This window comes from Amblyraja radiata, chromosome 5 (assembly GCF_010909765.2).
Source record: "Amblyraja radiata isolate CabotCenter1 chromosome 5, sAmbRad1.1.pri, whole genome shotgun sequence".
In the NCBI taxonomy this organism is placed as follows: Eukaryota; Metazoa; Chordata; class Chondrichthyes; order Rajiformes; family Rajidae; genus Amblyraja; species Amblyraja radiata.
The window spans coordinates 61,346,255-61,634,612 of record NC_045960.1 but is presented as its reverse complement, the minus strand read 5'-3'; the positions used below and the strand labels follow the sequence as shown (position 1 = coordinate 61,634,612).

The 288,358-nt window shown below is 43.0% G+C and overlaps 5 protein-coding genes across 9 annotated transcripts; 1 reads left to right on the top strand and 4 right to left on the bottom strand.

Moving 5' to 3' along the window:
- Window positions 1–22,286: 22,286 nt before the first annotated feature.
- On the bottom strand, window positions 22,287–37,591 carry fam167a (family with sequence similarity 167 member A). The gene is made up of 3 exons (XM_033021362.1): window positions 37,347–37,591; window positions 25,935–26,331; window positions 22,287–24,765 (listed from the first exon to the last, which is right to left on the bottom strand). Exons 2-3 carry the CDS (start codon window positions 26,301–26,303, stop codon window positions 24,502–24,504), a joined length of 633 nt encoding a protein of 210 aa, XP_032877253.1. The 5' UTR covers window positions 26,304–26,331; window positions 37,347–37,591; the 3' UTR covers window positions 22,287–24,501.
- A 24,803-nt stretch (window positions 37,592–62,394) lies between these two features.
- On the bottom strand, window positions 62,395–63,781 carry mpg (N-methylpurine DNA glycosylase). The gene has a single exon (XM_033021361.1). The coding sequence runs from the start codon at window positions 63,633–63,635 to the stop codon at window positions 62,700–62,702; it is 936 nt and encodes a 311-aa protein (XP_032877252.1). The 5' UTR covers window positions 63,636–63,781; the 3' UTR covers window positions 62,395–62,699.
- A 13,718-nt stretch (window positions 63,782–77,499) lies between these two features.
- Window positions 77,500–135,688, top strand: LOC116973366 (proto-oncogene tyrosine-protein kinase LCK-like). 3 transcript variants are annotated; one of them, XM_033021359.1, is made up of 13 exons: window positions 77,501–78,077; window positions 96,893–96,987; window positions 98,475–98,517; window positions 104,938–105,028; window positions 108,733–108,831; window positions 111,908–112,011; window positions 112,256–112,405; window positions 113,006–113,158; window positions 124,291–124,470; window positions 125,216–125,292; window positions 129,733–129,883; window positions 134,334–134,465; window positions 135,470–135,688. In XM_033021359.1, exons 2-13 carry the CDS (start codon window positions 96,898–96,900, stop codon window positions 135,667–135,669), a joined length of 1,470 nt encoding a protein of 489 aa, XP_032877250.1. In that variant the 5' UTR covers window positions 77,501–78,077; window positions 96,893–96,897; the 3' UTR covers window positions 135,670–135,688. The 3 variants fall into 3 exon arrangements, with proteins under 3 accessions (XP_032877251.1, XP_032877250.1, XP_032877249.1); XM_033021358.1 differs by having other exon boundaries at window positions 96,893–97,008; XM_033021360.1 differs by lacking the exon at window positions 113,006–113,158 and having other exon boundaries at window positions 77,500–78,077; window positions 96,893–97,008.
- Window positions 135,689–140,868: 5,180 nt separating this feature from the next.
- LOC116973752 (tyrosine-protein kinase SRK3-like) lies at window positions 140,869–189,155 on the bottom strand. Its single transcript, XM_033022059.1, has 9 exons — window positions 188,824–189,155; window positions 177,018–177,139; window positions 167,429–167,562; window positions 162,282–162,444; window positions 147,251–147,412; window positions 145,151–145,206; window positions 143,519–143,672; window positions 141,667–141,798; window positions 140,869–141,543 (listed from the first exon to the last, which is right to left on the bottom strand). The coding sequence occupies exons 1-9, from the start codon at window positions 189,153–189,155 to the stop codon at window positions 141,338–141,340; spliced, it is 1,461 nt and encodes a 486-aa protein (XP_032877950.1). The 3' UTR covers window positions 140,869–141,337.
- A 5,194-nt stretch (window positions 189,156–194,349) lies between these two features.
- Window positions 194,350–250,420, bottom strand: gckr (glucokinase regulator). 3 transcript variants are annotated; one of them, XM_033021355.1, is made up of 19 exons: window positions 250,174–250,420; window positions 239,293–239,448; window positions 239,042–239,110; window positions 235,464–235,532; window positions 233,073–233,134; window positions 232,924–232,990; window positions 226,521–226,574; window positions 221,568–221,662; window positions 218,799–218,904; window positions 215,288–215,406; window positions 211,866–211,964; window positions 209,726–209,823; window positions 207,373–207,449; window positions 206,046–206,142; window positions 205,842–205,939; window positions 200,075–200,158; window positions 199,833–199,982; window positions 197,111–197,245; window positions 194,350–194,997 (listed from the first exon to the last, which is right to left on the bottom strand). In XM_033021355.1, the coding sequence occupies exons 1-19, from the start codon at window positions 250,222–250,224 to the stop codon at window positions 194,854–194,856; spliced, it is 1,830 nt and encodes a 609-aa protein (XP_032877246.1). In that variant the 5' UTR covers window positions 250,225–250,420; the 3' UTR covers window positions 194,350–194,853. The 3 variants fall into 3 exon arrangements, with proteins under 3 accessions (XP_032877246.1, XP_032877248.1, XP_032877247.1); XM_033021357.1 differs by having other exon boundaries at window positions 194,819–194,984; XM_033021356.1 differs by lacking the exon at window positions 194,350–194,997 and adding an exon at window positions 195,014–195,350.
- Window positions 250,421–288,358: the final 37,938 nt, after the last annotated feature.

The following is a 288,358-nucleotide window of genomic DNA, read 5'->3' as shown; positions in this document are numbered from 1 at the left end:
GCACACTTCAAGTCAGCAATTAGACTTTGAAAAGTATGTACTGTGCAATCTTGTTGAGTCAAATTTTGCTGGAGATCTACACAAAGCCTTGAAAAAGGAGCAGATTTTCTTTCTTTAATATTGAAATTTTGAGTAAATTTTGTGGCAGCAGCCCGGTAAACTAATGCTGCACAGATGTGGCACCGCATCGAATACAGCAAAGCAACCTTGTCAGTGACATCATGTACTATTTAATATTTGTCTAATTAACATTTCTGGAACTGACCCTTAAGTGCTTTGGTTTAAAATGTCATTGATTTGTGTTGACAATTATTATACGGTATATCATATCAGGTATATCACACCTCTGATATGTTTTAGCCAGATTATGTGTAATGCAAAGTTAACACTTTATTTTATCAAAATTCAGGACAAATTACAACAACTTAGTACAGGATGGATTCAAAAAGGAAGCTTGTGCAGCATGGTACAACATTGACATTATTCTTCTCTGCAGTGGCTACAATATTAAATGTTGGAAGGAACTGTTTATGCTGGTTTAAATCGAAGATAGACACAACATGCTGGAGTAACTCAGCTGGACAGGCAGCAGCTCTGGAGAGAAGCCCTTTCCTTCTCTCCAGAGATACTGCCTGTCCCGTTATGTTACTCCAGCATTTTGTGCCTATCTTCAGCCACAACATTAATTTCTGCAACATTAATTTCTGCAACGTGAAATCTCAAAGCATTTAAGTGGAATTGACTAATAGGAAAGAAAGGAGGACAACCATGTCAACTCTTATGCTGTTAATATAAGCCTGGTTATTGCGTAAGTTTTGTAATTTATTATGACTATCCAAAAGACTTGCTTATGAAAGTCCATAATTTAGTATTGTAATCCACCATGCATTTGTGTTAGGGAATGCAAGTAATAGCTAGAATAGATGGACTAAAGAAGAAAGTAGCCATTATAAAGTAACTATTCATGTTGATGAGAAAATGTCTTTCTGAATTGGTCATGGGAGAAATGGATCGGAGGTTACTACCAGGTCGAATCATTAGCTGCTGCCGCCATCAAGTAAGACATTGAATGTCATTTTCAGAAATGCAAACATCTCGGCTTCATAGTGGCGTTCAGTGAGCAAAATGGTCACAGACTAGACTTTCCCGAAGTAGGATTCTGAACTTTTAATAATCTCAAAGCTCTTTGTTACCAATAACAGTTACTTCAAATACAATTCATTTAAAAAGTAATGTAAAAAGTTTATAACTGAGCTTTTTACAGTTCTTTATAGTATAGATAGTTACCGGTAACTTATTTCGCTCTGCAGCATCTCAACAAGTCATACCACTGTAATTTGCCTACCAGAAATGCAGCCGACCTTTGAGTTGATTAGTTTTGTGGCCTTCACGATGGCATTAATTTCACCAGGAAATGGTAAGAGAAAATTCATTTCAAATTATCAACAATATTTTATGTGAAGCAATATGTCCTAGTTTCTTGTTATCTAATAACAGAAATCATTTAGATATTTTGCTATGTGGCATATTGGTGCAGTTGAGCATTTTGACTGGGGAGATTTTGGATTAAGTTTTGCAAGCAAACTATTCTGGCCACATGGTATTTCTTGGGTGACATTCCAATCAGGAAGGAACAAAATTCATAGTTGAGCTGCATGGTTTGCAATCTACATCAAAAGAGCCAATTAATCATTTCTGTACTCATAGATACGATGATAGCATAGTTTCATTCTATTCAGTCCAGTTGAAGATTTTTTTTGAGTAGCCACTACTGCAGGCATTCTTGACTTACATAATGGGTGACTTGCGTATACTCGCTCTTAAGTAAGCAATTCTTTAAGCTTGTAGCTTTTATTTCAGCATTGCGCATCTCGGTAGCAGTGTGCTACAGTGCATGTGACTATTTCCACAGGTCGGTCAGCTGTTCTCATGGATGTTCCCATGTGGTCTCTGCATCGAATAGTAAATGTACGTGTGCGCAGTAGCACTTCCATTTCCATCTTAAATAACATCTGACTTATGCAAGGGTCCACAGGATGTAACCCTTGCGTACGTCGGGGAGTGTCTGTAATACTTTTAAGAGCTAAGAGAACCAAGGAGAATCCAATTAATTTTCACTAAAATTGAGTGGAGTAAAATGCATTTTGGTTTACAGTTCATATTTTATTGGGAAAATGGGACAAGTGATCGTGATCCCAGTATCCATTTCAACCAATGAGGGAATTTTGTTACTTTGAATAATGACATACTATAAGAAATAGGAGCAGGAGATTCGGCTATTTTAGACCACCACTCAACAAGACCATGGTTGATCTTTTAGTTCTACTTTTCTTTCCTGCATGAGCCCCAAATGCTTTCGATTCTATTAATATTGACAAACAATTGATCTATCTTGAATATACTCAGCCACTGAGCAATGCGGCCATCTCGAGGAGTGAATTCCACCAATTTAAATCATCCCTGGGTTAAGAAATTTCTCTTTCACACTGTCCTGAATGATTTTATTTTGAGTCTGTAATCACTGGCTATAGATGCCTCATTTTGGGAAAACATGAGCACAGCATTTAGTCCTTTAAAAATATTGTACCTTTCTGTTTGATCACCTTCTTATTCATCTAAATTCTGGAGAGCATAGAATCAATTTTCTAAATCTACCCTCATGCAGCAAACACACACTCACAGGAAACAATCCAGTGAGCATTCATTGTATTTCCTCTCTCACAAATACATCTTTCTGCAGGTTGGGGTGGCTAGAACTGTGTGTGATATTTTGGTTGCTAGAACTTATTAGATATCAGGTGGTAAAATGTATAGTATCATTGAGCATAGAATATGCTGTTTTCGCAAACAATGTTACAGCTTTACAACACCCAGATCTGGAGCAAAGGCTAAGAGGCTCCACATGAGGACTGCAGTTATTGTACAGTCATATAAATAAGCCTCTCTCTTGTATTTGCTGTGCCTCAGTGCATTTGATAAAGTAAATGCCCTGTTGGAAAGTACATGGGATTTTCTCCTGAGTAATCCAGTGCAGGAGATTGTCTAATGCTGACTTTGTGTTAACATACCTCATGTACATATATTGAAGATAGACACAAAAAGCTGGAGTAACTCAGCGGGCCAGGCAGCATCTCTGGAGAGAAGGAACGGGTGACGTTTCGAGTCGAGACCCTTCTTCAGACTTGGGTCTCCATGGGTCAGTGGTGTAGAAAATATTGCACGTGTACGATCATTTGCTTTTTCCACTGGTGCCAGATTTAATTCCAAGTAAGGAAGTAATACCTCTGTGCAAAAACATTTGTATGTGCTGCAGATTTTTATCACTGAAACATTGCTTATAATCAGAGACACACTTCCAAGCCAAAAATGTTGTTTGTCCTTAGCATGTCTGCAGTAATGCGATACTCTGACTCTTCCTCTTCCAACATCATCAATCCATAATTCAAGAGCATATAAAGTATGAATGCCGCACTTCTGCTATGCGGGTGTTATTATTTGATTGAAAATAAGTATATTTATTTATTCACATAGGGGACATGGACATTTCTGGCAAGATCAGTACTAATTGTCCAAGCCTAAATGACTTGAAGCTGGCAGTGAGCTCACTTCTGGAACCACAGTGCTCATTCTGGTGATGGAACTCGCAGGGTGCTGCTGGAGAGGGAGTTCCTGGATTTGGACCCAGGGACAATGAAGGGACAGCAATATATTTCCAAGTCTGGGTGTAAGCTGAGTTAGAGGTGACCCTTGTGGTGTTCCCATACTCCTGCAGTCCTTGTCCTCCTTGGTGATAGAGGATGTGCTCTATTGGTTATATACTGTAAGAGAAGTTTGCATGTATGGTCAAAAGAGTGCAGCACTTACGTGGTATTCCGCTTGCAAGATGACTAGTTGCTCTGCATTTCACTCATTAGTGAAAGCCAGAGGTATATGTATAAGTTTGGACATAATGTGGTCAATGAAATTGCCTTCTTTCTTAAATTGTTTGAAGATTGAAATAAGGTTATGGTTGGTTGTTTCAAACTTCAAACAATGTATGATACATTAACAAGTCTTCCTATTTATTTTATTTTAAGCAATCTCGTAGAGCATAAAAGGCTTGTGCTTCTAAATCAGAAGGTTAGATATCAGAAACTCAAATATTTGTCTCTTACAGCTGTGCAATACTTACACAAAACTGCATGAGGTGGGATAGGAATTACTTCATTTGCTCTCTCAAAAGGAATTGAAAATTTTTGAGAAAAAGCAAGACAGTTGATGCCATTTTGACATGGATTTATCCCCTGGATAACAGCAGAACATGCACGCCTGCATGTGTGCATGATTGGTTTTAACAAACATGCTGATCTTAATTTCTGTCAAAAGTTATGGTCACTTATTATTGAGAGCCATTTGAGAGCAATGCAAGAAGCCTCGTCCCGCACAGTGGGTGGGCAGGCATCTCGGGGCAGCTTGCCTTCTAAGAGTAGGTTTAGTTTAAAAATACAGCATGGCCCACAGTCCATGCTGACGACCATGGATCACCCATTCGCATTAGTTCTTGTATTCCAACTTTCTCACCCACTCCCTATACATTAGGGACAATTTTACAGAGATCATTAAACCTACAAACCCACACATCTTTGGGATGTGATAGGGAACCGGAGCACCTGGAGAAACCCATGCGGTCACAGGGATAACATGCAATCTCCACATAGACAGCACTCCAGGGTCAGGATCGAACCTGGGTCTCTGGCGTCAGTGAGGCACCAGTTCTACCAGCTGCACCTTTGTGCAAGTCTTGAATTTCTGGACACCCCGTGGAGAGTTTAGTTATATTGGGTTGTTAAGGTCTGATGGATGAAAGATTTGAATTAGGCTAATATGCTTATGTCGGGTCTGTATTGAAGATTTCAGAGCAGACAAAGAATATCATGCTTTGTATATTGTGCACCACAGGCTTTTAGCCTGTTTGATTCAATTCCAAAAATTATGGACCATTCAATAGATCAGGCAGGATCTGTTAAGAGAAGCAAAGTTAATGTTTCGGATTGATAAACTTTCATCAAAACCTTTGGATAAAACATGTTAGAAACAGTAAAAATTATCTTAATCAAAATAATATGTCTTCCTGTTTCAAGTATCACCGTTCCTCAAATATATTTTTAATGATTAATGAGCTTGTTTTGCAGTTAAGAAATTCAACATAAGATCTTTTGATCAATAATCCTTTGTAGATGTGAGACCCATTAACCCAAGAAAAAAATTGAAGCAGCTTCAATAAAGGCATTACTGCGCTATTTGTGACCATTTGACCCCCCCAAGCTTAAAATTAATTATTAATACATTTTGAACGTTCATTAATCATAGTTAATTGTCAGCAATTATGGCATCGTTATCTATGCCAGCAACATCATTAAGAAGGGACATTTAGGATAAGGTTTCAGGATAATAATGTAAAAGACTTAATGATTGGCTTGGGTAACCCAAATGAGAAAATGATGCTGGGAGTGTTTGATAACCAAAACTTAAGTTTTATTATAGAGAACGGTGGGCGGTCAGATTGGTCTTGAATCTGATTTAATCAATGTACTTATCAATTGATTCAGAGTGCTTTGCTGTAAATACCCAAATGTTGTTTTTGTTTTCCATTTGTGGTTTATCTCTGCTCAATGAGCAATGATTTAACCTGCTTTTATTATGTGAAGTTGCCCAGTACATTGACTTGGCTGTGAGATACAAGTGTTTTGTAGGTATGGAGCACACCTTTTAAATGACCATATTTTGGCCAGGAGTTATAAAACATAATGTAATTTGGATACATCCAAGCAAAATTCTAATATTAGCATATTCACCCACAAGACAGTCATTTAAACACCAATTTACAAACTACCTAAAAAACTGAGTCTGAAGAAGGGTCCCGACCCAAAATATTGTCAGTCCGTTCCCTCCATAAATGCTGCCCGACCCATTGAGTTCCTCCAGCTCTTTGTGTCTTGCTCAAGATTTCAGCATCTGTAAAATTCTTGCATTTTCATTGAAATGTATTTTTTTGACAGCTGGAAGTAAGAAAGTTATCTTAAACTAAATGATGGATGAAAGAACTGAGGACTTAAATAGCTTTAAGACAGATTTATCCATTGCTGCTGGAAAGAGAACCCAAGGGTGTGCATGTGCTGATACAGGTCTCTTAGTGTAGATGCAGGGGTTACTTGAAGTTAGAGAATCAATATACTGCTGGGTTGTTAGCTGCCCAAACAAACTATGAGATGCTGTTCCTCCAATTTGCGTTTAGCCTCACTCTGACAATGGAGGAGGCCTAGGCCAGACAGGTCAGTGTGGGAATGGGAAGGAGAATTAAAGTGTTCAGCAACTGGTAGATCAGGTAGGTTGAGGCGGACTGTGCGAATTGTTCAGTGAAATGATCACCCAATGTACGATTGGTCTCGCCGATGTATAAGAGTTCAAATTTTGAACAACGGATACAGTACATGAGGTTAGAGGAGATGCAAGTGAACCTCTGCCTAACCTGAAAGGACTGTCGGGGTTCCTGGACAGAGTAGAGGGACAGCTGTTGCTTCTCCTGCAGTTGCACCTTGGGAGGGGGTGGTTTGTGTGGGAAGGGATGAGTTAACCAGGGAACAGCGGAGGGAACATTCTCTACTGATGTGCGGAAAGGGGTGGCGATCGGAAGATGTGACTAGTGATGGCATCCTGTTGGAGGTGGCAAAAAAATGTCGGAGGATTTATGTGTTGTATGCGACGGCTGATGGGGTGAAAGGTAAGGACTAGGGGGACTCTGTCCCTGTTACGACGAGGGGGAGCAAGGGCAGAACTGCGACGTACTGAGGAAATGTGAGGGCCTCGAATGAGGACATCTCAGATGTTCTGGTATGGAACACCTCACCTTGGGCACAAAGCGGTATAGATGGAGGAATTGGTAGGGGATAGAGTATGCAGGAAGCAAAGTGGGAAGAAGTGTAGTCCAGCAGCAGTGGAATAGTCTGTCTCAAAGCTATTTAAGTCCTCAGTTCTTTCATCCATCATTTAGTTTAAGATTTATAATATATATTTTACTTCGGAGTCACGTGAGTGACTACGTGAAGAAGGCCGTCCAGGCGCACGCGCCTCATCTCGTCAGACGCATTGCGCTGCGACCGCGGTAGGAGGTACGGACCTCCAAGCGGTGAGTGAAAGAAAACCTGAAAGTAAGTATTTTTACTTTCACTTTCAGGCTGCTTTTCTCCGGGGAGACTGCGTGCAGAGACAGGCAAGTCTTAGTTTATGGAGAAAGGTGGGAGGAATAAGGGAAAGCGCACCGCAGTAAGCACTCAAGACGACAAAATGTCTGAGAGTAGCAGGCGCCCGACTAAAAAGTACTTCTAAACCGGGAGAAAAAAGTCCCGTTGAAACTCCTGCAGGGAGCAAAGCCAAAAAGAAAACTAATCGGCTGGTAGACTCGGACGAATCTGAATCAGAGATCGTATCAGACAGACTTTCTCAGCTGGAATTCCTCATGGGTAAAATGATTTATAAAGGCAAACTCCAGAAGGAGTATAAAAAAACGCGGGCTTAAAGATCAACCGCATGGAACACCCAGGAGAGGTTCTGGGAAACGTTGGCCCAGATTTGAGCCAGCGACCGAAATGCCTGATGATGAAGATGAATATGTGGGCTGGCCTAGCACGGAGGCAGCACCAGAAATGTCTACAGGAGACCCAGAATATGGAGCAGCACCCAAAAGTGGGCTGCCAATATACAGCTCAATGGAAGAGCTTGATGTACCCCAAAGAGGGACAAAAAAGCGTAGGCCTATCAGAGCCATCGCATTAAATACCTGATGATGAAAATCCAGGTGAAACCCATTATGAGGAGGAATATCCAGAATACTCTGATAACGAATCATTTGAGGACCAGAGCCCAATGCAATAAAGAAAAGTACCAGGGCTGGCCCAAATGTTCTCTAGTCCCAGACACAAGGGACAACCTCTACCAGAGGAGATAGCAGAGAGTATAAATTACCTGCTTTCCCATCATTTGGAAGAACCAACGATGGATGAAATTGTGAACAAATATGAAATCCCGCAGAATTGTGCTCTGTTAGTAGTTCCATCTGTTAACAGTGAAGTGTGGAACTATATGGGCACTGCAGTAAGAGCTCAAGAAATGAGATTACAGCGGGTATTAAGATTAATGGGGTCAAGCATTACGGCATTTGCCAGAGACCTGGAAGAAGGAAATGTGACAACGTCACAACAGGATGTGATGGGGATGATGTGTAATGCACATTTTGAAATAAACTGTATTCGTAAATCTGCGATAAGACCTAACATACATCCTAAGTTTGCAGGGCTCTGTAAACCATCTAATATACAATTGCCATACTTACTCTTTGGAGAAGAGCTTGCCAAAAAACTGAAGGTTCTCAACAAAGAATCAAAAACCATCGGGATGATGAAGCCACCGATGTTTGGCAGCACAGCTAGAAGGCAATATCCATACCGAAGGGGAACTGGTGAAGGAACAAGTCGCTCGTACCCGCGTACAAGATATTGGCGTACAACCCCAACACGTGGAGGACATGGTATTCCCACAAGGGGCAAGGTACAAAAAGTGACACCAGTAAACCCTGATGTAGGTGGTTCTGAAAGAAACATATCAGATGTGTCCTACTTACAAATTGGGGGTAGGTTACAATTCATTTTAAAAGAATGGAAGCTAATAACATCTGATGCATATATACTGTGCAGTATAATGGGGTTTAGAATTGAATTTTACCAGAATGAAAATCCCCCTACTCAACATATTCCAAAACGAATACATTCTTTCTCTAAAGAAGTGATTAGAATCATTCAAATAGATATTGATATTTTGAGTAAAAAAGGGGTAATAGAGAAAACAACTTATCAAAACCATCGGTTTATATCTAGTATTTTCTCTAGACCAAAAAATGATGGGGGTTGTAGGATCATTTTGGACCTCACAAGTCTCAACCCTTTTGTACAGTATAAACATTTCAAAATGGAGACTTTTACTAATGCTTTGCAATTAATTTCAACAGAATGCTATATGGCAAGCATAGATCTCCAAGATGCATATTACTCTGTGGCCGTGCATGTTAATGATCGTAGATATTTGAAATTGGTCTGGATGAGTCAAATGTGGCAATTCAAAGCATTGCCTAATGTATAAACTTCAGCCCCTAGATTGTTTACAAAACTGCTGAAACCAATCTTAGCATTGTTAAGAGCTCAAGGCCATTTGATAATGGCTTATTTGGATGACATTTTAATTGTGGGAGACACTGAAGCCATGGCAACAGCCTCAGTTTTAAAAGTAAAACTTACATTTCAAAAATTGGGCTTTGTGATTCACCCAGAGAAATCCAGACTGACACCCAACAAAATAATTGATTACTTTGGGTTCACTATTAATTCAGAGCACATGATAGTGAGCTTACCCAAGGACAAAAAGCTGTAATTGATTGAGGGTTGTAAGGAACTAATTGCAGGCAAACAACCATCAATCAGGCAAGTGGCAAGTCTACTTGGCAAACTAATTGCTTCTTTTCCAGCTGTTCAGCTTGGACCACTGCATTATCAGCAGCTGCAGCGAGCAAAGGTATCAGCGTTGAAAAGACATGCTGGGCATTTCAATAGACCAATGCAACTACCAAACACAGCAATTGAGGATATAAAATGGTGGATTAAAAATGTGGATTGTTCTTACAGGAAAATTCTTATTGAATCACCAGCTATCATTTTACAAACAGATGCAAGTGCACTGGGATGGGGAGCTGCTGATGCCATCTCAAGCTGTGGAGGTAGATGGAATGCAGAGAAAGAACCTTTGCTCGAGACACATGGCATTAATTATCTTGAATTACTAAGTGTATTGCATGGGCTGAAAGCCCTTTGCCGAAAGGTACAACATTTGCATGTACAGGTTCAGATTGACAACACTACGGCAGTGGCATATGTCAATCACATGGGTGGAATCAAGTCAGAAGCATGTGACAGATTGGCAAACATGATTTGGCACTGGTGCTTTGAGAAAGACATTGGGCTTTCTGCAATTTACCTACCAGGTAAATTCAACATAATTGCAGACACTAGGTCAAGAAATTTTAATGACAATACAGAATGGATGTTAAACCCACTCACCAGCAACAACACCACAGTCACATCTGTGGAGTCTTTTAAGTTCCTGGGAACCATCATCTCCAAGGACCTTAAGTGGGGGGCTACCATCGACTCCACAGTCAAAAAGGCACAACAGAGGATGTACTTCCTACGGCAGCTGAGGAAGCACAATCTGCCACAGGCAATGATGGTCCAATTCTACAGGGCTATCGTAGAGTCTGTTCTCACCTTCTCCATCATGGTCTGGTTTGGCTCAGCCACCAAGCACGACACTTGGAGGCTGCAGCGAATTGTCCGATCAGCAGAGAAGGTTATTGGCTGCATCCTTCCCTCCATTGATGAACTGTACACTGCAAGGGCCAGGAAGCTAGCAGGCAAGATCATCTGACCCCTCTCACCCTGGTCACAAACTCTTTGAATTACTTCCCTCTGGAAGGCGACTCCGGATTGTCATAGCTGCCACAGCCGGACATAAAAACAGTTTTTATCCACGAGTAGTTGCTCTACTCAACAGCCAAAAATCTGTAGCTAAGTTCAAGTTCAAGTGAGTTTATTGTCGTGTGTCCCTGTATAGGACAATGAAATTCTTGCTTTGCTTCAGCACACAACATAGTAGGCATTTACTACAAAACAGATCAGTGTGTCCATATACCGTAATATAAATATATACACACATGAATAAATAAACTGATCAAGTGCAAATAACAGCTAATTGGTTATTAATAATCAGAGTTTTGTCCGAGCCAGGTTTAATAGCCTGATGGCTGTGGGGAAGTAGCTATTCCTGAACCTGGTTGTTGCAGTCTTCAGGCTCCTGTACCTTCGACCTGAAGGTAGCAGGGAGATGAGTGTGTGGCCAGGATGGTGTGGGTCTTTGATGATACTGCCAGCCTTTTTGAGGCAGCGACTGCGATAAATCCCCTCGATGGAAGGAAGGTCAGAGCCGATGATGGACTGGGCAGTGTTTACTACTTTTTGTCATATTTTTCTCTCCAGGGCGCTCAGGTTGCCGAACCAAGCCACGATGCAACCGGTCAGCATACTCTCTACTGTGCACCTGTAGAAGTTAGAGAGAGTCCCCCTAGACAAACCGACTCTCCGTGATCTTCTCAGGAAGTAGAGGCGCTGATGAGCTTTCTTGATAATTGCATTAGTGTTCTCGGACCAGGAAAGGTCTTCAGAGATGTGCACGCCCAGGAATTTGAAGCTCTTGACCCTTTCAACCATCGACCCATTGATATAAACGGTGCTGTCGGTCCCTATCCTACTCCTTCCAAAGTCCACAATCAGTTCCTTGGTTTTGCTGGTGTTGAGGGCCAGGTTATTGTGCTGGCACCATATGGACAGTTGCTCGATCTCTCTTCTATACTCTGACTCATCCCCATCAGTGATATACGTCCCACAACAGTGGTGTCGTCAGCGAACTTGATGATGGAGTTCGCACTGTGACTGGCTACGCAGTCATGAGTATAGAGTGAATACAGCAGGGGGCTGAGCACGCAGCCTTGAGGTGCTCCCGTGCTGGTTGTTATCGAGGCTGACAAATTTCCACCAATACGAACAGACTGTGGTCTGTGAGTGAGGAAGTCGAGGATCCAATTGCAGAGGGATGCGCAGAGACCCAGTTCTGCGAGTTTGGTAACCAGCTTGGAGGGGATGATTGTGTTAAATGCCGAGCTGTAATCGATGAATAACAGCCTGTCATATGAGTTTTTTGTTGACCAAGTGGTCCAGAGCGGAGTGGAGGGCAAGCGAGATCGCATCCACTGTTGATCTGTTGTGGCGGTAAGCGAACTGCAGTGGGTCCAGGTTTTTGTCGAGGTAGGAGTTGATTTGCTCCATGATCAACCTCTCAAAGCACTTAATCACCACTGGCGTTAGTGCCACTGGTCGATAGTCATTGAGGCACGTCACCTTACTCTTCTTGGGCACTGGTATAATTGATGCCCTTTTAAAGCAGGTGGGGACCTCAGACCTCAGAAGTGAGAGGTTGAAAATGTCCGTAAAAACTCCAGCCAGTTGGTCCGCACAGGTTTTTAGAACACGACAGGGTATACCATCAGGTCCAGGCGCTTTTAGAGGGTTCACCCCTCTGAAGGAATTCCTGACGTCGACCTCTGTGACTCAGACTGAAATACCATCACAGCCTCCCTTTGATCTGGTATTTTGCTGGTTCACATGCTTGATCAATGGTGTTTTATCATTAATGTTTTATTATTATTAATGTTTAATGTTTTCCGAGTCATTCGTAACTGTCACTATGTCATGTTGTTACTTGTGGGCGGGGCACCAGGGCAAATTCCTTGTACAGGTATGTGAATACTTGGCCAATATCATTACATGATATTGGCCAAGTGTGGCCAAGTGAATACTTGGCCATACATTCATCTCCCTGCTACCTTCAGGTAGAAGGTACAGGAGCCTGAAGACTGCAATGACCAGGTTCAGGAATAGCTACTTCCCCACAGCCATCAGGCTATTAAACTTGGCTCGGACAAAACTCTGAACATTAATAGCCCATTATCTGTTATTTGCACTTTATCAGTTTATTCATGTGTGTATATATTTATATAATGGTATACGGACACATTGATCTGTTTTGTAGTCAATGCCTACTATGTTCTGTGTGCTGAAGCAAAGCAAGAATGTCATTGCCCTATCAGGGACACATGACAATAAACTCTCTTGAATCTTGAATAAACGTACTTACTTACTTACTTAACTTATTGAAACATATAAGATTATTAAGGGTTTGCACATGCTAGAGGCAGGATACATTTTCCAATGTCGGGGGAGTCCAGAACCAGGGGCCATAGTTTAAGAATAAGGGGTAAAGCATTTAGAACAGAGATGAGGAAAAACTTTTTCCACACAGAGTTGTGAGTGCGTGGAATTCTCTGCCTCAGAGGGTGATGGAGGCTGGTTCTCTGGATGCTTTCAAGAGAGAGTTAGATAGAGCTCTTAGGGATAGCGGAGTTAAGGGATATGGAAAGAAGGCAGGAACGGGGCACTGATTGTGGATGATCAGCCATGATCACATTTAGTCCGTGGGCCAGAGGGGCCAAACGTGCACCCCCCTTATGATCCTACTTCTTGGGTGTCATTTTATTCATTGGTATCTCTTCTGTTGGAAAAAAACTCATTTGGACTATGTTTTTTAACCTCTTATTTCAATCTGTCAACATTGAGTTTTTTCACACTTTGCTCTTCCATCATCCTATGTCAACCGGAAAACAAATCCAGATTGTTGTGCGCAGCACTGGAAGCGTGATAATGGGGATGAAGCGTGATAATGGGGATGAAGCATTCAAACAGTGTACAAGAAAAGATCTGGCATGGATGCTTTCCCGGAAAGCAAGTAGTGTGAATGGTCAAGAGCTTCCACCTTGGGCTGGATTTGTCTCAGCAACAGGTGAGGTGCATTCAAATGTGACCACAATTGACTACTATCCTGTGATCAATCGTCCCATCACAGAATTTAGTACAGTTCAAGAGTGTTTAAGAGCTTCTGAAGAAGCAAGTCATGAGGTTGGCCAAGAATATGTAATTACAACATTCAACTTGGGTGTCTGCATGAAGGCATATCCTCTCGTGTGGAGTCATCCTGCAAAGTACAAAAACACATTGTGTTGATTGGCACATTTCATATCATTTGTGCATACTTCAAAATTCTTGGATAGAAAATGGAAGGATCCGGACTGCAGGATGTCCTCATGGAATCGAGACTCATGTCTACTGGTTCTATGAAAGGTGTTATGACAGGAAAGAACTACGACAGAAGTCTGCACTGGCACAAAACGATGATGGAGTGCTTGGAGAGGCTCCTTCTTGATGAATTCCTGTCTATGGCTGGAAAAGATGCAGTGCTGCCCGGTATACCAGAGGAATCAAAGGGCATCTTTCAAGAGCTAATCCGATCGCCAACAAAGCAGGCACTTGCTGATGTCATGGCCAATGCAGATCTTAACACATTGATGGAGTCGTAAAAGAGCTTTAAAGCTGATGTTTGAACAGGATCTCTCGGGAAGACTGCACAATTTTGGTTGTCGTACATGGATTCTGTGTGGATTGCTCTCTCATTGATTAGGTCTGTGAAAGAGAACAACTTTCCGTTGTACTTGCACTGTCTGTTTCTTATGCCCGATCTCTTCTTCACCTTTGGTGGTCACAATTACTCCCGCTATCTGACCTACCTTGCTGTGTTCTTGGCAAACATCGAAGGGCACTACATCCCGGTGCCCTGGCTTTCCTCGAAAGACGTACCATCAGTGTCGCTAGGTCATACCAGGAAACCGATGTGCTGTTGACAAAACGATTGAGGAGACGATCATGAAGCATGAAAAATCTCGAGGTGGTGGTAGTGGTGTTGGGCTCTCTGGCATCTTGGAGAATCACAGTGCTTCAGATCAACAATCAACTGAGATAAGGAAAAGTGAGGCATGTGTAAAGAAAGCCATTGATGCTGTAAAGAGCTTCCTGAATCCTTTTGACGTAGATGCCAAGACTGGGTTGTATGTATTCTCTTTTGGTGCACACATTCCGGCTGAGGTTGAGAAAGATGTCATAAAGGTACTTACCACAGGGAAAGAACAGAAAGAGAAGTTCATCAGAGAGCGACTTGAGAAAAAGACAGCATTCTCCGAACCCATCAAGAATCTGAAGCTCAAAACCATGGTAGAAACAAAGAAAAGAGTGAAGCTGAAAACATCTGAACAAAAGGTTATAGAGTACAAGCAACAAGGAGATATTGTTTTACAACTGATGGTCAAAGCACAAAGCTCTGGCAGTCAACTCAAACTACGGGAGATTATGAAGTACTCTCTGACCCCTGTACCCTACTCCATTGGTACATCAGACAACTTATTTGCAAAGACTGATACATCCAAGGGCCTACACTACCTGTTGAAAGATGTAGACAACTCACAACCTCCTGCCAGTAACAAGACATTGATAGTGGAAGATGGCAATGCTGCATTCTACTATCTCAAAGAAATTCCTGCAAACGTCAAAGAAATTGGCATCAAAATCTTCAACGCATTGTCATCTAATGATGTAGTCTTCAGTACCGATATGTAGAAACCAGATTCAGTGAAGTCGAGTGAACGGACATGGCGTGTGTGTGCGCAGAAGAGAATAATCAAAGGAGGAAAGACCAAAAAACCAAGAGATTGAAAGCAGTTCTTGACCAATGATGAGAACAAGAAACAGCTCATTGAACTTCTTCTTGATGTGTGGAGTGAGCATGACATGGCAAAGAGGCTACATGGAAGGAAGATGATCTTCATTAAGAAAGGAGAGGCCACACTTCTTACTTCTCAGAATGGGATAGAGACACTGCAGTCTGAGATTCAATCCCTCAAGTCAAACCAAGAAGAAACAGACTCGCGAGTCATCCTATACTGCAACTATGGCAAAGAGCAAGGATATGACCACGTACAAGTCAAAAGCCCAGACAGCGATATCTTTTTCATATTGCTTCACTATGCAAACAGCATTACATGGACTGCATGCGTTCTCAGGCTGTGACTCAACAAGTGCCTTCAAAGGAATCGGGAAAGCCAAGCCAATCAAACTGACGCAACAGCGTAACAAATTTGTGAAACCTCTGGCAGAGCTTGGTGATTTTCATAGAGTTGGAGATGATATGGTCCTAATTTAATGGATTTTTAATGTATCTTTACTAAGAAACAGACTCAATTGCAAGTACCAAATTCACAGACCCCAAGAAAGAGGGCAAAGTGTGAAATAACACAATTTTGACATATATTGAAATGAGGGTTAAAAAAACATAGTCCAGATGAGTTTTATTTCTTTGGAACATCATTTTTCCAAAAGAAGAGATACCAATGAACAAAATGACACCCAAGAAGTAGGATCATAGTAGGGGTGCATGTTTGGCCCCTCTGGCCCACGGATTAATTGAATGGCGGTGCCGGCTCGAAGAGCCGAATGGCCTACTCCTGCACCTATTGTCTATTGTTGAGATAGTTGTGCATATCTTTCATTCATTTGTTCTATATCACCCTACATCATTGTCTATATCTCTCAGTTCCCTTTCCTGTCATTTTCAGTCTGAAGAAGAGTCTCAACCCTTTACTTTTACGGTGTTTGGTTCTCCAGTTATGAACATTCCTGGTAATGCCAGCAGTCATTATTCATCCTTCTACTGAACTGTGGACATAGTTCAGAGTCTTGATTTAGCATAATCCAGAATAACAGGCTTCCTGCCTTGAAGGGCAAGAGCAAACTAATAATTATTTTGACGTTTGTTTATTATAAAATGAACCTAGCTTTATTTTAACTCCAGATTTATTATTAATGGTTTGAATTTAAATTTCTTAGTTACCATTGTGGGATACGGACTTGCTTTACTGGAACAATATCCACATAATTTGACCAGTAACTTAACCACAGCACTACTATTAATATTTGAATCAATGATTGCAATGAAATTGTTTTGTCGATATTTGAAAAGGAGGCAAAAAAGTATTATATTAAAGAGTTATATGTAGAAAATAAATTACAGATGAAAAGTTATCGACCAGAAATGTTAACTCTCTGTTCCTCTCTCCACAGATGTTGCCTGAGCTGCTGAGAATCTCCAGCATTTGCCATTTTTATAATATAATAGAATGTCATAGGTTTGAATGTCATCAGTAGCTCTCTAAATCAAGGGCAGTAAATATAAACATGTTATAGTTGTATGACTAATGGCCTGACAGGTCAGTCTAACCTACACAATATGATAAATAATCCATTATTCTCAATGGTTATATATTCCCATTAAGAATAAAATATCAATAAGTGATCCATCTATGGCTAGCTGACGAAACAGAACATGCTAACATGAGAAATAGAAGTACGAGTCAGCTGTTGGCTCCCCAGACACACTGGGTTCTTCAGATCACAGCTGATGTTCCACCTGCTCTATCTTTCGATTGTGTAGGAAGGAACTGCAGATGCCGGTTTACACTGAAGATAGCCACAAAATGCTGGAGTGGAGCCTGAATGCCTCAGCAGATCAGGCAGCATCTCAGGAGAATAGGAATAGGTGACGTTTCAGGTCCCAACCCTTCTGCAGGCTGAGTGTCAGGAGAGAGGGACGCCAGGGATATGAAACGGTACAGAACAAATCATGAGTCAGGAAAGGTGGAGCCCACAATGGTCCATTGTTGGTTATGGACAAGATGATAACCGAGGGATACGAACAGTGAAACTAGCTGGGGGAGGGATGGAGAGAGAGGGAATAGCAAGGGTTACTTGAAGTTGAGGAAATCAATATTCATACTACACTACTAGCAATGTTACAAAATGTTGAGATTTTAACAATCAAGTCTGCAAATTATCCCATCAGATTAAAGCATAAAAATAAGTTTAATTGGTCACCTAATTCACTTTCATATTTTCAGTATTAAAAAAAGTTATGGCCATTTTCATACTCTGAAATTAGCATCTTGTTCCCTATTGCTTTTCCATTGACTTAACTCAAAAGCTGTGATCGAGGACAGTCAAAAGCCCATAACTTTCTTAAAAGTTAAGAGAACTGAATGACATTTTCAGTTATTATAGATTGAAGCATTCTGAAACAAATATGAAACAATCTTACTTGGATGACCTGAAATTAAAGCATATAATTAGTTAGTTACCTAATTGTAGCTAATTACAAAATTCAATTACTAGATTACTAAACATCTATCCATTTCTTAAGAAAACGTTAACATTTTTAAATAGCCTAAGTGTCCAAATAACATTCACACAAGAATTCACAATATAACATGATTTTAAAATCTCATTGTCATGAATTTATAGGCCAAATGGAATGAATTTAGTGTTTAATTCCTGTAAATTAATTGCCATTTTAATCATCTTGCGAGTGGGTTTTTGTGGAACGCAATCGATTGGAACGTTGCGGTTTGCGGTGAATTTAAACCCCATATCGGCAGGAAAAACACTGCCGGTTCGTATGGGGCCCAAATCACATTTTCGCACGTGAAATTTTGATTAAAGTAATCCTAAGAAGCAAGTTTATATGTAAAATAAACAACTTACCTTGTTTTGTCCCGTACATGAGATCCGTTCCGTTGCCTGCGTTGACGGCGTTAGAAGTAGCTTTTTATTTTACTCCAGCGTTGAAATTGTCCCGCGTTTAAAAAAAAATAAAAATTCTGAGAACGGCAGTCGGAACGAATTTTCAGCATCAGGTAGAAGCCCGAGAAAATATATCTCGGACAGGCAGGAGAAAACGGCATTTTAATCCCGCCCCCCCACCCCCCTCAAAGGTGCCAAAGTCGCGCACACGGCCAGTGACAGAACTGCAGTGCCGCTGAATGTAAGTTTTGTAACATACCTAATGGTACTGGGTTGTAAGATGACGAAGCAAAAAATGAGGTGCTGTTCCTCCAATTTGCGTGTGGCATCACACTGACAGTGGAGGAAGCTAAGGACAGAAAGGTCAGAATGGGAAGGGAATGTTTAGTATAGGAATGGGCCTCCCCCTCCCCAGGTACTTTACCTTGCAACCGCAGGAGGTGCAACACCTGTCCCTATACCTCCCCCGACTCCATCCAGGGACCCCGACAGCCCTTTCAGGTGAGGCAGAGGTTCACTTGCACCCCTTCCAACCTCATCTACTGTGTCTGCTGTTCCAGGTGTAGACTCCAATATATCGGCGAAACCAGGCGCAGACTGGGCGACCGTTTCGCTGAACACCTATGTTCAGTCCACCTTTGCCTACGCGAGCTCCCAGTTGCCAAACATTTTAACTCACCTTCCCATTCCCTTACTGACCTTTCTATCCTGGGCTGCCTCCACTGCGAAACATGCTGGTTGTAATTTAACATCTCAGTAAGCACGTAATTCACAATAGTTTTCTTGCAGCAAGGGTGTCCCAAATTTGTTTTTTTTCCTTTTGATTTTAAATTTTCCATTAGAATTAACTTTAGTGCTGATTCTGTGCACCAGTGCAATGCTTTTTCAGGGTATAGCTGTTTGAAATAATTAATTTAAAATAATTATAAACTATGTCACTAACTTACATGTGGATGTGTATGAAGATTGTGAGAGGCAATCTGGACATTGACTCCCCTTCCCACGTCATCCACACATCACCCAACAAATCATGTTTTGTGAGACGTTATGGTTGTAAGTGCAAACAATATCCCTGGTAACATTGAGATCTATGCATATGTCCTTCCAGAAGCCAACTATCTTGAAGTCCGATACACACCCTATGTATGTTTTGTCCATGGAGGTTTGGGAGAAAGGCAATAAAAAAAGATGCACTGACATATGTTTTGTGTCTGTAGTTTTGCAATAGTTCTGGCGAAGGGTCTTATACCCAAAACATTGCCTCTGTTTTTCTTCCTACAAATGCAACCTGTCCTCCTGAGTATTTCAGCATTTTCAATTTTTATTTTAGATTTCCAGGATCTGCAGTTTATTAATTTTCAGCTTCTCTCACCATTTAAAAAAAACAACTTTTTTAACAATTCTTTAAAATAAGATCACAGACTCGCTGCGGGAAAGGTGAAGGAGAGTATTAAAGGAATTCCTGGTAACCGGCATATATTCCCCCCAGTTTCCAGAGACAGGCTCCGATTTAGTCAAATCACAGCCACTGTCAGACAGTCATGGCGGTTCTGGAAATATCCAGCAAGCTGCTTCTGCTAGAGTCATGGAGTCACAGAGTGTGGAAACAGGCCCTTCGGCCCAACTTGCCCATAACAGCCAACATTGCGCTTGGTCCATATCCCTTCAAACCTGTCCTATCCGTGTACCCGTCTAACTGTTCCTTAAATGTTGGGATAGTCCCAGCCTCAATTACCTCCTCTGGCAGCTTGTTCCATACACCCACCACCCTTTGTGTGAAAAAGTTACCCATCAGATTCCTATGAAATCTTTTCCCCTTCACCTTAAACCTATGTCCCCTGGTCCTCGATTCACCTACTCTGGGCAAAAGGCTCTGCTTCTGTGTTCTCTTGCGTTAACACACAGAGTATGGAAGAAACCTGTTGATGCTGATGGATGGGAGTCCTAATGTCATTCCTAGGCATGGCAAGCCCACTGAGCAACTACTGGAGACATGCCAGAACCTTCATACCTAGACTAGTTCAGTTTATTTGTTTTTCCTTATTTTCCCTCTGGGAGTGGTGGATATGTCCAGCCCGACCTGCTGAGCTTGTCCCTCTGCTTTGCATTTTGCAACCCCTACACTCTTTTGTCCATGGTTACAGCTCATCCCCATGGTTACCTTACTTAACCCTACCAGAGACATCACCACCTCCCATCCTTTCTGCAGTTTAACTCATTGCTTTTCTCTTCTTCATAGTTCTCGTGAGGGGTCTTCGACCTGAAATGTTAACTCTGATTCTCTTTCCATTGGTGTGCCATGCCCTGCTGAGTATTTCCAGAATTTTCTGTGGCTTATAAGTATTACAATTCGATTACGATGATTAATACCTCTGTTAATTACACATATATCAAAGCTTTAGATGGGGCCAGGATTGGGGAAATCAAAAGTGCACAGCTTTCTGTCCCTGTTTTCAAATTCCCCCAAATTAGATCCACACCAAGAGGCATTAGCACTGCAGATGGAGTGACGGGAAAAGGCAGAGATGTACTTTATATAAAAACCTTTTTTACTCGCTGTGAACATCTCAGAAAAAGAAAACGTTGAGACCCAAGCCCTTGATTGGCTCATGAACTGGATTAGGGAAAGGGATGGGTGATGTTTTGGGGTTGGAACCCTTCTTCAGACTGAAAGAGGATCTCCAGCTGAAACATCACCCATCCTTTTTCTCCAGAGATGTTGCATGACCTGCTGAATTACTCCAGTACTTTGTGAGGGAAGATAGGGCTGGCAATGTTTGTAGAGGGTGTGGCTGTGATGCGAGTGATTTGAGCAGTATTTACCATACCACCTTGACATATCTTGCAACAATTTTTTTCTGGCATTGTTTCATTGTACAATGATTTCCCTCTTCCTGGCATCATTCACCTTGGTGAACCATAATATTTTCTTCACCATTCCAGCATCTTCCTGCTCCAATCGGCATTATCATTGCAGTGAGTGTGAGACAGGAAAGCGCAAGGGTGCTTTGAAGCAGGATCTTTAGAAACGGATTTGAACATCACGGCAAAGAGTAGAGCCTTTTGTTCCCAGAATAAGCCCTTTTTTTTTAAACTACCTGTTTGCTTTAGGGAGGACTGTCTTTAAGGGTTGGCATCCTCCTTTGGTTGCTGTGAACTAAAGAGGCGGTGGCAACAATAAAATGGGGGTGATCTTGTCTGGACATGGCTTGCAACAAATGGTTTAACAGATGAGATCAGTTTATCTTGGCATCATGTTCAGCACAGCCAGTGTGGCCCAAAGGGCCTGTTCTTGTGCTGTACTTCTATCTTCTATGTAAGATATCCCTTTAGATGGCTCCATTAGAGCTATTACACTACCAATTGCATAATTCTTTGGTGGTAGGCTAATTCTTCATACAGTGTTTTGGCAGACCGATAAAGATGCATCCAATCTTTAGAAATTCTCTTCCTATTCTTTTCTGCCAAGTCCTTCAGTTCATTATTGACACCTAGCTTCAGTAACCTAGGCCTGGAGCTCTGAAAAAAAATGAGTTTTTGTAACTCCAACTACCTCTTACTCTCCTCAAAAAAATATCTTCAAAAGCTTTTAGTCTCTACACAACAGGGCAGCCTTGGGGCCCAATGACCCACTCCTATTTATTTTGCAAAATAAAATGCAGAGCTCTCTGTCTTGAATTGAGTACTTAAAGCAGGGTGGATCTTGAATTTTAGTTGGAACCCAAAAATCACAACATTTCCAAGAAATTGTAGCCTGGAAGATCATTCTTCCAGTTGATAGATACAAAATGCTGGAGTAACTCAGTGGGACAGGCAGCATCTCTGGATGGAAGGAATGGGTGACGATTTGGGTCGAGACCCTTCTTCAGACTACTCAATGTGTTGGAGGTGTGTGGTGGGCTACCTGTGGATATTCCTGTTATTTCCAGCAGAAACACATGCCCCAAGAGCAAATGCAGATTCAAGCCTAGACCTAGTGGTGATTCCAACAGCGGCCAGCTGAACACTGATATCACCATATTTCTCCCCTGCAGTTACGGAAAACACATCGTCAGTGGTATAGTCAATAAAGCCAACTCTTCTGTTTTCCCCATTACATTTTTATTCATTTTAAAGTTGCCAGAACAAAGCAAAGCTACTGACAAAAGCAGCATCCTGCTCCCATTCAGAAATTATGGATATGAAGATATTCTGCCTTAGTTATAACATTCAGATTCTTCACTGAGAATCACATCAGAGTGCAACAATATTTCTGATGTGGAGTCAATGGTTCTGGCTGCCATCAGTAAAACTAAAGCAGATGCAAAACATTGCATCTATTTTTCAAACTAACAAATACAAGGCTCTTGTAATGCTGCTGCTGAAAACAAATGTGGTATTCAAGTGTGCTCTTACCCAGCAGCCTGTTTATATTTTGATATAAAGGCAAGGTCAGTCGGATGCCATTTGCTATTGGTAACATCCTGGGCATTTCTTGACATTTCTGTCAAAACTATATAATTTCACTCAATTATGTGTTAATTCTGCAGTACCGGCACTAACTTGAGTTCCTTTGGAGTAATTTTTTTAAACATATCTGTAGTTCAGAATAAGACCCTCCCACACAAGTCTAGCTCCAGGAATAGTTATATACACAAGGCATCTCTTCCAATGGAGTGGGAGATATCCAGCTGGCTTTATTCACTTGTACTTTATCCTCTTTGGCAGTGACAGATAAGGCTATGGTCAGCTTATTCCAACTTGGATAAACACTGCCTGTGCTTCTGTCCACATTCATCATGACATTAAAGAATGCAAAGGCACAAAACTAAATTTAAAGCAGAAGATGAGCATTAATCAGCATCTGTTCAGTTTGGTTTCTACTGTGGTTCAGTGGTGTGGTACCAAATGATGAAAACCAGGACAGTTCTGTTAATATTTCTCATTATTCTTCAATAAACTTATAATCCCTCGGTTAAAGGTTCTGATTGTCATTAGGTGAGAGAATGGGGCGTAGATTGCCTAATTGTCTGCTAAGGCTCATGGATGCTATATAGCCTTCTGTAAGGTATTGAATGGCTGCTGGCAACATTGGAACTCATTCTGGCCTAAATGACTGCTATTAGAAGCAAGAATAAATTCAGGGGTGGCAGGGAGGACCTAAAATGGGACTGAACATGCTTCACTAAATTTTCCAATAACAACTGCTATATCCTTGGTAGAGGAAATGCAGAGGGCCAGAACAGTCAGCAATAATAATGTCAGAAAAAGGATAACCTGTTCTTTCAGGATTAATATGAAAACATTCTAATTGTTTTACAAAATTATTTTCTCATTTTGGCCGTTGAAGAATCCCATTCTTAAAATTAGTTTCTCCCTGGCTTATATGAGCGTACCTCTGTGAAACGTTTCTCATTTTTCCCACCTTTCCATCCAGGCATTTCTTTGGCTTGCTTTCTGTTACACTAGTTTGCTTTACTGGATTTGTGAACCATTATTGGCTTCCTTGTTGCTGGATGGATTCCACAAATACACAATTCTGGAGACATGATTGAAGTATATAATATTGAGAGGCATAGATAGGGTAGCCTGTCTGAACCTTTTTTCACAGGGTAGAAATGTCAAAGACTAGAGGCCGGTCTTTACGGTGAGAGGGCCAAGGTTAAAGGAGATGTGCAGAGCAAAATATTTTTTTTGTTTAGACAGAGCTTGAAATGCACTGCTGGATGGTGGTGGGTATGATGGTAGCATTTAAGAGGCTTTTAGATAGGCACATGGATATGCAGGATATGAAGGGATATGGAACATGTGCAGGCAGATGAGATTAGCACAGACACTGTGGGCCAAAGAGGTTGGCCCTGTGCTCTACTGTTCTATTTTCTATGTTCTTATTGCAAAGTGATAGAAGACTCCTTTTTTCTGACTTCTGACATTACATACACACTGAAGTTTCTTCAGTTCTGAAGACCAAGAATATTGTTTCATCAAGGGATCTCAGCTGAGATGACATGATTACTGCATCATTCCATGGATAAAGAGAGTGAATAATCTTTCCAAGCCTCCTGTTTCTGATCTGCACTTCGATCATAAGGAGAGGATTGAACCATGTTGCCTGCTGATACCCACCCTGCCAAGGTCATCCCTGTTACCTGCAGAGAAATACCACACCAAGAATTGCTGACTTCAGAAGAGGAAAGGTGAGGAAAGCGGGAATAAGAGTAAAGGGATTGAAGAAACCATTCAGCCTTGCTCTGCCCCGGTTCTAAAACGCTGGTCATTTCTAAATAGAAACTGTTATAAAAACCTGGTGCTTTTAACACAGAGAAAACCGTCTAGTATTGATGTTCATTTTAGTCACGCCGATGAGTTTGAGAGGTGCTGACAGAGAGAAGGCATTGGTCACTGGGAAGTCGCAGAGCAAGTCGGACAGTTCATCGCGCTCCTCGAGCTCGTAGGTCGCATCATTAAGCATCCGCTGGTGCAAGTGGCAGGTCTGCTCGATCTTCAGCTTGTTGATGTCGTTGCGAAGCCGCATCAGTTGTCTTGCCAGATGCTGGTCTTGCAGACGCATTTCTGTCTGTGTAATTGTTCAATGAAAAAAATCTGTGGATTAGTATAGTAACAAGGAGCAAAAACATATCAATATGTGCCTGTCAGTAAACAGGCACATTTACTGGCTTGGAAACAAGAGACTGCAGATGCTGACATTTTGAGTGAAAACCAAACTGCTGGAGGAACTCAGTGCTTCAGGAGCAGTCCCTAAAAGGGTCCTGACCTGGAATGTTGTCTGTATAGGAAGGAACTGCAGATGCTGGTTTAAACCAGACAGACACAAAATGCTGGATTAACTCAGCGGGACAGGCAGGACTGAAGAAGGGTGTTGACCTGAAACGTCACTCATTCTTCTATCCAGAGATGCTGCTTGTCCTGCTGAGTTACACCAGCATTTTGTGTCTATCTTTGATAAAATATGTGTTTTAAACTACTAGTCATTGCCTGGATCAAGTAGTTGCTGTTGGAAATGTACTTATTCCTGCAGTTGTTCTCAGCTCCTGATCCAGCGGTGAGCGAGGGTTGTATGCAGTGGTGCTCTAACAGAAGATCAGCCATTTTGATGCTGTGGGAATGGCACCTTTGATGTTATCTGTTGGGCACAATGAACTTCAATCTAAAGAAGGGATTGAATCCTTAGCTGGATTAATGCATGAGCATTTGCTCAAGACACACGGGACTGTTTTACAACTGATCTAACAGCAAACAGATAATTTTGGTAAAATATAATACTGCCAAGATTTAAATGTTCCTATTTAAAAAGTATAGCGAATTGAATAAGTATTAACCATTTTTAACTAATGAAGAACATTTAGAAGAACAGAAAAGGAGAATATTGGGCCAGTCCCACTTACGCAACTTTTCCGGCGACTGCAGGTCATTGCAGGTCGCCGAAAATGTTCAACATGTTGAAAATCCAGCGGCGACCCGAACAAGGTATGACTCTTTGGGCGACTACTCACGACCATACAGGCTTCACCCAGCGACAGGTCGCCGGGGTGTCGTGAGTAGTCTCCTCAGTCACCCAAAGAGTCGAAGCGTCCTTCTGGTCGACGCTGGATTTTCAACAGGTTGAACATTTTTGGCGACCTGCTATGGCGACCTATGATGGGTGCCGGCAGTCGCCGAAAAAGTCCCGTAAGTGGGACAGGCCCATAAATCTTTTTAATAATGAAAGAATGCGTTTAGACTTACCAATTCTTTTCTGAGCCAGGTCAATGCCTGGTCAATATTTTCAAAGCCATTAAATTTCACTGAGGTCAAGTTGCTATCCTTGGCAGGACTCTCACTTGGGTGCTTTTGTGTTCTTTTGAGGTTGCTGGGATCCTCACTGGGTTTCTTTACAACCACAGACTCTTGGTCATCTGACGGTTTTGTACTTTTCCAGTCTTTCCCTTCCAGTGTGGCTTTCCACTCCAGGTAGGAGGGCCTTCTGGTTTCAAGTCTCAGTTTCTGGGTGAGTGCCTTTAGACTCCCTAGATGATCAGCACTCTGACTCTCTGGACTGCCCGCTCCATCTTCAAAAAGATTGACTTCAAGTTTTGGCACAGACCAAGTGGCCATTGTGCTTTATTTACACCGTAGCTGTTATCTGTAATAGAGAACACATCCTTTCATTAAAACTAACTCCATTTGAAAGGTTTCAAACGTTCCAATGCTAAAATTACTCCATTAATGGGACTTCATTGGAGTGAAAAGGAATTCTCCTTCTGAACTGTGAACGCTGAATTTCCCCGCCCCACCCCCCGGAGTAGAGGATTCTCAAACTAGAGGGCACAGGCTTAAGCTGAGAGGATAGAGATTCAAGAGGCTCCTCGGGCAACGTTCTCACTCAGAGGATAACGCATTTGGAATGAGTTGTCACTGGAATCTATTGAAGCGGGTACAATGATGACAACAGAAATTTGGACAGGTATATGCTTAGGAAGGGTTTAGAGGGCTGTGGGCTTAATGCAGGCAAATGGAACTAGCCCAATATGCCTACTTGGTCAGTATGGCAGACAAAGTGGCTTGAAGACCTGAAGAAGGGTCCCGAGCCAAAACATCACCTAGCCCTTTTCTCCAGAAATGCTGCGTTACTCCAGCACATTATGTTGATCAGGTGGCCTGAAAGGCCTGTTACTGTGTTGTACAGCTCTATAACTGGATCTGGAAGTAGTACGCTGAAAAGCTCTAGGTAGAGCATCACTCAGCACAACTAATTTTACTCACAATATAATGAACAATTAAATGCAGCATTAATAATGAAGATTGCAGTACTAATTTTGATTTTTTTTTAAATATAATGAATATAAAGAAATCTGCAAAAATGTAAAGGCACCATAAAATATCTCTACGTCCTTGCATTTAAAGATTTCTTTCAATTATAAAAATTTGATAACCTGCTAATCACCAGTATTGAAAACACACTAAACAGGGCTCTCACCTAACTTTTTTTCCCTGTTGCCAGCCGGGCAACCTCGGCAGCTTTTTAGGTTGCCAAATGAAAGTTTAGGTGGTCATTTAAGACGGCTTGCATGACACGTGCAATAATGTGCTCGGACGAAGTGCGTAGTTACCAGTCGGAATTATGGTCAATGAAGCATTCACATATTATTTCTGCTTCAAATAAAGTCGCAAACAAACATATTCACCAATCAAGACATGATATACCACAATGACATGCAGCAAAATTATAATATAGTATCTCAACTCTTTACACATTGCAATGAATGCAATTTCTATTATCTCTTTCCACTTCCAAACAAAAATCTGGTTGGATTATTCAGCATATGATCAACCTCGGTGAGATCAAGTGCAGGCTTGGCGATCGCTTCGCACAACACCTACACTCAGTTCGCAATAACCAACCTGATCGCCCAGTGGCTCAGCACCAACTCCCCCTCCCATTACGAATCCAACCTTTCTGTCCTGGGCCTCCTCCATGGCCAGAGTGAGGCCCACCGCAAATTGGAGGAACAGCACCTCATATTTTGCTTGGGTAGTTTACACCCCAGCGGTATGAACATTGGCTTCTCCAATTTCAGGTAGTCCTTGTTTTCTCCCTCCTTCCCCTCCCAGCTCTCCCACAGCCTACTGTCTCCGCCTCTTCCTTTCTTTTTCCCGCCCCCCCACCCCTCCCGACATCAGTCTGAAGAAGGGTCTCGACCCGAAACGTCGTCTATTCCTTCGCTCCATAGATGCAGCCTCACCCGCTGATTTTCTCCAGCTTTGTCTACCAACGGGATCCCACCACTGACCACATCTTCCCATCTCCTCCCCTGTCGGCTTTCTGCAGAGATCGCTCCCTCCATAACCCCCGGGTCAATTAGTCCCTTCCCACCCAAACCACCCCCTCTCCTGGCACTTTCCCTTGCAACTGCTGGAAATGCTACACTTGTCGCTTCACCTCCCCCCTTGACTCCATTCAAGGACCCAAGCCGTCTTTCCAGGTGCGGCAGAGGTTCACCTGCACCTCCTCCAACCTCATCTATTGCATCCGCTGCTCTAGGTGTCGGCTGCTGTACATCGGTGAGACCAAGCGTAGGCTTGGCGATCGCTTCGCCCAACACCTCCGCTCTGTTCGCAATAACCAACCTGATCTCCCGGTGGCTCAGCACTTCAACTCCCCCTCCCATTCCGAATCCAACCTTTCTGTCCTGGGCTAGAGTGAGGCCCACAGTAAATTGGAGGAGCAGCACCTCATATTTTGCTTGGGTAGTTTACAGCCCAGCTATATGAACATTGACTTCCAATTCCAGGTAGTCCCTGCTTTCTCCTCTGCTTCCCAGGTCTCACTCAGCCCACTGTCTCTGCCTCTTCCTTTTTTCTTCCCGCCCCCACCCCTTCCCCCCTGGGTGCTGTCTGTATGGAGTTTTGTTTTCTCGTTTATAACATTGATTACAGAGTACTATGTTTACATATTCTGTTGAGCTGCTGCAAGTAAGGATTTCATTGTTCTAACTGGGACGTGAGAGAATGACACTCTTGACTCTTGACTTACGTCGCTAATGTGTGGGATAGAACTAGTGTACGGGTGATCGGTGGTCGGCGTGGACACGGTGGGCCGAAGGGCCTGTTTCCACGCTGTATCTTTAAATTAAACTAAAAACACTAAAACCAGAGGAAATCTAAAGAAGGGTCTCTACCCGAAACGTTACCCAATTTCTTCTATCCAGAGATGCTGGCTGCTCCATGGATTCCCCTGCACAATTAAAGCATGGAATAGATTTTCACCCTACCATAGGCACCCAAACAGATGCAACTAAATTTAAGGTGGCTCTTTTTTCCCCCAAGAACTCTTTTTTGATTAAGTCCAAGTCAAGAGTCAAGAGAATTTTATTGTCATGTGTCCCAGATGGGCAATGAAATTCTTGCTTGCTGCAGAACAACAGAATATGTAAACATAATACAGAACAGGAGATAAAAGTTCAGTGTGTCTATATACCATAGACAATATATATACACAATGAATAAACAGATAAAATGCAATAGGCTGTTATTTTTTCAGAGTTTGGAGTTTGGTGGTGGTGGGTCCACCAGTTTAAATTCCACTTGGAATATTTTGGGAGGGCCAGGAAACCAAGAAGCAAGAGTTACTCCAGGGAGTTACTCCAGGGAGTTACTCCAGGGAGTTACTCCAGCTCCAGGCAGTGATTCTGCGCTGTTTTTCAGCGGTCGCGGTGAGGCGGCAATCGGAGAGCAATGGCGGCCAGATCTCCCACAATGCAAAGGGAGGGAGAAAGTGGCCGACGCCAACCAGTTGCCGTGACAGTGCGCATGTGCAGGGCGGCACATGCGCACAACCACGGCAGATGATGTGCTGGCCATGGTTGTGCGCATGTGCAGGGTGAGGATGTGCAGGCCGTGGCAGTGCGCATGTGTAAAGCGGCCTGCCGTGCCGAGCCGAGAGCCGGACACGGATGGCGGGCGGAGACGGAGAGTGACAGAGAGAGAGAGATATAGAGGTGGCCCGCTCAGAATTAAATGATAGGTGTCCCGGGTGCTTGCCAAGCCGGGCAAAATGGCATGGCTTTTAGGTTGCCCGACGGGACTGTAGAATGCCATTGGCACCCGGGCAACCGCTAATTTCGAGCCCTGTGTACTACAATGTGTGTAGCTACAATGGATGCCTCCCATTTCTGTCTGCTTCCTTTCGGATGCAGACTCTGTGCTCAAACACTCAATGGCTGGTTGCCTGTCCAACAAAATGACAAACGACACAATAGACTGAATTCATTCATCATTGTAGCATTCCCAACAGTAATTAGCATTGGTGAATATTCTGTTCTTTGACTCAGTACACTTGTTTACCACCTATGGTTATTTATACAATTACAATAGCGAATTTGGGCTCTAAACTGGTTAGTGACAAATGTCTTGGGTTTGACCGAGTACTCCTGTTCAGAAGCTTCAATGCATTAGATCAGAATAAAATCACTGGAGGCATTCATGGATACTGGGAATTTACTTGAGCACTCATCCATTAGGAATAATGATTTTGGCAAAAGATCTTTGAAACTCACATTAGTGCCTATCTGGAGTGCCCACGGACCTTGCTGGTCAATTGAGTTGGTTACCAAAGAGATTTCCAGTGACAAAAGGAGGAATATTGTAAACGCTGACTACATACAGAGGTAAACATGTTTTTAAATTAATGTTAGAAGGGAAGAATAAATTAATAACAGTAATTACATTTATCAGGGTGCTTTGTTAACTGACTAGTCTAACCTCAATACAAGATTGCTAAAAAACCTTATTTCACATCTGCTGGAAGGTTTTGCCTTTTTTTTTTAATTTGATGGGAGGAAAAGCCTCAAGGACTGGTAAAGCAGAGTTACAGCCCAGCAACCACAGATGACCATTAATATTAACCTTCTAGATGTTGGGTGCTGCTGCACAGTGATTTGTGATTAATATCCACATCAATTTTGGGAGCAATGCACTCACCCTGGTAATTAAGGCAAGGGAGAAAAATACAAGGGTTTTAACGGCAAGTTTAGAAAAAAAGATTTACCTCAAGCAAAGACATGCTGTTGAATCTCTTGAGTATAGCTTCAGCAAATGTGAGAGTGTAGTTTGATCTGTAAATGACTGGCAGTAAACAATGGGCTTGGGTATCTATCAGCATCAGTTTTCAGTGGACGGTGAGGGGTGGGTACTGTGCCTCTCCCTAAAATAGGATCTGATATTTTCTAGGGCAATCTGATTATCTTTCAAACCTGTTCTACTGCTGCCTGATTATGCTGCTTCAATTTTAACTCTTCACTGATAATAGCTCCCAGAATCTTGCTACAGTATGGAGGAAGAACTGATGAATTGGGGCTGCTGTGCTCAAGCTCTTTGGACAACACAACAATCATTCAGATTTATTTATCTTTCCAACAGATGACCATGGGAAGCATTGCAACACAAACCCACATTCTGCATAGTAATAGTATCCGTTATTTAAAATGGGAGTTGCAGGAGGTTCAGCTGTCAATCTGTCAATCGTCAAAGAAAGCCACTCTGCTTCCTATATTCATGTTGTTATCATCAGTTCAGTTTTCAGATGGCCGTTTACTGGAAATTCAGCTCAAACCAGAGATTTTTCTGAGTTTATAAATTTGGGTTCCACCCGGAGGGAGGATACTGAATGCAGATTAAAGAATTAAGTTATGGAGCACACATAATGATAGTTCATGTTTTGTGGCATTTTAAAGTTTAATCTGTGGCCCTTAACAGAGACCTTTACCATCTGTAAATATGTATCCTAGATTTATTTATCCTGACCTCAATTACCTTTTAATAATGTTATACTCTTGTATATACTCTAATTATACCCTTATTACCTTTTAGAGTATAATTTTCACTATTCTGTTTCCTAAATGAACTATTTCACACTTCAGTGTATTGGATGACACCCACCACCCGTTTGCTCAGTTATGTCCTCAGGTTTAATTCCTTTCTTCATGCTCCCTAATTTTGTAGAACCAACAAACTTTAATAAAGCCCTTTTTGTGCTTGTGTTGCAAAGGGGTTGGAGTTTTAGTGAAGGAAGATTTTGTGTACAGGGCATTGATGAAGCCACACCTGGAATTCAGTGCAGAGTTTTGGTTCCCTGGCCTAAAAACGGATTTTGACGTCTTTGAGGCAGTCCAAAGGAGATTGGCCAGACTAAAGGAGATTCCTGAGAAGGTTGTCCTATTAACGGTGGAGTTTAGAGGAATGAGGGATGATCTTATTTAAGCATATAAGATCCTGAGGGGGCTTGACAGTTTAGATGTTGAGATGTTTTTACTGGTGGGCATAGTTGCAAAATAAGGGACTTGTTGACATTTATAAAAAAATGGCAAGTCAACTGGAGATGAAATATTGAGTAGCTGGGATAGGGGTATCTAATGGGAAACGCGTGTAATGCTCCATTAAATGGAAGAAGTAGTATGGTTATCAGTAACATCCAATAGTTCAGATATCTTCCATGTCTGTGCAATAACTCACAGCAGCTGCTTGTAACTTTTAAATTATGTATTCACAGGATTTCAGGCAATGTCAGCATTTTTGCCCTTGAACTGAATGGCTTTGCAAGGACAGCCACATTACTGTTGCTTTGTATTGCTTATCATCAGGAACACAGATGGGATTTTAATTAAATTAAATTAAATTTCTTTATTTATATAGCACATTTTTAGTCAACTTGCATTGACCCCAAAGTGCTTCACATAATTACATTCACACACACAGGCAAAGGTGGGTGAAGTGTCTTGCCCAAGGACACAACGACAGTATGCACTCCAAGCGGGATTCGAACCAGCTACCTTCCGGTTGCCAGCCGAACATGTAGCCCATTGTGCCATCTGTTGTCATTTATGATATGATGGCCATCATTATTGACACCAGCATTTAGACAATTAATAAAATCTCTCAGCTGTGGCGTTTCAATTCAGTTTATAAAATTCAAACTGAATTAAAACACCACAGCTGAGAGATTTGAATTTCTCTCTCCTGATCAGGAATGCAGAGCTTTGAACTGATTGTCAGGAGTGTAGGAAGGAACTGCAGATGCTGGTTTACACCGAAAATAGACACAAGATGCTGTAGTAACTTAGCGGATCAGGCAGCATCACTGGAAAAAAGGAATAGATGATGTTTGGCGTGGAGACACTTGTTCAGACTGAGAGAAAGGTCAAAACAAATTAGAGCCAACACTGTTGACCAAGGAAAGGTGGAGTCCACAATAGTTCACTGTTGGCTGTGGAAGAGTTGATAACGAAGGGATACGAACAGTGAAACTAGCAGGATAACTAGGGTGGGGGAGGGATAGAGAGAGATGGTTACTCGAAATTAGATAAATCAAAAGTCATTCTGCTGGGCTGTAAGCTGCCCAAGCGAACAATGACCACTCTAGTAACCACTGCTCCTATTCATCCCAAACTTCCATCCAGCTTTGACTGAATGCAGCCATAAGGTTTTACTGTAAGTGGTCAGTAGATTGAAGCATTTGGACAGGCAGAGCTTAAAAAGCAAGTTTCGGGCCCACACTGTCATCTGAACCATACGTTTTTTCTTTGTCCACAATTACATAATTTTTGGTCCGGCTACTTTAATATAATGTCTACCGCAATGGGAATACCTCTACAGCCCTGTCCATTGATTGCCATCTTTGGGGCCCCGGATGAGTCGGGTTGATTAAACTGTGCAAAAATAAATTATTAATTTTACATCTTTAATAGCCAGACGTCGCCTACTCCTACAGTGGAAATCTCCTAACCCACCCTCTGTGTCACAGTGGCTCAAAGAAGCAGTTTTTTCCCTTAAACTTGAGAAAATTAAATATATATTGAGGGGATGTATTGATAATTTTTTTCACAAATGGCAACCTTTTTTTAATTATACGTTACAGACTTGCAGGTTCTGCCAGAATAAGGGCTGGTTTGTTAAATTTTGTTTTGTGTAGGCGCACTCTTCACTCTTAATTAGCCAGGGTGGGGTGGGTGGGGTGTGTGACTGATGGTATGGTTGCATTATATATTTTTAAATTTCTATTTCTTTTATGTTTCTGTATATTTTTGTCTTTTTCCTTTGTGTATTATTTGAGTGTTTCTTGTTCACATGTCCCTTTTTTTTGTGGTGATTTATTGAAAATGATTTTTTTTTTTTTTTTTTAAAAAGCAAGTTTCCTTGGCTTTCTCTATCCGAAGTTAACACCAAATTCCTTGACCTTACTAACACTGGAAGCTTGTTGAGCACTGAGAGATTGTTGTTCTGGCAACACTGAGCCAGATTATCAATCTCCTTCCTGAACTCATCGTTACCCATTATTCGTTCAACAACAGTGGGGTAAAGATGGCATTTGAGCTGTATTTGGCTGCACATTTATGGGTATAGAAAACAGAGCAGGAGGCTGAACACACAGCCTTCAGCAGGCATGAGATTTCTCTGCGTACCTTCAGATTTCCACGGATTTTGAAATTCGTTAAAAGAAAATCTAAATCTGCCCTGGTGAGCAGAGGGGGGGGGGGAGTCTCTGTGAGTGAGTAAAGGTGAGGGGATGTCCCTGTGAGTGTGAGCAGCTCCCTGTGAGTGAGCAAAGGTGGGGGGATCCCTGTGAGTGTGAGCAGTGAGGGGGTCCCTGTGAGTGTGAGCAGTGAGGGGATCCCTGTGAGTGTGAGCAGTGAGGGGTTCCCTATGAGTGTGAGCAGTGAGGGGGTCCCTGTGAGTGTGAGCAGTGAGGGGTTTCCTGTGAGTGTGAGCAGTGAGGGGTTTCCTGTGAGTGTGAGCAGCGAGGGGTTTCCTGTGAGTGTGAGCAGTGAAGGGTTCCCTGTGAGTGTGAGTGGGGAAGACCCTACGAGAAATTGCGGGTAAACAGGCAAGAAAACAGTGTCATTGCAAGGTACAATTACCAAAAAAAATCTGCATAAAGGGGGCGCTGCCTCCTTTAACCCCTACCAAGGATGTTGCGCCTTGGAATCCTACCGGTGGGCAATTCCCCCCCAGACCCCCATCTCTCTTCCTCTTTTTTCATTTTTTTCCTGCATCATGCCTGCTTCAGGTGCCCCACATTGATAGCAAGAATCTGATGATGTGTTTGGAAGGGATGATGGCGTTGAACGTCGTTCTGCAGTCGTTGGACAACAGCCTGATGTAAGTGCTTTTATTGTCCAATTGGTTCAAGGCAATGAGAGTCAGCAAGATCACATCCACTATTGATCTGTTGTGGCTACTGGCATATTGAAGTGGGTCCAGGTCATTACTGAGGTGGGAGTTGATTTGCATCATAACCAACCTCTCGAAACACTTCATCACAATGAACATGAGTGACCAGTATTACAGATGTTCTTTTAAAGCAGGTGGGGTTCTCAGACTGTTGTAGTGAGAGGTTGATGTTGTCCATGAAAACACCATCCAGTTAGTCCACGGTTTAGAGAATGTGGCCAGGTACACCATTACAGTCAAATGCTTTCCGAGGGTTCTGTACTTTAGTTTTATGAATAACATTTTAAACACCTCAGAACTAATTACTTTAAATATATTCCCAGAGACTCAATAGTACTATTTTAATGCCTTTGAAATGGCCGTCATTAACTTGAGTCTTGGAAGATCCCTCAGGGCTGGGAAACATTTTACATCATTTTTATTTAAAAGTAACTGGAATTTCAATTTCATAATTTATCATCGGAAACATATACATGAAGACAATTTCCTGCTTATAAATCTCTCTGTATTCTATTTGTTCAAAATTTTCAGAGAGCATTTCTTCTTCGCATTCCCAGTGAGTGAAGAGCCAAACTACCCAGTCCCTCTCCTCAGGGACACCCTTTTCTCTCAGGAATCAATCTACACTGTGTCGCCAACAACACAATCATATCTTTCAATGGACAAGAGATGAAAACTGCATGCAGTTAAACCATGTGTGGTCTCAGTAAAGCTTTGTGCAATTACACCAAGATTCGAACCCCATCGCAATAAAATCCACAGACCTTCCCAGCTGCTTGCTTACCTACATTCTGTATTTCGCAAGCAAACACACTCAGATTCCTCTAACCACTTTTTGTTAGTTTCTCGTCATTTATAAAATGCTTTCTTTCCAAAATGAACAATTTTAGTTGTCCTCGCCTTCTTTACCTTCTTGCTACACAATAGCCAGTCTATATTCTGTGACCTTCACAAAGCTTACTTTATCATCAGGCTTTCATCACAAACTTTTTTCTGCTTAATGTAAACAAGATATATCTGAGGGCTAATCCCTGTGGCAAAGCCAGGCCGACATGATGATGATCCTTTTATTCTTTTTCTTTTCTGTCCTTCAACTTATCCACAATCTTATTAATCCCAATTGTGAGCCCTTATTTACACTGAACATGGAACAGTATAGCACAGGAACAGGCCCTTTGGCTCATAATAACCGTGCTGAACTTGATGCTAGGTCACTCTGCCTGTAAGTGATCCAGATCCCTCCATTCCCTGTGCCTATCTAAAAGCCTCTTAAATGCTACGTTCGCATCTGCCTGCACCACCACCCCTGGCAGTGTTTTCCAGGCATCTATCACTGTCTAAAAACTTCCCCCACAAACTTTCCCCACACATCCCCTTTAAATGCCCCTCTCACCTAAATGAGTCAATTAGTAAAATACATGCACACCTTCACAAAGTACTGTAGGAAATGTCTAATGCAAAAAAAGGATGTTCCCCCTTGTTAACCCTGCTCGACATAGTGAAACACAAGCAGAATTTCTATAGTCAAATATGTTGACTTTGTCAAATATTAAAATTTTCTGAGACTACTATGAACACTTGTTGCGTAATGTTTTCCTCAGCATTTCCGTGACAATCTTTGCTGCTTTCCAATTACAGGAATCATTAAAGTACCTCGTTTTTTTGAAGATCACCACTAATAGCATTCACTGACTTTTTGAATAATAATTTCCATGGGATTTGTTAGATATTAGCCCCTTATTCTTTGCCACTGTTAATTATCTCGTTCCACTGTTTAGTTCTTTGATTTTCTTGTTTGTTTTTGGTATGTTTCATTGTTTCTTCCAGTATGCAAGAAAACAAAATGTTTGTTTAACATCTCATCCATTTCCTTCTAATCTTAAAATACAGAATGTTCTAATCCAAATGTACTGTATTATAATTCAATACCGAGAAATAGCCCATTACAATTATTTACAAATAATTGATCAAGATAATTATCTTTCCTTTACGTCTAACATAAATTATCCTTGTTCTCTGTCCAGAGTTATCCTTAACATGGAAATATCTATAATCACATATTTTAAACGATAGCATTATTGGTAGCAAATATATTTTAAGATCTGTTTTCAATTATTTGAGTGATGGGTGATATTCAGATCCTATTATTGCAATAGCAGACACTTTTTTTTTTAAACAAAAGGGGTGGGAGATCCATTTTGGCGATCCCCCCAAATGGCGTTGATGAGAAGAGACGCAGATTCATTTCTGGTTGGAAGCTAGGAAATGACAGTTTCATGGGTGATACCCCGCCAATTCCCTCTCTCTTCCCCTCTACATTTTGTAAAACTGCGTAGGCTTAGTTTAGACATGTACAAAAGCAAACAAGTCCACCTCCTGCTTCATTTCGAACAATTGGCCTTCTGTTTGTACCGAGGCAGAAGCTGTACTCACCTGGCTTTACTGAGGTCCGGAGCGGTGCCCAGTGTACATGCTGCAGTTGGCTAATTCCATCAGCCCAGCTAGCTACCTGCAATTCGCAACGAGAGCTCCTTCTCGGTGACACCCTGGGAAAAGACAGGGCTTTCTGCGTCAGGGCCGTTGCTGGGAGACCGCAGAGGGTATTTAGCAGCCAGCTTTTGCTCTGCTCCCTCTCCGCGTTGTGTGCGATGCAGACTCCTATCTGTCTGCCTCCGGCAGCGAATTCAGCGCCAGCTGGCCGGGTCCTAGCGCCGTCACGTTGCTACCTGCACTAGTTGGAATCAGGCATTACACACCAGAGGGATTTCTAGGCAGGTTTCGGCAGGCACTTGCAAAATGCAGTTTATATTCTTTATTGCAATAACTTGCTAACAATTTGATGATTTAAAAACTAACCGGAGTCTCCATTCTACTGATTGGGTTCCAATTTATCTCCATACGTGTGTGCACTTGACAACCTGTTCTGCATTGAAACCCTTTAAATCAGAGGGACGTGAAATGGAGGATATTTTGTCGGCAACAATTTATAATAATCACTTCTGGTTTTCACTCTCAGCAATTTAAAAAGAGGAAGATGGAAACGCGGCCCTGACCTCAACCGAAGTTGAACCTGAATGAGATGGAATCACTAAAGTGCAGCTCTGCCTGACATTAAGGCAACACAACACAGACCGAGAATAGCTCCATGGGGTAGCAATGTTACAACATTTTGAGATTTAAAAAATCAAGTCTTCAATTTATCCCATCAGATAAAGCATAAAAAGAAGTTTAATTTGACACCTAATTCACTTTCATATCTTCAGTATTAAAAAAGTTATGGCCATTTTCATACTCGGACATTAGCATCTTGTTCCCTATTGCTTTTCAATTAACTTAACACAAAAGCTGTGATCGAGGACAGTCAAAACTCTGTCTTTCTTAAAAATTAAGAGAACTGAAATAAATGTTCAGTTATTATAGATTGAAGCATTCTGAAACAAATATGAAACAATCTTATTTGGATGTTCTGAAATCAAAGCATATAATTAGTTAGTTACCTTATTGTAGCTAATTACAAAATTCAATTACATCTATCCATTTCTTAAGAAAAGATTAACATTTTTAAATAGCCTAAGTGTCCAAATAACATTCACACAATAATTCACAATATAACATGATTTTTAAATCTCATTGTCATGAATTTATAGGCCAAATGGAAGGAATTTAGTGTTTAATTCCCGTAAATTAATGGGCATTTAAATCATCTTGCGAATGGGATTTTGTGGAACGTGATCGTTTGGAACGTTGCGGTTTGCGGTGAATTTAAACCGCATATCGGCAGGAAAAATACTGCCGGTTCGTATGGGGCCTAAATCACTTTTTCGCAATGTAAAATTTGGATTAAGGTAATCCTAAGAAGCACGTTTATATGTAAAATAAACAGCTTACCTTTAGCTGTCCCGTACGTGAGATCCGTCCCGTTGTCGGCGTTGACGGCATTTGAAGCGGATTTTTATTTTACTCCAGCGCTGAAATTGTCCAGCGGTTTAAAAAAAAATTCTTAGAACGGCAGTCGGAACAATTCTTCAGCATTAGCTAGCAGCCCGAGAAAATAGATCTCGGACAGGCAGGAGAAAACCGCATTTTACCCCCCCCCCCCCCCCCCTCAAAGGCATCAAAGTCGCGCTCACGGCCAGTGACAGAACTGCAGCGCCGCTGAAGGTAGGTTTTGTAACATACCTACATGGGGTCTGGTCACAGTGACCGAGTCGTACGTTGAAAAGTGCAAGTAGACTTCTATAAATGACAGTGGATTGGATTCCTAAGAAACGTCATGTTATAGAAAATCGTGTTCTAAAAAAAATTGGGTCAATGGGAAAAATGGGCTAGAGGCCAGAGAATTCGCTGGGAACTACAACTACATTCTTCCTGCAGGACTTACACAAATAAAGGCCTTTTAAAAATAATTCTAAGTTTGAGCTATTAACTTCAAGCTTATGTTCTACATTACATTTAGGCTATGGGCCGAGGTGCTTTATTCCAATGTTTCGTGACCCAAGTCACCAAACTACATGAAATTTTCACATATTGTGTAAAAAAATTATATAAATCACCCCTGAAACTCGTCATGAACAAGACTTGCACATTTTTATTAAATTAGAGAAAAACCGGAAAAATGTCGGGTATTTTTAATCCAATCAAAGCACGTTTAACATTGAGTTGTCTGTCAGTTGGCCAATCACACGCTTTGCTTCAGGCTAGCACACAACATGGCTGAGAGGACTTCACTGATGCCTGTTTTACTGGAGATTCCGATGAAAGTTCTGTGGAATACATGTCGTGGAAACTTGCAGCAGGGTAATTGAATTTAGTGAGAAAAGCATTAAGAAGTCTGAAGAATGTGCAGCTAAGTGGATAGAAGTGGAAGAAAGTCTTGAAAGCAAAGTCCCTGCTGAGGTGCTGCAACACAAAGTTGGGAAACTTTGTGAATCAACTCAAACTGAAGGTAAGATCTAAAGTCTGAATTTATGAAAATTCTCTGTATGGACTTTAATTAATTTAATTGCAACCCTTTATAATGTGAAAAATGAGATTGGAGGCTGTACATTCACTCATTCATTCCTCACTCATTCATTCCTTCATCCTATTCACTCTTTCATTCATTACTCATTCACATCACTCACATCACTCTCACTCACTCACTCATCACTCACTCACTCCTTCATTCATTCACATCACTCATTCACTCACTCACTCATTCATCATTCATTCACTCATTCATTCACTCAGCTCCTTCATGCATCATTCACTCATTCATTCACTCATTCACTTATTCATTCATTCATGAAGTTGAGGGCCTAAACTATATGTATCAATAACAAGGTAAATTAAACATTTTCACTAATGCCAGCTTGTTGTAGAGTAATAAGACTTAACCATCTAATCTCGGAGCTGCCTGCGATAATTTACCGGGAAAAAGTGCTCCGATCGCGGGGCCTATGTATTTAACATAGTGAAGCCGCGGTCTCAATTAAAAAGCGGCCGATTCGCGAACGCGGAGCCGCGGATCATCTCCGCGGGCGGGGGGTGGGCCTGTACATAGTGCCGTCTGTAGCGGCCGTTTCCAGGAACCGACCACGGGAGAAAAACGGAGGAATATTCATTGCACTTTATAGGCTGCCATTGGAGTGAGAAATGGTAAGAAATGGCTGATGTTTATGTAGAAATGAATTGGTGTATGTGAAACATAGAAACATAGAACTTGAACTAATTTATCTATGGTAGTAAGTGTTATTCTCATTAACATTAAGAAGAGGTTGAAATGTTATGAATTGAAGTCCATGCAGACTTAATGACTATGAGATGGGGTTTTTTTTGTAGCCTCTGCCTGACCCTCCACAGGGGATGGTCTCCCCTGCCATTAATATATATATATAGGTATAATAATATATAGTTTAAATGGACTGCAACACGGAAATAGGCTGCCCATCGTGTAATGTGGACATTGGCCACTAGATGGCGCTTACTTTCCCGATCTCATTTTCTAATTAGTTTAATTAATTAATGTGCAACTTTCGGCAATGACGAGTTATGACTTCCTTCTCAATTATATTTCATCTAAATCTGTGGAAAATTTCATGTAGTTTGGTGACTTGGGTCATGAGCATTTTTGATGCTCGGCCCACAGCCTAATTGTTTAATAGCGTATCAATGGAAGCGATTAATTAACTATCTCAGGAGCCTCCAGCAAGAAACTAGCAGCTGTGTTCTCTCAGATAATTACTGCAGGCAGGTTACATGTAAAGAGATTTTTCTTCCAACAAGGATTTTTTTTTCCATGACAGCTTTTTTTTCTGCTTGTTGTTCAAAAGTAAATTTTAAGGGTGGCACGGTGGGGCAGTGGTAGGGACCCGAGTTTGACTATGGGTGCTAGTCTGTACGGAGTTTGTACATTCTCCCCCTCACCTGTGCAGGTTTTCTACCAGATCTTTGATTTTCTCCCACACTCCAAAGATGTACAGGTTTGCAGGTGAATCTGCTTGATATAAAAGTAAAATTGTCCCTAGTGTGTGGAGGGTAGTGTTAATGTGCAGGGATCGCTGGTCGGTGTGGACTCAGTGAGCTGAAGGGCCTGTTTCCGCACTGTCTCTTTAAACTAAATTAAAAATGGTTCTCTGGTTCCCTATCGAAATTGCGTGACTATCAATTCCACGCTTAACTATGACAATGTTCTGTTGGACAGTGTTCATCTTCTATATTATGTAATACAAACAGTGCTCCTTGTCAATCACATCACATCCAATTCCAGTAATGAAAACATTTGTATTGTCCTTTTCTAAACTGCACATTGATGTCAGTTGCTAATGGACGAAGTTTTTGTAATGTCATTTATTACCATTGCTGCGGAAGGCACTTATTTACCAGTGGATGGAATTGGTAATAATGGAACAACTATATACCAGGAAATTAACTGAATTTATCCTTGCTCATCAAGTTTAAAACTTGCTCTTTCATGGCAGGCACAGCATTACAAATGTTATATCTCTCCAACTAATTGATTCCAATCTTTAAATATTGGTGACATGGGCTTGAACCTTGCAGTCAATTGCAAAATGATAGTGCTTTGTCTTGGCTGGCTGTGATCGAAACCACAATAAATACAGCATATAGCAATCAGCCTGTCTGAATTTCACCCTTCCCATTATGGCTGCCATCAGCACTAGATTCTTTGTGACATGCAGCTGTGAAATATTATCCTGAGTCCTAACATTCCATGTTTGACTATTACAATGCTCTCTCAGGCAGTGCTCATCTTTTATATTATGTAAACTTCATCCTAACCCATTTGCTGCCAGCAATATCTTATCTCATATCAAGTACTGAGGCAGACACATTCAAAAGAAGGAGAATTCATTCAGCGCATATACATTAGCTGTATAGAAACTGAAATTAGTCAGTGTTTTGTTTCATTATGCCTTTTTTATCTGGAAAACTTTTGTTCCAGGTGTTTTCCAGGAAAGCCTTTCAATGCATGTTCAAAACAGTGGAGGAGATGAAAATTCAAATAAGGATTAGTAAATAAATAAATATGCATAGATATTAGTTGTAATTGCAACAGATAAAAAGCCTGTACCTGTTTTTGTCTATCTAACTGCTTCTGTTTGTGTGTGTGTGTGGGGGGAGGGGGGCTTAGGAGGGTCCTTAATGATAATGAGTGTTAGAATCGTTCTCAGTTCAATCATATTTTTAATAGACCTCTAATTTGTTTTGCTGAAGGCAGGCATGGGTTATTGATTGGGGACGATCAGCCATGATCACAATGAAACATAGAAACATAGAAATTAGGTGCAGGAGTAGGCCATTCGGCCCTTCGAGCCTGCACCGCCATTTAATATGATCATGGCTGATCATCCAACTCAGTATCCCGTACCTGCCTTCTCTCCATACCTCCTGATCCCCTTAGCCACAAGGGCCACATCTAACTCCCTCTTAAATATAGCCAATGAACTGGCCTCGACTACCCTCTGTGGCAGGGAGTTCCAGAGATTCACCACTCTCTGTGTGAAAAAAGTTCTTCTCATCTCGGTTTTAAAGGATTTCCCCCTTATCCTTAAGCTGTGACCCCTTGTCCTGGACTTCCCCAACATCGGGAGCAATCTTCCTGCATCTAGCCTGTCCAACCCCTTAAGAATTTTGTAAGTTTCTATAAGATCCCCTCTCAATCTCCTAAATTCTAGAGAGTATAAACCAAGTCTATCCAGTCTTTCTTCATAAGACAGTCCTGACATCCCAGGAATCAGTCTGGTGAACCTTCTCTGCACTCCCTCTATGGCAATAATGTCCTTCCTCAGATTTGGAGACCAAAACTGTACGCAATACTCCAGGTGTGGTCTCACCAAGACCCTGTACAACTGCAGTAGAACCTCCCTGCTCCTATACTCAAATCCTTTTGCTATGAAAGCTAACATACCATTCGCTTTCTTCACTGCCTGCTGCACCTGCATGCCCACTTTCAATGACTGGTGTACCATGACACCCAGGTCTCGCTGCATCTCCCCTTTTCCTAGTCGGCCACCATTTAGATAATAGTCTGCTTTCCTGTTTTTGCCACCAAAATGGATAACCTCACATTTATCCACATTATACTGCATCTGCCAAACATTTGCCCACTCACCCAGCCTATCCAAGTCACCTTGCAGTCTCCTAGCATCCTCCTCACAGCTAACACTGCCCCCCAGCTTAGTGTCATCCGCAAACTTGGAGATATTGCCCAATTCCCTCATCCAGATCATTAATATATATTGTAAATAGCTGGGGTCCCAGCACTGAGCCTTGCGGTACCCCACTAGTCACTGCCTGCCATTGTGAAAAGGACCCGTTTACTCCTACTCTTTGCTTCCTGTTTGCCAGCCAGTTCTCTATCCACATCAATACTGAACCCCCAATGCCGTGTGCTTTAAGTTTGTAAACTAATCTCTTATGTGGGACCTTGTCGAAAGCCTTCTGGAAGTCCAGATACACCACATCCACTGGTTCTCCCCTATCCACGCTACTAGTTACATCCTCGAAAAATTCTATAAGATTCGTCAGACATGATTTACCTTTTGTAAATCCATGCTGACTTTGTCCAATGATTTCACCACTTTCCAAATGTGCTGCTATCCCATCTTTAATAACTGACTCTAGCAGTTTCCCCACTACCGATGTTAGACTAACTGGTCTGTAATCCCCCATTTTCTCTCTCCCTCCCTTCTTAAAAAGTGGGGTTACGTTTGCTACCCGCCAATCCTCAGGAACTACTCCAGAATCTAAAGAGTTTTGACAGATTATTACTAATGCGTCCACTATTTCTGGAGCTACTTCCTTAAGTACTCTGGGATGCGGCCTATCTGGCCCTGGGGATTTATCGGCCTATGAATGGTGGTGTTGTCTCGAAGGGCCGAATGACCTCCTCCTGCACCTATTTTCTATGTTTCTATGTTTCTATGACAGCACCTTTGAAGTGTAACACTGCAATTATGGCCTGGATTAGGTATTTACGGTTCAGGTCTGCAAGTTCAAACCAAAACCTTCAGGTTTGCAAGTTCAAACCAGAACCAAAACTCAAACCAAAACAGTACAAGTTACAGGAATTCATGATCAAACTGCAAACTGCATTGGTATATATAACTGCACATAACTATGCTTCATATGTAGAAACAAAGAACTGCAGATGTTGGATAATACGCAAAAGGGTTAGCAACTGGGAGATCCAGTAGACATGGTGAACTGATCGCAAGTGGTTATCGAGTCTATGTTTGGACTCGCCAATGTACAGGAGGCCTCATCAAGAACACTGGGGGCTGTAGATGAGGTTAGAGGAGGTGCACGTGAACCTCTGCAGGGGTCCCTGGCTGGAGGCGAGAGAAGAGATTTAGGGACAGGTGTTACATCTCCTGCGGTTGCTGGGGAAAGTACCTGGGAAGCGGTGGTTTGTGTGGGAAGGGAGTCCAGATAACTATGGGAGTCAGTAGGTTTATAGTAGACCCTTCGCATCAGACGAACGACTAAAAATTAATGGCCAGATAACTAAACAAAAGATCGATAGCTGGAATTTCACATGTTGGACAACTTATCTGTGAAAAGTTTGCGACAAGATGATGGGAATGGGCGATGACATGGGTAGCATCGCGCATAAAGGATCAGTGTCTGATCAGGAGACCTCAGGAATATGAGGGTGATAAAGGCATGAATGAGTTTTCAGCAGCAGATGCCCTGAACCATGGGCAGAGATGAGTGGTGTGCTGAAATTAGTAGCTGGGAAGGGACATACATATTACAACCAGCGCAGGGCAATGGAAACCCACTGCCTGAGATGGCAGTGGAAGCACAAATCCTCACCACATTTAAAAAGTTCTTGATCGAAGACTCGAAGAGCCATAAACTGAAGGACTGTGGACCAAAGGCTAATGAAAACACAGTCCATTTTTGACTGGCACAGACATTGGGCTGACTATTCCCTTTCTGCACTTCATATTTCTGTAATATTATGGGAATGTCAACGAAGGCTGGATGGAAGGTTTAAATACCTATTACTGACTGAGGCGCGTACTTGGAAGAGAGAAGCGCCTCAATAAAGGGCCTCATTCGGCTTGTACACGCAAGAATTTAGAAGATTGAGGGGGGATCTTATAGAAACTTACAAAATTCTTAAGGGGTTGGACAGGCTAGACGCAGGAAGATTATTCCCAATGTTGGGGAAGTCCAGAACTAGGGGTCACAGTTTAAGGATAAGTCTTTTAGGACTGAGATGAGAAAATCATTTTTTACACAGAGAGTGGTGAATCTGTGGAATTCTCTGCCACAGAAGGTAGTTGACCCCAGTTCATTGGCTATATTTAAGTGAGTTAGATGTGGCCCTTGTGGCTAAAGGGATCAGGGGGTATGGAGAGAAGGCAGGGATGGGATACTGAGTTGGATGATCAGCCATGATCATATCGAATGGCGGTGCAGGTTCGAAGGGCCGAATGGCCTACTCCTGCACCTATTTTCTATGTTTCTATAATTGCAGCATTTTGGTGGGGTAGAAGCCTAATTCTTTGTTTTTCTGAATGTTTAATTGGAGGAATATTTATTTTAAGTGAAGACAAGTCAAAGAGCTTGACAACGCACTGGAAACCCTGTCAATCCTACTACCACCAAGTAGTGGTTTAAGAACATCAATCAAGGAGACGACAAATAATTCACAATAGAGATTTAGCACCCTCCAGTGGTGGCTGGTTGAATTATCGCTTATTATCGCTGAAGCTTAATGCTCTTTTTCAGGCCTCTCCGCCACTTCTCTCCCCCCACTTGGTCTTGTAACTATTAAAACTCTTGTTTGTTGGTTTGTAACGGGCTCCATTTCATGAAAATTCGTTTAAGCTGTTTGTGAATTTACTCCTTCGCCCTTTGCCGTAATGGAATTTTTTTAACATATACCTGTAGAATTTTTCCTCCTCCACATATTGTTTTGAAAATTAGAAAATTTGGTTATTAACTTCCTTGCTTTTTATGGTAAAAAACATTAAAAAAAAATAAAAATCAAGCTGCTGCATGAGTCACAGGGCCATCTCACAGATGTCCAATCACAATGGATTTCATTTACATATGATATGACATCACAATGGGACAGGTGTGGGAGATTGGAACCTTCACGTGGTCTGGCGTGCACAATCAAATAAGATCAAATAGAGCAAGTTGTCCTACCCTCCTCCCTATCTACCCCCTCCCTCTCTACCCCCTCCCTCTCCACCCCTCCCTCTCCACCCCCCTCCACTCCCCCTCCCCCCTCCACCACTACCCATCCTATCCTCTCCCCTCTCCACCCTCCCCTCCTCTTCTCCCCCCTCCACCTCTCCCCTTCCTCTTCTCTCCCCCCTCCAACTCTCCCTCTTCTCTCTCCCTCCACTCTCCTCCCTCCTCCTCACTCACACCCTCCTCTCTCACTCCCCTCCCTCCCCCCTCTACTCTCGTTCCTCTGCTCTCTCGCTCTCTTCCCCCTCTACTCTCTCTCTCTCTCTTCCCTCTACTATCTCTCTCCCCCTCACTCCCTTCCACCCCCTGCCTTTCCCCCCCTCCCCCTTCTCTTTCCCCCTCTACCACCCTCTCTCCTCCCTCCTCTCTCCCTCCCCCACTCTGCCCCCCTCCCCTCTACCCCCCTCCACCTTCCACCTATTCTCCTTCCCCTCTCCCATCTGCTCCCTCCCCTCCCCATTCTCTCCCCCCTCCCCCCTGTACCCTCCCTCTCCCCCCTTCTCACCCCTCTCTCCTCACTGCTCTCTCCTCCCCCCTCTCTCCTCTCCCCTCTCCTCTCCTCACCCCACTCTCCTCACCCCACTCTCCTCACCCCTCCCTCCTCACCCTCTCCCCATCTCCTCCCTCCCCTCCTCCCACCCCGCTCTCCCCATCCCTCTCTCCCCTTCCACCCCTCCCCCTCCCTCCCCACTCTCCCCCCTCCTCCACCCATCTCTCCCCCTCTCCCTTCCCCATCCCTCTCTCCCCCTTCCCATCCCCTCTCTCCACCCCTCCCCCACCCCCTAACCATCTCTCCCCTTCCCCCCTCCCCATTCCCCGCTCCCTCCCTCCCCCTCCTCCCCTCCCCAATCTCTCCCCCATCTCCACCCTTCCTCCTCCCCCTCTCTCCTCCCCCTCCCCCTCTCTCCTCCCTCCCTCCCTCTCCCCTCTCTCCGCCCCACCCATCTCCACCCTCCTTCTCCTTTCCTCCAACCCCCCTGTACCACCCACCAACCCCCCTCTCCCCCCTCCCTTTCCCCCCCTCTTTCCCAACTCCCCCTCCTCTCTCTCCCCTCATCTTCCCCGCCTCCTCTCTCCCCTCCTCTCTCCCCACCTCCCCTACTCTCTTGCCCCCTCCTCCCCTCTCTGCCCCTCTCTCTCCTCCTCCTCTCCCCCCCATCTCTCCCACCCCCCTTCCCCCCCTTTCCTCTCCCTCTCCCCCTCTCCCTTCTCCCCACTGCCATCCAATATGATCATGGCTGATCATCCACAATCAGTAAGTACCCCGTTCCTGCCTTCTCACCATATCCCATGACTCCGCTATCTTTAAGAGCCCTATCGCTCTTGAAAGCATCCAGAGAATTGGCCTCCACTGCCTTCTGAGACAGAGAATTCCATAGATTCACAACCCTCTGTGTGAAAACGTTTTTCCTCATCTCCGTTCTAAATGGCTTACCCCTTATTCTTAAACTGTGGCCCCTGGTTCTGGACTCCCCCAACATCGGGAACATGGTTCCTGCCTCTAGCGTGTCCAAACCCTTAATAATCTTATATGTTTAAATAAAATACCCTCTCATCCTTCTAAATTCCAGAGTATCCAAGCCCAGCCGCTTCATTTTATGAACATATGACAGTCCCGTCATCCCGGGAATTAACCTCGTGAACCTACACTGTACTCCCTCAATAAAAATAATGTCCTTCATCAAATTTGGAAACCAAAACTGCACACAATACCCCAGGTGTGGTCTCACTAGGTCCCTGTACATCTGCAGGACCTCTACCTGGAAGGATCCAGGTAGGATCGCACATTTTAACAGCTGTTCGTTGAACATCTGCAGTAAATGTTTTATTCTTTAAAAAACGTTGTACTGGGAAGAAAAACTTACAAGACAATTTTCCTTTAGAGTATTTAATAGAGTAATACAGTATATTGGTCTGAACTAAATTCCAACATCTACTTTCTTCTATGTCCACAAGGTACTCCTGGATGCTGAATACTGAAGACATTGGTGGATCGCTGTAATTATCCTTATGATTTAGCAATAACAGTATCTGGAAGGAAGACAGGCATCAAATGTCTAATTCATGCTGCTCCTAGTGACTCCTTACAAGAAGTGGGAGTTATTGCTCCTGTGTTAGCCTATCTTTAAAGCGTTACCCTGGGTTGCTTTCTGCAGTGAGCCCACTCACTTCAGAACATAGCATTAGCTATCTTGTAAATGAGAAGGGGTGATTGCAGAGATTGGCTGTGAACTTCCAAATCTGCAGACCAATCAAATATATACTCAGAAATTGCCTTGTTTCTGATTTACCACTTAGCACACAGTGATGTTATAACAAGAGATAAGCAAATGCAGAAGAGGTTATTGCTGCAACATCAGTGTGCAAGTACCCAATTATAGATGTAGGTGTAGATAGGAAAGGATGCGCGTTTGAAGGTACTGGGTCGTTGGAGTTTAAAAGGATGAGGGGTCCCCTCATTCAAACTAACAAAATACTGAAAGACCTGGATAGCATGAATGTGGAGAGGATGTTTCCACTAGTAGGAGAGTCTCGGACCAGAGGCCATAGCCTCAGAATAAAAGGATGTACCTTTAGAAATGAGATGAGAATAAATTTCTTTAGCGGGTGGTGAATCTGTGGAATTCATTGCCACAGACGGCTATGGAGGCCAATCAAAAGACAGAGATTAACAGATTCTTGATTAGTTAGGATTGTCAGGGGTTACGGGGCGAAGGCAGGAGAATGGAGTCGAGAAAGAAAGATAGATCTGCCATGATTGAATGGCAGAGTAGACTTGTTGGGCCGAATGGCCTAATTCTGCCCCAGAACTTATGAACTGCTGATGCTGGTTTATACCGAAGATAGACCCAAAGTGCTGGAGTAATTCAGCGGGTCAGGCAGCATCTGGAGAAAAAGGATGGGTGACCATTTTGAGTCGAGACCCTTCTTCAGTCCAACACATTCTATGTGTGTAGGATGCAGATCATCATAGTTGCAGAATGCTATTGCATCAACCTCAAATACAGTGTTACAGGTCTGTTGTTGAAAAGATTTAGCTGTTGCTGCATGAACAGATAGATCTGAGACAAAGTAGGACAACAAACTCCAATTTGTAGAAATGCTGACACCATGAGGATGTTGAACAACTATTTTTTAGTCACAATTAAATCTTGTTTCAATATATCTCCATGTCAAAATATATTAAATAAGATAAGGTTATGATTCAGCATGAAAACATACATATACAATATACACATATCCTCACCATTAATTTCCATGGCGGTAAATTCATGCTAGGAAAGAAAAACAAATTCATTCAGGTTTCAACATTACATTAGTGTTGATGTTAACTGTCTACAATATCCAAGTTATATTGTGCTAATTGACTTTTTATATTATTGCTCATTGTTTTAAGCAGATTCGTTACCACAGTTGAATGCATTTGGAAGTTCTGCATCTGATTAGTTGATAGGATTCTAAGCAGTACAACATTGTGATGACAAAAGTAATTACAAAAATATATTAAAAGGAGGATTGGAAACGTCACAAGCAGTCCTTGGTTTATGTAAGGGTTCTGTTCCTGAGAACTGTCTGTAAACTGATATATCCTTAAATTAGAAACGAACAATTTTAATGAAGGTCAATTAAAATGTACATTTATTCATTGGTTTCAATGGATGTTACATTGTTTTATTAATTATTTTACATATTTCAATATAAGAGATTTGTTTTGTCAGTTTCAAAATAAATCTCTTAAAATGCCTCCTGAATTATTAAAAACAATGTATCTACTTGTAAGGTTACGTGTTATTTTTAGATTGGTTCTTTTGAATTAACATAAAAACAGAAAATAGGTGCAGGAGTAGGCCATTCGAGCCTGCACTGCCATTCTATATGATCATGGCTGATCATCCAACTCAGTATCCTGTACCTGCCTTCTCTCCATAGCCCCTGATCCCTTTAGCCACAAGGGCCACATCTAACTCCCTCTTAAATATAGCCAATGAACTGGCCTCAACTACCTTCTGTGGCAGAGAATTCCACAGATTCATCACTCTCTGTGTGAAAAATGTCTTTCTCATCTCGGTCCTAAAAGACTTCCCCCTCACTGTGACCCCTTGTTCTGGACTTCCCCAACATCGGGAACAATCTTCGTGCATCTAGCCTGTCCAACCCCTTAAGAATTTTGTAAGTTTCTATAAGATCCCCCCTCAATCTTCTAAATTCTAGCGAGTACAAGCCGAGTCTATCCTGTACGCAATACTCCAGGTGTGGTCTCATCAAGACCCCTTTGGGTCAGCCATTTCTGAATCCAGTAGGTCTCAAAATGTTCCAGAGCCAGTAAAGTATCGTTAGCTGTGGTTGTGGCATTATGTATGGAAGTTCGGCTTATGCACACATTTGGCAAGCTGCCACAAATAATTAATCACACTGACAGGTCGAAGAACGAAAATGTTCTGATGAAGGAATTGGCCGATTGGTACCAATTTAAAAAAAAAGGAGAGAGAGATGTTTTTAAACTCCTTCGTCTGACGGATGTCGTCGTAGTTGGGAATATTGATGCCGGCTGGGATGCCGCTGCCAGCGAAGGTGAGCACGTCGAGGGAGGTGAGGTCGGGCTTGACGAATCGGTCCTTCTCATAGGGCTGGGGCCAGGGTAGCTGGGGCAGCAGCCGCTCAGCAGAGGCCACCAGCCGGGTGAACTTGGCACTCATGTCCAACATGTAGAGGAACCAACGAGAGAGCAGGCTATTCTAGACTGGGTATTGAGTAATGAGGAAGGGTTAGTTAGCAGTCTTGTTGTGCATGGCTCCTTGGGTTCGTCATTAGGATGGAGAGTGACATAGTTAATTCAGAAACAAGGGTTCTGAACTTAAAAAAAAGGTAACTTTGAGGGTATGAGGCGTGAATTGGCCAAGATAGACAGGCAATTGATTCTTAAAGGGTTGACGGTGGATATGCAATGGAAGGCATTTAAAGACCGTATGGATGAACTACAGCAATTGATCATCCCAGTTTGGCAAAATAATAAATCAGGGAAGGTAGTGCATCTGTGGATAACAAGGGAAATCAGGGATAGTATCAAAACAAAAGATGAAGCTTACAAATTAGCCAGAAAAAGCAGCCTACCAGAGGACTGGGAGAAATTCAGAGTCCAGCAGAGGAGGACAAAGGGATTAATTAGGAAAGGGAAAACAGATTATGAAAGAAAACTGGCAGGGAACATAAAAACTGACTGCAAAAGCTTTAACAGATATGTGAAGAGAAAAAGATTAGTTAAAACAAATGTAGGTCCCTTGCAGTCAGAAACAGGTGAATTGATCATGGGGAACAAGGACATGGCAGACCAATTGAATAACTACTTTGGTTCGGTCTTCACTAAAGGAAGACATAAATAATCTGCCGGAAATAGCAGGGGACCGGGGGTCAAATAAGATGGAGGAACTGAGTGAAATCCAGGTTAGTCCGGAAGTGGTGTTAGGTAAATTGAATGGATTAAAGGCCGATAAATCCCCAGGGCCAGATAGGCTGCATCCCAGAGTGCTTAAGGAAGTAGCCCCAGTAATAGTGGATGCATTAGTGATAATTTTTCAAAACTCTTTAGATTCTGGAGTAGTTCCTGAGGATTGGAGGGTAGCTAATGTAACCCCACTTTTTAAAACAGGGAGAGAAAACGGGGAATTACAGACCAGTTAGTCTAACATCGGTAGTGGGGAAAATGCTAGTCAGTTATTGAAGATGGGATAGCAGCACATTTGGAAAGTGGTGAAATCATTGGACAAAGTCAGCATGGATTTATGAAAGGTAAATCATGTCTGACGAATCCTATAGAATTTTTCGAGGATGTAACTAGTAGAGTGGATAAGGGAGAACCAGTGGATGTGTTATATCTGGACTTTCAGAAGGCTTTCGACAAGGTTCCACATAAGAGATTAGTATGCAAACTTAAAGCACACGGTATTGGGGGTTCAGTATTGATGTGGATAGAGAACTGGCTGGCAGACAGGAAGCAAAGAGTAGGAGTAAACGGGTCCTTTTCAGAATGGCAGGCGGTGACTAGTGGGGTACCGCAAGGCTCAGTGCTGGGATCCCAGCTATTTACAATATATATTAATGATTTGGACGAGGGAATTGAATGCAACATCTCCAAATTTGCGGATGACACGAAGCTGGGGGGCAGTGTTAGCTGTGAGGAGGATGCTAGGAGGCTGCAAGGTGACTTGGATAGGTTGGGTGAGTGGGCAAATGCATGACTGATGCAGTATAATGTGGATAAATGTGAGGTTATCCACTTTGGTGGCAAGAACAGGAAAGTAGACTATTATCTGAATGGCGGCTGATTAGGAAAAGGGGAGATGCAACGAGACCTGGGTATCATGGTACACCAGTCATTGAAAGTAGGCATGCAGGTGCAGCAGGCAGTGAAGAAAGTGAATGGTATGCTCGTATTCATAGCAAAAGGATTTGAGTATAGGAGCAGGGAGGTTCTACTGCAGTTGTACAGGGCCTTGGTGAGGCCACACCAGGAGTATTGCACACAGTTTTGGTCTCCTAATCTGAGGAAAGACATTCTTGCCCTAGAGGGAGTACAGAGAAGGTTCACCAGACTGATTCCTGGGATGGCAGGACTTTCATATGAAGAAAGACTGGATAGACTTGGCTTGTACTCGCTAGAATTTAGAAGATTGAGTGGGGATCTTATAGAAACTTACAAAATTCTTAAGGGGTTGGACAGGCTAGATGCAAGAAGTTTGTTCCTGATGTTGGGGAAGTCCAGAACAAGGGGCCACAGTTTAAGGATAAGAGGGAAGTCTTTTAGGACCTAGATGAGAAAAAAAAATGTCACAGTGGCGAATCTGTGGAATTCTCTGCCACAGAAAGTAGTTGAGGCCAGTTCATTGGCTATATGTAAGAGGGAGTTAGATGTGGCCCTTGTGGCAAAAGGGATCAGGGGGTATGGAGAGAAGGCAGGTACAGGATACTGAGTTAGATGTTCAGCCATGATCATATTGAATGGCGGTGCAGGCTCGAAGGGCCGAATGGCCTATTCCTGCACCTATTTTCTATGTCCTTGTTCACCACCGCCACAAACCCTTCAAATCCCCTCTGGTGCCATAGGGGTCACAGTAATGAAGCCGATGTAACTCTCCACGATGGGCTCCTCGTCCCGAATCCAATGCTTGGAGCTCACCTTGTTTGCGCGGAGCCGAACGTGCGGGGCCGAGCGGGTTTGAGTGCTGGAGGGGGAGGGGGTAGAGAGGGAGAGGTAGGTGAGGGGGGTAGAGAGGGAGAGGGGCAGAGAGGGAGGGGGTTAGAGAGAGGGGGGCAGTGTGGGGGGAGGGAGGGTAGCGATGGAGAGGGCGAGGGATCCCAGCTGGGCCGAGCGGGTTGGAATGCTGGAGTGCCCCTCGCGCCCGGAGCGTGTGAATGTATTGTGACGTCAGTCGGCATTTTTTCCTTCAAAATTAGAAAGTTGAAAACTTTAATATTTTGAAGCTGTTTTTAAAAGCTTAATAACTTGAGAAACGTAGGTTGAAATGCGACACAATGCGATGTGTATCCCGTCCGGGGGGGGGGGGGGGGGGGGGGGGAATGTGAGTAGCATGTGTGAAAATGGGAAGTCTGTGGCCAAGCGTTTGGGAGAATGTACAAATTAATAAAGAAAGCCAACACAACCCTGGCTCACACAGACATTTAGAACAAAGGGAAGAGTTTTACTATAATAGAGATAGTTGGGTTAGTGTATGTCGTGGTAGGGAAGGTTTATGCTGAGGGGAAATTTATAACGGTTAAAGGACAGAGGGATGGATGGGATCCAGTTGGTAAGGGGCAGAGCATAAAGACAAAATAGTACACCTCCATTTTGAGTCAGAGCAGGAGTAAACAGTACATACACAATACTCAAGGTTATTTATCTGGATGTGAGTGTAATTTTTTTAATGTGGGTGAATTTCAGGCACAAACATTAATAATTGAATATTATCCAATAGATATTACAGGTTCATGGTTGCAAAACACCCCATAAATAATTAAAATAATTAAATATCGCATGATATTCCAGAGATGGCCAAAAATGGGAAGGAAAAACATGGTATGGTCTAGATTTTTAAATAAATGGATAGAAAGGAAAGGTCCTAGCTCAGAAAATCAGTATGTTGGGTGAAGCTTGGAAAAAGCAAAGGGCAGAAAACACTGGTGGGAGTTGTCTACATGCCCTCAAAAAGTAATAGCATTGTAGCTCAGAAGATTGATGCTGCATTTAAGAAGAGTGATACGATAATTCTCCTTTGCTCCCTTCTTGTGCAGCGGGTTAATATTGGCAATTTTCCAATCATCTGGGACCTCTCCTGTCTTTAGTGATTCTTGAAATATTACTGTCAATGCCTCCACAATCACTAAAGCAACCTCTTTCAGAACCCTAGGGTGCAGCCCATCTGGTCCAGGTGACTTATCCACCTTCAGCCCTTTCAGCTTCCCAAGCACCTTCTCTAGGTATTACAGTAAACTAACAATGCAAAATGTATAAAGAATTAGAACACGGTTTCCAACTGTGGCAAAGAAGAAATATCAAAGGTAGTGTTGAATCAACAGAAAGGATTATAACACTGCCAAAAAATCAGTAAGATTAGTAAAATTCAAGAATACAGTAAAAGATGTTCAAAGCATTGATAAAGGTGGGATAGTATGGAATATGAGGAAAGATGAGAGAAAACATAAAACCAGATCATAAGATTCTTTAGGTATAAAAAAAGGAAAAGTTTGGCTAAATTTAATATGGGTCATTGACACAAAATGTTATTGCGAAGTAAGAATTGGAAAATAAATCAAATAAGCCTTTTGTGTCTGTCTATACATGATACTTTCAATACGAACGTTATATTTCTTAGTTTATGCTCTTTTCAAACTGTTATCATTTAATACATCTATAATTTTTCAAATACCGATTCAATTGGAAACCACATTATCCAATCATTTTATTATTGGATAATGTTAAAGGAGCTTGGAAATTAAACAATGTAAAATCCTTCTATCAGCCTGTGCAGTTTAGCAAATATGTTAGCTTCTGCCTGTGTAGAGTTTAAGATGCATCCTTGTTCTTTGTATCTTCGGTTCTTGGTGTGAGCTCATATAATGCCTCCAAGATGTAATGGAAAATATAGCAAAAATGTAAGATCATGCACTTTGAGACAGAAATAGAAAAACAATATATTTATGTGGTGAGATATTGAAAGGTATTCAGAGGAATTTGCGTGTCCTTGCATAGGAAAAATATAAATTTTCACTGCAGGTTCTGCCAGCTATCAGCCAGGCAAATGGTATGTTGGCCCTTATGCATAGAAACATAGAAAACAGGTGCAGTAGGCCATTCGAGCTAGCACAGCCATTCAATATGATCATGGCTGATCATCCAGAATCAATACCCCTTTCCTGTTTTCTCTCTATATCCCTTGATTATGTTTAGCCAAAGAGCTATATCCAACTCTCTCTTGAAAATATCCAGTGAACTGGTCTCCATTGCCATCTGTGATAAAGAATTCCAGATTCACAACTCTCTGGGTGAAAATGTTTTTCCTCATCTCAGTCCTAAATGGCCTACCCCTTATTCCTCAACTGTGACCCCTGGTTCTGGGCTCCCCCAACATCGGGAACATTTTTCCTGCATCTAGCCTGCCCAATCCCTTAACTTTATATAATCCCCCTCATCCTTCTAAATTCCAGTGAATATAAGCCCAGTCGATCCATTCTTTCATCATTTGTCAGTCCCGCCATCCCGAGAATTAACCTGGTGCACCTATGCTGCACTCCCTCAATAACAAGAATGTTCTTCCTCAAACTAGACGACCAAAACTACACACAATACTTCAGGTGCAGTCTCACCAGGGCCTTGTGCGACTGCAGGACCTCCTTGCTCCTATACTCAAATGCTCTCGCTGTGAAGACCAACATGCCACTCTACCTGCATGCTTACTTTTAATGACTGATGTACAAGGACAAACAGCTCTCGTTGCACCTCCCCTTTTCCTAATCTGACACCAATCAGATAATAATCTGCTTTCTTGTCCTTGCCACCAAAGATAACCTCACATTTGTCCACATTATACTGCATCTGCCATCCATCTGCCCACTCACCCAACCTATCCAAGTCACCCTGCAGCCTCATAGCATCCTCCTCGCAGCTCACACTGCCACTCAGCTTTGTGTCATCCGCAAACTTGATGTTATATTTAATTCCTTCGTCTAAATTGTTAATATTGTAACTAACTGGGGTCCCAGCACCCGAGTCTTGTGGCACCACACTAGTCACTGCCTGCTATTCTGAAAAGGACCCATTAATTCCTACTCTTTGCTTCCTGTCTGCCAACCAGTTCTCTATCCATGTCAATACCCTGCCCCCAATACCATGTGCTTTAATTTTGCACACTAATCTCTTGTGTGGGACCTTGTCAAAGGCTTTTTGAAAGTTTAGATACACCACATCCACTGGCTCTCCCATGTCCATTCTACTTGTTACATCCTCAAAATATTCCAGATTAGTCAAGCAGGATTTCTCCTTCATAAATCCATGCTGACTTTGACCGATCCTGTCACTGCCTTCCAAATGCGCTACTATTACATCTTTAATAATCAACTCAACTATTTTCACCACTACCGATATACTGGTCTATAAGTTGTTCAAAAGGGAACTGCAGATGCTGGAATATCGAAGGTACACAAAATTGCTGGAGGAACTCAGCGGGTGCAGCAGCATCTATGGAGCGAAGGAAATAGGCGACGTTTCGGGCCGAAACCCTTCTTCAGACTGAAAGCCCAGTCTGAAGAAGGGTTTCGGCCCGAAACGTCGCCTATTTCCTTCGCTCCATAGATGCTGCTGCACCCGCTGAGTTCCTCCAGCAATTTTGTGTACCTACTGGTCTATAATTCAGTTTTCTCACACTCCTTTCTTAAAACATGTGGTTACATTAGCTACCCTCCAGTCCACAGGAAGTGATCCAGTCTATAGAACATTGGAAAATGATCACCAATGCATCCACGATTTCTAGGGCCATCTCCTTGAGTACTCTAGCATGCAGACCATCAGGCCCTGGAGATTTATCGGCCTTCAGTCCCCACAGTTTACCTAACACCATTTCCTAATGTGAATTTCCTTCAGTTCCAAGATAACTTGAGAATAGATAACTTGCTCTAAGCATATGGGGTCATGAAAAGACTGAATATTGTGCACAGATCTGGTCTACATATCCAACTGGCAGTGCTGCAACGGTTCACCTGATTGATTCCTGGGATGGTGGTTTTGTGATGTGAGAAGATACTGGGTCTATCAAGAGTTTCGATGAATGGGACGTGATCTTACCCGAGGGAATTGTACAACATTTGACAGGGCAGACGTGGAGTTGATGCCTGGATGGGGGCGGCAAGAACCAGAAATCACTGTTTCTGACGGATGGACCATTCACGACAGAAGGGAGAAGAATGCTCCTGGTCAAGAGAGTCGCTGTGTCTTTGAAACCCTCTACTCAGGTAAGTGGTGGAGGCTATTGTAAAATTGATAAGTGTTCTGATATTAGAGGAATCAAAAGGTGAAGAATTAGTGGTGATAAGGTAAAAGATCAGCTACAATTGTGACAATTGGTGAAACAAGTGGGGTGGAATGAATCTTCTGATTTTATATTCTTCCGTATGATCATCACTTGTGCCCCACTAAGCCCCTCTCCCCTCCCCTCGCACCACCACCAACCTGCATTTCCTGTGTTCTTGTGCTCTTTAACAAATAGGACTATGTAAGATTGTAAGAATCGCTACACATCTTGGGCGACAATGTGCCTGCACTAGAGTTCTACAAATTGACTAATACCCAAGTATCAGTACTGTAAACCAGAATTCCACCATCAATATCTTCTAACTCTGATTCTCAAGGGAGGTATGCTAAGTGTTGCACAATACTGTAGATGGATCCCCAGTTTGCATTCAAGGAGGATGGTGATACTGCTGTGAACATATTGTATTTGTGAATAATGCAGTTAACAAGAAGCTGCAGATGCTGGAATCTTGAGAAAAAATCAAACTGGTGGAGGAACTCAATGGGTCAGGCAGCATCTGTGGAGGGAAATGGACAGAAAACATTTTGACTCAGGATCCTTCTTCAGAACTGTAGAGGGGAGAAACTGGCAGAAACAGGTGAGGGGAAGGGGTGGGTTAAGAGATGTGGTTGGTGGATTCAGGTAAGGACAACTTCTGTTCAACTAACTGATGCCAGGCTTATAAAAGCAGAGACATCACTTTCCCTGTGAACAGGAGAGGATTAAATCCTGGAATGTCATCAAATGATAGTATTTACCCATAATCCAACCTGCTGTTCCTTGTTCTAGCATGCAGGAATGCCCCATACTTGAACTACAAAAACTTTAATTGTGTGAATGCCCATTTAGCTGCATTGACAAGAGATAAGACAAGACAAGAGACATTTATTGTCACATATACCAATTGGTACAGTGAAATTTGTGGTCACCATACAGCTATACGTATAAAAAAAAGCACAGAACACGATAGTCTTTAACATAGACATCCCCACACAGCGGAATCAAAGTTTCCCACTGTGAGGGAAGGCACCAAAGTTCAGTCATCCTCCTCTGTTGTTCACCCGTGGTCGGGGGGCTCCCGAACCCCTCGCTGTCACCGTTATGGGCGGCCCGATGTTCAGGCCCTCTCGCTGGATGATGGAACTCCGACGTCGGAACGGGAGAACATTCTCAGCGGCTTGGACTTCCGAATCGGCCACTTCTTACCGGAGACCGCGGCTCCCGAAGTCGGCAGGCCGAGCTGGGCGGAGATTCACGCTGGCGGCCCTCGGCAAAGGGATCCCAGGACTCCGCAATGTTGAAGTCAGCGCCGCCCGCGCTGGAAGCTCTGCAAACCACAGCTCCACGATGTTGAAGCAGCAGGCCCAACACTCCGGAGCTTTCAAACGGTGATCCAGGTTAAGCATCGCCCGCTCCGCGGTGAATCCAGTGCTGCACAGCTGCTGAAGCTTTGGTCCGGTCCCCGGCAGGAAAGGCCGTGCCAATCCAGTTGGTAGGCCGCGAGGGGGTGGGGGCGAAGATGCGACTCGGAGAATAGTCACATCCTCACCAGGAAGTGACTGAGAAACGGTTTCCCCCTTACCCTACCCCTCCCCCACATAGAAATACTAAAAAAGTGTAGGTGAATGGCCAATTTCTTAGCAGCAGCAGCATAGATATTTTATGCTCATTCACTCTGCCACCACAACATGATATCAGATAGTAAGTCAGGTATAGAGAGGACAGGGATGGTGTGTTTTTCTTGGCTCAATGCTCTTCTGCCCATTCTGAGTGTAGCCAAAGACAGTCTATAGAAGTTGATAGTTGAGATTAATGTTGTGTAGTTTTCAAGAGCCTGATGATTGTTGGTTGTTATTTTTGAACAAGCAGAGTAGATGAGTGCGCAGTTCCACCAGATCTTTCACTGTAAACAGCACTTGCAGGGCTTGTCAGTAAAACCCAGCCGTTGTTTCCAGAGTAATTGTGTGGTTCTGCATTTCCAGAAAATGTCAAATTTAAAGAGAAACCAAACAGAGCAGGCACAGTAAAACCACTCAATGGAAAATTAGAGAAGCACTTTGATGAACCAACTCTGGCATTTGCATTTGTCAAATTATTCATCATTTTGGAGAAATTTTGAATAATTGTATGAAGAGAATGCCGTAAGGATTGAGAAATTCTTTGAAATGTTACATTGCAGGTGGTTTGACACCAGTTTGGTTAAAAATTTGGTCACTAAACCACAAACAAATTAGAATTAGTTGGCGCTGCTCACATTTACAGTAAGGGCATCAAAGGTTATGGGGAGAAGGCAGGAGGATGGGGTTGAGAGGAAAAAATAGATCACCCACGATCGAACAGCAGAATACTAATTCCACTCCTATGTCTTATAAATTGCATTTGGGTGAGAAGGGTTGGTATGCAGTTAGGTCTTCTCTGCTCTTGATTAATGAGGAATTTGTGTCATAGGGTGATTGTACCACAACGTGCATTGACACATAGTAATGGCATCAAAGATCATGGGGAGAAGGTAGGAGAATGGGATTGAGGGGGTAAAATAAATCCATGTTCGAATGGTGGAGATTCGATGGGCTGTGTGGCTAATTCTGCTAAGTTTTATCATCTTATATCTATACCCTTAAACCCTATGTTCCTCTACTCCTTTTAGACACATTGTCTGAGGCTGTAGAAGTAGAAAGTTGTAATTATGTGAAAAAGTTGAGATACTGGAACTGGTAAATTGAGATGTATTGAAAATGATAAAAAGCATTTTGATAGTGAAGGACACATTTCTTAATTGGAGATATCAGCAACCAAAATGTCAAAATTACCACCAAGGGTAAGAGCAGAGGAAAGATATATACAATTATGTGGAATACAATCTCCCATCTTAACCAACACCACGTGTCGAGGGAGGAATAGTGAATATAAATCAAGGCGGATGTAAAATTTTGTGGAAAGACTAGAATTGTGGTATTATCAGCTGTTGGACTGTTTTAACAGTCCTGGTACAGACCTGATAAGTGAATGGCCTCTATATTACGTAGCCTTTATAATAAATATAAAATATTTTATAGTGAACACTATAAAATTAATGGAAGTATACATGAAAGGTATTAAAAATCCTACCTGTCCCTACTGGATGACCAGTGCAATTTTAAAATGTTGGCTAGACTGTCTCCTCTAGCTGTGAGGCCTTAATGTTGATTTAACTTTATTTTTGTAAGTGATTGTTTTAATTCAGGGTTTTTAGATTATTTTTCCCTTTAGAGTGATACAGTGTGGAAATAGGTCCTTCGGCCCAACTCGCCCACACGGCCTTTCTTGTCAATATTATTTCAATATGACTGTTACAAGGTCATTGGTTACTCATTTCTCGTAATATCACATCAAATTATATAGGGTGGTTGCACGAAAGGTCACTGGGTCATAGGGCTCGACGCACGGAGCCGCTAAATCCAACTGGAAGACATCCGTCACTTCCGGTATATGTTATTAATGCTAGAAACGCGTACTTTCCTACCTGTTAAAAACGGCCAAAATGTTGAATTTCTGCGCTGAAAAAAATTGTGGGAGTCGGGGTAAGTGTGAGAGACATGTACCCAACTTTAGAATTCCAAACGTGAAGCGAAATGAATGTATAGAGAAGCGAGAACTGAAGGGACTACAGCAGCTAAAGTGCTTGGTAAACATTGAAAATATTGGGAATTATCGCGTTTGCTCACTGCATTTCATCAAGTAAGGCATTATTTGTGTTTTTTCTTGATTCCTTTGGCATCTAAAAATTCTCAGAAGTGATAAATCTGGCTGTAAATTTTTCTTCAGATGCGTTTTCATTTTGTATGTAAAAACCCACGAGAACCATGGGCGATTTAAAAAAATTACAGCAGGATTTATCACTTCTGAAACTTTTTAGATGCCAAAGGAATCAAGAAAAAACACAAATAATGCCTTACTGTTGATGAAATGCAGTGAGCAAACGGCCAATGTTCGCCAAGCACTCTGGCTGTTGTTGTCCCTTCAGTTCTTGTTTCTATCTACCGTCATTTCTCCTCACTTTTGGAATTCTGAAGTATGCTAAATGTCTCTCACGCTTATCCCGATTTCCATAATTATTTACAGCTCAAAATTGACAATTTCAGCGGGTTTTAACGGGCCCGCTACGCTGGAAACAATGGTAAGTGCCTACCTGCAGTTCATCGCGTGTACTCCACTTGGAGTAGCGTAGCAACAGTACGGGTCATGGGTCGTGACCCGACTGCCGTGAAACCTCCCTATTTTGAACAGGCTTAGCATAAAAAATGACTGAAGATAGACACAAAAAGCTGTAGCATCTCTGGAGAAAAGAAATAACGACTTGGGCTTCTAAAACAAAACGAAGCCACAGAACCACTAACAATATAAGGAGGGCATTGATAATTAGACCCGAAACGTCAACGAAACTATGCATGTTCTCCAGATATGCTGCCTGACCTGCTGAGTTATTTCAGCACTTTGTGTCCTTTTGTGTAAACCGGCATCTCCAGTTCGACTAGTCGTTCATCGCCTCGGCTTTCCTGTCAATAACGCTCACACACTTGTTGTTTTTTATGTAAAAGCGGAGAGGTTTGCTAACCCACTCCCCCGCATAACCTATCCCGATGCGGCTGCTGGAGATGATCTCTGTTCCAGCAATGACTTGGGGACCTCGTTCCATCCAGAGATCCGTGGTCGTGGCCAGATGCTCCTGGTCAAAGCTCTTGGTGATGTCCAGCGCTTGGCACAGCTTCGAGGGGCCATTGCAGAGCTGGTGGTCTTTGAGCGGCTTGCCCCCTGCTTTCCTGCGCTTGCTGCGGAGTCCCCTCATTGTATCGAGCCCTTGCAGAGGCTCCAGCGAGCGGACCAGCACGGCCGCCCCGTCGCCCTCGCTCGACAAGTTCAGACAGAAGTAAAGGCCGTAGATCTGGTAGACGTACAGAGTGCCTGGGCTCATAAACATCGCGGCGTTGCGGAGGCTCCGCCTGCCGCCGCGGGAGTGTGAAGCGTAATCCTCACCGCCCAGGTAAGCTTCGGTCTCCACGATCCTGCCCCTCACCTCGGTGCCATCCGCAAGCCTCCGCACCATCACCTGTCCCAGGCACTCCCGGGCCAGGGCCACGCAAGGCCGGCGGAAGAAATCCCAGAGGAGCCTGCGAGGAGACGCCGTGCAAGCGTGGAAATGCTCGGTGCAGGTTGCACCGTGGTCCTGGGGTTCGGCCGCTGCTCCCTTATCCCGGGGCTCGGCCGCTGCACCGTGGAACCGGGGCTGGAGCTCGGTGGCTGCGCCGTGGACCCGGGGCTGGAGCTCGGTGGCTGCGCCGCTGTCCCACACCCGGGGCTCGGCCGCTGCACCGCGCTCCAGCTTCTCTGCTGCAGCTTGCAGCTCGCTGGATGTCCCGCAGCTCCCCGGGTACTCAGGAGGTTGCAACCTCCTCTTTCTCGATGCCATTTCAACAAGAGCCGGCTGCAGCCTGGCGTCCAGCGCTGCGACGGACGGGTAGCTCCGGTTTCCTCACTGCTTGCAGTTCAGCTCCAAAAGCTCCTCCCGCCCAACAGTAACCCGCGGCACGGGAACAGGAAGTAGGAGCGCGGAAAGCTAAAATGGTGCTTGATAAACCCAGAATGCGCTGGGTTCAGTGTTTTCCCAGTTCAGACGGATGATTTAGCCCAAACCAGAGTTCCGACCCGAAACGCCATCTCTCCATTCCCTCCACTGATGCCGCCTGTCCCGTTGAGTTACTCAACCAGTTGTGTTTTGCTCAAGATTCCAACTGTGTCACCGGGTGATATATAATGTAGGGACGGTTATGTTGAACTGCTCTTTGTTGAACTAGCTAAACAGAGCTCCAATACTCATATTCTCTTGCCATGATACATGTAAAAGGGGCGCGTATATTCTTAGTCATTATGTGTGGAAACAGTCTCTTCGGCCCAACTCCCTAGACCGACAAACGTGTCTCATCTCCTTCGCTCCATAGATGCTGCTGCACCCGCTGAGTTTCTCCAGCATTTTTGTGTACCTTCGTGTCTCATCTACACTCGTCCCACCTGCCTGCGTTTCGCAATGTCCCTCTAAACCTGTCCTATCCAGGTTTCTTAAACGTTGCGATAGTACCTGCCTCAACTACACCATCTGGCAGCTCGTTCCATACATCCACCACCCTTTGTGTGAAAAAGTTACTCCTCAGGTTCCTAATAAATCCCCTCCCCTCCCCCCCCCTCGTTTAAACCTATGTCCCCTGGTTCTCGATTCCCCTACTCTGGGCAAGAAATTCTGTGTTTATCCGTTCTATTCCTCTCATGATGTTGTACACTTTGCACTTCTTTGTCAGAACAAGATACTCATTTGTCCTCATTGAAGTCAGTACACTCAAACCCAGATGCCCCCTCAAGCACAAAGCTGCTCTCCAGCCTTTTCCGAGATATCTGGTCAATTCACACCAGGTAATTTCTGACAGCGTTCTTTCACATCCGTCTGCTCAGAGTTCCCAAACCCGAGAGCCGCGTTGGTTGGAAAATAAATGTCGGCTTCAGTGGGAAACATAACATGTATGTTTAAGGGTTTTGAGACTTTATCACCACTACTAAACATTAACACAGAGAATTACATTACTTGACTGCATTTGTATTAATTAAATTTTATATAGTGTGGAAAATTCGAATCTGTTTTTCACTGATACAAGGTTTTTGAATTACAAATTGATGAGATGTATTTCCCCTTTGCAGTGCGAATGCTAAACAAGAAATTAATATATAGTCAAATTACATAGTCAAAGGGTAAAGCCTGCCACCTGGGAGTGGCACTAGGTAGAACTCAGACATATTAGGAGCATCTCAAGAAGTCAGTATTCAATGTCAAATCTTGGATCAATCTGCACCTCATCGATAGGAACTAAAGCAAAAACAGTTCAAAACGTAAAGCATTTTGAAAATCCCAGGAGAGATGTCTGTGTTTTCAGATTTAAGTTTCCTTGCTAGGTCATTTCCAGCTATGGTGATTACTGATATAGATTTCAGTAAATGTAAGTACCTGGCATAAGAATTACAAAGGTGAACTGAAACAACTTCATGCTAGATGGTATTAACATCCCAAAATCCCTACTTCCCTGCATGTGGAATTCACAATTTAGTTGCTCAACGTTTGAAATCAAGACCTTTGGCCTTTTCTTTTAACTACCACGAGATTAGAGACGACAGTGTTTGGCGGCAGGCGGCGCTTATCCACACTGCACCAGACCCACCCACTAACCGCCTTCTTCTTCTGCCTCTCCTGAATGTAGCTCTATATACGCGAAGGAAACGAAAACGTTTGGGACCGATTCCTTGCATCTAATGCCACACGTGACTGCAATGGGTGTAAGTTATTATAAGGACAGCGGGCTCAGATTTACAACATGCCAGTGAAGAAGTGCATTGGGTCAAATCATTAAACATTTTGTTGCATATAAAACGGGCCAAAATATTTGGCATGCAGCAATTGTGGCCAAAGATCTTATAGCTTCGCTATAAGATCTTTGATTGTGGCAGCACCTTCCGACACATCAGAGGCAGCCTGTCTACAGAGCGACGGGTGAAACGGGCACCGCAGCCAGCAACCCATGCATCACCACAACGACGAATTTCCATCACGCAGTTGGATAGTGATAGCAAGCTGGAACCAAGGAGGAGATTAAACGTGTTCTTGATTGAACATGTCACCGTTACTTCAAATATATAATGCAATATCATGTAAAATTAACTATTATTGATAGGATTGCAAATGGACAACGCTGTCGATATGGTCCATTTTTAGTCAGGGAGATTGAATCGGCTCGGCCTAACGCTTTCATTTCTGCCATTGATAAATCTGAATTCAAATCCGCGCTGAGACATTGCAAAATCTGTTTGACACGTTACTGTGGAAAGAGTGCTGTTTTGTCACAGCACTGACAGTAATTTAGTGTAAATACATTGTCCCAAGACAGTATGGTGACTCGTAAATTGCGGTAATAGTCTCTTGTATATTGGGATATTCTCCAAAATGAAAAGGATGGCCGATTGTTAATAAATCTATATTGGAACAATGGTCGTCCATACACGACCACGTTCCTCTAGAGAGTGGAGTACACATTGCATCTTTATCCTGGCGACCTGGTACATTCGTCAGTGTTGTTCTACGCTTGGAGATGGTTCACATTTCCAGGTCTATGCTACATGCCGCTGCACCGTATCTCTGCCTATAAATGGATATGTTTAATTTTAGTTTCTTTTCACCAGAAAACGAGGATGCATTGATAGTTTACATTTAATACTGACATTTGTGCGTCTCTCCTGCATCTAATTAAAACAACTCGTACCCATTTTTTGTATTATTTAAAAAAATGTAAGTTTATAATTCAAACAATCCCTGCTAAGTCTCATCTGTTTTGGATGGAAAACACGCTAATTTTTAGATTTTTAAATTATTTTTTGACATAAATAAATGTCTGCAAATGTTGATGAACGTATTACAAGACACCGTTTCTAAAACGCAGATAAACAGTACAAGTGTGGGGAATTTTCATTTTACTATGCTACTTTTGTCATGTTTATTAAAAAACACGTTTTGAAGGCATTGGTAAAAGTAGGATTGTTTTTATTTTGTGCAGCTTGTAGTTTTGCGAGTATTTAATTTCAGTCAATGAGATGAAATGCAGTGGTTAGGTATGTTGACGAAACACCGACGTGTCACTGGGTTGGGTATCTTCAGAACCACCTGGCTAATTTTAGTAGGAGGTGATTTTGGGGCTAGTCCATCGGAAACCGGGCATGGAGGTGGTGAGGAGCGGTGATGGTGGGAGTCGGGTTCGCACAAGTTGCTAAAACACCCATAAACGGTGAGTCGAAAAATCCAAAACAGTTTTGTAGAATGTAGAAGACAGTGTCTCGCTAAACTCGGAGGCAGTCTAACAATCCTACCAACTGAGGCTTACTTGGCTTTGCCGAAATTATCTACCAAATCAAATAGATCTATTTACCCAGGGTCGTAATCTCCACTTTTCTTCACTCTTCATTTGTTCAGTGTTTGCGGACTTGGTTTGTGTATCTTTCACACACTGGTATCCCTTTTAGAGATTAACACAAGAAGCCGCTCTGGGAATGAAGAGACAAACAACCGCAGATACTGGTTTACAAAAGAAGACACAGAGTCTTCCCCCTCTGACCTACTCCAGCACTCAGTGTGTTCCTACTCTGGGAAAATCACTTTGTCACTGTAGGTTAAACGGCATGCGCTTTAATACATTTTACGAAAATATTTGACTTCAATTGCCATTTGCACAAATCGGGGAAATATGTGTCAAAATGATTTTGGGATAAAGTAATTAGATTTAAATTAGAAACATAGAAAATAGGTGCAGGAGGAGGCCATTCGGCCCTTCGAGCTAGCACCGCCATTCATTGTGATCATGGCTGATCGTCCCCAATCAATAACCCGTGCCTGCCTTCTACCCATATCCCTTGTTCCACCAGCCCCTAGAGCTCTATCTAACTATCTCTTAAATCCATCCAGTGATTTGGCCTCCACTGACCTATATGGCAGGGAATTCCACAAATTCACAACTCTCTGGGTGAAAAAGTTTTTCTCACCTCAGTCTTAAATGACCTCCCCTTTATTCGAAGACTGTGGCTTCTGGTTCTGGACTCGTCCAACATTGGGAACATTTTTCCTGCATCTAGCTTGTCCAGTCCTTTTATAGAAACATAGAAATTAGGTGCAGGTGTAGGTCATTCGGCCCTTCGAGCCTGCACCGCCATTCAATATGATCATGGCTGATCATCCAACTCAGTATCCCGTACCTGCCTTCTCTCCATACCCTCTGATCCCCTTAGCCACAAGGGCCACATCTAACTCACTCTTAAATATAGCCAATGAACTGGCCTCAACTACCCTCTGTGACAGAGAGGCAGTATAATTTTATATGTTTCTATAAGAATCCCCCTCATCCTTCTAAACACCAGTGAATACAAGCCTAGTCTTTTCAATCTTTCCTCAGATGAAAGTCCCGCCATCCCAGGGATCAATCTGGTGAACTGCTTCAATCACAAGGATGTCCTTCCTCAAATTAGGGGACCAAAACTGTACACAATACTCCAGATGTGGTCTCACCAGAGCCCTATACAACTGCAGAAGAACCTCTTTACTCCTATATTGAAATCCTTTTGTTATGAAGGCCAACATTCCATTAGCTTTCTTCACTGCCTGCTGTACCTCCACGCCAACGTTCAGTGACCGGTGTACAAGGACACCCAGGTCTCGCTTTACCTCCCCCTTATCTAACCTAACCCCATTGAGATAATAATCTGCCCCCTTGTTTTTGCCGCCAAAGTTGATAACCTCACATTTATCTATATTATACTGCATCTGTCACGCATCTGCCCACTCACTCAACCTGTCCAGGTCACCCTGCAACCTCCTAACATCCTCTTCACAGTTCACACTGCCACCCAGCTTTGTGTCATCCTTGTAATCATTAATATACATGGTAAACAGTTGCGGCCCCAACACCGAGCCTTGCGGCACTCTACTCGCCACTGCCTGCCATTCTGAAAAGGACCCGTTCACTCCTACTCTTTGCTTCCGGTCTGCCAACCAATTTTCTATCCATGTCAACACCCTACCCCCAATACCATGTGCTCTAATTTTAGTCACCAGTCTCCCGTGCGGGACCTTATCAAAGTATTTCTGAAAGTCTAGATACACTACATCCACTGGCACCCCTTCATCCATTTTACTAGTCACATCCTCAGAAAATCCCAGAAGATTAGGCAAGGATGATTTCCCTTTCATAAATCCATGTTGACTTGGACTAATCCTTTTACTGCTATCCAAATGCTCCATTATTACCTCTTTAATAATTGACTCCAGCATCTTTTCCACCACCGGTCAGGCTAACTGGACTGTATTTCCCCGTTTTCTCTCTCGCTCCTTTCTTGAAAAGTGGAATAACATTAGTTATCCTCCAATCCACAGGAACTGATCCTGATTCTATTGAACATTGGAAAATGATCACCAATGCGTCCACTATTTCTAGAGCCACCTCCCTGAGGAGCCTGGGATGCAGACCATCAGGCCCAGGGGATTTATCATCCTTCAGTCCCATTAGCCTACCCAATACTATTTCTCGCCTAATGAAAATTTATTTCAGATCCTCTACCCCCTTAGATCCTCTGTCCTCCAGTACATCTGGAAGATTGTTTGTGTCTTCCTTAGTGAAGACACAAACCGAAGATCCGAAGTACCTATTCAACTCTTCTGCCATTTCCTTGTTGCCATAATAATTTCACCCGTGTCTGCCTTCAAGGGACCCACATTTGACTTTGCTACTCTTTTTCCCTTAACATATCTAAAGAGGCTTTTACTGTCCTTCCTCAAATTAGGAGACCAAAACTGTACACAATACTCCAGATGTGGTCTTACCAGAGCCCTATACAACAGCAGAAGAACCTCTTTACTCCTATACTGAAATGCATAATCCCTGTTCACATGGGCATACTTGCCAGTGGTCTCATGTTGGAAGTGGTGGGTATTATATAATTTTCTATTGTAGATAGAATATTCACTAAAACACAGTGACCATCATTGTGGGATTTGCACTTTTCATTGTATCATTGCACTTTTCACTGTATTGTTGCACTTCTAAATTAAACAATTTAATTTTTACTATGTCCTGTGCAGTCTTAATATTCCTCACTTGTAAGTGATTTGCTGTCTGGTCTTATTCCAAGATTAACTGTAAACTATAATATAAAAGCTGTGTTCCCGTTAGAACTACATCAATAATAGGTAAGTGAGTTAGGAGGAGGATTCGATGAAGCTCCAAAGGGTTATAGATAGGTTAAAAAATGGATACTGATTTAGGAAATGGAGTATAATATTGGAAAATGTGTAATTGTCCATTTTATAATGAAAATTTTTAAAGTATATTATATAAATGGCAACAGATGCAGAACGAGATATAGAGTGTTCTGGGGCTCCTAGTGCGTGATTCACAAATGACTAATATGCAGGTACAACAAGTATTTAAGAAAATGAACCGATAGTATGTATTGCTATTGAATTAGTATATAAAGTAGAGCGATAATGCGTGGATTACAGCACATTGTTGTAACCACATCTGGAGTACCATGTGCAGTATAAGTCTCCACATTCAAGAAATATGGCATCCGTGTTGGAAGCAGTTCAGATAAAGTGACCTAAACTGGTAACTGGCATGGGAGGGTTGTATTATGAGACTTTATCCACTGGAGTTTAGATGAGTGTATTTAATTATAACATTTAAGATCCTGAAATGTATTGCCACGGTTGACAGGCAGGTAGTATTTCCTCCTGTAAGAAAATCTAGAACTAGGGGATCACTGTTTAAAAATAAGAAGTCACCCACTTAAGGCAAGAATGAGTTGTGAATAATTGGAACGGCTTTAGAGGGCAATGAAACACATGTTTAGATATTTTAAAACAGAGGTACATAGATTTTACTTCGGAATCACGTGAGTGATTCCGTGAAGAACCCCGCCAGTCCGCGTGTCTGACGTCTGACGCATGGCGCAGCGACCGGCTGGGAGGTGCAGCGCTCCTCCAGCGGTAAGTTTAAAAAGCCTCAGGTAAGTGTCAAACTTAGTCGGAGGTCGTTTCTGCGCTTGATAAATCTTGTTACAGGAGGGCAAGTCCAAGCATGGATAAATCGTTGAGAGCAAGGCGAGCCGTTGCGAAAGTAACTAAAGACCGCGGGAGTGCGGGTAGCGGGCGGCTGCCTAGTTCATCTACCGAGTCGCTAATAGTAAGACCAGCAACTGCAGACTTGGTGTCTGAGGGCACCGTGGCTGCGCCGGTGGGGCGTAAAGCCACCAGAAAGTCTGCACGGCCAATAGACTTGGACGAGTCCGGTCAGGAGGGTTCCCCTCCGAGAATGGATACCATGTTTGGTCGGTTATCCAGGATGGAGCTCTTAATGGAGAGGATGCTTCACCAAGACACACTCCAGCAGGAGAAATTGTGTCAGCGCCGGCCTCTGCAAGAGCCCGCGCCAGTGGCACCTACTTCAGGGCTGCCTAATGTCTCCCTCTTGGAGGAGGAGAGCATAACGGGTCAGTATGTTTCTGACGCCGGATCTGTGGGCTTTGCAATGGAGGCTGCCCCAAGGGATGAAGGGCACGAGCCAGAGGTACCATTCCTGGCGGCAAGATTTGCCATCCCAATAGACTCCGGAGAGCTCACTGGCTTCGAGCATAAATTACTTGGCCTCACACCAGCTCCAGGAGCTGACCATGGATGCAACGGCCAAGAAGTACAACACCCCGGCTAATTGTATCCTGCTTAAAGTGCCGGCTGTAAACCATGCCATCTGGGGCCATATGGGCGTAGGCATCAGAGCGCAGGAGATGAAGCTGCAAAGGGTGCTGAAGCTGCTCGCATCGGGCAATACAGCATTCGGTAGGTCGGTGGATGGTGGGCACCTGACTGAGGTTCAACAGGATGGTCTGGCTGTCATGTGCAATGTGCACTTTGAGATTCAACTGCCTTAGAAAGAGCACCATCCGCCCTACAATCAACCCGAGGTTCGCTGCCCTGTATAAGCCTAGCAACATCCAGCCCCTGAATCTGCTGATCGGGGAAGACCTCGCAAAACGGGTGAAGGAGCTGGACGACGAGGCAAAAACCATCGGGCTCATTAAGGCGCCAGTGACCAGCAGAACCCTTCGGAGGTAGTACCACTACAAGCGGTTTGCTGAAACCGGGTCCAGTCAAGGACCAAGCCGGACATTCAATGTGCGCAGCTGGCGCACTCCAGCAGGAGCACGGGCAAACATGCCTTTTCCCACCAGAACCAGGGGACAAAGAATTCCACCGGTAACCATGGAGGTAGGTGGGTCTGGTTCTTGTCGAAACATATTGAGTGAGAATTACCTACCAGTTGGGGGGAGATTACACTGGTTTCTGAAAGAATGGTATGGAATAACATCAGAGTTGTTTATACTGCAAAGTATACAAGGGTTTCAAATTGAATTTTTTCCCAATTTGTGTCCATCCACACAGCATACACCAAAGCGAGCACTCATTTTCTCACAAAAGGAGAATTTGGAGGTTCAAGCTGAAATTGAAAAATTATATATGAAAGGTGTAATTGAGAAGACAGTTTATCAAACTCACCAATTCGTATCTAATATTTTTCCTAGACCAAAGAAAGGTGGTTGGAGTCGGATTATTTTGGACCTGACAGGACTTAATCCGTTTGTGCAGTACAAACATTTCAAAATGGAAACATTTGCTACTGCCAAGCAATTGATTTCCAGAGGGTGTTATATGGCATGAATAGATCTAAAGGATGCATATTACTCAGTGCCTGTTCATAAAGATCATTGGAGATATTTGAAATTTAGCTGGATGAGGCAAAAATGGCTATTTAAAGCACTGCCTAATGATTTAACCTCAGCACCTAGATTATTTACAAAGTTGCTATAACCAGTACTGGGGTTACTCCGGGTTCACGGTCATATTGTAATGGCTTATTTGGATGACATCTTAATAATTGGAAAAACCCGGGAGGCAGCTGAGTTATTTGTTTCAGCTGTTAAACTCATGGTTTAGAGATTGGGGTTTCTCATTCATCCTGCTAAATCAAAATTAATACCAGTTAAAGTAATTGACTATTTGGGATTCACAGTTAATTCAACTCACATGTCTGTGACTCTGCCCAAGGGCAAGAGATTAGATTTAATTGAAGGCTGTAACAAGTTCATGGGGGAGCAATCACCTTCAATTAGACATGTGGCCAGCTTGCTTTTCCAGCTGTGCAGTATGGACCTTTGCATTACCAAAATTTACAGAGGGCAAAGGTACAGGCACTCAGGATACATGCAGGTCATTTCAACAGGCCCATGCAATTACCAGCTGAAGCCATTGCTGAAGTACAGTGGTGGATAAGAAACATTTCAAATTGTTCCAGCAAAATTCTGATTGAAGCGCCTTCAGTTGTTTTACAGACTGATGTTAGTGCCCTAGGTTGGGGTGCTACTGATACTGTTTCTAGCTGTGGAGGCAGATGGAATATGCATGAGGCATTTATCCTCCAATCACATGGAATTAATTATTTAGAGCTTTTGGGAGCATTTTACAGGCTTAAGGCTTATTGTACCACCAAGCATCACTTCCATGTTCAGCTTCAGATTGACAACACCACGGCAGTGGCGTATGTTAATCACATGGATGGGATCAAGTCGGAATCTTCTGACAGATTGGCTAACCTTATTTGGCACTGGTGCATTAAAGGAAACATTTGGGTTTCAGCTGTCTACTTGCCAGGCAGATTCAATATGGTGGCAGACACCAGGTCATGCAAATTCAATGACTACACAGAATGGATGTTGAATCATGATGTATTTAATGATATTATTGTTCGGTATGGGATGCCAGATATCGATTTGTTTGCATCCAGACTCAATCACCAGGTACCAAAGTATGTTTCATGGGAACAGATCCAGTAGCGGTAGATGCGTTCTCGCTACACTGGGGCAGAGTGTTTTTTATATGCATTTCCCCCATTCTGCCTCATCAGTCGGTGCTTGACCAAGATCAAGTAGGACTCCGCTTCAGGAGTTTTGGTGGTACCCGACTGGCCTACACAGCCATGGTTCCCTCTCATTTCGGTCATAATAACACAGCCTATTATGGTGGTCCCAAAACGTCATGACCTATTGGTGCACCCTGTGACTGGAGATCAACACCCATTGTATGATCGTATCAATCTGTTAATTTGCAGATTCTAAGGAGGCCATACCTGGGTCTGGGACTATCCAATCATGTCATCACATCGTCCTGGAGGGATAGTACCAAAATGCAGTACATCTCTCATGTCAGGAAATGGGAGGAGTTTTGTTTACATGGGAACATTACATACCACACAGCATCCATCCCAGATGTGCTAGAATTTCTGTCCAAGTTATTTTTTGATGAAGGGTTGAGCTATAGTGCCATCAATAGTGCCAGGAGTGCCCTGTCATCGTACTTATGCCTGGGTCGGAACTACAGTCTGTAGGTTCTCATCCGTTAATATCCCGGTTTATGAAGGGTGTTTTTAATTCCAATCCCCCCAGGCCTAGATATTATGAAATCTGGGATGTGAGCGTGGTACTCACGCTGCTTCGTCAGTGGGGTCCAGCCACATCCTTGTCGTTGGTGAAGATTACCCTGAAGTTGGTCATGCTCATGGCGCTGGTGTCAGCGCAAAGGGTTCAGACTTTGCAAAAGCTGCGACTGGACAGGATGGTGTCATCTGGGAATTACGTTATGTTTTACATCTATGATCTAATTAAACAGAGTAGACCAGGGGTGTCAGGATTCAAGCTTGTACTGTCAGCATATCCCATGGATTTACGACTGTGTGTAGTGGCGCACTTGCAATGTTATATCGAGGTCACCAAGAGCCTCAGAGGCTCGGAAGTAGCATTGTTTATTAGCCACAAAAAGCCACATATGAAAGTGTCGGTTCAGACCATTTCAAGATGGCTGAAACAAGTGCTGGGTTGTGCAGGAGTTAATACTGACAATTTTAAATCTCACTCCACCAGGGCGGCATCAACGTCAGCAGCGAGGGCAATGGACATCCCAATAGACCATATCCTTGCGGCCGCAGGGTGGTCAAATGAACTGACTTTTCAGAGGTTTTATAATAAACCACTTATCGAACCCGGGGTGTGCGCCGCCATTTTAAGTTCTGTTTCATAGCTTCCCCCTGGGAGAGAAGGGTCGCTATTGTATTTTTCTTTCGTTTATTTTTGTGAATTAAAGCATCAACATGTTAATCTGTACCATGTTTCAATGTATTGCTCATTATTCACTCCTTCTGAGTCAACTGATGCAGTGTGAGATGCCTGGATTCGTATCTATGGCATGAAATCACAGAGCTTTGAAATCTTCACGGAATCACTCACGTGACTCCGAAGTAAAATAGTAAGATTAAACGAGAACTTACCAGTTTGAAGTTTGATCTTTATTTTATGAGGAGTTACGTTGAGCAATTATGTGCCCACCGCTCCTGGCCCTCAATATCATAAAGGTCAACCGGAAGGTCTGGTTTATAATCTTACTATGTTACTTCAGTTACTATTATCTGTAATTTCACACCGCTGCTTTGATGATTGACGCGCATGCGGACTGGCAGGGTTCTTCACGTAATCGCTCATCGTAACTCCTCATAAAATAAAGATCAAACTTCAAACTGGTAAGTTCTCGTTTAATCTTACTATTCTTGAGCAAAACACAAAGTGCTGGAGTAACTCAGCGGGCCAGGCAGCATCTGTGGAAAGAATGGACAGATAATGTTTTGGGTTGGGGCATTTCTTCAGACTGATCATAGATTGTTGATAAGGTGAGAGGTTAACAAAGGTGGTAGGTGGGAATTCAGAGTTGATGTTACAATTGGATCAATCATCATTATATGAAATGATGGAACAGATTAATTGGGGTGAAAAACCTACTCCTAACTGTAGGGCCAGCTTTTGCGCATTAAGTCCTATTATAAAGAACAGACTACTATTGTCTGTTTTCTAAAAATGTCCCTGTTTTTGGGCGCATTCATTTTTGGAGCACTCTGGGAAAACAACCTACCAGTTGCAGGTCTGAAACAAAAACAGAAAGCGCGGGAAACAGTCTGTAGTTTGGGCAGCGTCTGTGGGAAGAGAAACATAAATCATAGTTTGAATGCCTTTTATTTGGTTCTGATCAAAGCTCATTAACCTGAATTGTTGCCTCTGTTTCTCTTTCCACAGATACTGCCTGACCTGCTCAGGGATTCCACCATTTTCTGTCCTTCTTTCAGGTTTTCAGAAACTTTAAAAAAATGTTCATCAACATTTACAGATGTTTGTTTAATGTCAGAAAATCATTAAAAACAAATCTAAAGTTAGCATATTTTCCTTCCAAAATAGATGAGACCTAACAGGGAGTGATTCAATTATACACTTGCAATTGATTAAAAAAAATGGATAGGAGTTTAAAAATGTTTTGTTGCAGGAGAGACCACAAACACAATCAAGGGAATAGAATGGTGTGGAAGGGGGGGTTTACGCAATTACAAATGTGTTCACCTATTTTGGATACAAATTATGCCAACTTTAGTTTTTTCGAATGATTTTCTCAACAAATATCTTTAACTGTTGATGGACATTAAAAACTGAGGTTGCTGAAAATCTGAAACTGAGACAAACCATCACAACGTTTAACAGACATTTGGGCAGATACAAGGTAGACACAAAAAGGTGGAGTAACTCAGCGGGTCACGAAGGAATGGGTACTCCTTCTCTCCAGAGATGCTGCCTGACCCGCTGAGTTACTCCAACTTTTTGTGTCTACTTTCGATATAAACCAGCATCTGCAGTTCTTTCCTACACATTTTGGACAGATACATGTATATGGTAGGTTTCGTAGGACACATGCCAAACGCAGGCAGGTATGTAGATTGGCCATGATGGTCGGCCTGGACAGGTTGGACCGAAGGGCCTGTTTCCACGCTGTATGACTCTTAAGACACAAATAGTAAACATGTATTTGCATTTTATCCTCCGAATAATAATTTGATGGAACTAGATTTCCAGAAGTTTTATGATTTGGAGGGATATTTATATGAACCATGGAGCAGAAACTGCGAGTTCGGAATCTATTGCCATTCAGTGGGAACTGAGCCTTGACCTGAATTTATTGTTGTCTTCTGGCGATATGACTTCGGTAAGGGGAAACGGAACTAATATATACCGAGCTGGGCGAGTGCCTGGGGAACCGCTGTTGGATACCTGGACTTCAACGTCACATGGGTCTACAAAGGGTTACAACCAACGTCGGCCCACGGAACGACCAGGAGACAGTTCTCATCGTGCCGCTCAGCGGCTCGGAAGCAGAGTAAGAACACATTTTGATCGAGTAAATTTAGTCTTGTGTATTTTACAGTAGAAAAGCAGAAATAAATAAACAAAAGAGACGGAGGACTCAAATCTTGGCGCCAGCTCTGGCGGCAACGCGTGGCTGGTCCGAGGCGGACTGAGGAATCAAGTCCAGCGTCCAGCGACCAGCGACCGGGACTGTCCTCCTGCTGTGGATGTGAACTGAAGGAAGCCGGGACACGGGCGGTGACTGGAGCCGGGACACGGGCAGTGACTGGAGCCGGGACACGGGCAGTGACTGGAGCCGGGACACGGGCAGTGACTGGAGCCGGGACACGGGCAGTGACTGGAGCCGGGACACGGGCAGTGACTGAAGCCGGGACACAGACACTGACCGGAGCCGGGACACGGGCGGTGACTGGAGCCGGGACACGGGCGGTGACTGGAGCCGGGACACGGGCGGTGACTGGAGCCGGGACACGGGCAGTGACTGGAACCGGGACACAGGGACAGTCCGAAGCGGGACACAGACACTGACCGGAGTGGGATAGGCACTGCGCCGAGCCGGGACACAGGGACTATCCGAAGACGGGACACAGGGACTGCCCGGAGGAAACAGCAGAGTTAGGAAAGGCACAACGCACGCCTTTCGTGCGACTGGTGTAACTGACCCGTGTTCCTCGCAGCACTGGTCTCTCACTCAAAGACACCCTTTATTCTTCGATTGCTTCATCTTCTGCTGCCGGGTCAACGTGGTCGAAGGAGTGTATTTTCGCCGCTCTTTTCTGGGGGAAATATAAATAAAAAGGCGAGTTGCGTTGTGGCCATTTTTCGATGTGTTGGGTTTCCGATGATTCTCTATATCCTGGCCACTGAGACAGTTAGAAAAGAACAAGCTCGCATCTCTCAACCGAGTTCCAAATGCTGCCCTGTGCAGAGTTAGATGAAACCGCTGCAATTTTCATCGATTGGAATTTAATGTAAAGAGATCACATTTCAGGTAAATATGCAATGAAGTCGAATGATTATAGAAAGACAAAAAACTTTCTTTTAAATAAAAACATTAAGGTAATTACTGAGCTGCATCTGTAAAAGTTGCCTGATTGCCTATTTTCATCAAACCCATCTTAAAAGTGGAGGATGGAGTTTTGAAACTGAATGGAATACAACAATTAATTGTATGGAGAGAAATATGTCACAATTAATCGTTCTGAGAGTCTCAGGATGATTGCTTTTGATATTAGCTGGGCCACGGGACTATTGGCTGGTCTTGCCCTGATAGAGTTAATTTTGTATTTATTTATGTGATGTAACCCGTCTGACATCGCTCGCCCGATTTACAACTGCCCTTTATTATTACTATTTGATGACATATTGCTAATACTATTATCCAGTGACAAACGGAAGAGAACATTTGGGGGAGCACGGATGGCTGGCTGGCTGGCTCTTCAAAAGGCAAAAACAGCCAAAGTTATTGTCGTTTATTTGACATTTATCCCTAAATTTCACTAAAAGCCTCTGGCTCTCATTTCAAACATACGGAACGGCGTAAAGTTAGTATATTTGCGTTGTAGATTTGAACTACACCGCCACAAAGTAAAATTTGTAATTTCTTCCAAACAACTTCCCTGACCCTGAAAATTAACATTAGTAATTACAGATTCCCATTCCTTCAGATGTTAATTATGATGAGTGAGTTTCATTAATAAATTTACACCATTATTTTTTTTATTTCCCTTTTCACTCCATGGATATTTTGGCCTTTGTTATGTTTCCTTTCCGTTCTCGAGATGACATGGAAAGACGTATTCTACTTCTTCTTCTTCTTTGGAATTTTACGGCAGCCAATGTTGCATTGCTGCCACAAAGACGTATTCTAACAGGCACTTACTGCTTCTCACTCCGGTATTTAAGAATAATTCTAAAGTCAATTTGGTAAGGAGGCGCACAGTTGTTTGGCCTTTTCACAGAGGTTGCGGCATTCTGGACGAGGCATTGGGCAAGTTGGGTTTGCAAAGCCATATAGAAAGTTTGCGGACAAGTGCGAGGCAAATGACAGCAGGCTGTATTAATTTACACGTCACAGCAAAATCCTACATTTTGTTCATATTTGTTTATTAAACAACAGGGGTGATAACTCAGAGTTTTAAAATAGTAAAGGGAGATTTTTTGCTGGTTACTATTGCATTAGTATTGAAAGTAACGTTTATGGAAATGACTATTTAACAGTACATTACAACAGGTATGTGATTGATAAAGACTGGATAGTGAAAGGAGGTTTTTGCCGATTATATGAGAAAAGAATGTGGGAGATGGCTAGAATGGAGTATAAATCCTGGCATAACAGTCTGTTTAAATGGCTTGCTTTCACACTGTATTCCACTACAATTATGTTACATCTTTATCAAACTAAATGTGCAGTTTATCCTCTGCCATATGGTTCATGAAGGAATTGGGTAATTATCCAAAGAAGGAAACTTTGCAGGCGCTGTGGAAAGGACAGGATTACAGGATCAATTGTGTAGCTAATCCAAGAGGACATACAGGCATGATGACCTAAATGGACATATGACGTAGAAGCAGGAGTAGATGGCCCTCATTCATCCCCTGACACCTGAATCATTCAATATAACTAAGTTTTTACATCCAAAGGTTCACAACCTTCTGGATGAAAGGCAGATGTCTTATTTTGTATTTGCAGCTCCTGTTTCTAGATTACTCAACCATAGGGATCATCAGACCTGCATCTACTTCTCAAGCTCTGTAAGAATGTTCTATGTTGCAGTGAGATCACCTCTCATTCTTCTAAACTCCACAGAGTATATGCCCAAATTGCATAATCTTTCTTCGTAATAATAAACCCACTGCCCCGGGAGTCAATCTGGTGAACCTCTATCGCATGTGCATTCTTCTGGCACAGTGGTAGAGCTTCTGTCTCACAGCACCGGAGATCTGGGCTTGATTCTGACCTTGGTGATGTCTGTGCGGAGTTTGCATATCCAACCTCTGAACATGTGGAGTTCCACAGGGTGTTTTGGTTTCCTCCCACATCCCAAAGAGGTGTTTTTTTTAGATTTGGCCTCTGTAAATTATCCTGAGGATGTAGGGAGTGGATGTGAAAGTGGGGTAACATAGAATTAGTGTGAGTGGCTGATCGATGGCCAGTGTGGACATGGTGGGCCGAAAGGTTGCTGTATCTATCTTTCAATCAATCAATTAGGGACGCCAAAATTGTACACAATATTGAAGATGTGATCACCCCAGGACCTAACATAATTGCATTAAGACATTTTTATTCTTGTATTCAAATCCTCTAAGTAAAGGACAATACACGATTTGCCTTCCTAATTGCTTGCATATCAACTTTCAGTGATGCATGTACATGATCTCTCAGGCCTTGACAAGCACCTACCGTTCTCTTGCCCCACATATCCCTTTCTAATTTCCTCCTCTGTCTGTAAAGCTATGCTTATTAGTATTTGACATTTCCAACTGGGAAAAAAGTTCTTATTCTCTGCTCTATTTACTTGTAAACATGTAAAGGTTAGAACATATAGATGTCATTAGTTTAATGTAGAAACAAATAATGCCATGGGATTTCAAGACGCAAAGAAAAGAGGGTATTTTGGTTGTAATCCATCGTTAGAAATATCAGTATTCTGCAGAATTGTGTTTGGGGAGCTGAGCTATAAAAGCTCTTTAAAAATAGTTTGCAATACAGGATGTAAATCAATAATACATGATTTTTGTTAATGATATTCATCAAAACTAAATTCATTCAACTAAAGGAAATGCTATAATTTCTGTGTGTATGAATTGGGTAAGTATAAACATTTATGTGCTGATTTTGACATCAGGTAAAATGGCTATGAATTCTGTCATATCATCATTAAACCCCAATTTTATTTGCTGCAGCAAGCAAGAATTTCATTGTCCTATCTGGGACACATGACAATAAACTCTCTTGACTCTTTTGATTCTTGACTTAACATCCAAAGGAATGTACATGTTAGGAACAGGAGTAATCCCTTAGGCCCCTCAAACCTGCTTCATTCGCCTCAGATTTGCATTGCTGTATACTCCTGTGCTTAACAAGAATTAATCAACTTTTGCCTTAAAAATATTCAATGATTCTGCTTCCACAATCCTTTGGAATGGAGAGCTCCAAAAACTCATGACTCTCATCGAGAAAATAATTCCTCCGCTGTTTCATAGATGGACAACACCCTATTTTCAAATGTGTAGCTCTTTCATCACCACATTTAATTCATAGTTATGCTTAGGATTTTGCTGAAAATGTTCCAATGGCCAAGACTATTGGCATTGGAAACTTACATTCAGTTGTACATATTGTCAATATATATTTTACATAAAAATATATATATTTTCACAAGACATGAGGGAATAAATTCAAGAATGTGAGAAATCTTAATTAAAAATATAAATGCTTAGGGATGTGTACCAGATCCTCAGATAGACACAAAAAGCTTGAGTAACTCAGCGGGAAGGCAGCATCTCTTGAGAGAAGGAATGGGTGACGTTTTGGGTTCGGACCCTTCTTCGACTCGAAACATCACCCAGTCCTTCTCTCCAGAGATGCTGCCTGTCCCGCTGAGGTATTCCAGCTTTTTGTGCCTATCTTTGGTTTAAACCAGCATCCGCAGTTCCTTCCTACACGTGTACCAGATCCTCTGCAGGTGGAAAGGCGAGCAGAATACTGAGGATCCATTTATTGTGTAATCTAACTATCATGGATTGTGAGAGACTCATTGTGAATTTGCAGTGTTTTTGTGCTTTAATGGGTTAAAGACTCACCTGCTCATTAATTGATTTATTTTGACCAGGAAGCTGATATGGTGCACCCAGACTGGTTTACATTGGTTTCCTTTTGGAACATCCTACACTCCAAAGCCTGAGGAGAATTTTAATACATGGCTCTATTAATTTCTTATTAAAAACATTAATTTTTGTAAGCTATTTGAAGTCATGATGCAGCTTCATAAGTCTTTGGTTAAGCCGCATGATGATGTTAATGATACTTTATTGTCACATGTACCTATGTACTTAGATACAGTGAAAATCTTTGTTTTGCATACAATCCAGTAAAATCATACTATAGATAAGCACAATCATAGATATGTATAAAAGTGCAACGATTGTAGTGTAATAGTAGACTTCACCGAGACCGTACACAAAGAGTCACGTTTCTGGCGCCAACAAAGCACCAATGTTTTTAAGAGTATAGTTTTATCTTGGCCTTAAAGGCCTGTTATCCTCTCTATCACCTATTACGTATCCTCTCTTCCATCTGCCGCCATCTTGATTTGGACTAGATATTTGGAGCATTGTGTGCAGTTCTGGTCACCCCATTACAGGACGGATGTGGAGGCTTTGGAAAATGTTCAGAGGAGGTTTACCAGAATGATACCTGGATTAGGGAGTATTAGCTACAGGGAAAGGTTGGGCAGATTTGGATTGTTTTCTTTGATAAACAATCACGGAGTTGCAGGGAGACCTAATAAAAGTATATACAATTATGAGAGGCATACTGTAGATATGGTAGACAGTTAGAATATTTTTTCAAGAATGAAAAATTCAAATACTGGAGGGCATCGCTTTTCGGTGAGAAGGGTGGTGAGTGCCTGGAATGTGCTGCTGGTGATGGTGGTTGAAACAGATATGTTAGTGGCATTTAAAGGACTTTTGGATAGGCGTATGGATATACAGGGAATAAAGGGATATGGGTTAGGTAGCTAATTGATGATCTCGGCATCATGTTCAGCACAAATATTGTGGGCCATAGGGCCTGTTCTTGTGGTGTTCTGTTCTATGTTATATTCTCTATGTTCTCTAATGAGAATTATATTCTCTAATGAGAAATCCAAAATGAGTGTATAATACTTTGGATTTAAAGATTTATTCTATTCCCTCCTTCATGAGGAACCAATGACAATATGAAAGCATGGTCTAAGTAGATTATTTTATTTGACCTGATATAATAATAATCGATATTCACAATATAGGCATGAAGGATGTTAAATCTGACGTGGTTTCCATTAATTTCAGTCTTTTCTATGTAAGTCAGGAATTTGTTGACCCATAAAACTGTGTATCATCAATGGTCACCACCGACAGCAAATGTTGTTGTCTCAGATTTCCCTAATTTGAGGAAAATAGTTTAACAACCCTGAAAAATGAAATTTTGTTATGGACCTTACTTACCCTGTATTGGCCGTTCGTGGGACACCGTAACAGGTCACCTAAAGTTTTAATCAATTGCTCTTTTACTTACTTAAATGTTACAAGTATACAAATAGAGATGTTTTGCATCAGTTACATTTAGCTGTGATAATACCATGTCTCGAAAGTTGTGCTCTACACTAGTCTTTTTCAAGGAAGGATGTTAATATGTTGGCAGCATTTTAGAGAAGATTTGCACGACTAACACCTGGAATGGTGAGTTATCTTATGTGGGAAAGTCGGCTTGTATCTGCTGAAATAAAAGCAGAAAGTGTTGGAAATACTCACCAGATACTGCTCGTGCAGTATCTCTGGAGGGAGAAATATTTAATGTTTCTGTTCTGGAATACTTGATCAGAACTTTTATATTTAGCTTTAACATTTATATTTCTTAACATTTCACAAAAATATTAGAATATTTACTGAAAAACAGTTGTGTATAATAGATGCTGAATGTGATGCAACACTGGGCAGCAAAGTAGTAAATTATGAGAAACATAATAGATGGCAACTAGTAATATTTTAAGCTACTCCAGAAATTGCACAGGATAATGAACAAATAACATGACAAAATGCAAGACAAACGGATTAACACACCGGTTATACTTATAATTAATTTTTCCAATCTGCCATATAAATTGCATAATGAAATAAGCAATTTTTTTCAGACAGAATATTTCTAGGAAATAATTTTGGAATCTATGAAATCTTTCAGAAGGATAATGAGCCTATTAGATTTCACTTTCAAAATCTCATGTTGAACATTTAAATTAAACAGAAATCATGGAATATAAGCTTGTTTAATATAAGGAATATTTATTCAGCTGAAATGCAGGGATAAAATAAATGTACGAAATGCTAACCATAAATCTGATAATGTTAGTAATGGTAATTTCCAAATTGTGGCATAACTGCGGTTGTGAAGTTTTGTTCTACCGGCTGCGTTACAAGCAATGTAATGAGAAATAGTGAGACAAATTAATCCCCCAATTGTTATTATACATATTGTCAAGTATTTTATTCGGTTCTTTCATGCCTTTTTATCATGCCAAGGAAAGTTAAATACTAAATGTTGCAATATTTACTTAAAGAAACAAGCTCAAAGGATTGGAGGTACAAAAGACTGCAGATGTTGGAATCGTGATGAAAATCTTCTGGAAGAAATGAGCTGGTCAGACGGCATCTGGGGAAGGAAATGGCTAGATGATATTTTGGGTCTGGACCCCCCAAAATGTCATCTGTCAATTTCCCCACTCATTTGCTGCCTGATTTGTCAAGTTCCTCCAACGGTTCAAGTAATTTATTGAACATCAAATTCATGAAAACGGTAGAGTACAATAAAAAAAATAGTTTAAAATGAAATAGGTGTTGCCCAGTTATCTCCTTCCATTAGTGATCTCCCCTTGCTCCTGATAACAATGTGCATTCACTACTTATTGTAGCTGCTCCCCTACTGGGAGTTGTATCCCTTCTGGGTATGACATACCTAACTGAACAGTAGGTAAGATGAATGCAGTGGTTAATTTCAATCATAACTCCAATTGAAAGTAGCTGTATATAATATAGATTTAATCCATTTAGCCGTTTTAACATTTAACATTAACCGTGAATGTGAGGTGTTCCTTGGTGATTCTGAAATCAAGGATTCTGTTGCTCGGAACTGGTTGCTACTGGTGTCTTTTATGGTAAAGCTTGTTCCTGCTGCAGGTTTTGTGATCTTAATGGAGCTCAAAGCCGCGGGAGTCTGCGAGACTTTAACTTTGTGGAGCTTGTGATCCCTTTGCCGGGGATCGAAGGTCCAACTGCGGGGCCTGTGGACTTTAGCATCGTGAAGCCTGCGGTCTCTGGTATGAAGAGGCCGACTCAGGAACTTTTCAATGAGATGTTTTCGAGAGAGTTTCAACCGCCCCGACACGGGAGTTTCGATCACCCCGACGGGGGCTTTGATCGTCGGATGCGGGGGCTTTGATCGCCCTGACTGCGGATGGTCTAACTGCGGACGGAGAACAAAGAGGAAGAAGATTGAACTTTATTGCATTTCAAAGCAGTGAGGAATGTGGAGTCCACTGTGATCGATGTTTATGTTAATTTTTATGTGGTTGTGTCCCTTGTTGCTTTTCACTTAGTATGGCTGTAAGGTAACTCAAATTTCATTGCACCTTAATTGGTACATGTGACAATAAAGTGACCTTTTACCTTGAAACCTTGAACTATCTGGATCAGTTCGGTTTAGTTTTATTGTCATGTGTACAGAGGTACAGTGAAAAGCTTTTGTTGCGTGCTAACCTATGGGCAATAGAACTTTGTAAACCTCCATATATTTGCCATCTAATGTGACCCGATCTGTGTGGAAAAAAAATCCTAAATCTCTATCAGTTCAGCAGTGTCCTGTGTGCTTTATCGGATTAACGTCTGGAAATGCAGAGGGCTAAACTCGGCTAAACACCAACACCAACCAATCATTTGGGGGTTTTGAACAGTTTACTTTAAATAACAAAACAGCCCTCTTCCCATGGAAATTAAACACTTAGAACTGTGAATTGTTGATGTGCCAGTGTACTGCTCAAGTGCACATCTTATTTTTCCACAACAAATCAAATCCTAATTTGAGGAAGGACTTATTGCAATTGAGGGAGTGCAGCGTAGGTTCACCAGGTTAATTCTCGGGATGGCGGGACTGACACATGATGAGAGAATGAGTCGACTGGGCTTGTATTCACTGGAATTTAGATGAGAGGAGATCTTATAGAAACATATAACATTCTTAAAGGCTAGATGTAGGAAAAATGTTCCCGATGTTGGGGGCGTCCAGAACCAGGGGTCACAATTTAAGGGGTTGGTCATTTAGGACTGAGATGAGGAAAAACCTTTTCACCCAGAGCGTTGTGAAGCTGTGGAATTCTCTGGCACAGGAGGCAGTGGAGACCAATTTACTGGTTCAAGAGGGAGTTAGATTTAGCTCATATGGCTAAAGGAATCAAAGGATATGGGGAAAAACAGGAACGGGGTACTGATTTTAGATGATCAGCCATGATCATATTGAATGGCGGTGCTGGTTCGAAAGGCTGAATGGCGTACTCCTGCACCTGTTTTTCTTTGTTTCTAAATATTTTTTAAACGTGGCCCATCTGGAAGAGCTGCCAAACAGAGGGTGGAAGTTATCAAGTATTCTGAAAGTTAATGCTGCTTTCCCATTATTTGATTTTGTGAATTTAATAGTTTAATGTAAGACTTAATGAATAAATAGACATTTTTCCTAATGTCAAATATTAGTTTAGTTTAGTTTATTGTCACGTGTTGCGAGGTACAGTGAAAACCTTTTTTGTATAGCGTGTTATCCAGTCAGCAGAAAGACGTACGGGTCTCAGAGGTTATGGGGTGAAGGAAGGAGAATGGGGTTAGGAGGGAAGAGATAGCTCAGCCATGATTGAATGGCGGAGTAGACTTGATGGGCTGAATGGCCTAATTCTACTCCTGTCACATGATCTTATGATCTTTTGACTATACAGATTACAATCAAGCCGTTCACAGTGTACAGATACAGGATGAAGGGTATACGGTTTAGTGCAAGATAAAGTCCAGCAAAGTCCCGTTAAAAACAGTCCAAAAGATTTCACTAAGGTTGACTGTACAGGTACTTCTAAATTGCCAGTGGAGAATTTGGATGTTTGTTTTCATCCATGTACTGTATCTCTGGTATTGTGCTGAATTTGCACTTATGTTAGAAACGCACTACTGACAGTTGATAATAGATTCACTTCACTTTATTCAAACTCTTAACTGCAAAGGAAAAGTACAAGCACTCACAATTTGCACAGTATACTAATTGTTAAGACACATGGTCTCAGTTAAACTTGTAGCAATGTTACAAAATTTTGAGATTTAAAAAATCAAGTCTGTAATTTATCCCATCAGATAAAGCATAAAAAGAAGTTTAATTTTACACCTAATTCACTTTCATATCTCAAGTATTTAAAAAGTTATGGCCATTTTCATACTCGGAAATTAGCATCTTGTTCCCTATTGATTTTCTATGGACATAACAAAAAAGCTGTGATCGTGTGCAGTCAAAAGCCCATAACCTTCTTAAAAATTAAGAGAACTGAATGAAATTTTCAGTTATCGTAGATTGAACCATTCTGAAACATATATAAAATAATCTTACTTGGATGACCTGAAATTAAAGCATATAATTAGTTAGTTACCCAAGTGTAGCTAATTTCAAACTTCAATTACTAGATCTAAACATCTATCCATTTCTTAATAAATGATTAACATTTTAAATAGCCTAAGTGTCCAAATAATATTCATAAATAATTCACAATAAAACATGATTTTTAAATCTCATTTACATTAATTTATAGGCCAAATGGAAATTTAGTGTTCAATTGCTGTAAATTAAAGTCCATTTTAAATCAGCTTTCTAGTGGGATCCTGTGAACGCGCTGGTTTGGAACGTTCACATTGCGGTAGATTTGTGCCCTCAAATGCCCAGAAAAATACTGCGGGATATAAGGGGCCCAAAATGAGCTACTCGCAATATTAAACTTTGTATAAAGGGATCTTAAGAAGCCCTTTTTAATGTAAAAATAAGCAGCATACCTTCAGTTATTTGCTCTATGAGACCCTGACAGCTGCCGGTGGTCGCGGGTTTAGAGATTGATTTTTAAACTACTATAACTATTATACGAGGCCTTTAAAACTAACAATAGCTTTTGCGACGGGGTCTTCCAGCGATTTTTCGTTAATAATTAACTAGGCTGAACATCTTCGATTTGAACAGCCTAGAGAAAATCGCGTTTTAAAACCGCCCCCCTCTAAACGGCGCCAAAATCGCGCACACCCGCAGCGACAGATTTTCAGCGACGCTTCAGGTAGGCTTTGCAACATACCTAAAACTTGTGGCATCCTTTTGTTCAGTGAATCCCAGGCTCGGGATTCCTCCTTTCTGAGTGCTCGTTCTAGCTTCTCACCACCATCACAGCTTCTTACTATTTCCTCAGGGTTCAGTGAAGTCCTGTTTCCAAGATCCACTTCCCTCGTATCCCTTTTGTTGACATCCAATGGGATAGTATATTTATGGGCTGTTACAGGTCCAACCCATTTTGTCTGGTTGCATCCTGTCACTGGAATATTGGTTGCTAGAACCAATTGGTTTCTGCGCACCTTTCACCAGAAACACCGTATCCTAGGAACTGGTACTGAGCCAATCTGGTGAAAGGTGTGCAGAAACCAATTGGTTCTAGCAACCAATATTTCCTGACAGTTCATAAAAAGTCCCCATTCGTCCTTGCTCTTTCTCTGTTCATCCTCCTCACCTGATTCCACCTTTCACTTAGCAGCTCCTCTCCCTCCCCCCCCCCCACCCCAAACACACACACACACACATACTCTGTACTGCTATATATTGACAACCTGTCCTGTTTCCTTTCAGTTCTGATGCAGGGAACATGAATGGAACCAACTTAGATTTTTATTATTAACAAAATAAATATTGGGAAGTATAGAAATCTTTTAATGTGAAGTAGGGTTTCAATTTACTTCCAATGTCGATTTAATGTTTGTAACTTGGTGGTCTACTGCTACTGACATGTCTGCTAAATAACCCCAAAGAATCCTTTTAGTTCAATACAGATCTTGAAATCATAGCTTAATAACATTACGCACTGGTCAGTATTGTTTTGCGACCCCAGTTTTTGCAAGTTACTTTGTCGTATTGAGCCGCTCAGTTCCATCAGTGCCTCATCAGTAGTAATTTATTGACCTCTCACAAATGACCGTTCAATTGGTCTCGCACACTGGGGACAGAATTCATCAAAATCGCTCGGATACGGACAATTTTAGTTGTGTTCTTTGAAGAGTAATTATGTAAAGATTTGAAAAGCTAGGTATTGATTAGAGTCCTTGTTTCCATTTGAGTCTGATGTTTTATAAAGTATACATAAAAAGGCTTGCATTTATGTGATGCCTTTAACACCATTTTCACTTAATAGTTAATGAATTATTATTGCAGAGCAGTCACTGTTGTAATGTAGGCATTTTTATTATTGACGAACAAGTGGTATGTGGCTGAGCTGCCTCGAGTAAAAACCCAGAATGTTTAATAACCCTTTAGCCGCTGAATATTGTTTGCACACAACATTCTAAATATTTCCATCAACTATATATTGTTGGGGAAAATTTGATTTTGGATGATGATACTAGTCTGTTGGCTTCAAAATAAATGTTTGCGTTGAAATTCTATTTTAGCACTTCCATACCTTGAACTTATTCAACTGGCACCGATCGTGCCATCTGCTCTTGTCCGCGATACAGATCTATGGATAGAAAAGACTGATAGTTCTGCCTCTCCTTTCATGTGAAGATTTCTCTGTGCTCCTCTGGCAACACCTGCAAAGACCAAATCTTATTAATCTCTTTTGTCAACTTTGTAAATCTGCTTTTCCTTAGTCTGTGTTTGGGATCTCCGCAGATCTATGTAGAACATGTCAGCCTAGGCTGCCATACTCTGTGACCTTCACCTTACTAAAGTAACATTTTCATTTGGTGAAAAAAATGGAATAATCCTCAATTTGAACCCCTTTATGAGGGAAGAGAACCTAATATTTTTTGGATAGTTGTAGCATTCTTTTTTTGATTTCTTCTCATTCTGAAATCTTTTGAGTAGTGGGAAATTAGTAAGCCTGTAAAATGTTCCACAGCACTTTTAAATGAAACTTGGTCTTCACTAGTAATTTTAAAGTATACAGATGTATAGCACGACTGGTTCTGAGGAAAAAAGTAATCAAATCAAATCCCTTCTCCATTAATAGGATTACATAAATGAGGCTGGCTGTTCAGTACCTTACTGTCTAAACAGTTGTGTCCTATCTTCATATTGTTCCAAGTATGGGCCATGGATGTCAATGAATAAGCTTTCACCAAAATGGCTGATAGCACGTTATTGTCAAGGAATATATGAAAAAAAGAATTCTCCATTCCAAACCGGGGCCAAACTTTTTCAGCAGTGAAATTTGGTTCGTTTTGATCTGAAATAATCTGATGCAAGTCTATACTTGAAATGTAACCGATTTTGCTTTAAGCATATGTGAAGTTGCTTCTTTTTGTGTAAATTCTGGATGCTCAACATTCAGAACACTTTAAATGCAGGTTTTCTTTTTGTATGTTGTCTCCAAAAACATGAAACACTGACTCCAAGAATTCCTCCTGATAATTGAGATTTTGAGCAAGTAACTTATGTCAGTACAATGATGGTTGGTTACCTAAGAAACTAGGAAAAAAACGACCTGATGTAAAGTTTTCACTGAACTTTTCATTACTTGTCATTTAATTAAAAACAGTTACTTAAATGGAAAGTTATTTCAAGGAAGGTTCAAATGACATAGTGCAGAGCGTAGTGAGCATTTTAAAGACATTTGGAACAAAACAGGAAACCAACCTTAAATAACACATATACAGGCGTCAGGCTATAAATTGAAATTTAAAATAAAATTAATTTCATAAAAAATATACCTCTGGAAAAAAAATGGCTAATTGAGAATCATGACTGCCTGTGACCAAGTCATTTTGGAATTTAAAATGTTTTGATTTTAAAGAAGAATTTTGAGTTGTAGATGTTCTGTGGTTCTGTTGTCATGGTCTCGTTTATATTGTATATTGATTGAGAAGAAACAACTCGAGTGGAATTTAAGTACATTATAGTTTCAGAGATTTAGTCTAATGATGAAATCAATGAATACTTTGGGAGAAGCAGTGAGGCTCCTTCTGAACATTAAATGGTGCAAGTTGGACCAACCTGGTAGTCAGCATTTGTTGAAGTTGGATTAGTACATTGCTTGATTGCAACGATTCATATTTTTAAAGCATATGCAATGACATGCATTTGGAATTGGATCAAAGAATGCTCTGTGCATGCACACGAGGCTACATTTAGTTCATATTTCCCAGCTGTGTGGCTACTATGGCACAGACTCTCAAGCAGCTTTGCCTTGAGGTGTTCAGAAGCCTGACATTAAAACTAGCCATGGTACATTCCAAGGCACTTCACAATAAACATGTTAAATATTGAAATTTAGTCAGTGCTGTATAATTTACAAAACATGATAATTAACCTATTCAGAGCAAGACTCTTTAAACAGAAGTGGCAATATTATTGGCATAAATGACATTAAAGGTATTCCTTAAATAAAACTGCATGACGGAGTTTGTTTTACTTTTATTCGGTGACCCTGATGTTTATAATGAATCAATATTTATGTGCGTACATTTAATCGCTCTGATCTTAACGGATCAAAATGCTGATAAAATTGCAAAGTCAAATTACATGTGAAGATTTGGAACTTTGATACGTTAAATTTCAGTATACGTTAACATTTTGGAGACTGGAAAGTACATTTGTCTCAAATAAAGTAAACTTAAATGTCTTTATATTCTTTCGATATGCTAATTGCATACAAGAGATAAGGAGGAAGAAATTTATCTTTAATGGTAACATTAAATGTGTGGGAGTGTGGTAGGTGTTGGGTGTAATCGTCTTCCGACATGCATTTTTTAAAATCCCGTGGACGGATGGAATCAGCAGTTAGGAAGTGACTACTTGAATGGAAAGTACATTATTTATCAAATCAATCTCATGTTTTTCCACTCTAACTTTTCCTTCTACGCCTGCTGATTCCGACTTGCTGTGATTAGGTGTCCAGGGCGCTGGAAGCAGCCTGAACCCTTTCAAACTGAACGTAATGCACAATGAACTCCAGTAGGTTTGGGGAAAGGACTCCTACCCAGACTGTCCTTATATCCATGTTGCAGGGACAATGCCACTGAATGATGACCAGGAGCCAGTTATGATGGCCCCAATAGCCATATAGCCTGGTAAATGTCACTGTCAAAGCCTGTGCATTACAATCACCATTTTGGTGAAAGCATAGAGATAACCTAACCAGGTGAAGAATCAGGGAGGAAACAAAAGGCTTAATCATTGATTTAATTCAAATTAGAGATCTGGACATTAGCGGAATCAAGGATCCGGTGTTGAGGTGCAAGATCAATCATGAACATTGAAATAATAGATCTGGATCAAGGGGTCAATTGGCCCATTACTGCTAATTCATATGTTTTTACTTATGTTCTCATGATTGGAAAGGAATGCAGATCGAAAACAAAGCAGTAATTTATTGTTTCTGTCATTGAGTTTATGTTTATATCCAAACTTGTCAAGTAGTCGGAAGCTCAATTAAAGCACCAACATGGCTGAAGCTTACAAAGCCATCCCCCTCCCCCACCTTGGTCAGTCTGATCACGTCTCATTGTTCCTGCTCCCTAAGTACTCCCCACTCATCAGACGGGTTAAACCAACTGTGAGGACAGTTAAAGTCTGGTCAGAGGAAGCGGACTTCACACTTCAGCAGTGTTTTGGAAACACTGACTGGAAGGCGTTTGCAGCCCAGGCCACCCTTGACTCCCACACGGACATTGATTCCTACACATCCTCTGTTCTGGACTTTATAAACTCCACCATCAATAGTGTCACCTCCCTCAAACAGGTGACCATATTCCCGAATCAGAAGCCATGGATGAACAGCGAGGTCAGGCTACTGCTGAAAGCACGGGACACCGCTTTCAGGTCAGGCGATGCTCGAGCCTACAGTTCAGCCAGGGCTAACCTGAAGAGGGGCATCAAGAAGGCCAAGCACTGCCATAAGCTCAGGATTGAGGAGCACTTCAACAACAACTCCGACCCCCGACGCATGTGGCAAGGCATCCAGGCCATCACGGACTACAGACCCTCCAACACCACCCCCACATCCAGCGACGCCTCCTTCCTTGAGGAGCTTAACCACTTCTATGGCCGCTTCGACAGGGACAATCTAGAGACAGCCATCAAGGCTGTGCTACCTGCCGATCACCAACCCCTCACACTCACCCCCTACGACGTATTCGTGGCACTGAGTAGGACTAATGCACGTAAAGCTGCTGGCCCTGACGGCATCCCCGGGCGCGTGCTCAGGGCCTGTGCTGCGCAGCTGACAGACGTCTGGACTGACATCTTCAACCTGTCACTTGCCCAAGCAGTTGTCCCCACGTGCCTTAAATCCACCTCCATCGTGCCAGTGCCAAAACACTCCACTGCGGCAAGCCTCAACGACTTCCGCCCAGTTGCACTTACCCCCATCATCACCAAGTGCTTCGAGAGGCTGGTCCTGGCACACCTCAAAAGCTGCCTACCCCCCACACTGGATCCCTATCAGTTTGCCTACCGCAAGAACAGGAGTACGGAGGATGCCATCTCAACGGCACTTCACTCCGCCCTCTCCCACCTCGACAACAGAGACACTTACGTAAGAATGCTGTTCATCGATTACAGCTCAGCATTCAACACCATTATACCATCAAAACTGATCACCAAACTCGGTAACCTGGGCATCGACCCCTCCCTCTGCAACTGGATACTGGACTTTCTAACCAACAGACCCCAGTCTGTTAGGTTAGACAAGCACACCTCTTCAACCCTCACCCTGAACACCGGCGTTCCACAGGGCTGTGTGCTGAGCCCCCTCCTCTACTCCCTCTTCACCTATGACTGCACACCTGTACATGGTACTAACACCATCATCAAGTATGCAGATGATACAACGGTGATTGGCCTCATCAGCAACAACGATGAGTCGGCCTACAGGGAGGAGGTCCAGCACTTAGCAGCATGGTGCGCTGACAACAACCTGGCCCTTAACTCCAAGAAGACCAAGGAGCTCATTGTAGACTTCAGGAAGTCCAGGGGCGGCACGCACACCCCCATCCACATTAACGGGACGGAGGTGGAACGTGTTTCTAGCTTCAGGTTCCTGGGAGTCAACATCTCCGATGACCTCTCTTGGACCCACAATACCTCAACTCTGATCAAGAAGGCTCACCAGCGTCTCTTCTTCCTGAGGAGACTGAAGAAGGTCCATCTGTCTCCTCAGATCCTGGTGAACTTCTACCGCTGCACCATCGAGAGCATCCTTACCAACTGCATCACAGTATGGTATGGCAACTGCTCTGTCTCCGACCGGAAGGCATTGCAGAGGGTGGTGAAAATTGCCCAACGCATCACCGGTTCCTCGCTCCCCTCCATTGAGTCTGTCCAAAGCAAGCGTTATCTGCGGAGGGCGCTCAGCATCGCCAAGGACTGCTCTCACCCCAACCATGGACTGTTTACCCTCCTACCATCCGGGAGGCGCTACAGGTCTCTCCGTTGCCGAACCAGCAGGTCCAGGAACAGCTTCTTCCCGGCGGCTGTCACTCTACTCAACAACGTACCTCGGTGACTGCCAATCACCCCCCCACCCCCCGGACACTTATTATCACTTATTATTATTTATTTAAATCATTTGCTATGTCGCTCTTCCAGGGAGATGCTAAATGCATTTCGTTGTCTCTGTACTGTACACTGACAATGACAATTAAAATTGAATTTGAATCTGAATCTGAATCTGAATCTAAAGGTACACCTTAAAATTACAGAACCATCAGCTGCTAGGGTGGAAAAGAGAGGGACAATCAATGATGTCAAAATGAAGCTGGGAAGGCCCTTTGATAGAAACAATTGTCGGGTTAATGGGATAGAATGGACAAGTGAACAGAACGGGTTTTCTATAGAGAGAGCTGGCATGAACACAATGGCCTCCTACTGTTTTGTAATGACTCTACACATATGGATTCACATTTCACAAGGAAATATATAAGAACAAAACTATTCTTGCACAAAATCAGCAAAGGCTCTGACTGATATGCCAGTCTGTGCAGAGTTATCTCATCTCGGGTCTGATGGTACAAGAGATGCTTCAATATATATGAATGTCCCAGGATAGAGGGACAAATTCAACTAGACCTGCTCCTCCTGACCATCATCCTGTGGCATTGCCCTTGCAACATGGAGATAGAGACAGCTTGGGCATGAGTCTTCTTCCCATGCCTACTGGAGTTAATTGTACAATATGTTCACTTAGAAGGGGTACCTTGGGCACCTAATCACAGCAAGTCAGAATCAGCAGGGGTAGAAGGAAAACCCTGAGCCTACGGGTTCACCAACCTTTGAGAGAAGTAATCAGTGAGTCAAGGAATGTAAGATATTTGGATAATAAAAGCATGAAATTGATTCAAAAGACTTGCCACGTGACTCTTTAGTTTTTCTCAGGAATAACTGACTTTTGCATACTATGTTCTGCACTGAAGCCAAATCAATGCTGCAGAGGCCTCAACACTCTGCTTGGGCACAGGAAAACTGAGCAGTTGTCCTAATTGAATTATCTCCATCGATCCTAGTTGTAGGTGTGGACTTCAACTGATCAAAACCAGCCAAAATGGTCCCAATAGCCATATAACCTGGTAAGAGTCACTGTCAAAGCCAGTGCATTCACTCTGACCATTTTGGTGAAGATGTAGAGATAACTTAACCAGCTGAAGAATCATTGTCGAGAAGTAGAGAGAAAACTGAGTTAAAGAGAGAAGAATTGGAATTACATGACGCCACTAAAAATAGCACATGCTGACCTGCGATGTTTGCCTGTTTCGTGGCAGTTAAGGGCCTGTCCCACTTAGGCGATTTTTCAGCGGATTGCCGGCGACTGTCAAGTTCACGGCACTCGCCTGAAAAAACGGGAACTTGAACGGCAGTGTCAGAGTGGAACATACACACACAAACACATCGCAAAGGCGGGGGCCAGGGAAAGCGGGGGAGTGCTGTCTGAATTTCACATGGTGCAAAGCCAAGGTGATACAGACACACACTGTGATGAACAGGAAGGTTAAGACAGCTAGCACAGTGTACGGTAAATCCTTTAAAAGAGAGGGGGGGGGGGAAGGGGGGAGAAGGAGTGGAGGTACTTTTTAGAAGCCAGACATCTTTTAATAAACCAGAGATACACAGCTGTGAAGTTTGGTGGGCATTTAACATTACCGGTCGGTTATCCTTGGTTCTGAAAACTCGTGATTACGTTTTTTTTCCCCCAATGAGCCAATGAAAATGCCCGGTCAGCAAAGGCGATTAACTAAACCAACCTACGACTACCTCGACTACCCATAACTACATGGCGACCCCACTTCACCTATGACAACAGGATTATTGATTTTCTCCATGGCGACCATAGTGAGGCCGCGACTAGTTCCCAGAATGCGGGAACTCCTCGCGACCCTGAAGGAGACTCACCAGAGTCCACCAGCGAACATGTGGCGATCATGAGGCGAGCGCAGAGTCTCCTGCTCTCGCCTAAAAAGTCGCCTAAGTGGGACAGGCCCTTTAATGTGTACACATCCTTGGCCTGATCGTGACTCCATTTATCCAGCATGAATGATCATATACTCACAGGTCTAATACCAGTTTAATGCAGCCTTTGTGCGGCACTCATAATGCAGCTTGGTTGATTTTCCACTCTTCAGGTTCACTGCTGGCAGAAGGAATGTTGCTCGCAGACGTCTGCACTCAATGTACTAACAAAGCATAGATCGTCTTGTCAAATGAAACAACTGCACCATGATGAGAGGCAGACAGGTTGGGTTAATCCATTTGTGAATCAATTCATTTTTGCCTTTATTCAGGAGGGATGGGCTGTGCTACAAGTACCGACCAGAGGACAAACAGTTTCAGCCACTGGGACCTGGGCAACGGGACTCCCACTGAAGCTTGGCAACAGGTTAGTCTGTTCCCACGGCTGGTGAGTACAGCTGAAAGATGCTTACGTTCCCCCCTTACTTGGACATTTAATACCGTTGATTGAATTAACAACAGAAATCCTGCATGTGCACAGTAGGCAGCCAACAAACCAGGCATGTATTGCAACCAGTCAGTATGCTCTCTGCAGTATGTTTATCAAAGTTCAATAGAGTATTCGGTGACAGGGCAAATCTCCTCAAACTTCTGAGCAAGGTGAGATGTTCATAAATTCATAGTGAAAGGGGCAGAATTAGGCCATTCGGCCCATCAAGTCTACTCTGCCATTCAATCATGGCTGATCTATCTTTCCCTCTAACCCCATTCTCCTGCCTTCTCCCCATAATCCTTGACACCGTGTTGCTGAGTCCTGCCGATGAAGACAGGTGCCTGGTCAATTGTGGTACTTTATTGCCACATGTGCCGATGTACAATGAAATTACTTTTTTGCATCCAGATCAGTAAAAAATATAACTGCACATAAGCACAATCATGTTAAGTACAAGTGTATCGGAATAGTTGATTACACTGCCATTTTTATATGATTCAAGTCTAAAGTTTTTATAAATGTAGAGTCATAAGTTGACCATCACCGGTACACAAAAGTGCTGGAGAAACTCAGCGGGTGCAGCAGCATCTATGGAGCGAAGGAAATAGGTGACGTTTCGGGCCGAAACCCTTCTTCAGTTGACCATCACCGTTGTCCTGGCAGTGTTGCACTGTCGACCTGGCCAAGCAAAGTTGTTGGCCTCTGCCACTGCTGCTCCACCACTCTGTGCTGCTGCAAGCTATGTATGGTCCACGCACTCGGCCTCTTGTAATGGTGTCCGATCCATTCAAGCTCCAGGCTGTTGTAGGGCCTCCAGTGGTCCACTCCGCAGATGAGTCAATTCGGACACATAAACCGCAAAAGTGACTTTGCCTTTCTGAAGTCAACATTCAGCTCTTTGGCTTTGCTATTGTTGAGAACAAGATTTTAGTTCTGACACCATTCAGTCAGATTGCCCATGTCCCTCCTGTGCTCTGACTCAACATTGCCCGTTATTTGTCCAACAATAGTGGTATTGTCAGTGAATTTACAGATGGGATTGTAGTTGTGTCTGGTCAACGAGTGTGGAGCAGGGGACTGAGCCCTGGGGTGCCACTGGATTGAAGGTCAGCAAGGAGGCAGTGTTGTTTTCAATCTGTACTGTTTGAGATCTGTTGACGAGGAAGTCATTTCAGGATTAGATACAAGATTTCAACTGTGATGGCTATTTCTAGATCATTCTGGGTTGCCCAATATCCTTAAAATTCCATTCATTCTTCGTATTTCAAAGGGAATAGCCATGTTGATTTCTTAGCTTTACTGAACTGTATGCAAAAAAAAAAATCACCGTACCAGTACGTGTGACAATAAAGAACCATTGAACCATTGAAATCCCTTTACTCCAAAATCTCATCCACTGATCCTTTTTGCTTCTTTTATAGGTTTGCTTGGAAGATCAAGTGGCATCGTTTGAACACTCTCAGGGTAAGCTTTACTTACACTTTTCTTTCTTACTTCTCTGTTACCAAGCATGATTGTGAACTTGTTTCTTGATAAATAAACGTTGTTTAAGATATTATAATTTAAATTTGTTATCAGTAATTTTCCACATATATATATCCATATTGAACTTAAAAATGCAAATACTCCTTACATATATTGTTTCCTATTCCTATTACTTCTTTCCTTGGAGTTCTGTTTATAAAAATTCAATTCCGTATCACTTTCTCCTTCCAGTACCATCCAAGGTCTTCTAAACAAGCATTTTGCGCCATTCACCATTTACTATTACTGAACCAACACTCAAAGCACTTGAGCAACGAGAAACTTCAGCTTGAAGAACGTGTATGGCTGCATGTTTTGCATATTAGTAATGGCACATACAATGCCATTATCTATATTATTAAAAGTCTGATCTTGACCGCTTTTGGCCCACTGTGCTGCGATTTCCGAGAGAACGCCGTCACCTACGGCCGTCATTTTTGGCCAGCCCACTCAGAGCCCCCCTCCGCCTTCCGGGACCGGAGGATTTTTCCCATCAATGAAAAATCAGAGAGAGATATTAATGTTTTTAACAAATTTGCCATTCTCTCTGCTGCCCCCGCTGGCGGCAGGGGGGAGGGACTATAAATTCAGGAAGTGTAGTCCCTCACTCAGTCTCTGCCAGACCCATGAAGCGAGAGGGTCAGGGCTCTCTGAGCTGCGAATAACACTGAACGCACGTCGACTCCATGGTGAGTCCCCTCGATGCGGCTGTCAAGTGGCTGCAGCCCAATTGTTTGCCTCGCCTTTTTAAAAGGTTTGTGTTCACAAAATTAATTTTGGTTGTCAGGTGGCTGCAGCCCAATTGTTTGCCTCGCCTTTTTAAAAGGTTTGTGTTCACAAAATTAATTTTGGTTGTCAGGTGGGTGCACCCCAATTGTTTGCCTTGGCTTGGCTTTTAAAATCGTTGCAACAGTTGGATGCCAGCCCAAGAATCCATTCGGCCCACAATGTCTATCCTAGCCCTCTGGAAACCAGTACCTTCGGCCCGCAACACCCATACTAGCGCAACAGTGTGATGCTGGGACCCAATGGGTCCCACTTAGTCTAGTTACTTTATAAAAATTAAGTCCAGTCATTCTGTTGTATGGTATTTTGGAATTAAAACGCAATAATTGAGGAGCTGGTGATCTTATCTCATTCTGTGACCTGTGGTGGTGGTGACCTGTTTTTCGGAGCTCCCGCAACTACAGCTGCGTCCGCTGGACTGGAGGGCGGCAGCTTCGACCGCCCCGGGCCGCGGAGTTTGATCCGGCCCGTTTGCGGAGTACGGATTCAGCCGCGGGACTTGCTTACCATCACCCGGCGGGGTCACAACATTGGAGGCTTGGATTGCCTCAGCGCAGAGGGAGAGCAAGGAGGGAAGTGACAATGACTTTGGGACTTTAAACTGTGTTGAGTGTTTGTTATTTATTCTATGTTATGACTGCAGGCTAAACCATTTCGTTGCACTGAAAAGTGCAATGACAATAAATTGAATCCAATCCAATCCAATTCTTGTCATTTACTGCACTAGTCAAAAAGTCATAAAGCTATGTGGCACAGAAACAGTCTCTTTAGCCCAACTCGCCCATGCCACATCTCTCCAAAGCTTTCTTATCCATGTACTCGTCTAAATGCGTTTTAAATGTCGTAATTGCGCCTGGTTTTACCACTTCCTCTGGCAGCTCGTTCCAAGTACTCACCACCCTGCTGTGTGAAAGAATTGCTACTCGGGTGCATTTTAAATCTTTTCTCTCTCACTCTAAACCTATGCGCTCTATTTTTATACTTCTCTGTCCAGTGCCCTGCATTGTGGCTACTCATCTTATCTAGACCTCTCATCAATTATTATTTGATCACTTCTGTAAGTTCACTCCTAAACCTTCTACACTTCAGAAAAAAAGTCTACTGAGCCTCTCTTTATACCTCAAATCCTCTAGACACAGTAATATATCTTAATAAATCTTGTCTGCATCCATTCAAGTTGAGGAGGGAGAGTGGGGGAAGACGGAAATAGAGGGAGAGGAGTGGGGGAGATAGGGAGTGGGGAATAGAGGGAGCGGTTAGTGTGTGTGCGCGGAGGGGTAGTTAGTGTGTGTGACGCCGCATGCCTTCCACCCCCCTCCCCCCTCCCCCGCCGCAACCGCGCATTGGGGGGGACAGACCCAACGGGTCTGCACTTGGTCTGGAAAATGGTTTACAATAGCGCTACGATTTTTAGCCAGTTCACTCACCGTAATCCCGTGCTTCGAGTGCACCAAGTTTCGTTCCGATCGGTTGAATGTCGTAAAAGTTAGCGAGGTTTACAAATCTTAAAAAACCGCGCCTGCGCAGATGGATCTCTTCTCCTGTCAGTCAGCGCTGTGCGGATTAGTCTCTTCCCCTGTCACTCCCCGGGTCTGTCCGCCCCTTCCTGCGCCATCGCGTCTTTACTGGAGTTGAAGATGGCAGCCGGAGGTTTCCAACCAGACTTTCGGAGGGACCCGAAGCAGCCCAGCCCAGCCCCAAGCAGCCCAGCCCCAAGCAGCCCAGCCCAGCACCAAGCAGTCCCGCCCCGCCCCAAGCAGCCCCGACCCAGCCCAGCGTCGGAGACCCTGCCCAGCCCAGCCCAGCGTGGGAGACCCAGCCCAGCCCGGAGTGGGAGACCCAGCCCAGCCCGGAGTGGGAGACCCAGCCCAGCCCAGCGTGGGAGACCCTGCCCAGCCCAGCCCAGCGTCGGAGACCCTGCCCAGCCCAGCCCAGCGTGGGAGACCCAGCCCAGCCCGGAGTGGGAGATGTCACCAAACGGAAAGAGGAGACTCTGATCCCGGCGGAGGAGAACGACCAGAGACCGCAGTGAGTCCCCATCGCACGGCCAATTCCTGCTACTACCCCTCTGGTCCCCCTCTCTGACTCCTCCCCCCCCCCCCCCGTGATGCCCCCCCTCTCCCCCATGGCTTTTCCCCCGTCTTTTCTCCGAGCTCAATCCCCCCGCCCACACCTCTCTCCCCCCTCAACACCCATCCCGCCCACATACACACCTCCCCCACAACCTCCGCCTCCTACACCTCCCCGTCCACACACCCCTCCTCCCCTCCCACCCCACTTCCTTCCCCTCCCGCACATGAAGAGGAGGGGGAGGGAGTGCTCGAGGATGAGCAGTTAGGGGCTGTGGGTGAGTGGTGGAATATTGCGTTGGGGGAACGGGTGAGTGGTGGAATATTGTGTTGGAGAATGGGTTGCGTTGGGGCTCCAGGCCTCCCGTGTGACTGGGACCCAATGGGTCCCACTTAGTCTAGTCCATTGTAAATACAGACAAGAAATAATCATTTAACATCTTGCCCATCTCCTGTGCTTCCACACATAGATGACCTTGTTAACCTTTAAGAGCCCATATTCTCCCCTTAATATGCTTGTAGAATCTCTTTGGATTCTCTATAGCGTTATCTGCCAAAGCTATCTCATGTCCCCTTTAGGCCCACCTCTTAAGTGTACTCCTGTACCCTCTGTACTCATAAATCCATTTGATTCCTGAAGCCTTTACCTGACCAGATCCACTTATCTCTTGTCGTCCAGTGTTCCCTAAAACTGCAAGCCTTGCCCTTCACTCTAACAGAAACATGCTGTCCCTGACCTCTCACCATCTCATGCTTAAAAGCCTCTCACTCACCAGTCATTCTTTACACGCAAACAAACTCCCCCAATCATCTTCCGTGTGCTGCCAAAGGCCATCAGGCCTTTCTGAAGTGGAGGTTTGGGATCAGCTGCTTGAGGCCTAGTTGCCTTCATTGGCCTGCTCCAGCTTCCTTCTCAGGCAGCTCCCATAACCAGAACGTTAATGTGGACGTGGGCTGGCATTGCAGTCGCCATGTTCAGCAGTGACCTGATCCAGGACACACCGGCCTAACAGAGCATTTACTGCCAGCTCTGATTCAAGGAAGAGCGGCACAGCAGCAAAGCTGGTAGGGCTGCTGTCTCACAGCGCCAGAGACCCGGAGTTTGATCCCAACCTCGGCTCCTGTCTGTATAAAGTTTGCATGTTTTCCCTGTGACCATGTGGGTTTCCACCGGTTGTTCCAATTTCCTCCCAGATCCCAAAGACATCCAGGCTAGTAAGTTAATTGGCATCTGCAAAACAGCGCTAGTGTGTAGGGAGTGGATGAGAAAATGGAATAACATAGAACTGGTGTGAACGGGTGATCAATGGTCAGCATGGAATTGGAGGACCAAAGGGCCTGTTTCTTTGCTGTATCTCTAAAAACTAAAACTAATGAGCTGAGGATATATGATTCACATTTAAGAGCCAAATGAAATTAATTTATATGGTAAGCATTTTGTTCAGAAAGCAAAGGAAACAGAAACTACAAAAGATAGACACAAAATGTTGGAGTAACTCAGTGGGTCAGACAGCATCTGTGGAGAAAATAGATAGGTGATGTTTGAGGTCGGGACCCTTCTTCAGGCAGAAACTACAACTTGAGGATTAATTGAATGAAAGATGGAAACAGGCTCTACAGCCCACTGAGTCCATGCCAACCTGTTCACACTTGTTTTATGTTTTGTATTCAATCCTGACACTACAGATAATAATAATAATAATAATAATAATACATTTTATTTATGGGCGCCTTTCAAGAGTCTCAAGGACACCTTACAAATATTTAGCAGGTAGAGGAAAAACATGTAAGGGGAATGAAATAAATAGTAGAGACATGACTAGTACACAAAGTAAAGACAGAATTCAATACAAAACACAATATGAGGCAATTAATGCACAGATGAAAAGGGAGGGGGACGTGGGGCTAAGGATAGGCAGAGGGTCTTGAGGCGGGACTGGAAGATGGTGAGGGACACGGAATTGCGGATCAGTTGGGGGAGGGAGTTCCAGAGCCTGGGAGCTGCCCTGGAGAAGGCTCTGTCCCCAAAACTGCGGAGGTTGGACTTGTGGATGGAGAGGAGAGCGGCTGATGTGGATCTGAGGGACCGTGAGGGTTGGTAGGGGGAGAGGAGGTCAGTGAGATATGGGGGGGCCAGATGGTGGAGGGCTTTGTAGGTGAGGATCAGGATTTTGTAGGTGATCCGGTGGGAGATGGGAAGCCAGTGAAGTTGTTTGAGGACTGGAGTGATGTAATGCCAGGATTTGGTGTGGGTGATGAGTCGGGCGGCTGCGTTCTGGACCAGTTGGAGTCGGTTGACTTTCAACGATCAATTAACCTGAAAATTCACACATCATTCCCTCAAAGAAGTTGCACCATTTCTGTACACAGCTGCGGTGAGTCAATGATAGTTAGATGTAAGTTATTTTCCTAAAATCTGCCATAGTTATAGACAATAGACAATAGGTGCAGGAGTAGGCCATTCGGCCCTTTGAGCCAGCACCACCATTCAATGTGATCATGGCTGATCATCCCCATTCCTTCCTTCTCCCCATATCCCCTGACTCCGCTATCTATAAGAGCCCTATCCAGCTCTCCCTTGAAAGTATCCAGAGAACCAGCCTCCACCGCCCTCTGAGGCAGAGAATTCCACAGACTCACAACTCTCAGTGTGAAAAACTGCTTCCTCATCTCCGTTCTAAATGGCTTACCCCTTATTCTTAAACAGTGGCCCCTGGTTCTGGACTTCCCCCAACATCGGGAACATGTTTCCTGCCTCTAGCGTGTCCAAACACTTAATAATCTTATGTTTCAATAAGATCCCCTCTCATCCATCTAAACTCCAGAGTATACAAGCCCAGCCGCTCCATTCTCTCAGCATATGACAGTCCCGCCATCCCGGGAATTAACCTTGTAAACCTACGCTGCACTCCCTCAATAGCAATAATGTCCTTCCTCAAATTAGTGGACCAAAACTGCTCACAATACTCCAGGTGTGGTCTCACTAGGGCCCGATACAATGCAGAAGGATCTCTTTGCTCCTGTACTCAACTACTCTTGTTATGAAAGCCAACATGCCATTCGCTTTCTTCACTGCCTGCTGTACCTGCATGCTTATTTTCATTGACTAGTGAACAAGGACCCCCAGATCCCATTGTACTTCCCCTTTCCCCAACTTGACACCATTTATAAAATAATCTGTCTTCCTATTTTTTCCTACCAAAGTGGATAACCTCACATTTATCCACATTAAACTGCATCTGCCATGCATCTGCCCACTGACCCAACCTGTCCAAGTCACCCTGCATTCTCATAGTTATTTACAACAGTGTGGATACCAAGCTTACTTGCCCAGCGAATAACGAATCATCTCTCTGGCTATCTGTAGAGTTGTTAGTGTATGCAGCCGAACAATAAAGATAACTGCTTTTTTAACAAATTGGATGCTGGAATTGCTTACCATGAGATAAACTAATTTTTTAAATGCTCAATTTAATTCATTATCTGATGGCTCTTGTTCCAACAGCGAAGACATTTGTAGCTTTGCATGACTATGAACCAACAAGTGATCGAGATCTGGGATTTAAGAAGGGTGACCGCCTTATTGCCATATCAGAGTAAGTAAATGCCAATCGCATTTTTTTTAGGAGCATTTGGTACTAAAATCGTACCTCTCATTCTCTTTTATGGCCACTGGTTGAGCAGATTTGGTTACAGAAAAGTCAAGCATACGATAACTTCTTCATACTCAGTTGCAAATGTGCACTTGAACCCTTGTGTGGGCAGGCGGTGCCTTGGTGCTATTGTGGATTTCACAGTGGTCCATTGTACATACAAGCTAGATGCTGCTCTCATTTACCTAGTCAGCAGGGGATTTCTAGTTTTTGTTTATTCACCAACGGGATGTAGACATTCCTGCAATACAAGCACTTACAATACATCCATCAGAAGGCAGATACAAGTCAATCATTCTGTCTAGTCTAGAACGCCACATAAAAGCCAAACCAGATCAGCACGGGAGATTTCCTTCCTTGAAGGACATCACTGAAATAGATGGTACAGTATTGTCATGGTCACTATTACTGATACCACCTTTTAAATTCCAGTTCTATTTAATTACTTTACTTTTAATTCTCCAGTTGCTGTGGTAAGATTTGTACTGGCAGCAGATTGACACAACTGGTAGAGGTGCTGCCTCAAAGTGCCAGAGACACAGGTTCGATCCTGACCTCGGGTGCTGCCTGTGTAGAGTTTGCACATTCACCTTGTGTCACGTGGGTTTCCTCCATGTGCTCCGGTTTCCTCTACATCCCAAAGACGAATGGGCTTGTAGGTTAATTGGCCCCTGTATAATTGGCCCTTATGTGCAGGGAGTGGATGAAAAAGTGGGATAACATAGAACTAGTATGAACAGGTAATTGATGGTTGGCATGGACTCAGTGGGTCAGAGGGCCTGTTCCAATGCTGTATCTCTAAACTCGTGTCTCTGGTCCAGGCCAATGGATTAGCCCACTGGGAGGTAGACCAGTAGCAAAACCCCACACTAACATAACCACCGAGTTGTAGATGATCAAACTTTCGACATTGAATTCTTGTCATTAAAGAGTAGATATTTTTAGAAAATTACTTCTGTTTAACTATTGGTCTTTGCTCGATTTAAACTTATTATTTTATTATGCAGAGTGAGTATCCAGAAAACTTAACGGTTGCAGGGCTGCCAACTCTCACGCATTGAGCGTGAGACTCACGCATTTGACAAAATTCTTACGCTCTCACGCTGGTGACAGAAGTTCTCACGCTCAAAAAAATATATATTTTTAAATATAAATAAATAAACAGTCACGCTCTCCACGCTCACCAATGAGAATAGTTTTCTGTCGGCGGGTTTCCCGTAAAGAATGAGCAATTTAATTGGCTTAAGCCCATCGTACACTATTTAAAATGGCAATGTAGACAAAAATGCTGGAGAAACTCAGCGGGTGAAGCATCATCTATGTCTGAGTTTGACCCTTCTTCAGACTCAAGCATTTCTCCAGCATTTTTGTCTACCGCTCCATGGATGCTGCCTCACCTGCTTTCACATTCCCATGCAAATGGTGTGACCAGTGAGTCATGGCGGTGGTCCCAGCACCCCCCCCCCCCACCCCCCCCAAGGCACCGTTCACACCTCACCTCCGGCGGCTCTGTCCACACCGCATGGAGTTTTAACCCCGGCCCGGAGCCAGGGGATGAATATCGGGCTATAGCTCCGCTCCGATGCCCAACCCCCGGGTCGCTGTCCATCACCTCCCCCGGACCCCAGCTGGACACAGAGCACCTGGGATGGCCCGCATTCACGGGGAGGGGGGGAGAGAGGGAAATGCTCCCTGGACATCGCCAAGTCTCCGCTCACTCCGGGTTTTGTTGCCGCTTCATTGACACATGCTCTCACACACAACCTAACACACACCCTTACACAAACACAAGGTTTAAAGGGATAAGGGTCAAATGTGCATAAATGGGACTAGTTTAGATGGGGCATCTTGATCTGCATGGACATGTTGGGATGAAGGGCCTGTTTCCATTGCTGTAAGACTATGACACACTGTAGAAAGGGTGCAATTGCTCTGGAGAGGATCCAGGGGCGATTTATGAACATATTGGCAGGGTTGGAATTTTTTTTTCGCTTTGAAGAAAGATTTGATAACTGGGATTGTATTCTCTGCAGCAACGGAGGTGAAGAAAATACTTAGTTGAGGTGAATAATATTATGAGAATAGGATCTGTTTTGCTTAACAAATAGTGTAGAAAGTAACTGCAGATGGTGGTTTAAACTGAAGATAGACACTAAAAGCTGGAATAACTCAGCAGGGCAGGCAGCATCTCTGGAAAGAAAGAATAGGTGATGTTTCGGGTCGAGACCTTCAGACTGAAGAGGTTGAAAACCAGCCATAAACCACAATGACTGGAGATGTGTGTTATCCAACTAAGGGCAGAAATCAGAACCATGTATTCATCTTTATTGATGTGACACCATAATAAATATATTACAGAAAAAATAATTTAATGGGGTGGCACGGTGGCGCAGCGTTGGAGTTGCTGCCTTGCAGCACCACAGACCCAGATTTGATCCGGACTATGGGTGCTGTCTGTGCAGTATTTGTACACTCTCCTTATGACCACATGGTTTTCTCTGGATATTCCGGTTTCTCCCACATCCAAAAGAAGTGCTGGTTTGTAGGTTAATTGGCTTCTGTAAATTGTCCCTAGCGTGTAGGATACAACTGGTGTATGGTAGATTGCTGGTCGGTGTGGACTTGGTGGGCCGAAGGACCTGTTTCTATATATATGTTTTACATGTATATCTTAATTTTATTGACCCATATATGTTTGAATATGTGGCATTATTTTCGTCTTGTTTCTATAGTCAAAGGGTATAGTTGATTGATTTATTTGTGCAGAACAGGGGTGGAAGTCTGACTCCTCGTGCCTTGTTTCTATGTTTTTGTTTCTCTATATATATGCATAACAGCATGAATTATAATCTGATTTCCATACATGAATATACTGAGGTCATTCATGTGCTGCACCTGTTGGTCAGAGCCTGGCTCTACCGTGGAATGTAATTGGGAATGTAATTTAGCCTAACCTTATTCATACCTAATCCAATTTGAAGCATAAATATTGCATTCAAGTGTAAGTTAAAAGACTCGCTACAGTATGCACCAGATTGCACAATTTCAAGCTGAAAAATGCAAAAGCTCCTTACCAAAAGGACACCCCCCTCCCACACCCTCTTCCCCCCTCCACCCCCCCTCGGTCGCTACGCTCTCACAATTTCTCACTCTCAACTCTCACCCAATGTTGGCAGCCCTGCGGTTGAAATATTGGAGCTAAATTTCTGCGCTGTGACATGATCCAAGATAGTAATAGGGGAAGGATGGACATCTCAGGCTGAACCGGCACGCCACTTACATGAGGAATGACCTGTCTTGTGTGATGAATTTCACAAACTGCTGTTTGCAGTGCTGCTCATATGTAACTCAGTCAAGTGGAGAAGAAAATAACCTTTCACGGAGAATGTTTCAGAACAGAGATGAAGATTTAATGCCACAAATATAACCTGATTTGATACTTAAAATGTAACAAAATTGTGCTGACTGGCTATATTCACAGAAGCAAAGCAAATTGCAGCAATTGCACCAACAGTAAATGCAGGAACTGTGAAAGCACACAGTGATTGTACAAACATTGCATCTATTAATGGATTATATGAGATTACCCATGTCAGTATTTTCACAGTTTTTCAAAACTGAGCATTTTTATTACATTTTTTTTCTAGAAAAGGGGACTGGTGGAAGGCTAAATCCTTGGTTTCCGGCAATGAGGGTTTTGTTCCCAGTAACTTCATGGCAAAAGGGGACACAGTGGAAGTGGAAAAGTAAGTCATTCAGATTTAGAACTTTATTTCTTCGGTTTAAATGTTATATCATTATTTTGACTCCACGGTTAAAATTTGCTAAGATACTCATTAGAAGTATTTAAAATGCTATAATTAGAAGTACATGATGATGTAATATTTAAATACTTTTATGAAATGTTCATAATTGTTTTGTGAGTTTCCTAGCGGTCTCAATTATGTGGATGTTCTCGTGTTGTTTGCAGTAATGGTCCTTTCACGTATTTCCATTGTATTGACATTGCACTATTCATCCGCTTCCCTCAGTTGCTGTTACTGTTGAGGCAACTATCACTTAAAGCTAATAGAGTCATAGAGTCAAACAGCACGGAAACAGGCCCTTCGACTCAACTTGCCTATGCCGCATCTTGACTAGCCCCACCTGCCCATGTTAGGCCCGTATCCCATTAAACCTTTCCTATCCATGTACCCATTAAATTGTATTTTAAATGTTTTTATAGTACCTGCGCCAACTACCTATTCTGGCAGCTCATTCCACATACCCATCATGATAAGAAAATTATTTCCTTCGGGAGAAACATAACAGACAGTCCAGCTGGGAAGAATTGTACTGTAATAATATTGAGATTGATATTCAGACTATGTGACTCACGTTACTAGCGGGTGGGAAACCTCATAAGGAGGGATGAAGTATTGGAGCTTTATTTGGAAAAGGTAATAAAATAATGAAAGTTTGACAAAATGAATGCAGAAAGACTGGTTCCAATGAGTATCACCCATCTGAAACTGTCAAGAGGAAATGAGGGAAAGGTGAGGAGAAAATACCTCGTAGCAATTGGAGCATGGATTATTTTGTACAAGGGCTAGTTGAGGCAGATGTTGTAGCATCTCTGATGTGAAAAGTGGACAAGTAGCTACAATCATTGATGCAGGCAGAGCTGCTCAGGAGCATCCGTGCCAAACGAAGTGAACAGGCCAGTGGCTCAACACTGGAGGGTGAGAAATACGTACACGTTTAGCACAGAAAGCCTGAAGCATTCCTGGAATTAATATTTGTTTCAGAGTGCAGCTTCCCAAGGCCCAAAGGAAGTGCCTATTTCAGATGAAATTTCACCATTCCATCAAATCAGCTAAAAATGATATAAAACTAAATATATTTATTTCAAAAAACATTTAATTGAAAACCTTCCTAAGAAACAGATATCTACGCTTTCTATGAAAATGTTAATTGGAAGACTTTTAACCCAGTCAGCTAGCAACTTTTGTAGCTTCTTGTTTAAGAACCAGAAATGAGAGCTTTAAGATACAAAAATTACAATGCTACAAGGCTTTATAAAATGCTCAGAAAACAAAAGATGAAGCATACAAATTGGGGGTTCAGTATTGATGTGGATAGAGAACTGGCTGGCAGACAGGAAGCAAAGAGTAGGAGTAACCGGGTCATTTTCAGAATGGCAGGCAGTGACGAGTGGGGTACCACAAGGCTCAGTGTTGGGACCCCAGCAATTTACAATATATATTAATGATTTAGACGAGGGAATTGAATGCAACATCTCCAAGATTGCGGATGACACGATGCTGGGGGGCAGTGTTAGCTGTGAGGAGGATGCTAGGAGGCTGCAAGGTGACTTGGATATGTTGGGTAATTGGGTAAATGCATGGCAGATGCAGTATAATGTGGATAAATGTGAGGTTATCCACTTTGGTGGCAAAAACAGGAAAGTAGACTATTATCTGAATGGTGGCCGATTAGGAAAAGGGGAGATGCAATGAGACCTGGGTGTCATGGTACACCAGTCATTGAAAGTAGGCATGCAGGTGCAGCAGGCAGTGAAGAAAGCGAATGGTATGTTAGCATTCATAGCAAAAGGATTTGAGTATAGGAGCAGGGAGGTTCTACTGCAGTTGTACAGGGCCTTGGTGAGACCACACCATCCTTCCTACATTCATCTTGTCAAGATCCATCCAGATCCTATGTTTCAATCAAGTCTCCTATCACTCTATTAAACCCCAACAGATACAAGCCTAACCTGTCCAACCTTTCTTCATGTGACAACCTGGCCTTTCCATTCTAAGAATCAGTCTGGTAAACCTTCTTTCAATCACTTCCAAATCATTAACATCCTCCTCAAATAAGGAGACTAATGCTGTGCATAGTAATTCAGAAGCACCAGTGTGCAATATAACATATTTTCGACTCCTCTACTTTAGTGTTTCCGCAGCAACCAATAACATGCTCTGTTATTTTTCCTAATTATTTGCTTCACATGTCTCCTGACCTTGCATCTCAGAGCTCTGTGATCTCTGATCATTTAATAATATGTTTCTATATTTTCATTCTCCTATCAAATGGACCATTTCCAATTCCCCAAATTCTACTCCTTTCACAAGATCTTTGCCCACTGGCTTAACCTATATAAGTACTGTATCTTTATAACCTTTCCATGACTTCCTCGCAATTTATCCTCCTACCTTTGTATGCGCTGTTTAATAGCTTTCATCCGTCATTTATATGTTGCTTAAAGAGTAGCCCCAACAATGATTTATTTGGCACACCACTTGTTATATCTTCGCTATAGCGAAGTGTATAGTGCAGTGTATGCCTAGTCTCCCCTCCTGTTTCCCATAGAACATAGGACAGGCCCTTCGACCAACAATGCCTATTGTACATGATGTCAAGATAAATTCATCTCAACTGCCTGCATGTGATCCATAGTCCTCCATTTTATGCATTTTTGTGCCAATCTAAAAACACTTCAATGCCACTATCACCCAGACAAACTTTTATCCACGACAACATGTTACCTCCTACGCCATGAGGTTTTATTTTCTGCAATGACCTTTGACGTGGCAGATTTTCAAATGCCTCCTGACAAATGTCAGGCTGTTTGTGATCTCTGTGAAGACTCCCACTGTCTGCAAAGAGCTGTGGTCTTTTAGCCTTGGGGGTCTTAATGCAAACCTGTGTCAGCCTAAACTTTGCAGATGATTCCTGGTGTGTAACCCGAACCCATCGTCTTCTAAAGTAGAATGTTCACAATGCCTCAATGGGTCAAGGTAAATATCTATTAATGATCTCTTATTTACAACCTTTCAGCTGGTTCTTCAAAGGAATAAGCCGGAAAGATGCGGAGAGGCAATTGTTGTCTCCAGGCAATAAATTGGGAACTTTCCTAATCCGGGAGAGTGAAACTAGCAAAGGTTGGTCATTCATGAACCTGTTTTTGTAGATTAGCTGCTTGAGGCAGCGCTTCCTGCAAATCCCTTAGATCTTGGGGAGATCAATGGCCGTGATGGACTGGTCAGTGTGCTTTGATTATAGATCAAAAGTATCCAAGGCTGGCAAAAAAGTACAATTTTAGGTGCAAGTTTTAACTCTTTCAAACTTCTAAAGCTCTGCTGCATAGCGGTGACCTTTAACTGTCTCTTTTACTGTTTTGTTTAGGTTCCTTTTCACTGTCTGTGAGGGACTATGACTCTAAATATGGTGATATGGTGAAACATTACAAGATTAGACTCCTTGATGATGGCGGTCATTACATCACTCCTAGAGCCACGTTCACTAATTTACAAAAATTGGTTACGTATTATTCAAGTAAGTATTAGTAACATTATTGCAAATATTTTGGGGCAGCACAGTGGCACATCTGGTAGAACCACCGCCTCATGGTTCCAGAGACCCGGGGTCAATCCTTAACTCAGGTGCTGTCTGAGTTTAATTTATTGTCACGTGTAGTGAGGTACAGTGAAAAGCTTTTGTTGTGTGCTAACCAGTCAGTGGAAAGGCAATACATGATTCCAATCAAACCATCCACAGTGTACGGATGCAGGATGAAGGGAATAAAGTGAATAACGTTTAGTGCAAAATAATGCCAATAGAGTTTGCATATTCTCCCTGTGACAGCGACGGTTTCCTTCGGATGCTCCGGTTTCGTCCCACATCCCAAAGTCATGCCGGTTTATAGGTTAATTGGCCTCTTTAAATTGCCCCTAATGTGTAGGGAGTGGATGAGAAAGAGGGATAATATAGAACTAGTGTGAGCAGGTGATTGATGGTTGCTATGGACGTGCGTCGAAGGACCTGTTTCCATGCTGTATCTTTCAATTCAATTTCATGTGAAGCCACCTACTTTATGCTTGATTTTAATCATGTTAGATAGTCTGAAATGTTTGCTCGTTTATATTATGTCTTCAGAAAGTTCCGATGGTCTGTGCCAGCGTCTAACCAAGCCATGCCCGATGCTGGCTCCTCGAAAACCCTGGTGGCCAGACGAGTGGGAAATCCCAAGAGAAGCCGTGAGGATGACAAATAAACTCGGAGCTGGGCAGTTTGGCGAAGTTTGGATGGGTGAGTACTGAAATTAGCAAGATTTATTAGTGACAAAACGTAAATTCGTGCAGCAGCTACTAGCAAGGAACTATGGTGTTTTCAGATTCAGTGGGAAGGAGTCCTTCCGAGCTGCTCCCACTCCTCCGATGTAACACTGCCGATCTCCCAGCAGGCATCTTGCTGAAAGTGAGTTGTGGCAATGTGATGGGAAAGATTGATAAAAGTGTTGGGACATTGAAACCGCCTTGCTGCACACCAGTCTGTCTGAGATTGGAACGTGGCAGATCCATTGGTTAAGGTGATAGCTTGCATGCTTGCATGCCGAAGATAGACACATAAAGCAAGAGTAACCCTTGGGTCGTGACCCGAAATGTCACCCATTCCTTCTCTCCAGAGATGCTGCTTGTCCCGCTGAGTTACTCCAGCTTTTTCTATCTACCTTTGGTTTAACCCAGCATCTGCAGGTCCTTCCTGCACATGCTTGCATGCTGTTGAGCAGGAATGACCATAGATAACAAACATCTTCTGCAGATGTGAGAACCTGGGACAGTCGTGGTGCACATAAACTCCCACAAACTGCAGTACTGATACCTAGAACGGCTTGGGTCTATTTACTTTATTTAGGTTAACTGCTTATGATTTAAAAATACCATGTTACTTCCAATTTGCTCGAGAATTTTGCTCATCGTCGGAGCTCAGTTTAACGTCAATGTGAAGCCACCTACTTTATGCTTGATGTGTAAATGCACCGTTGGTCTTCCTGTTGAGATGATTGCCGTTGGTAATGTTGTTATTCTGCATGGCTGTTCTAGTGAGATGGTGCTGCTGATTTTGTTTCATTCGGTGAAAAATTGACAGAGCTTTTGTCATGTAATGTATTAGATATTATAGTAATAGTTTTGTGCTTATTACAAATTACGTTAACTGCTTCAGAGAGCAATAACTAAAATATGCAGGAAAATAAAAGAGCCAAGCAGAAGATTATATATATTTTAATAACAACTTTTGGTCTGTTTAGAACTTTAGATAGTGGGTAGCGGAGGATGTCCTGATTTCTACAATATTCAAAAACAAACGAGTTAAATGATTCAAGTTGATAACGTGTAACTTGATATTATCTACTACATTTAGCATAAGAGATAAAAACTAAAATGTCATAAGCAATTATCAGGTCATGGGTTACTATTTTACTATTGGATTTTCTGCTCATTAAACATATTTTTCCAGGGGAAAATGGGTTTCAAACAGAAATGTTACACAATAAATGTAAATATTTGTCTCTAATATTCTAATTTTCTTAATTGAAAGTTGTAGGAATTCCCCAATTTTGCATCTCCCACTGTGTCTGCTGACGTTTTTTCAGGTTTTCTGTGGATTAACAGGGAGAGGAATTATCAGCAACAATTCAACTGTTGGAGATGCCAAACCAACCTTTCATGGGTGTCAGCGTTTGAACATCTTCAGTAGAGAGAGGTTCAAAGGAAAGATATCAGGAGTTAGAGCTTCAGCTGGTATCTAAAAGTAATTTCATGCTGTAGAATTGAGGCTGTACTGTGGAGATTAGTAACTCTGCACAACCAGAAATTGACTTGCATATTTCTGGTCTGTGTAGTTCTTTTTATCTCTAAACATTGATCTCTATTTCTGAGCATGCTCATTCTTTGCATTCAGTATCTTTCCCGTGTAGCCATGATTTGACTGAGTGTTTGATCACAAGGATTTTAACCAAGACTGCTGCAAAGCAAATAATCCGGCACAAAAGCCCTGACAAAGCAATAGGCCAAATCGATCTAGCTTTGGCATGTTTCCTGGACTCACTGCATGTGGCTTCCACCTGGGCTGGTTGCAGATGGCAGATGGAGTGTTGTTCCGCTGCTGAGAGTCGGGGTCTAAGACACCAAGAAATAATTAAAATAAATAAAAAATAGGTACCAATGTCTTCCTAATTTCCAGGTTAGGAATCCCAATTCTAAGCTTCATTTCAATCCGACACAGGTCTGTGAATCCCAAGCAGTGGGCCGTCGGTAGAGTTGCTGCTTTAGACCCAGTCTAGAGTTGCTGCTTTAGACCCAGTCTAGAGACCTGAGTTTGATCCTGACTACGGGTGCTGACTGTACGGTGTTTGTACATTTTCTTTGTGACCTGCATGGGTTTTCTCTGGGAGCTCTGGTTTCCAGGTTAATTGGCTTGGTAAAATTGTAAATTGTCCCATGTGTGCAGGATTGTGCTAATGGGTGGGGTGATTGTTTGTTGGCACGGAATCGGTGTGTTGAAGGGCCCGTTTCCACACTATCTCTAAACAAATCTAAACTAAACAGAAACGATGAACTGCAGATGCTGGTTTAGAGTAGCAGACACAAAGTGCTTGGGTAACTCAACGGGCCAGGCAGCATCTCAGGAGAACATAGTTAGGCGACCTTTCTGGTTGGGTCCCACTGAGCTACTCCATCACTCTGTGAATCCCAATCTGTTCAGCCTCTGTCATTGAACTCTGTGTCGAGTTGTGTGAGGAAGCAGAGCAACGGATGAACTGGCACACAGATCTGGCTCTGAATTGTCCTGAACCGATGGGAATCCATCTCAGTCCATGACTTACTTCCCAGGGAGCCATTGAATGCCACTCATTCCCTTCAAAACCACGAGGCACATCCAGCCCAGTTGTGCCCAATGTAACTGAGTTTTTAAGCCTTTACTTTGGCCCCTGTTATAGCTACAGTGGATAATCAGAGGAGAACATTGCCAAATCTAGCTGCTCCAACAAATGAGTGTGTGCAATACTAGAGGGGGAAACCATACACACAGACAATGGCTATAATAAGAAATGTTAAGCCGATGTGGTTGTGGGTGAAGGTGGATTAAGATGCATCTCATACTTTCTTTTAAGCTCCTCAGACCACTTGTTCTGAACATTACCGCTACTCAAGAGGAACATCATAGGCAGCAAGTAAACAACCGAAAGGGGAAAGAGCACTAAAATACTTCATATATAGTTATTGCTTTGACCATTTTTAAGATCAATCTCCTTCCATATTCATTTTGTGTCAAATTGATTGATATTATTTCCTGTGTTTAGCAGTGGTAAATATTTTTTAAGCATGTACCTGGAAATTTATGAGCTCAGAAACCACAGCTCTGTTACAAATGCATGATGACTGATGAATCAAATGCCAGATATTCATCTTGTCTGTGTGGTGGTTGATTCGAATATTTCCATGATATAAATGAAGGGAAGTGTAGTACTGCCTGGCACTATTGATGGACAGGATGCAATGCAGAGTTTGTTGCAAACAGCATTGAGAATCAGAATGAAATGTTTACCAGGCAGTGACTGCTAAATTTGCAAATCTATGGTTGAAGTGATATCAAATAGCACATTGACTCCAGAGATTATTTTCTTGCTGTAAACATTTGCCATGAACATTTCAGCTTTATCATTACTTCTGTGAATCAAACCTTGTTATGTATGTGGGGAAACCAAGATTGAACAATAAGTAGGGTGTGATTGTGTCCTGTTCTTAATATATTGGGCAGAGGATCATCATCTGAACACATTTGTATCACGTGGTATAGCAATGATTTGGATGAGAGAATTGAAGGCTTTGTGGCCGTTTGCAGATGATACGAAGATAGGTGGAGGGGCTGGTAGTACAGGGACCCTGCAGAAGGACTTGGACAGGTTGGATCTCCAGATCCAGATTCAGGGACAGTTTCTTCCCAGCTGTTTTCAGGCAACTGAATCATCCTACCACAACCAGAAAGAAGTGCTGAACTACTATCTACCTCAATGGTGACCATCCCAGACTATCCTTGATCGGACTTTGCTGTGTTTACCTTGCACTAAATGTTATTCCCTTATCATGTATCTATACACTGTGAATGGCTCGATTGTAATCATGTACTGTCTTTCTGCTGACTGGTTTGCATGCAACAAATGCTTTTCACTGTACCTTGGTACATGTGACAATAAACTGAACTGAGATTGGGGAGTTGGCAAAAAAATGGCAGATGGAATACAGCGTAGCAAAGTTTGGAGTCATGCATTTTGTTAGCAGGAATAAAAGTACAGACTATTTTCTAAAGGCTACTTAAACGGCAAGTTAACAATGCTAATGACACCCTGATCCCAAACAGGATAGAAACATAGAAAATAGGTGCAGGAGTAGGCCATTCGGCCCTTCGAGCCTGCACCACCATTCAATATGATCATGGCTGATCATCGAACTCAGTATCCCGTACCTGCCTTCTCTCCATACCCCCTGATCCCTTTAGCCACAAGGGCCACGTCTAACTCCCTCTTAAATATAGCAGGAAAGAAAAAATAGATAACGTCACTGCCACTCGAGCAGCGGTTGGAACCTCCCTTGCCTGATTCCATTCCACTCACAGTCAGACAATTACCAACAGTATATTCTTTCTCTGCAGATCTCCATTATCCTGTTTTTTTCAGCGAGATTGCTCCTCAATCTCTCACTTCCCTGAAGCCACTCAGCAACATCATCAGCAATGTCAGTTTTGACATGAACATTCCTGATGCTACCAAGCTCTATTCAGAGTGTGCATGGGGCACTGGGGGCAAGGAAAGGTGTGGACTCCCACTAATCATCCCAAAAATTGTGTACAACGTGAAGTTCTGAATCCTAGCTCATACATTCAGCCCATTATATTAAGGATTGGACAATCTAGATTTAGATTTAAGTTTAGGTTTTTTCACCAAGATACATTGGAAGGCTATGTTTTGCATGCTATCCAATCAGATCAGATAATACTATACATTGGTACAATTACATCAAAGGCAAGTACAAAAGCTAGAGCAAAGTCAAGATACAGAGCGCAGAATAGAGTTTTCAGCATTGCAGTGTCTCAGTTCCATAGACAAATTCCAATGTCCACAATGATTCGCCTCCAAGCCTCTTGACCCCTCCACAAATAATGGAAAGACCAAATCTACCGATTCAGCCGCTGTCACAAACTCTGTTCCCCTCCCTCTTCCTGCGATAGAAACAAGACACGGCGTCAGCAGTATTTGACCCTGAGATGAGTTTCTAACCACATGTTTGAGCTCCTACCAAGACCATGTATTTTTCATCACTGAACTATCCTATCTCAGCTCACCGCCTGTTGAAATCATCATCTACCCCCATATATTACGTAGACTTGATGAATCGGAAGCACTCCTGGCCTGTCTTCCTTGTTCTGAAGCTTTGCAATACTCTCCTGCCCATTCCCTAACTTAAAATCTCCTGTTAAACCATCACCCATTCGTACCAGACCATGGCTATTATATTCATAATTTATTTTAGGAATGTTATAATCTCAGTTTATTATCATATGCTATAGCTAATTGTGGAGGAATGCGACATTATAGAATACACACTGAGTATTTAAATGGCAAATTTGTATTAGCACATAATTATGTGAGGTGATACACCTTGTGATAGGAAAACTAAAGCTGTAACATGCATCTTAGGAAATAAAGAGGACACTTGTGGCGCAGGGATACAGGTTAATAAATCACTAAAATTGATACCATAGCAACTGAAATGTGAAAAAAAAAGTAATTGAATGTAGTTGTATGGTTTTGAATCTAAATGTAATGAAATAATATAGCACTAGTATAGGTCAGCCTGGTCCAAACTTGGACAGAACTTGGTGTACTGACCACATCTATGCAACTTATACTGCAAAAATGCCAGAGGAACACTGTGGAACATGCAGAAAAAATAGTTTGATGTGAAAAGTGATATGAATGCACGAAGTATTAGAAATAAAGTGGATGAGCTTGAGGCTCAGTTATAAATTGGCAAGTATGATGTTGTGGGAATTACAGAGACATGGCTGCAAGTGGACCAGGGCTGGGTACTGAGTATTCAGAGGTAGACGTCCTATCGAAAAGACAGACAGGTAGGCAGAGAGGGTGGGGCAGCTCTGTTGGTGAGGATTGAAATTCAGGCCCTTGCGAGGGGTGACATAGAATCAGGATAGAACTGAGGAATTGTATGGGTAAAAAGATCCTAATGGGAGTTATCTACAGGCCCCAAACAGTAGCCTGGATATAGGGTGCAAGTTGAATCAAGAGTTAAAATTGGCATGTCGCAAAGGTAATGCTACAGTGGTTATGGGAGATTTCAACATGCAGGTAGACTGGGAAAAATCAGGTAGGTAGTGCACCCCAAGAAAGGAAGTTTGTGGAGTGCCTCTGAGATGGATTCTTAGAGCAGCTTGTACAGGAGCCCACCAGGGAGAAGGCAATTCTGGATTTAGTGTTGTGTAATGAACCGGATTTGATAAGGGAGCTCGAGGTAAAGGAGCCATTAGGAGGTAGTGACCATAATATGATAAGTTTTAATCTACAATTTGAGAGGGAGAAGGGTAAATCGGAGGTGTCAGTATTACAGTTGAATAAAGGGGACTATGGAGCCATGAGGGAGGGGCTGGCAAAAGTTGACTGGAAGGATACCCTAGCAGGGATGACAATGGCAGGTATTTCTGGGAATAATACAGAAGGTGCTGGATCAGTTCATTTCAAAGAAGAAGAAAGATTCTAAGGGGAGTAAGAGGTGACCGTGGCTGACAAGGGAAGTCAAGGACTGTATAAAAATATAAGAGAAGTGTAACATAGCAAAGATGAACGTGAAGCCAGAGGATTGGTAAAATTTTAAAGAGCAACAAAAGATAACTAAAAAGGCAATACAGGGAGAAAAGATTAGGTATGAAGGTATCATAATCATTAATGTATATTGTAAATAGCTGTGGTCCTAGCGCCAAGCTTAGGTAAGCTAGCCAAGAATATAAAGGAGGATTGTAAAAGCTTTGTTAGGTATGTGGAGGAAAAAATTAGTTAAGATCAAAGTTGGAGCCTTGAAGACAGAAGCAGGTGAATTTATTACGGGGAATAAATGGCAGAAGGAAATGGCAGACGAGTTGAACAGGTACTTTGGATCTGTCTTCACTAAGGAAAACACAAACAATCTTCCCAGATATACTAGTGGCCAGAGGACTGAAGGAAATTCACATTAGGCAGGAAATTATGTTGGATAGACTGATGGGACTGAAAGCTGATAAATCCCCAGGGCCTGATGGTCTGCATCCCAGGGTATTAGAAATCGTGGACGCATTGGTGATCATTTTCCAATGTTCTGTAGATTCAGGATCAGTTCCTGTGGATTGGAGGGTAGCTAATGTTATCTCACTTTTTAAGAAAGGAGGGAGAGAAAAAACAGGGAATTATAGATCAGTGAGCCTGACATCAGTGGTTAGGAAGATGCTGGAGTCAATTATAAAAGATGAAATAGCCGCACATTTGGAAAATTAGTAACAGGATCGGTCCGAGTCAGCATGGATTTACGAAGGGGAAATCAGGCTTAACTAATCTTCTGGAATGTTTTGAAGATGTAACTAGAAAAATGGTCAAGGGAGAGCCAGTGGATGTACTGTACCTTCAGAAAGCATTTGATAAGGTCCCACATAGGAGGTTAGTGGGCAAAATTGGAGCACATGGTATTGGGGGTAGGGTACTGACATGGATAGAAAATTGGTTGGCAGACAGGAAACAAAGAATAGGAATTAGCGGGTCCCTTTCAGAATGGCAGGCAGTGACTAGTGGGGTACCGCAAGGCGCGGTGCTGGGACCACAGCTATTTACAATATACATTAATGATTTAGATGAAGGGATTAAAAGTAACATTAGCAAATTTGCAGATGACTCAAAGCTGGGTGGCAGTGTGAACTGTGAGGAGGACGCTATGAGAATGCAGGGTGACTTGGATAGGTTGGCTGAGTGGGCAGATGCATGGGAGATGCAGTTTAATGTGGATAAATGTGAAGTTATCCACTTTGGTGGCAAGAACAGGAAAACAGATTATTATCTGAATGGCGTCAAGTTGGGAAAAGGGGAAGTACAACGGGATCTGGGTGTCCTCGTACATCAGTCTATGAAAGTAAGCATGCAGGTACCGCAGGCAGTGAAGAAAGCGAATGGTAACTTGGCCTTCATAACAAGAGGAATCGAATATAGGAGCAAAGAGGTCCTTCTGCAGTTGTATAGGGCCCTAGTGAGATCACATCTGGAGTATTGTGTGCAGTTTTTCTCTCCAAATTTGAGGAAGGACATTCTTGCTTTTGAGCCAGTGTGCCATAGGTTCACGAGGTTAATTTCCGGGATGGCAGGACTGTCAAATGTTAAAAGAATGGAGCGACTGGGCTTGTATACACTGGAATTTAGAAGGATGAGAGAAGATCTTATTGAAACATATAAGATTATTAAAGGATTGGGCACGCTAGAGGCAGGAAACATGTTCCTGATGTTGGGGGAGTCCAGAACTAGGGGCCACAGTTTAAGGATAAGGGATTGGCCATTTAGAGCGGAGATGAGGAAAAACTTTTTCAACCAGAGAGTTGTGAATCTGTGGAGTTCTCTGTCTCAAAAGGCAGTGGAGGCCAATTATATGGATGCTTTCAAGAGATAGTTAGATAGTGCTCTTAAAGATAGCGGAGTCAAGGCATATGGGGAGAAGGCAGGCACGGGGTACTGATTGTGGATGATCAGCCATGATCACAGTGAATGGCGGTGCTGGCTCGAAGGGCCGAATGGCCCACTCCCGCACCTATTGTCTATTGTAAGTATTTAATGAAAGGTACGGTAAATGTATTTACTTAGGGAATGGCTAAAAAACTAGATAACAGAATAAAGCAGAAAATGATGGAAATACTCAATGGGACAGGGAGCATCTGTATAAAGAGAAGCACAGTTAATGTTAGATTAAAGAGCCTTCGCCAGAACTGGTCTTCATCCTGAAATGTGAACTGTTTCTCTTTCCACCGATGCTGTCTGACAGTATTTCCAGCATTTTTTGTCTTTTATTTCCGACGTTTGGCATGCTAAAGATAGACACAAAATGCTGGAGAAACTCAGCGGGTCAGGCAGTATACCTGGACAAAAGGACTAGGTGACGTTTCGGGTCGAGATCCTTCTTCAGACTGCAGAAACCAACCTGAAACATGACCTATTCATTTTCTCCAGCGATGCTGCCTGACCCAGAGTTAGTCCAGCATTTTGTGTCTATCTTTGGTGCAAACCAGCATCTGCAGTTCCTTCCTACACATTACATCATGCCAATTTTTCGATTCTCAGTTACGGTAAATTATAGACCTTGCTAATGTCAGGAAAAGTTAAGATAAATTACTGCTTTCAGAAAGAAAGTAGCGATTATTTGAGTGACAAGGAAATGAAAACATTTGAAAAGCTGAGGAAATGGAGGTAGAATCAAGGAAGACTTGTGGCCTGTTATGTGCTGTATATTCTACATAATTTTAAATAATTCTGTAAATTTTATTTGTCATAGTTTGTTGGTTCTGTTTGCCTCATGAATATGCTGGGTACTCCCGGGTCAGATTTAGCACTGACTAGATTTGTTGCAGTTCTTTTAAGCTCTGCTCAAATCTATACAATTTACATTGTACTTTTTACAAATCTTAGAATCTCAATGGATAACGCGCAAACAAAAGCTTTTACTGCACCTCGGTACACCAAACTAAAGGGTGACATGGTGGTGCAGCGGTGGTGTTGCTGTCCTGCAGTGCCAGAGTCCTGGGTTCGATCCCAACTACGGGTGCTGTCTGTACGGAGTTTGTATGTTCTCCCCGTGACCGCGTGGGTTTTCTCCGAAATCACTTGGTTCCTCCCACACTCCAAAGATGTACAGGTTTGTAGGTTAATTGGCTTGGTATAAATGTAACTTGTTCCTAGTATGTGTAGGATAGTGTTAATGTGCGGGAATCACTGGTCAGTGATCAGTGGACTGGAAGACCTGTTTCCGTGCTGTATCTCTAAACTAAATGAACGAAACTAAACTTCTACTCCACATTTTACCACCCAGATGATTTCCGAAATCTCTGCTTAATTTACTCTTTATGGACATTTTCAATTTCTGGATTTCCAACGTTGGACTTATTGAGACTAGACACTCGTCTTGTTTGCATCCCTTAAAGAAGCATGGAGCACAAACGTTGACTCTGATCAGTGCCGGATTTAGATGAAGAGAGGCCCTAGGCTATTCCACTTGTGAGGCCCCCCCCAATCCCCAACCCCCACGACTAGAGGAAGATGCAAGAATGTTTTAAATAATTTGAGTAAAGCCAAGGATGATGACGGGTGTTTAAAATTTCGCAATTTCTTCTCTAAAGGACATAAAATGTTATAGTTAAATACCGTAGTGATTGAAAAAAAATGCATTAATGCAAAAATTAACACTGAAAAACTTTTGTAAACTTTTGTAAACATTTTGTGGAATAAGCAGGAATTTTTAGGAAAATAAAATTGTAAGTTTACAAAAACCGTTTACAAAACGAGTAAGCTTTTTCCTATTGTTAACAAAGATGCTACAAATAAGCTTAGTTTTATTACTAACCTGACAGTGGCAGCCACAGCACTACACAGTAGGTTTCTAACAACGATTATCAGCTCTACCCCTAGCATTGCTCCTTGCCAACTTCCTAGTTCAAATATCTTTGCACTTTCCTACTTACCCCTGAGTTTTGACTTTTGAAGCCTGCAAGTATCCAAAGATGTTCCCTGCACTCACCATCACTGCTTACCGGAGCACGTGTGAATGTTTGCCGGACCCCGGTGCCTCCAGATTGACACCGATGTGCAGCTGAGCGTGGCCAATGAGATAAGGGGCTGGAAAGCTGCGCTTTTAAAAAATGTATTTATTGCCAGTGCTAGTGTCGAGTTATTGGCTTAAAACAGTATTATTCTGAAATGGAGGGAAAGGAAAATTACTGAAGGGTTGTTTAGAGACCACAGTGCATTGTGACAGCATATGAAAGAAAAGCCTATGACAATGTCAAAAATATTATGCACCTTGGCCGGAGGCCCCCTAGATTTTAAGGCCCTAGGCTTCAGCCTGCCAAGCCTTTAGGTAAATCCAGCACTGACTCTGATCAGGATTATTTCGAATCAAGGGGTGATTGTGTATTGCTCTATGTCAGTCTTAAAGGCTGTGTACTATTTTGACAAGACGTGCATTTGTTTGTGTAATGTTTAAAGGAGATGATTCAAAAACTCTCTGTGAATTGTATGGATGGCAATAAACAGTTTTACAATAGGAAATTTGATTTTCATTACTGATTTTTAAAAATCCTTTATACAGGTTACTATAAGGACAAGACTAAGGTTGCTGTCAAAATGCTGAAGGAGGGGAGCATGTCTCCACAGGCTTTCCTGGAAGAAGCTAACATTATGAAGACAATTCAACATGACAAGCTGGTGCAGCTGTACGCAGTTGTGACAAAGGAACCTATACTTATTGTGACTGAATATATGTCAAAAGGTACAGCAATGACAGTGGATACATGGAACTGCAAACAAAATGTGTAGGAAGGAACTGCAGATGCTGGTTTAAACCAAAGATAGACACAACAAGCTGGAGTAACTCAGCGAGACGGAAGGCATCTCTGGAGAGAAGGAATGGGTGACGCTTTGGGTCGAGCCCCTTCTTCAGATGCAGGTTTATGAAAAAAGAAACAAAATGATGGAGTAACAGCAGGTCAGGCAGCATCTCTGGAATAGGTAAACTTGGATAGGTGACGTTTCAGGTCAGGACCCTTCTTTAGACTGATTGTCTGGAGGGGAGGGGGGGGGGGGGAGAAAGCTGGGAGAGGAGGGGCATGACAAAGCCTGGGAGATGATAGCTTAATACATGTGAAGGGAGAGGGGGGAGGGGGGAGGTTGATGGTGGACAGAGGTCAGAGATGAAAAGACAGCAGGTGGGACAAAAAGTTTGGAGAGTTGTGAAGCTAGAAGAATGAATGTAGGTAGAAGGGTTGTACCCAAAATCCTGGTTGGTTGGGAGTAACTGAAATCCTAAGCAATGCAAGTATTTGTTTTATTACTGTTTGATGATATTTTGTTTTACAGATGACCATATAATATTTGTAATGAATAAAACTCGCACTCCACACCTTATGCATTGACAAAATAAGAGCTAGTGCGTGGAATGTCTTACCCTGCTTTATATTCTTCAAGATTGGTAATGGGTTGAACAAGATTTGACTGTTCATTTTATTCTCCTGCAGGTAGTTTGCTGGATTTTCTAAAGACCGATGAAGGACTTAAGATTATGTTGCCAAAATTAATTGACATGTCGGCCCAGGTGGGTTTTCTGGGATTATTTTCTACTTTCAATTTTTTTTTTTTTTTTTTTTGCTGCTTCCTTTGATTTGCTGCGAATGCCACTCCTAGCAAGTGACTGTCTCAGGCTGTACCAGGACACCTTTAGTTTTTGTTGACACTTTAGTGCGATACTGTGAATCATTGGTAGATATGAAGGAGACCATGTGATGGAAAGAATAGTCTGGTTGGTATCAGAGGATAATATTGCAATAATTATCCCAGTTAGTTCACCTATCCGTGGTGTACACCATGTCCTTGCCTTTTCCCAGAGACCTGTCATTTCATCTCATATCAATGCAAAAGAAAATGGATCTAGTAAAAATAATAGCTTTTCATTCCTTATTCTTCCAAGTGGCAACAATTGCTGACAGAAATCCCCAACAAACCAAACAATTGTTTTTTTCCATTGACCCTCCACCCCTTTCTGCTTTCCGCAGAGACCGTTCCCTCCGCAACTCCCTGGTCAACTGGTCCCTTCCCACCCAAACTACCCCCTCCCCAGGTATTTTCCCCTGCAACCACAGGAGATGCAACACCTGTCCCTTTGCCTCCCCCCTCGACTCCATCCCAGGAACCCGACAGTCTTTTCAGGTGAGGCAGAGGTTCATTTGCACCTCCTCCAACCTCATCTACTGTATCCGCTGTTCCAGGTGTCAACTTCTGTACATCGGTGAGACCAAGCGCAGGCTCGGCGATCGTTTTGCTGAACACCTCCGCTTAGTCCACCTTAACCTACCTGACCTCCCGGTTACTCAGCACTTTAACTCCCCCTCCCATTCCCAATCTGACCTTTCTGTCCTGGGCCTCCTCCATTGTCAGAGTGAGGCCCAGCGCAAATTGGAGGAACAGTACATCATCTTTTGCTTACTACACCCCCAGCAGTATGAACATTGCCTTCTCTAACTTCAAATAGCCCTTGCTTTCCGTTTCTCCCCATCCCCTCCCCCTTCCCAGTTCTCCATCAGTCTTACTGTTTCAGACTACATTCTATCTCTGTCCCTCCCACTCCCCTGACATCAGTCTGAAAAAGGGCCTCGACCCGAAACGTCACCCATTCCTCCTTTCCAGAGATGCTGCCTGTCCCGCTGAGTTACTCCAACATTTTGTGTCTACCTATGATTCTTTGCAAACTTGGTGCTCTCTGACCTGTGATGATGACCATGCTGGGGAAAGCAGGGCTCTGATAAAAACTGAATGCTATGTCAAAGTAAAACCTTTCTGGTGGACCTGCCGTAAACCTTAGGTAAGCCAAAACCATCAGTTAGAGTCTTATATGTACATACTCTCATGGTCCAGTAGAGAAGAGCTCCTGCAAGGTGGGAACACTTGGTTAGAATAGCCACATCTTGGCCAGAGAGAAACAGTCAACTCTTTTTTTGCAGATGCTGCCTGGACTGCTGAGCTTCTCTAGCATTTTCTCCTTTTGGTTTGGATTATCCTTGAAAATGTGCTTGCAAATAATAAATAAAAATTAAAAAGCACAACACTTGCTGGAATTATTAATGCAAAATGGGATGGGACCACAGGCTGTATTTGTGCAGAGATGGTTATCGTTTCAATGTGTTGACCTTTGTCAGAGTTTATTAAAAACTTCGATATTGACAACAATTGAATGTTTCACCATATGGAAATGTCAAGTACCACAAGTTAAAACAAGGGGTCTAGACCCTTTCATGTGGCCAAATGCAGTGTACGTTTGGCGTGCTGGTCCTTCAGTCCTGTTTGTATTGATGCAATGGAAACATTAACCAAAGTGGGTTTCTTCTGGTTAAGGGCACGTAAAAACTGTGAGGTAACTACTGTGTGAAAAGCAATTTGGAGGCAGCAATTCAGGGATTAGGTTGCATTGCTGGGTCTAACATCCCACTAAGCAAGCGATAAATGTAAATAAAAGCAATAAATTGTCTTTCTGGTGACTGGTTAGCACACAATAAAGGCTTCAATCCAATAAACTAAACAAAATGTAATTTGACATGAAAGGGAACACACCATGGAATATGGTCAGAAATAGATGATTGTATTGGTAGACAAATGGACCCCACAACACAAATAAAAAAAAGCGAGAACTAAATATTTTGATAGGTTCTTGTTATTTGTGGGGTTTTTTGTGTCAAGAAGGTAAATGTTTCCTGGCCTCAATATTTTTTCATGGCTGTTCTCCTGCTTCACAGGTTTAATACATGATCATCATCTTTACAGTCATTCCCTGAAGTCAGAACGCTGCCATTTGAGCAAAAACTTTCCTTTAACCTAACATTTAATATAGTTCACATGTGCAACATGTTACAGCTGTTGCCAGTCTCTGGGGGCGGTGGGTTAGGGTGAGAGCCAGTTTATATCAATGATCTTTTACAGCTGTTAGTCATCTCAGATGGTAGAGGCTTGGAGTGAGATAGACCCCTACAATCGTCTGAATCAAGCAAGTGTGAAATCTTGATGAAAAAAAAAAATTTACAGCCTTTTCTGAATCTACGAAAAGACATAGTTGATTAATTTCAAACTTCTTTTGAAAATCTTTTGACCTATATATACGAAAAAAAGGTTAAGCTATGTATAGTTTGCACTGTTGCTAAAATTAGGCACAAGCTCTTGGCAAGAGAAGATGCAAATTTAGGAAGATAAGTGGCCTATCAGAGAATGTTGTTATTGCTTTACTTTTACCTCTTATCTGCTTTGAAATCTGTAAAGGAAATGAATTCATTGCTTCTATTTTCCACTGTGATAAGCAGATTTTTTTTTAAATTGACCTGCGTTGAGGAAATGAAATACTGCAGTTATCGATTGGAGTAATTTGTGGTAGTTGTATGGAGTGGCAGACATCTCAGTGCTGGCAGTTCAAAATGTGGAACTCCATTGTATTCACAAATTGCTTACTGTGACAATGGAACATCCATGCAAGCCCAGGCTAAGATTTTATGATCCAAGATAAGTCACTACAAATTTTGGACTTAAACTGATAATATAACATTTGCAGCAAAGAAGTTGAAAGACAGTCGCTCTGCCAGGATGCTGTTAGAAAAAGCCACAATGAGGTTTGAGCAACACACAAAAAGCAAAAATAGAAATTCATGCAAATGCAAAGTGTCTTCGGTCTGAAGAGACTAACAGGACTCGGTCCAGACATAGCCAGGGTGTTTTCAACCTGGGTATCCTACTCAGCCCTCACAGGATGCCTCTAACTTTGCTCCCAATCCAACACAACACTGCCTTCTTTTGCCTTGCATTTTCCAATGAGACCTTCATCCATCACCGTGACTTAATTGTTTTCCTAACTGGCCATTACTGTGCAACCCAATAAATCCATTAATTCCAGCTTTTTGTGCTTTCCTTTTTTGTCCTCTCCATCGATCAATCCAAAAGCTTAAAGACCCATTGTCTAATCTTCTCTTTAAACCCCCGAGGAGTACCCCTGCTTTGGGTTGCATCTGTAATACATTATTCTCTGGTTTCACAAGCGTGCCACCTTGCATGATGCTGAGTGGAAGCTAGGCACCTTTCTTTTGGGAAGAAAAGATTTTAAAGCAGCACTCTAGGTCTATTAATTCTATGTAAGACAATTTTGCTTACCTGTGGATGTTGGGTAAGTATACTCATCAATAGCATTTGCTTGCTTTGTCTCTGTGGATGAAGGAGGCACAGTGCTGAGACCGAGCTCGAGCAACAACTCTCAGAGGAATGGGCCATAGATGCAGTTGAGAGAAGAAACGGATCAACTGGATTCCTTGTGTGAAAAGGAAGTAGCATGCCTGGATAGTTGTTTCATTGAAAAAAAATGTTGTCCTTAAAAGGAACGTAGATGACGCACTGGAATTATTATTAAGAATTAATTTAAAACTGGTGAAACACTCTATTTAGAACCCTTAATGCTTTTGCAGTGAAGGAAGTGGTCAGGAATGCTGAGGCACAGTTGAAGATTGTAAAAGTGATTACTTAAGTCAACTTGTTTGAAAAACTCTGGAAGAAGCCGAAGAAGAATCTTGGCTGTGAGTTAGAGGTAGATCTTGTTTTTGCTGAAGCAGACACAACAAACAGAATCATGGATACACCAAAAATATGAACACCATTGATGGTCTTACAAATTCGTACAAAAGAATCTGTAGGGAAAAAAACTATTACTGCATTCCAATGACTTCTCACATAAACACGGCAGGAATAGTCTTTGACTACCACAGGGAATCGAACTTTGATTAGACTTCTCAGTGAAGAAATCATCTGACAGAATTGCAGTGTTCAACTTGCCGGTGTAGTTCTAGTCTCTCAGCAGTGAATGCAATTGAAGGAGAATGTACTGAGAATGATGTAGAGAGAGGGGTCAGCTGTATATGCCAAGTCTAACAGCAAGTCATGAAAAGCATAGAGTGCAAATTATTCAAATATCTATGTACTGGCAAATGTGACATGCTGAATGTGTATATTTCAGATTGCAGAGGGGATGGCGTATATCGAACAGATGAAGTACATTCACAGGGATCTGCGTGCTGCTAATATATTGGTGTCAGAATCATTGGCCTGCAAGATTGCAGATTTTGGTCTTGCCCGACTTATAGATCATGAATACACGGCACGTGAAGGTAAGTCTTTGTTGGTCAGCTACACATTCTTGATGAGGTAAATGTGCCTACCTTTGCATGAGCTGAATGCCATGATACACTTGGCACTCTTTCTGTTTCAGAGGCCTTTTAGCCTTGTAGCTCCACTTCTATTAAGTCAAAGGATTTTGCAACAGTGGCCGAGCTGTTTCATTTTCATATTGGTCCATGTGTTATTTTTCAGTGCCACAAACCTACACCTCAGTTCTCTCATTCAGGAAGAAGAGACCATTTCATAGGACCTCATAGAATAGACCTCATAGGACCTGTCATCGTAACTATCTTCAAGACAGGGGGCAAATTAGGTTGCTACATGAACAGTTGGATCTCTTTTCTGTCTACCTGAGGAAAGATCTTACCAAATGTATTCAGCAGTCCATGATTGATAGGTGGAGTAGACTCGATGGGCCAAATGGCCTAATTCTGCTCCGATCACTAGTTTGCAGGATGTGGAATCGGTATGGGTTGAGCTGCGAAACACTAAGGGGCAGAAAACGCTGGTGGGTGCTGTGTACAGGCCACCTAACAGTAGTAGTGAAGTTGGAGATGGTATCAAACAGGAAATTAGAAATGCGTGCGACAAAGGCAAAACCGTTATAATGGGTGACTTCAATCTACATATAGATTGGGTGAATCAAATTGGCAGGGGTGCTGAGGAAGAGGATTTTTTGGAATGTATGCGGGATAGTTATCTAAATCAACATGTACAGGAACCAACGAGAGAGCAGGCTATTTTAGACTGGGTATTGAGTAATGAGGAAGGGTTAGTTAGCAGTCTTGTTGTACGTGCCCCCTTGGGCAAGAGTGACCATAATATGGTTGAGTTCTTCATTAGGATGGAAAGTGACATTGTTAATTCAGAAACAATGGTTCTGAACTTAAAGAAAGGTAACTTTGAGGGTATGAGACGTGAATTGGCCAAGATTGACTGGCAATTAATTCTAAAAGGGTTGACGGTGGATATGCAATGGAAGACATTTAAAGACTGCATGGATGAACTACAAAAATTGTTCATCCCAGTTTGGCAAAAGAATAAATCAGGGAAGGTAGTGCATCCGTGGATAACAAGGGAAATCAGGGATAGTATCAAAGCGAAGGATGATGCGTACAAATTAGCCAGAAAAAGCAGCATACCGGAGGACTGGGAGAAATTCAGAGACCAGCAGAGGAGGACAAAGGGCTTAATTAGAAAAGGAAAAATAGATTATGAAAGAAAACTGGCAGGGAACATAAAAACTGACTGCAAAAGTTTTTATAGATATGTGAAAAGAAAGAGATTAGTTAAAACAAATGTAGGTCCCTTGCAGTCAGAAACGGGTGAGTTGATCATGGGGAACAAGGATATGGCGGACCAATTGAATAACTACTTTGGTTCCGTCTTCACTAAGGAAGACATAAATAATCTGCCGGAAATAGCAGGGGACCGCGGGTCAAAGGAGTTGGAGGAATTGAGTGAAATCCAGGTTAGCCGGGAAGTGGTGTTGGGTAAATTAAATGGATTAAAGGCCGATAAATCCCCAGGGCCAGATAGGCTGCATCCCAGAGTACTTAAGGAAGTAGCTCCAGAAATAGTGGATGCATTAGTAATAATCTTTCAAAACTCTTTAGATTCTGGAGTAGTTCCTGAGGATTGGCGGGTAGCAAACGTAACCCCACTTTTTAAGAAGGGAGGGAGAGAGAAAACGGGGAATTACAGACCAATTAGTCTAACATCGGTAGTGGGGAAACTGCTAGAGTCAGTTATTAAAGATGGGATAGCAGCACATTTGGAAAGTGGTGAAATCATTGGACAAAGTCAGCATGGATTTACAAAAGGTAAATCATGTCTGACGAATCTTATAGAATGTTTCGAGGATGTAACTAGTAGCGTGGATAGGGGAGAACCAGTGGATGTGGTGTATCTGGACTTCCAGAAGGCTTTCAACAAGGTCCCACATAAGAGATTAGTTTACAAACTTAAAGCACACGGCATTGGGGGTTCAGTATTGATGTGGATAGAGAACTGGCTGGCAAACAGGAAGCAAAGAGTAGGAGTAAACGGGTCCTTTTCACAATGGCAGCAGTGACTAGTGGGGTACCGCAAGGCTCAGTGCTGGGACCCCAGCTATTTACAATATATATTAATGATCTGGATGAGGGAATTGAAGGCAATATCTCCAAGTTTGCGGATGACACTAAGCTGGGGGGCAGTGTTAGCTGTGAGGAGGATGCTAGGAGACTGCAAGGTGACTTGGATAGGCTGGGTGAGTGGGCAAATGTTTGGCAGATGCAGTATAATGTGGATAAATGTGAGGTTATCCATTTTGGTGGCAAAAACGGGAAAGCAGACTATTATCTAAATGGTGGCCGACTAGGAAAAGGGGAGATGCAGCGAGACCTGGGTGTCATGGTACACCAGTCATTGAAAGTGGGCATGCAGGTGCAGCAGGCAGTGAAGAAAGCGAATGGTATGTTAGCTTTCATAGCAAAAGGATTTGAGTATAGGAGCAGGGAGGTTCTACTGCAGTTGTACAGGGTCTTGGTGAGACCACACCTGGAGTATTGCGTACAGTTTTGGTCTCCAAATCTGAGGAAGGACATTATTGCCATAGAGGGAGTGCAGAGAAGGTTCACCAGACTGATTCCTGGGATGTCAGGACTGTCTTATGAAGAAAGACTGGATAGACTTGGTTTATACTCTCTAGAATTTAGGAGATTGAGAGGGGATCTTATAGAAACTTACAAAATTCTTAAGGGGTTGGACAGGCTAGATGCAGGAAGATTGCTCCCGATGTTGGGGAAGTCCAGGACAAGGGGTCACAGCTTAAGGATAAGGGGGAAATCCTTTAAAACCGAGATGAGAAGAACTTTTTTCACACAGAGAGTGGTGAATCTCTGGAACTCCCTGCCACAGAGGGTAGTCGAGGCCAGTTCATTGGCTATATTTAAGAGGGAGTTAGATGTGGCCCTTGTGGCTAAGGGGATCAGAGGGTATGGAGAGAAGGCAGGTACGGGATACTGAGTTGGATGATCAGCCATGATCATATTGAATGGCGGTGCAGGCTCGAAGGGCCGAATGGCCTACTCCTGCACCTAATTTCTATGTTTCTATGTTTCTATCACATATGAACATGAACTTATGAATTCGTCCCAGTCACTGAAGAGCTTCTCCTTGAATCACAGTGTGGATTCAATTTGTCCAAGATGGACAAAGGACATGATCTTCACCATGCTATTAATCCAGAAGAAACTATTATCATTATTTACATACATATTATTATGGCACAGAATGAGGCCTTTCAGTCCATCGTATTCCTTCCTGCTCCCAGTAGAGTAATCCATCAATCTCATTCCCATTCCCCTTTCCTCTGTTACTCTGCAACGTATTCTCTCTCAAAGGCCCAAACTCTCCTTTGCTTCTGTTAACCAATGAGCTCATGTTTGAGATGTTGGAGGAAACCAGAGCAAGTTTAATGCATTTGGTTACTTTATGTTGGTCTCTGGTTGAAGTAGTGTTTTCGGAAAATACACAACATTCTAATGAAGGGAAAAAGTATATATTTAAAGATAAGCTTTTTATTTGTCTATCTATTTGTCTGTCTGTCTGACTAGCTGACTGTCGGTCTGACTAGCTGACTGTCGGTCTGACTAGCTGTCTGTCTGTCTCTCTCTGTCTCTCTCTGTCTCTCTCTGTCTCTCTCTGTCTCTCTCTGCCTGTCTCTGTCTGTCTCTGTCTGTCTTTGTCTGTCTCTGTCTGTCTCTGTCTGTCTCTCTCTGTCTCTGTCTGTCTCTGTCTGTCTTTGTCTGTCTCTGTCTGACTCGTTGTGTGTCTGTCTCTGTGTCTGATGGTCTGACTGTATGTCTGCCTGATGGTCTGAATGTCTGACTAGCTAACTGTCTGTTTTTGACTAGCTGTATGTCTGTCTCTTTGTCTGTCAGTCTCTCTGTTTCTCTGTCTGCCTAGCTGTCTGTCTGTCTCTCTCTCTGTCTGTCTGATGGTCTGTCTGTCTGACTAGCTAATTGTCTGTCCCTCTGTCCCTCTGTCCCTCTGTCTGACTTGCTGTCTGTCTGTCTCTCTGTCTGTCCGATGGTCCGACTGCCTGACTAGCTAACTGTCTGTCTGTCTGCATGTCTAACTATCTATCAACTGGATGATCAGTTGCTCAGTGTTTTAGTGATTCATGTAATTTATAGAGCTATGAACCAGCTGGGTACTGGTTGGTGTTGCATTAATGACACTCGCTGTACTGGGCAAACTGATTGATACCCAGTGACCCTCAGTGCAACACTGTAACATTTGAACAATGACAAGTTTTGGGTTTGCGAGTGTACTAATTATCTAGCACTAGCTCAGAGGACATACATTAATCATCAATGAATGATTAAGACATTGAAGGAAAAATAGTGTAAATTGGAAAAAAAAGCTTTGATCCCTATTCATTTTCCTTTGCAGGTGCTAAATTCCCTATCAAGTGGACGGCTCCAGAAGCCATTAATTATGGCACGTTCACAATCAAGTCTGATGTCTGGTCCTTTGGAGTACTTTTATCAGAAATTACAACGTATGGGAGAGTACCGTATCCAGGTAGTGTGGAGATTGTAATGGATTTTTGGAACCTTGTGCCTATTACAAATAGTCTCTGAAATAATTTCAAGCAGTTGTAATATTCTATCATAGAGCAGATTGATGCCACTTCTAGAGAGACCCATTAATGAAGTGACACAATATTGTGGTGGTGTCATGTTGGTTTCAACTGAATATAAAACACCCTTCTGCCCAAGAGCATTGCATGATTTGTCATATTACTTTGATCTCCCAGTCCATATATTAAAATTATTAACTGCATTGTATCCTCTGGCTTTCTATGAAATTTGGAATGCTAAATAAATAGTGCTTGATGTGGCACATTATTGGATAGAAATGACATCTACAACCCATCATGCCTGTTGCAGTTCTGTCTATATGTCCCATTCCCAGAGATTTTTCCAAATCGCTTTATTCATTCACTGGTATGTCAGATGAATTCCTCTTTTGCCATTGGTTCTGGGAGGACATGCATATTTGAAAAGAACTTTCTCTACCTTCTCTTTGTATTGTTTTTCAAATATATATTATATTTCCCTGCTCACATTATCCCATTTTGTGTCTATTTCTCTCATTAAAGCCCCTAATAATTGTGAAGATGCAGTCAACTTCCAAGAGATGATTATATGCAGATGTTACAAGGTTAGCGGCCTAGGGCAATGGGCATGGCAGCCTCCCTCATGCTCTCGTATCCCCTCCCACCACAAAAAGTCCTCTGATGGTTGAAAGCCATTTGGGTCAGATTGATACTAGCTGCTGATATGCAAGCAACCTTGACCCAGGAATGCAAGTCAGGATTAAGACAGTGCTAACTAGGCAAATGGAGGCTGCAACCCTTTTCCAATCACGCCTCTTTTCTGCTGTGTATATCACACACAGGCAATAACAATGTGAAATCCGTCTGTAAGTGTATGTGGTCTTTCATGTCATGTATTGCATTCATCAGTTTCTTTTCACATGAAATTATAGAATCGTTACGTTGGTTGTTCTTTTGTATTCTGCAGGGATGAGCAACCCTGAGGTTATCCGTAGTTTAGAGCGTGGCTATCGAATGCCTCGCCCAGACAACTGCTCAAATGAACTCTATGATATCATGTTGAATTGTTGGAAAAACATTCCAGAAGACAGACCAACATTTGACTATTTGCAGAGTATTCTGGAAGACTTCTTTACAGCCACGGAAGGACAGTACCAATCTACTTAGCTACAAATACCCACCTTGTGAAAGAAACAGCTGATTCGTCACAGGACCTTCAATCAAATATTCATTCGTGCATAGTTAGAAACAATTCAAAGAAAATCAGCAAGTATCATTTTTTGTTGTATTGATTTTCTACAAGTAGGGCTGGATTTGACGTCCACCATTATACTGATGCACTGGTCTGAAATTCGGAAAACTCAGCAGTAACCAAAATGTTGGCAGAAGGAAATGCCGGGAAATGTTCAATAGAAGTGCCTTCCACAAATCACTGTGGGTATATAAAGATTTTTTTATTAATTGAACACCCTCTCAGCATTTCCGATGGCTGCTTCGTCACAGGATCTCAAGCTGGTTTAGGCAAAAATTTGTTTATTTCTTTGAAGTTGCTTTTCGTCCTAAGTTTATCATCTTGAAACCTTCACATTGGGATTTGCTATTACCTAGCTGTGTAGGTTCTCCAGCCGAATGATGAAACATTGATAGATCTGCATTTCATTTTCATCGTGTTCCATGTTACATTATATAAACAGTATCTGACCCATTTTATGGAACTCTAACTGCTTATGCTGAAAGTTTTCTTTGTGATATATTAGTTTTGTGTTGCTAATTTATTACAGGATGTAAGCAAGAAGTTTATAAAAAATTACAGACATTTGTATTATTCTCAGAATTCACTGAATTTTCATCTTGCTTTTTACTTGAATGTTTAGCAACTAAAGTGCAATTCCAACTGAGCATTTTGCTGATTTTAGGAATGTAGAATGATGTCGATCATGAGAGCACATTTAATCTTGATTGTTACTCAAGTTCACGCTATACATAAGTTTACAGAGGCAGAGGTTTCCTGAAAAGCCTTTGGTCTTCACTGAACCATGATATGTGCAGAAAGAGTGGGGAACTGTTTGAAAGGCTTGCAGTATCTGGAGGATAAGAAGAAATCACTTGACTTGTATTTGTTGTTCTGCTAAAACTAAAGATTGTTCAGATGAAGTGTATTCCAACTGAAAACGTAAACTAATTAGACAGATGGTACCTGATCTGCTGAATTTTTGCAGCATTTTCTGTTTTTATTTCAGATTTCCTGCACCTGCGGTTTTATTGTAAATTTTCTTTTACTTAAGAATTTTTAAAGGTTGTTAAATTTCCAAAACCGTAATAACTTACTAAAAGAGTGAGGTCATCCTTTCACACTTGGGGGACGGGGATAATGTCTATGAAACTTAAACAGAACATATTTAGGATTGAGAAATACAGCGAAAGCCACCTGTCGGCAGCACAGCCAGTAGAGCTGCTACCTTACAGCTCCAGAAACCCGGGTTCAATCTTGACTTCAGGTGCTGTCTGCGCAAAGTTTGCACATTCTCTCTGTGGCTGTGTGGGTTTCCTCTGGGTGCTCCAGTTTCCTACATCCCCAAAGATGCATGGGTTTGTAGCTTAATTAGTTTAGAGATACAGCACGGAAACAGGCAAATCGGCCCACCAAGTCCCTGCCGAACAGCGATCCCCGCACATCCTACACACACTGGGGACAATTTACAATTCTACCAAGCCAATTAACCTACAAACCTGTACGCCTTTGGAGTGTGAAAGGAAACCGAAGCTCCTGGGGAAAACACACTCAGATCATGGGGAGAACATACAAACTCCGTACATACAAGCACCCGGTCAGGTTGAACCCAGGTCTCGGGGGCTGTTAAGCAGCAACTCTACCACTGCGCCACCTGCCGCCCTTCTGGCCTCTGTAAATTGGCACTAGTGTACAGGGAGTGGAAGAGAAAGTGTGCTGTCATGGAACTAATATGAATGGGCGATGGATGGTTAGTATGGACTTAGTGTGCTGAAGGACTTGTTTCCATGCTGTATTTCTAAACTAAACTAAACTGATGTACTGGTCTGAAGTAGGTACTTCCATTTGAATCAGAGGCTTACGATCTGCACAGGGTAGTTTGCATACTCCAATGTGGCATGTGTACAAAGACAATTGGTGCAAGGAGCATCAGCTATAAAGTCAAACCAATTGGTGTCAGATTGTACTGTTTCATAAGTGTCCTTCTTGTTACTTCAATTAGCTATGATTGGTTGTTGAAATAAAGTTTATATTTTCCAGATTTGGTGTCACTATTTATTTTTGTCTGCAGATAATGCTAGAGTACCAGAAGCTGAAATAATGTAACTGGAGTGAAGACGTGTAATAGGGCAGTGCTACTGAGAACAGTGGCAAGGAAGTTGGCAGGGGGAGGGTTGGAACTATGAGCTCAACATCCCTCCACCCAGAGCTCACCATTGCCTCACCCAGAGTTCACCATACCCATACCCAGAGTTCACCATCCCCATACCCAGAGTTCACCATCCCCATACCCAGAGTTCACCATCTCCATACCCAGGGTTCACCATCGCCATGCCCAGAGTTCACCATCTCCCTAACCAGAGTTCACCATCTCACTCGATCTCATCATCCCTTCACCAGAGCTAAATATCTCCCCACAAAGAGCTCACCCAGACCGCACCATTTCCTCACTGATGGGTGAATTAGTATTTAGGGATAAGGATGGGAAAGCTTAAGAAGGATATGGCCCAAATGCAGGCTGGTGAGAGTAGTGTAGATGCTGCACCTAGGTTGACATGGGCACGTTGGCCCAAAGGGTCTGTTTCTATGCTTTAACTGTGACTCCTCCAAATGCAGACAAATTTAAATTTTCATGTACATCTGAGTCCAAATAGCATATATCTAGATTAGCGCAATTTTAAATGTTGTTTATGTCAAGACTAGTCAGGGACTATACATCTCAACATATTCTACCAAGCCTTGAAACAAAATTGCCTGATTATGTTTTTTTAGATTCATAGATAGGTGGAACCAAAGAATTCAATGACAAGGTTGACTCCTTAAATTGTCTGGAGTTTATTTCCTTACAATATATTTACAAATATTTTGTTAATGAAGATAGAGATACAAAAAAGTCTGGAAAAATATACAGAGTATTTGTGTGTAAAATAACAGTATGTTTGGCTTTAAAATCACTTTCACATAGCCATTTTAAAAACTTGGTTTAATTGAAGTTTTCTTTCTGCACCATGTCCAGTGCAGTGTGCATAACATTGCTCTGATGCAGACTCAGAAAATGTGAGTTGCATTAGCATTGTGGTTGTGGTTAGCTGATGTTTGTCCCACTTGGACTTAATGCCTCAGTTTGCTGGAAGTCCCCAATTAATTACATTTAGTTTTTTTTTAGTTTTAGAGATACAGAGCGGAGACAGGTCCTTCGGCCCACTGAGTCCGCACCAACCAGTGATCCCCGCACATTAACACCATCCTACATCCACTAGGGACAATTTCTTACATATACCAAGCCAATTAACCTACAAACCTGTACGTCTTTGGAGTGTGGGAGGAAACCGAAGATCTCGGTGAAAACCCACGCAAGTCACGGGGAGAACAAACAAACTCTGTACAGACAGCACCCGTAGTCGGGATCGAACTCGGGTCTCTGGCGCTGCATTCGCTGTAAGGCAGCAACTCTACCGCTGCGCCACCGTGCCGCCCAACATTGTGTATGTTTTCATAATGTGAAAATATTATTTGTCCTATCATAATTATTAATTAATTTTCTTTTTTAAATCAATGGTTTTATTTGTGCATAAACGACACAATAGAAATAGGACAAGGTTATTTTATCTCCGCTTCTTGTATGTATAAATACCATTAAGGCAAAACAAAGAATATGGTTTTCTTAATATTTTTTTACTTTTAAGTGTTTGGGAGTGACTTGTGAAAGCTTTGCAAATTTTATGAAAGATCTGCAGGCTATATTCTATGTCTGACAGTTTTATAAGAAGAACCGATCTACTATTGTGATCAAGCCTTATTGTGATATTCATTAGGAAATACTGCTATTTGCACTCTTAATTAGATTACCCATTCAGAAGGTGTTAAATCCAGGATGATTGCCATTTTCAAATGCAGCCTGCACATCAAAGAGAATGGCATCTTTCTCGTGGTAACCATTGAACAGTTGAAATGATGCAAACAGCCCACATGGTGATGCAAGCTGAGCACTGGAGTACGAAGTACACAGCCCAAGTGATGAAAAGTGAATGAGCAAGTAAATGCCTGGGTACCTTGTTTCTGGATCCTGGCAGTAATACAGGGAGATAACACAATCTTCCTAAAATGATAAAGTTTGACAGGACAGAAATAATGGGATCACAGAGGATTTTAAAACATGTGTGCAAAAGAGTGTCAGAGTCCATAGTGTATTTCATAGTTTCATAGAAGAGCACATTCTGGAAACAATCAGAGACCAGATTGTATTAGAACTGGTATTGTGTAAAAAGATTAATTAATAGCGGATAAAAACAGACTGGACAAACTAATCAGGAAGGCCGGCTCAGTGGTCGGGGCTGAGCAACGAACGGTCCAGCAGGTGGCAGAGGCCAGAACTCTAAATAAACTAGGTTCTATAATGACAAACCCCACTCACCCACTCCATGCCCTGAAGGTGATCAAGAGCAGCATCTTCAGTCAGAGGCTGATTGCACCAATGTGCAAAACGGAGAGATACAGGAAGTCCTGTTTACCAGCTGCTATAAGACTTTATAATGAGCATAAATAACTGCACTTTTTTTTAAATTAATTGTATTTTAACTTGTATTTTAACGTATTTTAACTTGTTATGTATGAAAGCGTGGTGTTATGTTTGTCTTGAAGCTGTCGTGGCACTGTAATTTCCTGAAAAGGATTATTAAAGGAATAATCTAGTAATCTAATAACAAACCTCATCTTGAAGACACCTCCTGTATAGCAGCTACTAAACCAAGATTGATTTTTACACAGTTTAAGGGAGAAAAGAAACAGTGCAAAATTTATATTTTAAATTCATTTAAGGGCAATTATGTGGACATGAAAGAAGAACTTGTAAAGGTGAACTGGTTAATTAGGTTAAGGGATCAATTCCATGGCAATTGAGTGGTAGGCATTGAAGAGGGTCTTCCAAAAATCACCATCTAGATACAACCCAATAAGGAAGAACAATTCCAAAGTGAATTATGGATGTATAGCATGCTTTGAAATCTAATGGTTTTCTCAGAAGCTTCTACACGTAGCAAATGGCAGTCCATTGTGTTCCCAAATAAAATTGAATGACAGGAATTCTTAAATAATAAGGCATTATAATCTCTGCAATTCCTATTTACAATCATCTGTATAAAAGTGCACCCAGAATTCCCAACCTAGTTGGTGTGATTTGATTTTTTTTTCAGTTCTAATTGCTGCAGATCAGGACGAAACCATCAATAAGACATGGAACTGCAGTTGCTGGAAACCTGAGCAATAAACACTAAGTGTTGGAGTGGGTCAGGCAGTATCTGTGGAGGACATGGAAATGCAATGTTTCAGTTCAGGACCCTTCTTCAAACTGACAAAAATATTAATTTGTTTCCAAGAAGTGCAGACTACAGATTGAATTAAAGAAACCAGCATGGGATTATTAGTAAACTAAAGCCACAAAGTGCTGAAGTAACTCGACTGACAGGCAGCATCTCTGGGTTGAGGACATTTGGGGTTGACACCTCCTGGGATTATTGATGCAGGTTTCAGAGGTGGTTTGTGATTTAGTACAAATCACCATGCGGTGTGACATAACAACATTTCACTGTGCTCATCATTGCAGTCCTATGTTAATGAAAGGAATTCAACTGTTTTTAGCATCGGGTTACAGTTCATTAGCATGGTTTGAAGTTCTTCAAATGTTGGTCTTTTTTCTGAACTGTGATTCCAGCACTGAAGTACAATATCACGAAGGTCATCTGGGAAGTCAGCGGGCGGAGAGATGGTGACTTCCTCCATTAAATCCTTCACAAACTCATGGCTCTTTTTATCTGTTTCAAATAAAAACAGAGCTGTAAGATGCCGTACACTTACAGGCACACAACCGATAGCCATGAATATATAACACGAGCTAGTTGTATTTCCAAACTCTACTGGTGAAGTAAATGCCATACCTGGGAATGGGACTCCACCATATGTAATGATTTCTGTCAGCAAGACTCCAAAAGACCAGACGTCTGATTTGGTGGTATAACTTTGATCGTGGAAAATTTCTGGTGCCATCCATTTTATTGGGACTTTTGCATCTATAGGAAACAAATAATAACATTTTAAAGTGGCAGGATATTAAGCTATTTTAATTTAGACACAAGGAACTGCAGATATTGGTTTATCAAAAAAGACACAAAGTGCTAGAGTAATTTAACCAGCTGAAATTTCTTGGACTGTATAGAACTCTTGGGTAAACCGTAGAAAACTCCATTAACTCAGCATACTCGGGATCTTGGTGATACTGGATGGGCAAATATTCTGGACTATTGTATGATATTTCAATTCATCCTCCAAAATATCTTTAAAATCTTTTTATTTTTGGGGGTGATGCACAGTAAAGTAGCATAAGTATTTTTTCATATAACCTGCTTTGCTTCAGGGGAACACTGAGTCTCAGTGGGTTTAAAGAGAACATGTGAACTGAGACCCCATTGTGTTCGAAGGAGTGGGGGAACGGGGACTCTGGTGTATTAGAGAGAGTGCAGCAAACAGGGCCCCAGTGTGTTAGGGTGCAGGGATTTGGGCCTCATTGTGTAAGAGAAAGTGCAGGTACCAGGGCCCAGGTATAAGACTGTATTCACAGCACAGGCTTTCATTCTATTTTATCGTATGATGCAAATATAACATAATTGAACAATTGGGAAGAAGATGGCAAGGAGAGGATCAATAGATGAACAAGTACGTGTACAACTTCAACTTGCTGCATTCCCTTGCACCCGGCTAACACCAGCAACCATTACACAAGGAAACGTCTGTCATTACTATTTCTTTATGACTGCATCCTTAATATTCAGAATAATGAACTGAGTCCACTGTGGAAAGATTAAGAGGCTAAGGGCAGGCAGCAGGGACGAGGGAATATGCTGGAATCCCTAATAAAGAATGAAGTCATAGAATGCCTAAAATAGAAAAACAGGTTTGAGCAAAGGTAACCTGGAGTTTGAAAATCAGGACTGACTACTTTTTAAGTGGTGTATCTTTAAATGATTGATGTTCTGGTGTCACAGGCAATTAGGTAGATAGGTGGTATTTTAGCCTTTACTACATGAAATATTGAATACAATTGCATTAAACTAATAGAATTGCATTAAATAATTGCAATTATTAAAGACATGTAGTATGATGTATAGTTTTGATCTCCATATCTAAGAAAGGGTATAGTTGCCATGAGGTTAGTGCAGTGAATGATACCTTGGTTTGGTTCTTAGGCAATGGCCCAGCTATATAGGGACTAAGATACTAAGCATGTAGATTCTGGAGGTTGGAAGAATGACAGAAGATCTTACAGAAAAGTACATAATTAGTATGGAGATCAGCATGCTGGTTGCAAGAAGGTGGTTTCCCAGGCTGAAGAGTCTAAAACTAGAGTCACCAAATTAGAATAAGATGTGGGCAATTCACTGGAGTAACTCAGTCACTGAGTTCATTCAAAACAGATGTAGAAGATTTCTGAGCATTAAGGGATATGTAAGGAAATGGAGTTGAGCAGATCAGCCGTGATCTTGAGGAAACCTGGAACTAGCACGAAAGGCAGATGGTCTACTCCTGATCCTATTTCTTATTATTATGTGTTTTTCTTTCTGTTTTGAAAGGATGGAAAATTGGGTGGGCTCTGTTCTAATTATTGCCAATTTCCATTTAATAGTTTGATAATTGTTTAATGAATAAGATCAGGGAAAGGGATTTTGCACCAAATGGCATCTGGCTACAAGCGGCAGTTAATGGTGTTGGTATTGGACATAAAGTTGCTGTTACCATACGATATCGAGTACCGATCACTCTTAAGCAGTCGAGCGAGGCCAAAGTCAGAAATCTTGCAGCACAGCATTTCTGTAAGGAGGACGTTTTCAGTTCGCAGGTCCCGATGAACACAACATCTCTCTTCAAGATAGACCATTCCTTCTGCAATCTATAAACATTACAAATATTGCCACTGAGCTACTAATATCCAATATTTAGCATCACAGTTCTACTGCACAAAACTATTCAATGCTAAATTGTAATCATGAATCCAAAGTAACTGTAATTTCCTGATGGCCTTAACTTCAATAGTAATGCCACTATAACATACTCTTTTGTCTCCTGTATAAAACTTTACACATTTTGGAATGAAAAATTTGAAATTTTTACAAAACAATTTAATAGAAGACTCAAACCTAATACAGAAATTATTATCTTTGGATCAATGGAAGATGGGAATAAGCTAAACACGTTTCAAAAATCTCTACTTAATTATGGTTTATTAACGGCAAAAAAACATACTTAAATTTTGGAAAAATGCGGCAACACCAACGCTCAAAATGTGGATTTCAAATATGTCAGAAACGGCATATCTGGAAGAAATGCGACTCTTTCTAGCAGGTAAAGCAGATCAATTCTTATTGATTTGGTCTCCTTTTATCGATTTCTTACAAGTATATGGTGCAACACAACCATAGAAATAAAATGTTTTGGAATCAGGTGGCGAGTGGCCTGGAACATAAAATAAGTATATAGCTTTCAATCTCCTTTTTCCTTTGCTTCTTCTATTTTTCTTTTCTCTTTTTCGTCTCTTTCTCCTTCTACTTCTTCTTTCATCTTCCTTCTTTTGGACTATATTTCTATCTCACGCACCACTTATGACAATCTCTTCTTTTCTACTCTTTTATTCCTTATTCCTGTTTTGCTATTAAATTAAAAAATAAGAAGTTGTATATGAAATGTAATATGTCAACAAGTATTAGGTACTGAGGTACCACAGTATTGTACTTACTTCTAACAAAAATAAAAAATAAATAAAAAAACTTCAATAGTGAGAGCAAGTGAGGAAAGAAACACCTCCTCCATTCATAGTGGAAATCAGGCCAACATCCACTTTACTTAGACAAAAGGAAACAACATCTATTTGGAGTGTTGCGTGCGGTTCTGGTTGCTCAGTTATAGGAAGGATGTGGAGGTTTTGAAAGGGAGTAGGGGAGGTTTCCAGAATGATGCCTGTAATATGATGATATCTGCCAGTCCTGAGGATGGACTTAAAAGTTGACTACATGAATCTGGTTTGTTTTTTTGTTTCAAACTTCTAGGTTTTCCAGTATTTATTTGTATTTTAATGTGGCAGTCAAATTTACACCGTTTTCACGCAAATCTCAATGCTTCCACTACTTATTGTGTCTTTACACTAAACTAATATACTATTTTTACTTTGCACACAAAATATTATTGAGTAATATAATCTCTTCATAAGGTTATAAGGAATAGGAGTAGTATTAGGCCATTCAGCCCATCAAGTCTACTCCGCCATTCAATCATGAATCCCTCTTCCCTCCTTCTTCAGCAGGTCTGCATACATATGTTACTGAGCTAAAACTGTTTTCCATTTATTATGAGCAAGGATGTAAATTTCCAGACCTGTATGGCAAAGCCATTGAGCAGTGAAATGTCCAGGTTCCTTATTTCTGAATGAGCTGTAAAATAAATCATGAGGCCTCATGTTAGAATTAGATTCACACTGTCTGGACTTGCAATTAACGTATACCTAGAGGCAAAATTATATAGGTATTGTCCTCCTTCACATTCTGATTTCTCCTTTCCTCTGCCACTACATCATAAATACAAGACAGGATAACTTGCAGATGCCAGGCTTATTCTTGCTGCTTTGTAAGAGCATACCCTTGATGCTGCACATAGAAACATTTTGTCTGAACTTGGAGCCATCTCAGAACAATTAATAACCCCTCCCCCTTTAACTGTGAAGTCGCAGATTCCTTTTAGCGATTGACAATAATATCACAGGATCTGGGTTTCTCTTCTCCTGATAGGATCTCTGCCCAACCTTGCTATTGATAAAAAGGTATCATTGAAATCAAGGCCTCCCATGCTTCTATCTGCTTAAGGGATGAGATCATTCCCAGTGCCTCCTAGCAGAATCCATTTATAAATCCTACCCCTAAACTGAGGAGAGACTCAGCCATCAATCTGTACCCACCAAGTGGGGGTGCATACAACAATCACATCATTCTATCCCGAGCAATAAGACCAACACCATCCCTGGAAGTGGCAACACGAGTAGATGGAATGGGAAAGAAGGTATTAGATATGCTCGCTTTCGTCAGTTGGGCCACCAAGTATGTTGCAGCTTTATAAAACTTTGGTTAGGCCATCTTTGGTGTATTGAGTGTAGTTCAGGTCGCCCCATTACAGGAAGGCAGATTATTATCTGAATGGGATAATTGGGAAAAAGGGAATTACAACGAGATCTGGGGGTCCTTGTTCATTAGTCACTGAAAGTAAGCCTGCAGGCAGTGAAGAAAGCGAATGGCATGTTTGCCTTCATAACAAGAGGAGTTGAATATAGGAGCAAAGAGGTCCTTCTGCAGTTGTACAGGGCCCTAGTGAGACCACACCTGGAGTATTGTGTACAGTTTTGGTCTCCAAATTTGAGGAAGGACATTCTTACTATTGAGGGAGTTCAGTGTAGGTTCATGAGATTAATTCCCGGGATGGCGGGACTGTCATACTTTGATAGAATGGAGCGGCTGGGCTTGTACACTCTGGAATTTTAAAGGATGAGAGGGGATCTTATTGAAACATATAAGATTATTAAGGGATTGGACAGGCAGGCAACATGTTCCCGATGTTGGGGGAGTCCAGAACCAGGGGCCACAGTTTTAAGAATAAAGGGTAGACCATTTAGAACGGAGATGAGGATAAACCTTTTCATCCAGAGAGTTGTGAATCTGTGGAATTCTCTGCCTCAGAAGGCAGTGCAGGCCAATTCTCTGGATGCTTTCAAGAGAGAGTTAGATAGAGCTCTTAAAGATAGCGGAGTCAGGGGATATGGTGAGAAGGCTGGAACGGGGTACTGAATGTGGATGATCAGCCATGATCACAGTGAATGGCAGTGCTGGCTCGAAGGGCTGAATGTCCTACTCCTCCACCTATTGTCCAATGTCTATTAACTATTGACTTAGTTCTGCCCTTTTAACTAAGATTAATTTAAGAAGATAGTTACATGTCCCAAATCAGGAAAATACAGAAGTTTCAAGTGTGGTCATGATGCATGCTAACAAGAGTACAAAACTATTTGCCCTTAGTTGAAAGTACCAGTTTGTAACCCTTGAGGTTATTGAGATAGATTTCAATGCTAACATTACCATTTTTTCAGAGGATCCCTTTTTTCTGCAAATCAAGTTTGATCCTGCTCCTACAGTAATTGGGATCTGTATGATTAATTAATTGTGTAGGAAGGAACTGCAGATGCTGGTTTGCAACAAAGATAGACACAAAATGCTGGAGTAACTCAAAGGGACGGGCAGCATCTCTGGAGAGAAGGAATGGGTGACGTTCGGGGTCGAGAAGGGTTTAGATCCCAAGCGTCACCCATTTCCTCTCTCAAGAGATGCTGCCTGTCCCGGAAAGTTACTCCAGCATTATGTGTCTATAATTAATTATTTGGGTAGACAACTTTCATGTCTATGTAGAGCACGAGGAAATGCGAAAATAATTTACATTTGAGGTATTTGTGGAGATTTCCTTTTGTCATTAGCTCTGTCACGATGCAAAATGGCTCACTGTCTGTGCAGACAGCTAAAAGCTTGATCAACCTTTCATGGTGTAATTGCTTCATGATCTCAGCTTCTTCCAGGAATTCCTTCTTCAACTTTGAATCCACTGCAGAAATGAAAGAGAATGATTAGCAATTTGTTGACATTATGACATTTTGCATTTAATATCTCTGAATTTTGTAAAATGACATGTTGGATATCTGATGTTTTCCAAGGTTCCTTTTATTTGTACATCAAGCAGAAAAAAAATGCAGATTTTTTAATCTTCGTGTTTCCCCATCACCAATTAAGGCCTGCTTCATAATCTACTTGGTGTCTACTGTCAGAGGTGAATGGTAAAGTAAAAATAACTACCTTGCTGCAGTCATAATCTGCAGGCAGCTCAATTGGAGACTTCACAATGGAGGTAACAATAACACTGCACAAGTGATACTGGGCTTTGCTCCTGGTAAGGGCAGGTCATGGGTGAGGATCACAATGTTACTACTAGAGCAGAGGTCTCCAAACTATGGCCCGCGGGCCAGATCCGTCCCGCCACGAGATTTTATCCGGCCCGCAGCAAGCTCTTAACACGTTCCATGCAGCAGGCTATTTAGCGGGTTCTGTGGTAGCGTGGGAACTTACATGTCAGTTTGCTCTAAACTTTAGAGATACAGTGCGGAAATAGTTCCTTCGCACGGTGGTGGTGGTGGGGGGCCTCCACCCCCCACCACCACCACTAACACTATCCTACACACACACTGGGAACAATTATACCAACCCAATTAATCTACAAATCTTTGGTGTATAACCAGCGTATGTAGTTCCTTCATATACAAACCTGTAAGTATATGGAGTGAGGGCGGAAACCAGAGCTCCCAGAGAAAATCCATGCAGGTCACTGGGAGAACATACAAACTCCATACAGACAGCACCCATAGTCAGGAACAAACCCGGCACTCTGGCGCTATATGGCAGCAACTTAAGACTGCACCACCGTGCTGCCCAATTATCTTGTACAACTGTAACATAACAAATTATTGCAGGTGTTTTTAAAATCCCTCGGATATTTTTTTACCAAAGGCAGATTCTTCCCCTACATTTTGACTGTGGGAAAAATATCAATTATTCGCAGACCAATGACCGGGTTGTGTTTTTTGGGCCAAAGGCTAAATTATGTCGGAGCAACCTGCTGAAAGCTATCATATGACCATGCATTTATTGTAGGTTGGTGTATATGTGACGATGTTGCTGCAGATGAATGTGTCAAGGCAGTGGTTGTCGAAGATGTTTGGCAGGAGCTTACCCTAAATATTAATGTGGGAATTTGGGTGCAAAGAAACTAAAATCAAAAGTCTATTGAAAATAACCCGCATGGGAATCGAATCCCAGAGGAATATACCACATGCTGAGCAATTTTGCATCAATGCTGTACCTATACATTGAACTGATCGCACAGCCATTCCATAGATGTGTTAATTGCTGATGCGCATTCACGCTCACTTTCTTTGTCCACTTGACGGTCACCTAACTACAGAATGACTTGTGCGCTCCATTAATAGGAAATCTCTAGTTTGGATGTAGTCTTCAGAGCCTTTTAAATATTTATATTTAGAGTAACCTGGGTGAGGCTGCTTCTCCTGCTTCCATTGGTCGCTGTCTGTTAGGGCGCGTCACTGCTTCCTCCATTGGGTTTGGTTGGAGTTGTCGTGGGTGGGGGGAGAGAGAGAGGAGGGCCAGGGTTTTGGGTGGGGGGGGGGCAGGGTTTACTCATGCCCCCGACAACAAACCCTCTCGGTGGGGAACCGGTAAGTGTGTGTGTAAATAAATTAATTCACCCGCTCTTAAAGTTTCACCCAGCTTAAAGTTTAACCTTTGTTGATGGCTACAAGTTTTGTTTTGAATTGCTTGCATTTGTTCTACTTAAGTTCTTTTTTGAGTTCATTAAAATTATAACACTGACATTTCTGTATTTTTTCCTACGGCCCCCAAATATATAATGTGGCCCACATGCTGAAAAGTTTGGAAGCCCCAGTACTAGAGCATCTTCAGATTCCCTCCACATACTAATACTATTTCTAGCTTGTGCATTATGCTCCATGCAGCCATCTTATGCAAGGAATGAAGGCAATAAAATAGAGAATCATTTTGAGACAATGTATTGAATAAATTAAATATTTTTTTTATTAGCCAAATATGTATACATTCAAGGAATTTGCCTTGGTGCTTTGCTCGCAAGTAATAACATGATATACACTAGATAATTAAAAATAAAACATTATAATTTAAACAGGAAGAATGAAATAAAATACCAGAGCAAAAAGAGGCTGCATACTTTTGGCTGTTGTGTAGTGCTACTGCTCGCAGGGAAAAAAAGCTGTTTTTATGTCTGGCTGTGATGGAGTCACCTTCCAGAGGGAAGTGCTTCAAAGAGTTTATGGCCAGGGTGAGAGGGATCAAAGATGATCTTACCTGCTCGCTTCCTGGCCCTTGCAGTGTACAGTTTGTCGATGGGGGGAAGGTTGCTGCCAACAACCTTCTCAGCTGATCGAACGATGTCCTGCAGCCTCCGGTTGTCATGCTTGGTGACTGAGCCAAACCAGACCATGATGGAGAAGGTGAGGACAGGCTCTATGATGGCAGTATAAAACTGAACCATCATTGCCTGTGGCACATTACGTTTTCTCAGCTGCCACAGGAAGTACATCCTCTCAGGGACGGAAATCCTGGGGGAGGACGGGGGGGGGGGGGGGGGGGCGCATCCCCCCCTGCTTTGAGTGGTGGGGGACAATCCCCCACCCCCCTCCCATGTTTTGTAATCCGGACTTTATCAGATGCTTTCTAAGGGCTGAATTGGCTCATTTGTGGGGCCTTTCATTGCCCGGCGCAGCTTAGAATAAAACTGCTGCATCGAGGCGATCGAGGCTCCCGATGTTGAAGACCCCGCCGGCCGATGAAAGATCCCGTGAACGGGCCGATTCAAGCCCCACGATTTGGGGCGGACAAAGCTGCTGTTGCTGGAGTTCGGAGTCGGTCACCAACCAGGTCAGCTCCCGATGTTACCGTCCACGGTCGAAGCCTCGCGCTTGCGTGTGCGCACATGTACGCGCACGGCCGCCAAGAAATTGTGTCCCCCGCATGTTTTGATAGCGATTTCCATGCCTGCATCCTCTGTTGGGACTTTTTGTCTGTGGAGTCGATGGCGGCCTCCCATTTAAGGTCCCTGGAGATGATGGTTCCAAGGAACTGTGGTGTTGTTGATGGTGAGTGGGGGGAGCTCTCCTAAAGTCTACAATCAATTCCACTGTCTTAAGAGCATTGAGCTCCAGGTTGCTGCGATGGCACCAGGACGCCAGCTGTGACACTTCCTGTCTGTAGGCAGATTCCTCCGCATCCTGGATCAGTCCAATCAGGGTTGTGTTGTCCGCAAACTTGAGAATCTTGACAGAGGAGTCTGTGGAGGTGCAGTCGTTGGGGAAGAGAGAGTAGAGGAGAGGGGAGAGTATGCAGGCCTGCGGTGCTCCTATGCTGAGGGTCTGTAGGTCTGAGATGTGCTTTCTAGGGTTGCCAACTGTCCGGTAATAGGCGAGACATCCCGTATATTTGGCTAAATTGGTTTGTCCCATACGGGACCACCCTTGTCCCATATTTGACTGCTACTACTCGGGTTGAGGTGACTGTCGGGTCGGAATGCCGCTTCCCGATGTAGTGCAGCCCATGCAGTGCAGTAGCAGCGCCTCGCCTGTGGGGCCCCGTCGGTTGACAGCCCGGCCAGCTGTCTGACCTTCGGACCTTCGCCTACCACCGACACCACCCCCCTCTTTCTCATCCAGAAGCTTGAACCTACAGCAGTTATGTGTATTCTCTCTATGTGTTCTGCTAATAAAGAACATATACGAAGCTGAACAACTCAGTGTTTATACATCTGCGTATTTTTTTGTTGTTGCCGTATATAAGTTCTTTATTAGCAGAACACATAGAGTGAATACACATAATTGCTGTAGGTTCAAGCTCCTAGATGAATCTGAAGAATAGCCTAACCGGCACACTAGATGAGGTAGTAGAAACCCGATCAGGATTATGGATCGGGTATACAACAGTAAAAATCAGACATGGGTCAGATCAGCTAGTAGTGATTGATCTACAGCAGGAACCTCCAAAGCCACAGCAATGGAAGTACGAGCAATGCAGTCTCTGCAAACCTTCAGCAGGATAGGGTTGCAACTGTGGTCTCCTCTCCCTGGCCAACATCACAGTATCAAGCAAAGATCCAGGATCTTTGGTATCAAGGCACTGATGATATTCAATTAGCTCTGCTGGGTGAGCTGCATCAAATGCATGCTTGATACCAGACTCCCAAAATAAGCCAGAGCGACTGAAAAACACTTCCTTCTCAAAGTCTCGGTGAAATAATGTAACATTACCCAAGGCTACCCAAAATGGAGAAGGAATATCTGGAAAGATTTTGATAATATTGAATATCTGTGACATTAGCACGTACAGGGTGTTCACGGACACCAGAAGGAACACACAACATCCTAAATAACTGATTTCTCCCCCTTCACTTGGTACACATCCCTTGGCAGACATCACTGAACGTGCTGAACGTGCAGGCAAGTTATCACCAGCCCACAAGATGCGACAGGCTGATGTGGTGGGAATTTGGCTCCATCTATTGGCCAGTTTGTTAGTACACTTTCTACTGTTTGTTGAAGTTTCAGGTGATCTTATTTTTTTGCTTTACTTCACATCTCTTTCCATTGAGAACCTCATCTTTATATTTTCCAAATTATCTTCTTTGAGCAGTTAAAAACAATTCCTATTAGTGAATAACCAGATGCATATGGATGTGTACTTTTTTTGTTCTACTTTTCTTTCTACGGTGTTGAAGAGAACAACAGTTGGTCTCCAAGATGAGCTTGTAGATCCAAAGAAGTAAGTAAGTAGTAAGTAATGTAGGAACTGGGGAATATTTGTTGATATTTAGAAGTGAAAACATTTGATTTTCGTTTTTACTGAGTTTCAGATTTTAATAATAACTTTGGTTGTTCTTTTTATTGTTTTATTGTTAGATTGCTTAATGTCACTCATGTACATGAGCAACTGCACACTGTTCATATTTTTGTGGTATTTCCAATGGATTGACTGTAATACTGTTGCCACGGTAGATTTGGACTACCCACGGCAAGCACTCAAGACATTGGAGAGATACCTCTAGTGCTCCCTTTGCACGATCCTTCAAATCCACTGGAAGGTTGAGTGAAACATTAACAAACTCTCCAAGGCCCACATTTCCACCGTTGATTAATCAGATGCCACATAATTTACTTGCCTGATGCCAGACTCCCAAACAGATACTCATCCCAAGCTCTGTCATGGGAGGTAATTACCAAGCAAACAAAGGACAATGTTGTCACGATTAGCAACTCTTCATTTCTTTTATCTCACACATTCTGTCGTTTTGTCTCTGGCCTTTGTCCATCATCTGCCTATTAAAAAAACCCTCAACACCAGATGCTGCTGCGGCGGGGCCCACTCCCCTCGCCTCCCCCCACCGCCAGGGCCCAAGCCATCTTCCGCCCACGCCACCCCCGCTGGGCCCATGCCACCCCCGCTGGGCCCACGCCACCCCCGCTGGGCCCATGCCACCCCCGCTGGGCCCACACCACCCCCGCTGGGCCCATGCCACCTCCGCTGGGTCCACGCCAACCCCGCTGTCCACAGCTGGGCCCACGCCACCCCCGCTAACTCCCGCTTGGCCCACGCCACCCCCGCTGGGCCCACACCACTCCCGCTGAACACCGCTGGGCCCACGCCACCCCCGCTGGGCCCACGCCACCCCCGCTGGGTCCACGCCAACCCCGCTGTCCCCAGCTGGGCCCACACCAACCCCGCTAACTCCCGCTGGGCTCATGCCACCCCCGCTGGGCCCACGCCACCCCTGCTGGGCCCACGCAACACCCGCTGGGCCCACATCACCCCGCCAGGGCCCAAGCCATCTTCCACCCACGCCACCCCTGCTGACCCCCGCTGGGCTCATGCCACCCCCGCTGGGCCCACGCCACCCCCGCTGGGCCCATGCCACCTCTGCTGGGCCCACGCCACCCCCGCTAGGCCCATGCCACCTCCGCTGGGTCCACGCCAACCCCGCTGTCCACAGCTGGGCCCACGCCACCCCCGCTAACTCCCGCTTGGCCCACGCCACCCCCGCTGGGCCCACACCACACCCGCTGAACACCGCTGGGCCCACGCCACCCCCGCTGGGCCCATGCCACCCCCTCTGGGTCCACGCCAACCCCGCTGTCCCCAGCTGGGCCCACGCCACCCCCGCTAACTCCCGCTGGGCTCATGCCACCCCCGCTGGGCCCACGCCACCCCTGCTGGGCCCACGCAACACCCGCTGGGCCCACATCACCCCCGCTAATCCCCGCTGGGCCCACGTCAACCCTGCTGACCTACGGCACCCCCACTGACCCCCGTGGGCCCACGCCACCCCTGCTGGGCCCACGCCACTCCCGCTGGGCCCGCGCTACCTTCACTTTCCCGGCCCCCCACCCCCGCTAGAAAGAGGGGGGGATGTGAGAGGGGGGAGAGAGAGAGAGGGGAATGGAGGGGAGAGGGAGATGGGGAGGGAAGAGGGAAAGGGGGATTATCTTTAGTGAGATTGCAAAAATAAGGTTTTAGAGCTATTATATTTTCACCTCATATAAATAATTTTAAACAATATCAAATAATATCAATCAATTGGAACTGCTTTCTTTTCCTTGATAACAATACTGAAAAATATGAATTCCATAGTTTGACATAAATATACATTTTAATGGGATCATTATATACAGATGTAACATTTACATTTCAAGATCGGGGAGGGGGGGCAAATATGCGTCAAGCCGATAGCCTAATCGTTAAAAAGTTAAAAGATAGCTGAGAAGAGCTGAGAAGAGGAATCAGAGCTGCCAAGGAAAGGTACTCTGAGAAGTTGAGGAGCAGGTTCTCAGCTAGTGACTCTTCTTCAGTTTGGAAGGGCATGCAAGAAATCATCAGCTATAAGAGGAAAGCCCCCCGCTCTTTGGACAATCATCAGCTGACGAACGACCTGAATGAGTTTTACTGCAGGTTTGAAAATCAGAAATGTAACCCTCTCCTTCTCATTCACCACTTCACACCTACTTAAGGCAAGACTCCAGTATGAAAAGAGTGGACCCTTTCCCACCCCAACCAACACTTCACACCCACTCACAGCCTGACCTCAGTCTGCAAAGACTGGGCCCTTTTACACCCACCCCACTCCAATCACCACTTCACACCCAATTACTCATTTTATATCGAAGTCACGCGAGTGACTACGTGAAGAGCCCGCCAGCCCGCATGCGCGTCAATACGTCGACGCATGGCACGAGGTTTGGCTGGGGGGGGAACGTCGGTCTCCCCAGTGGTAAGTTTAAAAACCATACAGGTGAGTACAAATGTTCACAGGAAATATTTGAAGTGAACTAATTGACCGAGGTTTTTGTTATGGAGAAGCCGATGGCGAAAGGAAAACGGGCTGCTGAGAAACCAGCAGCAGAGGACCACGGCAGTGGGAAAAGCCGACGGCCATCCGTTTCCACTTCGGAGTCGCTGGCAGCCGCGATCTGCACAGCTAGTTCTGATTCGGCTCTGGACAGGAGGATTCTGTCCCAACATCTATGGTAGATGTGATTGGCCGTTTATCTAAACTAGAGCAACTAATGGAACAAATGGTGGCACAAAATATGCTCCGTGCTATGGAGGCATTCACAGGCAGCTTGAGCCATATGCCTGTGGCAACACCTGGTTCAGGGTTACAATATTCCTCCCACTCTGATGAGGGGAGTGTTGGAGATTTTTATAGAGCTGACTCCGATTATGGGGATGTGTCTGAATCCCATGATTTAATGCATGATGTGCGGGAGACGCATCATAAGGAAGAGCTACCTGCTCTTGCCTCTAAATTTGCTGTTCCCTCGGGGACGGGCAAGCCACTACAGGAGGAATTGGCCAGCAGCATCAGCTATCTAACATTGCACCAGCTGAAGGAAGAAGTTATGCTGGAAACAGCTGGGAGATATCTCAGCCCAGAAAATTGCAAGACCTTGGACGTCCCGAAAGTCAATACTACCATTTGGGAAAACATCGGGAACAGAACACAAGGTCCAGAGAGATGAAATTACAGCGAATCCAGAGACTATTGTCAGGAGATATTATGGCCTTTGCTAGGTCAGTGGATGGGGCTCAGCTGTCGGAAGCACAGCAGGATGCGATGGCACTGCTGTGCAATACTCATTTTGAGATAAACTGCGTCTGTAAAGATGGCATTAGGCCAGAATTAAACCGCAAATTTGCACATTTATGCAGGTCCAGCAATGTTCAGCCTGCTAAATACCTCTTCGGAGAAGATTTGTGTAAGCAAGTCAAGGACTTGCAGGAGGAATTAAAGGCTGCTGCTGGCATGGTCAAGACCCTATATGGTTAAGACTCCTCTATTCCGGCGATATCACCCCTATGTGACAACCAGCAGGAATTGGTTCTCTGAGGCTGGTGGGAATATCAGATCTGCTCAATTTAGACCCAGTCACAGGTCTTTTTTAGGCCAAGGCCCATCTCGTTCGTCTTGGAAGATGAGGCAGCCTCAGTTCCCAGTGGCTCAAGATTTCAGAGCGAAGGGAAGGAGAACGAACAGAACTTAGGGTCTGCTGGACTTGGTGTTAAACCTCCTATGACCTTTGAGGTAGGTGGATGTGCATCCATCAGTCACAGGGGGTGTGCGGAGGAATTGCAAGTCGGTGGCAGGTTAAGTCTATTTTTGCACAAATGGCGACAGATAACCTCTGAAACGTTTATACTGCATAGTATAATGTGTTACAAAATTGAGTTCTTGGCTAACACATTTCCACCAAGACAAGATATGCCAAGTCGGGCGTATATTCGTTCCAATAAGGATACTTTGGATATGCAAGCAGAGATAGAGGCATTGCATAAAAAAGGAGTGATTGAGCAGTCAGTCCATGAGAATTAGGAATATATCTCTAACATATTCTCATGGAGAAGAAAAATGGTGGATGCCGTATCATTCTTGATTTGGCAAGCTTCAACTTAAATGTGCAGTATAAACATTTTAAAATGGAAAATTTTCACACCACTAAACAGCTAATTACTGAGCGTTGTTTTATGGCATCCAGCAATCTTAAGGATGTATATTATTCGGTTCCTATTCATAGGAATCACAGGAAATATCTGAAGTTTAGCTGGCTGGGGCAGTTGTGGCAATTTAAGGTGTTACCTAATAGTTTAAGCTCAGCCCCTCGGCTATTTACCAACTGCTTAAACCAGTGCTTGCCTTACTCAGAGCTGAAGGGCATATTGTTGTGGGGTATATAGATGACATTCTGATAATCGGGAGAACGTTGCATCTCGCAAAGCTAGCTGGTTCAGCTGCCAAGCTTATCTTTGAGAAATTGGGATTTCTCATCCATCCAGCTAAATCCAGGCTGATACCGACCAGATCTATTTCTTATTTAGGGTCTATCATCAATTAAGCAGAGATGTCTGTGACCCTGCCCATGGAGAAAAAACAAAATTTGGTAAAGGCTTGTTCAAATCTACTGATTAATGAGAAACCATCTATCCGCCAGGTTGCTAGGGTAATTGGCAAGATAGTAGCTGCCTTCCCAGCCGCATGTTATGGGCCTATGCATTATCGGAATCTGGAGAGTGAAAAGGATCAGGCACTGAGACTCCACAAAGGTCATTTTGACAGACCGATGCAATTGTTTTCAGAGTCTAAAGCTGAATTACAATGGTGGATTGCGAATATTCATCATTGTTCAGGCGACTGTCTACCTAGTAAACACACAACAACACTGCAGAGTGATGCTAGTGAACTAGGACGGGGTGCAACTAACACCGTCTCTAGTTGTGGTGGTAGATGGAACAAGGAGGAGTTATGCCTTGGTCGAAAATATGGCATCAATTATTTGGAAATGTTGGCAGCATTTCATGCCTTGAAAGCATACTGTGGGAAGGTACATGGTGTGCATATTAGACTTCAATTGGATAATTCGACGGCAGTGGCATATGTAAATCACATGGGTGGATGTAGATCACTATCCTGTGATGCTTTGGCAAAACTTATTTGGGCTTGGAGCATAGATAGGAGCATTTGGATTTCAGCTGCTCATTTGCCGGGCAGATTTAATAGGGTAGCAGATGCTAGATCATGAAGGTTCAATGATCAAACTGAGTGGCTGTCGAATCAGGTAGTATTCAACAACATAATAGCTCGTTATGGAACACCAGACATTGATTTGTTCGCTTCCAGGCTTAATCATCAATTGCCACGATATGTAGCCTGGCAACCAGACCCAGGGGCAGAAGCTATAGACGCATTCTCTATAGATTGGGGGGGAGTGTTATTCTATGCCTTCCTTCCATTCTGCCTTATTGGAAGATACTTGCAAAAGATAATGCAAGACAACGCATCAGATATTTTAGTAGCTCCTAATTGGCCTTCGCAACCATAGTTTCCATTATTGAAAGGATTATTAAAGGAACCACCCATGGTTGTTCACAGGCATAAACATATGCTAATTCAGCCTGTCTCTCGGAAGCCTCATCCTTTGCATGATTGAATTGATTTGTTAATTTGCAGAATTTAAGAAGGCCTTTCATGGGGCTAGGATTATCCAACCGGATGGTGGACGTAATAAATGCAGCTTACAAAGAAGTAGTACTACTTATATCAATCAATGGGAGAACTTTTGCGAGAAGGCACATATAAATTACTTTACGGCAGATATGGCTGATGTGTTGGAGTTTCTTTCAACTTTATATTTTGAGAAATTTAAGTTACAGTGCTATTAACACTGCTCGTAGTGCCTTGTCATAATATTTAGTGCTGGGGTCTGGACATCAAACTGTGGGCTCTCACCCATTGGTATCTAAATTCATGAAGGGTGTTTTTAACAGAAACCCTCCAAGCCCTAGATATCGTGAGGTATGGAATGTTAAAATAGTGTTAAGGCTGCTTCGCAATTTGGCACCGGCCGCATCTTTATCTTTGCCCCAGCTCACTCACAAATTGGTCATGCTCATGGCTCTCGTCTCAGCACAAAGAGTTCAGTCTTTACAGAAACTGCGACTGGATAATGCGGTTATATCTGACAATAAAGTGACCTTTTATATAGATGAATTAATTAAGCAGAGCAGGTCAGGTGCGTTGGGCTACAAATTGGAGCTGTTGGCGTATCCACCAATCGCAGATTGTGTGTGGTTACCTATGTTAAGAAATACATCGAGGTTACAAAAAACCATCGAGGCAGCAAACAGGCTGTCTTCATAAGTTATAAAAAGCCACACAAAAGGGTGCAAACCATTTCTAGGTGGATAAGATGCGTGTTAGCAGATGCGGGGGTGGATACTGATATTTTCAAATCTCACTCTACCAGGGCTGCAGCTACCTCGGCAGCGAATAATATGGAAGTTCCGCTGGATCACATTCTTGCGACAGCAGGATGGGCCAATGAGCGAACTTTTCAGAAGTTTTACAATCAACCATTTAACGGGCCTGGTTTATTTGCTAGTAGAATTTTAAGTTGTGTTTAATAAATCAAGTGATTATCCCTGATGTAAAGAGACTGTTTCTATTAAAGCATGGAAATGTTTGCGAATTAACATCAGGTTTCAATGAAGTATGTTTCTTTCAACCATGTTTGGTCGATTGGTGCAGTGTGTCTACATATAGACTGGTTCACTGCATGAAACCACAGAGCTTTGAAGGCTTCAAGTAGTCACTCACATGACTTCGATATAAAATAGAAAGATTAAACGAGAACTTACCGTTTGAAGTTTGATCTTTATTTTATGAGAAGTTGAAGTGAGGAAATACGTGCCCTCCACATCCAAACCTGATTCTCATAAAAGATCATCCGGTAAATCTAAGGTCGTTAATCTTTCTATAGTTTAAGTTCTGCAACCAGTCTGTGGTTTCATACAGTTGCTCTGAAGATTGACGCGCATGCGGGCTGGCAGGCTCTTCACGTATTCCTTCACTTCAACTTCTCATAAAATAAAGATCAATCTTCAAACGGTAAGTTCTCGTCTAATCTTTCTATTTTTAACCAGTCCCTGCAAAGATGTACTGTCCCTGTCTGTGTATTTGATTCCAAAGTCTCCACTATTGTCCCTGTACCCAAAAAGGCAAGGATTATTGGTCTTAATGATTACAGGCTTGTCGCACTGACCTCTGTAGTCATGAAGACCCTTGAAAGGCTTGTGCTGGCCAAACTGAAAAATATCACAATCCCCCTGCTGGACCCTCTGCATTTTGCACATTGGGCCAATAGATTGGTGGATGACGCAGTCAATCTGGGCCTGCACTTCATCCTCCAGCGCCTAGACCGCCAGGGGACCTATGCGAGGATTTTGTTTGTTGATTTTAGCTGTGCACTCAACACCATTGTGCCAGAGCTACTACGCTCCAAACGTTCTGAGTTGACTGTACCTGAACCCCTCTGTCGGTGGATCACCAGCTTTCTGACAGACAGGAAGCAGCTTGTGAGGCGGGAAAGCATATCTCAGACCCGCAAACGCTCAGCATAGGAGCACCGCAAGATGCGTACTCTCCCCTCTACTCTCGCCACACCAATGACTGCACCTCCACAGACACCTCTGTCAAGCTTCTCAAGTTTGCGGACGACACAACCCTGATTGGACTGATCCAGGATGGGGATCTCTGTAATCTTTTCAGTTTGACATCTTTCCTATAACATGGTGCCCAGAACTGAACACAATATTCTAAATGCGGTCTCACCAACGTCTTATACAACTGCAACATGACCTCCCAACTTCTATACTCAATACTCTTTGACCAATATTTTTTGACCACCTGATATACCTGCGACTTGACCTTCAAGGAACCATGCAACCATCAACCATTCCTCTGCCCACCTGGCTAATTGATCCAGATCCTGCTGAAATCTTTCACAACCATCTTCACTATCTGCAAATCCACTCACTTCTGTATCATCAGCAATCTTGCCCTGGTCTGTGACGTTTCACAGAATGCTGGAGTAACTCAGCAGGTCAGGCTGAGTATAGAAGTTGGGAGGTCATGTTGCAGTTGCATAAGAAGTTGGTGAGGCCGCATTCAGAGTATTGTATTCAGTTTTGGGCACCATGTTATAGGAAAGATGTCATCAAACTGGAAAGGGTACAATGAAGATTTACGAGGATGTTGCCAGGAGCTATAGGGAGAGGTTGAGTAGGCTAGGACTCTATTTCATGGAGCACAGGAGGATGAGGGATGATCTAATAGAGGTGTATAAAATCATGATTTGAATAGATATGGTTGAGTCTTTTGCCCAGAGTAGGTGAATCGAGGAGGAGAGGAAGTAAGTTTAAGGTGAAGGGCAAAAGATTTAATAGGAATCTGAGGGGTATATTTTTCACACCAAGGGTGGTCGGTGTATGGAACAAGCAGCCAGAGGAGGTAGTTGATGCAGGGACTATCGCAAAATTTAAGAAACTGTTAGACAGGTACATGGATAGGACAGGTTCGGAGGGAGATGGATCAAACGTGGGCAGGCGGGACTAGTGTAGATGGGACATGCTGGGCCGAAGGGCCTGTTTCCACACTGACTATCTATCTTTCCCTCTCAAACCCATTCTCCTGCCTTCTCCCCATTACCTCTGACACCCGTATCAATCAAGAATCTATCAATCTCCTCCTGAAAAATGTCCATTGACTTGGCCTCCACAGCTGTCTGTGGCAATGAATTCCACAGTTTACTACCCTCTGACTGAAGAAATTCCTACTCATCTCCTTCCTAAAGGAATGTCTTTTAATTCTGAGGCTGTGGCCACTGGTCCTAGACTCTCCCACTAGTGGAAACATCCTCTCCACATCCACTCCATCCAGGTTTTTACCAGGCTGGGACAGACGGCAACAGCTTCACACCGTGTCCCAAAACTTGTGTGCTGTCCTGCATCACCCAAGGCAGCAGAGACGTTATAGGAGAGGGCAAGCACTGTAACAAAGTAGCTCACGATGGTTTCGGTAACATTCAGGAATGTCACATCATGAATATTACTGAAGAAGGGTCTTGACCCAAAATATAATCTATACCTTTTCTCCAGAGATGCTGCCTGACCCACTGAGTTACTCCAGCACTCTGTGACATGTCACCTATCCATGTTCTCCAGAGATGCTGCCTGACCCGCTGAGTTACTCCAACACTCTGTGAAATGTCGCCTATTCATATTCTCTGCAGATGCTGCCTGACCCACTGAGTTACTCCAGCACTTTGTGTCTATTTTTCCTTCACCCATCTGCCCAAACCCACTCTCCCCCCTCCTTTCCTATGTTCCTTTCCACCCATAAACCTTTCTCTCCCTTTACATTTCACTCCTCTTTCAAATCTGCCCTACTTATCTAAATGCATTTTTCTTCTTAACTTTTTAGTCATAGAATGATGCAATGTAGAAACAGGCCCTTCAGCCCAACTTGCCCACAACGACCAACATGTCCCATGTAAACTAGTCCCACTCACATGCGTTTGGCCCATATCCATCTAAATCTGTCCTATCCATGTACGTGTCCAAATGTCTCTTAAACAGTAAGATAGTCCCAGCCTTAACTACCTCCTCTGGCAGCTTGTTCCATACACCCACCACCCTTTGTGTGAAAAAGCTACCTCTCAGATTCCTGTTAATTTCGGAAATATTGGTCATAAATTTGACGCAAAAATGCTCCAAAATAAGGCTCAGAATGCATCAGAGAGATCTAAAACCCCAGAGCTTCCTGGACCCTTAAGCGGCCCTGGACCCCGGCATCGAGGGACTTCACGCTTCGCGTCGTGATGTGCGCAGCGCGCACATTATTTCACATTAAATTTTTTGTAATCCTGTCATGCCACCCCCCTTTTTGAAAAGCTTCGTACGGGCCTGTATAACCTTCAATGCATTACTTTGAGACTAACCACCTTTAAGTTCTTTGATTGCAACTTCAGTTGTGCAATTCCAGATTCCTTTCCACACTTCTCCAAATTGGCCTTGTCCGATTAAGTCCCCTTTTTGAAGTGAGGAGTATTGGATTTCCCATTCAACAACGCGAGCCAAAGTGGAAATGGATGGGCGGTCAAGCTGCAAACAAAGTTTGTCATTAATTAGTTTTATTCATCACAAAAGCTGGGTTTTGCAACATTTTCCCGACAGGTATCTTCGATGCCTTTCCGATAATTAATATGAGGATAGATACAAAAAGCTGGAGTAACTCAGCGGGACAGGCAGCATCTCTGGAGAGAAGGAATGGGTGACGTTTCGGGTCGAGACCCTTCTTCAGACTGGTTGTGGATAAGGGAAATGAGAGATATAGACGGTGATGTGGAGAGATAAAGAACAATGAATAAGAGGACCACTTATGGGCCTGTCCCACTTAGGCGATTTTTTAGGCAACCGTAGGCGCTAGTTTGTCGCCACATGTTCGCCGGTGGTCGCCGGGAGTAGTCTCCTCAGTCGCACAAAAAGTCTTAGTGTTTTTCTGGTCGCCACTAAATTTTCAACATGTTGAAAACATTTCATTGACAGTGGGTTTGACACCAATGAGGGTAGCTTGACTTCTGATGTAGGTGCTGTCGTAGGTTGTCGTCAGGATGACGGTTTTTTGGCGACCTACTACGACTATGACATTCACCGGCAGTTGCCTAAAAAAACGCCAAGTGGGACAGGCCCATTAGTACGACTTGATTTAGAGTAGATCAATATATTGGTATAAATTTCAACTTCTCAGTAATGTATAGTAATGCGTTTGCAGATTGCCACAATTCAAGACCCCATCAAAGATAAGGAAAATGGGATGAGGTATATATCAGGCATATGGTTCACTGCTGTCGGTTTCCTTCTTCCACTGATATCTGAAGGTCCACTATCCCCCTGGGTATCTGAGGCATGTGACCTCCCACGGTCTGAGGGACTGATCTTTGGCTTCTTTCTCCAGTTACTTAACCAATTCCCGGCTCCTCCCTAGCTCACTGTTGCTTGCGATTGCCCTCCTCTGATCATCAGCTCCTGCTTCAACCTTGATTACTAACACCCCATTCTAAACACTGCCCTCATCTTTCTCATTAACCCTTCCCCAGCCAATTATCTTGCTCATTTACCAGACCGATCATACATAACATGCAACTACTGCTCTGCCCTTTCCATGGCCCCCAACTCTCACCCACTGACCTTGCCTTGATTCCCCGAGGCATATAGAAACATAGAAACATAGAAAATAGGTGCAGGAGTAGGCCATTCGGCCCTTTAAGCCTGCACCGCCATTCAATATGATCATGGCTGATCATCCAACTCAGTATCCGGTACCTGCCTTCTCTCCATATCCCCTGATCGTCGGGAGCTCGCAGGTCACAGGCTGGTGCCTGTTTTCCGGAGCTCCCGTGGCAACAACTGCGTCCGCTGGACTGGAAGGCGGCAGATTCGACCACCCCCGGGCCGCGGAGCTTGAACCGCGGGACTGACTTACCATCGCCCGGTGGGGTATTGCCTCAGCGCAGAGGGAGAAGAGGAGGGAAGAGACAGTAACTCTAAGACTTTTGCCTCCATCACAGTGAGGAGGTGCTTGGTGAACTCACTGTGGTGGATGTTAATTTGTGTTTATTGTGTGTTGTTATTATTACATGTATGGCTGCAGGCAACGACATTTCGTTCAGACCGAAAGGTCTGAATGACAAATAAAGGATTCAAATTCAAATCCCTTTAGCCACAAAAGCAACATCTAACTCCCTTTTAAATATAGCCAATGAACTGGCCTCAACTACCTTCTCTGGCAGAGAATTCCAGAGATTCACCACTCTCTGTGTGAAAAATGTTTTCCTCATCTCGGTCCTAAAGGATTTCCCCCTTATCCTTAAACTGTGTCCCCTTGTTCTGGACTTCCCCAACATCGGGAACAATCTTCCTGCATCTAGCCTGTCCAACCCCTTAAGAATTTTGTACGTTTCTATAAGATCCCCCCTCAATCTTCTAAATTCTAGCGAGTACAAGCCAAGTCTATCCAGTCTTTCTTCATATGAAAGTCCTGACATCCCAGGAACCAGTCTGGTGAACCTTCTCTGTACTCCCCCTATGGCAAGAATGTCTTTCCTCAGATTAGGAGACCAAAACTGTGCGCAATACTCCAAGTGTGGTGTCACCAAGACCCTGTACAACTGCAGTAGAACCTCCCTGCTCCTATACTCAAATCCTTTTGCTATGAATGCTAACATACCATTCGCTTTCTTCACTGCCTGCTGCACCTGCATGCCTACTTTTAATGACTGGTGTACCATGACACCCAGGTCTCGTTGCATCTCCCCTTTTCCTAATCGGCCACCATTCAGATAATAGTCTACTTTCCTGTTTTTGCCACCAAAGTGGATAACCTCACATTTATCCACATTATACTGCATCTGCCATGCATTTGCCCACTCACCCAGCCTATCCAAGTCACCTTGCAGCCTCCTAGCATCCTCCTCACAGCTAACACTGCCCCCCAGCTTCGTGTCATCTGCAAACTTGGAGATGTTGCATTCAATTCCCTCGTCCAAATCATTAATATATATTGTAAATAGCTGGGGTCCCAGCACTGAGCCTTGCGGTACCCCACTAGTCACTGCCTGCCATTGTGAAAAAGACCCGTTTACTCCTACTCTTTGCTTCCTGTCTGCCAGCCAGTTCTCTATCCACATCAATACTGAACCCCCAATACCGTGTGCTTTAAGTTTGTATACTAATCTCTTATGTGGGACCTTCTTGAAAGCCTTCTGAAAGTCCAGATATAACACATCCACTGGTTCTCCCTTATCCACTCTACTAGTTACATCCTCGAAAAATTCTATAAGATTCGTCAGACATGATTTACCTTTCATAAATCCATGCTGACTTTGTCCAATTATTTCACCACTTTCCAAATGTGCTGCTATCCCATTTTTAATAACTGATTCTAGCAGTTTCCCCACTACCGATGTTAGACTAACCGGTCTGTAATTCCCCGTTTTCTCGCTCCCTCCCTTTTTAAAAAGTGGGGTTACATTAGCTACCCTCCAATCCTCAGGAACTACTCCAGAATCTAAAGAGTTTTGAAAAATTATCACTAATGCATCCACTATTTCTGGGGCTACTTCCTTAAGTACTCTCGGATGCAGCCTATCTGGCCCTGGGGATTTATCGGCCTTTAATCCATTCAATTTACCTAACACCACTTCCCGGCTAACCTGGATTTCACTCAGTTCCTCCATCTCATTTGACCCCCGGTACCCTGACTGCAAGGGACCTACATTTGTTTTAACTAATCTCTTTCTTTTCACATATCTATAAAAACTTTTGCAGTCAGTTTTTATGTTCCCTGCCAGTTTTCTTTCATAATCTATTTTCCCTTTCCTAATTAAGCCCTTTGTCCTCCTCTGCTGGACTGAATTTCTCCCAGTCCTCTGGTAGGCTGCTTTTTCTGGCTAATTTGTATGCTTCATCTTTTGTTTTGATCCTATCCCTGATTTCCCTTGTTATCCACGGATGCACTACCTTCCCTGATTTATTCTTTTGCCAAACTGGGATGAACAATTGTTGTAGCTCATCCATGCAGTCTTTAAATGCCTTCCATTGCATATCCACCGTCACCCCTTTAAGAATCAATTGCCAGTCTATCTTGGCCAATTCACATTTCATACCTTCAAAGTTAACTTTCTTTAAGTTCAGGACCCTTGTTTCTGAATTAACAATGTCACTCTCCATCCTAATGAAGAACTCAACTATATTATGGTCACTCTTGCCCAAGGGGCCACGCACAACAAGACTGCTAACTAACCCTTCCTCATTATTCAATACCCAGTCTAGAATAGCCTGCTCTCTTGTTGGTTCCTCTACATGTTGGTTTAGAAAACTATCCCGCATACATTCCAAGAAATCCTCTTCCTCAGCACCCTTGCCAATTTGATTCACCCAATCTATAAGTTGATTGAAGTCACCCATTATAACTGTTTTACCTTTGTTGCACGCATTTCTAATTTCCTGTTTGATGCCATCCCCAACTCCACTACTACCGTTAGGTGGCCTGTACACAACTCCCATTAGCGTTTTCTGCCCCTTAGTGTTTCGCAGCTCTACCCATATCGATTCCACATCCTCCAAGCTAATGTCCTTCCTTTCTATTGCGTTAATCTCCTCTCTAACCAGCAACGCTACCCCACCTCTTTTTCCTTTCTGTCTATCCGGTCTCCTCTCCATTCTGAAATCCAACCTCTGCACTTTTGGAGACAGAGCCTTCTCCAGGGCAGCTCCCAGGCTCTGGAACTCCCTCCCACAATTGATCCGAACTTCTGAGTCCCTCACCATCTTCCAGTCCCGCCTCAAGACCCATCTCTTCACCTCTGCATACCCTTAGTCCCATGTCCCCCTCCCCTTTGCATCTCTGTCTTACTGCTCTATTTTGTTTTGTTCTTGACTCACCATGTAAAGCGACTTTGAGTCCTTGAAAAGCGCTATACAAATAAAATGTATTATTATTATTATTATTATTATTATCCCTCCTGAATATTGAATATCCCTGGATGATCAGCTCCCAGCCTTGGTCACCCTGGAGCCATGTCTCCGTGATCCCAACTATATCATAGTCATTAATAGCTATCTGCACATTCAACTCATCCAGCTTATTACGAATGCTCCTTGCATTGAGACACAAAGCCTTCAGGATTATTTTTACAACATTCTTACCCCTTATACAATTATGTTGAAAAGTGTCCCTTTTTGATTTTTGCCCTGGATTTGTCTGCCTGCCACTTTTACTTTTCACCTTGCTACCTATTGCTTCTACCCTCATCTTTGGCACCCAATGTCAGACAGTTTATCATACGGTGAATAGCAATTTCTATTGCTGAGCTTTCAAATATACACATGGAATTTCATAAATGTCACTAAAAATGCTGTCTATTTGATACCAAATAAAGTTCAACAAAATATGAATTGCACGATACAAAAATATAATGTAAGATAATTAATAAGAATACTGCTAGCAATTCTGTTAAGCACCTTTGGAAATTACATAGAAAATGTGTGTTGAATTAAAATGCAACTGAGATTTGACTTGACATACCTTTACACATGGTTCGGTTAATCTTGTACACAAGTATCCTGCCTCATTTGAGTAGTTATTGATTAGTCGGGACAAGTTCTGAAAATTTGCCTTATCCTTGATTTCGTAATGTTTCACTATATCACCATAGCGCACTGCAAAAGAAATCCAAATTAAGCATCATGGATATGTTTGAAGCTCTGAAAGATAAATGTAAATGCTGACTTAAGGTACAGCAATATATTTGCAATTGCTGAACATGTTGTTAATTATGTTGGGTATTGGTTGGAATTGCTCTCATGTTGTTAAGGTGTGACAAATTGTAGCAGGGATAACAGGAGAATTGGAACCAAGTCAACAGGAAACTCTAGCAAGAAAAGGAGAGCAGCCAGAAGAAGTCAACAGGTCACGCCGCATCTGTGGGAGGAACAGCACAGATGCTGCCACAGATGCTGCCTAACCTGCTGAGTTCCTCCTGCTGCTCTCCTTTTTGTCCAAAGATTCCAGCATCTGCAGTTTCTTGTGCTGCCATTGAATCGGAAACTGTTTGTCACTAACCAATTAGTTTACAGGACTGCGAAATTGATAGAGAAGGACTGACCTGGGGATATAATTTGTAGAGGGTGAATTTAAAAACAAATCAACTGGTCCCTTGTATAAGTGGATTAGGAATAGAGCAAGGTTCCTTTCACCAATAAATGGTCTTGTCTCATTTTCTGGTGTTTTAGGACTGGAATTGAGTTGATTATTTTATTTTCATATAGGAAAAAGCTGCAGTTTTGAGAAATATGAAACAAGTTGCAAATTCCAGTATGGAACATTTTTTACACAGAGAAATATGCATACGCACATTTCCTCTTAATGTTTAGGCCCACTGTTCAAGAACAATCATTCCAACATTAATGTTGGAATGGTGGTGCAGTGGGTGGCACGGTTGTGCAGCAATAGAGTTACTGCCTTACAGCGCCAGAGACTTGGGTTCAATCCTGACTATGGGTGCGTGTCTGTACGTTCTCTCCGTGACCTGGGTGGGTCTCCGGGAACCTCCGGTTTCCTCCCACACTCAAAAGATGTACAGGTTTGTAGGCTAATTGGCTCGGTATATGTTGAGCTTCTGCTGTTGGAATAATTTAAGTCACGCACAATGATTCAGATTCAAAGACTTTATTAGCGTTACAGCACAGGTAACCATCTTAGCACGTAACTCAAAAGTGAGGGAGAAAGGGCAGAGAAGCTTTCTGTTAAACTAGTGGGCGTAGCTACAAAGTATGACTCATAACACGAGTGACAATGATCTACATCCTTCCTCTTGAAGAATTAAATGTCAGTACAAAACCATTGACTAAATAAGGCATGCATAGCAGTTGATAATAAGCTGGAGGGAAAACAAACATAGACCGGGTACTTCCCGGTGGGCTTGCAAACACGACCAGCACGTGTACGATAAAGACCATCTCTGTTTTTCCCCACCGGGGACAGAGCCGGTGGCTTCACAGGTGATGGAGACTGAACCAGCATTCCCGGTGATGAAACAGGGGACTGTGGCACAGGCAGAGGGGGCGTCTGGCAATGGCAAAGCAGCCGTTCCAGAAGTGAGTTGTTGTGCTGATGTAGGTGGGTCAATGCCGCTGGACACTTGTACGGTCTGGACAATATGGTCATGGCCTTTGTCAGTTTGCAAACGAACCACTTGGTTAATGGTGACAGCGGCCTACTTGTTTTGTCATACCACTGTTTTTGAATGTCACACTTTTGTTGTAACTTGGACTGGACTTCCGATGGTGGAACCACCTGTGGGATCAATGCCTGATCCGCCACAGGCACCGTGGCTTGGGTCTGCCTCGACAATAAACGTTGAGCAGGTGAACCCAAAATGGGGTCACAGGAGATGTTGCGCAAGTTGAGTAGATCCAAGAACATGTCGGAATTAGTTCTGTACGATGGTTCCATGAGCTGTTTGGCATTTTTGACAGCCCGCTCAACCAGCCCATTCGACTGTGGATATTCAGGGCTGCTGGTGATGTGGCGAAAACCCCAGCATGCAGCAAATTCCTTGAAGTGTTGGCTGGTAAATTGACTGCCGTTATCAGATAACAGTACGCACGGAGCTCCGTGGTCTGCAAAATGGCGAGCAAGCTTCGAAACTACCCCGCGAGAAGTGGGCCTGCTAAGAAAATCAATGTTAAACCATCCAGAATACGAATCGACAAGTACCAGCGTTAAAATACTTGCTGTGTAGCGAAGCAGGGACCACAGCCTTGTATCCTTTTACAATAATGTCATCCTGCAACACTAGCTCATGGTGGATGGCAAAGAAAGGCTGAAATGGCACGTGAGAGAGTGTCAGCCAGATGCATATCCTTACCATGTTTGTTGGTCAGAACAATGTCATATTTTTTAAGTTGCAGCAGCATCCGCTGTTAGCGCGCTGGAGAGGCATGAATTGGCTTGTTATAGATGCTGATCAGAGGTTGGTGGTCAGTTTCAATCGTTACCGTATGTCCGAAGATAAAGTCGTTAAATTTCTTGCAGGCGAAAACAACTGCAGCAGCTCTTTCTCAATTTGGGCATATCGTTGTTCTGTGTCAGTCATAGTGCGCGAGGCATAGGCTACAGGCGTATTGCCGCTACCATCATTTTTAAGACATGCTGCGCCCAGTCCGTGTTGTGAAGCATCACAAGTCAGTGTGACTGGTCGTTTAAGATCGAAATTAGCGAGAGTAGGAGCACAAAACATTTGCTGCTTAAACATGTCGAACGCCCTCTGCTGTTGCTCGTGCCAGGACCATGCAGTGCCTTTGTATGTAAGCTGGCACAACGGGGCTGATATTTCACTGAAATCCGGAATAAATTTGCTCAAGTAGTTAACCATGCCAAGGAATCTCTGCAGACCGAGCACGTCTGTCGGTGCTGGGAGCTCATTGATGGCACTGGTTTTCGCCGGATCAGTTTTTAGGCCATTCTTAGTGAACACATGGCCTATGTATTTCACCTCACTTACCCTGAATTAGCATTTTTGAGGGTTTAGCTTGAGGTTAATGACCTTGGCGCGATCCAGGACCTTTGTCAGATTAGAATCGTGTTCTTCGACAGTTCGTCCAGCAACAAGGATGTCATCCACCACAATAGAACATGGGTAACCCACAAACAACTGCTCCATTGCTTATTGAAATACTTCACTAGCAGAGCTTATGCCAAAAGGCATGCAAAGAAATCTGTAACGCCCAAACGGTGTGGTGAAGGTGGTTAATTTGGAGGAGTTGTGTTCCCAGCGAAATCTGCCAGAATGAACTCTTGGCATCTAGAACAGTGAATACAGTTGCCTCCACCATATGCTCTACAATATCGTCCACAGTGTGCATGGGATAGTGAGGTTGTTTAACGGCTGTGTTTAAGTCCTTAGGATTGATACAAATCTGTATTTCGTCCTTATTCTTCTTCGTTGCCACGACCACGGTGGAAACCCAATCCGAGGGGTCAGCGACGGGAGCAATCACACCTAGAGACACCATTCTGTTGAGTTCACTTTGACCACTGTCCCGCATAGCGTGGGGAATCTTGTGAGCTGGACGGACAACTGGAATTACCTCAGGGTTAATAGTAATTGTGTATTTAACAGGCACTGTGTCAGGATTTGTTGGCTAAAGTCACAGGTTGTAGTTAGATGACAAACAGAAGGGCTGAAAGACACGTCCCAGGTCTTGACATGCATCGGCACCCAGAAGAGATGGCACATCCTCACGGACGACATAGAATCTCAGGTTGTGGACACGTGAGTTAAGACTGCAGCGTAGATGACTTGACCGATAGGGTGCACTGGACCTCCTGCAAATGGGAGAAGGGAGGCAGCCTTTGGAGTGACAGTCTCTGTTTTTCATAACTTTTTCAACACAGCTAGACAGATCACAGTACACCTGGGCCCTGTGTCAACTTTCAGATAAAAGTTCTTGCCATTAACGAGCAGAGCGACCTTGGGGTCTAGTTGTTTGTGCATTAAATTAGACAATGAATGCACATCGAAGTCAGAACCTTCGCTAGCAGCCTGCAAATCCATGAGAGCTGGCTGAGAGCATTCCGAGAGCAAGTTCTCATGGCCAAGTGAATTAACAGAGTGCCTTGTTTGAAATCTGTTGCTACACGAACAACAGCATCAAGTGATTCAGTTTGTTACAAAATCAACATAATTTTCCATACGCAGGGCAACGGTCATGAGCAACAGCATGCGAACCGCCACAGTTAAAACAATTGTCTATTAGTCTCACGATAGAGTTGTCGGGCACTTGAGGAGAATGGCGGGAGATTTGATAAGACATGCTGGCAACATTTTTTTCATGACCAGCAGAGTGCCCTAAAACTTTTGTATGAGCGTCAGCCATTTCAGCAATGCCACAGCAATTTTCAGCTGTCTCCAGAGTAAGCTCAGCATCCCGCAGTAACTCATCGCGTAATTTATCATTGAGGACACCATAGACCAAACTCTCACAGACTAGGCTATCACATATATATAAATGAAATTCCTCGTATGTTGCAAAACATACTTGGCGAATAAAATGTGATTCTGATTCTGATTCTGATATCCCTGAAATCGCATCGATTGGCAATGTGCATCAACGCACTGACATACATCTCCACAGGTTCACGCTGTCTCTGGTTTCGGGAAAAGAACAAATGCCTCTCCATGACCAAGTTAGTACGTAACTCACATAACTGTCGGAATTTGCGTAGTAGGCAGTCAGGGTCTCGGATAGACTCAGCGGGGGGAGCGATCTGGACACCAGCCGGGTCAAATCTAGCTGGTTCATAATGAAATCTTCTGGCACGTCGAGCAGCTTCTAGATTAAGAAGAATTGACGCTCAAACACCGGGAGCAGCAGTAGGGTGAGCCGCTTCAATGTAAATTGAGAAGTCTTCTTCAAATACGCGCCACCATTCTGCGAGGTCCTTGTCAAACACCAGGATCTCTGGTTTTCTGAGAGAAGCCATAGTAATATATACCGGAGAAAACAACAAACTAAAATAAAAGCAATATAATTAAGCAAGGAGTCAGTCCGTACACTCTGACACCATGTTGGCCAGCATAGGTAACTTCATCTTAACATGTAACTCAAAAGTGAGGGAGAAAGGGCAGAGAAGCTTTCTGTTAAACTAGTGGGCGTGGCTACAAAGTATGACTCATAACATGAGTGACACTGATCTACAGTATAAATGTAAATTGTCTCTATTGTGTGCAGTATAGTGTTAATGTGCGGGGATCGCTGGTCGGCGCATATTCAGTGGGCCGAGGGGCCTGTTTCTGCACTCTATCTCTAAACTAAACTAAATTAATTTTTCCACATCTGCAGCCTGTCAACTACCGCTCCATTCTATATTGCTCCTCACAGCTGCAGATTATCTTTCTTGCTTTTGTACACTGTGACTTTATTAATAATACATAATCCCCATTGCTTTTTAAGAGTGTTCTCAACTTTTTCTGTTTTATGATGTGCACACCCACACAAAGATGAATGTGATACTTGGGAAAGACTGCCACCACTATTCACCACTATTTTCTGCATTTTAGTTCTTAGCCAGTCTGATGTTCATATTCACTAATCTCATGTTATTGAATTCTTCTTATAAGCCTGCTTTCTGGTACCTTGTCAAAGATTTGATGAAAACCCATCAACACAATATCAATCACAATCCACTCATCAACCCACCCAATTGATTCATGGAAATTCAAGTTGGTGCAACAGTATTTGCTTTAATTGTAAACTCTTCCAATTAGTGATTTTAAGATTAGTGTAAATAAGTAATTTCCACAATCTGAAGTCCAAGATCATCTTTAATCAGTACCCATATTATAACGGTACAGCAGTCGTTAGTTGTTCATTCATCGTTACCGCTTCCAAGACTGACTAGTGTAGGAAGTGGGTGTTAGTATAAAGCATACAGTAGGTGGGGTATGATGCTATTCTACTATGATTGGTTCACATGCATTAACCAATCTACATCCTTCCCCGTATCGAGTGAATATAGTTAAACACACGTCGCAAGAATTCAAACATACTCGCCATATCTGTCAGGCGGTTTACTAATACGGCCTGAATGCGTATGGACCAACCCCTCTCCCCCTTCGCCAGAAAAATTAGAAGGAGGTGGTGAACCCGGAAGTGAGAAAGCAGCAGGTGACACCCGTCGTGACCGACAGGGGGAGCATGCGGGAGAGGTAGTGTTGCTGTAAGTCATAGCCGCTGGTCGTGCTGGAGTAAGGGACATGCTGGGACTAGTGGTGGACGCGGCAGCAGAAGGCTGGAACAGTAGAGGTGGAGCGAAAGGATCAGCTGGTGGGGGACGTGGTTCCTTCACAGCCAGCAAGTGTTGGTGGCTGCGACGGTACAGGGCGCCATCGATGTCAACGAGGAAGGATCGGGGTTCTTTGGACGGGCCAACAACGCAACCTAGATGGGAATGTCCCACAGTAGTTTGCAAACTGACGACTTGGCCCGGTAGTAGTGGCGTAAGTGGTTTGCTGGACTTGTCATGTGATCGTTTCTGGATGTCGTGTTTCTCCTGAATGCACTTCTGGATCGTAGCCGGCTTCAGCACCTGTGGCACCAGCTTCTGCTGGGCAATTGGTATCAGAGGTCTTGTCGTCCTGGACCTCAGTCGCTGGGCTGGTGAGCCCAGGATTCCGGCTCTAGCAATGTTCCTGAGGTTTAAAAGGTGGAGATACACATCTGACTTGGCTAGGTGGATGTGTTCCATTAGCTGTTTAACGCTTCTGACGGCTCGTTCAGCGAGCCCGTTACTTTGTGGGTATTCGGGGCTGCTCGTGACGTGGTGGAAATTCCATTGGTTAGCAAAGTGTTTGAAGGCGTGACTGGTAAACTGTCTTCCGTTGTCGGTCTGCAAGCGGACAGGTGCGCCGGATGTGGAGAAGTTTTTCTGTAGCTTTTGAATGACCATCTCTGATATGATAGAAGGCAGTAAATCAAGTTCAAACCAGTTAGAATAGGAGTCAACTAGGACTAGATAATGTTTACCGTGCCACTCGAAATTATCTGCCGCCAGCGACGTCCAGGGCAGTGCTGGTGGAGGTTGTTGCAGCAGGGGTTGTCTCTGTTGGTGCGGCGCCATGCTGTTGCAGATGGGGCAGGAGGCTGTCCTGTCCCGTATGTACTTGGCCATGCCAGGCCAGTAAAACATATTCTGTGCGTGGGCCAGCGTGGCATCGGTGCCTGGGTGGCCACTGTGTGCCTCTTTGTAGTATTCGTCATGTAGTGATGAAGGGATCATGACTTTGTGGCCCTTAACTATGACGCCGTCCTGTATTACCAGTTCATCGCGGACTAAGAAGAACGGCTGCTCCTCCAGTGGTGTGCTGGATTGCCTGTCTGGCCAGTCTCTCTTGATTATGGATGAGAGTAGCTGGAGAGTGGCGTCAACAGCTGTGTGTTCGGCTAAGCCACTGAAAATCAGTATTTTCTGTTTTTATCTCCTTCCAGACACTTCTTGCATTTTACTGTGTTTTGTGTGTATATTTTGTCCTCTATCTGAAGCATCAAATGACTTTAGCCATTTTTTTATTTTCTATCTCCTCATGCCCTGGTTCTGAGACATTTAGAAGATATGGTTGGTTCTCAAAGAAGGCAGCATTTGGGTGCTTCATACTGTAAAGCAAGGAAAAACAATATCGAGCCAGGGGTATGACGGTAAGCTGCATAAATTGGGGTGCATAAAATAAGCATGTCGACTCTGAATCAACAAATGGTTACTGGACATATGAGCAGGTGTAGGCACAAAATGCTGGAGTAACTCAGTGGGTCAGGCAGCATCTCTGGAGAGAAGGAATGGGTAAAGTCTTGAGTCGAGACCCTTCTTCGGAATGAGAGTCAGTGCAGAGGGAAACTAGTGGGATGAAAACACACTAGTGTGTTTGACAGTGGGACTGTAGTTCTCTTCTCATCAGGACGAAATGGGCAGCAATGTAGAGAATGTGATATTTTCCCGTCTGGTAATAGATCGGATCATTAGAGATGGGTGAAATGGTAACAAAGATACAACACCTGTTGTTTCAGGTCAACAAGCTAGAGGGAGCTGCAAGTGGGAGGAGGCTTAGATCCAACAGCAGAAGTCTAAATGATTGGCGATTGTAAGCTTTAGTCAAAACATTTAACTACCAAAGTTTTACTGTGAAAGTAGAAACTTGGGTCAATAAAATATTGACATAAAAAAACGCAAAGTGCTGGAGTAACGTAGTGGGTTAGGCAGTATTTCTGGAGAACATGATAGGTGAAATTTTGGGTCAGGATCCTTCTTCGGATGTATGAGACTTCGCATGTCAGAGTCTGAAGAAGGGTCCTGACCCCAATCGTCACCTAACCATGTTCTCCAGAGATATTGCATGACCCGCTGAGTTACTCCAACACTTTGAGTCTCTTTTGGGAACCCAGCATCAACAGTTTCTTGTTTCACAATAAAACATTATATTAAATTTAAATTTTAAATCAGATCTACCTTAGTTTGTAAGTCACAATGAACCAAGTTGTTTCTGTGGACACCCAAGAAAAGTCTTACATATCTTTTTCCCATTATTAGGTGCACAGTAGCTTATACCAAGAATTCTATGCATCACCATAGTTGAATCAGTAGTAAAGAAAGTAAACTCAATGGTAGCATTTATTTCAAGAGGACTTGTATGCAAAAACAGGGATGTAATGCTGAGGCACTATAAGGCGCTAGTCAGGCCGCATTTGGAATATTGTGAGCAATTTTGGGCTCCATGTCTGAGGAGGATGTGCTGGCTCTGGAGAGGGTCCAGAGGATGTTTATAAGAATGATCCCAGGAATGAGTATGTTAACCTATGATAAGCGTTAGTCAGCACTGGGCCTGTATTCACTGGAGTTTGGAAGAATGATGGGGAACTTCATTGAAACATACAGAATAGTGAAAGGCTTGGATAGAGTGGATGTGGAGAGGATGTTTCCACTAGTGGGAGAATCTAGGACTAGCGGTCATAGACTTAGAATTAAATTACATTCTTTTAGGAAGGAGATGAGGAGAATTTTCTTTAGTTAGAGGGTGGTGAATCTGTGGAATTCTTTGCCACAGAAGGCTGTAGAGGCCAAGTCAGAGGATATGTTTAATGCAGAGATATAGATTTTTGATTAGTGTAGGTGTCAGAGGTAATGGGGAGAAGACAGGAGAATGGAGTTAGGAGGGAGAGATAGATCAGCCATGATTGAATGGCAGAGTAGACTTGATGGGCTAAATGACCTAATCCTACTCCTATCACATGACATGCCATGGATATTATCACTTGCCAATGCTGTGGATCTGCTGTAAAGTCCATCTGAATGTTATAGAAAAAAATGAAAAAAAACTTCAGAATGATCATTTTTGAAAAAAGGTCATCCAATGAGGCTTAGAACTGCACTTGCACTAGAACTGAGATGCAAAAGGTGACAGCTCACGTATTGTATGCTGAGGCAGGATCAATCACTTTCTCTGGCACAGGTCCAGATTCCCCGACGTCATCCTTTTCTTATCAAACTGTGATGAAGTGGCCTTTCATCGTGAAAGGCTGATTTTTTTTTAAACTGCATGCAATGCGTTTAATCAACATACCTGACAAGAAGTAAATGTCATTCATTTCCTTATTCTGCCAAACCAGGAAAGAACCATTTTGATTTTCAGCTCTCAGCAGACACCTCTTTACATCTACATGGATCATACTGCCAAAGAACCACCTGAAAGATGAACAGAGTTATATTTCAATGACTTTTACAACCACGATCATTAAAAAAGAGGAAATTTCTTCTGCAGTTCTTTTTAATGGATAAAGAAGATGACAGCAGCCTGAAAAGAAGAGCTTTGAACTCTTTCCATAGTCATTTGATGTGAGGCGTGTTGCTCCTAATAATTTTTCTTGGGATTTAATAAATAAATATACTAGTGTTACACTAGTTGTACAGAGGCAACTTACAATATAATATTATTAAAATATTCTCTTCATATCACGATAATGTTTTAAGGAGGATGTAAAATGCATCTGAAACATATTCTATTGTTGACCGATCATCTAATGTAAAATAACATCAACATTTATCAGTGTTATGGTAACTCTGCAATTCATAGTGAGCAAGAGATGTGCCATAAGCTATGATTTGCTACATATTGCTGGAGAATTTGTCGTCCCTCATAGCTGTTAGGAAAATGAAACCTAGCATCCTATCAATTTCAATAATTGCTGCATTTAATGATCTTTTACAATTAGTCTACTGATTAGATTATTTCCTTACCCAGTCCAATGCACTCCCTCGGTGTTGCTTAAGAGTGTGTCCACACTTCTCTGCTTATTTTTTCTGATACAAAACCAGATTTATAGGCGTTGGTGCTCTAGACCAGAGTAAAGATGACATGCACATCATGACTCAGGAGCCCATGACAGTACTTTTACCTACTTTCAAAATAAGATAGTCAATTCAGGAACAGCTATGTGGATATTCTGGAGCAGGTTAATATTAAGAAATAAGGTATTAGATGCCTTGGAATGCATAAAGGTTGATAAATCACCAGATCTATCCTAGGTTGAGATCTATCCTATGGAGAGCCTGGGTGGAGATAGCTTGGGCACTTACAAAGATTTTGGCATCTTGATCGGCCACAGTTGAATATTTTTCCTTTATTAAAGATGAGCAGCAGGGATAAACCAGGTTGAAAGAGGTCTAAGGGAAATTTGATAATCCTACAGGATAAGAGTTATGTATATCTGGAATAGTAGGTTTGATCAGGTCTTGTCTCACTAATTTGATTGAGTTTTGTCAAGGAGAAAACCTGGCAAATTAATGAAGGCAGAGTGGTATTCTGGATTTATGTTATCTCACAAGCAAGCTTGCAACCTTCAACTGACTTCTTCCTCCACACAATTGTTTTGAGACTACCATTTTCCTAACCATCAAGCTCCTGACCTGACCCAACAAATCCACAATCACCCCTCCATTAAACTCCCCACAACACCTGACACTTGTCCAATAACTAACACCCTCCAATCACCGACCCGAAGACCACAGGGAGGATGTGAACTGGGCCCCACGATCGCTAGTAATATCTGAGGGGACCCCGAAACGAGCAATCTAATTGGAGTCAATGGCCCTCGCGCATGCTTCAGCGGAGGTATCCGTTAACGGAATTGCCTCTGCCCACCTGGTAAACCGGTCCACGATGGTCAGTAAGTGAGTAGCCCCGCGCGAACAAGGCAAGGGACCTACCAGGTCAACATGGATGTGCAGGAACCTGCCGTCCGGGACGGTGAAATCCTGGACCGGCGGGTGCACATGTCTCTGCACTTTGAAGGTCTGGCATGGGATGCAGGAACGAGCCCATGCTGCGACTTGCTTCCTTAACCCGTGCCAGACGAACTTCGCTGCGACCAAGGTGAATGGACGGGTGTGTTAGGCTGTGGATAATGTCGAAAATCCGACGCCACCAAGGGACCGGGACAATAGGACGGGCTTTGCCCGTGGAGATATTGCAAAGGACCTGTATGCCGGAGGCGCCACGTGGCACTTTAACCAGCTTTAGTCCTGATTCAGAATTGCGGTAAACCTCCATACGGCATCTGCCTGTTGGGCAGCGACCAGCTCCTCATAATCAACGCCTAGGATAAGCGCTGCATTTGACTTCAGGGGCTCGCAGCTGCCTGCTGAAAAATGCCAGCGGCACCCAGCGACTACCTACACGCTGCTCGAGGACGGCGCCTACCGCAACGACGTCGGAAGCATCCACGGTGAGGGCCAATTGGGCTGATGCCCTAGGGTGTTTCAGCATAGTGGCGTTGGCCAATGCGGTCTTAGCCCCCTCGAACGCCTTCTGTGCCTCTTTGGACCAGACCCGGTCCTTGGGCTTACCGGCCAGGCATTGGAACAACGGTAGCATGATGGCGGGTGCAGACGGGACGAATCGGTGGTAGAAGTTAACCATCCCGATAAACTCTTGCAGACCCTTGAACGATAGAGGCCTCGGGAAGTGACGGATAGCGTTGACTTTCTCGGGCAGCGGCTGCGCACCGTGGGAGGTGATGCTATGACCTAAGAAAGAAATGGAGCGCAATCCGAACTGGCACTTCTCAGGGTTGATCACCAACCCGTGTTTGCGCAGCCGTTCGAAAAGTAGTCGGAGGTGCTTGGCATGCTGAGCCATTCGAAAAGGCCAAAAGGGGTAATGGTGGCCATTTTAGGGACGTCGTCGGGGTGGACCGGGATTTGATTATACCCACGGATAAGGTTGACCTTCGAGAAGATAGTGGCACCTTCCAGATGGGCCAAGAAATCCTGGATGTTCGGGTCTGGATACCGATCGGCTGTGGTTACTGCGTTCAAACGCCTGTAATCACCGCAAGGTCTCCAACCCCAGGACGCTTTGGGCACTATGTGTAACGCAGAAGCCCAGGAGCTATCCGACTGCCGGACAATCCCTAGGTCCTCCATAAGCTGGAACTCGTCTCGTGCGATGCGCAGTTTATCGGACGGGAGGCCGCGCGCGTGGGCATGTATTGGTGGGCCCTCGGTGGGAATGTGGTGGATCACGCCATGACGGGGCACGGCCCTGTCAAACCGGGGCATGAGCAACCCTGGGATGTCGGCGAGCAGGGCTGCGAAAGGTTGCTGGATCTCAGTTACCTCGTCGAGTTGCGCGGCTTGGCAGGGCATGGGTCTGAAACAGGGACCATGTGACCGCCTCGCACATCAACTAACAGGGAGAGCGCGCACAAGAAATCGGCCCCCAGGATCGGTTGGGCGACATCAGCAACGATAAACTTCCACCTGTACGGGCGGGAGTCAAAATTTAGGTTTGCGGTCCGTGTACCGTAAATGCGAATGTCGCTCCTGTTAACAGCCGAGTGGACAGGTCCTACCTTACCGGCGCGAATATCTCGGGCGCTCGGAGGCAGGATACTGGCATGGGCACTGGAGTCCATTAGGAAACGGTGGCCGGAATGGCGATCGGGGACGTAGAGGCGTTCGTTTGGGCCGATCGCATTCGCCTCTATGGACGATCGGCCGGGGCGTTTCCCGGATACGAGCAGGGGCTCCGACATCTTCGTTCTTTGGGTCCGTATCGTTGGTGGTAGTAGCACCATCTGTGTTGACTGTAGACCACTGGCTGCGGCGATTCTTCTTCGGCGCTGAGCTGGACTTCTTCTCCCTCCCAATGTCGGTTCGGCTGCCCCCGTGGGGGCGGACGACAAACACACACATCCCGCCGTCTGTGTGCCCACAAATCGTCAGCTCTCTCCGCGAGTTGTTGGGGGTCGCTGAAATCAGCCCCGGCGAGCATCAGTTGGACTTCGTCAGGCATTTGCTCCGGGAACGCCTGTTCGAAAAGCAGACTTGGGCGGAGCCCGTCCATCAGGGCTAACATCTTCACCATGATGGTTTATGGCCACCGGTCGCCGACACAGTCCATGTGCAGCAGCCTCGCTGCCCTGTCCCTGCGACTGAGACCATAAGCGTGGAACAGCAGGGCCTTTAGCCCTTCGTATTTGGCGATGGCCGGAGAGTCCTTGACGTAGGGCAACAACCTTGAGGCACAGTCCTGCGGCAAAGTCCTCCACCACATGGAAATACCTTGTGTCATCCGCCACGATGCGATGAAGGTGGAACTGTGCCTCAACATGAGCGAACCACACCTGAGGTTGATCAGGCCAAAACGCTGGCAACTTGAAGGCTGGCGAGCCCTGCCTCGTGCTGGCTGATTCTGTTGGAACGCTCTCTTCTGGCATAATTCATCTGTCTACCGTCAGCTAGACAGGTCGGGGTCACCAATTTAGTGGTCTGAGAAACGACTACTGGAGTTTTCAACAGATCTTTATTCAAAAGTTCGATATCCAGTATACAGGTTCTACAGACACGTCTGCCCACAACGGTGGACGTGCGCAAGTGAAAAACCACGTGAAACAAGCAGCCCCTCCCGAGTCACGTCACCGCGGCTTCAGAACGCCGGGTTCGATATCTGCGTTTGCCAGCAGGCGTCTACAAGGTTGCCAATACAAGGTAAGACAAGAATGTGGAGATGAGGTTGCAGCCAAATCCACACCAGGGCGGGCCTGAAAGGCAGTGTTGCTTCCTCCTGTGTCTAATTGGTATATTTGTTCTTATTTATACCAAAATTGTTGCTTATAGCAGGGCTGCCAACTCTCACGCTTTGAGCGTGAGACTCACGCCCTCATGCAATTCTCACGCCCTCACGCTCATCAGAAATTTCTCATGCTCAGTGGTGAGAAATTTTGTGATCTACGAAAATTTCAAAACTCGGATAAACAGCATGGTCCGCGGGTGTTGGAGAGCAGGGGCTGCGGGAGAGATGGGAGCAGTACCAGCGGCCGGAACAGATGCGGGGAGCCGGGATGGACGAGTGTTTGCCGGGGCCGGCGTGTCGCTCGCTGCAGCTCTGGCCATGGAGCACTCCGGACAGTGCGAGTGTCCCGGGCCGCGGAGCCGTCGGAAGCGTTGCGCGGCTGACGCGAGTCTCTGTGCCGAAGGGACAGACTCTGAAAGGGAGGTGGAGAGAGAGAGGGGGGAAGGAGACATGGAGACAGTGGGGAGAGAGAGCGGGGGGGAGGAGAGACAGCGGAGAGACAGAGGGGGAGTGAATGGAGAGAGAGAAGAGGGAGGGGGGGGGAGAGGGGAGAGAGAGGTAGGGAGAGAGAGGGGGAAGGGGGGGGGGGGTGAGAGAGGGGTGAGGGAAGAAAGAGGGAAGAGAGAGAGGGGTGGAGAGGGTGGAGAGGGTAGGAGAATGGGAGAGAGGGGGAAGAGAGAAGGGTGGTAAAAGAGAGAGGGGGAAGAGGGGGAGAGGGGGAAAGAGAGAAACGGGGGAAAGAGAGATAGGGGGGCAAAGAAAAAGAGATAGACAGAGGAGAAAGAGAGGGGAGAGAGGGCAAGGGGAAGAATGAGGTAGGAGGGAGAAATGGGGAAAAGAGGAGGAGAGAGGGGGGAAGAGAGAGAGGTGAGGGGAAAGAGAGAGGGGAGAGTGTATGGAGATGGAGAGAGAGGGGGAGTTAGAGAGGGGGGAGAGAGAGAAGAAAGAGAGGGGGAGAGAGAAGAGGGGAAGAGAGAGAAGAAAGAGTGGGGGAGAGAGAGAGGGGGGGAGAGAGAGTTAGGGGAAAGAGAGGGGAGAGAGAGTTAGGGGAAAGAGAGGGGAGAGAGAGGGAGAGGGGGGAGAGAGAGAGGAGAGTGGGGACAAGAGAGAGGGGGAAGAGTAAGGTGGGAGGGAGAGAGGGGAGAAAGAGAGGGGAGAGAGGGGGTAAAGAGAGGGGGGAGAGAGAGAGGAGAGAGAGAGAGAGGGGGGAGAAAGAAGAGAGAGAAGGGGAAAGAGTGAGAGGGGGTGAGAGGAGAGAGAGAGGGAGAGAGGAGAGAGAGAGAGAGGGGGGAAAGAGAGGGGGAGGGGAGAGATAGAGGGGGAGAGAGAGGGGGGGGGTTGATTAGATTAGATTAGATTAGATTAGATTATACCTTTAATAATCCTTTTCAGGAAATTACAGTGCCACGACAGCTTCAAGACAGACATAACACCACACATTTCCTCAAATGGCTTCCATACATAACAAGTTAAAATACAAGTTAAAATACAAGTTAAAATACAATTAATTTAAAAAAAGTGCAGTTATTTATGCGCATTATATAATCTTATAGCAGCTGGTAAACAGGACTTCCTATGTCTCTCAGTTTTGCACATTGGTGCAATCAGCCTCTGACTGAAGATGCTGCTCTTGATCACCTTCAGGGCATGGAGTGGGTGAGTGGGGTTGGTCATTATAGAACCTAGTTTGTTCAGAGTTCTGGCCTCTGCCACCTGCTGGACCGTTCGTTGCTCAGCCCCGACCACTGAGCCGGCCTTCCTGATTAGTTTGTCCAGTCTGTTTTTATCCGCTATACGGGCGCCATCTCCCCAACAGGCCACAGCAAAAAACAGAGCACTGGCCACCACTGAATGGTAGACACTGCACAGTAGGGGTTGGCAGATATTAAATGACCTCAGCCTCCTTAAAAAATACAGTCGGCTTTGTCCCTTCCTGTACACCGCCTCCATATGACTCTTCCAGTTCAGCTCACTGTCAAGCTGCACCCCAAGGTACCTATGATTAGCGACCACCTCCACCTCAGTGCCCTTAATGGTGATCGGCGTTGCTTGAGTCCTCCTCCTCCCCCTCCTGAAGTCCACAACTATCTCCTTTGTTTTTTTGGTGTTAAGATGGAGGTTATTGTGTGCGCTCCACTCCACAAAGTTACTTATTATGTCTCTATACTCCTCCTCATTGCCCCCTTTAATGAGGCCGACAACAGCTGTATCATCCGAAAACTTCTGCAAAAAGCAGCTGTTGGTGTTACATTGGAGATCCGCTGTGTAGATGGTAAACAGGAACGGAGCCAGCACAGTTCCTTGTGGAGCCCCTGTGCTGCTCAAGATGGTGCCCGAGACACTGTTCTGTAGGCGCACGTACTGTGGTCTGAGGGAAAGGTAATCCAAACACCACAGTACCAGTGATGGATCCACTTTCATCTTCTCCATCTTCTCCCCTAGCAGTCGGGGCTGAATTGTGTTGAAGGCGCTTGAGAAGTCAAAAAAAGTAATCCTTACAGATGCATCAGTAGTGTCCAAATGTGTGTACACCCTCTGCAGCATGTAAATGAGGGCATCATCGACACTGATGTTAGGCTGATATGCAAACTGTAAAGGATCCATTTGATTTGACACACTAGTCCTGATGTAGGAAAGGACAAGTCTCTCAAATGTCTTCATTATATGTGAAGTGAGCGCTACTGGTCTGTAGTCATTGTGGAGAGTGGGATGGGTCTTCTTAGGGACAGGTACCAGGCAAGATGTTTTCCACAGCCTTGGAACCCTCTGTAGACGCAAGCTCAGGTTGAACAGGTGTGTTAGAATACCACACAGCTCTGAAGAGCAAGTCTTCAGTAGCCTTGGGCTGGTGTCATCAGGCCCCACTGCTTTCCCTGGCTTCAGTCTGTCCAGCATCACCTTGACCTGAGCAGTATGAAGAGTCATGGGTGGGGCTGCCGGTGGAGTGGGAGGTGGAAAGAGGGGACTCCGTACAGGTGACATCTCAGGAGTGATGGAGAGAGGGATGGGAGGTGGAGAGGAAGCAGCAATGGTCAGCAGACCAGGTGGGGGAGGCTGGGGTGGTGTGGAGCCGTCAAATCTGTTGAAGAATCTGTTCAGATCATCAGCCAGACTCTGTTCACCATCAGGCAGTGTACCACCATTCTGCTTCATGCCCGTGATCTTTCGCATTCCAGCCCATACCTGCTTCACACCATCTTGCTGCAGCTGTCGTTCCAATTTGAACCTATAGGCTTCTTTCCCCTCCTTAATCCTCACCTTCAGTTCCTTTTGAAGTTCTTTGATTTTATTCCTGTCGCCCTCCCTGAAAGCCTTTTTCTTCTCATTTAGTAAGGCCTTCAGGCTGCTGGTAATCCAAGGTTTGTTATTAGGGTAGCAACGAATTACCCTGGGTGGCATGATGTCATCATAACAGAAATTGATGTAATGGGTAATGCATTCTGTTAGTCCGTCAATGTCTTCCCCATACTCCTCACAGAACGCATCCCAATCTGTTGTCTCAAAACAATACCTCAGGGCTTCATCTGCCTCAGGATACCAGTCTCTTGATGTTCTGATGGTGACAGGCAACCTCTTGGCAGCTGGTGTGTAGGAGGGAGAGAGATGTAGCATGTCGTGGTCTGATCGACCAAGAGGGGGCAGTGCAGTACATTTGTATGCATTTTTGACATTTGCATACAAGAGATCCAGCGTTTTATCACCTCTGGTTGTACAGTCAATACACTGTTTAAAGGTGGGCAAAGTCTTAGAGAGACAGACATGGTTATAATCTCCAGACACAACAATGAACGCCTCTGGGTACTTGGACTGGAGTCCCGCTATAGTGGTGTGCAGCACGTCACACGCGACTTCCGCCTTGGCAGATGGAGGAATATAAACAACAATGGCTACCACCACAGTGAACTCCCTGGGTAGGTAATAAGGTCTTAAACTAACCGCTAAGAGTTCAATGTCCTTGTTGCATATCCGTTCTTTGATAGTAGCGTGATTAGGGTTACACCACTTGTTATTGACGAGCAGTAAAAGCCCCCCACCTTTCTGCTTACCGCTCGCTCCCCCCCCCCTCCGCACGTATCGACCTGAAGCCGGTGAAACTGATCAAAGAATCGGGCGTGTGTTCCGTCAGCCACGTCTCTGTCAGGCTAACAATGCTGCTCTCCCGATACACTTTCTGGTACCTGACCAGGGTTTCTAATTCGTCTAATTTGTTCGTTAGACAGCGAACATTTCCCATGGTGATAGATGGAAGGGCTGGTTTAAAAGTCTCTCTCCATGTTCTCGTCAACCTCCTCTTGTTTCTCTTCACTCCCGCACGCGTTCCCCGATGTCTCCTCCGTAAGAGTTCCCTCGATATGTCATGTCGAGTCCCGAATATTGAGCCATGTACCAGGCTTAGCAGTTCCTGACGGGTATATATCACGGCAGTTTGCTCCGCCCGTCTGGCCGATATCAGGCACATATTTCCACTCCACTCCCGTTCCCCAGAAAGTATGGTTAAGTCTTGATTACGAACTCAACAACACGCAATAGTTGTAGCTATAACACTTATATGTAGTCTACTAAAATACTAACTAAGCATACACACTAATAATCCTATATAATACTAAAATAAATAAACACTACACACAGCTGCACGCGACAGGCTGCCGTCTCACCGGCGCCATTTTCCATATGTTGAGAGGAGAGAGAGCGGAAGAGAGGGGGGAGAGAGAGAGAGTCTCTGTGTTGAATTTGCCCAGGTGACCGGCATGGATCAGGCTGCGGCTCGGTGCATCCTGGAGGACAACCAGTGGCTGCTGGAAGTAAGTACAAAGCACTGGGTAGAAACGGTGGAAGGTAGTGGACTTCAAATGGGGGTGGTTGGAGAAAGCATCCTGCTTGCCTGCTAGATTTTCACTTACTGTAACTGCAGGAAAAATGTTCCCGATGTTGGGGGCGTTCAGAACCATGGGTCACAGTTTAAGAATAAAGGGGGGGGGGGGCAGTTAGGACTGAGATGAGAACAAACTTTCTTCACGTAGAGAGTTGTGAATCTGTGGAATTCTCTGCCACAGAATGCAGTGCAGGCCAATTCACGGGATGTTTTCAAGAGAGAGTTACATTTAGTTCTTGGGGCTAACGATATCAAGGGATATGGGGGAACAACAGGAAAGAGGTACTGATTTTAGATTCATAGCCATGATCATATTGAATGGCAGTGCTGGCTCGAAGGGCCGAATGGCCTATTCCTGCACCTATTTTCTATGTTTCTATGCTTGAGTATATGGCAATAAAACTCGATCACTTGATTTTGAAGCATTCATGCATGGTGGAGGTATAATGTAGTCATAGAGTGATACAGTGTGAAAACAGGCCCTTCGGCGCAACTTGCCAACACCCGCAAACATGTCCCAGCAATGTTACCTGCTTTTGGTTCATACCTCCAAACCTGTCCCATCCATGTATCAGTCTAACTTTTTCTTAAATGTTGGGATGGTCCCTGCCTCAACTACCTCCTCTGGCAGCTTGTTCCATACACCCATCACCCTTTGGATAAAGTTACCCCTTAAAAAGTTACCTCTTAAAAATACTTCATACAAAAAACATTGAAATCATACTTCTACAGTGCACTAAAACATGATTTTAATACATCAAATTAAAAAAAGTTCCTACCCTTCTTACACACCCTCTCCCCACTCCCTCACCGGGTACCCCGAAGGCCAGTGATCAGTGATCGCAAAGCCTCCCCCCTTTCAAAAACGCTCCAATCCAATTTAAAGCATATATATTGCATCAAAGTGTAAGTTATAACACGCGCTACAGTATGCACCATATTGCACAATTTCAAGCTGAAAAATGCAAATGTTCCGTACCAATGGGAGGGGGCACCCTTCTCCCCCCCCGGTCGCGATGCTCCCTCGGGCTTGGTCTCTCGCAAATTTCTCTCCCAACTCTCACCCAATGTTGCCAGCCCTGCTTATAGCCTTTCTCCAACCACAAATAACATTGTTTTTACTATTTCTGCCCGTCTCTGCCCCTTCAAGCACCGATTCCTGGTGCAGCCCCCTTTTTCTTTTCTCCCGCTTCGAGCTTGAAAAGCGGCTCCAATTTTTCCCATTACTGCCTTTCGCACAACGATGCTGGCAGCCTCTCCTCCCTTGCCAGAACACAACCCGAGGTCCAGTTCCAGGGTGGCGGTGTACAGGACTGCCTGACCGGGTGCAGTGGCTGGAACCGCGCTGCTCGCTGCTTCTACTCGTCAACGCATGGGTGGTCCCGGCAAATCACGGACAAAACACAATGTGCTGAAGGAACTCAGCCGGCCTTGCAACATCTGTGGAGGGAATGGACAGACGATGTTTTGAGTCAGGAGTCTTCTTCGGACACTGTGTCTAAAGAAGGTTCCCGACCAGAAATGTCCATACCCTCTCCAGATGCTGCCTGGCCCGCTGTGTTCCTCCAGCACTTTGTTCATTCCTCAATATTACATGGATATGATGTTTAGAGGGACATGGGCCAAACGCTGGCAGGTGTGACTATTGTTTAACATGTTAGTGGGACATTTTGGCTGCAGTGAGGAAGTTGGGCCAAAGAGCCCGTTTCCGCACTGTAATACTCTATTTCAGCACCTGCAGTCTCTTGTAAAACCATAGACACTTGGCATCGATGTAGCTGCGCCGATGCTCTCCTCTGCACCGCCTCCTCATTCTTTAACACCACATCGCCAAAGCGGAGCAGTAAAGAGCCAGAAAGAGCAACGTTTTATTGGCGGAACCATCCAGGGAATATTAGCATCTGCAGCCCACTAACGCGTGAAGAAGTTCAGAAAATGCCAGCGGTTTCAATTGCCATCTCGGAATGGCCTCACCAACGACGCTTTACACCAGCTTTCTCTCTCCTCCCCAACACTTGTCAGTCTGAAGAAGGGTCCAGACCATAAACAGCACCTGTCCATTCCCTCCTCATTTACTGCTGTCCATTCCCTTCCTAGATGCCGCGGGAGGAACTCGGGACACGTGTTGTCCGGAAAAAAAGAAACAGACAGAACACAAAGTGCTGCAGGAGCTCAGCGGGCCGGGCAGCATCCGTGAAGGGAATGGACAGGCGACGTTCCGGGTAGGGACCCTTCTTCAGACTCTGCCATCTAGGCAATGCGTCTGAAGAAGGGTCCCAACCAGAAACTTCCCCCTCACCCCACAGATGCTGCCCGTGCCCATTGAGTTCCTCCAGCACTTTGTGTTTTTTTCACTGTTCCAGCATCTGCAGTTTCTGGTGTCACCACTGGACGCCCAGGGACCCCACGCTAGTCACTTACCGTGCGGCAGCCAGGCTCCCGATCTCGGCGACGAAGCTTGAAGGCACGTACCCTTCCTTCACCTGGTTCTCTCCACCACCGTCTTCTACTTTCTGGACCAATGCCCATTCTCCTTCTCGACTCAAAATTTCAATTTCTTCCCCTTCTTTAACCATAAGGTCCTTTGAAATGCGGGGCTTGTAATTGTAGAGCGTAACATGCCTATTCTGCAGGGCACTTGGGTTAACATAGAATGAACTGCCCGCTTGCTGTGGAGTTGAAGTCCTTTCATTGCTCCCATCGGAATGATGTTGGCAGAAAGCACAGTGTCTTTTACACAGTGCAGTTCCCATGACTGTCTACAATTTCTTCACTGGATGCCAATCATATAAAGTCGCTGACGTCGGTCCGGGAAACAGCAGCAAATGCGCAGAACCTTGTTCTTCCTGTTCTTGAGAATCCCTTTCTTATTTACATGCACAGTTTTGAAAATATTTGAATTGTTCGTCATGACGTTTGATCCAATTATTTCAACATTTAAGAAAAACTAGACTAAGTGGGACCCGTTGGGTCCCAGTCACACGGGAGGCCTGGACCCCCCCAACCCCCCAACGCAATATTCGACCACTCACCTGTTCCCCCAACGCAACCCGTTACCCTAAAGCACTGTTCCACCACACTGGGGAGGGGTTGTGTGGGGGAGGGTGGGTGTGGGAAGAGGGGGTGTTGGGAGAGGGTAGGATGGGGGAAGGGTGTGTGTGTGTGGAGAAGTGGGTGTGTGTGGGGAAGGAGGGGTGTGGGGAAGGGGGGGGTGTGGAATGGGGGGTGTGGAATGGGGGGTGTGGGGAATGGGGGGTGTGGAATGGGGGGTGTGAATGGGGGGTGTGGGGAATGGGGGGTGTGGGGAATGGGGGGTGTGGGGAAGGAGGGGTGTGGGGAAGGGGGGGTGTGGAATGGGGGGTGTGGAATGGGGGGTGTGGGGAATGGGGGGTGTGGGGAAGGGGGGGTGTGGGGAAGGGGGGTTGGGGAAGGGGGGGGGTGGAATGGGGGGTGTGGAATGGGGGGTGTGGGGAATGGGGGGTGTGGGGAAGGAGGGGTGTGGGGAAGGGGGGGGTGTGGAATGGGGGGTGTGGAATGGGGGGTGTGGGGAATGGGGGGTGGGGGGAAGGAGGGGTGTGGGGAAGGGGGGGTGTGATTGGGGGGTGGAATCGGGGGGGTTGGGGAATGGGGGGTGTGGGAAGGAGGGTTGTGGGGAAGGGGGGGGTGGGAATGGGGGGTGTGGAATGGGGGGTGTGGGGAAGGAATGGGGGGGTGGGGAAGGGGGGGTGTGGAAGGGGGGGTTTGGAATGGGGGGTGTGGGGAAGGGGGGGTGTGGAAGGGGGGTGTGGAATGGGGGGGGTGGGGAAGGGGGGGGTGTGGAAGGGGGGGTGGGAATGGGGGGGGGGGGAAGGGGGGGTGTGGGGAAGGGGGGGGGTGGAATGGGGGTGTGGGGGGAAGGGGGGGTGTGGGGAAGGGGGGGTGGGGAAGGAGGCTGTGGGGAGGGGGTGTGGGGAAGGGGGGGTGTGGAATGGGGGTGTGGGGAAGGGGGGGTGTGGAAGGGGGGGTGTGGGGGAAGGGAGGCTGTGGGGAGGGGAGGGGGTGTGGGTGTGGGGAAGGGGGGGTGTGGAAGGGGGGGTGTGGGGAAGGGGCGAGGGAGTGGGGAAGGGAGTGTGTGGGGAAGGGAGGCTGTGGGGAGTGTGTGTGGGGAGGGGGTGTGGGGAAGGGGGGAGGGGGGGTGTTGTGAGGAATGGGGTGTGGGGGGGGAGGGGGATGTCTGGGGGAGTGGGGTTGTGGGGGTAGGGGGGGGGCGTTATGTAGGAGGGTGATGTGTGGGCTCAGCAGTTCCGGCTCCGACCGCACTCATTGGCTGCAGGTCCCGGCTCCGGACTCACTCATTGGCTCCAAGATCCGGTGCCTGTCGCACTCAGTGGCTCCCAGCCCCAGCAGCAATCATCGGCACCCGGCTCCTCGTGGTGGTCGCTGCCACCGCCCACGAACACAGCAGCCCCCGCCCGCGAACACAGCAGCCCCCTCTGGGGAAAACCGCAGCCCCCGCCCGGAAAAAACCTTGGGGCGGTTGGAGGAGACGAGGACGGTGAGTAAGATGGTGAAAAAATCATAGCGATATAGGGTAGTGTTTTTACTAAAATGTATTTACAACGTAGACAGAAAGTGGCGAAGATGAGACTTTTAGTAATAGCATAGATAAGTTATATAAACACATACTGTTAGGGTTAACCAAGGGCGGATTTGCATCCATTTCAAAAACATAAACTTTAGGTTAACTCTATTTTACTCTCTCCACAGATGCTGTCTCTCTGTGTATCTCCAGCAGTTTCCCTTTCTTTTTCAATATTTTCAATCATCTGCAGGATTCTTCTTGTTTTTCAAATGGTTTCACTTTGGTTCTGTACAATCTGAGATTGTCGGTAAGGCCGTTCTGATATGCTCCAGGGTCTGCCACAGATATCTGAAGAGACAGGCTGTGAGTGGCTTGGTAGGTGCTGACTTCCTTCTGCTGCTCTCATTGGGTTGTGTGTGCTCAAAGGCACCCAAAATTCTGTCTGAAGAAGGTTCCTCCCAGTTTGATGAAGGGACCCGAACCGAAACATCGCTTATCCGTGTCTTCCAGGGATGTTGCCTGAACCGCTGTGCTATTCCAGCACTCCTGTGTTCTACAGAAGATTCCAGCATCTGCAGTTTGTTGTGTCACCCAAAGTTCTCAATGCTTCTTATCTATTTTGAGCAGTGGTGGACCAAGGATTCCTACAAAACAATGGCAATGCTACACCATGGCATTGAGAGCTTCCTTAAATATTTTCCTCTGCCCATCTGCTGAATGCTCGCAACGATGGAGCTCGCAAAAGAGTGTTTATTCCAGGAGCTGGTGCTAGACATGAAAATAACATTGCTTGCTCATCAGTGCCAAAATGTAGTTGAGGCATTAGTTGTAAGGAAATTGTCTGGGGTCTATAAACCTATTAAGGCTATAAGGCTGGGCCAATAAACCTATTGGCTTATCCTTGGAGAATCTTGTGGACAGAATTGGTGACAGAATTGGTGACTCATCTCCAGCGTTTAAGGTGTCTGTTGGTGGTAGTATGTGCCAAATGGAGGCCAGGGATCAATGCAGTCCAATAGACCATAAGCTTGATGACAGCTTTAGAGGTCTTGATCTATAAACACTCTTTTCTTCAGACAGTCAAAAGTGAATTCATCATCAATGTTTGTCTCTACTGACAGTGAATTCCTCAAAATGGGAAGTACTACATCTTGTGCAAGGGTTTTATTGTGGACTTTAGTTGTCTGAGAATGGTGCAGCTACATAGCCTTGCCTAACACCAGCCTGCAGAGGGATTACATCTGTTATAGACCTGTTGGTTAAGATCACGACACACATGCCATCATGTAACAAGAAGCATTTTCTTGGAGCAATCAAATTAGAGAAGGATTGTTTGTGGTCCCTCTCAATTGACAAGTCAAAGTATTTTATGAAGTCAAAAGCAGCTGTGGCCTTGTTGGTACTACTCCTTGCATGCCTCTTGGAGTTGTTGTATATAAAAGATCATATCTCTGGTGCCTCTAGATGGACAGAATGTACACTATGGACCCAAGAGCAGTTTTTGGAGGAGGTGGCTGGATACCGATTTGGTCATGACTTTTACTGTGACGTCTCTCTGTAGTTACCATGATTGGATTTGTTGCCTTTTGTGAAAATGGTCAACATCATGGTATCACTGATGGCCCCAGGCATCTTCTCCTATTCCCAGATACATACACACACAGAGCCACCATCCTACTCTATGACATTCAATTGAATTGTTTCAGTCTATCCTTGGACCACAAAGGTATGAATTAGAAACAAAAAGCTGGAGTAACTCAGCAAGTCAGACAGCATCTCTGGAGAAAAGGAATATGTGATGTTTGGGTCGTGACCCTTCTTCAGACTGAGAGTCAGGGGAAAGGGAAACGAGAGATATAGACAGTGATGTAAAGAGATATATAATAAATGAATGAAAGATATGCAAAAAAAGACAACATTCTCCAGAGATACTGTCTGACCCGCTGAGTTACTCCAGCATTTTGTATCTACATTTTAAACCAGCATCCGTAGTTCCTTCCTACACATGATATGAATTAGAGCTATTTTGTAAATGCACTTACGTAAGAACTAGAGCGTTTTTTCCATCGGCAAGTATGAGTAACAGCAGTTAAGATTGCACCTCAAGAAGATAAGAAATTGTTAAAAGCACAAATAAACTGATTGTTATGTAAAATGATCTACATTAGCTAACAACAGAGAAGGAGACATTTTAGCTCATTGAGTATATGCTGGTTTATAGAGCAGTGCCATTTCTCCACTAAATCTCCCTGTAACCTATTCTGCTGTCATTCCCATTTGAAATAAAAGAGACTGCAGGATATAGCCATTAGTATGTATCAGGAGAGTCTGGGAGCCATACAATTCTGCATCACCTCACTTAATAACCACTAATTCAAGCATTGTTGGTTATCAACAGTTAAATGTTTTGTTAATAGGTTTGATAATCGTTTTTCCATTAAAAATGTGTTTTTATTGACAATTCTGTGTTTACAAACGAATCCTATATTAAATAGGATAGGAACATTGAATTAAACCAAGCCCTGAAGGTACAACAGTTCAGAGAGTTAACATATAAGGTGCTTTGGGAGATGTATAAATGTGAGGTTATCCATTTTGGTGGCAAAAACAGGAAAGCAGACTATTATCTAAATGGTGGCCGACTAGGAAAAGGGGAGATGCAGCGAGACCTGGGTGTCATGGTACACCAGTCATTGAAAGTAGGCATGCAGGTGCAGCAGGCAGTGAAGAAAGCGAATGGTATGTTAGCTTTCATAGCAAAAGGATTTGAGTATAGGAGCAGGGAGGTTCTACTGTAGTTGTACAGGGTCTTGGTGAGACCACACCTGGAGTATTGCGTACAGTTTTGGTCTCCAAATCTGAGGAAGGACATTATTGCCATAGAGGGAGTGCAGAGAAGGTTCACCAGACTGATTCCTGGGATGTCAGGACTGTCTTATGAAGAAAGACTGGATAGACTTGGTTTATACTCTAGAATTTAAGAGATTGAGAGGGGATCTTATAGAAACTTACAAAATTCTTAAGGGGTTGGACAGGCTAGATGCAGGAAGATTGCTCCCGATGTTGGGGAAGTCCAGGACAAGGGGTCACAGCTTAAGGATAAGGGGGAAATCCTTTAAAACCGAGATGAGAAGAACTTTTTTCACACAGAGAGTGGTGAATCTCTGGAACTCTCTGCCACAGAGGGTAGTCGAGGCCAGTTCATTGGCTATATTTAAGAGGGAGTTAGATGTGGCCCTTGTGGCTAAGGGGATCAGAGGGTATGGAGAGAAGGCAGGTACGGGATACTGAGTTGGATGATCAGCCATGATCATATTGAATGGCGGTGCAGGCTCGAAGGGCCGAATGGCCTACTCCTGCACCTAATTTCTATGTTTCTATGTATTCATGACAATCAGTCTGCACGCATCAGAAAACCTAATTGGTCTCTTCATGATTATGAAAGGTTGTGATGATGAAGATGTGAAGACTGTCTTCATTTATATGTAAAAAGAAAACTACAGATTATAAATGTAAGATGGGGGAGAGTGGTGAGAATTTGAGAATAAAATGTAGACGTTTTGAATTGTCTTTAAAGGAGGACTAGATAGGAAGGATGGCTATGACGGAATAGGCCGTGCAAGGTTATACTGACAGAGTTTGAGGAAAGAGATGGAAGGAGCTGGTGTGAAACATAAATCCTTGTACTATGTGACTAAGCTCAGTGTCCTATTTTCATGCTGTATGTTCAATGTATATTTTACATCATTATTACTGTTTGTGTGAGTTTGCTGCATGTATAATTGGCATATTAAAATACGCTGTAGTACTTTATTGTTTGTTCAGCCCTTTGTGATGATTTTCTTGAATATTTTTCTGCACAGTTGCCATAATTCTCTTTTTCAGATAGCTCAGGGTGTACTACCCTCCACTTGTGTCTTTGGGGGGTTCCACGCACTAATTGCATCTCGAACAGCCAGAGCAGACGCAAGTATATCTTTTGCTGTGGATATGGAGCAGCTTCTCATTAAGGCCACCAATGCTACAGGAACAATCTGAAATTAGCACAAACCATTACTAACACGTATAAAGAATGACATACCAACTCTTGGTGACATAAACACTTTCACAGTAAAATTAATGGTAATTGTAGAAGGAAATGCTTCAAGAGAAATTTACACTTGAACTGCTCCTTTTCTTTTACCATTTATAGTCTTTCAATTACACTTGAGACATGTTGTATGCCCATAATTGATAGGTCAGGGCATTGAATATAAGAGTCAGGAAGTCATGATGCAATTATAAAATACTTTGATTAGGCTGCATGTGGAGTATTGTGTGCAGTTCTGGTCACCTTATTTACAGGCAGGAAAGGATATGGATGCTTTGGAGAGGGTGCAGAAGATACCTGGATTAAGTACAAGGAGAGTCATAGTCATACTGCATGGAAATAGACCCTTCTGCCCAGCTAGTCAATGCCGTTCAAGGAGCCCCATTTATACTTGTCCCATCTGCCTGCAATTGGCTCACATCCCTTTAAACCTTTCCTATCCGTAATTTGAGGTTGGACAAACTTGGATTATTTTCTGTGGAATGCCAGAGGTTGAGAGGAGACCTGACAGAAGTATGTAAAATTAAGAGAGACATTGTTAGGGTAAACAGTCAGAACCTTTATCCAATATGGAAATGTCAAAGATGTACAGGGCAGAGCTTTAAGGTGAGAGGGGCAGTGTTTAAAGGAGATTTACAGGGCAAGATTTTTACAAGGAGGGTAGTGGGTGCTGGAATAAGGTGTCGGGGTGGTGGAGAGGAACATGCAAAAGGGGCATTTTAGAGGCTTTTATAAGGACACATTGACATGCAAAAATGGAAGTATTTGGATCATGATTAGGCAGATGAGATTAATTTATCTTGACATCATGTTTGGCATTGTCATTATGGGCCGAAGGGCCTGTTCCTGTGCTATACTTTTCTATGTTCTATATTATCTTGTTTCCCATGTTTCCGGATTTAATTGTTGTTATATGAAGTTCTATGAAAAATTCTAAAACTGTTAAGGGTTAACATTATGCATCGAAAAATATGAAAAAAATGTATTGTCATCTACCCAGTTTTGCATTAAACATTCCAAGGTTCAAGTTCCGTATAGATAAGCTTCCCGACCAAAGTTTCTCACATACTTTATTGCATCAAGATAAAATGATGTTTAGTTTCTGACTCTAGCCAATCTAAGGTAGTCAGAATGTCAATTTAATACCCATAGCAGTTAAATTTTGGCTGCTTTTCATCTCTGGGGCTTGTTTTCAGAGAAAAAAAATGAAGACTGTCCAAACTTGTTTGACATTGGTTCTTTATATCTCAGTGAACTGAAAGTAATCTCCTTTAAATTTGTCTGGCCTAGATCCAAATCTTAAGCCTCAGGTATTCACTCTTAGCTATAGGTCTAGTCCATTGTTAAAATTTTATTTTTTTACTTCTTTCAGTTAATGATAATAAAGAAAACTGAAACCGCCAGTAATTTGAGGGCATGGCTTATTCACCAACAGTCCTAAACCTAGTGTTGTGCAACCTGTGTACAATAGTTTTGCGGTCATGGTTTATTGGTTAATGCTGGGGATAAATATTTAGGTTTGGACTACGATACACGGAAGTGAATGCAAATATCTTATATCAAAAGAGACAAGTTTATTTTTGATTAAGCATTCAGGCAGTTAGAGAGATATTGATTTGCTTTCGATATTCATGACATGCACGAACAGGTAAACATTCATTACGTAGTAATAGACGTTCCACATGGATTAATTGTCTACAGGATGCTGATATTACCGACATGCCAGCAACAGGGAAATGGTAAGAATCCAGCAAAATCAGAGCAATCAATTCATACTTTAACCCAGATTTCCAGTGTCTGTGAGTCAGTTTCTGAGAACAGGAACATTCTTGGACTAAAAATAGAAAAGGCTGGCAACATTCAGCAAGTCAGACAGTATCTCTAAAAAAAGAAACAAGTTCTGGCAAAGGATTTCTGGCCTGAAACATTACATCCTTCCCTTCTTCTACAGCTTCTCGCATTTTCAGTTTTTATTTCAGATTTCCTCTATCTGCATTTTTCTGACTTTTAAACTTCTGGAGAACTGATTTCCCCCCTTTAGAGTTTATTATCCTTACCTTGCTCATAGTTGCCGCTTGCTGAATATGTTTTGAAATGTCCACATTTTTTACTTTTTCACTTAATTCATCTGTTTCATAGATAGATTTTAACAAAGCCTTAAAACATTGAGATTTGGTTTGGACAGTAAATATCTAAAAGGAGAAAACAGCGTAAAAAACATATGCATACACAGACACACACACCTACAATGTGCAGCATGTTCATTGTGCACATGTATGTTAATTGACACTTATCATGATTGCCACTATTTACTGAACTTCAGAGTTTTAACTTACCTTTCTAAATTCATAGAAATGATAAATGTTAGCATTGGGAAATACCATTTTCTCTTATCACCTGTTGTTATCACTCCGTATGATCAGTCCTCAAAGAACAGGGGATAGAAACATAGAAACATAGAAAATAGGTGCAGGAGTAGGCCATTCGGCCCTTCGAGCCTGCACTGCCATTCAATATGATCATGGCTGATCATCCAACTCAGTATCCTGTACCTGCCTTCTCTCCATATCCCCTGATCCCTTTAGCCACAAGGGCCACATCTAACTCCCTCTTAAATATAGCCAATGAACTGGCCTCAACTAACTTCTGTGGCAGAGAATTCCAGATTCACCACTCTCTGTGTGAAAAATATTTTTCTTATCTCGGTCCCAAAAGACTTCCCCCTTATCCTTAAACTGTGACCCCTTGTCCTGGACTTCCCCAACATCGGGAACAATCTTCCTGCATCTAGCCTGTCCAACTCCTTAAGAATTTTGTAAGTTTCTATAAGATCCCCCCTCAATCTTCTAAATTCTCGTGAGTACAAGCCAAGTCTATCCGGTCTTTCTTCATATGAAAATCCTGACATCCCAGGAATCAGTCTGGTGAACCTTCTCTGTACTTTCTCTATGGCAAGAATGCCTTTCCTCAGATTAGAAGACCAAAACTGTACGCAAAACTCCAGGTGTGGTCTCACCAGGACCCTGTACAACTGCAGTAGAACCTCCCTGCTCCTATACTCAAATCCTTTTGCTATGAATGCTAACATTCCATTTGCTTTCTTCACTGCCTGCTGCACCTGCATGCCTACTCTCAATGACTGGTGTACCATGACACCCAGGTCTCGTTGCATCTCCCCTTTTTCTAATCGGCCACCATTCAGATAATAGTCTACTTTCCTGTTTTTGCCACCAAAGTGGATAACCTCACATTTATCCACATTATACTGCATCTGCCATGCATTTGCCCACTCACCCAACCTACCCAAGTCACCTTGCAGCTTCCTAGCATCCTCCTCACAGTTAACACTGCCCCCTAGCTTCGTGTTACCCGCAAACTTGGAGATGTTGCATTCAATTCCCTCGTCCAGATCATTAATATATATTGTAAATAGCTGGGGTCCCAGCACTGAGCCTTGCGGTACCCCACGAGTCACTGCCTGCCATTCTGAAAAGGACCCATTTACTCCTACTCTTTGCTTCCTGTCTGCCAGCCAGTTCTCTATCCACATCAATACTGAACCCCCAATACCATGTGCTTTAAGTTTGCACACTAATCTCTTATGTGGGAGCTTGTCGAAAGCCTTCTGAAAGTCCAGATATAACACATCCACTGGTTCTCCCTTATCCACTCTACTAGTTACATCCTCGAAAAATTCTATAAGATTCATCAGACATGATTTACCTTTCATAAATCCATGCTGACTTTACAACGATTTCACCACTTTCCAAATGTGCTGCTATCCCATCTTTAATAACTGACTCTAGCCACTACCGATGTTAGACTAACTGGTCTGTAATTCCCCGTTTTCTCTCTCCCTCCCTTTTAAAAAAGTGAGGTTACATTAGCTACCCTCCAATCCTCAGGAACTACTCCAGAATCTAAAGAGTTTTGAAAAATTATCACTAATGCATCCACTATTTCTGGGGCTACTTCCTGAAGTACTCTGGGATGCAGCCTATCTCGCTCTGAGTATTTATCGGCCTTTAATCCATTCAATTTATCTAACACCACTTCCCGACTAACCTGGATTTCATTCAGTTCCTCCATCTCATTTGACCCCCGGTCCCCTGTTATTTCCGGCAGATTATTTATGTCTTCCTTAGTGAAGACAGAACCAAAGTAGTTATTCAATTGGTCTGCCATGTCCTTGTTCCCCATGATCAATTCACCTGTTTCTGACTGCAAGGGACCTGCATTTGTTTTAACTAATCTTTTTCTCTTCACATATCTATAATGGTTATTATTAGCTCAATAGTGTTAGATTAGAAAACAGGGAAGTGCGACGAGGGATGTGCGACCATTCAATTTACCTAACACCACTTCCCGACTAACGTGGTGAGCTAAAGGCTTTGACATTGACATGGTGTGTTTCACAACCTAGGGATCAATGGTGAGGTAAGGGTTGGTGGAGATTTAGTTACAAATCTCTGTTCATGCTGTGGCATCCAACTCCTCACCAGGCATATTTATTTGGACAGCATAACAGCATCCATTGTTTGTATTCCTGTGTTCAATTAGAAATTTAAAGCAAGGAAATTCAGACACTTGCCAAAATGTACCAGAATAAAAATGCAGAAGTAACAGACATGAGATCCCATTGCTTTTATTATCCATAGTATTCTTGGACAAAGGATTTAATGAGAATCTATTTTTATTGTCATAAATCAGCTAGTATTTAAATTTGTGAGCCATTTGTGATCATTAAAGTAACACAGTTTTCCTGTTTTTTCAGCTTACCTGGAGGATGTGCAGAGCCCGGCCAAATAATTTGGAGTTACTAACTTTGAGATCAATCATGTAATTATGGTAGACTTTCCCTTTCAAAATATGTGCACTTGTACTAATTGCATTCAGCATCCATTTTGTACACAGTTCACGGTGAAACATCTGTGACAAATGACAACATTCTTAATATTCTTTATGTAGCAGTAGTATACAGAATGGTTTATATGAATGGGTAGAGGCAACATTTTTTTTACCTGAACATAGCTCCCTTTGTACTTGGACAAAGTCATGGGCCAAACGACACTCACTATGATGGAAAATAATTCCCTTAGCTGTCGCTATCAATAAATTAAAAAAAGGAGATGAAACATAAGAAAGCATAGACAAGAAATGACAATCAAACTTAGTTTTAATTCATAGATACAGCGCGGAAACAGGCCTTACGGCCCACTGAGTCCGTGCTGTCCAGTGATCCCCGCAGACTTACACTATCTTACGCACGCTAGGGAAGATTTACAATTATATCAAGCCAATTAACCAACAAACCTGTATGTCTTTGGAGTGTGGGAGGAAACCGGAGCACCCGGAGAAAACCCACGCAGGTCCTGGGGAGAATGTACAAACTCCATATAGAGAAGCACCCGTAGTCTGGATCAAACCCAGGTCTCTGGCACTGTAAGGCAGCAACTTTACCGCTGCGCCATCATGCCACTCTTAAGCAAACATTTTGCACAGTTACTCACAATTCTTTAAGGTGATTTGAGTTGCAAATGTCTCAGGCATTTATCAGTTGTAACTTGTCCTGCCTTTTATTTTTCTCTCCTCAGTTCCAGTGACAGAAGAAGCATTTTGCTACTTGAATTATTGAGTATTAATTTTATACTTAATGTTTGCATCTCAGTAAAAGAAGTGAAAGAATTTAGGTGCAACTCTGTCTTACCCAGAATGTTATCTAACTCACCTTTAATATAGCAAGAAATGCTTTTGGATGAGTTTTCACAGAATCACTCAACCACACAGTGGTTACAGCATAGAAGGAGTTCATTTGCCTCATTGTACCAGTTCAGCATAAAAGTAATCCAGCCAGATTCACTCCCTGCCTTCATTCAATAGATCGGCAATATCATTCTTTCAGATACTTATCCAACTCCCATTTGGATACTACAATTGTATCTAGCCTTCCCTATAATCCCTGGCAGTGTATTTTAGACTATGACCCATAGTTAAGTGAAAACGCTTTTCCTTGTGTCATTTTTGTAATCACTTTCTTGACCACTTCAATATGAACAGTTTCTCTCCAACCACTCTCTCTATACCCTTCAAAATATTAAGTATCATATCTACTGCACTTTCTTACGTTCCAAGGAAAACAATCCCACCTTCTCCAGTCTGTCTGCATAACACAAGTCCTTCATCCCTGGAATTATTTTATAAATCTTTTCTGCATCCATTCTACAGCATATCTTTCCTGAACTGTGGTCTCCAATTCATGAGGAACCAACCATGCACTACCATGGAGGGCAAACAAGATTTTACCTATACCTCACCATACTTGACATACAGTGCATTCAGAAAGTATTCAGACCCCTTCACTTTTTCCACATTTTGTTATGTTACAGCCTTATTTTAAAATGGATTAAATTCTTTTTTATCATCAATCTACACACAATACACCAGAATGAAAAGCGAAAACAGGTGTTTAGAAATGTTTGCAAAATAATTAAAAATAAATAACTGAAATATCACATTTACATAAGTATTCAGACCCTTTGCTATGACACTCAAAATTGAGGTACGGTTCATCCTGTTTCCATTGATTATCCTTGAGATGTTTCTACAACTTGATTGGAGTCCACCAGTGGTAAATTAAATTGATTGGACATGATTTGGAAAGGCACACACCTGTCTATATAAGATCCCACAGTTGACAGTGCATGTCAGAGCAAAAACCAAGCCATGAAGGCGAAGGAATTGTCCGTAGACCTCTGAGACAGGATTCTGTCGAGACACAGATCTGGGGAAGGGTATAAAACAATTTCTGCAGCATTGCAGGTCCAGAAGAGCACCATGGCCTCCATCATTCTTAAATGAAAGAACTTTGGAACCACCAGGACTCTTCATAGAGCTGGCTGCCGGCCAAACTGAGCAATCGGGGGAGAAGGGAACCCAATGACCAAGAACCCAACGGTCACACTGACAGAGCTGCAGAGTTCCTCTGTGGAGATGGGAGAACCTTCCAGAAGGGCAACTATATCTGCAGCACTCCACCAATCAAGCCTTTATGGTAGAGTGGCCAGACGGAAACCACTCCTCAGTAAAAGGCACATGACAGCCCACTTGGTTTGCCAAAAGACATGAGAAACAAGATTTTCTGGTCTGATGAAACCAAGATTGAACTCTTTGGCCTGAATGCCAAGTGTCATGCCTGGAGGAAACCATGCCAATCAACTGGCCAATACTATACCTATGGTGAAGCATGGTGGTGACAGCATTACACTGTGGGGATGTTTTTCAGCGGCAGGAACTGGGAGACTAGTCAGGATTGAGGGAAAGATGAACGGAGCAAAGTACAGAGAAATCCTTGATGAAATACTTCTCCAGAGCGTTCTGGACCTCAGACGGGCAGAGTTTCACCTTCCAACAGGACAATGACCCTAAGCACAACGCAGGAGTGGCTTTGTGACAAGTCTGTGAATGTCCTTGAGTGGCCCAGCCAGAGACCGGACTTGATCCCGATCGAACATCTCTGGAGGGACTTGAAAATATCTGTGCATGGATGCTCCCCATCCAACCTGACAGAGCTTGAGAGGATTTGCAGAGAAGAATGGGAGAAATTTCCCAAATACAGGTGTGCCAAGCTTGTAGCATCATACCCAGGAAAACTTGAAGCTGTAATTGCTGCCAAAGATACCTCAACAAAGTATTGAGTAAAGGGTCTGAATACTTATGTAAATGTGATATTTCAGTTATTTCTTTTTAATTACTTTGCAAACATTTTTAAACACCTGTTTTCACTTTTTTATTATGGGGTATTGTGGGTACGTTGAGGATTAAAAAAAAGAATTTAATTCATTTTAGAATAATGCTGTAACGTAACAAAATGTGGAAAAAGTGAAGGGGTCTGAATACTTTCTGAATGCACTGTATGACAATAAACTCGACTCGACAATATTGCAGTTGTAATCAAACCAGTGTTTTATAAATCATGACTTCCTTAGTCTTTTATTTTATGCCTTTGTTCAAAATCACAGGATGCAATCTGCTTTTTTAATCTTCTCAACCTGCCCTGCCACTTTCAATCAACTATGCATGTAAAGTCCCTGATCTCACTCTACCTATTCCCTTTAACAATTATGCCATTTGTTTTCTTTACCTCCCCATTCTTCCTGTAGTCTTCAGTCACCTATCTGCCCGTTCCAGTTCAATTTGGTTAGTTTATTGTCACATGTACCGAGGTACAGAGAAAAGCTTTTGTTGTGTGCTGACCAGCCAGCGGAAAGACTATACATGATTGTCTTTCCACCAGCATAGTTCTATTTTGATGAAATCTATTACTATCCTCTTCATGGTTCATAATACCTCCAATCTTGTGACATATGCAGATTGGGAAAGATTGCCCTGTAGGCCCAGGTTAAATCACCATTATATTTATTAAGAAAAGTTCTGCCCCTGGGGGAGTTCACTTTCCTCCAGTTCAAGAAACAACTTTTCACAACCATTTATTGCTTCCTATTACTCAGCCATCTTATTTTTAGCTATTTTAAATCCATGGGCTTTTAAGATAAATATTGAATACTTTTTTTCAGAAAGAAGGTTCAGAATTTCTTTACATGACTTGCTAATATGAAATGCATGTAATGCTTGAGGTTAAGGTAACAAGATGCTGATGCCTAGAATGTTTTAAGGAGTCATATTATGTCCTTAAAACATTCCACAAGTTTTTATTTTCTTCTCTTTCCTTGTAACTGATGCAGGTCGGTGATTTTAAATGTAGATGTGGAATTGTAGCCATTGGTATTACAAATATGTAAACTGGTTTGAGGCAGAAAGAGTCTGTGATTGCCTCAGCCATTAGGAGCTAACATACCAGGCAAAATGTCTGAGTTTAATTGATTTAATTACAGAGTCTCATGCCCAGAGTAGGCGAATTGAGGACTACATAGGTTTAAGGTGAAGGGGAAATGATTTAATAGGAATCTGAGGGGTAACTTTTTCACACAAACTGTGTGGGTGTATGGAACAAGCTGCCAGAGGAGGTAGTTGAGGCAGGGACTATCCCAACATTTAAACAGCTAGACAGGTACATGGATAGGAAAGGTTTGGAGGGATATGGGCCAAGCACGGGACTAGTGTAGCTGGGACATGCTGGCCGGTGTGGGCAAGTTGGGCCGAAGGGCCTGTTTCCATCCTTTATCACTCTATGGCTCTACGATCAATCAGGAACTAAAAAATAACACTGTGTCCATGCTTTATCCGAGCAATTAACTTTATTTTTTACTATCAATCATTAGCTAGGTGTAAATGAAATTAAGTTCACCAAAAATCACATTTCTATTGTCAAAAAGCTCCCCAGTTTTACATATTTTCTAGTACTCTTTAACCTTCTAACTGTAGGCGTTCCAGTACACTCTGCTCTTTCTATTTCATATCATAATTAGAGCCAGAGCACTTGATTTCACTGCCTGAGACATATTACCTAAAGCTATTTATCTCCCTGATTTGTTAACTTATGTTGAAAATGTTCTCAAAACCTATCTTTGCATTCAACCTAACTGATCAATGACTGAACAACTGCTGGCCCATTTTATAGTTTTCAATCTGGTTCCACTCTCTCTAACTTGCCTAAGGAGTTTCCTATGTTACAGTTGTGACACCTGAGAAAGGTGACGAATATGCATTTAACTAGCAGATTTTCCTGTTTGTCAGCACATTCTGTATAATTTCATTTCCAAGGAAGAATATGACAGTGAAGTTTTGGTTTTGGTCTAAGATAATGATTTAAAATATTTAGAGAATGTTCCGTGGAGAATTCCCGTCAGCCTTGTGGCAATGTAAGTAGGTGAAAAGAATGTAAGCTAGAAATGGCCAGAGTATGCTGTATTTTAACCCTACAGTTGGGATTTTTGCCTCGCCAAGCTAGGATTGTGCATGGGAGCTTCTTTTTTCTAGGACCTCCTGTGATCTTTACATCTTCTTGTAGAAACAAAGAACTGCAAACACTGGTTAAATACGCAAAAGGACACAAAGTGCTGGAGTAACTCAGCAGATCAGTGCTTTAGATCTGAAAGGTTGATTTTGTTTCTCTCTCCACAAATGCTGCCTGGTCTGCTGAGCCTTAAAAAAAATTCTGTTTTAATACAAATTTCCTGCACTGCAGTATTTGATTTTCATTCCTTTGACATTGCTTTCGTGAAATATTTTGGGAGACATGGCTAATGAAATGCAGTATTCAAATAGAAGTTGCTGGTTTTGTAATTTTGTTTATGCTGTGTATAGAACTAATCTGGCAAGATGTACTATAGCACAGCTGTGAAACCATCACAACATTTGATATGTTATGCTCCACCAATTAAGACATTAATATCACTGTAAGGAAAGAGATTATGGATTGTTTTTAAATTATCACTCAGGACTGAACAATAGTTTACAAAATTATAAGTAACTGTGACCACATAATTTTGTGCGACGGGATATTCAACAAGTTTTACACTTCGCAACTATGTATTTATTTTGGGCTCATACTTGTTTCCATCTCTAGCCTTTGTCCAACAATCTGCCTATCAGGGAACCCCCTTGCCTGAGGTCATCTGTCGCCGGCTGTGAGTTGTCTTCTCTCCCAGTTTTTTTTCTCCCTGCATTCAGCCTGAAGAAGGGTCCCGACCCAGAACGTCACCATGTTCTCCAGAGATGCTGCCTGACCCGCTGAGTTGCTCCAGCACTTTGTGTCTATCATTTGTTTAAATGTTTGTTACATAGTCATGTTACAAATTCCTGATAGATATGTAAAATGTGGCTACTCACAGGCATGTGTTGTTCTGCTGTTCCATGTGAGATTGCAAACAAATTGAAAGCTGACTCTTTCACCTGACGTGCAAATTTCTCAATCTGTGCACCATCGTCTTCAAAGGAACAAGGAAATGCCAGAAAATCAGTGTTCCAGTCAAAGTGCAGGTGAATAAAAACATAAAATGACTTGTTTTATTCTGAAGATTTCTCATTACCAACCGTCCAAGGTGAAGACAAAGACAACAGTGTCGCTCCTGAGGATTATGGGAAGTATTGTCTTCAGGAAATGTTCATGGGAGACAGCAAATTCTGGTCCCTGGATTTGATTTGAAAGTTTATATAACGGTTACTTATGACTGTAAACTAATTCAGGTGGATAATACATTTTTTGTGTATAAGTGGAGAGGGTGCATAAGGAAGCTGTGTGGAGTAACTGGTTAGCACCAGAACATGGGTACATCACGATGAAGGTGTCAGACGCATAGTTTGTGCTCCTGTTCATCAATATTTCATATTCCAATCGCCTTCTGTCAAGAGCAACCGTAAGCAACATGGCCAAAAATAGAAGCTACAAGGTGATTTGCTAAAGTTGCATGTGAAATATCAGGGAGAACCAGAGGCACATGGCAATTATTTTACTCATTGACTACATATGGATGTAGCTGGTAAGCTCAGCATTTATTGCACATGCCTGGTTGCCTTTGAGATGGTGATGGTGAGCTGTCTTGACTGTTGCAGCCCTTCTCTTGCAGTAAAGCCCCTGTCCCACTTGGGAAACCTGAATGGAAACCTCTGGAGGCATTGCGTCCCACCCAAGGTTTCCGTGCGGTTCCCGGAGGTTGCAGGTGGTTGCCGGAGGTTGCAGGTAGGGAGACTGACAAAAACATCCGGGAACCGCACGTAAACTTTGGGTGGGGTGCAAAGTCTCCAGAGGTTTCCGTTCAGGTTTCCTAAGTGAGACAGGGGCATTACTCCAACAGTGCCATCAACAGTGAAGGGAAAGTAACGTATTTCCAAGTCAATGATGGGGCACCTTCAGAAGGCACCTCCCCCATGCTTGTTATCCTTGCTGGTTCAGACAGAATTAAACAAAGTCCTTTGAGAAGGAGGAATGCAGAATAAGAAAGGAAGGCTGTTTATTTCCATGGGGTCTTGTGGAACATTTTTACACATTATAATCATACAAAAATAATTAAAACATATTTCTTGGTCATTGTCCAGCTGAAGCATTTGTAAACCAAGATAGAGAAAGCAGGGCATATTTATTTTCCAATTGTACCATAAAACTGTTGTTAAGGATCCTACTTACAGCTCAAAATCAATACTTGAATATTGAAAGGACCTGGGACCACTGCTTGAAACGGACAGTCACACTCTCAATCAGCTGCAGTGCACTTTAAAAATGCTCATAGCTAGAGCAGCAGCAATCCTAGGGCAGTGAGTCTTCTGACAGTGGTCAATTATATCATTACCAGCTGGCTAATTAAGTTAAAACAGGCCCCAAACTTGTCAGCTGCATATGAAGTAGAAATTTAAAAATACCTACCAGTGCTGACATGTCACCTTCTTTGTTTGCCATTTCTTTGAAGCCATTATAGATGAAGCCACGCACGTGATCGGCATCTGCAAGAACAAAAGATGGCAGCAATGTTTATGGAATGGAGAATGGTTTCATCATCATTCTGCCAATGTTGTTACTCTAATTCTTAAAGCATGGAGCTACTGTATATACAGTGGCAGCAATGGAGGTGACCAAAGGACCATGAATTTCGATCTCAAGAGCTCAGTCTTTGTCGAAATCCATGCTTCTTGTGCACAATCGAACAGATAATTAAACCAGTCTCCTGAATTGAAGCAGAAATGGATCAATTGGAGAATCCATGAATCACGTCATAAATTTTATGAAAAAATGTTGCATATATCATGGGACAGAATAATATTTATTTGAGAACAAGGCAAGGCATTAAATGTTATGCTATGCATTAAATGTGCTCTTTATAACAGAATGCATTGTTAGAGATTTCCTGCCAGATGGCATTGCTGCATCCTCGCCAAGAGAGCTCTCCATTTCTTTTATATGTTTTTAGTAAAAAGAAGACTGATTCCTGCTCGAAAAGCAAGAGGCCTCCAAATTCCTCAAACCCCAATCAATCTCAGAGTAAGGCACCTCCTAATTTATCCAAACTAAGGAATTGTGAATTGAGGATATCAACTATTATCTGAGTAACATTCGGCTTCATTAGATCCTTTCCAAACCTTTGCCCTTTGCACTTATTTATTTTGACGGTGAGCATTTATTGCTCACCTCTAATTCCTTTAGACTAGAATAGCCATTCAGACAGCAGTTAAGACTCAACCTTGATAGTGTGGGTCCAGAGTCACGAGTAAATCAGGACTGTAAATGTGGCAGATTTTCTACCCTCTAGAGTGATATAGCATCAGATATTTCCCCCCCTCCAATAATCTAATGGTCATGTAATCAACTTTACAACTGTTTGCTTCTCACTCCAGAATTATTTCCTTTAACTGGTGATAAATTCTTAATTTACCACTGTGTGACGTGACTTCAAAGAGACAATCCAAGGAGAACATTAAATATTTCCCTCAAGAAAACTCCTGTGAATTGTCTGCAAACTCCCAATAAATTCCTTTTAACACAGAAACATAATTTGGAAGTTCTTTTCATTTTGCTCAAAATTATACGGCAGTATTGTGGCCTTTTTTGGTCTATGAAATGTCCTCTAGCCAAAGACTTGGTTCTGGAACAATGACAATCCATCTTCATTGTTAATTCTGACAAGGAGCTGACTAAATGGCTATTAATTCATCATTACTTCGTCGAAAATATCAAACTCCTTGTCTAACAACTGTGAGAGTACTTTCACCATAAGTATGTCAGTAGTTCAAGAACGCTCACAATGACCAGCCCAGTGCAACTAGGAAGGACCATATCATAATGTTGTCGCCAGAGATGTCTATATTCTGTGAATGAATAAAAGGGAACTACTGAGGATGATGCCTCTCATCTGATCTGGATATGTAAGGATGGGTTTCCGGTGAGCAACTCAGTCTCTACCTAGTTTAACTTTCAACTCGAAGAATCTGCTTATTGCAAGTATTTTTCCTTGCACAATTTACTGCCTGAAGATAACAGCTAATACTTTTTAGGCTTATAAATGGGCAAAGACATATTTTCTGGAAACATGGAACTGAAAGAACCAAGAGCTAATGACTATCTTGAGATATGGTAAACATTTTCCTTTCATTCATCCCACTTGGATCATAAGAATTTTCTTTCACATTCAACCACTCCCCATTTTGTAAACTGTGTGTTTGGTTTGTTATGCACAAGACAAGCCATCAAACATCGACACTCATTTTGACGCGAGATTAGATTTACCGGAGAAAGGTACCACAAAACAAAGAACTGAATTGGATTGTAAATTTGCATTGTAAACATTTGACATTTTGTAATCACTACAATGCAATTTTGAAGTATGGCAGTATTGTAATTGAATTTCATGTCCACAGCAGTCTATAACGCAACTTCTTAATATTGCTAAACTCTTGGTTTACTGTACATCTGCTTAATGCACAGAGAGTATTTGTATTGAAATAATGAGTCAACCTTCCTCCCACAACAGACATGGGTTATGGGTACACAAAATTGCTGGGGAAACTCAGCGGGTGCAGCAGCATCTATGGAGCCATGGGTTATGCCTTTCTCGAAGAGAGACACTATTTAGAATCCGCCTTTCACTTTAACATCATTTCTTCCATGACTCCTAAATGCAATCTCATATCAAAGAGTGATAATTTTCAGCGCATTGGCTTTTCTTCCTACCACTACTTCTTTTCGAAATGATGTCCTGATAAAATCACAGCAGAGGTCCATTTACCTGCTCCAAATGTTGGTACACATTCACTTGCATCGATGATTCCCATAATACCAAGTGACTTCCATCCAATGTAATATATATGACCATTCTGCTGTAAGCTAAAAATATGACCAAAGCTGTAACACGTACCAGCAAATCAAAGAAAAGCAATATACTGTAATTAGATTAGTTGTTTTCAAACCTATCTGTGGAGAACACCCATAGAAAAATACCACACTTCTCAAGATTTTCCATTCAGAAAGTATGGGCAGCAACTCAGATTTAAAAAAAGAGTGGTACCAGTGCAGAAAATAATGTTTCCGAGTCAGCAAATGTGTAAAAAAAAATCAGAAGACTAGCATATGGTGAAAGATCTGTTGGCACGTTTAATAAAGTTTGAAAATAATTTATGAGATCTAGTCTTCAGGGGAAATATGGATGAAGCACTTATTTTCTGAAATATTTTCAATGAAACAATTGCTTTTGTCCTGCGCTATATAGTAATAATTCTGACTGTCAGCAATTGAATGAATAACCACAACATTTATTTTGATGTATAATATCTTCCCAAATCCTCTGAACAAGTCTACGTTCTTCTTGAGGAATGCTGTGCAACCTTTTACAGTCGGAAACACACAGCAATGGGGCGCAATACTGACATCGAATTCGGACGCTGTCACACTCAAAAGCCCATGTCAGTCTCTGGCTTCCTCTTGACTGATGTGAGTGGCCAACAGGCCTTAGTTCTTGGGATCTCCATCATCCAGCAAAGGTGCATTTGCTGAGGAGCCACCATGTGTAATGTCACATCAATAACATGTGAGAACCAGGATGATAATCGAACAGTGAGAGGGAAGTAGCAAAGGGACTAAGGATAAGAAATAAGGAGTGGCAAACATTAAAAGCCATCCAAGGCCATTTGCCTGCCCTGCTGAGTTTCCAATATTTACTGTATATGTGACCTAACTTCTTGCAGACCCTCATTTTTATTCCTGGTAGGATTCACCACAGCCACCAACAGAAATGACTTTAAATGATAATTGTTCAATAAAGTAGTACATAAACCATTGCAAAAAAGGTGATTATTTTAGACATCTAAATTGTCACAATCTTTTCAAGAAAAATAATGAAAAATTAGAAAAAAGCACAGCAGGAGCTTGTGGCAGTTGCATCTCTTAAAATTACAGTTAGGTTATGGACAGTGCAACTCTTTTGCATGGGGTTAACTTATAAAAAAACATATACTGTATAACCACTGGATGGCAGATGTGCTTCTATGAAGGCTTTCATTTATTAACCATATAACCATATAACAATTACAGCACGGAAACAGGCCATCTCGACCCCTCTAGTCCGTGCCGAACACATAATCTCCCCTAGTCCCATATACCTGCGCTCAGACCATAACCCTCCATTCCTTTCCCATCCATATAACTATCCAATTTATTTTTAAATGATAAAAACGAACCTGCCTCCACCACCTTCACTGGAAGCTCATTCCACACAGCTACCACTGTGTTGCAAACAAGTTATTAACCAGAAACGCAGTATCTAATTACTGTTCATGGTCCATCAAATTTGCGCATATACAGAACAAATTTGCATATTAGTTTCGTTTGTTTAAAGATACAGAGTGGAAACAGGTCCTTCGGCCCAGTGAATCGATGCTGATTACCAATCACCTCTTCACACTAATTCTATGTAATTCAACTTTCTCACCTACTCCTTACACACTAGGGGAAATTTACAGAGGCCTTCAACCTACAAACCTGCACATTGTTGGAATGTGGGAAGTAGGGCACCCAGAGGAAACTCCCTTGGTCACAGGGTGGACATGCAAACTCCACAGAGACTGCACCCAAGATCGGGATCAAACCCGGGTTTCTGGCATTGTGAGGCAACAGCTCCACCAGCTGCGTACTGTTCCTTAAAATATTACATGTCTTAAACTGGAGATGAAGTTCATTCAGACTTAGAATTTAAATAAGACTGCGCTGGAATATTTCATCCTCAAAAGCATGATTGCCGCAGCTGGACATAACATCTGTCCTCTGAATATCCTGCCGCTTAATTGATTGAGGGAGCTTATTGATTTTATATAAGCATTAACATGTGGCTGGGGGAATAATTTATCGAAAGGAAGTTTTTCTGCTGACCTTACCTTGCACCAGTCTGGTTCACCAAAGCAGCAAATGTCTCACTGTGAGAATATGTGATCGTCAGATTTTCTTCATAACTTCTCAGTAAATCCAACAAGCATCTGAAAAATTACAAATGGCAAAATGCACAAAATAAAGATTTTACAAGATTATGTTGAATTTTATTATTTCAATATAAAAGAAAATATTATCAGCTTCAAGTCAAAGTTAATATTGAAAATAGATACAGCATCCTGGAGCAACTCAGCGGGTCCGGCAGCATCTCTGGAGAAAATCAATAGGTGGCATTTCGGGCCAAAACCCCTCTTCAGATCCTTCTTGTTCTCTCAAAATCCATAAACAGAACTGCCTCAGCAGAACCATTGTTTCTGTGTGCTCCTACCCCACCCTAAATTATTTCCACGTACTTTGACTCCATCCTTGCCCCACTGGTCCAATCCATCCCGACCGATGACCAAGAATCCTCACACGGCCTTCATCTCTTCCGTTTTCCAGGCCCTCATTCCCTCATCTTTACTATGGACATTAACGAGTCTGAAGAAGGGTTTTGACCCGAATCGTCACTTATTCATTTTTTCCAGAGATGCCTGACCCGCTGAGTAATTCCATCATTTTGTGTCTTTCTTCGGTGTAAACCAGCTTCAGCAATCCCTCCCTACACATTAATACTGAGAATGCTGCCCATTGAGACTGTGGAAATTGAAGTAACTAAATGTATTCACTATTATTTGCATTGTTACAATGAGGCCCATTTCAACTTGAAGAACATCTCTTCACACCAGAACTATCGGACCAAACCAATGTTTATGTTTTTGAAAAAAAAAAATGTTATTTTTATTTTTTTTGCCAATGGCATATGTTTCCGGATGTATGAATAATGGATGAGCAAGAATTTACTGTAAAAAAAAGACACAAATTGCCAAAGTAACTCAGCAGGTAAGGCAGCATCTCTGGAGAACATGGATATGTGATGTTTCGGTTCGATTGGAATTAGGGGAAGAAAGTTGGAAGAGAGATGTGAGTGGGGCAAATGACAGGCACATCATTAATGGCAGAAATGGGTTGCTATAGGGAAAAGAGGGATCCACCTATCACTCGCCTGGTTCTGTCCCACCCCCTTACATTCTTCCAGCTTTCTCCCCCTTGCTACAATGTCTGAAAAGGGGTCCTGACCCAAAATGTTGCCTGTCCATGTTCAGGAGTAATGTGAAGAAATGTTGAAAAATCTGGGGGCTGCAGGAATGTTGGATTTCAATCCATCACTAATTACCCAGGCCTGACATAAGTAGAACTTCGACCTTTCTTGTTCCAAACCAATATTATCACCAGATATATAGATTATGGGAGGCTAATCCTCCCAAAACCCAAACCTCACATGACCTTTCTGTTCAATGCCGCAGATGTTGAAAAACAGGCCTAGCACCCAGCACCTTTTAGAACTGTTGGCCTCGGGTATTTGAAATATACAGGTATAAGCTGAAGAGATTTTGGGCCTCATTTTGATTGCTGCTCTATCAGTACATTGTCAGAATTACAACTAAAATTCTTAATGGGTCTGTCCCGGTTAGGCGACGTTTTGGGCGACTGCAGGAGATTATGCGGTCGCCACATGTTCTCGGGAGGTTGCCGGGGAGTCGCCTTCATTATGGTCACTGTGAAACTTTCAACATGTTGAAAAATTAGCGGTGACCAGAATGGAGCCGCCATGGAAAGTAGTGAGAATTCTCGTGCCGTAGTTGCGGTGGTAGTGGGTTGCCAGGAGGTCGAAGGTTGTCGTAGGTTCTCATAGGTTGTAGCCGGTGCTGACCTGTGAATTGACTCATTGGGGAAGAAAACCGTAAACAGTAGTTTTCAGAACCAAGGATAACCGACCGGTAATGTTACTGTCTGCCGAGCTGCACAGCTGTGTATCTCTGGCTTCTTAAAAGTTGTCTCCACTACTTCTCCCCCCTTCTCCCCCCTCTCTTAAAGGACTTACGTGACCCTTCCCGTACACTGTGCTTTCACCGTCTTAATTACAGCGCCAACCTTCCTGTTCATCATGGTGTGTGTCTGTATCACATTGACTTTGCACCGTGTGAATTTCACTCAGACAGCGCTCCCCCCGCTTGTCCTGTCCCCCGCCTGCATAATGGGCTGGTGAAGGAAGCGATGTGTGTATGTGTTCCACTCTGACAGTCGCCGTTCCAGTCGCCTAAAAAATCGCCTAAGTGGGACAGGCCCATTAGTGATGAAATATATAGCACAAAAACCTCTTAAATGCCACTGTCACAAATGGAATTTTTCTCTATTATTAATTTTATTTTTAATATATACAGGGTACTTATAATCCTACACCATTTCTCTAATAGAATCACTGACCAAATAAAATTTTAAAAATCATCCATTTTGGAAGCTCACAGCAGTATTAGCAACATGTATGATAAAGGTCGACACAAAATGCTGGAGTAACTCAGCGGGACAAGCAACATCTCTGGAGAGAAGGAGTGGGTGATGTTTCGGGTCGAGACCCTTCTCCAGAGATGTTGCCTGACCCGCTGAGTTACTCCAGCATTTTGTATCTCGAAGGGTCTCGACCCTAAATGTCACCCATTCCTTCTCTCCAGAGATGCTGCTGTCCCGCTGAGTTACTCCAGCATTTTGTGTCTACCTTCGATTTAAACCAGCATCTGCTGTTCCCTCCTACACATGTATGATAAAGGATCATCAGCTTGAAGTTGCAAATCTCTTTCTTTTTCTGCATGCTATGTGATTTTACAGTTTCTCTATTTTTGTTTCAGGTTTCCAGCACCTACAATACTGGATTTTGATTTTCCCAGCCATCTCCTCTGATGGGCCCGTCTGCTTGCTTGATGAAATTCAGCAACTCTGCACATTTGCACATTGGAGAGAAATTCTCTACTGATAAGACTGAGAGAAAAAATCCAATGTGTTATCCCATTCTCTTTCACATATTAGTTTTAATTTTTAGTTTAGTTTAGTTTAGAGATACAGCCTATATCAGGCCCTTCGGCCCAATGTGTCCGTGCCGACTATCAATCACCCGTTAATACCAGTTCTATGGTATCCCACTTTCTCATCCACTCCCTACACTGGGGACATTTTACAGAGGCCAATTAACCTACAATCCTACATGTCTTTGGAATGTGGGAGGAAACCAGAGCCCCTGAAGGAAACACATGCGGTCACAGGGAGAAGTGCAAACTCCACATTGACAGCACCCGAGGTCAGGATTGAACCCGGGTCTCTGGCTCTATGAGGCAGCAGCTGCGTAACTGTGCAATCCAATCATCAACCAGCTGGGCATTCTCTCTTCATTTTTAGATATTGCAGGTGCAAGGAACATGCTCTTGAGATGGCAGAGGGATATTTCAAATAAGAAGCAATTTTATTGATTAATTGGAGAACGTGGATTCAGAATCACCTGTGTGTGATGGCAGTGTTGTTTTCCAGAGCCTCATGTGCAGCCAGGAGCACCGTCTCCAGCAGGAGTTTGGTGGCACTTCCACCTTTCATCCTGGATGATCCAGTAATCCCTTCAGGCTGAAAGATAGTTCACAGAGATTTATAGCAATGACTGCGTCCTATGCAAATATCTATCTTGCAACATGTTTACTGCTCCACGACGTGATTTGTGCGTCACTATATAGAACATAGCACTGAGAACAGTATGGCATAGTGATGTGCCTTTGCTTGTTCTCCCGTTCTGAGGCAATCTCTTTCTTTAGACAGAATGGATATGTTGGTATGGCACCTACATTACAATGGGATATATAGAGGAATAGTGCAAAAACTAATTTAGTAGTAATGCACTTCATTATAATTAACGCTAATCACCACCATAGCTTAAAAAGAAAATATTATTTAACTTCAATACTGCAATTTATCCTGTATTGCCATCTTGTTGCAGTCTCGGAGTCAGTGAAGGGGTTGGGAGAGATGGTGCCAGGGTGTAGCTGGGAATCTTCAGAGTGCTTGTAGAACCTTCTGTATTTAGGGCTGATGACCCCAAGGGATGATACGTACGTGAGCACGAGGAATAGGAGAGCTGAAGGAGAGATACTTGAGAGGCATCAGATATAATTGTGCCATCTTCTTTGCTGCCTTGTGCTGGGGCAGCAGGGCGAAGGCAGCGGACACCAATAGGATCAACATCCGGAAGGCTGGCTCCATCCTGGGGGCAGAGTTGTATTCAAGGGTGGTGGTCTTGGAGGCGAGGATGCTCCTCAAACTGCGGGAGCATCTTGGACAATATAGCTCAACCCCTCCATGACATGCTGGTCAACCTGAGGAGTACCTTCAGCACCAGACTAGTTCCACCAAGATGCAGGAATGAACAGCACAGGAGATCCTTCTTCCCTATGGCTATAAAACTGTTCAACTCCTCCCCCTTCTGTCGTGGGGTAGACTGAGACTGAAGGACAGTTCAGGGAGGAGGTTCACTTTGAATTTTATGTCATATGTGATTTAAAGGATCCCAATCTAAATTTTTAACGAAATTGGGAAACTCTTATGTGATGGATTACTGTAAATTCTTTCTTATGAAACCAACTCTGAAATGGAATACAAATGGTTCTGCTATAATGTGAAGTTCCTTAACACTAAATGGATATAACACGAGTAATGAATTAAGGAACATTGCATGCATTACGTGGGCTGAATTTGTTATACAGGTGCACAACCTTTTATCCGAAGATCCAAATAACGAAAACCTCCGAATAGCGGACATTTTTTCGGTCCTTGAAGAAAGGTCCTTGAAAACGTTCACCGAGGGCGGCCCGCAGAGGTGACAGCGGAACCTCCGGTCGGTCCTCGAAGAAAGGGGAACTAAATCCCCATTCATAAAAGAGAAGGTGAGGGTATATTGCGCGGGAGGGTTAATAATTGACAATATGCTGCTGCCTGCCCGCTGAGTTAAAAAGTTCCCACGGTAGACTCACGATACACAGTGTATCGTGAGTCTTGCGTGGGAACTTTTTAACTCAGCGGGCAGGCAGCAGCAGATTGTCGCTCCCTTCAGTTTCACCCCACCTACACCCCTCTGCTTCCCGGCCATGTGTGTGACCCCTTCCCTCCCCTCTCCAGCTCCCCGCTCATTGCACCGGCGCGGGGGCTTTGCACTGTCTTCACGTCGGCGATACCAGCAGGTCAGTGCCAGTCACCGGAGACGTCAGGACCAACGGGACACCGACCCCCAGGCCCACTGCAAGCACGGAGATCCCAGAGACTCACAGCCAGCAGCAGCCCAGCCCCGTTCCAACTCCAGAGGCAAACTGGCCGGAGACGTCAGGACCACCAGAAGCCGTTCCCCGAGCTGCGCCCCCTCATCGGGGCACCGACCCCCAGGCCCACTGCAAGCACAGAGATCCCAGAGACCCACAGCCAACAGCAGCCCAGCCCAGCCCCGCTCCAACTACAGAGGAACCTGGGTTGCGGATGACGGGGCGCAGCTCGGGGCGTCGTAGGGGCCCATCGGGGAGCGGGTTCCTGTTGGTCCTGACGTCTCCGGCCACCTGCCATCCTCCGGGAACTGTACCGCCCTTGCAGGAGAGTGGTGTTGTTTGCAGTTGCAGAGGGAGGGGGCAAGGGCGGTACAGTTCCCAGTCTCAGCTCCAGTCCAGGGGGGTGGCCGGAGACGTCAGGACCAACGGGACACCGACCCCCAGGCCCACTGCAAGCACGGAGATCCCAGAGACCCACAGCCAGCAGCAACTCCAGCCCAGCCCCGCTCCAACTCCAGAGGAACACGTAGGGGCAGAAGCTGATGGTGTGCAAGGTACGTCTTGTTCTTGGGGTGGTGGATGAGGGGGCGCAGCTCGGGCTGTGGGCAAACTGCCACTTGTCGCCGTAGCGGCCCATCGGGGAGCGGATTCCTCTGGAGTTGGAGGGGGAGGGGGGTATTGTGCTGTTTGATCGCCCCCTGCTATCCCAGGGACAGGGAGACACAGCGGCTTTTTAGACTGGTGGGCAATCACTTCCAAAGTTCTGCCCACACAGTCAGTACACCTCTCCTACACTGCATTTCATACAAACATTTATTCTGCAAGAAAAAACTACATTGAAGACTCAAACTCGCGACCGAGTAACTGCCGGGATCAAGGCGCAAACTCGCGACCTTGCGGATATGAGCCGAGCACTCTACCACTGAGCCAGCCATTAAAATCTACGCTAAAAAATTTCCATTCCGAAGGCCGACAAATTCTGAATTACGAAAAGTGTCTGGTCCCAAGGCTTTCGGATAAAAGGTTGTGCACCTGTAATACCATTTTGATTGGGAACTAGAGAAACACTTAAAAGTTACTTTGGAAATTAACAAAGAAAAAATAGCTGTCTTTTTGATTTTAAATAGTGTAGGGGGAAAACCTGCTTCCATGTAACCTCCCTGCAGTAATCATACACCATTGTCTCTCAAGGACACAGCTGCTACTTTGACTGTGAGTGGTCATTGAAACTGACAAGCAATCACTTCTTTTGACACTTGCGCAGGGTGCTCTATCAAACAGTTTAATATACAGCCTTTAGTATTTTTGGTGTGTAGCAAAATAAATCTATTGCTATTGAAAAGACCTTTACAAATTTGAAACTCTCTATCCCCTAACCCCCTCACCACCATTGACACAATTGTTTTTATAGCGCTGTATTTTATTATACACAGTTTCATTGGAACTGTCACTTTAAAGCAGAATTATCTGTACTCCCGTCTCAAAGCTTCAGCTGTTCATTCCCTTCACAGATCCTGCCTGACCCGCTGAGTTCCTCCAGCTGTTTTGACACTTTCACTCCTAATTAATTTTCTTTTCTTTAGGACTACTCGTTTTCTGGTTGTACTGCAGAGATGACTTTGAGAATTGAAGATAGCTCCCATCGTTACTTTGCACTTGTTCAATAATTTATATCGGTTTTCTAGCAGAAAATAATTGAAGGGCCATACTTACCCCAACAGAAGGGTTGATAATAAATGCCTTCTGTATGTTGTGAAGTTCCTGAAGTCGTTCTGCCACTTGAAGAAATGTCAAGTGCCATCCCTCTATTTTGTCAGGTCTTTAAAAGGAAATGTTAAATAATATTCTCAGCACAGTCATTCATTCAAACAGGAGTGAATATTTCAAGGATCTCATTCATTATGGTACTTTTTACTTCATCCAGTGTTTAACTAGATAGTCCAAATTATGGGTTTTTTAAATTAAAAATAGGTGGGTCCTTCATCCTCTTCAATTTTGGTGACAGAGTCTTCAACAATCTTAAGTTCTTGAATTTCTTTCTCAAATATTGCATTGGCTTCCTCTAGACGGCACAGAGTTCTGGTGTAACTCTATGGGTCAGACAACATCTCTGGAGAACATGGATAGGTGACGTTTCATGCTGGGACCATTCTTCTGACTGATTTAGGGGGAGTGGGTGAAAGAAAGATGAGAGTGAGCAGAGGCAGGACAAGGGATATATTTTTTCCTCAGGTTTCACAATTTCTATACCTTCAATCAGTCTGTCTCATACCTTCTGCTCTAATCTCTGGCTTTTGCTCCAACCATCTGCATATCAAAACCCCATCTCCCTTGTGTCTGTCTATTCCCTGCCACACTTTGTCCTGCCTCTCCTCTCTCCCAGCTTTCTTTTCTCTCCCCAACAATCAGTCTGTAGAAGAGTCCTGACCTGAAATATCACCTATCCATTTTCTCAAGTAATGCTGCCTGTTGAGTTACTCCAGCACTTTAAGTCCTTTCTTGTAAACCAGCATCTGCAGTTCCTTCTTTCTAGTGTTTCCTCTAATCAGATTTATCATACTTGACCAACATATATTTCTAGGAGCATAGAAGACGGTAATGGAGAAAATTCATCTATAAAAGAGATTGTAATCACAGCTGCATAGCAATAAAGAGGAAGAAGATTAGACTTTATTGCCTTCCATCGCAGTGAGAAATGTGGGGAATCTGCTGTGGTGGATGTTTATGTTAACTTTTTTATAGTTATGTGTCTTGTTGCTTTTTTTTTAGTATGGCGGAGTGTTAATTGAGTTCCACTGTACCTTAATAAGCGAGTTTGCTATTCCGAAAAACAAAAGGAATCATGGGATTTGTCAAAGTTCATTCGAGATTAAAAAAAAGAAAACGGGGGTGCCAGGTAGCGGGAGAGCGGGGTGTAACAGCGAGAGAGGGGGGAAAGATGCGAGTGGAAGACAGGGGGACAGACTGGACCGGCGGAGAGACGTTGAGAGGTGGGCGAGAGAGAAGGGTGGGTGAAAGACGCGCGTGCTTGTGTTTTGCTCACAGATGTGTTTAGTTTAACATTCCGCAGGGAATGCCAGGGTTTGCACGTTGGTTGCAGAGGGGGGGGGGGGCAATGCCCCCCAGACCTCCAGTCGCGCGAGACACATTCTGTACAGCGGCCACTTAGCGACACGTAATTAAAAAAAACTCTTTAAAAATAATAAGGTCCAGAAAATCAAGGAAGCATTTTGAAGCTCATGGAATAAGGGAACGGCTAATGTCGGGTTAACGGCTTCTCTCCTGTTTCTTGAGCCCAAAAAACTGCAAACGTAGTTGAAGCATTTGACATCCATAAGCACCGACCACAAACTTTAACTCGCACACTCTAAATACAGGAGTAGCCTTTCAATCAACATAGCCAACCCTTAGCTGGATTACAAACACGCCACATCCTTCCTCCTATGTGTTATCCATTGCAGTTAGAGAGGAAACTGACCCAGGCGGGGGGATTGGGAGGGGATGGAGAGATTGGCCTAGCGCCGGGGAGTTCTTGCGGAGATGGGGTGTCTGGGACCTGCAGTTCAGCCGCGATAGCGAGTTCCTCTCTCCCCATCTCTCTCCCCATCCGACTCCCCATCTCTCTCCCCATCTCTCCCCATCCGTCTCCCCATCCATCTCCCCATCCCTCTCCCCATCTCTCTCCCCACCGCCTCAGCCTTTACCCGCGGACAGGCGTTGCTCTGTAGGAAGGAACTGCAGATGCTGGTTTACACTGAAGGTAGACACAACGTGCTGGAGTAACTCAGCGGGACAGGCAGCATCTTTGGAGAAAAGGAATAGGTGACGTTTCGGGTCGAGACCCTTCTCCAAAGATGTTGCCTGACTGAAATGTAGTCTGTAGTCTGAGTTACTGTAGCATTTTGTGTGTATCCCTGTTGATGACTGGTGGTCGGCTTTCGCCGGCACCGAGGGGGTTAACCGACAGCCACTGGATAAGGTGAGAGGGGCAGCTGACGGTCCCCGGCCTGTCGTGGAATGGGTACCACGGGATTTGGAGCAGTGTCGGAGACCCGGTTATATCCTGACTACGGATGAAAAACAGGTCTGTATACACGCAGCAGTTCCGCTGCTGAGAATGTTGCTCTCCAGTGACCTATGTCTGGGCATGTGCAGTCAGATTAACGAACTGGCTTATTGGTACACATGACGATAAACTGATCGTTGAACCTTTAAACTGTCACCTGACATTATAGAAGGGCACTCCCTGATCCTGAAAGAAGATCATGCCCTTTATACTGAAGATCTGGAACTATCAAATGCTGAATATATTACGTGTAAGAAGGAACTGCTGGTTTACACCAAAGATAGACACAAAATGCTGGATCTGGCAGCATCTCTGGAGAAAAGGAACAGGTGACGTTTCAGGTCGAGACCCTTCATCAGACAGAATATTTTATAATGGATGATTAAATGTAATGCAAACCTACAAATATTTTGTACCTTGCCATATTAATTGGATTGAACCCCACCAGAACAGGAGTAAACTTGTCCAGGTTGTTCATGCAGAAATCTAGTTGACCAGCAACAAATGGAGCCTGTAAGCATGAAAGGGAATTCATAATAGTGATTTGACACCATACTTAACCACTGTAAGCAAGGTACAAATACGTCGCTGTTTTTTAATATATAACTTCACAAACTCCTTTCTGCATTAAAAATAAAACATCCACATAAGAGTTTGGCAAATATAATTTTCTACATTATCTGCCCATGGTTATATGATGTGACACCCATAAAGCTGTACTTGTTAATGTTTAATTTGAAGATAAAAATGCATAATCAATAATACATGTTTTTAATTGCTGCCTCTGCTCATTATTTTATACATAAGTAATCAATTTTTGGAAAATGGGCAATAGAATTCAATGTCAAAAGACCAGAGTAATGCCAGTATTGGAGAAACCAAAAAATCATCTCAAATCAAAAATACGCACAGTGGCATAACAGCAGAGCTACTGCCTTACAGCGCCAGAGACCCGGGTTTGATCCTGACTACGGGTGCTTGTCGGTACGGAGTTTGTACGTTCTCCCCGTGACCTGCGTGGGTTTCCTTCCACACTCCAAAGACATACAGGTTTGTAGGTTAATTGGCTTTGTATAAATGTAAAATTGTCCCCAGTGTATGTAGGAAGGCGTTAATGTGTGGGGATCGCTGGTCGGTGTGGCCTCGAAGGGCCTGTTTCCGTGCTGTATCTCTAAACTAAAACTAAACTAAACTAAACTAAACTAAACTAAACTAAAATATGGAAAATTTATTTATGGACTTCAAAGGATAGTCTTGTTTGACAATTAAATTTATGGAAAGAGAGATGGTGCCATTCCCTTCCCAGACACTGCCTGATCCTTCAGCACAGCCTTTTGCAAAAGGTAACTGAGAATAGACAATGCTCTAGTAATTGATGTAATTAAGTTTCAAAAACAAAATCATAAGGTGTCACAGAAATAATCTTTACTAGACTAAGTGGGACCCGTTGGGTCCCAGCATCACACGGGAGGGCTGGACCCCCAACGCAATATTCCATCTCTCCACCAATTCCAATATTGGTGGTCAGTGGGGGGGGGGGGGGGGGGGGGGGGGGGGCTTTCTGGAGCGCTAGTATGGGTGTTGTGGGCTGAAGGGACTGGTTTCCAGATGGCTAGTATGGTCATTGTGGGCCGAATGGATTCTTGGGCTGGCGGCTCAGTCACTCAAGCCTGTTGTGCTGGCAGCTCACTCACTCACGGCTGGTGGGCTGGCAGTTGACTCACATCTATTCCTTGAAATTCCATTGCAAGCAGGGTGCAAGGCCACCATATTCAAGTGCAGTTTCTTACCACTTCAAGCAGGGTGCAAGGCCACCAAATTCAAGTGCAGTTTCATACCATTTCAATCAGGGTGCAAGGCCACTAAAGACAGCGAGTCGTGACCTCTCCCCCCTCCATCTTGCAGAGACTGAGCCACGCCCAATCTTCTGGGTTTTATAGTCCCTCTCCCCCTCCCACGAGAAGGTGCGTGGCCTTCATGGCGTGTTTGACAGGAGAGAGAATCTAAACATTTTTTAAACACTAATAACTCATTTATATTTCATTGATGGGAAAAATCCTCCGCACCTGATGAGCGGACGGGGACTCTGAGTAAGATGGCCAAATATCACAGCCGTACATGGTAGCGTTTTTTCTAAAATCAATATAAAGCGCAAACAGGAAGTGGTCAAGATTAGACTTTTAATTATATATAGGCAAGGCAACTTGAATTAGGCAAAGCAACTTTAATTAGGCAAGGCAACTTTAATTAGGCAAGGCAACTTTAATTAGGCAAAAAAGCTTTAGAATTTCCAAACCAAAGGCAACACAGCTTTAGCATTTCCAAACCAAAGGCAACACAGCTTTAGCATTTCCAAACCAAAGGCAACTCAGTTTTAGCATTTCCAAACCAAAAGCAACACAGCTTTAGCATTTAGACAGGTCAGTAAAACCACTCACAGTTCAGTAGACATGTTCACAGCTCAGACTGAGAGACGGGACCCTCTCGTTCCCCCATCTTGCAGAGACTGACTGAGGCGGTTCCAGGTTTGTTAAAATTCAGTCACATTATGATCATACCTCCCACAATGTACCTTGACAAATGATCTTAATTAACTCTTTCTTTGTGCACAATACTAGATCTGAAATAGCCCGTTAATCCTTTGGCTCTTTAATAGACGGTTCGAGAAATAACCTGTGATGAACTCAATTAATTTGCCTACTAATTTAGTTTGGCCAGTCATCAGGTTCAGGTACTCGAAGACCATTTTCTTACACTTTTTACATGCACAACGACCTTCTTGATTTATACCATTACCTATATTACCACGGTTCAGAGGTCTTCACATACCTCCCACCAATATTTTCTACTCTTTGCATGCTTTCACTTTAAAATGGTTGCTTTGAAAGGCCAACAATTACAACCTGGTTTAATGGCATTTTGTTGAAAAAGAAATCAAAGATCAATTGCTTCAGTCTGCATCTTTCAGTTTATCAAGAAATCATAGTCTAGGTCTGGTACAGGGGCTCCTTGTCCTGAGAATTGTACGCATGAACACATTCAGTATATTGGCCAATGAGCAGGGCCGGATTTAGATGAAGAGAGGCCCTAAGCTGTTCCACTTGTGAGGCTCCTCCCAATCCCTCACCGCCATGTCTAGAGGAAGATGGTCCACCAGATTGACACCGATTTGCAGCCGAGCGTGGCCAATGAGATAAGGGGCTGGAAAGCTGTGCTTATTTATTTATCTATTGCCAGTGCTGGTGTCTAGTTATTGGCTTAAAACACTATTATTCTGAAACGGAGGGCGAGGAAAATTACTGAAGGGTTGTTTAGAGACTACAGTGCATTGTGACAGCATATGTAAGAAAGGCCTATGACTGTGTCAAAAATATTATACACCTTACAGGGCTCTCACTTAATTTTTTTTCTCTGTTGTCAGCCGGGCAACCTTGGCAGCTTTTTAGGTTGCAAAATGACAGTTAAGGTGGTCATTTAAGACGGTTTGCATGACTCGTGCGATAATGTGCTCGGACGAAGTGCGTAGTTACCAGTCGGAATTATGTTCAATGAAGCATTCACATATTATTTCTGCTTCAAATAAAGTCACAAACTAAACATATTCACCAATCAAGACATGATATATACAATGACATGCAGCAAAATTATAATACTGTATCTCAAATATTTTTACACATTGCAATGAATGCAATTTCTATTATTTCTTTCCACTTCCAAACAAAAATGTGGTTGGATTATTCAGCATATGATCAACCTCGGTGAGACCAAGCGCAGGCTTGGCGATCGCTTCGCACAGCACCTCCACTCAGTTCGCAATAACCAACCTGATCTCCCGGTGGCTCAACACTTCAACTCCCCTTCCCTTTCCGAATCCAACCTTTTTGTCCTGGGCCTCCTCCATGGCCACAGTGAGGCCCACTGTATATTGGAGGAACAGCACCTCATATTTGCTTGGGTAATTTACACCCCAGTGGTATGAACATTGGCTTTTCTAATTTCAGGTAGTCCTTGCTTTCTCCCTCCTTCCCCTCCCATTCCCAGCTCTCCCACAGCCTACTGTCTCCGCCTCTTCCTTTCTTTTTCATGTCCCTCCTCCGACATCAATCTGAAGAAGGGTCTCGACCCAAAACAATAGACAATAGACAATAGGTGCAGGAATAGGCCATTTGGCCCTTCGAGCCAGCACAGCCATTCAATGTGATCATGGCTGATCATCCCCATTCCTGCCTTCTCCCCATATCCCCTGACTCCGCTATCTTTAAGAGCCCTATCCAGCTCTCCCTTGAAAGTATCCAGAGAACCTGCCTCCACCGCCCTCTGAGCTAGAGAATTCCACATACTCACCACTCTCTGTGAGAAAAAGTGTTTCCTCGTCTCCGTTCTAAATGGCTTACTCCTAATTCCTAAACTGTGGTCCCTGGTTCTGGACTCCCCCAACATCGGGAACAGGTTTCCTGCCTCTAGCGTGTCCAAGACCTTAACAATCTTAAATGTTTCAATGAGATATCCTCTCATCCTTCTAAACTCCAGAGTGTCCAAGCACAGCTGCTCCATTCTCTCAGCATATGACAGTCCCGCCATCCCGGGAATTAACCTTGTAAACCTGCGCTGCACTCCCTCAATAGCAAGAATGTCCTTCCTCAAATTAGGGGACCAAAACTGCACACAATATTCCAGGTGTGGTCTCACTAGGGCTCTGTACAATTGCAGAAGGACCCCTTTGCTCCTATATTCAATTCCTCTTGTTATAAAGGCCAACATGCCATTCGCTTTCTTCACTGCCTGCTGTACCTGCATGCTTACTTTCATAGATTGATGTACAAGGACCCCCAGATCCCGTTGTACTTCCCCTTTTCCGGTCGTCTATTCCTTCGCTCCATAGATGCTGCCTCCTCCATGGCCAGAGTGAGGCCCACCGCATATTGGAGGAGCAGCACCTCATATTTCGCTTGGGCAAGTTGAAATAAGCATGCCACACTTACATCGAGTGCAGCATCAGTTGTTTGTCTCAGAAAAGTAAACATAGATTAGAGCAACAGATGTTAAATTGTTAGAGGAGATGGTTAATCAGTTTCACAAGCCAGAAGTGTGTGGGTGGAATCCCATTATGCGAGAGATTTCAAATAAACTTGAAATGTGAATGGAGAATAAGTTGTAACTTTATAGACTGGGCAATGTCCTGGTGGGATGGAATGAGTTTGATTTTCAACTCATTGATTTAATTTACAGTAATAATCCATCCTCTTGCATTATACAAAGCACTTACGTTTTAACATGGAAGAATTGGTACTGAGAATATACTGTACCAAAGGAACATTGGCAGCAAATTTCAGAGCTTTCAGAAAGAGCTTGAAATCCACCCTACTTACTGACAATCCACATGAAATCCCAATGAACAGTACTTTCTTTTTCATTTTGGTAATCTGCAAATAAATATTGCAATTAAGGATGTAATGTAAATAATAAATTACTCACTTTCAATTGTATTGTATTTTCTTGGTCAACATTCTGGCAACAATTAAATGGTTAGAAAATGATCTTCAAAAACATAAATAGCTCAGGAAAGAAATAAAAATTAACAGTTTTTCAGAACAAGGTTTACAATTGTAATTGAAAAAGCACTCATGAGAAATGTAAGTCTGATGCTGATTTTGCAATATCTATTTTATGTTCAGTCAAAAGCATAAATATAAAAAAATCACTCTATGGCACTTGGCTGGTTGAGAGTTACAGTTTTTTATGTGCGTCATCTCATTTCATTTGAAAAATGCTGCCAAATATATTGTCAAAGATAATTCTCCAAATATTAAGGCATAAAACAAAGGAGCATTACAACCAAGTTGGGATTTCATTTTAGATCAGGAGAATTGTGCAGCAAAATAACATATATAATGAGTAAATTGTTAGAGATTGTTAGACATGGAGCATTTTGCAGGAATTATGTGGGTATTAGATATTAATAGCAAGGAGAACCAGTCTTAACCCCCCCCCCCCCCCCTGTAAACTACAAGCAATAATCAGGTTTGAAATTAAAACATCAGCAATGTGAATGGACGATAGTCTGAAGAGCACAGGCACCTCACAACAAAAGAGTTCAGTCAAGATAAATGGTTTGTAAACTGACATGACCCAGAGACATTCTCCTAATATGCAAGAGGCAACCGTGACTGACAAAGGAAGTTAGGGATGGTATAAAACTAAAAGAACAGGTGTATAACATAGCAAAGAGTAGCGGGAAGCTAGAGGATTCGGAAACTTTCAAAGGACATCAGAAGGCAACTAAAAGGGCAATACGGAGTGAAAAGATGAAGTACGATGGTAAGCTCCCCAAGAATATTAAAAAGATGGATAGTAAAAGTTTATTTTGGTATGTTAAGAAAAAAATATTAGTAAAGCCAAATGTGGGTCCCTTGAAGGCAGAAACAGGTGAAATTATTATGGGGAACAAGGAAATGGCAGAAGTTGAACAGGAACTTTGGTTCTGTCTTCACGAAGCAAGACACAAACAATCTCCCAGATGTACTAGAGGACAGAGGATCTAGGGAAACAGAGGAACTGAAAGAAATTTGCATTAGGCGAGAAATAGTATTGGGTAGACTGATGGGACTGAAGGCTAATAAATCCCCAGGGCCTGATGGTCTGCATCCCAGGGTACTTAAGGTGGTGGCTCTAGAAATTGTGGAAGCATTGGTGATCATTTTCCAGTGTTCTATAGATTCAGGATCAGTTCCTGTGGATTGGAGGGTAGCTAATGTTATCCCACTTTTCAAGAAAGGAGCGAGAGAGAAAGCGGGGAATTATAGACCAGTTAGCCTGACATCGATGGTGGGGAAGATGCTGGAGTAAATTATTAAAGAAGTAATAACTGCGCTTTTGGATAGCAGTAAAAGGATTGGTCCATCAGCATAGATGTATGAAGGGGATATCCTACTTGACTAATCTTCTGGAATTTTTTGAGGATGTGACAAGTAAAATGGATGAAGGAGAACCAGTGGATGTAGTGTATCTGGACTTTCACAAAGCCTTTGATAAGGTCCCATACAGGAGATTAGTGAGCAAAATTAGAGCATATGGTATTGGGGATAGAGTATTGACATGGATAGAGAATTGGTTGGCAGACAGGAAACAAAGAGTAGGAATAAACGGGCTCCAGTCAGAATGGCAGGCAGTGGCGAGTGGAGTGCTGCAAGGCTTGGTGTTGGGGCTGCAATGATTTACAATATATAATAATGATTGAGATAATGGAATTAAAAGTAACACTAGCAAATTAGCAGATGACACGAAGCTGGGGTTAGCAGGTTGCAGGGTGACTTGGACAGGTTGAGTGAGTGGACAGATGCATGGCAGATGCAAGATTATGTAGTAAATGTGAGATTATCCACTGGTGGCAAGAACAAGAAGGCAGATTATAGAAACATAGAAACATGGAAAATAGGTGCAGGAGTAGGCCATTCAGCCCTTCGAGCCTGCACCGCTGTTCAATATGATCATGGATGATCATCCAACTCAGTATCCTGTACCTGCCTTCTCTCATCCCCCCTGATCCCTTTAGCCACAAGGGCCACATCTAACCCTCTTAAATATAGCCAATGAACTGGCCTCAACTGCCTTCTGTGGCAGAGAATTCCACAGATTCACCACTCTCTGTGTGAAAAATGTTTTTCTCATCTCGGTCCTAAAAAACTTCCCCCTTATCCTTATACTGTGGCCCCATGTTCTGGACTTCCCCAACATCAGGAACATTCCTGCATCTAGCCTGTCCAACCCCTTAAGAATTTCGTAAGTTTCTATAAGATCCCCCCTCAATCTTCTAAATTCTAGCGAGTACAAGCGGAGTCTATCCAGTCTTTCTTCATATGAAAGTCTTGACATCCTAGGAATCAGTCTGGTGAACCTTCTCTGTAATCCCTATATGGCAAGAATGCCTGTCCTCACATTAGGAGACCAAAACTGTACGCAATACTCCAGGTGTAGTCTCACCAAGACCCTGTACAACTGCAGTAGAACCTCCCTGCTCCTATACTCAAATCCTTTTGCTATGAATGCTAACATGCCATTCGCTTTCTTCACTGCCTGCTACACCTGCATGCCTACTTTCAATGACTGGTGTACCATGACACCCAGGTCTCGTTGCATCTCCCCTTTTCCTAATCGGCTACCATTCAGATAATAGTCTAATTTCCTGTTTTTGCCACCAATGTGGATAACCTCACATTTATCCACATTATACTCCATCTGCCATGCATTTGCCCACTCACCCAACCTATCCAAGTCACCTTGCAGCATCCTGGCATCCTCCTCACAGCTAACACTGCCCCCCAGCTTCATGTCATCCGCAAACCTGGAGATATTGCATTCAATTCCCTCATCCAGATCATTAATATATATTGTAAATAGCTGGGGCCCCAGTACTGAGCCTTGCGGTACCCCACTAGTCACTGCCTGCCATTCTGAAAAGGACCCGTTTACTCCTACTCTTTGCTTCCTGTCTGCCAGCCAGTTCTCTATCCACATCAATACTGAACCCCCAATACCGTGTGCTTTAAGTATGCATACTAATCTCTTATGTGGGACCTTGTCGAAAGCCTTCTGAAAGTCCAGATATAACACATCCACTGGTTCTCCCTTATCCACTTTACTAGTTACATCCTCGAAAAATTCTATAAGATTCGTCAGACATGATTTACCTTTCATAAATCCATGCTGACTTTGTCCAATGATTTCACCACTTTTCAAATGTGCTGCTATCCCATCTTTAATAACTGACTCTAGCATTTTCCCCACTGCCGATGTTAGACTAACTGGTCTGTAATTCCCCGTTTTCTCTCTCCCTCCCTTTTTAAAAAGTGGGGTTACATTAGCTACCCTCCAATCCTCAGGAACTACTCCAGAATCTAAAGAGTTTTGAAAAATTATCACTAATGCATCCACTTTTTCTGGGGCTACTTCCTTAAGTATTCTGGGATGCAGCCTATCTGGCCCTGGGGATTTATCGGCCTTTAATCCATTCAATTTACCTAACACAACTTCCCGACTAACCTGTAATTCACTCAGTTCCTCAGTTCACTCAGTTCCTCCATCTCATTTGACCCCCGGTCCCCTGCTATTTTTCCGGCAGATTATTTATCTTCCTTAGTGAAGACAGAACCAAAGTAGTTATTCAATTGGTCTGCCATGTCTTTGTTCCCCATGATCAATTCACCAGTTTCTGACTGCAAAGGACCTACATTTGTTTTAACTAATCTTTTTTTCATCACATATCTATAATGGTTATTATTATCACAATGGTATTACATTAGGAAAAAGGGAAGTGCGACGAGGCCTGGGTGTTCTTGTACACCAGTCACTGAAAGTAAACATGCAGGTACAGCAGGCAGTGAAGAAAGCTAATGGCATTTGGAATTGGTGGAGAGGTGGCATATTGCATTGGGGAATATTGCATCACACGGCCTGGTCCCCAACGCCATATTTTTGCCCCAGCCCCCATGGGAAGCCTGGTTCCGCAATACAACCTGTTCCCCAAGGAAATATTCCACCACTCACCTGTTCTCCCAATGCAACGGTAGGAGCATTCTGTAGTTGGGGGACAGGGACGGGTTCAGGCAGGAAGTGTTCTGCAGCCAGTGGAGGGGGACGGCTTCAGGCTGGGCATGTCGGGGGCTGGTGGGTGTGAGTGTGGGGGATGGGGGTGCGTGTGGGGGGGGGGGGGGGGGGTGAGGGGGGGCTGTGTGTGGGGAGGGGGAGGGGTGTGTGGCAGAGGAGGGAGATGTGGGGGGGGATGTGGGAGAGGGGGGTGTGGGGGAGGGGTGTGTGTGGGGGAGGGGTGTGTGTGGGGGAGGGTGTGTGTGTGTGGGGGAGTGGGTGTGTGTGGGGGAGGACAGCCCGCCCATGAACACAGCCCGCCCTCACCCACGAATACAGCCCACCCCCGCCCACGGAAAACAGCCCACACTCCGCTGCTTCAGCTTTATTCTCGGCGGTTTCTGGACGGGCGTCTTCTGGACGGGCGTCTTCTGGACGTGCTCACGGACTCTGCCCAGACTCCGGGAATTTATTCTCCAGCGGGTGCCGGAAGGGGCGTTACCTTCATGGTGAGGTGAGAAGACCAATCTGCGGATCTCACGATTTTTTAAACCTTCATAACTTTTGGAATCTGCGACCGATCGGAACAAAACGTGGTGCACTTGGAGCAGAGGAGAACGGTGAGTAAGGTGGCGAAAAATCCTAGTGATATAGGGTACCATTTTTGCGTAAATGTAAAAACAATACAGACCGGAAGTTGTCAAGATGAGAGTTTTTGTAATAGTATAGATAGATAGATAGATAGATATAAAATTATAAAAGGACTGGCCAAGCTAGATGCAGGAAAAATGTTCCCAATGTTGTGGTGTCCAGAACCAGGGGCCACAGTCTAAGAGAAAAGCAGAGGCCATTTAAAACTGAGATATGAAAAAACGTTTTCACCCCGAGCGTTGTGAATTTGCGGAATTCTCTGGCGCAGAAGGCAGTGGAGGCCAACTCACTGGATGAATTTAATGGAGTTTGATGGAGCTCTTGGGGCTAGCGGAATCGAGGGGTATAGCGAGAAGGCAGGCATGGGTTACTGATTGCAGATGATCAGCTGTGATCACAATGAATGGCAGCGCTCGCTCGAATGGCCGAATGGCCTCCTCCTGCACCTATTTTCTATGTCTATGTCTATGTTACATAACACATAACACCTGGGCTACATCAAACTAGGCATTAGATGTGTTCAGTTTGATTTATTTCACACAATTATCACAGAGATTGAGGGAGGTTCTAGACTCGACTGATTATTTTATCACTTAGCTCATCAAACATGGTCTTTGGCAGATTTGTTCTGTCTATCCATAACTGGGATATTTATGTATCTAGAGAGTCAGCAATCATGAGGGGGTGGGAGATTGCAACCTTCACGTGGTCCGCCCTGTTTCGACGAATGCAATTAATCTGGCGTGCACAATCAATTAAGATCAAATAGAACAAGTTGTCCGACAAATTTAGGCTGTGCACGCCATACGCAAGAAGAAGAAGAAGCAATCATGACACTAGTTTTGTGTGAAACTAGCTGCTGGAGTAACAAAATGCTGGAGTAACTCAGCGGGACAGGCAGCATCACTGGAGAGAAGGAATAGGTGACGTTTTGGGTCGAGACCCTTCTTCAGACGGAAGATTGTTTGTCTATCTTCAGTTTAAACCAACATCTGCAGTTCCTTCCTACTAGTTTTGTGCGTCTGGAGTTTCTGTATTTAGAAGCTTTTAGACCATTCATGTGAATTATATTGTCCCAGCAAAGGTGTTTTTAATATTCAGAAGGTGGACAAAAATGCTGGAGAAACTCAGCGGGTGAGGCAACATCTATGGAGCGAAGGAATGGGCGATGTTTCAGGTCGAGACCCTTCTTCAGATGTATTCAGATGTATTTTTTGTCAGTTGAGATGTACTCTCAATGTAAATATGTAATTGGATGAAACCATATGTCTGCAGCCAAAATATGGCACCAAACTGTCATTATAACTAATTAAATGGAATTCAAACACCTGCTGTTGCCTTTGATCATAAGAACATAGAAACCTGATGTATTTTGTGTTCAGAAAGATTCTCCCATGTTTCTGCAGTTTCTACAATAGTGCCGTCCAAAATGCCTGTTGTGCTGAATAAATACTTTTAAATTTACAGCTGGAGTCTCTATGTGGTTCATTCACAGTTACATAAAGACCAACTACAATATCATTAGATGATATAACTTACTGCTTTTAACATTTTAATCCCAGTTTCTGGATTATCTTCAGGTAGCTCTTGAGAAGTCATGAGAGCTCTGTGGATCAAACAAAACAATAATGATTTTGTGCAGTAGATGTAACTTTTTAAATGTAGTTATAGTTATAGTTGCTGCTTACTTGTCTCCTCCAGCAATGATGTAGTCATAGATTTTTGTTTTGGACAAACTATTGAAGGAAGACTGAAAGCAATAGAAATGTATAAGGTCACTTACATTAGGTCACTTTAAATTACACACTGAACAGATACTGGGAGTAAAATAAAGCAGAAGAGTTAGCACTGTATTCATACATTTAACTTTTGTGTAGCAAAGGCAAATCAAAACAGTCTGGTGAAAGTTTTCTTGGCCATGGTGGCACAGCGGTAGCGTTGCTGCCTAACAGCATTTGCAGCGCCAGAGACGCGGGTTCAATCCCGACTACGGGTGCTGTCTATACAGAGCTTGTACATTCTCCCCGTGACCATGGGGGTTTTCTCCGAGATCTTCAGTTTAGAAACATAGAAACATAGAAAATAGGTGCAGGAGTAGGCCATTCGGCCCTTCGAGCCTGCACCGCCATTCAATATGATCATGGCTGATCATCAACTCAGTATTCTGTACCTGCCTTCTCTCCATACCCCCTGATCCCTATAGCCACAAGGGCCACATCTAACTCCCTCTTAAATATAGCCAATGAACTGGCCTCAACTACCTTCTGTGGCAGAGAATTCCAGAGATTCACCACTCTCTGTGTGAAAAATGTTTTTCTCATCTCGGTCCTAAAAGATTTCCCCCTTATCCTTAAACTGTGACTCCTTGTTCTGGACTTCCCCAACATCGGGAACAATCTTCCTGCATCTAGCTTCCTTCCACACTCCAAAGACGTACAGATTTGTAGGTTAATTAACTTGGGTTTGTATACTTGGTATAAGTGTAAATTGTCCCTAGTATGTGTAGATAGTGTTAATGTGCGGGGATCGTTGGTTGGTGCGGACTCGATAGGCCAAAGGGTCTGTTTCTGCACTATATCTCTAAACTAAAAATGTATGAATCAGGCAATCCCAATAAGTAATAATGGCATTGAGGACAAATTAAGAGAGTATGTATAAGAAATCTTTCTAGACCAATATATTGAAGAATCAGCCGTAATAAAGCTACTTTTGATGAGTTTATTTAAGCAGTCATCTTGCCATGAATATATGGGTGGCATTGAATGGTTTACCAGGTTGAGTCAAGTAGGGGGTTCAAAATTGGACGAAAAGTTATAAAAATGAAATGAAAATTTGTGCGGGTATGGTGGCGCAGTGGTAGAGTTTCTACCGTACAGCGCCAGAGACCCGGGTTCAAACCTGACTACAGGAGCTGCCTTATGGAATTTATCTGTTCTCCCCGTGACTGCGTGGGTTTTCACTTATTGCCCCGGTTTCCTTTCACAGGCGTTCACTTTTGCAGGTTACTTTGGCTTTGGTATAAATTGTAAATTGTCCCTAGTGTGTAGTATAGTGATAGTGTATGGGGATCGCTGGTCAGCATGGGCCCAGTGGGCCGAAGGGCCTGTTTCTCCTCTGATGAAAAGCATTGTATAGAAAGATTATAAAAAAGAAACAAAAATATTTGATAGAGCCGGAATAATAAATAAATAAAATTGAAACACAAATGGATAATGCTAGTGATAGAATAATTATAGCCAGACTGAAAAAATGGGGAGATGAAATAGACAATACACAATAGACAATAGGTGCAGGAGTAGGCAATTCGACCCTTCGAGCCAGCACCGCCATTCACTGTGATCATAGCTGATCATCCACAATCGGTACCCCATTCCTGACTTCTCCCCATATCCCTTGACTCCACTATCTTTAAGAGCTCTATCTAACTCTCTCTTGAAAGCATCCAGAGAATCAGATTCCACTGCATTCTGAGGCAGGGAATTCCACAGATTCACAACTTTCTGGGTGAAAAAGTTTTTCCTCGTCTCCGTTCTAAATGGCCTACCCCTTATTCCTAAACTATGGCCCCTGGTTCTGGACTCCCCCAACATCGGGAACATGTTTCTTGCCTCTAGTGTGCCCAATCCTTTAATAATCTTATATGTTTCCATAAGATCCAGTGAATTCAAAATTCCAGTGAATGCAAGCCCAGTCGCTCCATTCTTTCATCATATGTTAGTCCCGCCATCCCGGGAATTAACCTGGTGAACCTACGCCGCACTCCCTCAATAAGAAAAATGTCCTTCCTCAAATTAGGAGACCAAAACAGCACACAATACTCCAGGTGTGGTCTCACCAGTGCCTTGCACAACTGCAGTAGGGCCTCCTTGCTCCTATACTCAACTACTATTGCTATGAAGGCCAACATGCCATTAGCTTTCGTCACTGCCTGTTGTACCTGCATGCTTACTTTCAGTGACTGCATGCTTACTTTCAGTGACTGCATGCTTACTTTCAGTGACTGCATGCTTACTTTCAGTGACTGCATGCTACTTTCAGTAAGTGATAATAAGTGAGTAGAAATAGTAAGTCATACATACAGCAAGTAGAAATGCTAATCTTCCTGAAGTTCCGCATCCGCTCAGCACAATCAGGTTATCTTCAGCATCCTGAAAATATATATCAAAATATTTGTTTAAAAAAAAAATCATTCATACATTTAGTAGTGGCAAAGTTCGAATTCACAAATCTGCTCAGATCTTCAATTCCCCTGACTCTAGCGATTACTGTATATCAGTAACAAATTCCATTGAGACTTAAAGCCCTGAAACAGCCCTCCTATTTGCCTGACACCATTTCTCAGAACAATTTTCATATTAGAGACTTCAATATAATTAGTAATCTTTTGTTCATTAAGATGAGACCTATTTTTGTAGAAAAAGTGATCCTAATAATGTTCAAAATTAGTTCCAAATTAATAGCCTATATTGGGAAATCTGTATGATGATGTTAGGGATTCAAAAAAACAATTCTCAAGAAATAATTAGGGACCAAAAATTGAGCATTAACACTTTTTCTGTGGACTCCTGCCATCACGGAGAGTGGAGATTGAAGAGGAAATGAACACGAGGCAATTTTGGGTTAAGGGGGAATGGTTTCTGGTATGGACAGATTTGGAGCAGAGATTGGGACAAATATGAGGAGAGAAAAGAGGATGTAATGAGGGAGACAATCAGAGGGTTAGTGAGAAGAATGGAGTGAGGTAGGTCAGAGAGCTCATCATGGATACTGAGCAACAGTTTGGGAGAGGATTGGAGGCGCGGAGAATAGGAAGCTGATTTGTGGACCAGGGAAGTGGAATTGGTTGTGAAGACATTAGGGTGCAGGGCACGTTTGGGAAGAGGAGTTTGTGGAATAGGTTAGATTGTTGGGGTTCAAGGTTTCAAGGTCAAGGTTTCAAGGTCAGTTTATTGTCACATGTACCAGTTAAGGTACAGTGAAATTTGAGTTACCATACAGCCATACTAAGTGAACATATATTTGGCACCTGAAAAAAGGTACCACTGTATTGTACTTACTTCTAATAAATAAATAAATACATAAAAAGAGTGAACAACAAGACACACAACCACGTAAAAGTTTTATTATTTTTAAAATGTTTTAATTTATTTTTATTAGAAGCAATTGTACAAGGATAAGACGATCGGCATAACAATTATACAATTATTGTACAGCTTCATTTTTAACCTTATAACCTAAATCAAAACAAAAAAGAAAAAAGAAAAAAAAGGGAAAACAAAGAGAGAAGAAGAAAAAGAATGAAGGAAAAAAGAAATAAAATACAAAAGAGGAGGAAAAAGACCCATAAGCTACCAAAGCAGTGCAGAAGAAAAGAAAAGATGGAGATATACCTCCCCCCCCCCCAGAATTGTTTTACCATTCTGTTGTTGCAGAAATTCAGTAAAAGGTAACCATGTCTTAAGAAATTGATCTGTGTTTTCCGCCAAGACAAACCTAATGTTTTCCAAATGCAGTGTCTCGGACATATCCGTAATCCACATCTTCACTGTGGGGACTGTTGTCTGTTCCCAAAATTTGAGTATTAATTTTTTCGCCGTTATTAGGCTGTAATTGAGGAAACGTCTTTGAAATATCGTTAGCTTAGAGCAGGCCTCTGACATACCTAATGTGATCAGTTTTATATCTGGTTCCAATTTAATTTTAAGTATTTTGGAGAAGGTATCAAATATTCCCCTCCAGAAGTTTTGTAACTTTATACAGGAAGCGAAATAATAGGTTGTAGTCACTTCTTGGAGGAGACATTTATCACAAATAGGAGAGGCATTTGGGAAGATCTTGTTCAATTTGGACTTTGAATAGTAGAGTCTGTGCAGTATTTTAAATTGTATCAGGGAGTGCCTAACATTAAGAGAGCAGTAATGTATGTATAGAAGGCTTTCCTCCCAGCTATCCTTTGAGATTAATAAACCCAATTCATCTTCCCAAGCATAAGCCTAAGCATTTCAGAAGATGGGATGTGTGCAGTTAAAAGGGTATTGTAAATGTAGGATATTAACTTACTTGTATCCGCCTGTCTATTCATGCATTCGTCTAATATATCTGGGCCCATAGAATGACAGTCTTGTGTATGTGTTTTCACATAGTCTCGGATTTGAAGATACCTAAAAAAATTACTTGCTTTCAAATGATATTTCTCCTGTAATTCTTGAAACGAGAGGAAAATCCCCTTCTCGTAAAGATCTCCTAGCGTTTTAATTCCTGAGTTTTTCCATTGTGCAAATGCCTTATCTAAAGTAGACGGTTTAAACGAGGGACTGTTAGCAATTGGTAAAAGGGGAGAGAAATTGTTCAGTTTGAGACTTGATTTCAACTGTTTCCAAATTCGTAGGGTGCTATGTATTATCAGATTTTGCTCACACGTTGATTTATTCAGATGTAACATAAACATCCACCACATTCCTCACTGTGATGGAAGGCAATAAAGTTCAATCTTCATCTTCTTTGATTTCTCGCGGTCGGGGCAGTCAAACCATCCTCAGTCGGGGTGATCAAAGCCCCTGCCACCGACGATCGAAGCCCCCGTGGGGGTGATCGAAACTCCCGCGTCGGGGCGGTTGAAATTCTCTCCGTAGTATGGAGCTCCAGAATTGGCTTCTTCTTACCTGAGACCGTGGGCTTCACGATGTTAAAGTCTACAGGTCCCGCAGTTGGAACTTCAATCCCCGGAAAAGGTATCGCAAGCTCCGCGATGTTAAAGCCCCGCAGACCCCCGCCGCTTGGAGCGCCGGGTCAGTCTCCAGGAAAGGCTACCAACTCCACGATGTTCTGCCGCAATGGGGACCAAAGATCTGATAGGCTCTGCTATAGGATCTTTGCTGAAGTTGATCGATGAAGGGTACTCAAAGAAATGACTAGAGCAGGGCTGAGATCATCAAAGGGAGGCAGTTAATGGGGAGGCCAATCACTGACAATGGCCCAGGTGGAATGAAGTGGATCAATAATGAGTTCTTTTGTATATGAGGCCTGCGCCATTTCCATTGTGTGTCATTCGGTGTCTGTGTCCATGGCAACAGAGCCCACATCTATGGATACCTATCGTGTAAAATAACTCCAACTGAAATCCAAAGCAGACTACCCATATATAAACATATTGAATACATTCAGTAATCAGGATTAAAGTTAAACCTCTGTGAAATAGAGTTTAAATAGAATGTTCCACCTTTATCCCTTCCTTTCTTCTTGTGAAACATACACATTTCATTTTCTTTGTGGAGTAACTCAGATGTACAATTTACTGTGGGGTATATTTTATGATTTAATGCTTCCAGCATGGAACGTGACAGAAGCGCAGATTGGAAATTTGAGTACATAGGTTATTGAAGCTGGTTCACAGTGCAGGCCATTTATAATCCGTTCAAAGTTATTTGACAGCAAATCAAGTGAACTGTGAATGGTATGAACTGCTCTCTAAATTGCACCAATGTACTATTTTCTGTGCATTATTCAGCATCAGCAGTGTTGGATTATAATATTTAGCTCAAAAAACACTTCTATAGAAAGCCTTATGTTATATTTCCCAATAAAATGACCAGAGTTTACTTTGTCAGAATTGATAGTAAATTTGTTGAGGCTCAACAATTATCATTTCATCACCTACCCTCAGCATCTCTTGAACTTGCTTGGCCGTGTCCTTCAAAGCCGTTAAGATGGATTCACTGTATAGTGTCTGTCAGTAACACAAAATAAATATTGGCCAGTTGCTGCATATAATAAAGATTAATTCATAAAGAACATGCAGGAGTGACTATGACAAAAGCAGAAATGCTGGAAGAACTCAGTCAGTCAAGCAGCATTTGGGGAAAGAGAAACACAATTTACACTGGTGGTTAGCATGGAATCATTTTGTACCTTATAGTTTGTTGCTGAGTCCTCCTCCTTCTGAAATATTTCTTCATCACATTTTTTCAACAGTTGTACAATCTGAACTGAATCTGATAGATCTATATCCTGTGTTATGGGGTTAGATCTCTCTGTGATGGGGAGTGTGTCTTCATATTCTGTAAGCTGCAATGAAAAGAACCAAAGGAAACATCTTTATATTGCTGACCTTCCTCAGGAGATGGCAAATATGTATTTAAAATTAAAGCAGTAATTGGATTTGGAGCTGACTGTCGGTACGATCAATAAGATTTCTAATCATTTTGGTCCACAATCAAAAAATATACCAGTCACCAGTCACGATATTTCTGGATGTGAATTCTTGGACAGTTCTATACTTCTATCTCAAGTTTATGTTTCTTTCATCTATCTATATTACTAAATCTCTGATCTTGACCGCTTTTGGCCCACTGTGCTGCGATTTCCGACAGAACGCCGTCACCTACGGCCGTCATTTTTGGCCACCTCGCTCAGAGCCCCCCTCCGCCTTACGGGTGCAGAGGATTTTTCCCATTGATGACAAATCAGAGAGATATTAATGTTTTTTTAAAAATCACCATTCTCTCTGCTGCCCCTGCTGGAGGGAGGGGGAGGGACTATAAAACCAGGAAGTGGTGTGCCTCACTCACTCTCTGCAAGATGGATGAAGCCAAGGGTCACGTCTCTCTGAGCTCTGAATAACTGAATAAATGTCTACACAACTGTGAGTACCCTTAATGTGGTTTGTAAATGAAAATATGGTTTGTTTGATGTAAAAAGGCACTGCCTGCAAATGGTTGTTTGGGTGCTTTGGCTTGAAGTTGAAAGGCACTACTTACTGCAAATGGTGGCTTGGGTTCTTTGATTTGAAGTTGAAAGGCACTACTTACTGCAAATTGTGGCTTCGGAGCTTTGGTTTAAAGTTGAAAGGCATTACTTACTGCAAATGATAGCTTGGGAGCTTTGGCTTGAAGTTGAAAGGCACAACTTACTGCAAATGGTGGCTCGGGTGTTTTACTTGAAGTTGAACGGCACTACTTACTGCACATGGTGGCTTGGGTGCTTTGGGTGTTTTACTTGAAGTTGAATGGCACTACTTACTGCACATGGTGGCTTGAGTGCTTTGGCTTGGTTGAAAGGCACTACTTACTGCAAATGGTTGCTTGGGTGCTTTGGCTTGAAGTTGAAAGGCACTACTTACTGCAAATGGTGGCTTGGGTGTTTTGGTTTGAGGTTGAAAGGCACTACTTACTGCAAATGGTGGCTTGGGTGCTTTGGCTTGAGGTTGAAAGGCACTACTTACTGCAAATTGTGGCTTGGGTGCCTTGGCTTGAAGTTGAAAGGCACTACTTACTGCAAATGATGGATTGGGTGCTTTGGCTTGAAGTTGAAATGCACTATTTACTGCAAATTGTGGCTTGAGAGCTTTGGCTTGAAGTTTAAAGAAAATCACCATTCTCTCTGCTGCACCTGCTGGAGGGAGGGGGAGGGGCTATAAAACCAGGAAGTGGTGTGCCTCACTCAGTGTCTGCCAGATGAATGAAGCCAAGGGTCACGTCTCCCTGAGCTCTGAATAACACTGAACAAGTGTATACACAACTGTGAGTACCCTTAATGTGGTTTGAAAATGAAAATATGGTTTGTTTGAAGTAAAAAGGCACTGCCTGCAAATGGTTGTTTGGGCGCTTTGGCTTGAAGTTGAAAGGCACTACTTACTGCAAATGGTGGCTTGGGTGCTTTGGCTTGAAGTTGAAAGGCACTACTTACTGCAAATGGTGGCTTGGGTGCTTTGGCTTGAGGTTGAAAGGCACATTTTACTGCAAATGGTGGCTTGGGTGCTTTGCTTAAAATTGAAAGGCACTACTTACTGCAAATGGTGGCTTGGGTGTTTTGGTTTGAGGTTGAAAGGCACTACTTACTGCAAATGGTGGCTTGGGTGCTTTGGCTTGAGGTTGAAAGGCACTACTTACTGCAAATGGTGGCTTGGGTGCCTTGGCTTGAAGTTGAAAGGCACTACTTACTGCAAATGATGGCTTGGGTGATTTGGCTTGAAGTTGAAAGGCACTACTTATTGCAAATGGTGGCATGAAGTTGAAAGGCACTACTTACTGCAAATGATGGATTGGGTGCTTTGGCTTGAAGTTGAAATGCACAATTTACTGCAAACTGTGGCTTGGGAGCTTTGGCTTGACGTTTAAAGAAAATCACCATTCTCTCTGCTGCACCTGCTGGAGGGAGGGGGAGGGGCTATAAAACCAGGAAGTGGTGTGCCTCACAGTGTCTGCCAGATGAATGACGCCAAGGGTCACGTCTCTCTGAGCTCTGAATAACACTAAACAAGTGTATACACAACTGTGAGTACCCTTAATGTGGTTTGAAAATGAAAATATGGTTTGTTTGAAATAAAAAGGCACTGCCTGCAAATGGTTGTTTGGGTGCTTTGGCTTGAAGTTGAAAGGCACTACTTACTGCAAATTGTGGCTTGGGTGCTTTGGCTTGAGGTTGAAAGGCACATTTTACTGCAAATGGTGGCTTGGGTGCTTTGCTTAAAATTGAAAGGCACTACTTACTGCAAATGGTGGCTTGCGTGCCTTGGCTTGAAGTTGAAAGTCACTACTTACTGCAAATGATGGCTTGGGTGATTTGGCTTGAAGCTGAAAGGCACTACTTACTGCAAATGGTGGCATGCAGTTGAAAGGCACTACTTACTGCAAAGGGGGCTTGGGTGCTTTGGCTTGAAGTTGAAATGCACTATTTACTGCAAATGGTGGCTTGGGAGCTTTGGTTTAAAGTTGAAAGGCACTACTTACTGCAAATGGTGGCATGGGAGCTTTGGCTTGAGGTTTAAAAAAATCACCATTCTCTCTGCTGCACCTGCTGGAGAGAGGGGGTGGGAATATAAAACCAGGAAGTGGTGTGCCTCAGTGTCTGCCAGATGAATGAAGCCAAGGGTCACGTTTCTCTGAGCTCTGAATAACACTGAACAAATGTATACACAACTGTGAGTACCCTTAATGTGGTTTGAAAATGAAAATATGGTTTGTTTGAAGTAAAAAGGCACTGCCTGCAAATGGTTGTTTGGGTGCTTTGACTTGAAGTTGAAAGGCACTACTTACTGCAAATGGTGGCTTGGGAGCTTTGGTTTAAAGTTGAAAGGCACTACTTACTGCAAATGGTGGCTTGGGAGCTTTGGCTTGAAGTTGAAAGGCACTACTTACTGCAAATGGTGGCTTGGGTGTTTTGCTTGAAGTTGAAAGGCACTACTTACTGCAAATGGTGGCTTGGGAGCTTTGGCTTGAAGTTGAAAGGCACTACTTACTGCAAATGGTGGCTTGGGAGCTTTGGCTTGAAGTTGAAAGGCACTACTTACTGCAAACAGTGGCTTGGGTGCTTTGGCTTGAAGTTGAAAGGCACTACATACTGCACATGGTGGCTTGGGTGCTTTGGCTTGAAGTTGAAAGGCACTACTTACTGCAACTGGTGGCTTGGGAGCTTTGGCTTGAAGTTGAAAGGCACTACTTACTGCAAATGGTGGCATGTAGCGGAAAGGCACTACTTACTGCAAATGGTGGCTTGGGTGCTTTGGCTTGAAGTTGAAAGGCACTACTTACTGCAAATGGTGGCTTGGGTGCTTTGGCTTGAAGTTGAAAGGCACTACTGCAAATGCACTTTCTTCCTGTTTGCACTGTATATTGATTTTAGATAAAACGCTACCACTTACGGCTGTGATTTTTGGCCATGCACCCTGTTTTAAATGGAATTTCAAGGAATCGCCTTGAGTCAACTGCTCGCCCACCTGCCGTGAGTGAGCTGCCAGCACATCAGGCTTGAGTGACTGAGTTGTCACCCCAATAATCCATGTGGCCCACATGTCCATACTAGCTCTCTGGAAACCAGTCCCTTTGACCTACAATACCCATACTAGCACTCCAGAAAGCCCCCCCCCCCCCCCACTGGCCACCAATATTGGAATTGGTGGAGAGGAGGAATATTACATTGGAGGACCAGCCCTCCCGTGTGAACATGGGACCCAACGGGTCCCACTTAGTCTAGTATATTACTAATACTCTCATCTTGTTTGTTTGCATGCGTGCGTGTGCGCGGCGAGAACCCCAAACCCTGCCAAAACCGTATGCAATAGCACTACAATTTGGCCCACCTTAATCACCATTGGCCTGGGATGTAAATTAAACAAGTTTTGTCCGTATTGATGTTATATTTTACAGGTCATTGACGTTTTAAACGTTACAAAAATCACTTTTCAAACCACTTTTCCACTTGCCCGGCCCGTCAGCCGCGTTCGACGTCACAATGACGTCACAATGGGATCCCGAATCTCATTTACATTAAAAAAATCACGATTAAAACATTTTTTTTTTACATAATACAAATTGCTAAATTAAGATTGGGAAGTACACATATGATTGCCATAAAAGATGAAAGATCATAAATAAGTTTGAAGGAATAAATAAATATTTTTTTAAATTCATGTAAAGAGTTTGTAATGCACAACATAAAACAAATTGGTTGCTGGCAGTATTTTAGCTCAGCACATCATTAAAAACTCACCAGAACCTCACGTCAGTGTGGGTGAGATTTACGGAGTATTTTATCGTCGACTGATTCATAAATACCTCAAATTTATCTCAATCTTCATGTGGAGGAGAAGGCTGCAAATAGCACATTGATAGCGCATTGGATCACAGACAACAATTCTGTGTTTTTCACATTAAATCACATGGAGCAAAATCTCAAAATTGCTGTCATATTTATTGTATAATGACAGTGAAAGCAATCTCACTCTCCTTACTATCAGAAACTCTGGACCCATAAAACTTACCTGGATGTAGCTCATTCTTTACATGGGGCCCCATTGATAATGAAAACATACTGACGCCATGTTATTCATACAGAGCTCAGTCATACGAAGATGGCTGCCCAATATGTAGGATTACATTGGACACCAGCTGTCTGGCAACTTTAGTGGAGGCTTGGTCCTCTCCAGCATACCCCACCCTATGCAGAGAAAGAGTGCCAAAGAATGTGCACAAGGACGGTCATCCGCAGGAATTGAGCTTAAAAACCTACTGCATAAAACAGTTGGAGCATCTAAGCGGCACTCCAGACATGTATCAATAAGTTGGACTGATCTCACAACGTGCAGTGTGATCAGCTCATTTGTGCAGATGCATTGTAAATGTGGAACATTATCGACTTGATGCCAGGTGTAATGTATTCATACATATTCATGTATATGTTAATGAGTTGGTGTTCAATATAAGCAGGAAATGTTGGGTAATAAATCTCTCTCTGATCCAGGCAACTTGCGTGCCAGTTGTTATTCATTCTGCCGTCCGGAAAATATAACAAAATTGGAGACGAGGATGGGATAGAGTTTGTGAACTCATCCTTTAAATACAGTGCAGGACTGTTTTGCAACATGCAGTATTGTTTAACATTTTAAGCAGTAAATACGGAGTTGTGTCGCAGTTGTTTGCGAGCTGGACACGATAGGCCACAGATCCTTCTTTGCAGGGGACTGTAGTTTAAAATGGCAGATGGAAAAATCGTCGAGAGTTTGTCAGGCCATCTCCATGTGGTGTCTACGTGGCAAGATTCCGTCCTTGGGATTGTATGAGAATTTTTTTTTGTTGTCAAGTTCCTCAAGCTGAATAGCCTTTGTACAGCTAGGTTTTAGGTAAATTGTTACACTAGAACAGACAGGAAATCAGGGTTTTTGAACGGACTTTAAACAAAAAGAGAACGACACGATGGTAGCGTCCACAGGCTACATCGGAAACCGTGGCACTTTTGACAAGAGTAGAGAGCCGTTCAGCTCCTATATGGAGACAGCGAACATGTTTTTCACGGCAAACAACATAATGGAGATTAGTGGTGTAGGAGAGATAGTGGCTGAAACAAATAAGGCCGTCTGTGAACGCATGAAAGTGATTCTGCTCATGGAGATCGGTCCTGAAGGGTACGGCACACTCGTGAATCTCCTTGCGCCCATAAAGGCAAAAGACGTGCCATTCAATGACATTATGAAGAAGTTGGAGGAGCATTTCAACCCAAAGCCTCTGGAAATTGCGGAAAGCTATAAGTTTGGCACCAGAAACCAGAAGCAGAATGAGACAATCAATGAGTACATTGTTGCCTTGAAAAACTTAAGTTTACACTGTAACTTTGGAACCTTTCTCGGACGCGCACTACGCGACAGATTTGTTTGTGGTCTAGTGGAAGAACAAATTCAGTCAGAACTCATGAACACTCCAGATCTCACATTCGAGAAAGCATGCAAGATTGCTACCACAATGGAGATGGCATCAAAGAATGCTCACGAGTTTCGTCCACCACGGACTGCAGTGACCGTTTACAGTCACAAGGCAGTGCCTATGGCCAAACCTAGAGGCGCTAAACCAAAACCAAAGTATGGTGGGGAGCCGAGTTCAGCCAGTTGTTATCGTTGCAACGGGTAATCACTCATCCCAATTTTGTCAGTTCAAAATGGCCAAGTGCTATAACTGCCAGAAGAAAGGCCATATCGCCTCAGCATGTCAGACCAAGCTTAAAACAGGAAACCAACAATCTGCGGAAATCAAGCGACAACACCAGAGAGGAGTTCACAACTTGGAGGTGAACCCAGATGGAAATGAACTTGGGTTGTACACCATTTATGCAACCAACATCGATAAGCCTACAACCAGCCAAGGCAAGGACTTTCGAACTAAACTATTGATTAATGAACAGTTAATCGATATGTGTATTGACACGGCAGCGGATTGTTCGGTCATGAGCAAAGACCTGTACGAAACTAAGTTCCCACAGATACCATTGTTTGAGAGTAAGGTCAAGCTGAGAATGTACTCGGGCGACGTTTTGGAGACATCTGGACAAATCAACTGTAAAGTTCAGCATAATGGTCAATCAGTAACACTGCCCATCATAGTGGCCAGCTACAGAAGTAAACCAACACTCCTTGGAAAGGATTGGCTGAGCAGAATAGAGTTAGACTGGAAGAAAATTTTCAGCGTCAATTTGTCCAAATCACGTCTTGAAAATGTCATAAGCAAACATGCAAGCATTTTTGCTGGCAGTTACACGGGAATAACAGGGTACTCTGCACACATTCAACTTAAGCAAGATGTGAAACCTGTGTATTGTCGACCAAGACCTGTACCATATGCACTAAAGCACCAAGTGGAAGAAAAACTCAACATGTTCGAGCGGAATGGAGTAGTCGTGAAGACAGACCAGAGTAACTGGGCAACGCCAATTGTAGCCGTACCCAAGGCCGACAAAACTGTTCGACTATGTGGTGACTACAAAGTCACAATCAACCAAGCCGTTGATGAGGAACAATATCCTTTACCAACCTCGCAAGAATTATACGCAAAACTTAGCGGAGCAAGAGTCTTCACTAAACTGGATTTGTCTCACGCTTATGCCCAACTCAATGTCGATAAGGAAAGTCAGCTCCAAAACCCAACAATGTGTCAGAGCTATGATCATTCCTTGGGATGGTGCAGTTCTATGCATGATTCCTTCCAGATTTAGCAACTGTGCTAAAGCCACTACATCATCTGCTACAAAAAGATGTAAAGTGGACTTGGGGAAAGGAACAGGAATGTGCATATGACATCTGCAAAGAAAACTTGACAAGTGACAAACTCCTTGTTCACTACGATATGACATGCGAGATGAAACTTGCTTGTGATGCTTCAAGTTATGGTGGAGGTGCAGTGATCTCCCACGTAATGAATGACGGACAGGAAAAGCCTATTGCTTTTGCATCCCGCACCCTTTCACCGAGTGAACGCAACTATGCCCAGATAGAAAAGGAAGCACTCAGCATTGTGTTTGGAATCAATAAATTCCATCAGTTTCTTCTCGGCAGACCATTCACCCTAGTGACTGATCACAAGCCACTACTAGTGATACTTGATCCCAAGTCAGCTACACCTTCCATGGCGGCATCAAGGATGCAGCACTGGGCAATTTTACTGTCTCAGGAAGACTACATGGTTGAGTACAGAAGCTCCAAGTGCCACACAGTTGCAGATGTGTTGTCCCGGTTGCCCCACGAGAACTCTGACATAGGAAGTGAGAACTCAATCTACACACTGCAAGTTGTAGATGAAGACTTTCCAGTGACTGCAACAGAAATTGCAACAGAAACTGAGAAAGACACTGTGCTGAAGTGGGTCTATGAACAGACATTGAATGGTTGGACTGAAATCAATCGATTGAACTCAGTTCTAAACTCAGAGCTGAAGCCTTTCCATAATCAACACCATGAATTATCATGTGAGCAGGGATGCATTAAATGGGGTTACAGAGTGGTTGTACCAGAGTCTTTGAGAAACAAAATTATGAATGAACTTCATGCCGAACATCCTGGCATAATAAGCATGAAGTCAATTGGCAGGAGTTTTGTGTATTGGCCTAGTATTGACAGTGACATCGAGCAAAAGTAGCGTCTTCCAAAATTGCCGGAGTAAACCACCAAAAACACAATTGCAACCCTGGTCATGGCCAAGTAGATCTTTTCAGAGAGTTCATGTAGATTTTTGTGAAAAGGGTAATGATCATTTTCTGGCACTAGTAGATAGTCATTCCAAATGGATTGAGGTTAAGCATATGGGGTCAAGTACTGCTACAGAGTGTACCATAGATGAGTTGAGATCAATTTTTGCATGCCATGGTTTACCGGAAGAACTTGTTTCTGATAACGGGCCTCAGTTTCGTTCAGAACGGTTCAAAGAGTTCATGCAGCGGAGTGGTGTAAAACACCCACTTGTTCCCCCATACCATCCAGCCTCCAACTGGGCGGCGGAAAGGTCTGTTAGAATTGTCAAAGATGCACAGGTTTTGAGGGGTGGTTCAAAGCTCAGCATGAAACATGGCTTGGCTAGTTTCTTGCTGAAGTACAGAACCACACAACACACATCAATGGGTTACTCACCTGTAGAACTGTTGAAGAAGAGAAGGCTAAGAATATGCCTGGCTAGTTCAACCTAATTTGGCCTTGAGAGTTGAGCAAAACCAGTTAAGTCAAAATGCCATTTTGACTCCCACAAAAAGGAGAGGTACTTCAAGCCAGATGAGCAGGTTCGTGTTCTCAGTCCTCCCAAAAAGTCCAGTCGAGCCAAATGGGATGTTGGGAAAATAGTGGAAGTGTGTGGAACAAAAAGATACTTAGTTGAAGTTGGAGATAGGATCAAAAGTGTTCATGTTGATCAAATGATTCCAGCCAAAGAAGAACCAAAAACTGAGCATGGTCCTAATCCCTGAGTTTTTATCTGAAAGTGAGTTGGAAGCGACCACTATGATTGAAACACAAAGTTCCGTTAGTACAGGCAAAGAAACAGATTTCTCTGGTCAAAGTCAGGGTACTAAAACAGAGCCAAACAAACCAACAGTTGAGTCAACACCTAAACCTGTTACACCTGTTACTGTTAGACGATCAGGCAGGATCCGTAAACCAGTAGTTAGATTAGGTTGGTAAATTAAGTAACTCACTGTATAAGTAAAACGAAAATGTGTAGATGTGTAGAATAAATATATTATGTTTATCATTTAAAATTTCATAAATACTGGTTTAAATCAAGTATCACAACAACAAAATTGTAAATGAGTACTTAGATTTAATACTTTAAAAAAGGAGAGCAGTGTAATGTATTCATACATATTAATGTATATGTTAATGAGTTGGTGTTCAATATAAGCAGGGAATGTTGGGTAATAAATCTCTCTCTCATGATCCAGGCAACCTGCATGTAAGTTGTTATTCATTTTGCCGTCCGGAATATAACACTATGTTTCTGAACCACATCAAAAAGTGCCCAGTTTAACACTGGCATTCCAATGCTTAAACTCGGGCGAGATTTAGGTGCCTGATATTTGGAATGATTAAATGCAATTAGAGTTATCTGAGTTCAAAGTTCAGGCACTTGACTTTATTATTAGGCAGTACATGTAGAAGTTGTTTTGATGACTGGTTGATAAAATTCCCTCGTAAAGCGGTGTTTGAATAATTGGATTAGAATTTATGCTGACTAAGTACACTGACATGTTAGCATACAATTTCTCTGCCTGCTGCTTCACTGCAAAAGACAGCAGGTCAAAATCTGTCTGTCAAATTAAGTAGGGATTTCTGCTGCCATATCCTTGTACTTAACAAGGAGGAAGACTTGTGTTATTAGAACACTTTCCATGGCTCTGGGATCCCAAATGGCTGCTTCCTGTCAAAATGAAACCTGAAGTGGAGTAATTGCTGTAGAGTAAGCAATGTGTAGTGATTCGTACAAAGCAAATTCCAACAAAGAACGAGAGGATAACAACCATATAATCTGTCTCTCAGTGATGTTGGTTAATGGATAAATATTGGCCAAGGAACTTGGATTAATGCTACGGGTCTTCTTGAAGTATTGCAATGAGATTATTTATGCCCATGCCTCAATTTTATTCTCATCTGGAAGATGGCAACTCTGAAAACACAGACTACCCTCAGAACTAGAAATCATTAAATTCTGACTCAGCAGTGAGATTACTATGAATTGAACCACGGTGACACATTTACTCTGTACTAATACAGGCAATAAAATGTATTTACACCATACAATCAACTTTTTCAGAGGAAATTTCCTTAGTATACATAACAATAGAATCTTGACCTGGAGACTGGTGATCTCTAATAACTGAACTGCTTGAAACAAATAATGAAAAAATAGCTTACACACAGCCAATGACATGCACAATTTATTTGTTAAAACAAACAAGAGCTTCCTCCTTTACTTAATTCCTGTTAATTCTGCACCTGAAAATGTAACTAGATTGCAAGCAGAGAGGGTTAGTTATAGAATTACCTACCTGGTTTCGGTGCAGAGATTCAATATCATGCTCAAATCTATTTTTCTTCATCTTATTACAACCTTCCAGAGATCAGAGTTTTAGCCCAAGTTCCAAATTCAGAGGTTTGCAAACAAATATTGTCAATGTAGAGCTGCTTCAAAGTTGACTTGGAAAATGGTGAAACTAAATTTGATTTTCCAAATACCGCGACTTATTTTGCAAATGGGGGTCAAAATCCTACTTAATGATTAACCAAGAATTACATGTTAATCTAATGAGTCATAGTATGCAGTAACATTTAGTGATTATGCAGTATGGATTTGCAATATTAATTTGCAGTCTGCCCAACTGCAAATTAAATTATTTTATGCATTTGTCTAAAAGTACATTTTGCTCAGCATTTCTTGATTGAGAAGGGAAGCAATCCTGTGAAACAATCCACAAATTGTTTGCTCAACTATGTTCCAAAGTTCCAGAAAAGAATGCTTGTCGTTTAGGATTAAGTTGCAGGCAGTAGTGCAGCAGTTTCAATTATCTGACTTTCAGTTGGGATCTGAAAGGCTTTAAAGCCACTGCACCAACTCTCTTTCAGGTTCTCAACCAGGTCTTCCAAATTTCTTCTCCCCTCCTATAATCAGTCTGAAGAAGGGTCCTGACCCAAAACGTCACCTATCCATGTTCTCCAGAGATGCTGCCTGGCCCACTGAGTTACTCCAGCACTTTGTGTCCTTTTGTGTAAACCAGCACATACAGTTCCTCATTCCTACATCTCAATCTCATCCCCCGGAACTGCAATCTCAACTCCCAGCTTGACTACGATAAACCTCCACCTCAACCTCATGCTCCAATCCTGTATCCCACTCCAACCTAAGCCTCTCTCACCCGCAAACAATTTCCTTTGGCCTTTGACCTGAATTCAGGACCTCCCCATTTTCCTCCATATGTCTGGAACGTGTGGGAAAAGGCCATAAATCATGTTGACCTCAGGTCAAGAGAACAGAAAAATCATCAAACAACACCTATTTGATACACTTTTGTATGCATCAGAGAATATCTAAGCTATTTGGCTGCAACATTCCCCACATTGACAAACTGTACACTGCAAGAGCCAGGAAGCGAGCAGGTAAGATCATCTCTGACCCCTTTCACCCTGGCCACAAACTCTTTGAAGCTAAACTAAAAACTAAAATGTTTTATTATTAATGTTTAATGTTTTATATGTCATTCTTAATTGTTACTGTTTATCGTGTTGCTACTTGCGAGCGGAGCACCAAGTAACACCAATTCTTTATGTGTGTATATACTTGGCAAATAAACATTTTCATTCTTCTTAGTCATTCTATTTTCATGTTTTACCCAGTAGCCTGATACAGGGTAAAGCATGAAAATAGCAGCCCCACCCTTTTCACCCACGTTATTTGTATCTGATCATTGCAAATCTAAAAATACAGCTATATTGAACCATGAATTAGTATGTGAGTGAGAGGTAGTGCATTTTCACAGCCAGCAAACTGCTTCCTGATGTGCAAATTGATTTATCTTAGAGGGATTACAAAAGCAGCTTCTGCAAGATCACCAACGCAGTCCATATCTGTTTGAAAAGCCAATGTGATTTTGCTGGAAAGGGATTTAAGATGTCAGTCTTTAAAGCTCATATTGAAGACATTAAAATCTAGCTGTTGTATTTACGTTGAAAATATATGACCTTATTGAAATGTCATTATAGTTATACTGTTTGGTTATGTGACAGATGGTGAACTTTATAGCTCTATATTTAATATAGTAGCACAACTGATATCTGATAGCAATTGTCATTTCTCTTCTTCCCATGTGCTCTTTGCCTGTCTTCTTGCTGCATGCTTGGCTGGAAACAAGATTGCGCTGCAGGTCATGGATCAGGGTTGCATAAGCTGCGCATTGCATGTTCGCCCTGCTGTTGCAAATGTGAAAACTTTCAAGGCACTCGATAACTAGGGAAATGACTTGAAATATGTTCATCTCCCCGGTGATTGAATTAATCTGTATGTTTCTGACATTGACTTTCAACCAAAATAACTTGAGTAGCTTCAATAAAAGTGGAGTGAAGAACAGGTAATGCCTGAGGTCCCATTTCCTGGAAATTACATTCTTAATTAGTACGGGTGTCAGGGTTTATGGGGAGAAGGCAGGAGAATGGGGTTAGGAGGGAGAGATGGATCAGTCATGATTGAATAGCGTAGTAGGCTTGATGGGCTGATGGCCTAATTTTGCTCCTATCATTTATGACCTTATGATCTTATGACACCAACAGGATTGAGTAGATCCATAGAACACTAATAATTCAGCTGACAGACAGCATTGAAATTTCTGTTACTTACACGGCCAATGGACCGAGCAATGGCAACTACAGTAACAACAGCAGCAGCTCAAGGCATAGGCGCAGCAAGAATTATTGCTTATGGATGGTGGCACTATTGCAAGGATTTGAGCAATAATCAAAGCTGCTTTCATGCACTTGGCCAATTTGCAGAGACAAGCAATAAGGTGGGATCCGAAGGCTCTGTTGATCTGTGAATAAATGAAAGGCACTCCTGACTTAATGGGTTCTAGCTAAGCAGTTGAATGACCGTGATTTCAGTGACTGGTGGGAACACTTCTGTAATGTTCAGTTTAGTTTATTGTCACTTGTACCAAGCTTTTTGTTTTGTGTTAACCACCCAGCGGAAAGACATGCATGATTACAATCGAGCCATTTACAGTGCACAGATACACGATAAGGGAATAAGTACAAGATAAAGCCAGTAAAGTCTGATCAATGATAGTCTGAGGTTCACCAATGAGGTAGATAGTAGTTCAGGACTGCTCTCTAGTTGTGGTAGGATGATTCAGTTGCCTGAATATGGAAGTGTGTATTTTCACTTTTATACATTTTGCCCGATGGGAGAGAGGAGAAGAGGGAATGGCCAGCGTGCAACTCATTCTTGATTATACTGCTGGCCTTGCTGAGGCAGCGTGAGGTTTAAATTGAGTCGTTGGTTTGTGTGATGGTCTGGGCTGTGTCCACAATTCGCTGCAATTTCTTGCAATCTTGGATGGAGCTGTTCGCAGACCAAGCTGTGATGCATCCTGATAAAATGCTTTCGATGGCGCATCTGTAGAAGTTGGTGAGAATTGTTGGGGACATGCCAAATTTCCTAAGCCTTCTAAGGAAGTAGAGGCATTGGTGTACTTTCTTGTTTGTTGCTTCAATATGGGTATTCCAGGAGAAGTTGTCGGTGATATTGAGTCAGAGGAATTTTAAGTTTTCAACCATCTCTACTTCGGCGCTGTCAATGCAAACTGGGGTATGTGTACCGCTTCACTTCCTGAAGTCGATCACTATCTCCTTTGTCTTGCTGACATTGAGAGATAGGTTGTTTTCTTGACACCAGGACACGAAGTTCTCAATCTCATTCCTGTACTCCGTCTCATCATTATTTGCAATCCGGCCCACAATGGTAGTGTCGTCTGCGAAGTTGTAAATTGAATTGAATGTGTGGGATCAGCAAATGGGCTTTCACCAAGGAAAGCTTCTTACCTTCTCAAATTTTGCCCAGTTCCACAAATATGCTGTGCCTCCTTGCTTCACACAACTCCCTTCCAAAATTCCATGACTGAATTCATTCACTCTGTTTTCAAGATCAATATCCTTTTACTCAAAATCACAATTTACTCCTTCTATGACTGTGATCATAATGTTACTTTTGCATGAATTTTGCTTTTAACACCAACGTCATATCTCCAGTATCTAAATCACCTGCACCACTATAGTTTGGGGTTCTCCTTGCTGTCTAAATTACAAAAGCAAATCCCTACTAACGATTCCCTCTCATTCTTTTACTCATTCCATACTGAGGTCCCTCGGTACCTAACCCTTCCCTTTAACATCCACAAATTGCTTCTCAGTCATCACAGCTGAAAGCATTGAACTGATTGTACATTGAGATATTGAAAGGTCTCGATGCAAAATGTCACCTATTCCTTTTCACCAGAGATACTGTCTGACCTGTTGAGGTACTCCAGCATTTTGTGTCGATCTACAGTGTAAACCACCACCTGCACTTCCTTCCTAAACATTGAACTAGCTTCCATTAGTTTTTTTATGTCATTGGTTTTTTTTTACCCCTTTTCTGGTGAATATGGGCCCTAGATCAGTTGTTTCTTCAAAGAGGCCACATTTTTTGGGGCTCTTTTTGCATTTGAAGACTCTTTTTCATGGACTATGTTTGTAGCAGCTAGGCATTCAGTGGGCTGCTGGTGTTGTGTTGCAGCTCATGTTATTTGGACATGAATGTTCTTATTTGGACATTAATGACCTTGACCGCTGACAACACGGCCTTGATAAGAACCATTTGCAATGTTGACAAACACTGTCACTTGCAGTTTGCGGGTTAAATTTCATAAAATGAAATGGTGCCAGAGTAGCAGACTGTCAGTTAACACTGGGGAGAATTATTGAATGAGCATCAGTCAATGGATTTATGCATATCAAGCTGCAATTTCAACAGACATCTGTTCTACAGGTATGTAAAGCTTCACAGTGCACCAAGTGATCCATTGTAGGTAAGAGATGAGGCAGCTGAGTACAAATTCCTAACAATTCGAGTTAATTGGGACAAAGGAATGAAGGGTATAAATATTCTGGTTGAAAACAATTTCATCAAAGGAAATGTTGTTGCTGGATGTTATTGCTGGTCAGCACAATGCATTCTTATTCCTAGGTCAAATCTAGTGTAAATCAGTGAGATGAATCTTGATGGTTAGAAAGATCTTAAGTGAAATATATTCTAGCCGTCACAACAGGAGAAAGTGGACTACAAAACTGAGGGATACAATTGATCTAACTCACTCACAGCAGCAATAATGCAGCAGGTGAGGCTAAAACATTAACCAGGCAGAAAGGACGGTGGCCCCAAGAGCTCTCTGTACATCAATGCTATTAAGTGTCTTGCCATTAACTGTATATTTTCCTCATACATTCAACCTCCCAAAGTGCAACACATCATACTTGGTCAGATTAAACTCCATCTGCCATCTCTCACCCATTTCTCTAGTTGGTCTACATCCTTTAACAGTCTTGATCACTGTCCACAGCTGCACCAATGTTGGTGTAAATAGACTCATAGAGAGTCATAGAGTGATACAGTGTGGAAACAGGCCCTTCTGCCCAACTTGCCCACACAGGCCAACGTGTCCCAGCTACACTAGTCCCACTTGCCATGTTTGGCCCATATCCCTCCAAACCTGCCCTATCTATGTACCTGTCTAACTATCTCTAAAATATTGGGATAGTCCCAGCATCAACTACCTCCTCTGGCAGCTTGTTCCATACACCCACCACCCTTTGTGTGAAAACATTACCCCTCAGATTCCTATTAAATCTTTTCCCCTTAACCTTAAAAAGGTGTCTGCAAACATAGTAACCAACCCATCTACATTCATGTATGTATCACAAAACAATAGCCATCCTAGCATAGATCCCATGTGGAATTCCATCAGCCACAGACCTCCAGCCAGAATAACACCCTCCATCAAAACCTAAGTCTTGTTTATAGAAGTCTTGCTTCTCCATTTTGTAAGAAAGTCTTTTAGAAGCCATGGAAAACATACTTTCATAAGGGATTTAAGTACGACTTCAGGAAAATGACATTTGCATATACCGATTTCAAATTCTGCCTGAAAATTATATATTGACTTTCCATTTGACTGCGTAGCAGCTGAATGTTGCATTACTTAATCATTAATGACATTAAATTAAACCCAAAACCCAGCACCAGCCTGAGAATTTAGGGCAGCCAAATAATCTGTAAGCAATTTGTGCTGACATTATGAAATGTCTTATTCATATCAACATTTCTGGTAAAATGATTAAAGAGAGAAATATGGTTCTGTAGTATTCCTCTGATTCTCTGTTCAAATTAAGATTTGTTTTAATTAATTTGCTCCAAATCCACTCAGACGAAGAGGTGAATTAATGAAAGAAAGAGAAGGAAAATATTAAAGTCTTTTGACATTCAATTTCAATATACTGATTACAATGTTCACAAACGGTGGCCTTGGTGTAACCTACTTAATTTTATGCAGAACATGATCATTTGTGTACCTCAATTTAAAAAGCCATTAGCAGCGAAATGTAAAATTAGTGGCCTCCTAATGAGAAGGTAAAAGAGATGGATCAGATTAGTTCTGTTCTTACAGTCTTCCATAAACTATAAATTAATTATGAATGCATTTAAGATATTGGTCACTTTAAAGGTCTGATTTATTAACAGGCGTACTCAAAATGTCCTTTTGCCTTGCTTTCTGTGCAAACGTACTCATTACCTTCCCATTTCCTGGCTTACCACTACGTTTTTATTGCAGGAATAAAAAAATATAACATAGATAGAAACATAGAAATTAGGTGCAGGAGTAGGCCATTCGGCCCTTCGAGCCTGCACCGCCATTCAATATGATCATGGCTGATCATCCAACTCAGTATCCCGTACCTGCCTTCTCTCCATACCCTCTGATCCCTTTAGCCACAAGGGCCACATCTAACTCCCTCTTAAATATAGCCAATGAACTGGCCTCAACTACCCTCTGTGGCAGAGAGTTCCAGAGATTCACCACTCTCTGTGTGAAAAAAGTTTTTCTCATCTCGGTTTTAAAGGATTTCCCCCTTATCCTTAAGCTGTGACCCCTTGTCCTGGACTTCCCCAACATCGGGAACAATCTTCCTGAATCTAGCCTGTCCAATCCCTGAAGAATTTTGTAAGTTTCTTTAAGATCCCCTCTCAATCTCCTATATTCTAGAGAGTACAAACCAAGTCTATCCAGTCTTTCTTCATAAGACAGTCCTGACATCCCAGGAATCAGTCTGGTGAACCTTCTCTGCACTCCCTCTATGGCAATAATGTCCTTCCTCAGATTTGGAGACCAAAACTGTACGCAATACTCCAGGTGTGGTCTCACCAAGACCCTGTACAACTGTAGTAGAACTTCCCTGCTCCTATACTCAAATCCTTTTGCTATGAAAGCTAACATACCATTCGCTTTCTTCACTGCCTGCTGCACCTGCATGCCTACTTTCAATGACTGGTGTACCATGACACCCAGGTCTCGCTGCAATTCCCCTTTTCCTAGTCGGCCACCATTTAGATAATAGTCTGCTTTCCTGTTTTTGCCACCAAAATGGATAACCTCACATTTATCCACATTATACTGCATCTGCCAAACATTTGCCCACTCACCCAGCCTATCCAAGCCACCTTGCAGTCTCCTAGCATCCTCCTCACAGCTAACATTACTCCCCAGCTTAGTGTCATCCACAAACTTGGAGATATTGCCTTCAATTCCCTCATCCAGATCATTAATATATATTGTAAATAGCTGGGGTCCCAGCACTGAGCCTTGCGGTATCCCACTAGTCACTGCCCGCCATTGTGAAAAGGACCCGTTTACTCCTACTCTTTGCTTCCTGTTTGCCAGCCAGTTCTCTATCCACATCAATACTGAACCCCCAATGCCGTGTGCTTTAAGTTTGTATACTAATCTCTTATGTGGGACCTTGTCGAAAGCCTTCTGGAAGTCCAGATACACCACATCCACTGGTTCTCCCCTATCCACGCTACTAGTTACATCCTCGAGAAATTCTATAAGATTCGTCAGACATGATTTACCTTTCGTAAATCCATGCTGACTTTGTCCAATGATTTCACCACTTTCCAAATGTGCTGCTATCCCATCTTTAATAACTGACTCTAGCAGTTTCCCCACTACCGATGTTAGACTAACTGGTCTGTAATTCCCCGTTTTCTCTCTCCCTCCCTTCTTAAAAAGTGGGGTTACGTTTGCTACCCGCCAATCCTCAGGAACTACTCCAGAATCTAAAGAGTTTTGAAAGATTATTACTAATGCATCCACTATTTCTGGAGCTACTCTGGGATGCAGCCTATCTGGCCCTGGGGATTTATCGGCCTTTAATCCATTCAATTTACCCAACACCACTTCCCGACTAACCTGGATTTCACTCAATTCCTCCATCTCCTTTGACCCGCGGTCCCCTGCTATTTCCGGCATATTATTTATGTCTTCCTTAGTGAAGACGGAACCAAAGTAGTTATTCAATTGGTCCGCCATATCCTTGTTCCCCATGATCAAATCACCTGTTTCTGACTGCAGGGACCTACATTTGTTTTAACTAATCTCTTTCTTTTCACATATCTATAAGAACTTTTGCAGTCAGTTTTTATGTTCCCTGCCAGTTTTCTTTCATAATCTATTTTTCCTTTCCTAATTAAGCCCTTTGTCCTCCTCTGCTGGTCTCTGAATTTCTCCCAATCCTCTGGTATGCTGCTTTTTCTGGCTAATTTGTATGCTTCATCTTTTGTTTTGATACTATTCCTGATTTCCCTCGTTATCCACGGATGCACTACATTCCCTAATTTATTCTTTTGCCAAACTGGGATGAACAATTTTTGTAGTTCATCCATGCAGTCTTTAAATGTCTTCCATTGCATATCCACCGTCAACCCTTTTAGAATTAATTGCCAGTCAATCTTGGCCAATTCACGTCTCATACCCTCAAAGTTACCTTTTTTTAAGTTCAGAACCATTGTTTCTGAATTAACAATGTCACTCTCCATCCTAATGAAGAACTCAACCATATTATGGTCACTCTTGCCCAAGGGGGCACGTACAACAAGACTGCTAACTAACCCTTCCTCATTACTCAATACCCAGTCTAAAATAGCCTGCTCTCTCGTTGGTTCCTCTACATGTTGATTTAGATAACTATCCCGCATACATTCCAAGAAATCCTCTTCCTCAGCACCCCTGCCAATTTGATTCACCCAATCTATATGTAGATTGAAGGCACCCATTATAACTGTTTTGCCTTTGTCGCACGCATTTCTAATTTCCTTTTTGATACCATCTCCAACTTCACTACTACTGTTAGGTGGCCTGTACACAACACCCGCCAGCGTTTTCTGCCCCTTAGTGTTTCGCAGCTCTACCCATACCGATTCCACATCCTCCAAACTAATGTCCTTATGATGAAGCTGAATTTTAGTTAAAATATAAGAAGATATTAAATTGGCTTCTGGGCTAGCTTACAGCTTATATTTAGTCTCAAATTAGGCTTGCCTTAGGTTGCGGTGTGTGAGATAATAAATACCATAACATTGTCTCCCAAGTGACAAGCAGAGAAGAGCTAGATCTCTTTGAAGTAAGATGCCGTAAACAAAGTGGCCAATGTTATGGGGGAGGAGGCGAGAAAGGAAGAGAGAAACAGCTAGTCATATCTGTGAAGTAAGATGCCATAAACCAAATGGCCAATGTTTATGAGGGACCAAATGACAGAGAGGAAGCAGCGAAAGAGCTAGGGTGATCTCTGTGAAGATAAAATGGCATTATCCAAATAGCCAATGTTTATGAAGGACGAGAAAGGAACCAGGGAAGTAGAAAGATAAAATGTCGTAAACCAAATGGCCAATGTTATCTTGTACTATGTAAACAAAAGGCCTTTGATGTGATGCATTCTGTGGAAACCTTTTCCTGTACCTCTGACCATGACTAATGTCTGTGAAATGTGCTAAGGGGACAAAAAAAACCCTATTTAAGGCAATGTAATTCTGTTGTTCAGTGTGGTGGACGGAGGACGGTCAAGTGTCTGTAATGGTCACTTGACTGGAGTTCTCCCTCCCTTCCATCGGCCGATGTTAAGTAAAGTTTTGAACTGGTCTACCAAACAGTTTGTGTGGTGTCTGTTTATTAAGAAGCGAACCTGGTTTAGTTGTTAAGAAAAGTAGCTTTTTCATTGGCGTAGTTATGCAGGCCTCGCTGGGACCACATCAACGGCTGACTGTGCAAGAGGTTGCAGAGGTTGCCGGGATTGGAAGGGAGATAACTGAGCTCTATCGGCCCCCTTGTAAGACCGACTCCCTAGAAACTCCCGGGAACATCTGTGATCCTTCATCAGACATTGAATTGGTTCCCTGCCGAGGTTCTTAGAAACAGACAAAGGTAAGACCAGTCGGGCTTTATATGGGGTTTTTGTTTAAGAAGGGATTGTGTATGTATTTTTAAGACAGAATTGTGCATGTATTTTTAAGAAGGGCTTGTGTATATTTTTAAGAAGGACTTGAGCGGTTTCTCTGTCTATCTCTCTTTGTTTTCTCTTTTTCTCTCTACTAAGGGCTCATCGGCCTCGTTGAGACATCCGTGATTTGTCGGGTTGAGATACGGTGGTTGAGGTGTGCATCTGGCTTATTGAGACATCCGAAGAGTTGTCGGATTGAGAAATAAGTGGCGTTGTATATTAAGTTTAAAAAGTCTGCCAGGTTGAGAAACTGGGGTCTCGAGTAGCGAGTCGGCCTGGTTGATATATTTGGAACAATTCGGGATTAAAAAGTCAGCCAAATTGAGAAACTGGGGTCTCAAGTAGCGAGTCGGCCTGGTTGATATATTTGGAACGATTCGGAATTAAGAAGTCTGCTTTCTCTCTCTCTTTCTCTCTATCTATATATGAGGAATGCTCTGGATAACAGTCCAACATATGTGTTATTTGAATCCTAGGTATAATAAGAAATTTAGAATGTTAAGTTACAAGTTGACCAAACGGTTAGGGGATGAAGCCTGGCCAGTAGGGGGAACATGGAATGTAGAGACATTTATATGGGAAAGGAAGGCAGGAAAGAAATGGAAGAAAGGAATTAAAACATGGGACGCAGACGCAGTGAAGAAGCATGAGGAGAGTATAGAGTTTGAAGTTGGATGGATGCTGTATGTAAGAAGGGTATAGAGTTAAGAAACAAGGTTAGCACTCGGAAAGAATGGAACGTATTGCAACTAGAATGCCAGTGGGCAGAGGAACAAGAGGAAATAATTAAAAGACAGACAGGAGGTGAGAAACAGGTGATGGTTAGTAAAAAATAAACCCAGTACTGGTAAATGCTCTGGAGGAGACTTCATGTCTGGCACGACGACCCTATTTGGTAGTGAAGATGAGGAGTTAGATAATTTTGGGAGATGTCCACATGTCCATTTATGCCCTACCAGTAGCAATGGCATCTTTACCTGGGACAGTTCCGTCAGTAACATCCCTATACCTTGAAATTCTGACCTTACAAAGCTCCCCAGGATTGGGAGCATGGGAATGCCTTTCTGTGCGTAATTTGTTTAAGGCATTGATGCTACCAGAACAGCTGGCCATTATTAAATGTACTGCACACACTGGTGCTGGGGACCCTATAGCAAAAGGCAATGAGTTGCCGATAGTGTATCCAAACAGTGCAGCCTGTACATCCAAGTGCGTTGTGACAGCAGCTAAACAGATGCTAGCAAATAGAACGGTCCTGCAAAACATGAAGGAGGTATGTACATTACAGAGGGACGCCTCTCATATATAATAATAACTATGAAAACAAGAGGGCTGTGCCATTGATTCAGCACACCCCGCTTGGACAAGTTGGTGTATTCGATACATTTTTACCCGCCTTACCCATGCTGGTAAGGAGGGAATGATAGGATAACAAAGGAAATGTGGTGGCAGGCCTCTGAATGTAAAATTTGCCAACAAAGTAATCCAGGCAAATCAATTAAGATACCCTCAGCGGTGACGCCAATGTCATCACGATCGTTTGAATGCATACAGATTGATTTTATTGAAATGCCAAGGGCCCAGTGTTATAAATATTGCTTAGTGATTTTAGATGTATTTAGCAGGTGGAGTGAAGCTCTACCAACCACTAATAATACTGCTGAAACTATGGTAACATTGTTGTTAAGAGAAGTTATTCGCAGGTTTGGCCTACTTACTGTCATAAGTTCAGACAATGGTCTTCATTTTATTGCCACTATTAATAAGGAAAAATGTGCACATTGTAATATTCAACAGCAATTTCACTGTGTACACCACCCACAGGCATCTGGGATGGTGGAAAGAGTCAATGGGGATTGCAAAACAAAATTACCCCGGAGGTAAATCTTTTTTCTGACAGGCAACTATGTTATAAAAAATTTGGGGATGAAGGGAAATTTGATGGAGAAATGAGGAAAGAGCTAGGGAGACTGAAAAATCAAGGGGAGTCTGACTAATCATGATCTGGATCAATGTCCAATTAGGGTTAGGTAACCAGAATTTTGGTAAACAGAAGTCTTGTCAGAAAAAGGGAAAGTAAATTACAAAGAGATGTCTTTGAAGATGAAATATTATATACTGCTGGTAAAACAATGTTTTTGTATATATAGAAACATAGAAACATAGAAAGTAGGTGCGAGAGTAGACCACCAGGTCCGTCGAGCCCGCACCGCCATTCGCTCATGGCTGAACACTAAACAGACACACTTACCCACAAACAGTAGACACAAGACACAGAACACAAGACACTACCCTCCCCTTCATACCGCTATCACCCCTCTCCACCCCAAGAACCGCGTGATCTCCTGGGGAGGCAAAAAAACGGATAAAAACCCAGGTCCAATTCGGGAAAAAAATCCGGGAAATTCCTCTCCGACCCCAATCCAGGCGATCGACACTTGTCCAGGAGATCACTCAGGTCTTACTATACTAACCATACCTAGGTCCATATCCCTGCCCTCTCCCCGTAGCCCCTTATCCCCTCGGCAGCTAAAAAACCATCTATTCTAGACTTAAACATATTTAACGTTTCTGCTTCCACTGCTCCCTGGGGCAGTGAATTCCATAAATTAACCACCCTCTTGGTGAAGAAGTTCTTCCTCATCTCAGTTTTAAAAGAGCCCCCCCTTATTCTGCAACTATGTCCCCTAGTTCTAGTTTCCCCGATCATTGGGAACATCCTCGGTGCATCCACCCGATCAAGGCCCCTCACGATCTTATATGTTTCAATGAGATCGCCTCTCATTCTCCTAAACTCCAAAGAGTAGAGCTCCAGCTTACTTAACCTTTCCTCATATGTCAATCCCCTCATTGCAGGAATTAATCTTGTAAACCTTCGCTGCACTGCCTCCAGGGCTAGTACATCCTTCCTTAAGTATGGACCCCAGAACTGTACACAGTATTCCAAATGTGGTCTCACTAATACTGTGTACAGCTGCAGCAAGACCTCCGTGTTTTTATACTCAATCCCCCTAGCAATAAAGGCCAAAACTCCATTGGCCTTCCTGATTGCTTGCTGCACCTGCATACTGACCTTTAGTGATTCATGTACTAATACCCCTAGATCCCTTTGCGTTGCATTACAACGCAGCTATATACTGCTGGTAAAACAATGTTTTTGTATATATACTGCTTGTAAAACAATGTTTTTTATGTGGAATGTGTGAAATTCGAAGCAATGAGCAAAGTTGTGTGTCGCTTTAAGAAGTTTGTCCTTTAAAATGCAAATGGGACAGACAGTTTATGGTGTGCTCCGTTAAGAAACAGGCATGAATGAGGGGCGGAGCTATACTCGAATGATAAAATGTGTTGGTTGATTATAAATCTTTTGAACCAAGTTTAAAAAAGACTCATCCCGATTAAAGTGTTAAATGAGATTGGAAATGTCAAAATTACAGAGAAAAAGAAAATGTATTATTGATCACTGATTCTGAGTGAGTTCTTTTGGGAAAGATTGTTTTGATATGATAACAGAGGTTGTCTTTTAAAATGCAAATGAAGCAAGATTACTGTTTTCAAGCAAACAAAAAGATTTTGAAGCATGGGCTGTTTGAGGGAAATGATGGTAGATGAAAAATTGTCTTATGACTTACAAAAGGGGGTTTGAGGGAACTCACAATGAGGGATGAAAGGTGAGAAGATAAAGTAGATTGGGGAAGAAAACATATTTGGAGAATTGAATATTTAGGTGGGGAGAGCCTCTTCGGATATAATTGGATTAAAGAATAAGTTCACAGGGAAGTGTTAAGAAGGAACTGAGATACTGGAGGATCAAAGGAAGACAAAAGTGCTGGAAAAACTCAGCTGGGAACAAGATCCACAACTTTTTATTGATACAGGAAAAGCTGCTGTGTCCACCCCCTGGAGAGTGGGGGGAAGCCACCTACAGACCCTGGGCAATTAACTAATTATGTATGGACGGCAATTAACCCATGTCTTGCCTGATCTACATTCCCAGGTTGGAGGAGTTTTTGCTGGAAACCAGTGGCCAAGGCCATAAAAGCTATACGATGATGGTGCTGGGACAAGAAGTAATTGAGATTGTGTTGAAAAGAACAACCAAGTGTTGCTAACAACATGAACTGCTGTGAAGATTGAAGATCATCGTCGCTGGATACATTTGATTGACTGTGAACAGTTTGTGGAAACAAGGACGATGGGCTATTGATGCTCCCTTTATTCTGGGGTGGCCCAGCTCACATGGACTGAACTTTCTTCAGAATGGCAAGCTTGCGGACTAACCCACATTTAAAGGATGGTACACACCTCCTTTTAAACAAGATTGAAGTCAAACATGACAAGCGCAACAAAGATATCCTGACTACAGACAGTAAGAGGTCTGCAAAGGCCAGTTAAATCTACCTGTTTTTGCCACAACCAAGGCACTGGTGTATTTTTAGGAAACAGTTTATTTGTGACAAGGCATTGTTATGTTGCAAATGCAGTGCCACACAAGAGAAGCATGAACCAGTTACACCAGCACACGGGGAAAACCAAGCGAAGCCGAATAAAGGCTGAGCAATTTTAATGATCCTTTTCCTGTCCTATGGTAGTATCTTAGTGTCACGTCCGGGGGAGGTTGGTGGCCATTTAAAATGTTTGGAGGGACTTGTGGAACGATTGTCCACTATGAAATGATTGTGTTACTAGTGTACTATTAATTTGTCTGATGAGATGCTTATGGTCTTTCGTATGTACTCAGCAAGGACTGTAGTTGTTATCAAAAATTTGATAAAAGGATGGAATGATGAAGCTGAATTTTAGTTAAAATATAAGAAGATATTAAATTGGCTTCTGGGCTAGCTTACAGCTTATATTTAGTCTCAAATTAGGCTTGCCTTAGGTTGCGGTGTGTGAGATAATAAATACCATAACATTGTCTCCCAAGTGACAAGCAGAGAAGAGCTAGATCTCTTTGAAGTAAGATGCCGTAAACAAAGTGGCCAATGTTATGGGGGAGGAGGCGAGAAAGGAAGAGAGAAACAGCTAGTCATATCTGTGAAGTAAGATGCCATAAACCAAATGGCCAATGTTTATGAGGGACCAAATGACAGAGTGGAAGCAGCGAAAGAGCTAGGGTGATCTCTGTGAAGATAAAATGGCATTATCCAAATAGCCAATGTTTATGAAGGACGAGAAAGGAACCAGGGAAGTAGAAAGATAAAATGTCGTAAACCAAATGGCCAATGTTATCTTGTACTATGTAAACAAAAGGCCTTTGATGTGATGCATTCTGTGGAAACCTTTTCCTGTACCTCTGACCATGACTAATGTCTGTGAAATGTGCTAAGGGGACAAAAAAAACCCTATTTAAGGCAATGTAATTCTGTTGTTCAGTGTGGTGGACGGAGGACGGTCAAGTGTCTGTATTGGTCACTTGACTGGAGTTCTCCCTCCCTTCCATCGGCCGATGTTAAGTAAAGTTTTGAACTGGTCTACCAAACAGTTTGTGTGGTGTCTGTTTATTAAGAAGCGAACCTGGTTTAGTTGTTAAGAAAAGTAGCTTTTTCACTTCCTTTCTATTGCGTTAATCTCCTCTCTGACCAGCAACGCTACCCCACCTCCTTTTCCTTTCTCTCTATCCCTCCTGAATATTGAATATCCCTGGATGTTCAGCTCCCAGCCTTGGTCACCCTGGAGCCATGTCTCCGTGATCCCAACTATATCATAATCATTAATGGCTATCTGCACGTTCAACTCATCCACCTTATTACGAATACTCCTTGCATTGAGACACAAAACCTTCAGGCTTGTTTTTACAACGCTCTTACCCCTTGTACAATTATGTTGAAAAGTGGCCCTTTTTGATTTTTGCCCTGGTTTTGTCTGCCTGCCACTTTTACTTTTCACCTTGCTACCTCTTGCTTCTACCCTCATTTTACACCCTCTCTGCCTCTCTGCTCTTGTACCCATCCCCCTGCCACATTAGCCATTCTAGCATAGATCCCATGTGGAATTCCATCAGCCACAGACCTCCAGCCAGAATAACATCCTTCCATCAAAACCTAAGTCTTGTTTATAGAAGTCTTGCTTCTCCATTTTGTAAGAAAGTCTTTTAGAAGCCATGGAAAACATACTTTCATAAGGGATTTAAGTACGACTTCAGGAAAATGACATTTGCATATACCGATTTCAAATTCTGCCTGAAAATTATATATTGACTTTCCATTTGACTGCGTAGCAGCTGAATGTTGCATTACTTAATCATTAATGACATTAAATTAAACCTAAAACCCAGCACCAGCCTGAGAATTTAGGGCAGCAAATAATCTGTAAGCAATTTGTGCTGACATTATGAAATGTCTTATTCATATCAACATTTCTGGTAAAATTATTAAAGAGAGAAATATGGTTCTGTAGTATTCCTCTGATTCTCTGTTCAAATTAAGATTAGTTTTAATTAATTTGCTCCAAATCCACTCAGATGAAGAGGTGAATTAATGAAAGAAAGAGAAGGAAAATATTAAAGCCTTTTGACATTCAATATCAATATACTGATTACAATGTTCACAAACGGTGGCCTTGGTGTAACCTACTTAATTTTATGCAGAACATGATCATTTGTGTACCTCAATTTAAAAAGCCATTAGCAGCGAAATGTAAAATTAGTGGCCTCCTAATGAGAAGGTAAAAGAGATGGATCAGATTAGTTCTGTTCTTACAGTCTTCCACAAACTATAAATTAATTATGAATGCATTTAAGATATTGGTCACTTTAAAGGTCTGATTTATTAACGCGTACTCAAAATGTCCTTTTGCCTTGCTTTCTGTGCAAACTGTACTCATTACCTTCCCATTTCCTGGCTTACCACTACGTTTTTATTGCAGGAATAAAAAAATATAACATAGATAGAAACATAGAAATTAGGTGCAGGAGTAGGCCATTCGGCCCTTCGATCCTGCACCGCCATTCAATATGATCATGGCTGATCATCCAACTCAGTATCCCGTACCTGCCTTCTCTCCATACCCTCTGATCCCTTTAGCCACAAGGGCCACATCTAACTCCCTCTTAAATATAGCCAATGAACTGGCCTCAACTACCCTCTGTGGCAGAGAATTCCAGAGATTCACCACTCTCTGTGTGAAAAAAGTTTTTCTCATCTCGGTTTTAAAGGATTTCCCCCTTATCCTTAAGCTGTGACCCCTTGTCCTGGACTTCCCCAACATCGGGAACAATCTTCCTGAATCTAGCCTGTCCAATCCCTGAAGAATTTTGTAAGTTTCTTTAAGATCCCCTCTCAATCTCCTATATTCTAGAGAGTACAAACCAAGTCTATCCAGTCTTTCTTCATAAGACAGTCCTGACATCCCAGGAATCAGTCTGGTGAACCTTCTCTGCACTCCCTCTATGGCAATAATGTCCTTCCTCAGATTTGGAGACCAAAACTGTACGCAATACTCCAGGTGTGGTCTCACCAAGACCCTGTACAACTGCAGTAGAACCTCCCTGCTCCTATACTCAAATCCTTTTGCTATGAAAGCTAACATACCATTCGCTTTCTTCACTGCCTGCTGCACCTGCATGCCTACTTTCAATGACTGGTGTACCATGACACCCAGGTCTCGCTGCATCTCCCCTTTTCCTAATCGGCCACCATTTAGATAATAGTCTGCTTTCCTGTTTTTGCCACCAAAATGGATAACCTCACATTTATCCACATTATACTGCATCTGCCAAACATTTGCCCACTCACCCAGCCTATCCAAGCCACCTTGCAGTCTCCTAGCATCCTCCTCACAGCTAACATTACTCCCCAGCTTAGTGTCATCCACAAACTTGGAGATATTGCCTTCAATTCCCTCATCCAGATCATTAATATATATTGTAAATAGCTGGGGTCCCAGCACTGAGCCTTGCGGTACCCCACTAGTCACTGCCCGCCATTGTGAAAAGGACCCGTTTACTCCTACTCTTTGCTTCCTGTTTGCCAGCCAGTTCTCTATCCACATCAATACTGAACCCCCAATGCCGTGTGCTTTAAGTTTGTATACTAATCTCTTATGTGGGACCTTGTCGAAAGCCTTCTGGAAGTCCAGATACACCACATCCACTGGTTCTCCCCTATCCACGCTACTAGTTACATCCTCGAAAAATTCTATAAGATTCGTCAGACATGATTTACCTTTCGTAAATCCATGCTGACTTTGTCCAATGATTTCACCACTTTCCAAATGTGCTGCTATCCCATCTTTAATAACTGACTCTAGCAGTTTCCCCACTACCGATGTTAGACTAACTGGTCTGTAATTCCCCGTTTTCTCTCTCCCTCCCTTCTTAAAAAGTGGGGTTACGTTTGCTACCCGCCAATCCTCAGGAACTACTCCAGAATCTAAAGAGTTTTGAAAGATTATTACTAATGCATCCACTATTTCTGGAGCTACTCTGGGATGCTGCCTATCTGGCCCTGGGGATTTATCGGCCTTTAAGCCATTCAATTTACCCAACACCACTTCCCGACTAACCTGGATTTCACTCAATTCCTCCAACTCCTTTGACCCGCGGTCCCCTGCTATTTCCGGCATATTATTTATGTCTTCCTTAGTGAAGACGGAACCAAAGTAGTTATTCAATTGGTCCGCCATATCCTTGTTCCCCATGATCAAATCAACCGTTTCTGACTGCAAGGGACCTACATTTGTTTTAACTAATCTCTTTCTTTTCACATATCTATAAAAACATTTGCAGTCAGTTTTTATGTTCCCTGCCAGTTTTCTTTCATAATCTATTTTTCCTTTCCTAATTAAGCCCTTTGTCCTCCTCTGCTGGTCTCTGAATTTCTCCCAGTCCTCTGGTATGCTGCTTTTTCTGGCTAATTTGTATGCTTCATCTTTTGTTTTGATACTATCCCTGATTTCCCTCGTTATCCACGGATGCACTACCTTCCCTGATTTATTCTTTTGCCAAACTGGGATGAACAATTTTTGTAGTTCATCCATGCAGTCTTTAAATGTCTTCCATTGCATATCCACCGTCAACCCTTTTAGAATTAATTGCCAGTCAATCTTGGCCAATTCACGTCTCATACCCTCAAAGTTACCTTTTTTTAATTTCAGAACCATTGTTTCTGAATTAACAATGTCACTCTCCAACCTAATGAAGAACTCAACCATATTATGGTCACTCTTGCCCAAGGGGGCACGTACAACAAGACTGCTAACTAACCCTTCCCCATTACTCAATACCCAGTCTAAAATAGCCTGCTCTCTCGTTGGTTCCTCTACATGTTGATTTAGATAACTATCCCGCATACATTCCAAGAAATCCTCTTCCTCAGCACCCCTGCCAATTTGATTCACCCAATCTATATGTAGATTGAAGTCACCCATTATAACTGTTTTGCCTTTGTCGCACGCATTTCTAATTTCCTTTTTGATACCATCTCCAACTTCACTACTACTGTTAGGTGGCCTGTACACAACACCCGCCAGCGTTTTCTGCCCCTTAGTGTTTCGCAGCTCTACCCATACCGATTCCACATCCTCCAAACTAATGTCCTTCCTTTCCATTGCGTTAATCTCCTCCCTGACCAGCAACGCTACCCCACCTCCTTTTCCTTTCTCTCTATCCCTCCTGAATATTGAATATCCCTGGATGTTCAGCTCCCAGCCTTGGTCACCCTGGAGCCATGTCTCCGTGATCCCAACTATATCATAATCATTAATGGCTATCTGCACGTTCAACTCATCCACCTTATTACGAATACTCCTTGCATTGAGACACAAAGCCTTCAGGCTTGTTTTTACAATGCTCTTACCCCTTATACAATTATGTTGAAAAGTGGCCCTTTTTGATTTTTGCCCTGGTTTTGTCTGCCTGCCACTTTTACTTTTCACCTTGCTACCTATTGCTTCTACCCTCATTTTACACCCCCCTGCCTCTCTGCTCTTGTACCCATCCCCCTGCCACATTAGTTTAAATCCTCCCCGACAGCACTAGCAAACACTCCCCCAAGGACATCGGTTCCATTCCAGCCCAGGTGCAGACCGTCCTGTTTGTACTGGTCCAACCTCCCCCAGAACTGGTTCCAATGCCCTAAAAATTTGAATCCCTCCCCCTTGCACCATTTTTCAAGCCACGTATTCATCTGCAATATCCTCCTATTTCTACTCTGACTAGCCCGTGGTACTGGTAGTAATCCAGAGATTATTACCTTTGAGGTCCTACTTTTAAGTTTATCTCCTAGCTCCCTAAATTCATCTTGTAGGACCTCATCCCTTTTTTTACCTATATCGTTGGTGCCAATATGCACCATGACAACTGGCTGTTCACCCTCCCCCTCCAGAATGTTCTGCAGCCGTTCAGTGACATCCCTGACCCTTGCACCAGGGAGGCAACATACCATCCTGGAGTCTCGTTTGCGGCCGCAGAAACGCCTATCTATTCCCCTGACAATTGAATCCCCTATTACTATTGCCCTACCACTCTTTTCCCCCCCCTCATGTGCCGCAGAGCCACCTATGGTGCCATGAACTTGGCTGCTGCTGCATTCCCCTGATGAGCCATCTCCCTCAACAGTATCCAAATATAAAATGCAGCTTGTTATATTAGGCTAATAAATTTAATGCAGAAAAATGTAAATTTATGAAATTTGGTGGGAAGGATGAGGAGAGAAACTATAAAGTGCATGGTGAAATCACAAAGCAGGTGCAAAACACTAAAAACTATGAAATAAATCATCAGCTAAGCCCTGCAAAGCAAAATACATTGAAGAGTGGAAGGTCAAGATCCATAATGAGGGTTAAGAAAGGTTTTTTGGGAATGTTACTGGGATATGGGACTTCAGTGAAGACCCTAGAGAATCTTGGCTTCTTTAGCGTTGAGAAGGCCGCTGGGTGATTTTACTTCGGAGTCACATGAGTGACTACGTGAAGAACCCGTCCAGCATGCATGCGCGACATGAGCGTTCACGCAGATGCAACAGCGACGAACGGGAGTACGGGCGCTCCCGCTACAAGCCTGAAAGAATGGACCGTTAGGTAAGTACTTACCCACAGGTTCGAGTTTACAAACTTTGCTCCTCTTTGTTGCTCCAGGGGAAACTGGAGAGAGCAAAGCAGAACAGAGGGAAGCGGCCCCTGTTCGACTCCAGGGAAGGAGCGTTCCGTCAGTGGAGGGGGGAGAGGCGGCACCGGGACCGCACACGCTGCGGTCCACAGTCAGGGTACTGAGCCCGATGCCCAGTCCGCTAACAGCTGTCTGACCAACAGCAGCGGATTGGAGGGAAATTCAAAAACCGGCCGGTAATCCCTGCATTCTCCCGACAAAGAGACTCTCGCCGCCCGAGAACCGCAGAAATGCCGCCCGAAAACGGCAGGCAGCCTCTAGCAGCAAAGTCAGAGCCAAACCTCGGGCTGGAGACAGACATGGAAGATGGAACCGGCACTTCAAACTGCCGCCCGAGAGCAAGTAAGTGTCTGTTCTCCAAGCCTAGAGTAAGGTCATGGAGTAAAAAACTCCAGCGAGACTTGCCTCGGGAACAGGGGCAAGCTCGCCAAGGGAGCATCAACACTCCCACTCCAGTGCACTAACAGCACTGGCCATCTCCCTTATCGAGGGATCGATGGCGACCAGGGCTGGGCTGGTCAAGAAGAGGGGTCACTGGCTGAACAACATCGGGAGTATGCTTGAGGTACAGGACCAGGAAGAGCTGCTGGGTGTGGCCGCTATGTGGCTCCACCACTAGCGAGATGGCTTTTCAGTCTAAACTGACGGCCAGCTTACTACCTGTTCTTTCCAAAAAACCTCTCCAAGACAGGTAGTCATGAGGCGCTGGTTTCATCACGCCTCCCCTAAATTGCATTTACTCAAAGTGCCCACAACTATTGAGCATAGCATTTTAAAAACCCAAATATTTTAAATTGCATTTGATACCCCTGACGTCGGCTATCATTTTCGCATGCTCATTCCAGAGGGGCAGGGTAGTATGGCAAAACACATGACCCTACTGTTCACAGTATGCTCCGCAACTTCTCGAAGGAAGTTATAAAACCTGCCCTCAACCTAAATAATTCACAGGACTGTGACTCACAACCACAGATCCTGCTATCTGGCAAAGTTACCAAACCAAGCCTAAGAAACTGGACGAAGTGTCCAAGATATTCAGCATCAAGAGGGCAGGGCCTGGAATGAGTACCACACAAAACCAGATAGCAGTACCTCCACGCATCCACCAGTAGGCGTCTACTTAATGGTACTGGTGAAAGCTCGGGGCCTGCATGCCAACCCCCGTAAGCCTTTTCAGGCCAGGGTCCAGAGTGGGCCCCATGGAAAATGCGCCAACAACACCATCCATACAGACAAGGAACCAGAACCGAAGAAATGAACACACCACTAATAAACAGATAAGTATGGTTCCTACCATCACATAAAAGGTGAAGGGTTTGTACTAACGGGGGGGGGGGGGGGTCACACCTGGGTTGGGAACATGAAGAACTATCACACTTGGTAGTTATATACCAAAAGTATTGAAGGATAAAAATTGAATTAAGAAACCTACCACCAGTTCAGCATGCACCCCAAAGGAGTCTACCCTCCCACTAAAAAAGAACATGAGGGACTAGCTAACTGGAGAAGATATACAAGGGGTCATAAAGAAGCCTAATATGAACCTTTGGTACCAAAAAACCCAAAGATGGTGAATGTCGCACCATCATTGATATACAAGGGGTCATAAAGAAGCCTAATATGAACCTTTGGTACCAAAACCCAAAGATGGTGAATGTCGCACCATCATTAACTTAACCACTTGAGTATTTTCACCAGGTTACACACTTATGGAAACTTGTAACTGCTAACCATGGGTTTCCAAGGATACTTTATGGTAGACATCAACTTAAAAGATGCATACTATTCAGTACCCATTCATAAAGATTTTCGGAGATACCACAATTTACCTGGATGGGGTAACTATGGCAGTATAAATTATTAACAATGGCTAATATGAACCAAAACTGTTTCCAGATATTCAAACCAGCCCTGACACTATTAAGGAACATATCATCATGGCATGTCTCTATGATATTAACGACAGACAAATCCATGGGAATAGCTAATCAGCAGCATTAGCTACTAAAACTTATTTAGCCTGGGCTCTGTCATACAATCCAGATAAATCTACGTTGACACCATCCACAACTATTGACCATCTGGTATTCAATTAACTCTACCCACTCATCTATAACATTGCCATAAGGAGAGTCAGCGTATGACACAACCTGTAACAATTAATGGTAACAATCAACCAACCATTCAACAAAGTGGCAAGAGTAATTGGGAGTTAGTAGCAGCATTACCAGCTACTTAACTTGAAACTTTCCATTAGAGCTAAGGTGCTAGTGTTTAAACTAAATACCCATACCCAGAACATGGTGGCAAATGGACTAATCTGGAGTCGTCATCACTATAGACACTGGGCATAAAACCTAGTTGGAAATATTGAGTACGTTCTATTGGTAAAAGCATATTATTCAGTAGTGCACCATTTTGCATGATCGTTTATAAATTAACAACATCACAGTGGTGGCATATACCAACCACTTGGGCGGAATAAAATCGATATCATGTGACAATTTATTTAACAACTGGTAACCGTATGTCGTCAAACATATTCGACCATCAGCAAACTTACCTACCAGGTGAGCTAAATACTGTAAACAGACATATTGAACCAAAGTATTTGCTGAAATTACAAAGCAATATGGAACACCAGATATCGATTTCCTTGTATTTCAATTGAATCACCACGTACCGATGTATGTCGCATGAAACCTAACTTTGAGGCAGCGGCAATGAATACATTCCCGCTGAATTAGGGGGGGGGGGGAATCTAATCTCTATGTTCTCCCCTTTTTTCTACCTCATCAGTCAGGTACTACGGCCTCATCAGTCGGGTACTACGCAAAATACAGATGGACTCTGCTTCAGGTATTTTGATAGTACCCGACTAAACCCACAGTCATGGTCCCAGTGGTCCTCGACATGGTCATCAAAACCCTAATGATTTCCCAATAGCCCAGACTTATCAACTCACCCAGTTTCAGGCATAAGCCACCCATGCCACGATAAATTAAACTACTGGGTTGCAGATTTGAAAAGACCATTACTGGGCCTGGGTTGCAGAATTGGGAAGACCACTGCTGGGCCTGGATTGTCAAACAGCACTATCGACATGATGATAGCATCCCATCGCATATCCACTAGGGAACTATACTTGGCGAACATCAAGAAGTGGGAAGATACTGTTCAAATACAGGAACTACATATTCAACTACAACAATACCTGTACTGGAGTTCCTGGCAGGTCTTCACCACAATGAAGGACTCAGCTACTGCGCCATCAACACAGCCAGAAGTGCTCTGTCAGCCTACTTAACTCAGGCACCAGGACAACAGGCCATAGGGTACCACCCACTGGTGATCAAATTCAGGAGAGGCATATTCAACTCTAGTCCCCCAGACCTAGGTACACCCAAATCTGGGATGTCAGTGTGGACCTGACGTACCTTAGGGGATGGTCACCAGCCAGGCCCCTCACCCTGGAACAGCCTACCCTGAAGACGGTCATGCTGATGGCCTTGTCTCAGCACAAAGAGTCCAGTTCCTCCATCTACTACGATTGGACAATATGGTTATAACACCAGACCGTGTCACATTTACCATTCAGGGGCTGGTCAAACAGAGCAGACCAGGAACATCAGGTCCAGTCATGGAATTCCGGGCATACCCACCTGAACCATGGTTATGTGTCATGACCCACTTATTGAACTACATCGACACAATAAGAAATCCTCGAGGGAGAAAAAAAGCCTTATGGGTCAGCCACAAGAAACCTCATGGTCGAGTGACGATCCAAACTATCTCAAGTGGCTCAAGCAGGTACTGGGAGTTGCTGGAGTAAATACTAACGTGTATAAATCTTACTCCACCAGGGCAGCATCCACATCGGTGACTAAGAGGATGGACGTGCCTATGGACCACATCCTGGCTACAGCAGGGTGGTCTAGGGAGTATACGTTCCAAACATTTATAACAAGCCGCTGACAGAACCTGTATCGTTTGCAGAAAAAGTATTAGAATCTGCAAAAAATATATAATTTAAGCCCGGGGGAGCATTTTGGTCTTGTTATTGTTAATAACACCATTATTGTTTTACAAACAGATTCATGGTTGATTACGATAACATACTTCCTCCCTCGAATGACTTCGGCAGCGAGTGAAGTATGAACTGTTACACGGTTTGAAATCACAGAGCTTTAAAATCTTCACGTAGTCACTCACGTGACTCTGAAGTAAAATAGTAAGATTAAACGAGAACTTACCAGTTTGAAGTTTGATCTGTATTTTATGAGGAGTTACGATGAGGGATTACGTGCCCTCCGCTCCCATCCTCAATTATAGAGATCAACTGGTAACTTAGTTCTCCTTGTCTTTACTATGTTTATTCAATTATTGTGTTTTTTCTGTGATTCCACACCGCTGCTTTGAAGTATGTCGTGCATGCGTGCTGGACGGGTTCTTCACGTAATCCCTCATCGTAACTCCTCATAAAATACAGATCAAACTTCAAACTGGTAAGTTCTCGTTTAATCTTACTATTTGTTAGCGGTTTAAATTCATTTTGGCCTTTGATGAAGTAAGGAAGAAGTATATAGTATAGATAAGTTGGTAAACAGAGGATACTGAAGGGTTTCAAACTGAAACGTCACCTATCCAGAGATGCTGCCTGACTTGTTGAGTTACTCAAGCAATTTTGTGTCCTTTTAGAAACATAGAAACATAGAAAATAGGTGCAGGAGTAGGCCATTCGGCCCTTCGAGCCTGCACCGCCATTCAATATGATCATGGCTGATCATCCAACTCAGTATCCTGTACCTGCCTTCTCTCCATACCCCCTGATCCTTTTAGCCACAAGGGCCACATCTAACTCCCTCTTAAATATAGCCAATGAACTGGCGTCAACTACCTTCTGTGGCAGAGAATTGCAGAGATTCACCACTCTCTGTGTGAAAAATGTTTTCCTCATCTCGGCCCTAAAAGATTTCCCCCTTATCCTTAAACTGTGACCCCTTGTTCTGGTCCTTTTCTGTATTAACCAGCATCTGCAGTTCTTTGTTTCTAGAATATTTGTCATGATGTGTTGTTATGCTTTGTACCCCCACATGTTGAAGTTATTACAGAAAAGAGAAGTAAATAAACTATTAAAATAAATAAATAATTTAGGATAAGAGGAAGTGTGGGTAATTGGAGAGCTTTATCAAAGAGACAGCACAGGCTTCCTAGGCCAGAAAACCTCCCTGTGCATTGTGCAATTCAATGATTTTAACGTAACTTTAGCCATCAAATTTGTCTTGTTTCTTTCTCTTGAATCAGTGGCTGGAACATATTCAAGACCACTTCAGCCTGAAGGAGTATACCCCAGTCGTCACTGATTTCATATAGAAACGTATTGAAGACTGCAATCCGATAAAGACAATTACGGTGTATCCTAACCAGAAACCTTGGTTGAGTAGGGAGATTCACATTCTGCCAAAGTCCAGATCTGACCATTTCATCGATGTCAGGATGCTATTCATTTATTACAGCTCAGCCTTTATGAAAAGCCAAATTACTTAATCTCATCCCTAAGCTTCTGGACCTTGACTTAGGGGCCTCCATCTGCATCTGGTTTCTAAAATTCTTGGCTGGCAGACCCCAGTTGGTTAGAATCCATTGTAACATTTCCTCCATCCACCCCCCACACTGGTGGTCCTCAGGGTCTTGTGTTCTGTCCACTGCTCTACTACACCATCTACAATGGCAACTTGATGTTTAAGTTCATTGTTGTCAGCAGAATCAACCACGTTGTCAACAATGACGAGATGCAATAGAGGAAAGAGATTGAGAACTTTGTGTCATGGTGTCATGATCAACAACCTAGGCCTTCGTGTCAGCAAAACAAAAGAGTTGGTTATTGACCTAAGGAAGTGAGGGGGTGAACACAAAACTGTCCTTGGCAACAGCGCTGCTGCAGAGATGGTCGACAGCTTCAGGTTCCCAGGCTTCCATATCACCTGCGACCTAACTCGGGCCTTTCCCCTAGTGATCAAATAAGCACCTCGCCATATATACTTTCTTTGGCATCTGGGAAGATTCGGCATGTCCACGAGGATTCGCTGGAACTTCTGCAAATGCGCTATAGTTGGGTACACTTGTGCTGTTAACCACTTGAACCCGAAGAGAGTGGTGAACCTGGCCTGGTCCATCGCATGCTTGTCACTTTCTTCCAACTAATGCATCTTCACAGTACATTGTATCAGAACAGCTAGAAATATCGGCAAGCTTGCCTGCCATTCGGGCCATTCCCTATTCAATCTTCTACCTTCTGGGAGAAGATACAGGAGCTTGAAAGCCTGCACATCCAGATTTAAGAACGGCTTCTTTTCCACGGCTATAATTCTCTTGAACCAATCACTTCTTTCACACAGGTGACAACAGATGATGATTTGGGCTGGGACTGGCATCTGCAGTATCTTAGTTCTACTTTCTCAGCTAAGAAAATTAAATGCTTCTCAGAACAAAATTCTCTAAAATAGGTAAAAACTTCAAAATATTAAATTGAGCAAACAACATCATTTTTATTTGGTTTAATATAATTTATTTACTTCTCTCCTTTCTGTGCTGCTGTGCACTAGACTAGTTTCCAGGCTACTTGTTCCCAGCAATATTTCCCCTTGGTGGAGTTGCCAGAGCCACACCATGTTCTTTGATAGCAAGGTGATTCAAATAATGTACTTGCTGCTCATTTGGACCGAAATCTGAAGAAAAGTCCCTACCCGAAACATCACCTACCTGTGTTCTTCAGAGATGCTGCCTGACCCTTTGAGTAACTCCAGCAGACTGTATCTTTTTTAATAAAAAGTGATGCTTTCTATCACTGAATGCAGCAATTTATCACACGGTGCCTAGATCTGTGGAACTAAAAGCCAAGACAATAATGTATGTTAAAGGACACTAATAGCAGCTCCACACTTCCATAGTATTCAATCATTCTGCCAATAAAACCTAGTGAGCGTGTCCTGTCTCACCTTACTGTTCAAACATTGCGAGGTGCCTGGGTCTGACTCCTGTTACAACATAGAAACATAGAAAATAGGTGCAGGAGAAGGCCATTCGGCCCTTCGTGCCTGCACCTCCATTCAATATGATCATGGCTGATCATCCAACTCAGAAGACAATATTAGACAAGAAATTAATTAGATGGTACCAAGATGTACACAACACTTGATACACTGGAAACCAGCATAATATTAATTCTTCCAGATAATTCATGAGATTTTTCATTTTCTATGGAATATAGTTATGTTGATATAAAGCCTCATGTCCTACAGAGGCATAATTTCCTACGTGAATATTTATCATGCTTATATTTAAGCTTACATTCATTATGATTGAAAACAAAAATGACATGCTGTTTGGTGACTAAGTGTTATATATGAAAATTATGTCATGAATAATTCTGCAAAGTGTTACGACAATAGATTGCATCTGTGATGTCAATGTCACCCATCCCATCAGGCAATTATAGTTACATTTAACGGTAGGTGCCTTCTTCACCCCAGGCCTCCTGTATTTATTTCCTGTTGGATTGTCTTTAGCAGAGACATGAGAGCAGGATCCAAGCTTCCTCCACACACTGACTACAATCTCCTCACCCTGACAATGTCAAATATAATGCATGGGAGTGAAATTAAGTAAAATATCTGGAAATAGAGTCAAAATGCTGAAGTAACTCCAGACAGACAACATCGCTGGATAGAAGGAATGGGTGGTGTTTTGGGTCAAGACCCTTCCTCTCAGTTTGAGGAAGTGTCTCAACCTGAAACATCACCCATTCCTTCTATCCAGAAATGTTGCTTGTCCCGCTGAGTTACTCCAGCATTTTGTGTCTATCTTTGGTGTAAACCAGCATCTGTAGTTCCTTCCAACACATAAAATCTCTGGAATATGTTGAGTTTAGTTTAGTTTATTGTCACATGCACCAAGGTACAGTGAAAAGCTTTTGTTGCATGCTAACCAGTTATGGGAAAGACAATATATGATTACATTTGAGTCATCCACGGTGCAAAGATACATGCTAAAGGGAATAACGTGAATAACATTTAGTGCAAGTGTAAGATAAAGTCCAGTAAAGTCCGATCAAAGATAGTTTGAGTTTCTCCAATTTGATAGATGGTAGTTTAGGACTACTCTCTATGTTGGTAGGATGGTTCAGTTGCCTGATACCAGCTGGGTAGAAACTGTCCCTGAATCTGGAGGTGTGCGTTTGCACACTTCTATACATTTTGCCTGATGGGAGAGGGGAGAAGAGCAAGTGTCAGTATAAACTACAAAATACTGCAGTTCCCCTCAGAGAAATAAAACTTTAATAGTCTGTTTGTGCAAGAAAAATTAGCTACTTTGCCTGGTGGGCAATTTGCTAACAATTGTGTCCCAGCACACATTGTTTAACAAAAAGAAAAATTATTTGGTAAGGTCATAAAAAATGGACCAAGGGACAGTGCCGAATCCGAATTAAAAATAATGGTGATTTACATTGCGTGCTCTGATATATAATTTAGTTTTCATTAAACTCACATGGATATGAAGCGGAATTAGTTATATCTATTTAATGTTATAACATAAATTTAATTTTGGGGAACAATGTGCCACATTTGAAGTATTGAGGACGCCTGACCAGTTATGGACAAAACACAAAGTGATGAAGTAGCTCAATTTACTCAATCACTTCTTTGGAGGAAATGGATAGATGACATTTTGAGTTGGGACTCTTCTCAAGACTGGTTGTAGGACGATGGCCCGAGAGTAAAAACTGTTCTTAAGTCTTGTGGTTCGTGCAGCCATGCTCCTGTATCGTCTGCCTGATGGTAACAAGGAGAACAGTCTGCGTGCTGGGTGGCTGTGGTCCTTGATGATGCTGTGTGCCTTCCGCAGGCACCGCCTGTGAAAAATGTCCTGAATGGCCGGGAGACCGTTGCCAGTGATGTGCTGTTGTCGCCTTCACCACTCTCTGTAGTGATTTGCTGCTGTGAGCAGAACAGTTCCCGTACCAGACTGTGATGCAGCTGTCAGCAGACTCTCGATGGTGCATCTGTAGAAGTTTGTGAGGATGCTGGCGTTCATGGGGATATTTTGGGTGGAAGGGAGGAGTTGACAAGGGAGTTGCGGAGGGAACGGTCTAGGAAAGCAGAAAAGGGTGGAGATGGGAAGATGTGGCCAGTAGTGGGATCCCGTTGGAGGTGGAAAGTGTTTTGGGATTTTATGCTGGATGCAACATCTGATGGGGTGGAAGGTGAAGAAAAGGGGGACTCTGTCCTTGTTGCGTATGGGGGAAGGGGGAGCAAGAGCGGAGCTGTGAGATATCGAGGAGACCCTAGTGAGTGCCTTATCTATAATGGAAGCGGGGAACCCTCATTTCCTAAAGAATGAGGACATCTTCGATGATCTAGTATGGAAAACCTCATCCTGGGCGCAGATGCGGCATAGACGGAGGAATTGGGAGTAGGGGATAGAGTTGTTCTTGGAAGCAGGGTGGGAAGAAATGTAGTCTAGATAGCTATGGGAGTCATAGAAACATAGAAACATAGAAAATTGGTGCAGGAGGAGGCCATTCGGCCCTTCGAACCAGCACCACCATTCATTGTGATCAGGGCTGATCATCCCCTATCAATAACCCGTGCCTGCCATCTCCTCATATCCCTTGACTCCACTAGCCTCTAGAGCTCTATCTAACTCTTGCTTAAATCCATCCAGTGACTTGGCCTCCAATGCCCTCTGTGGCAGGGAATTTCCATAAATTCCATAAATTCACAACTCTGGGTGAAAAAGCTTTTTCTCACCTCAGTCTTAAATGGCCTCCCCTTTATTCTAAGATTGTGGCCCCTGGTTCTGGACTCACCCAACATTGGGAACAGTAGGTTTGTAGTGGATGTCGTCCAATAGTCTGTCTCCTGTGATGGAGATGGTGAGATCCAGAAATAGTAGGGAGTTTAACTTCAGCACCCATGCAGAACGTACTGACTTCATCAACTGCACTTAGACCATTTCCGAGATCTCCCTACCGTTTCTGGATCTCACCATCTCGATCACAGGAGACAGAATATTGACTGACATGTGCTACAAAAACTGTCATTTTAAAATATGTTATTGAAGACCTGTTACTAGTGCAAGGAGAATGATCACTGAATCTCATAGTATCATACAGCATGGAACCAGGCTCTTTGGCCCAACTTGCCCACGCCGACCAATATGCCCCATTCTACATAGTCCTACCTACCTGCATTTGGTCCATCTCCCTCTAAACCTATCCTATCCATGTACCTATCTAAATGTTTCTTAAACGTTGCAACAGTGTTTACCTCAAGTATCTCCACCAGCAGTTTGTTCCGTACACCTACCACACTTTATGTTAAAAAGTTATGACTATTGTGAGTATGATATCCCTGGATGGTACAGAGTTTGGACTATGATCACAGATATGCTCTTGCTGAAGCTGTTATGTGGTGATGGCAGTCAAAATGCACTGGGCGATTGCTGCAACATTAATTCAGGTGATATCCTCTTGTGACATTAACAATAACTGCAGATATTTACCCAGTGGCAGACATGCTTCTCCATGGCAATCTTATGCCTTCGACCCACCGGTTTAGTGGAGGCTACCCAGAGGATTGTCTCTTCCCTATGCCATCCCATGCTTGAGCTCTGGAAGACAGAGGATTTTGTATCATCCCAGCATGATTATGCTATAGCAAGGCATCCATCTCATGCCTGAATTCTGATGGTCATGTGCTGAGTAGACCTGGACCTTCATACAGCTTAGACCTCATGTATGAGTAGACTAGCAGCTTCTTTGGATTCCCATCTGTTGGGGATGGAAATTTGATATCACCATTTTTGTATTTGGAGTTTATAAGACATCATGCAACTTGCTGAATGAATGGAAACATTAACTCAAGGTTATTTAATTGAACACATTTTTTTGAATATCATTAAAAAACTTGGGTTGAAATCATAAAAAAGATAGTGCTAATTTCTGGAAACTTTTGTTTTTACAGAGAGCTATCAGGGCTTAGAACTATCAGATGGAGTTATGGATGAAAAACCCTGCAACCATTTAAGAGACAATTGCATTTATGGAAATTTAGCTTCTTCCTGAACAGTTAGATTAATATGTGCACAATTACTTTACATTGTGATTTTTAAAACTATCATTGATTTGTGGAAAAAAATATAGCAAGCATATTAATGTAGAGCAAAGAATCTAGGAATTAGAATGAAGCAATAAACCACGTGGAAGATTATAGATTTATTAAGGGCAGCCAGCATAAATGCTTAAAAAGCAAGTTATGACTAACAAATTTTCAGGAAGTTTCCCCAACCATTGATAAAGGAAATGCCTTTTCCAAAAAGCATTAATGTGGAGCCTCTTGTCTATAAAATAAGATGAGGTAATGGAGAACTAGGAATTGGTTGAGATAAAATGTAGTGAATATTGGTCTGTGAATATTTTTGGATTGGAGAAATAGGACTGTTCATGAAGCATCTAGCTTATTGCTCTTCTTAAAGTAAATATATGATCTAATCCTGGCTCAATATGATATCATGGGAAAGATGGAAGACAACAAGGTGAAGTTTTAACTCAGAGAGAGACTTGAAGTTTGGGCAGATAAATTCAAGATTCAATTTAATGATAATAAATATAGGGAAGCACATTTTGACAAGGAGTGGAAATATATACCAAACCATAACATTCTTAGACGTGTACAAAAGTAGAAAAATTGCAGAGTTTAAGCAAAGCAATTTTTAAAAGTGCATGCTATTTACCCTCTGTGAGAGTGTTCGCAGACACAATTGCACACAATTTTCAAATCAATAGTGTTTAATTGTCTATGTATCGAAAACAGGACAATTAAAAACCAACGCAGCAGCATAACAGGTTTGTACACACCACACGTATAACACGATAACCAAAAGAAAGTTCAATAAAGTAAACAAAAGGCAAATATTAGTGCAAATCAAAAGAGCCGGATAGTTGTTGAAAAAAGCTGCTCCTGAAGAATTCCAAAATATTACTACATCCAGTGAAGATAGTGAAACTTAGTATTTGGAGAGATATGGAATGGACTGCTTATTTGTGGTCATCCACTTTACCTTGCCGCACTGTATTGTATGTGTATGCATGCATTCGTCACATTGATCACAAGTATTGCAGGGGATAGAGGAGAGTAAAGCCGGGCTTGAATAGGTGCAACCTCCAATTACAATGGAAATCATACCTATACTTCATGCATTGTCATATTGTGCACGGGTATTCTCTTATTAAAAAGTATTTTTTGAGTTTCTTTGATCTTCTAAAATGTACTAGAGCTTTGACATTGAATCCACTTCTTGACCTGAAGTTGTAACTTTGTATTCAAGAAGGAACTGCAGATGCTGGAAGATCGAAGGTACACAAAAATGCTGGAGAAACTCAGCGGGTGCAGCAGCATCTATGGAGCGAAGGAAATAGGCAACGTCGCTGAGTTTCTCCAGCATTTTTGTGTACCTTGTAACTTTATAACTTGGTTCAGTCAAGGCTTAAACCCCCTTTTCACGGGGCGAGTTGACGCAAGATGTCACCAGAGTGAAGAGGTCGTGGTCCAGCACGAGTCTCGCACGATATAACGGCAGTAGATAAAGAGTTCCCACGGTACTCGGCATTTATGTTATTCGTGCGAGTTACTTGGCCGTTTCCCGAGCAGTCGCGTTAAATCTTGAATGAACATCGTGAACTACACGTGACACAAATGATGTAACTTTTTTTTTCACACACTATATATATCCTCCCTTGGTTGAATCGGCTCATTTGGAGACATGCCTTTACGAAATAATTTCGAGTACAGGATGTTGGTTTTTTTCATTGTCGCGCTGCATGCAGCTGCCCACTATGTGCATCGAAAACGTTTGCTTGAAGGCAGAAGGGAGAAATTAATTAAAAAGAGAATTAAGAGGAAGTCTCACTGGGTGAAGCCCATCTTTCAACGGAGAGCTCAATTTGGACAATATGAGCAACTGCTTAATGTGCTGTGCGAAGAGGATACAAGTGCATTCAAAAACTTTGTCAGAATTTCACCCGAGCTCTTTAATGAGTTATTAATGAGTTAAAGCATTACAAGTGAGAATTGCCTGCCCTCATGCATAATTCTTTTTATGGCTCTTTAAACTTCAAACACAGAGGGTGTAAAAGCTGTCTGCGACTTTTTTACTTTGCAGCTGCAGGGCAGACAGACAGACTTATAAGAGAAGTTTAAGTTTACTGCAAACACAGAACTTTTACATCAATAGCAATGTATGTTTTAAAATCTTGGATAACATTAAATGGTTCTCCTCTTGATGAACTTATATATCGTTATATAAACTCACATGAGCACTCGGGAAACTCGGCAGCCTTCGTCTCCAGCAGGTTCCTTTTCCTCTCCCTGTTTCTATAATCCTCTCTGGATTTATCGTACAGAATCTCGTTAAATTGGAACCATTCTACAAGTTCCCCCTCTTGTTCCCTGGTGAAGTTATATGGCTTTACCTTCTGCCATCTTCCCTTTACATAAGCGTCTGTAGAGGCTATTCCTACAACGGCTACTGGGGAGGCAATCTGAATTGCACCTTGCTCACCCTCTCCCTGCTCCAAGGAGCCCACAGGCAGTGTTATCTGTGGCATCTCCTGTTGCCTCTCCACCTGTCTCTCTTGCTGCGTCTCCTCCTCATTCTCCTGCATGGCAAAAACATCTCTGACCCGCTTTTCCCCCTTCCTTTGAGATTTTCTGGGAGCCATCTCTGCAAGTGTTCCTGTTAAAAAGATTATCCAACAATGACAATTAGGTGGGACGTCCTCGAAGGACACATGTTCCCATGTGTCCTTTTGAGACCACCTTTTTTAATCACCTTCTGTCCCCTCTGTCCAGCTTCCGGGTTCACCGTTCGCAGGAGTTCCCACGGTACCCGCAAGAGTTATTACGGATATCGCACGGATATCGCACTGGCCACTACGTTCATATAATGTTGCAATACTCAACCACAAGTGTACAAGTCACTCTTGGAGAAATTCCAATTTTCTTGAATTTTCTCCCGAGTGACCAAGTTACACGATGACCTGCCGTTAGCGCTACGGTGGTCCACGGTGGTCCACGAATGCCGCACTGTTATCGCACGAGGTTCCCACGATGTTGAACTCTGGTTAACTCTTGCGTCAAGTCGCCCCGTGTAAAAGCCGCATTATTCTTTAATCGATTCAGTTGATTCAGTTCATTGGATCAAGTTCTGAAAACCTTATTGTTCACGCAATTTGATATTCTCTTGTGTATCACTAACTGGAATTAAATGTTTGACATGAGCACTTCTGATTTTTAGCTCCTATTTTCACAAGACTTCTTTGTATCTCATACTTCAACCATTTCTCCAACAAGCTGTTCTGGGCATCATAGTGGCTAGGGGATTGTAACACAAACACGATCAGCATATTTATTTTGTTTTTCTTCCTGGCTTGAATCAAAGTCTCTCGTCTGTCTTAAGTGACTCTCTTCCACTCTTCCCTCAAGATTTGCCTGAACTAAGGTCGTGATGTATTAGTAACTCAGCAGGACTTTCACCTTCTGAGGAATGAGGTAGGTATGTTACAAAACCTACCTTCAGCGGCGCTGCAATTCTGCCACTGGCCATGTGCGCGATTTTGGCGCGTTTGAGGGGGGGGGGGGGGGGGGGCGGTGGGGGTGGGGTTAAAACGGGTTTTTTTCCGACCTGGTCCTGGATTATATTTGTTGGAGTGCAAGATGTTGCTAAAGAATCGTTCCTACGGCCGTTCTGTGTGTTTTTAAAAAAAATTCACCCGACAAGTTAATCGCTGTAGGGATTTTAAAATCAGCTTCTGAAGCCGTCAATGCCGACAACGGGGACGGATTTTATGGAGGACCAGGTAAAAGAAAGTTGTTTATTTTTATGTATAAAAGTGTTTCTTAAGATGTATTTAATTCACATTTTACGTTGCGAAATGGTGATTTCCCCCCCCCCCCCCCGAATGAACCGGCAGTGTATTTGCTGCAGATATGGGGGAATAAATTCACCGCATCTGAACATTCCAAATGGTCCCGTTCCAGAAAATCCCACTCGCAAGCTGATTTAAATGGCCATTAATTTACAGGTATTAAACATTAAATTCCTTCCATTTGGCCTATACAATGACAATGACAATGAGATTTAAAAATTATGTTATATTCTGAATTCTTGTGTGAATGTTATTTGGACACTTCGGCTATTTAAAAATGTTAATCTATTCTGAAGAAATGGATGGATGTTTAGATCTAGTAATTGAATTTTGTAATTAGCTACAATTAGGTAACTAACTAATTATATGCTTTAATTTCAAGTCATCTAAGTAAGAATGTTTCATATTTGTTTCAGAATGCTTCAATCTATAATAACTGAAAATTTATTTCAGTTCTCTTAAATTTTAAGAAAGTTATCGGCTTTTAAATGTTCTCGATCACAGCTTTTGTGTTAAGTCAATGAAAAAGCAATAGGGAACAAGATGCCAATTGCCGAGTATGAAAATTGCCATAACGTTTTTAATACTGAAGATATGAACGTGAATTAGGTGTCAAATTAAACTTCTTGTTATGCTTTATCTGATGGGATAAATTAAAGACTTGATTTTTAAAATCTCAAAATTTTGTAACATTGCTAAATGAGGCATAACTCTATAGTTCAGCAAAAAGTTTGCCAATTAATGTCTTATTGTTAAACGTGAACATGTACATAGTACTTGTCGGTTCTGTTTTTCTTTGACAATTATCATTGATCTCTTACCTGCACCATTTGATGCTGGTGTGAAGTAAGGGTGTGCTTAATTCAGTTTAGTTTCATAATGCACTCACATAGAAATGAGTGAATACAAGGTTGTTTTTTGACTCATTCCTCTAGGAGCTATGTCATCAAGAAGTGGATCACAATTTTTCGAGGGGATGTTCATTTGCAGTACTGAATCCAAAATGTATGACCATAATCTATTTCAAGTGCAAATACATTTTCAATTCCCTTTTCATGATAATCAATGTGTACTCTTTGGAAAGATTTCATCTGTCATTTCCAACTCTGTAAAGGTATCTTTAATGGCTTAGCTCTGCAATATTGACATGGTACACTAATTTTCTACTTCTTCAGATTCTCTTCTTATCCCAGACCAAAAAAACAAAGGTTACTTGCAAACATTTAAACGAGGAGCAGGGGTAGGCCACCCAGTATCTCAAGCCTGCTCTGTCATTAAATAAGAGCATGGCTAATCTAACTTCAACTCTGTATTCCTAATTATCCTGGTAAAATATCAAGCTCTTGCTTATCAACTTCTCTTTAAATAATATTAAATAAACCCAGCTTACACTGATCTTTGAGACATTGTTCCAAAAACTCATGTTGGCCAAAAGGGAAAAATGTCTTAGCTGGACACCCCTTATTTTTAAACAGTAAATCTAGTTCCTTATTCTTTCACATAAGGAAACATCTTCTTCATATCCATCCTGTCAAAACCCTTCAGGACCTTCAACTTCACAATACTGCAATGTTCTGGTGAAGCTTTTCCAAAATTTGTCTTCTCAACATATTTCGGTATGTGTCCAAATTTAACACAACTTTCTTCTATCAAGAGGTCATATCATCATTAATGTTTCATATTTCTATTTGGATATTTGTTTGAGCTCAATCTTTTTACATTTTTGTATATATACATTTTAGAATGTGTTCTTAGCTACATCCAACAGTTGGCTACATCCAATTGTTTCTGAAAAATCATTTCAACCAATTAAAACCAGTTTCCCAAAATCTGAATTGTAGTATGGTAGCCATGATAATGTTTCCACAATTGCAATCAAAGTGAAATGCCATTCTATTAGGAATCACTGAAACCTTTTCATTCCATAAGCAAACTCAGATGATCCTTTTTTCCATTTTCATGTAATTCTTCTCACTGTTTGCCAATGTACCTTGACCAAAACTTAGAA

Excerpts from the sequence above, each read along its gene's own strand:
- fam167a (XM_033021362.1), bottom strand. The coding sequence starts at position 26,303 with ATGGCCACTTGGTCTGTGCCAAAACTTGAAGTCAATCTTTTTGAAGAT. Across the intron at positions 24,766-25,934 it reads CCTGGCTCAGAAAAGAATTG|ACAGAAATGCGTCTGCAAGA; the intron begins GTAAGTCTAAAC and ends ACAATTACACAG.
- mpg (XM_033021361.1), bottom strand. The coding sequence starts at position 63,635 with ATGGCATCGAGAAAGAGGAGGTTGCAACCTCCTGAGTACCCGGGGAGC.
- LOC116973366 (XM_033021358.1), top strand. The coding sequence starts at position 96,898 with ATGGGCTGTGCTACAAGTACCGACCAGAGGACAAACAGTTTCAGCCAC. Across the intron at positions 108,832-111,907 it reads GACACAGTGGAAGTGGAAAA|CTGGTTCTTCAAAGGAATAA; the intron begins GTAAGTCATTCA and ends ACAACCTTTCAG. Across the intron at positions 112,406-113,005 it reads ATTGGTTACGTATTATTCAA|AAAGTTCCGATGGTCTGTGC; the intron begins GTAAGTATTAGT and ends TTATGTCTTCAG.
- LOC116973752 (XM_033022059.1), bottom strand. The coding sequence starts at position 189,155 with ATGGGAACTGCACTGTGTAAAAGACACTGTGCTTTCTGCCAACATCAT. Across the intron at positions 162,445-167,428 it reads TAACCGAACCATGTGTAAAG|CTTGACCGCCCATCCATTTC; the intron begins GTATGTCAAGTC and ends CTTTGTTTGCAG. Across the intron at positions 145,207-147,250 it reads TCTCCACAAATACCTCAAAT|CTCATTCAGAAATAAGGAAC; the intron begins GTAAATTATTTT and ends TTTATTTTACAG.
- gckr (XM_033021355.1), bottom strand. The coding sequence starts at position 250,224 with ATGAAGAAAAATAGATTTGAGCATGATATTGAATCTCTGCACCGAAAC. Across the intron at positions 215,407-218,798 it reads TTATCAACCCTTCTGTTGGG|CCTGAAGGGATTACTGGATC; the intron begins GTAAGTATGGCC and ends ACTATCTTTCAG. Across the intron at positions 211,965-215,287 it reads AACACTGCCATCACACACAG|ATGCTTGTTGGATTTACTGA; the intron begins GTGATTCTGAAT and ends GTAATTTTTCAG.